The 202,965-nt window shown below is 55.4% G+C and overlaps 5 protein-coding genes across 22 annotated transcripts; 3 read left to right on the top strand and 2 right to left on the bottom strand.

Moving 5' to 3' along the window:
- The first annotated feature begins 434 nt into the window (after positions 1 to 434).
- Positions 435 to 63,718, top strand: LOC123855160 (transcription and mRNA export factor ENY2-like). Its single transcript, XM_064580177.1, has 2 exons — positions 435 to 25,109; positions 63,573 to 63,718. The coding sequence occupies exon 1, from the start codon at positions 4,889 to 4,891 to the stop codon at positions 5,240 to 5,242; it is 354 nt and encodes a 117-aa protein (XP_064436247.1). The 5' UTR covers positions 435 to 4,888; the 3' UTR covers positions 5,243 to 25,109; positions 63,573 to 63,718.
- On the top strand, positions 63,580 to 95,742 carry ANKRD11 (ankyrin repeat domain containing 11). Of its 8 annotated transcripts, none has more exons than XM_045890558.3 (12): positions 63,580 to 63,717; positions 68,946 to 69,084; positions 77,927 to 78,023; positions 78,478 to 78,648; positions 78,786 to 78,989; positions 80,179 to 80,321; positions 82,516 to 82,663; positions 83,042 to 89,538; positions 91,028 to 91,126; positions 91,212 to 91,355; positions 92,798 to 92,890; positions 94,791 to 95,742. In XM_045890558.3, exons 2-12 carry the CDS (start codon positions 69,058 to 69,060, stop codon positions 94,974 to 94,976), a joined length of 7,809 nt encoding a protein of 2,602 aa, XP_045746514.1. In that variant the 5' UTR covers positions 63,580 to 63,717; positions 68,946 to 69,057; the 3' UTR covers positions 94,977 to 95,742. The 8 variants fall into 8 exon arrangements, with proteins under 8 accessions (XP_045746514.1, XP_045746515.1, XP_064436245.1 ...); XM_045890559.3 differs by having other exon boundaries at positions 83,045 to 89,538; XM_064580175.1 differs by lacking the exon at positions 77,927 to 78,023 and adding an exon at positions 93,091 to 93,254 and having other exon boundaries at positions 94,791 to 94,931.
- Positions 95,743 to 114,859: 19,117 nt separating this feature from the next.
- SLC22A31 (solute carrier family 22 member 31) lies at positions 114,860 to 119,422 on the top strand. Its single transcript, XM_045892089.2, is given in 9 exon segments — positions 114,860 to 115,137; positions 116,540 to 116,737; positions 116,865 to 117,019; positions 117,313 to 117,481; positions 117,674 to 117,816; positions 117,909 to 118,023; positions 118,146 to 118,360; positions 118,679 to 118,790; positions 119,140 to 119,422. Coding segments are annotated over 9 exon segments (1,668 nt in total).
- A 313-nt stretch (positions 119,423 to 119,735) lies between these two features.
- On the bottom strand, positions 119,736 to 140,472 carry CDH15 (cadherin 15). The gene is made up of 14 exons (XM_045890565.3): positions 140,342 to 140,472; positions 133,956 to 134,114; positions 133,616 to 133,771; positions 132,430 to 132,574; positions 126,237 to 126,397; positions 125,215 to 125,343; positions 124,564 to 124,749; positions 123,471 to 123,724; positions 122,665 to 122,807; positions 122,264 to 122,500; positions 121,750 to 121,989; positions 121,455 to 121,591; positions 121,026 to 121,193; positions 119,736 to 120,299 (listed from the first exon to the last, which is right to left on the bottom strand). The coding sequence occupies exons 1-14, from the start codon at positions 140,381 to 140,383 to the stop codon at positions 120,099 to 120,101; spliced, it is 2,358 nt and encodes a 785-aa protein (XP_045746521.1). The 5' UTR covers positions 140,384 to 140,472; the 3' UTR covers positions 119,736 to 120,098.
- Positions 140,473 to 150,517: 10,045 nt separating this feature from the next.
- ACSF3 (acyl-CoA synthetase family member 3) lies at positions 150,518 to 201,318 on the bottom strand. Of its 11 annotated transcripts, XM_064581224.1 has the most exons (11): positions 198,912 to 201,154; positions 198,643 to 198,822; positions 194,991 to 195,682; positions 193,601 to 193,756; positions 179,965 to 180,119; positions 178,772 to 178,917; positions 174,475 to 174,665; positions 164,376 to 164,502; positions 155,522 to 155,656; positions 154,807 to 154,918; positions 150,518 to 151,246 (listed from the first exon to the last, which is right to left on the bottom strand). In XM_064581224.1, the coding sequence occupies exons 2-11, from the start codon at positions 198,653 to 198,655 to the stop codon at positions 151,078 to 151,080; spliced, it is 1,896 nt and encodes a 631-aa protein (XP_064437294.1). In that variant the 5' UTR covers positions 198,656 to 198,822; positions 198,912 to 201,154; the 3' UTR covers positions 150,518 to 151,077. The 11 variants fall into 11 exon arrangements, with proteins under 11 accessions (XP_064437294.1, XP_064437295.1, XP_064437292.1 ...); XM_064581225.1 differs by lacking the exons at positions 198,643 to 198,822; positions 198,912 to 201,154 and adding an exon at positions 201,193 to 201,318; XM_064581222.1 differs by lacking the exon at positions 198,643 to 198,822.
- Positions 201,319 to 202,965: the final 1,647 nt, after the last annotated feature.

The raw sequence follows: 202,965 nt of genomic DNA on the forward strand, positions 1-202,965 counted from the left end.
AGGGAATTTGGCATAGCACTGTCCAGCAAAGACATCTAAGGGTGATTCAAAATTTCTCTTTGTGTTGTTTCAATGGTGAGGGCCTCTGAAGAAGGGCACTTTGGCTATATTTGCTACTTCTCTTCTGAACTTAACAAGTCCCATCTTTTAAAAGCCAACTTTCACGTGCCTTTCCTTCTTATTTTAAGAATTAAAAAAAAAAGTGGTGGGGGGCACCTGAGTGGCTCATTTGGTTGAGCGGCTGCCTCTGGCTTGGGTCCTGATCCCAGGGTCCTGGGATCAAGTCCCGCATTGGGCTCCCTGCTCCTCGGGAAGCCTGCTTCTCCCTCTCATTCTCCCTCTCTCTCTCTCCTTCTCTGTCAAATAAATACAAAATCTTAAAAAAAAAAAAAGTACATGGTTGCTATTCCTGTCCTCCAATTTTTTTTTTTTTTTTTTAAAGATTTTGGTTATTTATTTGAGACAGAGTGAGCATGGAGTGGGGAGAGGGAAAGGGAGAAGCAGGCTCCACACTGAGCAGGGAGCCCAGTGTGGAACTCGATCCCAGGACCCTGAGATCATGACCTGAGCCGAAGGCAGACGCTTCACCAATTGAGCCACCCAGGTGCCCCACCATCCATATACTTTCAAAAAACTTGTATTTTGAAAATTTTCAGACGGAAAGAAAATTAGTAAGGAGTGTAACCAACTGACAGTCTTCCCTTTTAATGGGTGTTTAGATGATTTTTGATGTGATTGGGCTTAAATGTACTGTCAAGTACTACTTTCATAGCGTGAGGACCTTAGAATGGTGTCCTTCCACGTCTCCTCCCCCAGCCTACCTGCTGTTGCCATACATTTTACTTGCATGGACCAGGTTGCTGTTGTTTTTGTCAAAACAGTAGACCGTCTTCAGAAGGAAGGTCTGACGTATTTGCTGTGTCCTTGTCATTTCTGGTGCTCTGCACTTCTGGTGAAGGTTTCTCTTTGCACCCAGAGTCCTCTCCCTCCCGTGGAAGGACCCCATCACCACCCTTACCCGACAGTTCCCATACTTGCAGCCCTCCCATCTGGAGTGCGCCGTGGTGCTGGTGCGCATCTTCATAGACTTGTGTGAGCCTCAGCAGCACCTGTGGAAGATTTTCGGTGGCTGTTGAGTTGGAGGACGACGGATGTTTTCTTGCAGTTCTCCACGGATGCTGCCTGGCATGTGCTCACCATATTCCCCACGAGCACCTGCTGCCGTCCCGTCTCCCTCCTCTGCTTGCTGGTTCTGCTCTGGCTGCTCTCTGGGGGTGGCCTGGGGTGTGGTGTCCTTCATGTTTCTTTGCTTGGGTTTCACTGAGTGCCTTGGATCTCCGAGTTTACGGGTTTTCCGTCAGAATTTGAACTTTCTGTGCTTTACTTCTTCAGATATCTTTCTGCCCCTCACCCCTGTGGGGCCACCAGTGCTCGGCTGTTGAGGTGCTTGCAGCTTCCCACTTGCTGACCCTAACTTGCTCTTGCTCTGCATCCCCTCTGATCTGTGCTCAGTGTCCCCGGTCTTCGCTTCTGAATGCTTCTGCTGCTGGCAGTCCCACCTGGTGTGTGTCTCCTGTCCCACGGGCATAGTCTTCACCCCCAGAGGCTCCTACCTAGCATGTCTCTAGTTCACATGTATTAACTGACTGATGTCTGCATCTGCTAATTTTGCCATCTGTGTCAACTCCGGGTTGGTTTCGCTTGACTGGTTTTTCTTATTATGTGCTCTATTTTCTTAATTGCATGCCTGGGGCTATTTTTTTCAGTATGCTTCTTATTTTGGAAAACTTTTCAGATTTTTGGAAAAGTTATAAAGATAATAGAGAGTTCCTGTACACCTCTCTTCCGGCTTCCTCTCAGTGCTGACACCTCATGTTATTATGATACCTTCCTTAAAACAGCAACCATCATCGGTGCATTGCTCTCAGTACAAGTGCAGACTTTATTCAGATTTCCTCTGTTCCTACTAATGTCCCTTCTCTGTCCCAGGACCGCATCCAGCACATTGGATCGTCCTGTCTCCTGGGTCTCCTCTGTTCGGGGACAACTTCTCAGTCTTTCCTGGTCCTCATGACATTGGGAGTCTGCAGGAGCTCCAGCCAGTGTTCTGTACGATGTCCTCTTTTTGGGTTTGTGTGACGTTTTCTTCGTAGACTGGGTTTTTGGTTTTGGGGAGAGATGACCACAGAGAGGGTGTGTCTTCTCCTCACATCCGGTCTGGGGTGTGTGCTGTCCCGTGGCCTGTGGGGGCTCGCCTCGGCCACCTGGTCATGGGGGCAACTGCCAGGTTCCTGCATGGTGTAGTCACAGCCCCGCTTTTGTCCTCTGTCCTTCAGAGCAGGCCCACAGCCTAGCACACAAGCAAGGGGAGGGGAGCGTCTCCTTGTGGGGAAGGTTTGTGTTTCAGCCCACTTCTTTGTTTCTTCCGTGATTTATTGATGTCGGTATGGACTCATGTATATTTATTTTGTACCATGCTATTGATTTTTTGCTCAGATCGTTCCAGCTTTCATGTCTGGGAGTATCTGGATGCCAGACGCTGAGTTTTGCCTCGTTGGGTGCTGCATAGTTTTGTATTCCTGTAAATCTTCCTGGGCTTTGTTCTGGAATCCAGTTAGTTCTTGGAAACAGTTTGCTCCTTTCAGGCCTTGCATTTAGGATGTAGGCAGGCCAGGGCCTCGCTCAGTTTTGGGTTAATGCTCGCCCTGTGCTGCACTCTGGCCTTCGGAGCCCAGCCCTGCCTCTCATCTGTGCGTGCTTCCCTGCCTGCCCCTGGGTTGTTTCCTGCTTTCTGAAGACCCAAGGGGACTTCTACACACCTCTGGATAATTTCCTTCAAACTATGTCTTCTCTGATCTAAATATTCCCATTGACACACACACATAGCGTTCTGACTTTTTAATTCTCTTGAGGGTTTTTTGTTTTTTAAGTAAATTCTGTGCATGTTTGATAGACCTGCATGCAAAGAAGAAACTGCTTCCGCTCTGTTTCATGTCATTTTAAATACTGTTGTTTCTTTTTTTTTTTTAAGATTTTATTTATTTATTTGAGAGAGAGAGAATGAGAGAGAGAGCACGAGAGGGAAGAGGGCAGAGGGAGAAGCAGACCCCCTGCTGAGCAGGGAGCCTGATGCGGGACTCGATCCCGGGACTCCAGGATCATGACCTGAGCCGAAGGCAGTTGCTTAACCGACTGAGCCACCCAGACGCCCCACTGTTGTTTCATTTTATATCATTAAAAAGTAACAAGGAAAACAAGGGAATGTGACCCTAAGTATAGCCCGGGGCCTGAGCTGGAGCAGGGTGGTCAAATTGGAGTAAGGCCTGTGCTTTTTTAATAGCATGGTATCTGTGGGTCTTTGGAGTTGATCATTTCACTGTGATGATGTGTGGTTTTAATGTTAGGGGAAGCCTAGTGGAGGGTATACAGGAACTCTGCACTTTTTTATCAGTGGAAATTATTTAAAAAAAAAAAAAAAAAGAACCCAAAGAAGTACAGTCCTTTTTTCCCCCCAAGTGAACGTTTACGACAGTGTTCCACTAGATGGGTGCAGTCTTAATAGAAGTGCCTCAGACTCACAAATTGCGGGAGCCCCTCCTCCCCCCTCACAGGCGTCCCACCTGCCTTGTCTTCTCCATGCAGGAGGGAGCGGAGGGAGTGGAGGGAGCAAGTGTGGCTCTTCCAGAAGCCGGCCTCCTGACCCTTCCTCCCCTGTGTTTACATTCCGCCTGCATTAGTCATTGGACTGGCTGTGTTGTTTCTTTAACTTGGTGTTATGGCCCAGAAATCTTGTGTGCCTTTCCTGCCTGGCACTGTGCCTGCCTTCACCCTTGCCAGCCGGCGTGGTCATGGTCGGTCTCTCCCTGCTCTTCTGCCTCACGGGTCCCTGCCTGGCTGCCGTGCTGTCCGCTGGCTCCTCACAGGGCCTTCTGCGTGGGGCGCCTTCAGCTTCTGACCACAGCTGGTGCTGGGAGGCCCGGCAGACTCTGTGTTGATACCTGAAGCCCTTCCTGCCTCTTGACCTCGGGTGTTAGCGAATGATTTAGGGTGTCTTCGCTGCCGGGGGCGTGCACTTGGGGCATGCCACCAGGACTAGACGTCCGCTTGCCTGCAGGTGGCCAGCGATGGGCCGCAGTCCTTGGGTTTCCAGTTTATGAACATGCTGTGTAAAAGAAGTCCTTGTATTGTCTGAAAATGACTGGGGTTTTTGTTTTGGCTTGATATAATCTGTGCTTGTCAAGGCCATATTTTCTTAAATAACAATGTTTGTAACTTGTAAAAGTTATCTGCTCTTTGCACCTACCAGAAGGTGAGAGGTGATTGCACTGGGTCAGGATTTGCACCTCCGTCATTACATGGGTCCTGCAGGCTTCTTGTAGAAACACTGTTCCCTGGCACGTGTGAGCAGTGCCCCCGTTCCCAGTGCCCCATTCCTGCAGCGATCCTTGTAGGGAAGAGAAGGCCTCCTCTGCCCCAGGGCGTGCTGGCTTCTCCGTTCTCAGCCGCCAAAGCTGAGGACAGGGTGCCTTGTGGGCAGCAAGGCCTTGGTGAGCGGTCGTGTCCCCGTTGGGGGCAAGGAGGAGCATGGGCAGGTTCCCTGGGACTGCCTGTTCTGCCTTTGAAAGCCTCGATGTCCTGCTGCTGGGAAGGAAGAAAGGTTACGGCCTTGTCACTCTTCGTCACCTAACTTCTGGAAATGTGGTTCTCCACAAGAATTCATTTTTGCACTGTGGAGTTTATTATTTTTTTGGCCCACATTAAAAGTAGATAAATTGTTCATCTGAAGTCCAGTATTTTTTAATCAGTAAGGGCTTTACTTAAAACATGAAAATCTGGAGCTACTGAGGGTCTAGGTCCGGGTAGCCGCAGAGTGTGGTAGGTTAGCAAGATGAACAAAGATGCGCAGATGAGAGCAGCGATTAACCAAAAGTTGATAGAAACTGGAGAAAGAGAACATCTCAAAGAGTTGCTGAGAGCTAAATTAATTGAATGTGGCTGGAAGGACCAGTTGAAGGTACACTGTAAAGAGGTAGTTAAAGAAAAAGGACTAGAACATGTTACTGTTGATGACTTGGTGGCTGAAATCACACCAAAAGGCAGAGCCCTGGTACCTGACAGTGCAAAGAAGGAGCTCCTACAAAGAATAAGAACATTCCCTGCTCAGCATGCCAGCCTTTCAGACTGGATGAGATTGTGTTGTTTTGTGGTTTTATTTCTGAAAGTAAAACTTGCCATAAATTAGGAATCACTTTCCCAAAATAAAATCCTTTTATGTATGATGGTATACAGTTTTCACTAATGATGTATATATACATTGTATTGATTTTTTCCCCTAAATGTGTTATTTTAGTAAATACCTCATGAATGAAAAATAAATAAATAAAACATGAAAATCTGAGGAGCAATAAGGAAACGCTGGCACCCCTTTTGGCTTTGGCAAATAGGACAAAGCCAGTTACTTTCCATGACTTCGTTGAGATTGTAGTCCGTAACTTTTTAAAGCCGATTGAGAGGGCTTAGAGTTCCTTCTTCTCTAATGAGATTAGCTCAGATATTAAAGTTTGACCCTCCACAGTCTGTTGTAGAGGTTTGGTGACCCTGGGGTAGCTCGTGGCATTGACAGAAATGAGAATGACCAAGCGGCACCCATATTGGAGATAGTTCACTGTCCCAGTTTGCCTGTGTTGTGTCTGGGCGGTGGTCCTTCCCGCACAAGCCCGTGTGATTGGACTGAGAGAGGTCTCCTGGAAAGTAGGTGGTGGCAGCCTAACATTCATGTCTGGCTGAGGCACCAACCTTGTGGTCCCCTCGGGGCGCCTTGTCCCCATGTCACCCAGCAGCAGGTTCTCCACACAGTCCTGTCACTACCAGCACCGGGCTTTCTGTTACCAAAAGATGAAGAATGGTGCTGAGTGGGGTTGTTTTCTTTCAAAGGCCATGGCTGATGGGTTGTACTAAAATGAATTTATGTTTCTGAAGTCTTTGAGAACCTTTGAGTGAAGAAGGCAGACATGGTCCTTTGATCATATTTGTTGTTGGGAACAGGACCTCTGGCTTCTCCTTTCTCGCTCAGTGGGACTGAGGAGACCACAAAGAGCAGCTCTCGGCCCAGCCACGGGGACATGTGGCTTCTCCAGGTTCTTCTTGTGCCTCCTCTCTGCACAGCGAGGGAAGAACTGCGGTGGTGGTTGTTGACTTGCAGAATGGCCTTTCCCCAGTTTTCTGGGTTGGGGGGAGCTTGGTCTGGCTTCGCAGCCAGAGGCCAAGATCCTCAAGAGTGTGATGGCCATCTGTTTGGTCGTGGTAGATGGGGCAGATCAGAACGTTCTCTGTCTTCGGCTGTAAGCAAGGTGTCCATTCATGCGCTCTGGTTGTAAACCACTGGAGATCTGTTCTTAGCCATGGAGAATTGGAACCTTCTCTTGAAATTTTGTTTTCAGAAAAGTTACCGCAGAACAGTATCAGAAAGGTTTTGTTTGTAAGGTGGCCTACAAAACATTTAATCAGTGTTTTCTCAAATAACTCAGTGGTCTGATGAGAGAATAATGAGGAGAATATAAATTTACAAATACCATAAAACATGTTTTGTTTGTTTAATAGTTGGCAATAAATTGCATTTCCTTTTTTCTGTTGTTGTTGTTGTTGTTTTTTTTTTTTTTTAAAGCTTTATCTGTTAATTTAAGAGAGGAAGAGCGTGTGCGAGGCAGGGGAGAGGCAGAGAGAGAATCTCCAGCAGACTGCCCGCTGAGCGAGGAACCGATGCGATCTCAGGACTGATATCACGACCTGAGCTGAAACCAAGAGTCAGACACTCAACCAACTGTGCCCCCCAGGCGCCCCATAAATTGCGTTTCTGAAGGCAGAAATGTAAATCGCTTTGACACCTGGACCTTGCCTTCTCTGATTTTATGCATCTCTTGCTGGTGGCCAGCAGAACCAGTCACCCTCCAGTCTGACTTGCTGTGAGGTGGGCATTTTTATCATACCTAGGGCTCTCGTGGGCACATTCCTCCCGGAAGCTGAACACCTTCCCTGCCAATTGAGGATGTGAACAGGTGGGTGTTTTATTGTTTTGTAAAGACCCCAGGGAAAGGCAGTCTCAAGTCTCCTTGTTGACCGTCACTATGTTCTGGAAGCTCTCCCTTCTCTCACACAGACTCTACCGTGAAAAGCCACCTCTTCACATGTTCCCACGCACGCACGTGCCCACACAGGCCATGAACAGCTCACTGACTTCCCGTGCTTCTGGCTGCCGACCGTTAGACGTGATTTCTGTAGAGTGTGCGTGTGAGGCCAGAGGCCATCTGCTTGTGGCAGGAGGCAGCAAAACATCGTCTCCTCTCCCTTTCCAGTTTAAAGTTTGGATGATGTTTCCCCTAGTTCTGTTGAGATACAGTTACTTAAAACCCTGCATATGGTTAGGGGTAGGGTTAGGGTTATGTGTGTATCGTGCGGTGATCCCACGGTGGATTTACCCCACATCCATCATCTGACGGAGTCACTGTTGTTTTCTTGTGATGAGAACTGGTAAGACCTACTCTGCCCCTTTCCACAGTGAATCTTTTTGTTCTCCCCTGACCCCCCCAAGTCACCCCCATCTGTGCCAGCGCCCCGTATTTGATCTGGTCAGCGCCCCGTATTTGATCTGGTCAGAGGCACCCTTCTCATTGTTCTGCCCCTGATCTCTGGAGTTGAGATTTTGTCATTGTTTTTTCCGTATTGGTCTGCGGAGATAGGTGTTGTGTTCTGGATCTCGCTGTATTTTGATACCTGGGTGACTGACTCACACTGTAATCTTGCTGGCTCAGAACCAGTTCAGTGCAAGTGGCTGCCTGCACAAAAGGCGGGTATGTTCCCAGACACCTTAGCCTTCTTTACAAGGTGTGTGCTTGGACGACTTCTTCTTCTTCTTCTTCTTCTTCTTCTTTAAGGATTTTATTTATTTTATTTTAGAGAGAGAGGGAGGGCAGGGGGGAGAGAGTCTCAGTGAGACTCCATGCTGAGTGCAGAGTCCGATCTCTCAGGACCCTGAGCCAAACCCAAAAGTGGGCTTCTCAACTGACGGAGCCACCGAGGCACCCCGAGGTGTGCTTGGACTTGTGTCCCCACGTGAAGATCCATCTGTCCCAGAATTCCGGAAGGCTGTGCATGGGTAGCTCTGTCCACCTGTCACCAGGCTCCCTCTGGGCTTGGCTGGAACAGTCGTGTCAGTCCCTCCCCGGAGTGCTCCAGGCCTCAGGGTCTGCGGGTGGGGTCTGAGACAAGCCTGAGAATATCCTTCCCTGATCCAGGACAGGGTCGGAACCATCTGGATTCTTCATCTTGCCAGTTGATTTCACTGGAGTGTCTCCTTCAAGGGGAGCTGAGATTGACAGATACAAAGCATGGGAAATTCCTGTGTGGTGCCAGTGGGTGTGAAATGTGGTCACCTCTCTGCCTGGAATTCATGGACATTGTCATGGGGACAGGAAGGCGGGGGCGGGGTGGGATCCACACACATGCCCATTTGGTGCCATCATTGCCTGGCTCAGATTCTTCGTTTTCGCCCATCTGATTGTCCACTTGACACCCGTGGGGTCTCACCTTGGCCCTGGCTGCCAGCCTCCACTTGTTCTGGTGTACCTTCCAGGGTCACTTCCCGTTGCACGGAGGCGTCCATGTGTACATGGGGGGTTGTTGGTGTCCCCCCCAAGGAGCCAGTCACAGCCAGGAGGAAGCTTTTGGATTTCCTTGGGAACTTTAAATCACGTCACTCCTGGTAGATTTTTGTTCTCTTTCAACTTTTAACCACAAAATGATCGTTTCCCTTTGTGGTTCCTCCCTTAGTTTATATTCCAGATGCCCTTGGTCCCCATACCCTGTCTCTGACCTTAATCAGCACCACAGCATCTCTTTTGCCTATGTCACAGGCACATATTTCCGGATGGCAAGTGGCTGCTGGTCACTCTTCAGGCTGCCTGAAGATCAGACAACCAGCAGAGCCACAGGGACTTGTCCGAGTTGGGAGGGAGCTTGTGATTTCCCTGTTCGTCCCGTTAGGAGCTGTCCAGTGGGGAGTCCATAACTGAATGCCTCTGTCGGAGCCTCTTGCAGGGTCATCATTCTGTGTTAACTATGTGGGTCAGTCCCGCTGGAGAGCCAGTGACTGAGGATAGCCTGTGCACATTCTGTGGCACCTTGGCACAGACGAATCATTCCATTCTGGCTCTTTTCCTGTTCAGCTGAGCAGTGGAACCAGGTCAGGATTATGGGTCCTTGCCATTTTATAAGCTAGTGTGGAACCAGGCACAGCAGATCTGGGTCATGAATTGTGTTTCCGAGTTGATGGAGAGAAAGTTTGCTCTGGCGTAACACTTGTAATCTTAAGTGGAGAGGTGGGGAGCGTTGGTTCAGAAACCTAAGCCCCCTAAGCAGCAGGTTCAGTGTGATCTCGTTTTTTGGCTAAAAAAATGCACACCAGGGAGCCTGGGGGGCTCAGTCTCTCTTAAGTGTCCGACTCTTGATCTCAGCTCAGGTCTTGATCTCAGGGTCGTGTTGGGCTGCATGTTGGGCGTGGAGCCTACTTTAAAAAAAGCACAGCAGTGTCTTGCTGGGAGACATGGGTGGTGGGGCTTCGTCTTTAGTTCTCCTCTCATGTGTCCGTATTGTCTAAGTGTTTTACAGTAAAAACGTACTGCTGTTTCCACATTAAAGAGTTGTTTACAAAGAGAAACCACACTTCATTTCCGCTTCCTGTCTCCAGACCCCTTGAGCCAAGCCAAGTCGGGACTGCAGCTCTAGGGTGATGGGGAGTATGAGCCAGGCCTGAGTTAGCGCTTTACTGATAATCAGGTGTTTTCAGTAACTTTTAATAACTGACAGTGGTGTGAAAGTTGAAAATCCAGACAAGAAAGAGGTATTGACATGGCATAGGACTAAATAAATGGCTTCGTTGATTATTTGTCCTTCTTGGCTAGGCTGCAAGTCTAGGACTTCAGGTGAAGCAGAGACTGACACATTTCTTTCAGCTCTGCTTGGGGTGTCCCCTGCAGTGGCCGTTAGCCTTTAACATTTCTGGTGCCTTTTGAGGGCCCCAGGGAAAGGAGGGAGGAGGTGGGGCAGCACCTGTCCCAGGTCTCAGGGAATGCCGCCAAAGAATGTACCCTTGAGCTTACTCAGGTGCCTCGACTGCCATGGCCAGGCCACGGCCCAGAGAGCTTGAATGGCTGCACTGTGGTCACCAAGTGAGTGACGCATGGCTCAGAGGTCTCCTGGCTTTCTCCTGCCCGTCACCTCTGTTCGTGGGGCTGAGAATGTTCACTAAACAGTTGATGATGAGGTAAGTTCGGTGAAAACACACACACCCACAGCAAATACCTCCAGCCTGAATCGGAGTCACTGAAGGGCCTCAGTTTCTTGAGATGAGAATTTGAAAGATGGGTTCAGTGGACTGTGTTCCCCAACAAACCTGTTGGTGGGGCTTCTTTCTGGCTTTGGACAGATGAATGCAGCAGTGTGTGGAACCAGAGCTGTGTCTGCTGTCCTTGGGGCTGCTCGTGGGGGATGCCTCAAACCCTGAGTCCGGCTGGCTCCATACTGGTTCACAGGACTCGGCAGCCCAAGGCAATGAGTCTGGGTGCAGGGAGCTTTTCCTCTTCCTGTGAAGGTTTCTTCTGGAAGAGTCCTGAGGCTCTGCTTCCCAGGCCAGCTGAGGACATGTGTTCACCTAGAACCAGCTGCCAAGGTGAGGGCGCTTGGACATGGATCTAATGTGGGGCTGGGCTGGGCTGGGCTGCTCCCCGGGCCGCAGCCCCCTTGGATAGCCTGCCCAGCCTCTGCATGCTCCCCCTTGTTGAGATGAAGGTGATACCCCGCCTGCAGGGAGGGAGGACGCTGTGTGTGGTGGGTTCCACAGCCTCCCCGAACCTGGGTGTTCTTTGTGACCATCTCCTCCTTTTTGACCTCTGTGCAGGATTAACTCCGTCTTCCTTTTGGTGTCGGAAAGCATGTCATCCCGTGTGAGTCACTTGTTCACGTAACTAGGAAATCACATAGCCTCGTGTAAGCTAGAATTCTTGCCATAATCCATCTTTTTGTCGACAAGCGTGAGGTTGGGGCTTTTACAGTGGGGAAGCTGTCACTCCTTCCGACGGTGCGCGTGGACCAACAGGTGTGCCTCCCTTCTGGCCGTCCCCTCTCCGATGCCCACCCCTGCACTCCCTATTTGGATGGGTGATGAACAGTCTGCTCAGGGCCTGGGCACTGGGCCAATAAGCATCTTGGCTGGTGCATCTGTGCAGCGAGCTGTCCTCTGGAGCACCTGCGGCGGAGCAGGTCTGCTCGCTCTCCTCACTGTCTTCAGTTGTCTGTGTCCCTGACCTCAGGAATGACGTGCTGGGTGCGGGTCCCATTGTCTCGAGGCCAGAACCCTACAGTGCTAGTGCCAGTCACTTCAGTGAGAACTGATTTGTGTATTTGCCACCAGCTCTCTCTAGCACTCTTCTCCTCCTCCTCCTCCTCCTCCTCCTCCTCCTCCTCACCCGCCTCCCCCCTCAGAAAGCAAACTGGTGGGAGAGCCAGCCTGTGGCTGTCTATTCAGCAGCTCAGTCAGGTTGCCCTGCACTTTTCTCTAGATGTTCTGCAAATGAACTCGTGTCCCGTTGATTTTTGTTTTTGAAGAAAGACTTACTTGGCCTTACAGCAAAAATGTCCACTCTTCACTGCCCAGGGCACCTCCCTGGGTTGGGCGGTGTCCTCAGTGTGGGTCTGCAGCACGTGCAGACCCCCAAGGATGCAGGTGTGGCCGCATGTGCTCCCAGAGTAGCTTGCCAGCCAGGTACCGAGGCTCATGGTCATCCACAGCTGAGGAGAAGAGGAGTTAAAAATGCACTGTCACTCTGCAGCTGGGATGCCAGAAATCGCATCTTTCACGGTGGCTTTCTTGGTGGAAGGGAGGCTTTGATAGATGCTCATTTATACTTGGACCTGAGTCAGAGCTTGAGCAGTGCAGGACGCAGAAAATAGAATGTTTGGTGAATAAAGATGAAGGTGTATGTGTGTAAGAAATGAGGATTGGAAACTGAAATGGTTAGGTCCTGCAGCAGGTTGGTTTCTAAATTTTTTTTTTTTTTTGCATTTTCAGAATTTTTAGATGAAAATTCTATATCTTAGGAAATCATTGGAAGTAGTTACAGCCTCCATGGTGGTGACATCCTGTCTGCCCCCTCTTCCCCCCCCCACTCACGGCCAGTCCTCCCCTGGCACGCAGGCACACATCTGACGTACCTGGGGCTGTGTGCACTGTGTCCAGAGGGAGTTTGCATCCACGGGAGCAGAGGACCCAGGTGTGGCCCTCGGAAGAGCACTGTTGCCGAGCTCACTGCGGGAGCTGCTTCTGGATGCCCTGTCCGGTCTGCGCACACGGTCGATTCATGCAGGCTCTGCCTCTCCGGGCTCTTAGCCCACCAGCCAGCTTCAAGGCTTATTGACAGCCCTGTTCATGGTTTGCACTGGGGGTGCTGGGGCTGCTGCTTCTTTTTTTAATTATCTTATAAATTTTTCCTTCCACTTAGAAACTGGTAGACAGTCTATCTCAGAAATTCTTAGATTTTTTAAAACGAGATAAAATGCCCAAGTGTGCCTGGTTTGCTGAGATGCAGGTCAGCCTCCTTCCGTACCCTGCTGACTGCAGACCGCTCCTGGAACTGCTTCGTGACTAGTCTGGGGCAGGCGTGGGGCTGTCCCCACCTGCCAGGACCCAGTCACAGAGGCTCTCCAGGCATGTCCCAGCTACACACATTTTAGGGCCAGCTTTTTGAAGAGTATTAGTGGGCACAGGTGACTCCATGCGCTGAGTCTTCTCTCTGCTGGTTGGCCCTTCTCGAGCATGCCTGGGCTTGGCTGTGGCCATAGGCACCTTGACCTTAGATTCCTCGTGTGCTGTCTGTACCCTGTACGGTGACATGGGCCTGAAAGGACTTTGCCTTGACAAAATCTCCCCAGTCCCACACCTCCCACAGAAACATGCACAAAAGGGAAGAACAGTGCCCAAGCGTTTTCTCAGTCCTCCAGACTCTGTGTCTCCTCTCCTCTGTTCTGCTTTTCCTGGCTGTGGTTGTCTCAGAAGTGACCCCTGACCACAGTGGGGGTGCCTGCAGGTCAGGGCCTGTGTGTGTGTGTGTGTGTGTGTGTGTGTGTGTCTTTGCCCCTGGAGACTCAGACTGCAGGGTGTGCTTTTGCTCACCCTTCTTGATCTTCTAGCCACTGCTAAATTCAGACTGTGTTTGCTTATCACCAGGTTCATAATCAGGCTTATGGACAAATTTAGATGTGTTTTTCTTTTAATATTTATTTATTTGAGAGAGAGAGAAAAGGAGAGACAGTGAGAGAGAGTACAAGCAGGGAGGAGAGAGAGAAGCAGGCTCTCCACAGAGCAGGGAGCCCGACGTGGGGCTCGATCCCAGGACCCTGGGATCATGACCCGAGCCGAAGGCAGACGCTTAACGACTGAGCCACCCAGGAGCCCCTAGATGTGTTTTTCTTAGGCTGTTAATATTCAAGATCTTTTTGTATACCGGTATTTTAAAGAAAGCCCTGAAAAAATACCATGCTAGTTAATCATGCTTTATAATCCTATTACTTTTGTTTCCACCTGAATTATGTGTACCTTAATAACACGTAGTTTAGTTTAGTATCTTTTTAAGCTCCACATTTTTGTTATTTTCTGTGGAAATTGTCATGGTGATTAGGCTTCAGTGTCAGGATCAAGAATTGGGATGAAGCATCACTCACTGGGATGGTGGACCTCCGGGCTTATCAAGTCATCGTTTATACATGCAAATGGACATACTAATCCCATGGTTTTTGAACCTGGGTGTTTTGACTCTTGTCTTTTCCATACCTTACCTGGACAGAGGTGCTAAAGTGCTTTCTTTAATCAGGGCTGTCTAGAGGGGCTCCTCTCCTCTGAACCGAAATGTCCCAAGTGACAGTTTTCCCAGGACAGGCTGCATGGGTGGTGCAGCCCAGAAGGGTCGGGGAGCACTCGTTCCCCACACGTGCTGCCTCCGGCCATCTGTCTGTCCTCTCTGGGGCTTTGCTGGGGAAGGCAGCTCTGAGCAGGGCCGGCTAGCCACAGAGGGTGCAGAGACAGGAGAACGTGATTGTGTTCCAGGAGGAGTGTGTTTGCAGACAGATGATGGCCGTGAGTTGCTGAGCCCTGCTCTCTTTCAGTACTTTTTTGATGAAGAGAATAACTAGGATCAGTAAGCACAAGATCTGGTTGATTTCTGTTAAAATACTGTACATTTGGGGGGTGCCTGGGTGGACTCCTGATTTTGGCTCAGGTCGTGATCTCAGGGTCATGGGATCAAGCCCCAAGTTGGGCTCTATGCTGGGTGTGGAGCCTGCTGGAGATTCTCTCCCTCTGCTCCTCCCCCTCCCTCTCTTAAAAAAATTAAAAAATACTGTGCATTTGCAAGTCTGATAGTAAGGTTTTTAAAAAGAGTTTTTCTGCATAAGGGACATATTTGAAGGATATGGGGGAGGGGAGAAGGTGAAGGAAATTACCAGGAAAATAATTATTTAAAAGTTTTGTCTTTTTGCAACATTGAGGCGCTCCCCTGCCCCCGCCCCGCCCCACCACATGCTTTGTCCGTGTGCTGGCAAGCACAATCGTGTGTCAGTCTGAGTTTGTCCCAGAGCATCTAGGGATTGTTTTCCTTGCCTGTAGGCTGGGGTTTTCTTTTCTTAAGTACTTGTTGGGTCTTAGTGCTGCATTAATTGTTTGTAGACCTCAGGTTCTCACAGTTCACCTCAATTATCATTAGTGCAGGCATCTTAACAAATAGTCCAGTAACACCCATGGTTACTCCAGGTTCAGAGGAAGATTTGCAGAGAGGAGGTGAGGATTTGGGGAGGGAAGGGACGGGAAAAAGGCAGCATTAGGGAACTTTTCCAGATCAAAGCAAGACTTGAACTGAGTTTGGGTCTTGGGACATGAGCATTAGGGAGACCCACCAGGTAGAGATCAGAGCTGGGGGCAGTGGGTGTGTGTTGCTTTGGTGGATGAGGCAAGGGGAACTGAGGCTCAGTAGGTGGTGGAGGATGCATGGGACCCCCCAGCTCAGAGGCAGACCTGACCACCTCTCCACTGGCCAGTCTGGTTTGGTTGTGGCGGGGGAGGCCTCCTTCCATGTTGGGGGGAGAGCTGCTCCTGTTTTATAGAATTCAGATGGTCCTAAGGCTCTTCTCCAGAAGCTGGCTGGTCTAGACGGTCACTTGAGCTGGGGTCCAGGACCCTGACCCTGACCAGTGGGTGCCGCCTGCTGAGACTTAAGCTGTCACCTCTGTGTCTGAGGGGCTTAGTTTTCTGAAACAAGTAGAATCAACAATTCTAATCATAAGTAATTATGCTGATCACACCCATCTCATAAGTGTGGAAGGTACGAGGGTAGGTCAGAGGGTGTGTTTGCTCCACACCAGGTTGTGTTCTTGGAGTCCCCCACCCCCGGGGGGGCCCTGGTTAAGTGTGTTAGTGAGAGTCCAGTGTTGTGATTTGCCGTGTGGGGCGTCTCAGGGGAACGTGAACTTCAGACGTTGGTATTAGTCACGTGCTAGTTATTTTCTTTGTGGAGTGGCTGGATTCTGGTAGTGTTGTGAGCTGCATTTAGCATCTCATCTGTACATGTCTGCTTTCTAAAACGGCACTTTTCCTGTGGTTCAGGAAGTCTGTGATGAGGTCGGCAGCGTAGCTAATGGTACAGTCTGGTCTTTCCTGCGCTCTGAAATGAGATGTGTGGACTCTGAAGTTGATTTTCCAGTACCTGCAGACCATGTTCCTCCTGGTCACGAGGAAGGGGCTAACAGGGAGCTCTCCACTGCTTCCTGCACCTTAGCCGTGGAGCCCCCGGGGTTGGGACGTGAGTCAAGCACTGGGGGCCTGCAGGGGGCAGCACAGCGCAGGGAAGAAGGGGAGCTGCTCTGGCTGTGGTCGCGGTGCTTGATGGTGGGTAGGGACCAGGATGCGCGACGGCAGGTGCCTTCTGTCCCAGCATGGCTGGCAGCCCTTCGCTGGGAGGTGCCGCGAGGCCACGGTCCAGCGTTGGTAGGACAGATACTGCCTCTTAGCCCATAGCTGTACCACTTCCTCTGGTATGATTTTGGAAATACGGCTTTTTTGTTCAAGTTCACCCATTAGCTTGGTTTAGGATCTTGGGAAAGTGACCTAACTCTTTTGAGTTTGACTGGATGACCCTTGAAGGCCTTTTCCTTACCTATGACCGCCCCAGGCTCCCTGGCTAGCGGTTCTGTCTCCTTTCCGTCCAGGGATCTGAAACAGTAGGAGAGCTCACAGACGATGACCTGAATGTTCATTTTTTTGTAATGAAAACACCGACTGTGGTTTCTCTGGCTTTCCTCCGACGTGTGTGTGCACGCCACCATCCTTGAATGACACTATGGAATTGGGTCACGCGGGAACACTCGTAGGGGACGGATGAGCAGTTTTGGCTGAGAGGATGGACAGTGTATTGCCAGGGAATGACTTTCAGTGAACCACCGAGACAGGGCAGCTTTCTGACTTCACATCAAAGTTAAAGTTGTTATTTATCTTTCCACTAACAGTTGACAAAATTGGAGAGCCCAGTTTCAACAGTCACTTCCATTTTGCCATATCTGTTCCCTTCCCCTGCTTATTTGTGTCTGTTTTCTTTGAAAATTTTTTAATTTTAATATTTTAAAGTAAATCTCAGACATCACGTCATTGTACTTGCACATGCTGACCCAGTGGGTCCCGCCTGCTGAGACTTAAGTATCTCTAATAGTTGAAGACTTTAAAAAAATCTTGGCTTTTGTTTTTTCAGCAGTCCCTGGTTCAAGCAGCTGGTGCTCATGACCATCCCTTGAAGACCTGCTGACCGCCTTGTTCCAGAGCAGGGGCTCCCTCTCGGTGGGCCTGTTGCTTGGGCTTCTTGCAGACCCCTCTTGTAGGTGGCTCCCTCCACCCTCTTGATGGAGGAAAAGATGGGGATGGTACTGTGTGGTGGTGGGTGGCTCCCTCACCCTCTACGTAGAGGACAGCATTGTGTGGCTTTTTTCTTAGGCTTGGAGTGTCATATAGTACATCTCGTTATGTGCTGACTTGTTCTTTTCCTCCTAAGGGTGTAAATTCTAGTGGTAATGTTTCACAGAATTGAATGTTTAAAATCTTTTATGAGAGAGTCAGGTACTGTCCTTGGTTGTTGTGGTTTTTTGGTTTGAAGTGGGAATCAGTGGGGAGGCCCTTGGGCTCAGTGCAGACCGTTACTCCTACTGCTGTGTTCTGGAATCCATTGCTCTCTGGCTCCAACTTCAGAGAGCTTCAGTAGGACTTTAAAAAAAAAAGGTTCTTGGGGCGCCGGAGTGGCTCAGTTGGTTGAGCATCCGACTCTTGATTTTGGCATGGGTTGTGATCTTGGAGTCATGGGATCAAGCCCCACCTCAGGCTCCGCACTTGGGTGTGGAGCCTGCTTGGGATTCTCCCTCTCCCTCTGTCCCTCTGCACCCCCTCCCAACATGCGTACCCTCGTGTGCACGTGCTCTCGCCCTCTCTCAGATAGATAGATAGATAGATAGATAGATAGATAGATAGATAGATAGATAGATAGATAGTGGTTCTTGATGACCCAGCCTTTGGTGTTGTGTAATGGGCAGAATGTGGGAGACGGGCATTTTGATGGGTCATGTCCTGGCTGTTGATGTTGATAACGCTGCCTTCCCCGGTCAGTGCGCCTGCTGTCGACGTGATTCCCTGGTTTCTGTGGGGGAACTCGGCGTGTGAGTGTGAGGACTCGCCGACCTTGGGCAGAGGCCTGGCAAGGACGAGGCGCACCTGCAGCCCCGCGCCCCCTCCTGTGTTGCGGAGTTTGGGGGCTGCTGGTGTGTGCTGCAGGATCTGCGTCAGCCTGGTCACCCTGTAGAGCCCTTTCTTGGGGTGGGGGCACAAACCTCCAGCCTGCACTGCCCTCCCCCTTTCCTGCCCCAGAGCAGCTCCGCTGGACTTGTGTGCTGGCGTCAGGGGAACCCGTGCGCGTCCCTGTCTGCCAGCTGGGGCCACCAGTGTCCCGTGTCTGTTGCGAGGGCGGGGGTGGGCCCGATGAAAACCACTCCAGACTGTGACATTGAAAGTGTTAGTCTGTTTCTTAGGAATAGCTCAGTTAGGTGTCATTTTCATGCTGCCCTCTTTGTGAGCTGTTCCTTTTGTGAGTATTTGAGAGAGTTTTGGTGGAAATGAAACTGTCCGTCTCCCTCCTGGTGCATCAGGAGGGAGTATAGGCACGCGTGCTCTGTTCTCCTGCAGCAGTTTTTAATGCCCAGTAAGTCCTGTTCGTCAGGAGATCGGTCACTGCCAAATGTATTTTTCTCCACTAGGGAAACTGGAGCGTGGAGCTGGGCTGAGCAGCCGTGGGGCCTCAGGGTCAGTTGGCGGCAGAGGGAGGGTCCTTACCTGGGCCTTCCGAGTGTGCTCGCAGATGTGCCAGGTGAACAGGAGCCGTCTGCGGGCTCTGCGGGGGCATCGTGGCCATGCTCAGCAATCTCTTTCACCAGAGTTATGGAAACCTTACTCCAGATGACAGTCTCCTCGGTTAAACCTCTCTTCCGTATTTGGGTCTGTAGGGGAAGGAAGTGAGGTCGGGTGAGCGAGGGCCAGTGGGCCCCACTGCCACACAGCTGGGTGACCTGTGGGCTTCGGGTGACTCATTTTCTTAAGTAGTCGGCAGGAGGAGCTGCGCTCAGAGCGGACGCTGACCCTGGTCTTAGTTGGGGGAATTGGCTCCAAGCCTCCTGAGTATCGAATTGTAGGAGCCTTTTACCATTTTGCCTGATGGGACGGGGTGGGAGGCTTCAGGCGGCCACTGCCTGCAGTCCACACTGGGCTGAGGATGTGGCTGGGCTCCAGGGTAGTGACAAGGCTGGTCCTGGAGAGGTGCTGGCTGGCCACAGCTCCCTCGGTGGGGGGGCATGGGAGCCACTGATGGTGGCCTCTAGCCCCTTCTGGGAACTGCTCCCCACGGGCCCTACACCCAGGTGGCACTCCTCAGAGCTGTGTGGCTCCCTCCAAACTCGGGGTCCTCTCAGCCTGCATGTTGAACCCTGAGTAGAAGAACCACGTCTGCCCTCCTGGACGCAAGGGCTCTCGCAAAGCAGGAGAAGCTGGCTGAACTGATTCCCGTGCCCACAGCGCCCCACCACCGAGCCCTCTCCACCACCCCTGACGGAGGTGGCCCCGCTGCCTGTTCCTGGACTGGAAGCTAGACGAGGTCTCTTTGTAGTCCCGCGGACAGGGGCCCTGCCTGGGGGACAAGCGCTCAGCTGGGGCTTGGGGTTGGCATGGCCTGGCTCCCCTGCTTTGTTTTTGTCTCTCGGTTTTCTCGAGGTCATTGCACAGTCACACACAGTTTGCCTTGCTTTTCCAGTGGTGGCATTTGGCAAAACTGTGAGCATTACCACAGCCAGGGCAGGATGGCAGGGTGGATGCTCCTCTGATCTTACTCCCGCTGTCCCCGAACGGCGGCTTCAGTTGCATGTGCGTTTCTTTGGGTGCAGTTTGCTCACCTGTGCAGCTGCCTGGGTTGAGCCCCGGGTCAGGACACTGACCCAGCTCGTCGCCACCAGGATCGCCCTGTTGTTCTTTGTAACCTGCAGCCACGAACCTGCGTTCTGTGTCTGTGGCCTTGCCTGTTCCGAACATCTCCTGCCAGCAGATCACACCGTATGGGGCCTTTTGTGTCTGGCGTCTTCCACCGAGCTTCCACCGAGTTTTCAAGGTTCATCTGTGTTGCAATGTGTGTTGGGACATCACTCCTTTCAGACTGAGTCCTAGTTGATGGTGTGGAAGCGCCACCCTTTGTTTATCCACTCATCAGTTGACGGACGTCTGCATTGTTGGCTCTCCTTGGGGATTATGAATAGTGCCGGCTGAACGTTCATGGACAAGTTTGCGCTTCTCTCCAGGAGTGGGATTGCTGCACTGCTTTCTGTTTGCGTTCCAGCCTCATGTGTCTTCTGGAAGAACCTGTTGTGGTCGCGGTGCTGTACGTGTTCTAGAACACGGTGCCAGGGTCCCTCGTGGCTTGTGGGGGGACAAGTGGGCTCCCTCTTCCTCTCCAGGCTGGTGCCCACACCTGGACTGACATCCTGCCAGCACACAGCTGTCCGCTTTCCTTAGGAAAACAGGAGGGCCTTCGGTTACTGTCCTTCCACCCCTTTGTTCTGTGGTCTTTGATTGTCCTGGATTTTCCTTTAGAGCAAGAAATTACTTAGCAAGAGAAGGTGCTGCACAGAAAAACCTTGGAAGGATGGGTTTGGACAAAGTGGTTGGAAGCTGGTTGGATTTAGAACTCCCTGGGTGTGGACAAAACCGGAAAGCGGATGACTGGAGCAGCAGTTTACCACAGGCACAGTTTCTTACGGAGCAGATGTTTAAATTAGGAACTGCTGCTGGAGCCTGAGGAGGCTCAGCAGTGGTAGGTGCGCATCACGAAGGCAAGCACACGTGCTAAATCTGCTTGCTTTGGTATTTAGTAAAACAAAACGAATGTAGAAGGGATACTTAGCTTTGAGTTACCGTTTGTTTTTTTAAAGATTTATTTCAGACAGCGAGTGTGCATGTGTGAGCATGTGCACTGGGGAGGGGCAGAGGAAGAGGGGGAGAAAAACTCAAGCAGACTCCCCGCTGAGCACAGAGCCAGAGAACTGGGGACGCGGGGACGCGGGGCTCCATCACAGGACCCTGAGATCTTGACCTGAGCTGAAACCAAGATTTGGATGCTTAACCAGCTGCGCCACCCAGGGGCCCGTTGAGTTACTGTTTTAGTGTCGTTTTCCTCAAAGGTACCTGGTTTTAACCCAAAATACAGCGTGTGTATCTCAGAGGCATTTGTAAGCACGAACCCCTTTCCCAAGCACTTACCTTGGGGCGTCTGGGGGCGGTGCCTGCCCGTGTCAGGCCAGAGCCTCTGCCTTTGGGCAGGTGGCCATGTGGGAGCAGTCCCTGGATGTCACAGGGACGATGGGTATGGAGCCTGGCCTGGTCATGAGCACACTACAGCTTTTGCCTTCCATGGCCCCTAGAAGCAGGTGGACCATTGGGCTGGGAAGGGGCCGGGTCAGGGGACGTGGGGCTGAGGGCCACCCTGGTGGCACCACGGGGTGCTGTGGGCCGCTGCGCATTTATAGGGATTGTTGGAAAGCTGAAGCCACATCTGGGTCCCTTGGGTGGTTTTGGAGTAGTCTCAGGTTTGGCTGTGAGCTGCTTCGCCCAGCTGCGCCGAAGAGGGGGTGTCTGGCGCTGCCTGGCCAGCAGGACGGGCGGTCATGTCAGCAGGGCACAGAGCTGTGACCCGTGAGGAGGACTACTCCGCCCCGTGAGAATGGCAAGCCCACACGCCCGGGCACTCAGAGTTGGCATAGGTGTTCAGACCGACGTGTGAAGACACACACAGGCCTGCGTGATCTCGCTGTCCCTGCTCCTCCTCAGCGAGGCAGTGGGCTCCCAGGGAGGCTCTGGGTGCAGGGACCGAGAGAGGCAGAGGAGGCCCCTGTGAGGGCCAGGGCTGTGTGCTGGTTGGGCCGCGGGCCGGCTGCCTGCCCACCGCAGACTGTGTCCCACCAGACTGCCGGGGGCGGCTCTCGGGCTTCTGCCGTCTGGCCCTTTCCCGGGGCCATCCTCCTGGGGCCTGGGCCTGGTGTGCCCTGCACAGCCAGCTCTGCGCAGTTGCTTTGTGAGCCCGAAGTCTCAGGTGCCGTCCCGTTGCAGGCACCGGCACGCTGTGACCCGGGGGGTGTTCTGGCAGCACGTGGCACGTGCGGGGCTGGCGCCTGGTCGGGGAGGCCCGGTCGGGGAGGCCCGGTCAGGGAGGCTGCAGTCTCTCGCAAGAGTCTGTTGGTTGCAGGCATGTTGAAGCCAGTTTGTCGTGAAAGAGCCTCGGTTGGGAACTCCCAGAGCCCCCTCCTTCTCCAGCTAGCACACCTGTTCTCTGCTGTTGGCCTGGTGTGCGTGTGTTGGGGGGGGCAGTGTTGGTTGCTTTTGAAAGCAAGGTTCAGAAAGCCCCGTGGCCACTTCTGTATTTCACAGTGTCCCTCAGCACAGTTGAGATGTCCCCCTGCCCATGAGGTTCAGCCCCCCCACCCCCAGAGCCAAATGTTCTCATTCTTCTGAATCAAAGAGTGGTTGCAGATCTGTGTTTTGCATTTTTCCTGTAGGTAGTTTTATGGCTCTGTCCTCGGGATTCAACACAGGTCTTTGATAAACCTACTGAATTGAAATGGAAATGTTATTAAATAGGCAAGTGATATTGGAGAATATATGTAACACATATATATTATTATATTTTGTATCTATATTTAATTATTTGCAACGCTTGTCATAATTAAGCATACGTTCACCAGATTCACAAGGACGCGTTACGATCAAATGGAATCTGAGGTTTCTGAAGTTCCATTTTTTTACTTTTTTTTTTTTTAAGATTTATTTATTTATTTGAGAGAGCGAGAATGAGAGAGAGAGAGAGTACGTGAGAGGGGGGAGGGTTAGAGGGAGAAGCAGACTCCCCACCGAGCAGGGAGCCCGATGCGGGACTCGATCCAGGGACTCCAGGATCATGACCTGAGCCGAAGGCAGTCGCTTAACCAACTGAGCCACCCAGGCGCCCTGAAGTTCCATTTTTTTAAAAGTTTTATTTATTTGAGAGAGCGAGCGAGAGCGAGAGCGTGAGTGGGAGGGGCACAGGGAGAGAGAGAGAAAGAATCTCAATCAGACTCCATGCTGAGCGTAGACAGAGGATGACATGGGGCTCGATCACACAACCCCAAGGTCGGGACCTGAGCCGAAACCAAGAGTCGGGCACTCAACCAACTGCACCATCCCTGAAGTTCCATTCACAGATCTGTTGTCCAGTCTGGAAGTCGCCCGCCCACCAGATCTTTCAGCTACTTCAAGAATTCAACTCTTCAATCAGCCAACAAAATTGTCAGTCCTGGTGGGGCTGTTCAAAAGAATTGAAAGGACTGCAGTGTCCATAATCAGGAAGGGTGGATAGTGGGAAGGAGATTTGTGTCACTTTTATTAAATCTTGATTATTTTGACTTCCAGACTTGTTACTTATTGAAAGAGGTTTCCCAGCATCCTCCAGAAAGTTTGGGAATAAATCTTGGAATGTCATTTCTGTGCTAAAATTTGAAAATTGACATGGTATTTTTCACTTTGGTTCATACTAAAGGAATTCACAAGTATTCAGCATTTGGTTCTACTTTTCTGGGGGCCGTGCACACGCCCAGCATTTTCAGTGTAACAAGGAAGCAGTGTGACGAGGCGGTGGGTGGGGGTTCACTTCAGGGAGCCAGGACGGGCCTGGGCCTCTGCTCTGTGGGGACTCTTCGCAGCCTCACAGGGAACGCGAGGTCCTTTAGGATCAGACTGTACTCTCAGTGCCGTTTTAGGGGCAAAATGAAGGAGGGGGATATTTGGAAGAAACGTAGACCTAAAGGCAGTGCTGTGTTCAGGACTCAATGTGTGTCTTTGTAGCATCCCGCACTGTTCAAAATAGACCGTGTCCTGAATGAAATGTGTATCAGTTGTTAATTGCTGCATAACAAAACCAGACAAAACCCTATATCCTAAAACAACAGTGATTTTATATTTCTCATAATTCTTACGTTCCCTGGGTATTTTTCTCTGGTCATGTTGGGGATTGGCCCAGGATTCCCTGCGGGCGTAGGAGCACTAATGAGGTTCCAGGGAATGAGGCTCCCTCCACGATGGGGTGAGCTGAGAATCTTGTGGCTCATTATCCAGTCCACACGGTGTGTGTGAGACAAGTGTGTCCAGTCAGCGTGGTGCGTTAAGTGGTGAGCTGGTTTTGGTACAGAGGTTGCATCTGAATTTAATAGAATGAGAAGAAAATTTGGATTGATTTTCCTAAATTCTAGATAGAGAATTCTGAACTACGTAAGTTGCTTAACTTTAGAGATTTTAAAACTTTGTGAGGCCAAATCTTAATCCTTGCCTGGATTTAAGCATAAATAGCAAATTTGTCTGTGTCATTCAGTCATAGAGTGAATTTAGAGAATACTTTGGATTATAGAGCAACAACAACAACAACAACAAACTGGCATGAAAATCTACATATTTCTGACCAGAATTCTTTAGCTTGGAAATATTGTATGATTTTTTTATTTTTATAATTTTTTTTTGCATTCATGCTGCTTTTTGTTTTGTTTTTTGTTTTTTGGATTTTTAAAAATTTATTTATTCATTTGAGACACAGAGATACAGAGAGAGAGGGAGAAGCAGGCTCCCTGCCGAGCCAGGAGCCCGACACGGGGTTTCGATCTCAGGACCCTGGCATCACGACCCGAGCCGAAGGCAGACGCTCTGCCATCTGAGCCACTCAGGCGCCCCATGAAATGTTGTATGTTTTTAATAAGTATCAATAGATGTGTTTTTCCCACTTCTATTTGAGTTACATATATGGAGTATTTATTATGTTTCATCCGGGCTTCAGTGTTGTTGCACTTTATTTTCTCCCACCCAAGGACTAACCAGGCCCGACCATGCTTAGCTAACGAGATCAGATGAGATCGGGCGCGTTCAGGGTAGTATGGCCATAGACTGCACTTGATTTTCTTTTCTTTTTTTTTTTTTAAGATTTTTTTTTTTTTTTTTTTAATTTGACAGAGACACAGTGAGAGAGCGGGAACACAAGCAGGGGGAGTGGGAGAGGGAGAAGCAGGCTTCCTGCCGAGCAGGGAGCCCGATGTGGGGCTCGATCCCAGGACCCTGGGATCATGACCTGAGCCGAAGGCAGATGCTTAACGACTGAGCCACCCAGGCGCCCCTGCACTTGATTTTCTAACCGAACGTTTCAGGTTTGATTCTATTTTATTTTATTTTTTTAAGATTTTATTTATTTATTTGACAGAGAGAGACACAGCAAGAGAGGGAGCACAAGCAGCAGGAGTGGGAGAGGGAGAAGCAGGCTTCCCGCCGAGCAGGGAGCCCGATGCGGGGCTCGAGCCCAGGACCCTGAGACCATGACCTGAGCCGGAGGCAGACGCTTAAAGACTGAGCCACCCAGGCGTGCCCCGCTCAGGTTTGATTCTAAAGACGTTGCCTTTGGTGCTATTGGCCGAGCCTTCTTGTGGGTGTTTCCTGGCTGACACTGTACTGACTATTTCACATTTACTCTAACCACGGAAGACAGCTCGTTTTGATGTTTTCAGGGTGCACCTGTGGAGCATACAAGATGAGAAAACCCCCAGCTTCAGAGTGGGATTAGGATGACGTGGTCTGTGGGCCTCGGTGGCCAGCTCCCTGCCTTGAGGATTTTGCGGGCACCCGGAGAAGTGCTGCTGGTGCTTCTGCACTTTGCCCCAACCCCTCACTGTGGCCACTGTGCTGAGGCCCACGTCCTTGAGTCACCCTGTTCCCCGCCGCCTGGGTGGGCTTCCTGGAAGGGGAGAGGAGCAGAGGTTTTCATGGGGTTCCTGTAGAGAGGGCTGAGGTAGTGATTTTTGGATGGCTGCGAGGGTTCCCACCCATGTCGGGAGCAGGCTTTCAGACTTTGTGGAAGAAACACAAGGCCCAAGGGGGCAGCTGAGGATCGGGACAGAGGGATCTTCCCAGGGACACTGGAGGCTGAAGCAGGACAGGCAGGGACAAGATTTGGAGGCACTCCCTGCATGGGGTGAGACCGCGGCTTTGCGGGGAGGCACCTTGAGTTGTGCTTCCTTTACAGCTGAGAGGTTTCAGGCCCGGAATGACCAAGGTATTTTACTACTTAGGTCCTTCTCGTGGGCAGTAATAGGAGGTTGTGGTGGATGCCAGTCTTTACCTCTTCTCTGTGCCTCCCCACCCCCACCCCCGTGTAAGGTTGAGGCCACTGAGTGTTGATGGCAGGATTCTAGACTCTGTGCGGTTGATTTCATCTTGAGTGGAGCTGTTCCGAACGTGCCCCGTTTCCTGACGTTCCTGCCATGTTGCCAGTGTATTCAGAGGGGACGTTGGTTCCTGAAAACACCACCACTGGCTAATGCAGGTCACAAAAATATATCTGTGAGCCTTTAATCTTTTAAATATTTTAAAATGTAAGGTACACGATCCTTCACAATTTCATCACATATAACTTAAATACTGTTCTTCACAGTTGTGTTACCACCTGATTAAAATAGGTGATGCTAATTTTGGTATCTGTGACATTTGTCGTTCTTAGGTTTTGTAGCTTTTACACTAGAGTCTGGTGAGTGTTCTCTCTTCCTTTCTGCGTCACTTGGAGAGAAGCTTGGACATGTCACGCCGCTGCTAGGACGAGGGTGAGGGTGCCTCTTGGAGCTCAGATTCCAGCGGCAGGTTTAGTGTGGAGAGGCAGAGATGTGGGTGAGGAAGAAGCCCAAGTGCTAGTAGGAGCAGCCGGGGCAGCCGGCCAGCGGCCAAGAGGCAGGAGCTGAACGAGAAGCTCGGGGGTCTTTGCTGAGGCCCAGAGGGTCAGCCTCTCACTTTGCTCATGGCAGTTGGATTGTATGGAAAATGGCTTCCATGGGACTCTTTATTTGGTCTTCACTAAAAATTAAAAAGGATTCTTGAGTTACCTGCATCTGCCATTTGTTTTGTGGAGCCACCGATGCAGTGTGGAGGGCAGGGGCCCTTCTGTGGTCTCGTTTTTGAGATCGTGTCTTCTGGAGCCGTCATTTAGATTAGGACATGGGCAGTGATGTGCTAAGGTCCCTGGAATGCTCGGTTTTGCAGCAGAGACAGCTTTGCTCGGTAACTGGTAACGTGGTCTCCTTGCGAAGGACCTGGGTCTTGTTGCCGATGCCCCTCCTCCTCTGCGGGCCGACTGGGGGTGGTGCGATGGCGCTTTACACACAGAAGAGTGACGTCACTTTCATCCGTGGAACTCCCGCGTGCCGAGTGGGCGGGGCCGAAGCCGCCAGTCTCCTGGGTCGTATTGGACCTCTGTCACAAGACGCAGTAGGTGGCGTCTGGATCTTTCCCAAGCCAGGCGACTTACCAACAGACATTAAAACGGCTGTGAATAGTGTTCAGAATCCTCAACCAGAAACCACAACACTAAAGCTGGAACTGAATCTTGAAGTGAGATATGTGGAGTTCACTGGCCCGTGGCCTTCTCATATCTGCCACCAGCGCCATCGCGGCCCAGGGCGGTGTGTACGCTGGCGCTTTGGAACCCTTTGTAGTGAGCTGCAGAAGGCAGCCTGGGTCAGAGCCTTCGAAGCCCCGAGGTGTGAAGGAGGACAGTTTGGTCCGTTGCCTGAGGGCTCCTTGCTTTTCCACCTTCTCTGGCTTGGGAACCTAACCTCCAGGACACGTTGTCCAGGATGCGTGTGGGACGAGTGTGCAGTGTTTGCAGAACCACCTCCCAAGTCCCTAGGACTGGCCTCCCAGCCTCAGGCCTCCCGGCACGGAAACCTCTGGAATCTACTGGCTCTTTGCTTTGGAGAGTATATGTATAGATTTCCTGTTGGTCAGATGGCAGTCTTAAAAGCTCACAAGTGTTGGTTTTGCGTGTGTTCTTTATTTTTCTGAGCCCATTTTTTTTTTTAAAGATTTTATTTATTTATTTGACAGAGAGAGAGATAGCGAGAGCAGGAACACAAGCAAGGGGAGTGGGAGAGGGAGAAGCAGGCTTCCCGCCGAGCAGGGAGCCCGATGTGGGGCTCGATCCCAGGACCCCGGGATCATGACCGGAGCCGAAGGCATACGCTTAACGACTGAGCCACCCAGGCGCCCTCTGAGCCCATTTTAAAGAGAATGTCTGATTGAGGCCCATGTGACTGTTGAGGGGCAGGTCCTACGGAGGTCTTCCCGTGTCCGTGATGACTAACCCATTGTGCACCGCGGGTCCCAGTAACAAAGGCACTGGTCTGCCTTGCTCTTCACACTATTGCTAAGCTGCACACACTTATAAATATAGAAACTCGTGTGTGTGTGACATGAAGATCCTGCCGGGGGGGTTGTGCACTTGGCCACAGGCTGCATGGGCAGGGCATGCACAGCCGACCCCCGTCTGTACTGCGGGGGGTGGGGGGCGGCACACACTGCAGCCCTGGTCTTTAGAGTGGTCACACCTTTGACCCATAACATCTGGGGCCTCAGTTTCTCCATTGTTAAAACCAGTGAGGGAGTCGGTCTTCCTGGGACCTCTGTACATGCTCCTGGCGGTGCTTGGGGAGGGCACGGAGAGCCTGGTGGGGTGTGGCCTGGAGGAGTCCCCAGAGGCCCCATGACTATGAGAAGTGGTTTCGTGAAAGGGAAAGGACATGCTCGCAGGACTGTTTTTAAAGATGGGTTTCAGAAAGTGAGTGCAGTAGTCGCACCTGTTTGGTGTATTGAAGGACTTAGTACGTTTCACTCCTTGACCCCAGTGTTGTTTACAAAAAGAAAAGAAAAAAAGAGGCGCCTGCGCACTGGCCCCTACTGCGGGTGGAACATGGCGGAGCATGTCCCAGCCACCCCCCGACCCGCACCCCAGCTTCGATCTCTGCTCTGCCCTCTGACCTGCTCGCCTGCTACCCCCAGTCCAGAAGGTGACCTTCCAGATCCCCACACAACCACCGCACAAATGTCCATCACAGGCAGAAACAGCTCTGCCCCTTAAGAGTTGCCTGGAGCCCTCCAGAGATGAGTTCAGAAGCGGCTGACCACAGTGGCCGGGCATTGCTCCCCTGGTTTGCTCTGTGATGGGTTCAGTCCTTCCTGGCTTCCTGCAGGGGTCACTTGAGTGAGAGCCTGGGGCCAGGGTACCCTGGCGTGGGTGCAGAAGGCCTTGGTGTGTTCCCGCTGCAGTTCGGATCAGGCTGAGAGGAGCCCGGTCACAGAGGGCTTGTTGTCGCTCCATCTCTGTCGTGTCTCCATGAGTCTGATTCCCTAGGGGTCTCACAGAAGTGGAATCCGACACTGAGCACGATGTCTTTAAGGTTTATCCATGTCGGGTGTCGGGATTTTCTTTCTTTTTAAGACTGGATAATACTCCATTGTGTGTAAACACCACATTTTCTTTATGCATTCCTCTGTCGGTGCATGGTTGGGTTCCTTCGTGTCCTGGCTATTATGAGTAATGCTGATGTGAATGTGGGGGTCCGGACATCTCTGAGACCCTGCTTTCATTCCTTCTGGGCGTATACCCAGAAGTGGGATTGCTGGACCCACTGGTGTAGTTCCAGATTTGTTTTTGAGGAGGCGCCATGTTGTTTCCATGGCAGCTGTACCATTTTACGTTCCCGCCGATGCCGCTCCGTTTCTCCACACCCTTGTGGCTCGGTCCCCTTGAGGTGGTGGCTGGTCAGGACACAAGGTTTCTGTCTTCCTTCATAGCATGGTGCTGCCTTCAGCAGCCGGTCTATCATTTGGGAAGAATCCTGGGCGTGTTTTTTTTGTTTTGTTTTGTTTTTAAGATTGTATTTATTTATTTGACAGAGAGGGAGAGACAGAGCAGGAACACAAGCAGGGGGAGTGGGAGAGGGAGAAGCAGGCTTCCCGCCGAGCAGGGAGCCCGACGCGGGGCTCGATCCCAGGACCCTGGGATCGTGACCTGAGCCGAAGGCAGACGCTTAACGACTGAGTCACCCAGGCGCCCCTATCCTGGGTTTATTTAAAGATAATCCACCCGGTCGCCGAGCCCTGCCCTTTGGAGGTTTGTCGGGGCCACCTGTCCCAGTGCCTTCCTCCCCCACTTGTCCCCCATCATCCCTCCAGCATGCTCATCCTCACCGCCATCTCTGCCTTTTGGTTTTTTTGTGATAAATTTCTACAGTAAAAGATGCCACACCTGCCTGTTGAACCTGCCCGTTGGACTGTTAGCACTGGGATCTGTTGTCGAGGGAGCATCCCGCCAACCCCGCAGGACAGTCAGAGTTGGCCGGGAGCTGACCCCCAGCAGCAGCAGGCTTCCTCCTCCCCTGCTGTTTGTATGTGCTCTGTCCTTCGGGGGGGGCGTCCCCAGAATTGTGCTAGTACCTTCTTGACAGAGCTGTCTTTGGAGTCACCCGCAGTGTGCGCGTCCGGCTGCACCATCCAGCTTCTGAGGCGTCTTTCTTCTGAGCAAGGCCAGCCGACGTCCAGCGTCTCTCGTTAGAGAAGCCTGTCACGAAGGGAACTTTCCCCTTGATTCCCTTGACAAAAGATGTCTCGTTTGGACTGTTGAGAATCAGTAATAAATAATTTTTTAAAACCCAGAACAGACTGTTCATTGTTTGCAATCTATAAATGTTGTATTTGTAAAAAGATAAGGATCATAAATTTGAGAAGAGAAACACTGTGCTTCGTTGGTAGAAAGCAGCGGTTCGTGGCGAGGTTTTCAGGACGCTGTCCAGTTGTCTGCTTGCTTCCTGCAGGAGTGACGTGAGGTGGCCCATTCGCACTGCGCTCTAGTACGTGGCTCCTGGCCAGGACCACCAGACGCGCAGCTTCCCCTCCTCCTCTGTGCCTCCCCCGCTCCAGGCTGGCGTTCACCAGCGACACCAGCTTGTAGGTGCAGGGGCCCTTGGTTTTTCTTGAGGTTCCATTTCTAATGCTCTTGGGAAAAAGTCACTCACAATCCTGAGCCTCGGTATCCCTAGCTAGAGGATGTTTTCTCTTTACTTGTTCCATGGGGTTACTTAACGATTCCACGAGAAGTTCCACAGGAGGGCTTCGTGTCCTACTGAGTGGAGCGTAAGCGCTCACTGTAAATGGGTGACCGCCTGCACTGTATGTCTGTTTATTCCAGGATTAAGTAAAAATGAAGCATCTTTGGGGCGTCTGGGTGGCTCAGTCAGTTCAGCATCTGACTCTTGATTTCAGCTCAGGTCATGATCTCAGGGTTGTGAGATCGAGCCCCGCATCAGGCTCCACGCTCAGCACGGTGTCTGCTTGTCCCTCTTCCTCTGCTCTTTAGTGCTCGCTGTCGGTCTCTCAAATAAATAAAATAAAATAAAATAAATATTTAAAAAAAAATACGAAGTAGCTTTGCTTTCTATTTTGTTTGTTAATGGAACAAAACCTTTGTATTTAAAAATACCTTGTTTTATAACACTTGAGATTTGCAAGTCTGGTTCTGAGGTTATTTTAGTGCTCATTGTCATAGCTGGAAAAGATAATTTTCAGAAAGTGGCACATAGATTTTGTACTGAGGTGAAGCTCGCCACAGGTGACAATTTGAAGTTTTTTACACAGTTCTTGTCAACCTTGGTCCAGTCTTTTAGGCCAGTCTGGCTGATGAGAAGCTAATCCCAGAAGGGGCGGCTGCCCGTGCGGCAGCTCGGTGTCTTTGTCCTCCCGGGAACCCCTGCCTGCTTTCTGCGGGCCGGCAGCAAGGCCTGCCGGGCGGGTGCTGAGTTGGGAGGGCTCGGGTGAGGGTCCACGGCCCCTTCCCCTCCCTCAGACCTGGGGCCGGCCTGCCGCCAGCGTCCGTCTGCGTGGGAGGAGTTGGCAGCATCGAGATTTTGTCCTGATGCTTTTGGGTAAAAACAGACCTCTTGTTCCAGTAGTTTCTCCTTAGATTCTCATGAGCGTTTAGTTCATGAGTGTCACTGTGTCACTGTGAACCCCTCCCTGGGCTTTGAGGGTCTGTCTCGTGCCCCCCTCTGCCTTTGGGTCTTTTCTTTACTGGAGGAGACAGCAGAGTGGTGCTTGCCGCGTCATCCTCCGCACATTCTGGTGGTAGCAGTCCCCAGAAGACCCCTGTCGGGGAGGAGCACGGCTCGCGCTCCTCTGGCCTGGTGTCGGGGTCAGGCTCAGCCTGCTGCTCAGCCAGGTTCCCTTGCAGAATATTGATTGTCCTAGAGCTTCCTTTTTGTCATTAGGAGGGAGGAGGAAAAGGAGGCTTTTCAGATTCTGGGGTGAGATAGTGTACTTCAACAACAACAGTTTGTTTTCTCGATGCAGCGTCTATCGTGTGTAAAATTACTTTGTGGTGATGCGGTCCTCAGAAGCTGTGAATGAGCAGGGCTGTGACACCGCTGGGCGGATGTGGACGATGGGGCAGGGGCAGAGCCACGTGGACTCGTGGCTCCCTGGGGCGGGGAGCATGCTTGCTGGCCTGGAGCTCCCGTTCATCCTTACAGACGCAGGGCACTCTGCTCGCAGAGGGGCTTCACTGCCCCAGCTCGGCCCCCCGGCCTGCGGCCCTGCTGGCCTGGGGAGCACGAGCTCTGCCTCAGAGGCTGGGCTGTGTGTTGGGTGCGTCAGTGCTGATGGGTGTGGGTGTTGTGTGTGCGTGTCTGGTTATCAGAAACGTTACCGTACAGCAATATGTGACCGTATTTCACTTGCCTGGGACAGTGTTCACTTGTGATCACCCTTCCTGACAGCCTTTCTTTGAGATGCTCTTGAGAGACAGAAGCTTCCTGTTCACTCTCTCCGCTATTACAACTTGACATCAGTGTTAGGATGAATTAAAAAGACTCTAAGTTTATATTCAAATATTTAAAATTTATTCCATACCCTCTTCCTCAAATATGTGACTTTACAATTAATGTTGGTGTACCGGTCCCCTTGGCTCAAATGTGCCGCCAAGCGGAAGAAACGGTGAATGCGGGAGGCTGTGCCGGAGGCCCCCGTGCCCGTTGGAACAGCGGCATGTGCAAGGCTAGGCTGCAGACATGCCCAAAAGCAGGTGGAAACCATGTCGATAGGGCTCTTATTGTCAGACTGGGTTGGTTGTGGACAAGGGCCAGCACCGGGCGGGGAGTGACTGACGGAGAGGCTGCCCCTGGCTTGGTCCTTGCTGGGTGGCCCTGACAACCGTGCAGAACCTTCTTGGATGCGCCCCTGCATGCCCAGGAGGTGTCCTCCTGCCCACTGACCAGCACAGAAAGATTGCACGTTTGTCCAGGGCCACAGCACGGGTACTCCCTACCAGCAAGCAGTGGGAAAGGCCTTCGCTGGGTCTGGGCACCTGGCTCTGACCCTGGCCTTGGGTGTGGTGCATACTCCACCTTTATGAGGCTCAGTGCATCCCTAGGGCGCCTTGTTTCAAGGTTTTTCCACAAGATAACAGCTTTGTTGAGATATCCTCTGCATACCATACAGTTCATCCCGCTATAGTGGTTTTCACTGTGTTCACAGAAATGTGCAGCCTACACCACACTCCATTTTAAGGGCTTTCATCGCCTCCGAAAGAACCCATGCCCTGTGGTCATCACTGCTCATCCCCTCCCCACCCTGGAGCAGACCCCCGATCTTTCTGTCCCTGTGGATTTGTCTCTTCTGGTCATTTCGTATCCTGGAATCCTGTACCGTGTGGTCCCCAGAGAGACTTGTGTGCATGTGCCTGTGGGCTATCGTTTGGAATGGCAGAAACACAACCCACACGTCCGTGAGTTAACGTAGAACACATTAAAGAGATGATACCAAACGTTTCATTTGAAAGTAGGGGATGCTCCCGTGTAAGCAAGACTGCGTGTGTACGGAAGGAGGACCAGCTGCTCAGCTGGGTCCGTGCTGACGGCTGTGCGGTGCAGACAGCCTCTCCCCGCGCGGCGGTGGTCACCCTCCAGCCCGGCCGAAGCAGCCATGGGAACCGTTGTCGAGAGTCACCCAGAGGAGCTGCGTGCATGTGCCAGCCGCCTTCCAGTGTGCCCAGCCCCGGAGCTGCCCTTCGCCCGAGCTGCCGCTGTAGCCACTGCCCCACACAGGGCATTGGGCACCTCCCTCCCCAGCCCCCTCGAGCCCCTGCTTCCAGGAGTTGTTCTCATGTCCCCCAGATGTGCTGTGGGAGGGGTGAGGGTGAGTGACCTCATCAGCATGCAGACTTGCTGTCCTCCCCCCTTCACAAAAAAACCCCAGTCCCGCGTTTACCACCAGCTGCCACCCCATTTCTCTGCTCTCCTTTATAGCAAAAGGCCCCTTAAAGAGATGGCCATACCGTTGTCTCTCTAGCCTCCCCACCCTCTCTTTCCGAGAGCTTTATTGAGACATAATTTAAATATGGTGAAATTCAGCACTTGTAAGTGTAGTGTGTTAAGTTTTAACACTAGTGAGTCACGTTCCCGTCACCACAGGTGTGACATAAGACATTTCCATTGTCCTGGAAAGTGCCCATTTCCTCCTCTGTCCCTGGACCCAGGACACCACTGATGGACTTTGGTCACTGTGTTTTCTTTTTCTAGAATCTAATATGGATGGTTTCTCCCAATTAGCATGTTCTTCCATTGTATACATACATCATATGTTTATCTGATCAACAGTGGATGGACATTTGCGTAGTTCCCAAGTTTCAGCTATTACGAAAAAAGCTGCCATGAATAGTTACGTACGAGATTTGCTTTGTGGATGTGTGTTTTACTTTCTCTTTGGTAAATACTTAGGAGTGGGATTTCTGGATCACATGAGCAGGTAAAGTTTAATTTTTTAGGAATCTGCCAAACTTTTTCAGAGTGACTGTACAATTTCATGTTCCCACTGAGAGTGAATGACAGTGCATTTGCTGTTTACTCACCGTCATTTGGTGTGGTTAGTCTTTTTAACTTGCCCATTCTAGTGGATATCTAGTGGCATCCCTTAATTTCTATTTCCCTAAAGACGAATGATGTAGATTATTTTTTCATGTTTTTTGGGGGTGGGTCATCCATATATTTTGTTTGGTGAAGTATCTATTCCTGCATATTTATTTATTTTTGTCTATTAAAAAAAATGTTACTGAGAGCTCTTTATATTTAAACACAAGTCCATTACCAGGTTTCTCTTGTGCAAATATTTTATCCCAGTCTGTGGCTTGGCTTTTCATTTTCTTAGTATTGTCTTTTGAAGAGGAAAAGTTCCTAATGAAGTCCAGGCTGACTTTTTTTTTTTTTGATACTTCATGCTTTCTGTGTCGTAAGAAATCTTTGTCTAACTTAATGTCAAAAAAATTTTCTCTTATTTTTCTTCTATAAGTTATGTAGTTCTGGCTTTTGCATTCAGTTCTGTAATCATTTTGAGGTCATTTTTATGTAAGGTAAGGTTAAAGCCCCCCTTCCCCCTTTTCTGCATAAGGATATTCAATTATTCCAGCACCACCTGCTGACAACATGATTGTTTCGCATCCAGTTGTTTTACTTCTATTGAAAATTAGTTGAGTGTAAATATGCGGGTCTGTTTCTGGACTCTGTTCAGTTCCATTGGTCTACATGTCGTTGTCACACTGTCTTGATTACTGTAGCTTTATAGTAAGTCTGGAACTGTAGTGTACACACCTTTCCACGTTGATCTTTTTCATTTCCTTGTATGTGTTTCAGAATCAGCTCATCCTTAGGACAAAAAAGAGGGCTGAGATTTTTGATTGGGATTGTGTTGAATCTATAAATCAGTTTGGAGAGAAGTGACATCTCTCTCTCTCTCTTTTTTTTAATTTATTTATTTATTTGACAGAGAGAGAGAGAGCCAGAGAGCACAAGTGGTGGGAAAGGCAGTGGGAGAGGGAGAAGCAGACTCCCCACTGAGTGGGGGGGGGGCGCAATGTGGGGCTCAGTCCCAGAACCCTGGGATCATGACCTGAGCCGAAGGCAGACACTTCACCGACGGAGTCACCCAGGTGCCCCAAGAACTGACATCTTAACAGCGTAGAATCTTATGTTTATTTAGAGAGGTCTTGCACATATTTTATCCCTAAGTGATTCATTTTGGGGATGTTATTGTGACTTTATTATTACTTATTTTTTAAATTACAGTGTTCTATTAGTTTCGGGTGTACAATGTAGTGATATCTACACAATACTCAGTGTATTGTTTTTTAAATTTTAGTGTCCTCTTGTTTCTTGGTAATGCATAGAGATATAACTGATATATTAAAATAGGGACATATCTTGCAACTTTGCTAATAAACTCCCTGTAGTTTCTAAAAAAAAAAACAAAACAGATTTCATAGAATGTTCTACATAGATGTTTATGCCAAATGTGCATAAAGACACTTTCCCTTTTTCCATGCTGTATACCCTGCATTTCTCTTTTTGGTCTCACTGTACCATCCAGATCCTGCATTGTTGGACAGAAGTGTTGAGAGTGTGTGTTCTTGCCTCCTTCAGTCTGAGAGGGAAGGCTTCTGAACTCCTGACTTCTAGTAGATTCCCTTTTTTAGGTTGGCAAAATCTTCCTATCTTAGTTTGCTCTGTTATGTGAATGGGAGTAGAATGTCTTATGCTTTATTCATCTATCAGAATGATAGTTTTTAAAGAAGCAATAGAGAAAAATTAATGAACTCCAAAGTTGGTTCTTTGAAAAGATAAATAAAACTGACTGACCCTTAGCCAAACAAATGAGGAAAAGAAGACACAAATTTTTCAGTCTCAAGCATGAGAGAGGGAATGTCTCTATGATCCTATAGCCATTAAAAGGATAAAGGAATTTTATTAACTTTGTCAATAAATACGACAATTTAGGTGAAATGAATGACACAAATTACCTAAGCTTGCTCAAGAAGAAATAGATCACCTGAGTGGCCCTGTATCTTTTAAGTAAATTGAATATTTAATTACAGTTTTGTTTTGTTTTTTTTTAAGATTTTTATGTATTTGAGAGAGAATGAGAGAGAGAGCGAGCTCACAAGAGGGGGGAGCAGGAGAGGGAGAAGCAGGTTCCCCGCCGAGCAGGGAGCCCGATGCGGGGCTCGATCCCGGGACTCCAGGATCATGACCTGAGCCAAAGGCAGTCGCTCGACCAACTGAGGCACCAGGCGCCCTAATTACAGTTCCTGACACAAAAGAGCCATTAGTCCCCCATGGCCTTCCTGTTGGTTTATACCATCCACTAAAGAATCCATCACGCCAGTTACGCACAGCCCACCTCACACGTAACCGGAGGCGAGATGAGGGTGGAGGCTTGGAGTCCTGCATCCACATGCTGTAAACCCCCCTACTCTGAAGCCAGTTGCATTTGTCATTGCAAAAGGGTAGTCCTACATCACAAGCAAGTGGATTGATCTCAGAATTCAAATTTGGTTTAACATTCAAAAATCAATGTAATATACCATATTGACATAATAAAAAGAATAAGCATGTGATCATCTCCAAAGATGCCCCCCCGAAATAGCACTTGACAAAATCTCATACCCATTCATGATAAAAAATACTCTGCAAACAGAAGGGAACCTGGGGCGGCTGACTGGCATCATCCTCGCAGGCGGGAGACAGAGGACTGTTTTCCTAGGTGGGCTTGCTCATGGTCACCTGTCTTGTTCTCTTTTTCAAAATAACCTTACTGCTAAAGCAGTCCTCCACACTTTGGAAGACTAGGAATAACACTGCCGGAGATAAAACCGAACACATCATGTTTTCCCTGCCTAGAAAGGTTTTCCTGTGTGTGTTGACGTGTTTGCACATACATACACTTGGGTACATCTGTGTGAGATCGTTTGATAGGTCGCCTGGGTCAGGCTGCGGTGCCCAGGTATTCACACATTAGGTGAGCTGTTGCTGGGAAGGTATTTGTCCGTGTATTCCTAGTCTACCATCCGCTGATTGGAATGAGCTGGATCAGCCTGGGAAATGTGGACAGCTCGTTCTGTTCCTCCTGCTGAGAGGCCTGGAGGCGAGCCCTGCTGCATCCGCCCTCTCAGCGCTGTGGGCCAATCCTTAGTAGAGGCTGCCTATTTCATATATGTATGTCTCTGATAGAATCCTGATTCATATGAATGTATAATACATATTTATTAATTTTACAAAATCCTATCACTTATTCAGTGATTGTCACCTTTTTGTTTCAGTAAGCTGCTCTCCCTTCTGATGGTCCAGCATGGAGAGGCGTTCTGTGGTCTGGTGTTTTGCCCCCATCAGGGTCTGGCCGGAGTGTGGCCCCCTGGTCACCTCCCGTAGGCTGCTTTAATCCAGCACACTCTGCTTTCCCTGCTACTGACCAGAAAGTCCTCCCTTTCTGATTTATTGTATAGCTGCCCTGTTGCATCATTTAGCTTGTTCTGTATAGTTTAGCTTATCTGTTTTATGGGTCATTAAAATAAAAATCCACCTTTACTTTTTTCAGCCTCTGTTATGTATTTGCCTTTTTTTGTATTCCCTTATTTTGTGTTCCTCGTCACATTTTTCTTCTCTGTTTTTGGGTGTATTCTGATTTTTTAAAGATTTTTTTTATTCATTTGAGAGCACAAACAAACGGGAAGAGTGGCAGGCAGGGGCAGAGGGAGAGAGAGAAGCAGTCTCCTGGCTGAGCAGGGAACCGGATGTGGGGCTCGATCCCAGCACCCTGGGATCATGACCTGAGCCGAAGGCAGACGCTTCACTGACTGAGCTACGCAGGGTCCCTGGATATATTCTGATTTTTAAGACCTCTTTTGGGATGCCTTCCGGAAATAAGTACATTTCCCTCAAAGAACTGCTTTACCTGGGGCACCTGGGTGGCTCAGTCGTTAAGCATCTGCCTTCGGCTCAGGTCGTGATCCTGGGGTCCTGGGATCGAGCATCGCATCGGGCTCCCTGCTCAGCGAGAAGCCTGCTTCTCCCTCTCCCACTCCCCCTGCTTGTGTTCCTGCTCTCGCTATCTCTCTGTCAAATAAATAAATGAAATCTTAAAAAAAAAAAAAAAAAAAAAAAAAAAAAGAACTGCTTTACCTGGATTTCCTATTTTACTGTGTAGCGTTGTGTCATTCCCTGATTTGAAGATTTTCAGTTGCTGCTCTGAGTTTGGCCTTGGCTCTTGTACTTGGAAGCACATTTCTTAATTGTCAGATTTTGTAGACTTGCTCTGGAGGTCTGTGTGTGGTCACTGCCATCATCTCCTTCGTCTCCTTGAAAGGAATTGGCGCTGTGTGGTTATAGGCTGGAATGTGTTGTGCGTGCTCGGTGGGTCGGGCTTGGGATTGTGCTTGAATCTTCTGTATTCCTAATTTTGGGTAGGAGTTGTCTCCTAAAATGCTGAGAGTTATTTTAAAGTCTGCTCCCTGCTAGTGGTGGCTCTGTTTTTCCCGGTTGTCAGTGTCTGCTCTTTATACAGTGAGGCTGTGTTTCGAGTGTGTCCGTGTTGGGAACCACCTCTCCTGTGAAGGGAGTCTCTTCTTGCTGTGTTTAGTGACAGACTTTGTCTCACGAGTTGTGCTTTGACCTCAAGCCTGTATCCAGTATCAAGTCAGCAACCTCTGCCCTCCTGCTCAGTATCTACCTGGTTTATCTTTCCTCTCCTCTTGGAATCTTTCAGATTTTTAAAAGATTTTATTTATTTGTCACAGAGAGAGAGAGAGAGAGAGAGAGAGATCATGAGTGGGGGGGTGGGTAGAGGGAGAAACAGGCTTCCTGCTGAGCAGGGAGCCTGATTTAGGACTCGATCCCAGGACCCCGAGATCATGACCTGAGCCGAAGGCAGACACTTTACTGACTGAGCCACCCAGGCGTCCCGGAATCTTTCCAGATCTTATTGAGTTGTAGATTTCCTTCATTCATTCTCAGCTTCCCGTTGCAGTCTGACAGACTTTGTCTTTCAGCTGATTTCTTAGGCCTCTTACCGTTGTACTTAATAAATAACTGGATTGGGCTTTCTGTTCGTTTCCACTGGTGTTTTTTCTCTCCTTTTCTTTCTGTTCATTTTGTTCTTCAAATTTGGCAGTTACACACTTTCTGTTCATGGTCACCTTGGAAGTTAGAGTGTTAATGTGGCACCAGCCTTTCCTGTTACCTGGCGGATGCTCCCAGGTGCTGACCCCTGTGTAAGCTTCAAGCCTGTCTTTAGGTGCAGGGTCACTGGGCAGGACGCCCAGGCCGGCCTCTGCGTGCTCCTCATCCACTCTGGCTTCGATTATGGTGTGTGTGTGCACTCATGGGGTTTTTTTCTTTGACTTTCACTTGTTCCCACTGCCATTTTTTAGTGGTATTTTCCATGAGAAAACTTGTGGCAAAAACTGAAAATGCAATTTGGTGTTTCCTTGAAGATGACAACAGTAATTTTCAAGGTTGTTCATACTTCCCACCTCTTTGTTGTCCTTTTCATGTGTTACTAATGAGGGGTGGTGCTCCTCAAATCATCTTTCCTGTCCTTATTTTTAATCCCGACACTTGTGAACTCTATCTGTGTGGCGGTGCCTGCAAGCTTTCCCTCCTGGCCCTGCTTATTCTTATGTCTTGTTGACCCTCCTTAGGCCTCTTCTGCAAGAAAGACCTGGGTTCTCCTCCAGCCTGAGGCAGCTTTTCCCCAGACGAGGCTCCTCAATTCCTGGGTGATTGTGAAACATGCCATTGTTCTTTATTCCCGAGAGGGTAAGATCTGTCAGTCCTTGACGGGGAGCTTGCTGACCCACAGCCCTGCCCTGGCCCCTAGAGATGGTCCCCAGTCAGAGGTCCTGCCTGTCCGGCACTCCCGGTGAGGGTGTGTCTTGGATCATCTCAGCTCCTGCCTTGTTTGTGAAGTGAAAGTAATACCATCTGTTCAACTGAAACTTCTTAGGGGCTCTACAGAAAAGAGGAAAGTAAAGTGCTGTGCAGATGTAATTTGAACTGGATCGTTAAATCCTAGACACTGACTGTAGGTTGGGATGCTGTTATTAATTACAGCTGCCAGTGTGCCCCCAGCATTTCCCCATGCAGCGCTTCCCCGTGCCGCGCTCTCCTGTGCGCTGTGCCGTGCTCTGCTGTGCTCCCGGGGCCCTGGAGGACGGTGGTTCCTCCCAGCCCACGTGCAGTCTGTGGCTTGCTCACGCCTTGAGCCAGTGAGTAGTGGGTTGTTGGATGCCTCCACGCAGGCCTGTGGCTTCCTGGACCTGGAGCAGCCCCCTGGCCCACGGCTTCCAGGACCCCTTCCTTCCCTCTCTGCCACCAGTCTGCCCCGGTCCTTGGAGCCTGGAACACAGTCCTGTGTCACCAGTAAAACCAGAGAGCGCGTTGCACAGAGACTCGTGGGGAAGAAGGCTGAGGAGCCGCAGGAGGCCTTCCTCAGCACTTGGATTCTTTCTCAGAACTTGAGGCACTTCCTTGAAGAGGAGGGACGGTGAATCTTTGGGAATAAAGATTTTCTGTCAGGTTTTCTCTTTGAAGGAACATGTGTGCCTTGGAAAGTGCTTCTCATCAGGCCGCCGCCGGCCAGCTTCAGACTCCTTGCTTCTTTGTGTCTTCTCACCGGAGTCAAGTTCTGAACTGGGTCTGTTCTCTGGTGGTTGTCCATCCAGGATGAGCTGCTGGGTCGGTGCGCACCCCTCCCTCCGCCGTCAGGGTCCCCTTTCCCCCATCGCCTAAAAAGGCAAATCTGAGTTGTTTTTACTTGGAAAGAATTTACCGCAGGTGCAGCTTAATAGCGGGACCTCGAAAACAAACTGTTGGAGCTCGTCCGCGCTGCTTTCTGTCTATTTCGGAACCGAGATTTTGCTTCAGCAAAATGCACTTAGAGCTGCCAGCAAACATGAGCCCATGACGTCGTACTGGCTGTACACCCTCAGTTCAGGATTCTAAAGCACGTAAGGGGCACCTGTTTTGGGCTGTGCGACAGAGGCCTTCTCTGCCTTCACCTCTTCCCTCCACCTCTTTGCCATTTGGGGGTAAATCTCTGCAGAAAGACAGTTGTTTTCAGTTCTCAGTCAGTAAACGTTTGATTATTCTGTAAAAACAGTTTCTCAGAACATTTTAACATCTTGGTTTTAACATGGGGTTGTGTGTTTCCTTGGAATATTGAGTGTTTAGTTTTGGTGATGGCTGTACTGAGAAGCGTATCTGTGCAGCCCACAGTGGGTTTTTGCAGCCTGAAATACCAAGTTTGTTTTTTCTCTGAAAAATGTCGGTCCGTGCTTGGTGATTTATTTGCTAGTTTTCTGTCTAATGCTTTAAAAATACCGTAGAAAGGGAATAAGGAGAAAGCATATTTTTCTTCACCACATCACGAGCTGGAGGAACATGGAAGGAGATGGGATGAGTGTTTAAGACCTGAACGAAGTTGGTACGAAACTAAGCCGTTTTCTGTTCTGTTCAGCCCTGCCTCACTCTTTGTGTGTCGTCCCTGGTGTTCCATCTGCAGGTCTGTTCTGGGCATACCTGTTTATACTACGGGTTTATCCGAGAGGTAATGGTTGAATTCCAAGGTGTTGAAATATCCAGGAAACTCTGTGTTTGCTTCCCCAAGATGAAATGGACTGTGTTTTCTAAACCAAGAAGGAAATGGGCTGTGAGGGTCATCCCTTCGACTTTACCAGGAGCCTGTCCGGGGCTGATTTCCCTCAGCTGTAGGCCTGCCACATCTTTTTCCTGTTCTGTTGTGACTTCCTGGTTTGTCACAAGAACCTTGGGGGGCAGGGGGGCCTGTGAGGAGGAGGGCCTGGAGGAGACCTGGGGTCATCCAGGCCCAAATCCCTGCTGGGACTGGGGCTGCTCTGGGCCCCATGACCTGGGCCACAGACAGCCATCTTGTGGCCACGCTTCATGTCTGTATGTGCGTTTGCACAAAGATCATTAATCGAAGGGCTTTACTTTGCCTTCTGTGGGTACATAATTATTCAGTGTTCCACATTTCTGGGGATTAAAAACATCTTTTCATATGCGGAATTACGAAGTGTTATCAGTGGGATTTAAGGCTTAGGAAGGGTAGAGAGGGCAGGGGGTGGATGGTCCTTGCCTTAATCTGGAATTTTTATGCCGTTGTTCTCTATTTACAGCTTTTAGAAATCAGCTGGTGTTGGTGCACATATGTTTGGAGCTGTTGCTAAGGTGACGAGCCTCAGTCTCACCCACACAGTCTTTCTGGAAGGTGGGGACATTCGGTGGGGTCCTTGCACACAAGGGCATTGTTGGTGTGCTCGGGGAGTTTGCAGGCTGCCCTGTCCAATTTATGTTGTCTGCTCCCTCCTGGTACAGACAAGTCCTGAGATGGATTTACTACAGAGAGAAACAGGACGGCCTTGTTTTCAGGTCTTGTCTCTAATCTCTAATCTGATCGGTGCAGCCGACCTTCAGGTCTGTGGTTGGTCTCCCCTCTTGTTCCCCTTGAAACAGGACTGTGAACTTGGCTTTAGACATTTCTCAGTGGAAGTCACAAATTTAAAAAATTGTACAATATTGCATATAAACAGCATTAGTCATATGACTTGGGTTATGATTTGTGATTTCTTCTGGGTTAAAGAAGTCTGAAGTTATTAGTAATATAACTGTGTTTCTCTGTGTATATTGCTAAGTTTTTAGTCACTTAGAAGTTGGATTTGGGAAGTAAAGTGTCCTTCTAGTGCTTCGTTTGGCTGTTACTACCTGCCACATTGCTGTACACCTTGAGAAAGAAGAAAACAACCGTCAAGACCTTTTAGGGTCATGGATTCTCTAGAGTTGGGCAGAAGCTGAATGAGCATGTGTTGCGCTTTGCTCCTGTGACTTCTGGGGTTTCAGAACTCTCTGGGCTCTGCTGTCCCTACGTGTGTCTGAGACACTTCACCCGGGGAGAGCCTCCTGTTATCACTTAATGGCTTCTCTTTAAGTGAAAGCTGATTATTGACTCTTTTTGTAGAACCTAATCTTGTTCCTCAAGAGTCTCCTACATGCAAAGTATCTTTCCCCTTTCCCAACCAAAATTTCTTAATAGTTTTGCAACGCAAAAGAGGGTACTTTTGTGACTGTGTAGTTTCCTCAGATTTTTAAAAGCATTTTCAGTTAGTTTCTTGCAGTTCCATTTCTGGCTATAAACTTTTAAGGGAGTTCTTAGACAGGTGTGTAAAGAAGTACCCTGGGGGGGGGGGGCGCCTGGGTGGCTCAGTCGTTAAGCGTCTGCCTTCAGCTCAGGTCATGATCCCAGGGTCCTGGGATCGAGCCCCGCATCGGGCTCCCTGCTCAGCGGAGGAGTCTGCTTCTCCCTCTCCCTCTGCCCCTCCCCCTGCTCATGCTCTGTCTCAAAAAAATAAATAAACTCAAAAAAAAAAAAAAAGTACGCCGGGAAATGCTTATTGCAGGGCGTCTGGGAGGGGGCTGCCCACCATCCCTTCAGTGAGGAGAATGGAAGTGTGTGTAGCAGAAACACACGTAAATGCCCCAAGCACAGAGGGGACCACGGTGTGAGGGTCCGTCCAGTGTTTCCTGTAAAAATACCCCGTACCCTGTTTACGGGTTTACATGGCAAGACATCTATGAGAATGATGAGCATCCACATCAGATGAGCCTCAAAATCCAAAGATCTGTGGACAGGAAGAGGAATGAGGGCGAGATGGGGTTACATAAGGGGCTTCGAGTACGTATGTAGTATTTTCTGTATTAAAGAAATTCCAAAGCAAACATGGCAAAATGAACAGATGGTGGATACATGAGTGTTTGTTGCGTTTTCTCATACTTTTCTGTCTGCATGAGACACTTCAGTGAAAATCGTAGCCCTTGTTACTTTACTGTAAAGTAATGAGGACTGAAAATACTAATGAGGAAATCCTAAAATATAACAACCCCTTTTGAACAGATTTAGGGACACTCTAAATTCCTGGGATCATTTGAAAAAGAACTGTTTTTACCTTCTACATTCTATAAATGCAAGTCATACTTGGTGTAGAGTAGGTGCTGTGGGCTTGGGCCGTGGTTTGACCTGAGTGTGCTGCGTTGATTGACTCACCCAGGGTGTAACTTTTTTTTAATTTTCATAATGGATTTTTTTTTGTCCTTTTAATTGGTGGGCGTAAGCCTCAAAGCCATCTTGGCCACATCGTGCTCCTTTGGTTGTGTCCAGAAGGAATTCCCAGTGTCCAAGGCTTTTTTTTTATCACATGGTTTTTACCTAATAGCAAAACTTTCCCTTTTATTATACTTGTGGCCTGGAGGGGCTCTGGCAGGTGGCCCTGGGACGTGTCTGCGAGGCCGTGGTCTCGCCTCCTCTCCCTTCCCACTGTGTGGATTTCCCGCTTTGCACCAGTGGAAGGGATGCCCTGTGATAAAACTCAGAGGGCTTTGTCCAGACCATGTAGGTGAGATGATTAGTGAATTAGTAAACATCAAATGTTACTTGAATAAGCTATTATTGTTAATGCACATTGAAATTCAGTCTGTATTTTCCTGTAGTCAGATTCTAGAAACAACACATGTGCAGGGTAGAAAAGCAGAAAATACAAACAGGGAACACTTTCTGGGAAATGCATCTCTGCTACCCAGATGGCCAGTGTTAGTAGCTTCTGGGTTCCTGTCTCATGGAGAAGTTATCTTTTAGATCATACTACATTTTTACCAAAACTTTGAGCATACTATTTTGTAACCTGTCTTTTCCCCATCAGCCTCTCTTCTTTACCTTTCTATTTCAGTAGGTCTTAGAGCTCTTCTGTGGAAACTGGTGTTCTGTTCTTAACTATGGATGTCCCCTGATCTTCAGTGTGTCCTGAGAGGCACCTTTGCCAAGCCCAGGGGCTGGCGGTCTTTTCCTTCAGTGGCCGATTGTAAATTTTCCAGGCCTTGCAACCTAAGAGACAGAGTGACGGCTGTCCTCTAGGTACTTGTACAACCATTTGCAGATGTCCCCGTCCCTAGCTCCCGGGCTGGCCCACTCTGCCAGGGAGGACAGTCTGGACCAGGAGTGTGAGCGTCACCACGGGTGAGCCCTGCCACATGAGTCCAGACCGCGTCCCCTCCCAGCCTGCCTTCTCCAGGGAGGGGCAGCAAGTGCCCGCCAGCCTCATGCTTTGGGCTCAACAGAGACATTGTGTAGTCTGTTACAAACAAGTCCCACCTCGTGTGGTGAACGTTCCCTGGCATGGAGTAGTCGCGTTCAGAGTGGGGGGACATGGTTAAGAGAAGCAGCCAGCGGTCCAGTCCTGAGTCCCCTCCACCAGGTGGAGATAACCCCAGTGGTCCGAGGGGTCCCGCTGAGCAGGACAGGAAGCCAGGTGCAGTCTCCGCAGTCTCTGCCGTGTGAGCCGCCTGCCGCGTCGGCCATGGTGTGCCACCGGGGCCTGCGAACGCAGGGGAGAGGCCATTTCTTGTGGCTTCAGGGAGCAAGTGGCCGGTCGTCAGACCGTCCCTGAGTTTGTCTCGCGTCGACGTTGGTAGCAGACGCACACTCCTCCAGCTATGGAGGCCAGCGTCTGGACTGAGGTGTGGCACGCTCCCTGCAAAGGCTTCCAGGCAGAGCCCTCCCCGGTCTCCCCAGCGCCCCTGTCTTCACGTGGCCCCCTTTCCTGATTCCCCTCTCCCTTCTGTTCTGGCGACACTAGTCTTTGGACTTAGGGTTGGCCCACACAAGCCAATACAGTCGCATCTTGAGATCCTTGATTTAGTTACAAGTACACAGACCCTTTTTCCAAATAAGGCCACAGTCATAGGTTCTGCATGGACATATTTTTGGGGGTGGGTGCTACAAGTCATCACCCTACTGAGGCTTTCTTGAGGTGAATGTGTATTTTTCTTTTTTCTCCTTTTAAATCTGGACGTGGAAAAGATGCACAGGTTTGAAGTGTGCAGTTTGGGTAGAAGTGTGTGCGCCTGTGTCTCCCCCAGCCCTGTGAGGGTCAGACCAGGTCCAGCACCCTGTGAGCACCTTGAGCCCCTTTGCAGCCAGGGCCCCTCAGTGTGGCCTGTGTGGCCTGTTCCGGGCCTTCTTCTAAACAGTGACACCGTATGGAGCATTTGTGTGTCCCTTGCCTCTGGGTTCTTTCCCTCAGCACATTCTCTTTGGCGGTCGTGCACGTGGGTGTGCGTGCATCAGCTCATCCTTCCTGTCAAGTCGTCTCCCGCTCACCTGCTGACGGACATTTGTGTTGTCTGCAGTTGGGCTGTTAAGCAGGGAGCTGATTTGCTCCCTTCTACAGAAAGTAGGACTTTTGGGTAAATGTATTTTAAACATACTCTCTCAGCTAATGCCATCTTAAAAAAGAAAAAAAAACACCTTAATTTCTCTGGGCACTTTGCTGTCTCACCCATAAGTTGCTTTTTAAAAATACTTATTTTTCAAGTAGGCTCTATGCCCAGCGTGGGGCTTGAACTCACAACCCTGAGATCCAGAGTCGAATGCTGTAGCGACTGAGCTAGCCTGGCACCCCCCCCCACCCCCGCTTCGAGGGGGGCTTGGTTTTCGGGAGGTTGGCAGTCCCAGACTGAGGAGGAGCTGGGTCCAGGGCAGGCAGTCCGGGAGCGAGTGGGATTTCTGTTGGGTCAGGCTGGGGTGGGTGCACTGACCGCATCCGGGCTGACGGTGCCCGAGCTCCAGGGAAGGCTCGCAGTGCCCGGGGAGCGCCGCGGTCTCTCTGCAGCGTTCCCAAGGAAGTGCAGGGCGAAGCGTTTCCCAGCCACGCTGGCAGGCGGGAGGCAGCGGGGCTGCGGCTTCGTTCGCGAGCAGCTTCCGTGGCCCTCCAGCCTGCCGGTCTCCGTGCGTCCCTGGCCCCATCCTGGTGAGGGGGCGCTAGGCAAGGCTGCAAGCCTCACGGTGTCCACAGCACACCACTGCGAACCCGACCTCCTGTCTCCACGAAGGCAGACTGGGTCGTAGCCTCTTCTAACCGTGTGAACAAGATCAGAAGTACGGCAGGTCTTCAGACTGCGTTGTTTTGTTGAAGTTGTCTGCCTTCTGGTGTTGTGAGGCTGCCCTTGGAACGTCCTTCTGGGCGAGTACAGAGCTTAGACCCTGGGACCAGTGGACACTGCAGGTCCTCCTGGTTTTGGCATTGCTGAGTCTGATGAGACCGGTGGACTTGGAGGGGAAAGGAGGTGGCTTCATTATGGGTTTCTTTCTGGAAGATGTAGTTGTTACTAATTAGGCTTGTTCTGCTGCAGGCGTCCACTTGGCAAACCTTGCAGTTAAAGGAGGGAAATTGTTGTTTAACCCGGCCAATTACCTAATGTAGGAAAGCAAAGATGGTCTTTTTTGGGGGGTAGCCTTAGTTTTTGCAAAAGGCCTTCTGTTTTAGAAAACTAGAGTGTGTTGTGAACACGGTATTTCTAATACAGACGGGTCCTCTTCAGACTGATGCTTTGGTTTGGCAGCAAGTGTGCACTGTCAGTTCCCTCAGAGCAGACGGCTGTCCTGGTTTGGGTTTTGTCCCGGGGACGTTGCCGTATGGCCCTGGTGGAGGGTCACGGCACGTGGACAGGGTGGCTAGCCTCTGTGATGTTCAGCATGGACAGATGGACATGAAGGGCTCCAGGGGAGAGGTGGGTCGTTGTGGGGGTGTGGCCCGCACGGGGCGTCCTGTGGTGGACGTGGGGTGCAGGGGTGACACCACTGTGCCAGGAGGTCACTCTGCTGGCTGCATTTAGTGTGTTTTCCATGTAACGGTGAGTTTGGGATGGCAGGACTCTTCTGTCACCGCCCTGCTAGCCTTGCTGTGAGCACGTTGTTTTCCTGAGACGTTCTAGAATGTGGAGGCGCACAGGGTGCTGCAGCCAGTACAGGATTCACCGAGGGGCACAGTGGTCAGGTGGCAAGGGACGCCCACGGACAGGCAGCCACGAGCACCAGCAAGGCCATGTGCGCCCAGTAGGCCGGTGTTAAACATCTTCTTGTTAAAGTAGTTTTGGCACCTGTGGGCACTGGCACCCCGGGCGCTCTTGTTGAGGCCATGTGCGGGGCACCCTTTCTGCAGACCACTTGGCAGTATCCCATGGGTGTGTATCCTGATTGCCTGCTCACCTCTGCTGGGGGCTGGGGGAGGAATGTGGGCTTATAAAAGAGGGGTGGTGGCACGGACGGGACGGCACAGCGGGAATGTCCGTGGGGGGTGCGCAGGCCTGTGAGAGCGGGCGCTCGGACTCCTGGGTTCCCAGAGTGCCCGCTTGCCCAGAGCTGCCTGTGTGTGCACACCCAGCTGAGGCTGAACCAGGGAGGAGACACGCACGTCATCTCTGTTGTCGGAATTGTCTGGAAGTGCTCTGTATGTGGTGCCGCAGGGCACTGCGTGGGTGCGTGTCCAGTTACGTGCCCTCCTTGGGACACCACTGTAAGTTCAGTCTTGTGCTTGCCCTTATTGCCAATGCGTAGAGTCCCTTTCTGTCTGAAATGTATGAAATTCTTTTTTCCGGGCGCCTGGGTGGCTCAGTCGGTTGGGCGGCTGCCTTCGGCTCGGGTCATGATCCTGGAGTCCCGGGATCGAGTCCCGCGTCGGGCTCCCTGCTCGGCGGGGAGCCTGCTTCTCCCTCTGACCCTCCTCCCTCTCATGTGCTCTCTCTCTCTCTCTCAAATAAATAAATAAAATCTTTAAAAAAAAAAAAAGAAATTCTTTTTTCCTCTCTCTGTTGGTTTTTTGGCCACGTGGTCAGATTGTCCTGGGGGTGCCATGAAAGTGCTGAGAGCCGGCAGAGTGGCCCAAGCGCAGGGACCTGTCAGCCACGCCCCCCAGAAGGACCTGCTTCAGCAGGTGGCTTCTCTCCCGTTTCTCTGCAGGCACCTCTTGTCACCAGGGTGCCTCGTGTCTCCAGCATGTTCTGGGAGAGAACAGGGGCGGTTTACCTGGACCTTGTAGGAAAGTACAAGGGAATGTGGGCAGTGTTAGCATTTTCCACGTAGGGGCCCGGTGATCCAGTCTTTAAGGGTGTGTGTGTTGTTGAGTTTCCTGTGATGTCAGCTGTCCCTTCTTAATGTAGGAATTCTCATAAAAGATCTACCTGAGAGTGTCCTCGGGCAGACTGAAGCCTGTCCCATGGCTTTGTCACAACACTGCATACGCAGTGTCCCACCTCTGACCTCTGGAGCGTAGGCCTGGGGGAGACTCCGGAACGCCCTTGGCTGAAATGAGAAAACAGACATGTGAGAAGAGGGGACTCGGGCCCGTGTGGAGGGCCGTCTCACCCCCAAGCCCATGTGCCAGGGACTCCAGGCGGGGCGGTACCCCACGGCGGCATCACCTGCTGTTCTCAGTCGGGGTGACGTGGCGGGTGGGGCGCTGAGGGCCAGGACGCTGCGTGCTGGGCGCAGGGCCTCGGTGGGGAGCCAGTCTCACCTGAAGCTGGGGGCGGGGCAGAGGCCTCACATGCCAACAGCGGTGTGGGAAATGGCGCCCACTTCCTGTGTGCACGAGGATGGCCCCATGTTATGTGTGCCTGTGCGGCCACCCAGGTGAAGGCAGTTGTCTCCTACCCCGTAATTTCAGACTTGCAGCCTCCGGGGGCCTCATCCCCATCTTTGCGCCACATGGTCCGTCTGTTCTCTGTTGGGGGACACCTGGGCTGTTTGCAGGGTTTGCACAAGTCAGTGTGGACGTGATGGGGCTTTGGAGGCCTGTGCACACATGTCACTTGGGGTGTGTCCACTGCAGTGGGGTGTGGGCAGAGCCTGTGCCCACCCTGGCCACGTCTCCGAGGACCCCACAGCCTGCTGAGCACCTGGCCAGCACCTGGCCTGGGTGGCATGTCTCGTCATCACCTTGAATCAGCTGTGGCTCTTGACCAGTCTGCTGGGAAGAGGTGGGACTTTACCCTTCGGGGCAGTGAGGCAGCGACAAGGGGAGAGTGTCAGATCAGAGAAGGGTGGAGGCGCGCACCTGGGAGCCAGGCTTCACCAGCGTCAGGGGTTCCAGCACTAGTAATACACTTCCGGGCACCTCCAGCCTGCGAGGCGGGTCGTTAGGGAGCGTCGAATGAGCACTGGGCCGGGCATAAGATGTTGTCCTAATCTTTGAATAGGAGAAGGTTTTATTTCCTTATTTTATAGATGGAGAAACTTAGACGTATCTGACCACAAACCCAGGATTCTTAACCAGCTCGGCCAGTATTTCTGAAATGTCCTGACCGCTTCCTTTCGTGAGAGAAACAGCCTGTGTGTCTCTGCCCTGCACACACCCAGAAACGTGTTTCTAGAACAACTTCCTTCGTGAGGTGGCGTGCGTTACTTCACTTTCTAAACAACGTGTGTTCTGGAAACGGCCTGCTAGGTGAGGTGGTCTTCGGCTGCACCTAACGCAACTCCAGAGCCACGGTGTAGCGCTCCTGTTCTTTGGTGAAATGTGTCTTCTGTCCTGTGTCCGTTTCCTCGTTGGATTGTTCGATGTTTGCTACTGTTTTGATTGTGGTTTATTAATAAATGAGCCCTTTGTCTGACTGGTGATTCGGCAGATCTGCAGCTTATCTTTTCACCTGGGAACTGGGTCTTTCACAGAGCGAAGGCTTTAATCTTGTGGAGATGCGCTTTATCGTTTTCCTTATGTGGCGGACGCTTCTGGGGTCCTGCCCAAAAACTTTATGCCCTGGCGGCGCCTGGCTGGCTCAGTGGCGCTGGTGACTCCTGATCTTGAGGTTGTAGGTTCAAGCCCCATATTGGGTCTAGTAGAGATTACTTCAAAATAAAACTTTAAAGAAATAAAAATAAAAACTTTTTGACTCACCCTAGGTCTTAAAGATTTTCTCCTGTTACTTATCTTCCCCTAAAAATTTTTACAGGTTTTTATAGTTTTTCCTTTTTAGATTTATACCTAAGCATTTCATTTTTATTTAGGGCTATGGTAGATGGTGTTGTGTTTCCACACACTCATTGCCAGTCTGTAGAAATACACTTGGCCCTTGAACAGTGTGGGGGTGAGGGAGGGGTACCAACCCCCACACATAGGAAAATCGTGTATAACTGAGTCCTTCAGAACTCTACTAATTAGCCCACTGTTGACCAGAGGGCCTATCAATAGCATAAACATTTGATTAACACATAATTTGAATGTTACACATATTTTATACATGTATTTGTATATGTGTGTAATACATATATATACGTGTGTGTATATATGTGTGTACATATATATGTTGTTAAGATTTTATTTGAGAGGGAGGGAGAGGGAGAGCGAGCACAAGCAGGGGAAGGGTCAGAGGGAGAAGCAGGCTCTCCGCTGAGCAGGGAGCCCCAGGGAGCCCCACGCAGGGACAGATCCCAGGACCCCGGGATCATGACCTGAGCTGAATGAAGGCAGATGCTTCACCGACTGAGCCACCCAGGTGTCCCTCACATATTTTATATTCTTACCATAAAGTAAGCTGGAGAAAAGAAAATGTTATTAAGAAACTCATAAGGAAGAGAAAATACGTTTACAGGACTGTGCTGTATTTATCCAAAAAATCTGCGTGTAAATGGACGTGTGTAGTTCAAAGCCGTGTTGTTCAAGGGTCAGCTATGTAGTGGACTTCTGTGTTTTGGTCTGGTATTCTGCATCCGTGCTGAACTCATTACTTCTAGGAGTTTTTGGAGATTTCCTTGCAGTTTTGTAGATAGACAGTCATGTTATCACCAAACAGAGTGTTTTATTTCTTCCTTTCCAATTTGTATGCTCTTTATTTCTTTTTCTTCCCTTACGGGGCGCAGGCTGGTAGTTCCAGTAGGATGTCCAAAAGTGGTGGTAGGACAGGATACCTTTGCCTTGTTCTGATCCTGGGGAGAAAGCATTCGCAGTTAGGAATGATGTTAGCTGTGAGCGCTTGTGGATGCTTGTTACCACATTGAGGATATTCCCCTGTGTTTGCTCCAGTTGTGCTGAGTTTTTTGTTTTTTTTTTTTTTTTAAGATTTTATTTATTTATTTGAGAGAGAGAGAATGAGAGACAGAGAGCATCAGAGGGAGGAGGGTCAGAGGGAGAAGCAGACTCCCTGCCGAGCAGGGAGCCCGATGCGGGACTCGATCCTGTGACTCCGGGATCATGACCTGAGCCGAAGGCAGTCGCTTAACCAACTGAGCCACCCAGGCGCCCTATGCTGAGTTTTTATCAGGAGTACTGAATTTTGTTAAATACTTTTTCTGATTATTTGTTATGATTTGTGATTTTCTCCTTTAGCCTGTTAATACGGGAGATTTTCAAGGTTGAACTGGCCTTGCATATTCTGTACTCATTCCCACAAGCACACCTACACACCCACCTGATCATATTGTGGAGGTCACCCCGGCGTAATAGGTCCCCCCTTTGTCCTGCTCCGTGGTGTAGATACGTCACATGCTCTAAGCAGCCGCCTGTCATGTGGGCCTTATGTCTCTGGGTGGTGCTGCCCTTTCCTGTCCTTGCCCCCCTGCATCTCAGGACAGCGCCAGCCATGGGGCGGCTGGCTTGCAGAGCAATGCATGCTTGACTCTGCAGGGTGAGCCCCCGTCCTGTCCTCCAGGGCCACCCTCTTGTGCATTCCCAGCAGAAATGCACGAGTACGTGCCTGGTCCTCTTTCTGATATTTCTGTTTGTTTGTTCTCCCATTGGTCACCTCCATCAGTTTATGTCCATGCATATCAGCCTTAGAGGATATTTCGGACTCATCCCTCCTCCGATCTGCTGTTATTCTTTGTCACTTGGTTCTTGAGCCCACATTGCTCTCTTCTCTCATCACATTTAGTCTGTATCTTAGCTCCTTCTGTAGAAGATGGTGTTTTTCCTACTCTGTTTTTTTCAGTCCCTCTTCACCTCCTACCTTAGAGCTGTGTGTTTACCTTGAATGTCTCAAGGTTTCATTTTCCATTCTGTTCTGTAATTAGTGTCTTGTGCTATGCTTTGTGCATCGGTTAAGGGAGCTTTGAGATGCTGTCCTATACTGTCCGTGTAACTACACTGTCCCTTCCTGGAGACCGGGGCCACGGGAAGGGAGGTTGGTCTGGAACGAGGTCAGGTGACCAACCTTCTGTTTCTAAAGTCCTGCCGGGGTATTGTTCATACCATGTTTTAAACATATCCAGCTTCTTAAACTTTATTTATTGTGAAATGTAACATGACACCCACTGTCCACAAAGTAAAAATATACAGTTCACTTATTTTTTAAAAGCTTTTTTTTAAAATTTAGTTACCAGAGAGAGAGTGAGTGAGTGTGAGCATGAATGGGGGCAGAAGGAGAAGCAGGCTCCCCGCTGAGCAGGGAACCTTATGCGGGACTTGATCCCGGGACCCTGGGATCATGACCTGAGCCAAAGGCAGACGCTTCACCGACAGAGCCACCCGCGTGCCCTTGTATGATTCACTTACCACAAAAAGCACACATGTGTAACCAGTGGGGCCTCGTACACACACAGCTGTGGTGCACAGTCTTGTGCAGGTCCTGGCCTGTTCGTGCTTGGCATTTCTTTGGGATGTGTGCCCAGCCTTGCTGCGGTGGTATGGTTCATGCTTCCATCAGAATGGATGTCTTCCCCTTGCTCTACATCTTCACTGATACTTGATACCTTATTTTGATTTTTGTTTACATTTCCTAGATTGCTAAAGCAGTTGATAAGTTTTTCATCTACTTACTGGCCTTACTTCTAAATGTCCTCTTTTGTGACGTACCTTAAGTCTCATGACCCATTTTAGTTTTGGATATTTTGTCTTTTTCTTAGTGATTTGTAGGAGCTCTTTATATATTCTGGATAAAAGCTTTTTGTCAGTTATATGTGAAGAAAATATCCTCTTTTCCTTTGAGGGAAGGTGACTTTTAATAGAACTTGGGATGCCTGGGTGGCTCAGTGGTTAAGCATCTGCCTTCAGCTCACGTCATGATCCCAGGGTCCTGGGATTGAGTCCCACGTCGGGCTCCCTGCTCAGCGAGGGAGTCTGCTTCTCCCTCTCCTTATGCCTGCCGCTCCCCCTGCTTGTGCTCGCGTTCTCTCACTCTCTCTCACAAATAAAATCTTAAAAAAAAAATAGACAAAACTTGTTATTTTTATTTATTTATTAAAGATTTTATTTTTTTGACAGAGATAGAGACAGCTAGAGAGGGAACACTTGAGCTTGTTTCCGGTCCTGCTCCGTTGGTCAGCACACGATGCTGCTTTGACACTGTTTCTTGAGCTATTTGACTTTGACTTTATTTAATTTTGTTTATTAATATGTATTTATGTAATCTGAGGTTCTTTCCTTTCAATTTTAAGTTTATTTGCATGAGTTCTTTCTTTTTTTATAGAGATCTTTTCCACTTTTTTTTAGGCTAGTTTGGCCTTCTGCTCAGTAGTTGTTTCCTGGCTTCATGTCAGTCCCTCCTGGTTCGGGTTTATTTCCTGATAGCAGGTCTTTTCTCTGCAGGGTTAACTCTGCCCTTGTGCTTCTGTGGAGGTTCTCAGCCTTGTTGGGCCAACTCTCTTACAACACTGGAGGATTAGTAAGCACCCCACACAATTTTTGTTATGTGGGCTACAGCTCTCAAATTATTATATTAACATATTGTCTTTAAAAGTATAACTGAGAAAATATTTAAATATTTAATTCACTTAAAATAATAAAGTAGTACGGGGCACCTGGCTGGCTCAGTCGGAGCAGGATGTGGCTCTTGGTCTTGGGGTTGTGAGTTCAAGCCCCATTGTTGGGTGTAGGGATTACTTACAAAAAAATAAAGCTTTAAAAAAATAGTAAAGTAGTACATATACATGTTATTAAATACTTATATAAATAGTTCATTAAATATTAAATATTTCATTAAATACTGAAAAGTATTTTACAAAAGAAAACAAATTTAGTGAAACGAGTGGCGTTGTTTTCTATATCTGCCAATGTCTTTAATGTCTGCCTTAAATAACAGCTAGCTAGATATCGCTCCTTGTGTCTGTACTCCATCTATGGCATTCTGCTTTTTTTTTTTTTTTTTTTAAGTGTAAAAATAATCCAGCCTCTCACAGACATGTGGTGCAGAAAGAGACACATTTGGGTACCTTCTCAGAGGATCTGGAGACCCTGCTGGTCGGCATTGGCGGATCAGTGGCTGCATTCTGTCCCTTGTGGGATTCCTATATTGGTCATTTGGAAAATGTTGATTCATTCATTGAGTTAGGCAGATCTTCTGAAGTTAACATGTTTATTTTAAAAATAACCATTTTGCGGGGCGCCTGGGTGGCTCAGTTGTTAAGCGTCTGCCTTCAGCTCAGGTCATGGTCCCAGGGTCCTGGGATCGAGCCCCGCATTGGGCTCCCTGCTCGGCGGGGAGCCTGCTTCTCCCTCTCCCACTCCCCCTGCTTCTCCCTCGCCCACTCCCCCTGCTTGTGTTCCCTCTCTCGCTGTCTCTCTCTCTGTCAAATAAATAAATAAATAAAATCTTAAAAAAAGGAAAAAAAAAACCTTTTTGAGGCGCATGGGAGCCTCATTCGGTTAAGCATCAGACTCTTGATCTCAGCTCAGGTCTTGATCTCAGGGTTGTGAGTTTAAGCCCCACGTTGGAGCCTACTTTATTTTTTAAATTTTTTTCGATCTCAGGACCCTGGGATCATGACCCGAGCTGAAGGCAGATGCCCAACCGACTGAGCCACCCAGGCGTCCCTGGAGCCTACTTGGAAATACATACATCATACATACATACATACCTTTTAAAGTTACCACCAGTCTCATTAGAATGTCTTCAAGTGCTGGGATGCTGTTGAGCTAATGGACATGGATACGAAGTTTTCCTAAGCTCAGGTTGCACTTGGAAGCTCAAATTTTATTACTGACCACAGCTACTTTTAATTTTCCTTGAAGTGATAGCTCTAGTTTGTTGATTTTTGAGAAGATAACTGCCAGATAGCCAGTTCTTAATAATAATAACAACGGTTTGTCCAAGAGTCCTTCAGGTGAAACCTGTGTCCTGTGAAAATGTAGCCGAGTCAGCTGGCCATGCCCAGAGGCTCTCCTGGGGGTTAGCACTGCCGACCATGCCCCCTTGAGTCTTGTCAGAGTACAGAAGGACAGGGCCTCAAGGTTTGCAATTTAATAAGATTTAAAATTGTTGCTTCTTTCTCAAGGACAGTTGCAGGTGCTCCTGGGTTGTGTTACTGGGGTTGTGTGAGGGTCTTACCTTCTCGTGGGGCATGGCAGCATCCCACCCCCAGTCCTGTAAGAAAGGCAGGTTGTCATGAAAACCGTGTTGGCCTCACAAGGCCCCAAAAGGGGTTCGGGCACCCTCAGGGCCTGCAGACACAACCACTGCACCATGGTGGCGGGCCAGTGGCAAACGCGTCGGAACCGTGGGCCAGGACGGCACTTGGGCCGTCTAGTAAAACTCCATGGACCTGGAGATGCTAATTCCATGCGATTTTCATATGTCACAAATACTAGTCTTGAAGTTCTTTGTCCCCCAAAGGTATAAAATACGAAACCCGGCGCGCCTGGCTGGCTCAGTCAGTAGAGCGTGCAACTCTTGATTTGGGGGTTGTGAGTTCAGGCCCCACATTGGGTGTAGAGATTACTTAAAAATAAAATTTTTAAAAAACAATAAAATAAACTTGGAAACTCATTCTTAGCTCTCAGTTTTTACCTAAGCGGGGAGAGGGCTGGTTTTGGCCTTGGGCTGTAGCTTGTGGCCTGTGTGAGCTCTCGTCCTCCTCTCGGCAAGGGTAGAGGGGTGGTTAGCTTGGCTTTTCTGTGGGCTTGAAGCTGTCTTCATTGTGCTCCTTCCCTGGCTGACAGTGTGGCCAAATTCGGTGTTTGACTCTCTGGACCGTGGCTCCAGTGTGGTCTGGCACGCTGAGAATGGAGGGCACTTCTCACCGAGTCATGCCCACTCCTTTCCCGAGGACCGTGGCACTGTCCCTCACTCTTGTCCTCGGCGGGCACACCTGGACGTTTGGCGAAGTGAAGTCACCATCGGTGCTGGTGGTTTACCCACGGTCAGATTCCTCCTGTCGGAAGAGTTGTGTCCTAGGCTGTTTTCTTCTCTCACTTCTTGGTGGTGCTTTTGCCTTCGTAGCACAGTGAGCTTTTTGAATTGGTTCTCCAGTTCCTGGCCTTTCCTCTCATTTCTAGAGTTCTGAATATTCTCTCTCCTTGAATTTTTCTACTCTACTAAAATCAGGATTGCTTCTAAGTCATTGTTTCTCTCCGTTTTGCAGTCTTTGTTCCCGAGTCAGTTCAGGCGGGGTTCTTGATGTCCTCGGAGTTCTCAGAACTCCCCCCCGGTGTGTGAGCTTGTTCATGTGGATCATCTTCTCAGGCTTCCTCTCTCCTCCCTGAGTTTGCCGCTAAGTTGGACAAGGCGCCCCGGGGCTGGTGGGCCTTTCTTGACTGTTGGCGTGTGTCGCCTGTGTGGAGTGCCCGGGGGTGGTGACCCTGTGTCCGGGGCACTGCACCTTCCCCACAAGAGCTGTCCTGCGCTGGCCTGGCTGGACCGAGCCCTCCGGGTCCTGTACACATGGGGCCCTCAGGGCTTGTGTGGACTTGCACGGGCTGTGGCTTTGTGCACTCGGAGTCCAGCTCTGATGCCCACGAAGCCACTGCAAATGCCTTCCCGTTTCCCTTAGGTTATTGCTGTTAGCTTGCCGCTGGAAACGGCAGGGTAAGGCTGAGTCCTTGCATTTCTGCCAAACTGTACGTACTGCAGAAGTGTCTGCTCCTCTCCTGCATCCAGGTTCAGTCTTGCAGGGAGCCTCTGCCATGTGTGTCATGTCTCCTAGCCCTGGAGAGACTTGCAGTGTGAGTCTGTGTTTTCAGAAGAGAAGACGGTGTAAGTATGGCATTTGGGGGTCAGCTTAGATAAAGCCCTGTGTGTGCTTGTGGAGGTGGGGGTGGGACTCGCTCTGGTGGCAGCTGTTAACGTGAACGCTGCTCGAGGCACCTTTGGGAAGAACACATCTCATCGTTGCCCTTGTTTGGAGAGCTCTTGGCATGGCTGTCCTGCCAGCCCCTCTGACTGGACTCTCTGTCCAAGCCCACAGTGCGGGGTCCTGGGGCAAATGCACAGGAGAGAGACCCCGCCAGTCAGCACGTGGAGCTTCCGTGGGCTGTGGGCCACTTGTGACGGAGACAGGTGCAGGGGAGAGTGACTTCGCCAGCCCGTGTGTGACCCTGGGCAGGGAGCTGGCTGCAGACAGCTTGTGGTTCCCTTCCAGGCCAAGAGGCTGGGCTCTGACCTGTGGCCGCCAGGTCACTGACAGATTCCCCGAGCCCGCAGTGTCGGCGTCGTACCTTGCTTTCAGGGAACAGGCTGGGGTCTCTCTTCAGAGGACTCACCCAACTGCAGACGCTCTTGAGTGCTTTCCTGAGTGGTCTCCGTGCCTCCTGAGTGGTTTGTGAAGCTGGAGCGGCTGCCCTTCAGTGTGGAGGTGCAGGAAAGGGCCCACATCCAGCAGCCCATCCCAGTAGGGACTGGTTAGCAGCCAAAGCGGCCCTCAGACCAGCCATGCTCCTTCATCCAAATTCACGCTGCCCTGCAGACCTCTCCCCATGTCCTGCTGCTTTGGTGCCGAGTGTCAAGTCTGTGTGTGTCCCAGAAACAAGTCTACTTGTTTCTGACGTGGACTTTTAGTCCCTGTGTTTTAGAGTGGGCATCTTCTGACACCGGGAGTGAGGGATTCAGATCCCAGTGTGTCAGTGTGTCTGAGCGGGGACAGCCAGCTTGCCTCTGAGGCCTGAGGCTTTGGGTTGTTTGGTCAGGAAGCCCCAGAGCCTGGGTTGAGGTAGCCTGTAACCTGTTAGAAGGGAGGACCCCAGCCACGAAGATTGTCTCCACCGTGATGACTCTGTTGGGGGGTCCCAGCCTCTTCTTGGGTTGAACAGTGAATGCCCAGCAGTGAGCAGGGAGGCCTGTGGCACCCTGGCACCCTCTACCCTCCCAGAGGACCCATGGAAGAAGTGGCGAGCCTGGTTCCTGACGTGTGGCTCTGCCTGGCTTAGGACAAGTCGTGGGAGGTGATGAGAGTTGCTTTCTCCGCGTCTGCGTCTTTTGCTTTGCTGGCGTGGCCATTTCTCTAAGCCGAGGGAGAGGATGACTGGATGCGGAGGGGTGGGATGGCGTGGAGCCCTAGAGATTGGACAGCCGGTGGGGGGGAGGGGGGGTTGGGAAGACCAGGTAGATGGAAGATGAAGGTGCAGTTGAGACTTGTTCTCAGCTAGTTTATCACTGAGAAAATAAGAGGGAGGACTCAAGTCCCCTTGGCCCTGCAGCTTGCCAGACGGGTCCTGCTAGGCACAGGACAATTGACCCAGTGTGCCCTGCTCTCCCAAGAAAATCAACTGGAGTGCACCACCGGCCAGTCTGAGCCTTGGAGCTGAAAGCCTTTGTGAAGCCGTTTCATTGACTGCCCCTAAAGGAATGAGTCTAGAGTGCTGCATGTCCCAGGCCCTGAGGGAACCATGGCCATGGTGCTCGTCCTCGTGTTACTGACCGGTTTGGAATACTGACGTGTTTGTAACCAAGGGGAATGAGGTGGCCTCGGTGGTCTCAGTTGTCATCGGGAATGTGGGCTCAAGAAAAACGTCTTGTGGAAAAGAGAACGGAACATTAGGGATGACACTCCTACCCTGATAGCTAACAGTGTTCCCAGTCCTCCGGAAGACATGGTAAAGGGCGCACAGGGGCCCTGAGGACAGTGACCTTTAGGAGTGAGAGAGGCCCACTGGTGGGCACAGGACATGGCACGCCTGGCCAGTGGCTGGCACAGAATGTCCCTTGGGCCATGGTGATGAGGTTTGGGGCTGCCCTCACCCTGCGACAGATCGCAGGGAATTAGCTGGTTGTTCACAAAATGAAACGTGGAAATTAATAAAGGGAAATCTCATTTACAGTGGAGGAGGGAGGCGAGGCGAGCAGGGGGATCTCACGCCCAGCACTAGCTGTCGCTTACAGATCCAACGGGAGAAGACTTTTACTAACCCAACGGGAGGAAGGAAGGGTTCTTCCTCCCCCAGCAACAGCCCAGCTCCCATGTTCACCCCAATAAACTTTTAGTCATCAGCAGCCCTACCCCACCCCACTCCATCCCTTTCTGTTACAAAAGAGCCTCCTTTGCTTTGTTCCCTGGAATTGCCTATGGTTTGGGGCTGGCTTGTCTGTCCTGGGCTGCCATTCTCTGCTCTTCCAAAATAAAGCCGTTTTTGCTGGTGAAATAGCTAGCAGTTTCACTTTGAACGTTAACAGAACGTACTGGCAGGTATCTGATGGTATCAGGGGACAGCTGCCTGGGTCCGAGGAACTTGCCCGAAGACTTGCACCCAAGGCCTCGGTGGTTTAATCGTAATGCTGACAGTGAGAGCCGTAACGGGCAACATTGGCGTAGCACTGAAGGGTTTGCAGAATACTCTCTACGCCGCTGGGTGCATCTTGCAGGGCCGTTGTGGAAGGCCCTTCACGTGGCACTCCGTGGCTCACCTTGTACTTCCAGATTATCCTCTCTGTCCAGTCCTGGGCAGAGCTCTTTCCCAGTAATGCTGGGCGTCCGCCTCAGAACTCGTCCCAGGGCGCCATGAAGATGGAAGATGCTGGATGAGAGGCTGAGAACTCACTTCACTCCTTCCTCCTGCCCTGTGCCTGCTGTGGCTGTTTCGAAAGATAACTGGGCTGTGGAGGCTGGGGCAGTTGTCGTGGAACGGTACTGTGTTCTCTTCATGCTGTTCTATAGCTCTTGTCTCTCCCACAGAGGGCAGGTGGAAGGAGGAGGCAGGCCTTTCAGTTCAGGGGTCTCAGAACTCTACTTTGAATAGAGAGACCACCTACCAGAGACATTTCAGGGACACGTAGTGAAGTCACTTGTTCAAAGAATGAAGTGGCTATCTGTGCCCGTCTCTTGGTGTAGACACTGTGGAGTAGGCTGGGAGATTGGGGTTCAGACATCGTGGGGCCTGCACTGAGGCCACGTGCTGGTCCGGGTCTTTCCTATGCGATCACGGACTCTGGTATTTCACATTCACGAGCAGGAGGGTTGGACATCCCGTGATGACTGTGCTCGATTTCCCACCATGAGAGCAGGCAGTCAGGTACTGTTTTTTTAAACTTCTACTGAAACGTTGTTGATGAGTTCCAGCAGCTGTCTCTGAGTCAGGCTCTGAGAGGCTACTTTTCCAGGCTGAGATGTTCTAGTGTGGTACTGGAAAATTGGAGAGGAAGGTCGAATTCTAGTTTCAGGCAGAGATGGAAAATGCCGTTTTTGGCCTCCACCACTGGAGCGTGTGGATGGAAACACCCTGTCCACCTGCTTTGTGTGCGGGGGGAGGAAGTATCGGGAAGTGAGTAAAGTTGGTCAGCCTTGTCCCTCTTCCCAAAATAAATTTAGATGTCTTCTTAGGTCAGTTAAGTATGAAGAGAATACTTCGTGAAATTTTATCAGTTAATGTGGAAAAATAAGAGGATCTCCGGAAGACATGGTAAAGGGCGCACAGGGGGCTGACAAAACCAGGGAGTGGAACTCCACTTACCGATTGCATTTGAACATTGTATTTCAGAAGCCACACTTTATACATAGTGGAGGCCGCTTAATTCCAGGTGACTTAGTTACAAAAACTACTTATCCAAAATGGCAAAGCACAGAGTTGTTCACTGAGGGAAGAGGAGATGAAATAGTACACATGGTTTGTTTGTATAAAATGTTTTCTACGGGGCGCCTGGGTGGCTCAGTCGTTAAGCGTCTGCCTTCGGCTCAGGTCATGGTCCCAGGGTCCTGGGATCGAGCCCCGCATCGGGCTCCCTGTTCCGCGGGGAGCCTGCTTCTCCCTCTCCCACTCCCCCTGCTTGTGTTCCCTCTCTCGCTATGTCTCTCTCTGTCAAATACATAAAATCTTTAAAAAATAAAAATAAATAAATAAATAAAATGTTTCTAACTCAGAGGATGAAAGTTTAAAAGGGGCACCTGGGTGGCTCAGTTGATTAAGCATCTGCCTTTGGCTCTCAGGTCATGGTCCCGGGGTCCTGGGATCAAGTCCCGCATCAGGCTCTCTTATCGGAAGGGGGCCTGCTTCTCCCTCTGCCCTTCACATCGCTCGTGCTCTCTATCAAATAAATAAATAAAATCTTAAAAAAATATATACAAAAAGTATAAAAAGGAAGATAGTGGCTTTTGGGAAGACTGCGTGGAGCAAACAGGAGGCCGGGAAGGGGTAGACAAGGCCGTGTTCTAAGAAGGTCCATGTTGCCATGGTCTGGTCAGGTCAGTATGGCCGCGGGCAGAGACTGAAAGGAGGTTGATTCCCCTCTCAGGTCCCAGAGGGAGCCCACCCAGGGCCACCAGGGAGGGCACCAGGGTGGCCAGGAGGCAGAAGATAGGAGTAAGGATAAGGTCTTTGCTGGGGTTTCGGCTGGAAGAGCAGGTGGGCAGGGTGGACAGCTCAGGACTGGCTGGTTGGAATAATGCTGTGGGTTGTTAGGGTGGTCTCTGGTTGCCTGGTGGCTGGCTTGTGTGTGTTAGATAAAGAGATGGTTGGTGGTTTTATGTAGGAAAGGTTTACTATCTCTAAGAAAGGGCTAGCTCTGGGAGGGGCAGTCTCTCCCCAGACAGCAGGTTTTTTGTTTGTTTTTTTTTTAAAACGTGTCAAAACATGGTAAAATACAGAATTAAGTCAGCACACGTCCTGGCATTTCCTGGGAAATACAGGGGCTGGGCCTCAGGCCCCTGTTCAGGGTCTGGCTCAGTGGGTACAAATCGGGGCACCAGAGCTGCCTGGACATCTGGGGGGACTGTGAGGACTCCTTGAGAGGCATCCTATGGGGCTGGTTTCAGCTCATTTTATTTGGGAGAAGTTGGGAAATTGGGTCTGTGTGGCTCTCATCCTCACCTTCTATCTGGGGGCAGTGTGGGAAGGGAGCTGACTTCCAGGGGGTGCGGGTGGTGAGTGGGGTCGAGGCCATGGCTTAGAGGGTGGTGGTTGTGATGTTCTGCCCCTGGGATGTGACCTTGCCCGTGGAGCAGTTAAAGGGGACCTGGAAGAGCAGGGCCAAGCTCTCCATCCTGGAGTGGGCCGCTGGGCCGTGAGTCCTGAGGTCCCTTCCTGGGCACCCGTCCCAGCGGGGAGCACAGCCCCCGTCAGAGCGGTAGGTGACATCCAGTCCATCCTGGGGCATGAATTTGAGATTGCCTGGGCTTTGTGTGCATTGGTCCTGATTGACCCTGTGTGTCCTCTCTTTTGAAACAGACGGTCGATGACGAAGCGATGGCCGTATAAATGAAGATCAGGTGAGGGGAGAAGAACGATGCCCAAGGGTGGGTGTTCTAGAACACCACAGCACGAAGACTTTTCCCTCAGCAACGACATGGTGGAGAAACAGACGGGGAAAAAGGTAATGCCTGGGCTGCCCTCGCCCTCGCTGGCTCACCGTTCCTGGCCTCTGTGTGTGTCCCTGTCCTTGTCGATGTCCTCTGCAGCCACAGTGACCCAGGGAGGGTCTTCTTAAGGAACCAGAGGGAAGCTTTCATGAGGTTTGTGCATGTTGCTGAGGCGTGTTGCTGTGGCCCCACATTCTCTGGTCTGGGAGCCATAGATGTCTGTCACGGCTTCAGTGAGATCAGACCTGATGCTGAACCGTATCTGCCTCGTCCTGACCAGAAACACCCCTGGGGTGTGCTTGTACTTCTGCTCTGGCCGGTTGTCCGCGTGACTCTGAAAAGGCACTGTAACCCCCAGTCACTGTGTCCGTGATGTGCGGTCACCTCTGGGCTCCAGGGTGCACACCCCGCCCCGTAGCCTGGGGGCGCTGCTGAGTGGGGACGTGGAATCAGACAGAAGCAGCAGGTGCAGGCTCTGCCCTGTGTTGTCTGTGACCGTGACTGTGTCTGCAGTAAGAGCAAGAGCGACTCATGCTGGCTTGTCCGTGGGGCGGCACTGCTCTTCACCCTAGAGCTGTCCCTGTGCCCCTGACGCCCTCGTGGGAGGCCGTCGACGCTGTGACGTGTGAACGGAAGCTCGGTGTCAGTGCACCTGCTGTCTCTGCTGACACCCTGGTTGGGTGGGGTACGAGGAGATGAGTGAGCAGAGCCGTGCCCTTCATCTGGCTGAGGTGAGACGGGGGGCGGGTTGTGAACGTAGGCGTGCCTAGGTGCTCATCACAATGACCGGGCTGCAGAGGCGCTGGTGGGTGGGCGTCTGTGGCCACACGTTCTGTCCCACTTGCCTGTCTCCCACACCCTGTACCATGTGCAGGAACAGGTAGGAGCCACCACATGGAGCTGTGGGCAGGCTGAGGCTGGAGCTTGGTCTGAACTTGCATGGGAGTGGCGTGGAGGGTCTGGCTGCAGCTTGGGATGGGCGTGTGCTGGTGTGCCCACGGGGAGCTGGAGCCGCTGGAGACAGATGTGCCCTGGCTGAGCGTGGGAACTCTCCCTCTGGGACACTTCCACACCCAACGGCCAGACCACCGTTGGTAGTCAGGGTTCCCAGGCCTATGTGTGGGTTTTCCTGCGACAGGATTCCGTGGTCACAGGGCAAGGGAGAGGCCCCACGCGTCCCTGTCTGGGCTGCCTTTTCTGCCTCCAGACGGGCTCTGCCGAGTCGACGGGTGGCTGGGGCTTCAGACTTCTGTGCCCCCCAGCTTGGGTCTTCTCTGCCCAGTAAGGCCTCTCCACCGAGGCAGACACCAGAAAAGGCCCCCAGAGCTCAGTGCCTGCCTTGGAGGGGTCGCCTTCTCACACAGGGCTCGCTCTAGGCTGGTTGCAGCTGCTTTGTTTTCCTTACGGAGAGCAGTCACTGGACGGAACTGGCCTGGCGTGGGCAGCATGGCAGCGCGCACACGTTTGCCATGGGAGATGTGTGCATTTGGCTTTGCTTTCCTCCTCAAGTAAAGTAGCTCTGTACTTAGCCCTGTACCACCCAAGATAGACATTTTGTTGGCTTCTGTTGCGACCCGTTTTGCTAGCGGGGGATGCTCAGCAGCAGCTTTGAGTGAACTCCCTGCCCCAGCCCAGCTGCTCAGCAAGGTTCGGAGCCCAGCTCTCCCCTGAGAGCCTGGGAGCCTTGTCGGAGCCGCTGTGATGCTCTTGGGGGAGCCCCTGACCCGCTCTGGTTACGTTGCTGCAGCCTCTTCTCTTTGGTCTGAACCTTTGGCCCTTGGTCCAGGGCCGCCTCCAGCGACTTCTGTCGTCTTACAGTCTGCGTGTTTGTGGTTCCTCAGCACTGTCTTGCTCATTCTGCCCCTTCGCGTTTCCACACAGGTTTTGGAGTAAGCTGGTTGGTTTCCACAGAAAGCCTGCTGGTGTTTTGATTGGATCACTTTGAATGTAAAGCTGAGTTTTCAGAGAATCGTCCTATTAACAGTTTTGCAGTTTCTGACCCATGAACAGGAGTATTTCTCCTTTTTTTTTTTTTTTAAGATTTTATTTATTCATGAGAGAGCGAGAGAGAGAGAGAGAGAGAGAGAAGCAGGCTCCCCCGCTGAGCAGGGAGCCCTATTCGGGGCTCGATCCCAGGACCCTGAGATCATGACCTGAGCCGAAGGCAGACGCTTAACAACTGAGCCACCCAGACCCCCAGTATTCCTCCATTTTTATGTCTTTGTTTTCTCTCAGTAATGTTTTGTCATTGTGTGGAGGCCTTAAATTAACATCTTTTGTTAGATTCATTCCTGTGTATTTGATGTCTTTTGATACTAACTGGATACTTTAACATCATTTCTAATTGTTTATAGTCAGTACAAATCAGCTACCTTTCTGTAACCAGCAACTTCAAATTCACTTATTAATCTGCATGGTTTGATTTTATGTATATACTCATAACATCTTAAGATTAATACTTTGTTATTGTTCAGGAGAGAAAGGGGGGAAGGGACGGAGCCCGATCTGATTCCAGAGGAGCCTGTGTGTCTCCCTGCGGCGGGTCGGGTCTGCTCCCAGGACACACTCTCAAGGTTGTGTCCTGGTGCCTTTCTGACCCTGTGTTTGGGACTGGGCTGGACTTGATTGACCGTTTGCCTTTTGAGGGGCCAGGAGTGCCGCCTGTGAGCACGGGGGCGCATTGCGTTCATGTTAGAAACTCCCACCAGCAGCCGCTCACGGTTCTGCCTGCTCTGCTACCTTCTTGTCAACGTTTGATACCATCAGCCTCTCATTTTAGCCGCTCTGGTGGGAGCCTTGATCTCGCCTCCTCATTTTTTTTTTTTTAAGATTTTATTTATTTATTTGACAGAGAGAGACACAGTGAGAGAGGGAACACAAGCAGGGGGAGTGGGAGAGGGAGAAGCAGGCTTCCCGCCGAGCAGGGAGCCTGATGCAGGGCTCGATCCCAGGACCCTGGGACCATGACCTGAGCCGAAGGCAGACGCTTAACGACTGAGCCACCCAGGCGCCCCACGCCTCCTGGTTTTAATTTGCATTATCTTAATGTGGGACATCTTCCCAAATGTGAACTGGTTACATGGCTATTTCCTTTTGCAAAATGCGTATTCAGAGCTTTTGCTCATTTAAAAACACGTGTTTTGTTCTTCAGTAGCTGTGGTGATTAGGCATCCCTGCCTCCCCCTCTTCGGGGAGACACCCCCCTTGTCAGCCATCAGGTACTGGGGGCTCTTGGTCAGGTGAGGATCCGCTCCCTGCTCCTGTGTGCAGAGAGCTCTTGTCAGGATCAGTGATGAATTTTATCACAGGTTTTTTGGCAACTATTGGGTGATCATATGATTCTCTTTCCTTTCTTCATGTGGTGTGTTAAATTTTGAATACTCTGTTATTTCGGGGCGCCTGGGTGGCTCAGTTGGTTACGCGACTGCCTTCGGCTCAGGTCATGATCCTGGAGTCCCGGGATCGAGTCCCGCATCGGGCTCCCTGCTCGGTGGGGAGCCTGCTTCTCCCTCTGACCCTCCTCCCTCTCATGCTCTCTGTCTCTCATTCTCTCTCTCAAATAAATAAATAAAACCTTTAAAAAAAAAATACTCTGTTATTTCTATTATCCCCTGTACATAAACCTATAGGAGAGATTCCCCAGAGGGTCAGGAGTGTTCTGGGTCGGTAGGTGTTGACTGCAGTGTGGGGGTTGTGCTTGAGGGGTCCCTTTCCTGTCAGTGCTGGGGTGGTAGAGTGCAGGTCATGACAGGTGGACATCCTTGGAGATGTGGTGGGCCTAGAATCTTGTGTGGCCCCATCTTCCAGCATGTTGAAGTGGCTTAGGCCCTGCCCGGGGCCCCTCCTTGCACTCCAGATGCCCTTGGAGCTGGCTGTGTGTCCTGGCAGAAATCTCCTGGTCGCTTAAGGGTGTCTCTCGGGAGCTGCCATGGCTGGTGGATGCCGTGGCTGGCTGTTCAAGCTGGGAGACTGTCGGGACCACAGGTGATGGGGACTGTGGCCATGCTCAGTGCTGGCAGGTGGCTCCTCCCGGGAGCATCCTGAGTACCCCCGCTGCTGAGTGTGGCATGGGGGTGTGGCTGTGACTACCGTGTTCGCTGACCGCTTCCCTGGGGAGAAGTGCAGACAGCAAGCCCCCCAGCGCGGAAGCAGTCCCTCTACCAGCATGGCAGGCTGTGTGTGTTCTGCCTGCATGGGGCTCACTGCGTGCCCCCCACAGCCTCTTGCTATACTGTGGTCAGGGCGGGGAGGCCAGGAGCACTGCTGAGAGCGCACAGAGCCAGGGTGTTGGTTAGAATTTGGAAGTCTCCACCGAGCAGCATGCCCCCGGGACATGTCAGCAAGGGGCGCAGGTTCCAGGGCGTTTAGCTGCCGCAGCCAGCCCTCCCCTCAACGCTGGGTCCATCATCATTTTGGGATGGGGCTGCCCCACCCTTGCCCTCCAGGGTTCTGTGCCCGTCCCATTTCCACACGGGACCTCCTCAGCTTGTGTGGACAGCACTGCACACGAGACCAGCCACTCATCTTGAGCAAATTCTGTCGTTCTCCATTGGGTGGCACCGAGGCAGGCACAGGGCTGACATGCCCCACCCTGGGTCAGCCTGCTGGTCAGGATGGGGCTGGGATTTGGGCTTCTTGATCCTCATCCTGCAGGAGGGACCAGCCCTGAAACAAGACCAGGAAGGGGGTGATGGCGGTGTGCCCCGCCCACCCTCCTTGCACCAGGGGTTTGGCCCGCAGGATGTGTCCCCAGAACAGCCCCATAGTGTCACCGGCTTGTGGTGACGTCAGTTGGGGAAGGGGGAGGCCTGTTCCCGGGAGGGGAGATGTCTTGGGGAGGCCCACGCAGGCAGGGGGCATCAGGGTCCTTCCACGCATAGGGGAGTTCATGGTGGAAAACAGGACTCTCCTCCTGCCAACGTTCCCTTTTTAAGACCAGCTCTTGTATTCCTCATTATTTAATCCTTTCCCGGGAAAGCCACGTTGGAGATGACGTGTGTCTCTCCTCTCTTCATGCTCATGGGAATACTTGGGTTTCAGGATGAGCACGGGGGCTGTGTGGGGCAGAGGAAGGTGGAGGGAGCCATGTGTGCTCAGGCGAGCCTGGTGGGCGGGACGTGCTTCTCGTTGCCCAAGTAAGAGATTTGCTTTTCCTGGCACATGAAATGAAATCGCAGTGAATGTGAGGATTCCGAGAACTTAATTTGGGAATGATGTCTGAAAGCATCACTTTCTTTTCTAGGATAAAGATAAAGTTTCTCTGACCAAGACCCCAAAGCTGGACCGCAGTGATGGAGGGAAGGAGGTGAGGGAGCGAGCAACCAAACGGAAGCTGCCCTTCACCGTGGGGGCCAATGGAGAGCAGAAGGACTCGGACACAGGTATAGATGCCGCCCCTCACTCCCTGCTGACCACCCAAGGCCATCCTCACCTGCCAGACTCTTCTCTTCCACAGAAAGTGTCCTTGACGGCCCCTCCCTCAGGCGTCTCCTGACCCTGGACCCTGCCTGGGATGTGCCCCCAGGACAGGTGCCCCCCAGCCTGTCTGCACCTCTCAGCTCTGCACCAGGACTCTTGGAGGAGTCCTGCTGGAGGCCTGGGTGGGGTCTAAGAGCATCTTCTCTGTTGTTGATGTTCAGGGTGACTCGGTGCTGATAGGCAAGGTTCACACACACACACAGTTCCCCCGAGAGGGCCAAGCAGGAACATTCCCCCAGCCCCCAGCACACCCAGCGAGGCTCCCAGTGTGTGCCCAGCTGTAGGTGTGAGTGTGGGCTCCTGTCTCCTGAGGTTCGCAGGCCCCCTGCCCGTGGTTCATTCAGTCCCCTGGAAGTCTTGCGCTGGAGGATAAGCGTGTTTTCCCTTAGGGCTGCAAAAGCACAGAAATTGCACCCCGTTGTTTGAAGTAAAAGCCAAAGGAACACTGAGAGTGAGCCAGAGCCAGTGCCGTTTTCCTGCCGGTGTGGTGGGGCCTGGTGTTGCAGAGCAGGGCTGTGTGTGTGCATGATTATGAGCCTGTCTGCACACGAGCGAGCATGTGTATCCGTGTGTGTATCCGTGTGTGTGAGTGCGCACACGCACGTGTGTGAAAGGGGGGCTGATGATACTTGGCACGTGAACCTTCACGTTGATGGCCTCTCGAGCGGCTCCTGTGGCCTGCGGGGGGCTAGGCAAGAACCTGGCCTTTCTCCTGCCAGCCTGAACTATCTCTTCTCCTTGACCCTGGTGCACAGGGCCCTTCCCGGCCTGCTGGTCGTCTGACTGGTCTGCAGACGTGTATGCCAGTCACAGGCAGGGGTGAAAAGGGGTACAGAATTCCCCGAGAGCCACAGAACCTGGGGTGAGCTCACAAAACCGTGCATGCAGCCATAGGACAAGGAGGAGAGGCCCTGCCAGGATGGCGGTGTGGGTGGGGCTTCTTGCGTAGGAGGCTTTGTGTCGGGTAGCGGGAAAGTGACGGGTACTGAAACAGGACAAGCATGTGCGAAAATTGGGAGAAATGGCAGCGCGCATAGCCTGGAAATGTGTCTGTGCTGTGGCTTTTATTCACCAGGCCACAGGGGTCCCCCCCAACACCCTGTGCGGGTGCTCCCCACTCAGACGTCTGGTTAGGTAAAAGAGGAGTGGGTTTGGTTTTGCCAGCTAGGGTATGAGGAAGGTGTCATGGGCCCCCAGGGATCCTTCACAGGGGTGTGACAGAGCCCATGGCTTTTGTGGCCGGACTGTCACAGTGGGGACAAGAGGGGTGGGTGGGCGAGCGGAGGGGCCCGTGGATGCACATGGACGTTGGGCTCCTGCCAGAACAGAGGGGCTCCGGCTTTAGGTCTGGAGGAACTAAGGCCGGGCCCCGAAGTGCTCTCTCCTGTTACGGTGCCCTGCCACTTTTGGTTGTAGAGGGCCTGGTCTTGGTACCTGGTCGTTAGCTCTCTGGGTGGTGGGGGCCTGAGATTGGTGTCCATCCTCTGGGACGTTCCGGGACGTTCCTATAAATTCCCAGCAGCCTTGCTGTGAGTTCAGGAGACCGTGTTAGGGCTTCTCCTTCCTGGGAGAATGTGTTGCCTGAGCAGAGCGCATCTGGGTAGGCGGACGTTCTTGGGCTGCCCACTCTGCTCTGGTTGGTGGGATTTCTCTGCGATGCCCGTTTCATTGTGATGTCGGCTTCTTGGGTTCGTGTGTTTCCAGCGGGCCTTAAAGGGTCCATCTCTTGATGGCTAGCATTTCAGCAAGAGGCTGCCAGGTGGCTTCACCTGGGTCCACATGGGTTCTGTCTGGGGTGTCTAAGAAGTTCTTGGGGCGTGCAGGGAGTGCTCACGTTTCTCTTCTCTGCAAGTCGTGGGTCTGGGTGCGGGCAGGGAGGGCATCACCGTGAGGTAAAAAGAAAGTGAAGAACATTTGGAAAACAAAATTTTCCAGGCTAGGACTCTGTTACAGACATCTTAATACATACGAAATACAATTGCCCTCGTATTATCATCATCCTTTAGGGGTCTGATTTTATATCTTGTGTATCTGCTTTGTTAACAAAGCTAGATTTTCCGCTAAGAGGATTCTTCTTTGGGTGTGTTGTGCGTGACTTGTATCAGGAGCCTTTCACACTTGGTGCTTGGTGTGTCACGCACGGCGTTGGGAGGCGGGCTGCTGGGACCCCTGGCGGGCCCTGTGAGCCGTGGTCCTCCTGCACTTCCGGTGAGAATACCTGCGCCAGGTGCTGACACCTCCGGCCAGGTGCTGACACCTCCGGCCAGGTGCCTCCCAGCTGCAGGGCTGAGTGATCTGTGCAGAGTGACCGAGGCCGGGGCACTGCGGTCCCCTCGGGCCGAGGGAGGGTCTCCCGGAGTGGCAGACTTGGAGGGCCCCGGCCGCCCGCTGACGGCCCCCTGCTGACGGCCCCCCGCATCCCCGCCCTGCCCAGCCCCTGCTCCTGCCGTGGCCCTCCGGCGCCCTCTGCTGGGAAGCTGCAGCCCTGTGCTCACCGAGAGGGGAACATGGCAGAAGGCTCCAGAACTCGGGGTTCTGTTTCCTCAGCTGTGCCCCCCAGGTGGGCGGAGGCTGCTGACCCTCTGCCCAGGGACCACCAAGCTGCCTGAGAACGTTGTCCTGTTTCCTTGACCCCCAGGAGGCGACCTCCTCCGTCCTCAGTGCTTAGTCAGGCCCGGCGGCTTGTCTGTGGTGAAAGCTGGACTGGACTTGGTCTGCGTCCCAGCTGATGGAGGCCCGTCTCCCACAGGCGGCTCGTCACTTCAGCTGCCCACACAGCACCCTGGACGGCCAGAGTGCGCCTCAGAGCCAGGCCTGCCCCGGGGGGCACAGGAGGGGAGGGGCGGGCGGCGTGTGCTCGCCACATCGCAGCCCTGCCAGCCCAGACCCCAGGCAGGTCTGATGTCTAGGAGAAACAGGCCAGGGACGGCTCTTCCTCTAGCGGCTGGGGAAGGCAGGCCTCGCGGGGGGGCCTCGACCCGGTAGGTCGCCTGAGGCCCTGCAGCCTGGCCCAGCCTGCCCCGTCCGTCCGCCACCGGCTTGACGCTGGCCTCTGTGTAAAGCGCTTCACCACCTGCTTCACCTAAAGTGTTAGGATGAAGAGTATGTGATGGCCACACTTCCAGTGGGACTAACGTGTCTATTTTCTCATGTTTAAATTTCCTCTCAACTTAAAAATTCTGTAAGCAAGTGTTTAGGTCGGTTTACATGCTTACCTACCCTTTTCAGGCTTCTTTCGTAAGCCTCCTACTCTGTACGGTTTTCCGTCCCTTAGTCTGAACATAAGCTGTGCCCCTTGCTCCCTGGAACCACCACGGTGGCCGCGGCCTGTTCCCAGAGGCCAGATGGGCCCCCCAACCCCGCATCAGAGGGCTGCCCTGTCAAGAGGCATCAGGAGCTGGCTGCTGCTGGTTCTCAATACCTGGAAGTGTCTTTGGAGTAATGAAAAATTAAGGTTCTCGTATTTTGGTTTTATCTCATGAATAAGACTCTTGTGTCCTGCATCTGGTATTTATTCAGCAACACTGACGGGCAAACTACTCATTCACTCTGTGTTAGGGGTTTCGGGACATTCACGTATTCACTGAAATCATGGTCCTCCTTGTTCCGTAAGATTGCTTGGGGCTGCCCCTGTTCGAGGACGGACTCTGGCTCCGCCGCCCGTGTCTGCAGGCCTCCGGGGCGCTCTGCACACCGGAGGTCACACGTGCCTGAGGAGGAGGGGCTTCTGCGCTCCCGCGCCTACTTGGCGGGCCTGCCCGTGGTGGGCGGTGAGCAGGGCGCCACCGCCGAGCGCTGCTGCTGTGGGAGCCTCTGGCTGGAGAGCGCTCGTGCCACCCCCAGTGAAACCATCGCTCTGTCGTTTTCCTCCCTGAACTTGAGCGGTTTCTTCCTGTACATACAGAGGGGAGTATGGACTAGCCAAGGAGGGCTCTTTCTACCTCAAGTTCCCAGTGTCCCCCATTTGCAGAGTAGGTGGGGATCTGCAGGATCGTGGCCTCCCTCGGGGCCCCTGCTGTCCACACAGTGTGGGTGAGCCAGGCCCTCACAACCACCTTGGGTTCTGTGACTCGCAGGGAGGACTCCCAGGACCATGAGTGATGGCGGACAGGGCGCAGAGCAAAATCCACACGGGAAGGCACATGGGGCCTCATGCAGGGAAGCTGGCTGTGGCTTCCGGAGTCTCCGGGGAGGACCCTGGGTGGCGACGTGGCCGTTCCACCTGGTGGTGCTCCAGGGTCTGAGGCAGGGGCTTGTGCAGACAGGCCCGGGGCCAGCAGGACTGATGGTATGGTTCGTACACTGGGGCAGGTTTGGATTATAATTTATTTATAAAAGTTCTCACTGCGCTTTGGTGCCATAAAAGGAGGGTCAGTGGTTGGGAGGTTGTGTTGTGTGTGGGCTGTTAGCCAGCATCACTTCCCGATCCCTGGCTTCCTCTCCACGGCCACGGCAGCCCACACTGAATTCCCAAGCACCTGTGGAATTGGGACTGTGGTCGCCCTCGCCTGGAGAAGAAGACATGCATCTGCAGAGGCCACACAGCTCCGACCTGGGAGGAGAAGGCAGATTCAGAGAGGGACCCCAGGCCCTGCTTTCTTGGACACAGGAGACTAAGACCACAGAAGCCGAGGGCTTGCTGAAGACCCCCTCTGTCTTTACTACGTGATCAGTGGTGGTGATTTTCTGAAAGAGGAGGGAGAAGCCAGTCACAAGTGCAGCCTGAACATCAGAGTGCCCCCACGCAGGTCGGGTGGGCGCTTGGGTCCTGGTCTTGCTGCACTTGGGAGAACCGAGCGTGAGACTTGTTCCAGAGACAAGCCCCCTCGCAGCTCCTGGCCTGGTTCGGATCGCCTCCAGTGCATGGACTGTCCCACCAGAAGTGGTTCTTCCTGGACTCTTCACATTGGCTTCAGGCCTGTGTCTGGTGTGGAAGGCTTGCTCCTGAGAGGGGTGTGTCCCCGGTGCCATCAGATCTCCCTGAGCTCTTCTGATGTCTCGGGGAGCAATGCAGTTCCACAGCAGCAAACCAAAGGCTCCACCGTGGGGTGGGGTCAGAGCAGCGCTGACATGGTAGGATTTTAGGGTGGAGCATGGGGCTTACAGATTTCCCTTTTGGGCAGTGTGGTGGACTGTGTCTCCTGAAAAAGCTGTCAACTAGAACAGCCCAGAAGTCAGAGATGGTGAGTGGTGGATATGATGAAGGACCCGTTTGAGAGCTCCAGGTCCCCGGGAGCCGGGCCGCGGGCCGAAGGTCTGTCAGGGCCACCGCGGACATGCCCATGAGAGCCACACCCGGGACACCGCGGCGGGAAGAAGACTCCATCCCAGATGGGGCAAGGGGCTTTGAGAGGTGTCCCCAGAGACTTGTCCTAGCTTGTCACTTGCCGGGCTGGGACCGAGATGTGGGCCGTCCTGTGCTGCTGGGAATGCCTCTCCGTCCCTCCAGTCCCAGATCAGAGCAAACGCTAGTCCTCTCTGGAGAGATGGGCTTCCGTGCGGTTTCTGGGCCCCAGGGTTCAGACAAACAGGAGTGCCGGGTCAGAACCGCAGCGCAAGGAGGGGCGCCATCCTGAGAGGGAGCCAGCCCCGGGGACCTGGCGTTTGGATGCTGGATACAGAGCATGAACCAGTAGATGCAGTAAAGGAGAAGTTGGAAAGCACGGGCAAGGAACAAGATGCTGCCAGAGAATACCACGTCGATTTTTGAAATATATAAAATGGGATATATGGAAACAAAAATTACCAATGAAATTAAAGCTTCAGTGGACAGATTATATAGCTCATTACATAGAACATAAGAAAGAATTCATGGGGGTGCCTGGGTGGCTCAGTCCGTTGGGCGACTGCCTTCGGCTCGGGTCGTGATCCTGGAGTCCCGGGATCGAGTCCCGCATCGGGCTCCCTGCTCGGCAGGGAGTCTGCTTCTCCCTCTGACCCGCTTCCCTCTCGTGCTGTCTCTCATTCTCTCTGTCTCAAATAAATAATTAAAATCTTTAAAAAAAAAGTCTTTGGGGGCACCTGGGTGGCTCAGTCATTAAGCGTCTGCCTTCGGCTCAGGTCATGATCCTGGAGTCCCGGGATCGAGTCCCGCGTTGGGCTCCCTGGTCGGCGGGGAGTCTGCTTCTCCCTCTGACCTTCCCCCCTCTCGTGCTCTCTTACTCTCTCTCTCACTCTCTAAAATAAATGAATAAAATCTTTAAAAAAAAAAAAATTCATGGCTTGGTAGTTACAACCAAGGAAATTGCCCGGACTGTGGAAGAGAAAGAGGAAAAGGCAGGAAGTGGGAAAGAGCTCGGGGTGTTGAGACAAGGCAGCTGGATGGCACCAGGAAGGCAGAGCCCTCAGTGTTTATGCAGAGCAGAGTCCCTGAGTGTAGGGGTGCGGTCTGTTGTGGGCAGAACACAGGTGGGTACGCACATCACGTGGTGGCAAGATGGCAGGGGCAGAGCGGTGCTGAGGTGGCTGGAGGGCCGGCGACACTCCCACCTGGTTGCGGGGAGGAAAGCTGCCTTGTCTCCAGATGTCTGGGTTCTGCTGGGGAGGGAAGCACAGTGGCAGGAAGTGGAGTCTGGAAACCAGGGTCCCTCAGGACCACACGCCGGGAAGGGCCACACTCCAGCCCTGCAGCTGCCCCAGAAGGCCCGGCTGAGAAAGGGGGGCCTGCTGGGATCGGCTGTGGAGGGCGGGGACCCTGCATTTGCCAGGTCAGGGGCTGCACCTGAGAAGGGGTGGCACGGTGTGGCGCCCACGTCACAGACCACAGCGAGCTCGCACCATAGAAATACAAGGCGGTGTCCCGTCAGCGTGCTTTCCTTACGATGGCGCAGGGGCGCCGTCCAGGCTCGTGTGAAACCATCACCCCCCACCAGCTACAGTCAGAACACCGGGAACACACCGGCGCTGCTGGAGAACATTTCACCATCAAGAGATGGGCATCGAGGAAGATACGATTACATTTGGGTTTTTTCCCCATGTTAAGACACGTAAGATGTCCCGCTCCCCCTCTGGGAGAGCCGTGTGGGAGGGTGGGCTGCAAGGCCCCTCCCAGCAGGAGGGGCTGTCCCTGCCTTTCGTGTCCCCAAGCATCGTCCAGTGTCGTCCAGGGCTCCTGGCCACAGCAGAGAAAGGCCCGCTGGGGCACAGGGCCTCCCTGCACACGGTGTCTCCACGCCCCCCATGTGACTGCGCCTTCTGACACCACAGGCCTGGTGCTGTTGTGTCCTGCTCTGCAGTGGGGGGCACGTTGTGTTCCTGCAGAAAGCCCGTTGGGCAAAAGGCCCGGCTGGTCTACAGCTGCCACTCACAGGAAATGCCTCTCCTGCCCCCCACCTTCTGAGGGATCTAAGCCCCTACCATGGCTTGCACTGCGCCCAGACCCTGCCTCGCCCCTCCCTGGGTCCACTCCAGTGGAGAGCCCGGCTGGGCCTCTGGCTTTGTGCTCTGTCCCCGCGACCAGGAATCTTCGGCACCGCATGTGTTTCTCTGAGCTCCGCGTCCTTCCTTCTCCAGTCGGCTTCCTGCGTCCAGTCCCCTGGAGAGGCAGCTGCGGCCTGAGCTGTGTATGCTCCGTGGGGCACCTTGCGCAGGGGTCCGAGAGGCTCTGGTGGTCCCGGGAGACTGGGTAGAAATCGGGTCCAGACTGCAGAGCATGAGAGCGTTCTAGTACCTGGAGCCCTGTGCCGGAAACACTGTGTCGGCAGGGGCGTCGTAGTGCAGTCGGTCAGCATGTACGTGCTGGGGGTGTGGTCCAGTTTCTGCGTGAGAACGTGAAGGGAGCAGCCCGTGGCCGAGGGAGAAACAGAGAAGGCACCGGGTAGAGGCAGGTCAGTGGCGCGCTCAGCCGTGGGAGAACTTTGAAACCAAATGCCCGACTTGGGCTCTGTGGCCCCGAGTCACTGCGGAAGCATGGCTTAACTTCTTGGGACCCCGGGGGGCCACGGGGCTGCTGCCGTGCGTGAGCGGGGTCCGTGGTCGCCAGGAGGAATGTTCTGGAATTTACTGCCTCTCTAGGGCTGTGCCTGGTGGGTGGGTTAGAGACTCACTTGCTGGAGGTGGCCTGTGGGGCCTGAGGAGCCACCACCCAAAGCACGGGGACCCACGTTCCAGCAGGGCGCGGCTTTCTCAGGAAGGAGCAGCTCATGGGAGACGTACAGTGCCGCATCTGTGGGGCTGGGCATGTTGTCCTGGAGTGGGGCAGGCGAGGCAGACGGGGGTCCGTCTGGTCGTTCTCTCACAGATGGCACCCGGCTCCCGAGGGCAGGCCCCAGCCAGCGAGGCAGCTCTCCAGTGCGCTGAGTGGAAAGCAGGAGGAACACGCTCCCCCCCGCCCCCGCCCCGAGAGAAGAATTTCAGGGACCCGAGTCTCCCACGGTGACCCTCCTTCCCGGCTGCACTTTGCACCCCGTGACCTAGAACGCCCCCTGACCACCCCGGCCCCCTGCACAAAGGCCCCACCCAGCACGCACGGGGCAGTGTGGGGAGGGTGCAGGCTTCCGGTGGATCCCTAGTTCCCCAGCAGGAGGGGCAGCTTTGGCTCCTGGTTCATGGAGTTGGGGGTGTATTTTCTCTCCCTTACCCCTGCCCCTTCTCGAAGAAACCGCACCATGTGCTTGTGTTCAGGGCTGGCAGGGTGTTTTGTTACGGGTCAGACCAGCGGAGGATGTGCGCGTCCCGAGGAGGCTGACACGGAACGGCTGAGCTGTTCCATCGTATCTGGTTAGTGCTCTGTGTTGATGCCTTTAGATGCCTCCAGCTCAGTCCATGTCGTGGTACTGCAAGGCTGGTTCGCTCCTCGAAGGGCCATGGCATGAAATGGAGGTCCCTAGAAGCAAGAAGAAAGGTACAGTACTGACGAGTCGGCCTTGATCTGTTTATGTATTTCTAAACTGTGTTTGCCATTTCTATCTGCACTGTTTGGAGGCGGGACGGGGAAGGAGGAATCCGCGTGTGCACACGTGTATTTAATAGACGGAGACCTGTCCTGTGTGAACCGGGACACCGGTGAGGGGCCGTCCCACCGCCTGGCGCGCGGCGGGCAGTGTGGGGAGGCACCTGAGTGGAGCGAGCGGTCGGTGGGGGCCGAGGCGGAGCAGGCTTCATTGGCTGATCACATGGTGTCGAGACTGTTCCCGCTGGAGGTGACGCCAGGTGGCACGGTGCTGCCGCCTCTGCTCTTGCCCTTTCCCCGTGAGCTGTGAGGTGGGAGGCAGGGGCTCCGAGGCACCAGGGAAGGCTCCGGGTTCTGAGGACGGCGTGGCATGAAATCTCCCCCTGTCTCCTCCACCACCTCACAGAGAAGCAGGGTCCTGAGCGGAAGAGGATTAAGAAGGAGCCTGTCACCCGGAAGGCCGGGCTGCTGTTTGGCATGGGGCTGTCTGGGATCCGAGCCGGCTACCCCCTCTCCGAGCGCCAGCAGGTGGCTCTCCTCATGCAGATGACTGCCGAGGAGTCTGCCAATAGCCCAGGTGAGCCCCCAGGGTTGGGGCAGTCTTGGGGACGGGCGTCCCCTTTCCCTCGTGGAAACGGCCCAGGTCCTAGCGGCTTCTGTGACCGGGGACACCCCCCCGCTGACGCCCCCACTTGTCCTCTCCTTGGCCTGCAGTAGACACAACACCAAAGCACCCCTCCCAGTCGACAGTGTGTCAGAAGGGGACACCTAACTCTGCCTCAAAAACCAAAGACAAAGTGAACAAGCGAAACGAGCGCGGAGAAACCCGCCTGCATCGCGCGGCCATCCGCGGGGACGCCCGGCGCATCAAGGAGCTCATCGGCGAGGGCGCGGACGTCAACGTCAAGGACTTCGCAGGTGAGCGCTCCCAACAAGACGGGAGGCTGCGCCCCCCGCCTCCACGGAGCCCCCTGGCTGAGTGAGCGCACGCGCCGGGGCTGGGAAGGCACAGCCCGGACCTGGGGGTCAGCGTGGCATGGGCGGCGGGGCGGGGGCCGATCCCGTTCTTAGGTCAGTGTGATTTGCTGTTTCTTAGAAGGAGGAATCCATATTTTGGGAGATATTTCAAAGTAAGGTCATTTTATTTTTCACCGTTTCTAAGAGAATTGGGAAATTTCTAGATACCACCCTGCTGTGTTCTAATAAACCCCAGTTCTGTGGGAGAGGGGTCTGCCTCTGGCGTACTTAGGGAGAAGCTGCACCGCCTCTGTGCCTTTCAGCCTGGGGACACCTCCCACTCCACAGGCCAGAAACGTCTCCCCGAGCCTGCCCTTGAGCTCAGCACAGGAGTGGGGGTTTCTCCCCCGGCTGAGACAGCCGAGCGTGATTTATTTGAAGGGCCTGTGATCGCGGTTCGCTGCGGCCTCGTGTGCACAGGATCCTTGCGCTGTGTTCTGCTGCATGGGCCAGAGTCCAGCCCTGTTTGCTCTGCTTTGGGGAGAGCGTGGATGAGCAGAGCAGTCTTCATGACAAACCCGTCTGAGTTTTTCCTGCTGCCTTAGTTGCTAGTTGTCTGTCAAACCTAATTTAGCATTTTTAAAAAAATCAGTTTTCCTAGATCAGGATTTTCCAAAGTACTAGACTTTGTGTCCATGGGGGTGGGCCCTGTTTGCACACTGACATTTGAGGCCATGCTTCCTGGTGGCCTCTGAGGCTCTCGCAGAAGCGGCCACCAGGGGAGACCTTCCTGCGTGGCGTCAGCCGCGTGCTTCACCAAGGGCACGCTCCCAAGCCTGCGGCTGTGGCGACAGGCTCTGCGTCCTCCCCAGGTGCCTCCCCAGCCTTCCCCCGTGTCCTGCGTGTGTATCGCTGTGCTCACCAGCCCTCTGCCCCAGTGGTCCTTGTAGGTTGTTAATCTCCGGGGTTAACAAGCTCCTCCTCGCGGAGCAAACAAGGTGCCACAGTAAAGGGCGCTCGGGGTCTCCCGGGACCTCAGCCCTCCCATGCAGGGCACCACCACCGTCAGGGCCCCCGGAGAGTGCGGCCGCGGGACAGGAGCGGCGTTCTTGAGGATTAAATAACATAGGTCCTAAGTGTCCGTTTCCAGGCTGGACGGCGCTGCACGAGGCGTGTAACCGCGGCTACTACGACGTCGCCAAGCAGCTGCTGGCCGCGGGCGCGGAGGTGAACACCAAGGGCCTGGATGACGACACCCCCCTGCACGACGCTGCCAACAACGGGCACTACAAGGTGGGCGCCTCCCCGCACATCCGCTGGTGGGCCTGCCGGCTGACGTGGCTTCCATTCTGTTGCTCCCTGTCCCGTTGTCCCCGCCGTCCCGCACGCTTGGCAGCCCCCCCACCTCTGCTCATCCTGGGTGGCCCCTCGCAGCCTGTGGACAGGGCCCTCCTCCGGCCACGCAGTGTGGCCGGGTGTTAGCAGGTGAATGATCACACCCATCGGGAGGGGTTCGGGAGCTGCTCCCTGCCCCGTCCTTGTCCTGTCCTTGTCCCTGTTGCTGTGGTAGTCACAGCGACACAGCACTGAGGGATGTAGCCAGTACACGGGAGGACCGTTGTAACCAGTCCAGGAGCAGCGAGCACCCAGAGATGGCGAGGCTCTCGCTGCGGTCACTGCCCGACCACCACGAGGAGCCCCGGCCAGAGACGCCCAGTGGGGCATGCGAGGACCGCGCCTGTAGACCAGAATGCACCTCTGACGCTCCCTTGTAGCTGCCCTGCCTGGTCGCTTCTGGCAGATGCCAGGGAGCCGGCAGCACCGAGCGTGTGACAAGCGCTTGGAAGGTGACACGTCACCGCGGTGGGGGGAGGGGCTCTGAGTGAAAAGATGCCCATGGTGACTTGGGGAAATCTGGACACGGGTTATGTACTTAATGGTAGGGAGTGTAGTTTACTTTTCAGGTAAGATAAAAGCATCGCGGTTTTTTGTTTTTGTTTTGTTTTAAGGGTCCTTTTGGAGAAATGTACTGAAAAAGCTTATGAAATGCATGGGATCCACTTAAAATAGCCAGGGCAGGGGACTGGGGGCTTGGGGGGAGGGCAGGGGTGACATGAGGCTGCCGGTGAGCTGGTAGCCAACAGAGTGGGGAGGAAGGGGTTCGCCCTTTGAATCTCTGTCCTTTTATAATTATTATTGTGGAACTGTCTCACGCGATAGACTGGAAGTGTGGTGATGGGTGCAGGGTGATGGCCCCCAGAGAGGTCCCTGCCCAGGTTCTGGGACCCGGGACCCTGGGACCTCACATGGTAAGGGGACTCCACAGATAGGAGTGAGCAAAGGATCAGGAAGTGGTGGCCTTGGATTATCCAGGGAGGCCCAGCAGCCTTCAGGGTCTGTGTGGCAGAAACCCTTTGCCAGCCGGGTCAGAGTTACCAGCAGAAGCAGGAGGGAGGAGAGCATGAGGGCGGCCAGCTGCATTGTTGGCCTTAGCAGAAGGAGGCAAGGGACGTAGTGGCTTCCAGCAGCAGGGACAGCCCTTTTAGCAGGCAGACAGCGGGGACGCGGGACCAGAGTCCCAGCACTGCAAGGGGCCCCACGCACAAGGAAAGGAAGAGGCCAACGCCACACGCCTGTAGGGTCGTGAGGTCGGTTTCAGACCTGCCCAGTCGGAGGGCATAGTGATTCGCTCGAGCGGGCAGCTGGGTCCCCGTGAGGGGAGGCCACGGCGTCCTAAGTGAGAACGGGTGTGTGAGCGATGAGGCTGTCCTTGTTAAAGGTTCTTTTCACGCTGCATTTTCTGGACCAAAGCTGCGACTGGATTCGGTATTTGCACTTGAGTCCAGGGAGCTGGCCGCCCGGGGCGTGTGAAGCCGCCCCAGGCGTGTGAAGCCCAGTTGCTGGGTGTAGACAGCTGAACACAGCTGCTGAAACGTCACCCTGCGTGTCTGTCATTCACAGGACCACCCTTACCCGTGTAAGACAAAGCACGGCTTTGGAAATTTCGAGGCTCTTCTAAAATAAATGAAAACACAAAATAAACCTCCTTACAGAAGCTTGGTCTTTGTTTCCTCTCTTCTCTCAACCCCCCGCCCCCCCTTCCCCCCTTCCCCCCAAACTTCCAGAACCCTTCCACGCCCACCGAACCCTGCTGGATGGCAGCTCATCCTTGGTGGGAGGGGAGTGCGCATGTGAGGAGATGCGGGGATGTGGGGACCCCGTGGAGAGGGAGGAGGACTTCTGTGGGAGCTGGGACCTGTTCCCTGTGGCGCAGAGCTTGGGAGGGGGAGGGATGCCGCTAGGCTCCTTCCTGCGGGAGAGGCTTGGGTCTAGAGAGCCCGCCGGGCTGTGCTGTGTGCACGGCTTCTGGTCCTCGGCGGGGGGCGGGCACGGTGGGGGGAATGGGCTGCAGTTGGACACAGACGGGCACAGTAGCGCCCCCGTGTTTCTCGGGAAGCTCCCTCATGTGCCTGCTGCTGTTTTGTAGGTGGTGAAGCTGTTGTTACGGTATGGAGGGAACCCTCAGCAAAGCAACAGAAAAGGCGAGACGCCCCTAAAGGTGGCCAACTCCCCGACCATGGTGAATCTCCTGTTGGGCAAGGGGACCTACACATCCAGCGAGGAGAGCTCGACCGGTGAGTGGCTGGGCGCCGCACCGTGTGCCGGCTGCGGCTGGGAGCATGGGGTGCGGGTCTCCTTGTGCTGCTGTGGGGGGCACAGCGGGCCTCCCCGTATCCGCCAACGCCTGTGCTTCTGGGAGCTTCTGGACTGCCAGGCCCTGTCCCCGGGGGTTTCCGTGCCAACAGTCCTGCAGGCTTACTGCTTATGTGCCACCCCTGCCTTCACACAGACCTCTCTCTGGTCAGCCTCCGATTTCACTAAATCAGGCGAAGGGCTGTTCCTCCCTTCCCCTGCCGAGGGCAGCCCGGACCTCGTCTGCTCTGTGCCCTCCCCGTGCCTGTTCTGGGTGGTGGCTGTGAATCTGTCTCTGACCTCTTCCTCCCTGTTCCCAGCAGAGAGCTCAGAGGAGGAAGACGCCCCGTCGTTCGCGCCTTCTAGCTCAGTTGAGGGCAATAACACAGACTCTGAATTTGAGAAGGGCCTAAAGCACAAGGCTAAGAATCCAGAGCCCCAGAAAACTGTGACCCCTGTCAAGGACGAATACGAGTTTGACGAGGATGACGAGCAGGACAGAGTCCCTCCAGTGGACGACAAACACTTACTGAAAAAGGATTACAGAAAAGAGACTAAATCAAACAGTTTCATTTCTATACCCAAAATGGAAGTGAAAAGTTACACTAAAAACAACACAATTGCACCAAAGAAAGCGGCTCACCGAATCTTGTCAGACACGTCGGACGAGGAGGACGTTGGTGTCACTGTGGGGACAGGAGAGAAGCTGAGACTCTCGGCACATGCAATATTGCCCAGTAACAAAACACGGGAACCTTCCAGTTCCAAGCAGCAGAAGGAAAAAAATAAAGTGAAAAAGAAGCGAAAGAAAGAAACAAAAGGCAAAGAAGTGCGATTTGGAAAGAGGAACGACAAGTTCTGCTCATCGGAGTCGGACAGTGAGTCCTCGGAGAGTGGCGAGGACGATGGGGACTCGGTGGGGAGCTCCGGCTGCCTCAAGGAGTCCCCGCTGGTGCTGAAGGACCCCTCCCTGTTCAGCTCTCTGTCTGCCTCCTCCACCTCGTCCCACGGGAGCTCTGCTGCCCAGAAGCAGAACCCCAGCCACTCAGACCCGCACGCCAAGCACTGGCGGACAGACAATTGGAAAACCATTTCTTCTCCTGCCTGGTCAGAGGTTAGCTCTCTGTCAGACTCCACAAGGACGAGACTGACGAGCGAGTCTGATTGCTCCTCTGAGGGCTCCAGCGTGGAGTCGCTGAAGCCCGTGAGGAAGAAGCAAGAGCACAGGAAGAGGGGCAGCCTGCAGAGCGCCCTGTCTGAGAAGAAGAGCTCTTTCCATGCCAGCGTCGATGGGGCCATTCCCAAGCTGGACAAGGAGGGGAAGGTCGTCAAGAAACACAAAACGAAACACAAACACAAAAACAAGGAGAAAGGGCTGTGTTCGGTCGGTCAGGAACTCAAGCTGAAAAGCTTCACCTATGAGTACGAGGACTCCAAGCAGAGGTCCGAGAAGGCCATACTTCTGGACAACGATGTATCCAGCGAAAACAAGTTGAAGGCCTTGAAGCATGACAGGGACCACTTCAAGAAGGACGAGAGACTTGGCAAAATGAAGTCAGAGGACAAGGAATGGCTCTTTAAAGAGGAGGTGGTCAAAGTTTCCAAGGATGAAAAATCCCTGAAGAGAATCAAAGACATGAGCAGGTCTTTCCGAGAAGAAAAGGACCGTTTAAATAGAGCAGAAAAGGAGAAATTAGTGAAAGAAAAGTCTCCTAAAGAGGAAAAACTGAGACTATACAAAGAGGAAAGGAAGAAAAAGTCCAAAGACAGGCCCTCAAAATTAGAGAAAAAGAATGACTTTAAAGAGGACAGACTTTCGAAGGAGAAAGAAAAGACTTTCAAAGAAGAGAAAGAAAAACTGAAAAAAGAAAAGGTTTATAAAGAAGACTCGTCCGCTTTTGATGAATACTGTAACAAGAGTCAGTTTCTGGAGAACGAAGACACCAAGTTCAGCCTTTCTGACGACCAGCAGGACAGGTGGTTTTCCGACCTGTCCGACTCGTCCTTTGATTTCAAAGGGGACGACAGCTGGGATTCTCCGGTGACAGACTACAGGGACGTGAAGAGTGACCCTGTGGCCAGACTGATCCTGGAGACAGTGAAAGAGGACAGCAAGGACAAGAAGCGGGAAAACAAGGGCCGCGAGAAGCGAGACTATGGGGACAAGCGGAACGACAGGGACGCTTTCTTCAGGAAGAAGGACAGGGACTGTCTGGACAAGAGCTGCGAGAGGAGGAAGGAGCAGATGGAGAAGCACAAAGGCGTCCCCACCTGCCTTCCCGAGAAGGACAAAAAGAGGAGGGAGTCTGCCGAGGGCGGGCGGGACCGGAAGGACCCCCTCGAGGGCACCAAGGAGCGCAAGGACGGCAGGGCCAAGCCCGAGGAGGCGTTCCGGGAGGAGCTGAAGGAGCTGGGCGGCGAGGCCAGCTTCAAGGACAGGCCTGACTGCGACTTCGGGAAGGGCCTGGAGCCCTGGGAGAGGCTCCACCCCGCCAGAGAGAAGGAGAGGAAGGAGAAAGTGAAATTAGAGAAATACAAAGACAAGTCCAGTGACAAAGATAAAAGCGAAAAACCCATCCTTGAGAAATGTCAGAAGGACAAGGAATTTGACAAATGTTTTAAAGAGAAAAAAGATAGCAAGGAGAAACATAAAGATACACACAGCAAAGACAAGGAGAGGAAAGCGTCTCTCGACCAAGTTAAGGAAAAGAGGGAGAAGACTTTCCCTGGGCTTCTCTCCGAGGACTTCCCTGAGAAGAAGGACGAGAAGAAGGGAAAGGAGAAGAGCTGGTACATCGCAGACATCTTCACCGACGAGAGCGAGGACGAGAAAGACGAGTATGCTGCCAGCGGGCTCAGACTCGGGGAGGCCGGGGACCCGCCCCGAGTGGACGGCCCCCCGGACCCCGACCGGCACCGGAAGCACTCTGCCGACCGGCAGCACTCAGAGAAGCAGAAAGACCGGGAGCTCCGAGAAAAGAAAAAGGAGAAGGGAGCCCTAGAAGGGGGCAAAGACAAGAAAGAGAAAGTCCTCGAGAAGCACAAAGACAAGAAGGATAAAGACTCCGCAGAAAAGTACAAGGACAGGAAAGACCGGATGTCCGTCGACTCCACTCAGGAAAAGAAAAACAAACAGAAGCCCCCAGAGAAGGTGGAGAGGAAGCCCCCTGCCGAGGACAAGGCCAAGAGCAGGCACCGGGACAGGCCAGACAGGGAGCACTGCCGAGACAGGAAGGCATCGAGGAGCACGGAGGCCGAGAAGAGCCTGCTGGAGAAGCTGGAGGAGGAGGCCCTGCACGCGTACAGGGAGGACTCCAACGACAAGGCCAGCGAGGTGTCCTCGGACAGCTTCACGGACCGCGGGCAGGAGCCAGGCCTCAGCGCCCTCCTGGAGGTGTCCTTCACAGAGCCCCCCGAGGAGAAGGTCAAGGAGAAAGAGAGGCACAGACACTCTTCGTCCTCGTCCAAGAAAAGCCACGATCGAGAGAGAATCAAGAAAGACAAGTCCGAGAAAAGAGAGAAGAGCGATGATTACAAGGACTCTGGCGGCAGGAAGGACCCCGGCCAGTACGACAAAGACTTCTCGGACGCCGACGCTTATGGGATCCCTTACGGCACGAAAGCCGACGTGGAGGACGGGTTAGATAAAGCCATCGAGCTCTTCTCCACTGAGAAGAAAGATAAGAACGATTCTGAAAGAGAACCCTCCAAGAAAGTAGAGAAGGAGCTGAAGCCCTACGGGTCCAGCACCGCCAGCGCCCTCAAGGAGAGAAGGAGGAGGGAGAAGCACCGGGAGAAGTGGAGGGACGACAGGGACAAGCACCGTGACAGGCACGGGGACGGGCTCCTGCGGCACCACAAGGACGAGCAGAGGCCTGCGGCCAGAGACAAGGACAATCCTCCGAACCCGCTCAGAGACAAGTCCAGGGAGGAGAGCCTGAAACTCAGCGAGACCAAACTGAAGGAGAAGTTCAAGGAGAACCCAGAGAAAGAGAAGGGTGACCCGGCAAAGGTCAGCAACGGAAACGAGAAGCTGCCGGTGTCCAGAGACGTGGGCAAGAGAGACGCGCGGCCCAGAGAGAAGCTTCTGGGCGACGGTGACCTGATGATGACCAGCTTCGAGCGCATGCTGTCCCAGAAGGACCTGGAGGTCGAGGAGCGGCACAAGAGACACAAGGAGAGGATGAAGCAGATGGAGAAGATGCGGCACAGGTCCGGGGACCCGAAGCTCAAGGAGAGGATGAAGACCGCCGAGGACGCGCGCAAGAAGAGTCTGGACGCCCCTCCCAAGAAGCCGCCGGCGCTGGACCCCGCCCTGAAGGACAGGAAGCTCAAGGAGTCTGCTCCTGCTCCGCCCGCCGCCGAGAACAAGCCCCACCCGGGACCAGCTGTGGACGCGAGGGACTGGTTGGCAGGGCCGCACATGAAAGAGGTCCTGCCCGCTTCTCCCAGGCCTGACCAGGGCCGGCCCACCGGGGTCCCCACGCCCGCATCCGTGGTGTCGTGCCCCAGCTACGAGGAGGCCATGCACACGCCCAGGACACCGTCCTGCAGCGCCGACGAGTACTCCGACCTCATTTTCGACTGTGCAGACCCCCAGCCCGTGTCCAGCACGTCCGCCCGCGCCTGCTCCCCTTCCTTCTTCGACAGGTTCTCTGTAGCGGCGGGTGGGGTTTGTGAGACCGCGAGCCAGACGCCTACGAGGCCGTTGTGCACAAGCCTTTACCGCTCGGTCTCCGTTGATATCAGGAGGACCCCCGAGGAGGAATTCAGCCCTGGGGACAAGCTGTTCAGACAGCAGAGCGTCCCCACCGCGTCCACTTACGACTCACCGGGGCAGCACCTGGAGGACAAGGCCCCTGGGCCCCCAGGTCCTGCCGAGAAGTTTGCCTGCTTGTCTCCGGGGTATTATTCCCCAGACTATGGCATCCCCTCCCCCAAAGCGGACGCTCTGCACTGCCCGCCTGCGGCCGCGGTCAACACCACCCCCTCCCCAGAGGGTGCCTTCCCTGGTTTACAAGCGAAGTCCCCCCCTCCACACAGAGATGAGCTGTTGGCCCCATCCATGGAGGGAGCCCTTCCGCCTGACTTGGGCATCCCCCTGGATGCCACGGAGGACCAGCAGGCCACTGCCGCCATCATCCCCCCGGAGCCCAGCTACCTGGAACCACTGGACGAGGGGCCCTTCAGCACGGTCATCACGGAGGAGCCCGTTGAGTGGGCGCACCCGGCGGCCTCGGAGCAGGGCCTCTCCTGCAGCCTGATCGGGGGCGCCCCTGAGAACCCCGTCAGCTGGCCTGTGGGGCCGGACCTCCTGCTTAAGTCCCCACAGCGACTCCCAGAGTCCCCGCAGCATTTCTGCCCCAGTGAGGCCGTCCACCCTGCTGCGCCGGGGCCCTTTGGGGCCACAGAGCCCCCTTACCCAGGCTCCCCTGACTCGTACCCTCTGTCGGCCACCGAGCCTGGACTTGAGGGCGCCAAAGGTGACGTGGGGGAGGCGGTCCCGGCCTCTGTCTCCGCCCCAGAGGAACCAGCCGCCTTTGCCCCTGCCTCCAGGCTGGAGCCGTTCTTCTCCAACTGCAAGCCGCTGCCGGAAGCAGCCCCCGACACGGCCCCGGAGCCTGCGTGTTTGACCACCGTGGCTCAGGTGGAGGCTCTGGGGCCCATGGAGAGTAACTTCTTGGAAAATGGGCATGACCTGTCGGCCCTCGGCCAGGTGGAGCCGGTGCCCTGGCCCGACGGCTTCCCCAGCGCCGAGGACGACTTAGATCTCGGGCCCTTTTCCTTGCCAGATCTTCCCCCTCTTCAAGCGAAAGACGTTTCCGACGTCGAAACAGAACCTATAGAAGAGCCTGCCCTCGTTCCTCCGGAAGAGACCCCGGCGGGGCCCCCTGTGGTCCTGAATGGCGGGGATGGCCCTGCCGCAGCCGCCGAGGACCAGCCCCTGCGGCCTCCTGACCAGGTGGCCCCCCGGCTTGCCGCAGAGCCTGAGCCCGAGCCCCCGGAGGAGCCCCAGCCAGATGCCACGGTGGAAGCCGCGGTAGAAGCAGGGGCCGTGTCGGAGGGGAGGGTCCCTGAGGACTCCGACTCCAGCCTGGGGCCCGCGCCGGCACCCCCCGAGCAGCAACCGCCAGGGAGTGGAGAGGAGGCGGCCGAGGGCCAAGATGCGCCGGCCGCATCCCACAGCGTGCCCGACGCCCCCGTGGACGGCTCGGCCGTGGCGGACGGGGCCGGCCCACTCGACAGTGCCGGTCTCGAGGGGCCGCTGGGCAGCATGCAGCCCGAAGTGATGGAACCAGAACCCAAACCCGCGGCCGAAGCCCCCAAGGCCCCCAAAGTGGAGGAGATCCCCCAGCGCATGACCAGGAACCGGGCCCAGATGCTGGCCAACCAGAACAAGCAGAGCTCGCCCCCCTCGGAGAAGGAGCCCGTCCCCGCACCCGCCCCCCGAGCAAAGGGCCGCTGCTGTGAGGAGGACGACCCCCAGGCCCAGCACCCACGCAAGCGCCGCTTCCAGCGCTCCAGCCAGCAGCTGCAGCAGCAGATGAACACGTCCACACAGCAGACGCGGGAAGTGATCCAGCAGACGCTGGCCGCCATCGTGGACGCCATCAAGCTGGACGACATCGAGCCCTACCACAGCGACAGGTCCAACCCCTACTTCGAATACTTGCAGATCAGGAAGAAGATCGAGGAGAAGCGCAAGATCCTCTGCTACATCACCCCTCAGGCACCCCAGTGCTACGCCGAGTACGTTACCTATACGGGCTCCTACCTCCTGGACGGCAAGCCGCTCAGCAAGCTGCACATCCCCGTGGTGAGTACCGGGGCGGGGCCGGGACCCCGCGGGCTGCGTGAGCACGGACGCCAAGCCCCCAGGGCTTGCTGCCCTTCTGGGGACCAGCCTCCCACACGGTGGGCCTTGCTGACGGAGTGCCTCGGGGTCAGGAGATCTGCTCACTTGGCTCTGTGGGTGTCCCTCCTCCTCACCCGGGACTACCCATCTCCCGCATCACGCACACCGACGCAGCTGTGCCGTTCCCTGCCACTCGGGGATCCCCTCTAACACCCCAGTGCCTCCACGGACACGTAGGCCTGGCCCCTCTGAGTGAGTCCCTCCACGCTTCGGTCCCGGTTCCCGGTGGTCCCATGTTGCTGACGCGAAGCCAGGCCTCCATCCTCCTTACGCTGGAGCCCGAGCAACCCTGGCCCCTTTCGCACCTTCTCCAAGTGCACCCTTTGTGGGGTTTGCGGGCTCCTCCGCCCAGAGGGCATGTCCCTAAGCCCCCAGCCCCACCGTGGGCGTTGCACACGGAGCCTCTGGTCCCTTTCGTCTACTCCATTCCCTTGGCCACCTGATCATCCTCCATTGGCACCCAGTGACCCCGTGTCTGTGCAGACGGGACCCGTCCAAACCCCACCGTGCACACCGTCTCCCAGCCCCCTCGAGTCCACGTCTGGGCCATCAGGCACACATCTTGCACGTCCCTGCTGCTCCTGTTGCACCCCTTCCCCTGGGTGGGCTCCTGCCTCCTGCTCGCACAGCAGAGCCCGACCTCAGCCTTCCTCTGCTCACTCCCAGCCTGCCCGGCCTGCTCCACGTGCAGGTGACTTGCTGCCCGTTTTTTGGCGGGGCGGGGGGATCGCACCCTGAAGAAAAGCCAGAACTTCTGCCTTATGCTGGGAGGGCCCAGGCGCACAGCCCACGTCGCCAGTCTCAGGGGGAGCCCCCCCCCAGGGGGGGTCACGTTGGATGCGTGTGCTCTGAAAGTTGGTGTCTGAGCTGGTTCCCCACCAGGGCTGACATCCGGTGTGTTCTGATCGAGGACCCGTGCCTCGGAGTGTCAGGCTCTGGGGGCGAGGCGCTGAGAGCACAGGGCCTGGGCCGGCACCCCCCTCCCAGCACGGCTCTCCCTGATCCCAGGCTGCCCCGGGCAGGAGACGAGGCAGCTTAGCCCTGTCGGTCCTGGGGCGGGGAGGATTAGCTGCTTGGTCTTGTCTGGGACACCAGATCCCAAAAGAATCTGGCCTGGGATCTCTGTTCAGTGAGACGTTTGGTTGCCTTTTTCGTTTAAATTTTAGTTTTCAAAACAGCACCACGACCATCGTGGAAAACTTGGGGTCACTGTGTTTGTGTAGCTTCTGCTTACCTTCCACTGGGTCTCACACCTTCTTTCGTAGAGACCACTCTGTTTCCTTTCTGTCGCCACACCACGGTCACCCAGGCTTTTTGGGAAGGGTGGGCAGAGGGCGGGCATCCTGGTGCGAGTTCACAGCCCCACCAACCCCACCCCCCGTGATTGCAGATTGCGCCCCCTCCCTCCCTGGTGGAGCCCCTGAAGGAGTTGTTCAAGCAGCAGGAGACGGTGCGGGGCAAGCTGCGTCTGCAGCACAGCATCGAGCGGGTAAGAGGGGCTGTGGGCGCGGGGCGTTGGGCCGGGGCGCGGCTGGCCTGCGGGGGGCCTGGCTCATCCGGCTGCTCTCCTCCAGGAAAAGCTCATCGTCTCCTGCGAGCAGGAGATCCTGCGGGTTCACTGCCGGGCGGCGAGGACCATCGCGAACCAGGCGGTACCGTTCAGTGCCTGCACCATGCTGCTGGACTCAGAGGTCTACAACATGCCCTTGGAAAGTCAGGTGGGTGGGCACGCATGCGCCTGGGCCGCACCACAGGCAGCGAGTGGAAATACCCGCGTCCCACAGATCGAGTCGGCCCGGCGGGGTGGGGGGCGCGACCAGACAGCGGCACGTTCAGTGCGGGTCCTCAGGGGCCTCCGGTCATTAAATTTTCCTGGAAAACATGATTAGGATGAGTCACCCCTAGAGCCCCGGCTGCAGGGGCTGCCCCAGGAACGGCCCAGTCGGCAGCTGTCATGTGCGGGCAGAACCAGGCGCTGCAGCCGGGGGCCGGGAGGTGTTGAGCGCGCAGCTGCCCACCGTGGCTGTGCTTCCTTCCCCCGCGGTGGCACCGTGGCCCTGCTCTGTCCCCTTCCTCCCCCTGCCGTGGTCGCAAGACGGCTCCCGGGGGGGGGGGGGGTGGTGTCCCGAGTGCCTGTGCCTTTCAGGGGCCTCACCTGCTGGCAGCTCCCGGTGTTGACCTGTCCCCGCAGACTCCGTGTCCCCGCTCCATCCCCTGCTGCCTGCCGCATTCAGGCCTGGGGCCAGACTCTGTCACCGGTTGATTCTCTTCCTTGACAACCACTGTGACTTTTTAAAATCCACCCAGAGTGTGTCATTTTGGGCCTGCCCCCTGGTGACCCGTGTGCCCCACAGGCCAGCGTGAGCTCCCACTGCACCCCGGCTCATGAGCAGCATTCTCAGGTTGGATGTGTGCGGAAGTAGGTGGTTCAGAGATTTCTTTTAAAACTTTTTATTAGTGCATTAAGGATTTTCCAGGTACTTACATAGTCTTGAAGAATATCTCAAAAACTTGCCCCATCAGGGAAGCCTGGCTCGCTCAGTCGGTAGAGCGTGCAGCCCTTCCTGTCAGGGTCGTGAAGTCAAGCCCCACATTAGGCCTGAAGCCTACTTAAAATTTGAAGAAATTAACTTTCCCCATTAACCTGTTGTCTGAAGCAAAAGCTCTAAAACGGTCAGGCACTGAAGAGCTGCTTTAGGGGATTTTGCACCTAAAAGCAAGCATCTTGGTGATTTCTGAGCTGCTGCTGAGCGAGCCCTCCCCTGCGTCTGGTACGGGGCCTGCTCCCAGCTCCCCGGGGGCCACGCATGGGGCCAGACCGCGGGGGCTGTGAGACCACCCACCGGCTGCCCTCCGTGGGTACAGGTGTTGCTCTATGTGAGGACAGTGACGGCAGGTTGGCGTCCCCGCTGCGTGAAGCCACCGCGGGCCTCCCGGGGTTCTTTTTACAGAAAGTTACAAGCAAAAGAAATGGAAACACAGAGGCACACAGCAGGCTCCGGGGCTGGGGGCAGGGAACGCGAAGGGAGGGCCGCGTGTGTCGGTCCCGGACCGGGACAGCGCCTGGGGACTCGAGAGTAAGACCACGGCTTTCACTCTGCACGTGGGCCTTCTGCCTGGCTCTTCCCCACCCCCCAGCGTCCACGTCTGCTCTTTTCAGGGGGATGAGAACAAGTCCGTGCGCGACCGGTTCAATGCCCGCCAGTTCATCTCCTGGCTCCAGGACGTGGACGACAAGTATGACCGCATGAAGGTGAGGGCCCTGTGCCCCCCAGGCTGCGCCTGGGCTGGGGGTCCCAGCAGGTGTCTGGGGCGGGGGGCGGGGTGGCTGCTGCTGGGTCCCCTGTTTGGAAGTGACAGTGTCAGACCCTCTGAACCCAGTGGATACTTTCAGGGAGCTGAGGTCTCCCCGCCCCCATGTTGCCTCCTTAGAGTGTCTTCCCTCCTGTCCAGGTGTGCGGGGAGCAGCTCCTGTCACCAGCTGGCGGTCAGACCTCTGTGGGACCCCACCTTGAGCCCTCCTCAAAGGTCACAGCATGCACCCAGCACCGCTGCTCTGGACGTGCTGACCAGTGCAGCAGGCAGAGGATGGGTGGGAGATAGAGAAAGATTAGCAAGTAAGAAGCACATCCTCATCCGCAGGTGCTAGGGTTGCCAACTGGAAAACTGAACGCCAGTTACAGAGTTGACACGAGGGTCAGCGCCACCCCTGGGAGGCTCCAGGAGGCAGGGCCCAGAGGGCCGTGCCCGCTCTTCTCACTAGAGCTCTGGGGCTGGGGTGGGGGTGGGGGGCCTGCTCTTGGAGAGGAAGACAGTGTTTGCAGGATGCCGGCCCTAACCTGCGTCCCCTCCCCGCACGGACCCATGGCCGCGGCGCCCTCGGAGAGGTGCTGGCATGGAGTAGACGGCAGACAGTAAGGAGCCCACGCGGCGTCTGTGGCCCTGGGCTCGTCCCTGGGAAGCTCCCGCCTCCACCAGGCCTGGTGGCTGCCCCGTAACAAGACAGAGTCATCTTGACCACGTTAAAGTTAGACGTTGTGCATTGAAAACACAGGAGTGTAACGTCCTTAACGTACAAAGAACTTAAAAAACAGGGTGCATAGAAAAAGACGTGGAGGGGCGCAGTCACTGAGCATCGGACTCAGTCTCGGCTCAGGTGGCGATCTCAGGGTCGTGGGATCGAGCCCCGCGCTGGGCTCCTCGCTCAGCATGGAGCCGGCTGAGAGTCTCTCCTGCCTCTCCCCCGCTGGTGCGTGTGCACTCTCAAAGTCGTTTTGAAAAAGAAAGAAAGGAAGTGCGCCAAGTGTGCCTGGTTTGGAGCTGTGGCCACCATAAACAGTGGTTCGTCTCCGGAAGAGTAAAGGTGGAGGAGGGTTCCCATCCCGACCCCCTCAGCACACTGAATCATTTTAAGGCACATTATAGACACTGATCCTCCACCGTCTGTACTTCTGGGCGCACGTCTGAGAAAACAAGTCTGGCCGCGAGGAGAGTCCTCACACCGGGTTCACATGCACCCTCTGCTCGCAAACCCGCCCGACCCCAGGCCCACCTCAGTGATGCCGGCAGACGCTCTTTCGGCTCTCCCCTTTCACCTGCTCGATCCGGGACCCTTACGTAGCACACCCTGACGGTACCACCGCCATTACTTAGAACCTCGTTAATAGGATACCCCGGTACAAAACGCTTCAGACCCTAGATAACCGGTTTTACACGTTTCGTTTGTTTTTCGGCGCCTGCCTGGTTCAGTGGGTAGAGCATGCGACTGCTGATGTTGGGGTCATGAGTTTGAGCCCCACATGTGGCGTTGAGCCTACTTAGAAGTTTTTTTAAAAAGACCTAATTTGTAGTACAAGTGAAGCTAAGATGACCAGCCCTAAATAACTGTAAAAAGAAAATGGCCAAGAACAGTAGCTTTCAGTTTCAATTAGACGCTACTGTGGAACCTGGGGGGCGGGGGCACCGTCCAGGGACAGGGCTGGGCGCCCATGGGCTCAGCACTGCTGCTGAGCTGTGCGGAGGCCGGGGGCGCTCAGGTGGCCTTTGGGGGGGGGGGGCATGGGCCCCGGGGGCCGGCCTCGCTTGGGCAGCTGGGGGCGTGGGGGGCCGGGGTCTTGCCTCAGCTCCCCTCACCTGCTGTGTTTCCCGCACAGACGTGTCTCCTGATGCGGCAGCAGCACGAGGCCGCGGCTCTCAACGCCGTGCAGAGGATGGAGTGGCAGCTGAAGGTCCAGGAGCTGGACCCCGCCGGGCACAAGTCCTTGTGCGTCAACGAGGTGCCCTCCTTCTACGTGCCCATGGTCGACGTCAACGACGACTTCGTGCTTCTGCCAGCCTGACGCACCTCGGCACGGCCACACAGGACACGGGCGAGGGCCACACGCGTCTGCCCAGCGCTGCCGCCACGTCCAGGCAGTGGAGGGAGACCTTGTCCCTCAGGTGGGGACACCCAGGGAGAGACCCGCACTTTGCCCCCTGGGGCAGGGCTCTGTAATACCAGCTGCCGCGGGAGGCCGAGGAGACCTCGGGGACGCAGATGCGGACACGGCGGCCGGGGTCTGCCCTCCAGCCGGCTGCACGGGCATTTCAGGAGCTGCAGAACCGAGTGTATTTTTTAAAATTTCTTGTTCCATTCTGATCAACTAAAAGAAAATTAAGGCGTCCACCCCTCAGAAACCGCGCCCTCCAGGTCTGAGGGCAGGGAGAGTGCGGACCCAGCTGCTGCCCGGCTGCCCCGGGCCTCAGTCGGGCTGGGACGCTGTGCGGGGGGAAGGGCCGGCCGCCCGCCCGCCCGCCCGCCACGGACTCGGAGCCGGGACTCGGGTTGTGTTTTTAATGGAGTCAAATCCACGTGGTTTGTATATTTTTTCCTTTAATCTTGGGCATTTTGTTTCTCTTTCTGAGAACATAACTTGAAACACTACAGAGCCAATAATCATATAAAAAGTATACCCGTAAACGCTGTACAGTTTTATACACATTCACAATGTACTTTTGCTGCCTTCTAGATAATTTATTTTGCAACACATACTGCACAGTTGTAAATAACTTCTGTACTGTAACATCACTTCAGTTATGTGTAAAGAAATAAATAAATTAATTAAATGCTCCTTGTACCTGACAGGCCCCTCTCTAGGAGGGGCCGACCCACAGGACTCAGCTGAGGGGTCCCTCTGCGTCTTCAACTGTTTTCCTTCCCAATTAGCACCTTTTAATTTTGAAACATTAATTTTCCCTCCTTTCCCACGCCCCACCCCCACCCCCAGGCAGCCAGACCAGGGCGGGGGGCAGAGGGGGGACAGGGAGAGGCCCGACGGGCACACCTCCAGCCGGCTGCCCCCAGGGCCTGGCAGGAATAGGAAGGAAAGGAGAGGCCCTCACGACTGGGGCGGTGGGTTCTCGGCTGCAGGGCCTTGGAGAGACCACCGCCTGGCCCTCTGCGTCCAGAACGGGAGCACAACCCTGAGCTTCCACATGTGGCTGGCAGATCTCCCAGCCAGGCCGCTGCTGATGCGGGGTCCCCACGGGGAGAGCCCCTGGGCTACCAGCTTGGAGGGCCAGGATGGGCGGTGGGAGCCCCGCAGGGCAGAGCGGACAGACCACGGACCCTGCGTCCGCTGGGAGGAGACGCTGCGGGGATGGCACCAGGCTGGCCTGGGGCCGCCCCCTGAGCAAAGCAGCTCCTTCCCAGAGACCACCCTCGCCTCATCCGGTCCTGGCTCGCACCGTCAGCCCCACACGCACCCCGGGCACTGGGCACACGGCGCGGAGGTGCAGGTCCAGGCAGCCGAGTGTGGGCTGGGCCTTTTCCTCTCTCACGTTCTGGAACCCGTCACCCTCTCCTCGGTCTCCTGTACCTCACCGGGCAGCAGCAACTGCAGAATGACCGCGTCCCCGGGCGGGACTCCTCCAGTGCGGGGGTACCGCGGGGTGCTGGGCCAGGCTCCCTCCCAGTCCGTGCAGTACCCCGGTACCGGCCGAGCCCCGCCTCTCCTCCTGACTCCCTCTTCTCCCCTTTGTGCAGAATTCCTCCAGGCTGGTGCCCGCTCGTGCTTGCAGGGCAGGGGTGGAGAGGGCAGCAAAGCTCTAGTGTTTTCTGGGCGTCAATTAGTTACTTTTCTCATCATGGAGCTGTCATCACAGTAACCCATCTTGTTAAGATTTTTCATCTATTTGAGAGCGAGTGAGCGGGGAGTCCCGCTCGGGACTCGATCCCAGGATCCTGGGATCATGAGCCAAAGACGGACGCTTCACCGACGGAGCCGCCCAGGTGCCCCCCAGTCACCCGTCTTCTAAGCCCTGCTTTTTTTTTTTTTTTTTTAAGATTTTATTTATTTGAGACAGAACGAGAGACAGAGAGCATCAGAGGGAGGAGGGTCAGAGGGAGAAGCAGACTCTCCGCCGAGCAGGGAGCCCGATGCGGGACTCGATCCCGGGACTCCAGGATCATGACCTGAGCCGAAGGCAGTCGCCTAACCGACTGAGCCACCCAGGCGCCCTAAGCCCTGCTTTTTCAAGCACCAGGCCATGGACTTGCCGGCTGTGCGTGTTGGGGGTGGGGATGGCGCCCCCCCGCCCCCGGCCTCCACACTGCCGTGTGGACGGTGGCCCTGTAGCCTTGAGCGCCTGCACACGGCATTGCCACCATGCCCCGTCCCGGGGTCCGCACGCTGGGGGGCTGCCGCAGAAGCACACAACCTGGATGCTCCCGTCTGGGCTGCGTGTGTGGAGGTGCCCCCCCCCCCCCCCCGAACATTCATAAGTAACTTTAAGAACCAAGGCTGTCTGTGGTTTGCTCCCAGTGCTCACTTCTCTGGGCTGGAAGGGTCAGCGCACGTCTTATTTTCAGGACGTCCGTGAGTCCAGACCTGCACCTGGTCTGGACGCAGGCTGTCCCTGAGGCCCGTGGCTGCAGGTGTGGGTGTCCACGGAGGAAGGCGGGAGGAAGGGCGTGCTTGGCCCCGGGCTCAGCCCCCGGCCCCACGCCGGACTACCGCCCAGGCTCCGCGCTCCTGCACACACAGCGCCGACCTCCCTACCAGCGAGGGGGTCCACCAGCCCGTAATTGGGGCCTCTGCCGACCCCTGCTGATGCCGGTCCTCCAGGGGCTCTCAGAACCCAATGAGCATCGCACAGCTCCAGGTGAGCACCCAGCAGGGCCGGTGGGCCTCCTCCGTGAGGGGGGCCAGTGCTTGGCAGGGGTTCCCCTGACTTAGAGGGAACGCACCCATGTAAGAGACGCGAACGGCAGACTACAACATGGCAGCAGGTGAGGGCTTTCCGGGAGAAGCCATGAGCAGCTTCCGCCTTTCCTGGGAAGGCAGCTGTGGAGGGGCATTCGAGCGGTACGGAAGCCCGGAGGTGGGCCCGACCCGGTGACCCTGCAGGGCAGGACAGCCTTTCCCTGGAGGGGACCCGGTGCCCAAAGAGTGAGTGGACACCTGAGGCTGGGCGACGGCTGGTGGCCTTGGCAGGAAGAGAGGGTTCGTTCGCATGAACCAAGCCAGCACGCGGCGTCTGCAGGTAGGCTCCCGACAGCCTGCTTCCACCCTCCTTTAACAGGGGAGGACAGGAAGCTGCCCCCATGTGTCTTCTTCTTCAAGTTGGGGACTTAGTGACACAAGCACTCCGGACAGTGGAAGGAAGGGGCTCGGCTTCCCTTTTTGTGAAACAGGATGAGAAGCTGAGGGGCAGCCCCGGAGCTCAGGCGGTGCTCCCCACACGCCACAGCTGGGGCTTCGGGCCACTCACTCCCCTGGCGAGGGCGGGCCGGCACAGACCCCGCACACGCGCTTCCGCGCACAGAACCAGGGAAGCCCAGGCTTGTGGTACAGTGTCACTTACGTTCATCACCTGGACTGTTTGCAGGAGCAGAAAGGAACAAAACAAGCGTCACAGATGGAGCAGTGCTTCTCGACCTCGTGCTCCTTACAGCGGCCAGAAGAGTCTGCGCGTCAGCAGCACCCCTCCGAGCTAGGACGACCTCCATCTCCGAGCACTGCCAAACGCTCCCGCGCCGGGCGAGATCACGCCCACTGAGCGCAGCTTATATATAGCAACGAAGAGTAACAAAATCCAGCTACACACACAGTTTGGATTGTATGGCTCTGTTTATATAAAATTCACACCAACTGCAGGGTGAGCGGTCACTCTGGAGCACGTGAGCATTCCAGGGGCTGCTGGTGACACTCTATTTCTTGATCTTGGTATTGACCCTACGGGCAGGCTTTGTGATAACTTAATGGGTAGTAAATGTATTTTTGGCATCCTTCGGTCATATTTCACAGCTTAAAAAAGGTAGAAGACTTTTCTACATTTCCCTGTGGCAGCTAGGATGATATTCAAGGACATACTTTAGGAAGTAGGATGCCAGATGCCAAGTTAAAATGGCAATCTGAGCCATTTACCTCCCAGTCAAAAATCCCCCCAAAATTAGAAAAGGCAGAAAACCACTAATTCAAAGTAGTCCTGGTAAAGAGAGAATGTTACTATCACAGATCAGAACCTCAGAGAAATGGAAAAGATAAAGTAGGGTGAATTCATTTAATGGAAAATGAAGAACTTCCAGAAGAGCGAAGTAAAAACCTTCAAAAATCTCCCTAACAGCAATAAGAACTTTGGAGGGAGGGGGGAAAAAAAAAAAGCTGTCAAGATCACCATTTTCAGAACTTTGGAAATTAACCAAGGCATGATTATTCCAGAAAAAAAGCTAAACCTCTGAAGCGAGCTGTGTGTCATTTTAAGTTCCATATTTCCATTCTTCTCTTTCCAGTTCCGTGTTCGTCTTGACAACCAGCAACCCAGCAGCCACCAGAAGGGTTAGCCTGAGTGTGGGTCTCCTCAGGTGTCCTCCCAGCTCCAGGGCACTGCCACCATTTGACTTGTCTGGCAGCTCTCTGGAAAAGCCCCATTCCTAGGACTTGTTATTTGACCCTCACTTGGAGATCATTCAGTGGGAAAAGGCCTTCACCCCAGACGGTTTGTCACCAACAATCAATGACAACTGTTTAACATCACAGCTGCCCGAGGTGATGATACCAGTAAGAGCAAACAAGAGCCTGGCCACAAAGCTGAAAAGGAAGATCTGGGGAATGAGATGTCTATGGGTACACTTATGAATGCTCTGATATATTCCTGAGGAAACAGAAGGCCAAGTGCACATGCAGGTCTGTGTGCGTGCTCAGGAAGTAACTTAGAACTCCTATTTTCTCACTTTTGGCTAAACTTGAGGCCTTGTGGAAAGAGGAAATGAAGCCAATGAAGAGCTGTGACTTGCCAGAGTACTGAAGAGCCTTCGGGCAAAGAGTGGAAGACTTCGTGGATCAAGGGTTTGAAGGAAATCTGCCCAATCATTAGCGTGGCAGCAAGCTAACAGCACAAAGGCGTCACCCCAACACCCAACAGGGATTTAGACTTTACAGAATTAGTTCAGAAAGTCGCTAAATACAGCAGCAGCTGCAACCAACCAACAAAAAGTAAAATCTGGATAATGGGGAACTGATTTCCAGAATCACCCTGTTATGTTATTTAAAATGTCTACTTTTGAACAGAAAATTAGGAGACATGCAAAGAAACAAAGTATGGGGGCGCTTGGGTGGCTCAGTCGTTAAGCGTCTGCCTTCGGCTCAGGTCATGATCCCAGGGTCCTGGGATCGAGCCCCGCATCAGGCTCTCTCCTCAGCGGGAAGCCTGCTTCTCCCCCTCCCACTCCCCCTGCTTGTGTTCCCTCTCTCGCTGTCTCTCCCTCTGTCAAAATAAATAAATAAAATCTTTAAAAACAAAAAAACAAAAACAAAAAACAAAGTATGACCCATAAACAGGAAAAAACAAGTAACAGTTGATGCTGTCTTTGAGGAAGCCCAGATATTAAATAAACCTAAGACTTAAAGTCCACTTTGATAAATTACATTCAAAGAACTAGATGAAATTATGTCTGGGGGGCGCCCGGGTGGCTCAGCTGGTGAAGTGTCTGCCTTCGGCTCAGGTCATGATCCCAGCATCCTGGGATTGAGCCCCAGGCCTGCTTCTCCCTCTCCCTCTGCCTGCCGCTCCCCCTGGTTGTGCTCCTGCACCCTCTCTCTCTCAATCTTTTTTAAAACAAGAAACTATGTCTGGGGGCGCCTGGGTGGCTCAGTCGTTAAGCGTCTGCCTTCAGCTCAGGTCATGATCCCAGGGTCCTGGGATCGAGCCCCACATTGGGCTCCCTGCGCTGCGGGAAGCCTGCTTCTCCCTCTCCCACTCCCCCTGCTTGTGTTCCTTCTCTCACTATCTCTCTCTGTCAAATAAATAAATCTTTAAAAAAAAAAAAAAGAAACTATGTCTGAAGAATTAATATGACTGTAAAAGAATGGTGTCTCACCAAATAAAGAATATTAGTAAACAGAGCAGTTACTCGGAAGAGAAAATGGAAATCATGCCATTGGAAGTGCAGTGACAGAATCTGAGTGGGCAGAAGCAGACCTGAAGATCGGTCAACTGAGATGATCAAATTTGAGGAACAGAAAAAAAAAAAAAAGGAAGGAAAATGAGCAGAGCTTCAGAGACCTGCTAGATGCTACCAAGTGCACCAATATGTGTGCAAATGGGAGTTCCTAGGAGAGAAAGGGGCAGAAAGAATATCTGAAAAAATGGCCCAAATTACCCAAATTTGATGAAAAATACTAATCTATATCTAAGAAGCCCAATAAACTGCAAGCAGGATAAACTCAAAGAGATCCACACTTAGATGTATCAAAACCTGTCCAAAGTGAAAGACAAAGAGAATCCTGCAGTAGCAAGAGACTCAGTTTAGAGCCCAGGGGGAGCCTCCGCAGGACCGAACAGCACAGTGGAGACCACGCGGCGGGAAGGCCGCGGGATGGCAAGTGCAAAGTGCTGAAGAGGACATCGCCAGCTGAGAACGTAACAAGAGAAGACGCTTTCAAGAACGGAGAAATTAGGACATTTCCAGATGAACAAAAACAGAATTTATTGCTAGCATATCTGCACTTCAGAAACAGTAAAAAGTGTCCTTCAGCCTCCATGAAAAAACACTAAATAGTAATTTGAATCCACATGAAGAAATAAAAACACTGCTTTTCATCAGTAACTATATAAACATAAAAGACAGTATAAGGGGCGCCTAGGTGGCTCAGTGGTTAAGCAGCTGCCTTCAGCTCAGGTTATGATCGCAGGGTCCTGGGATTGAGCCCCGCGTCGGGCTCCCTGCTCAGCGGGAAGCCTGCTTCTCCCTCTCCCGCTCCCCCTGCTTGTATTCCCTCTCTCTCTCTGTCTTTCTCAAATAAGCAAATAAAATCTTTAGAAAAAAAATTAATAAATAAAAGACAGTATGAGTGCATTTTTTGTCTGTGACCCTTCTGTCTTACTTAAAAGACAATGACATAAAGCAGTAATTATAAAACTGCTGATGGGCTTATGATGTATAAAGACATAATTTATATGTAATTTGTAGCACAAAGGAGAAGGCTACATTACAACAAAGTTTTGGTATGCTATTGAAACTTACTATTCATCCAAACTAGGTTGTTTTAATATGTTTACTGTAATCCCCACATCAACCTTTTTTTATTAGTAACTCAAAAATATAGTCCAATAAGCAGTTTAAATGGGATACTAGAAAACACCTAAAACAAAAGAAGGCAGTATTGGTGGAACTGAGAAACAAAACAGATTTATGACATAAGAACAGCAAAAAATAAATTTTACCGATAATATAAGTGTAAATGGATTAGACTCACCAGTTAAAAGGGAGAGATTGACAGAATTTACTTTTTAAAATTATGATTCAACGATATGCTGCCTACATGAGACTCAGCAAAAACTGGCCGACCAAAAAGAACTAGACCATTCATGGTACCAGTTGGAGACTTCACTATGCTCACTTTTCACATGGACAGAACAAGTAAGCGGAAGATCGACAAGGAAACCAAAGACTTGAGCAACACTATAAACCAACTAGACCTCTATCCAGCAGGCGACCCCACCACAGCAAGGGACATCTGCTTCTCAAGTGAGCATGGAATATTTTCCAGGAGAGACAATATGTGAGGCCCCAAGTCAAGCTTCAGTAAATTCAGAAAGACCGAGATAATACAGGGGTGCCTGGGTGGCTCAGTCGTTAAGCTCTGCCTTCGGCTCAGGTCATGATCCCAGGGTCCTGGGATCGAGTCCCGCATCGGGCTCCCTGCTCTGCGGGGAGACTGCTTCTCCCTCTCCCACTCCCCCTGCTTGTGTTCCCTCTCTGTGTCTCTCTCTGTCAAAGAAATAAATAAAACCTTTAAGAAAAAAAAAGTAGGGCGCCTGGGTGGCTCAGTTGGTTAAGCGACTGCCTTCGGCTCAGGTCATGATCCTGGAGCACCGGGATCGAGTCCCGCATCGGGCTCCCTGGCTCGGCGGGGAGTCTGCTTCTCCCTCTGACCCTCCTCCCTCTCATGCTCTCTGTCTCTCATTCTCTCTGTCTCAAATAAATAAATAAAAATCTTTAAATTAAAAAAAAAAAAGAAAAGAAGAAAAAAAAAGTAAATTGAGATAATTCAATAGGAAAAACTTTGAGCTGAACCAAAGAAGTGTGTGGGAGGGTTGCCCACTGAGACAGAGGGGTTTTCTCAACAGAGCCGCTGCAACCCCTGAGCTAAGACACGCAGAGCAGGACCTGGTGGGAGGGCATCCTCAGGGGCTACACAAATGCCCAGCCCCGTGAACAAAGTGAGGGGCGGCACTGCAGGTCCCCAAACTACACCGAACGGTGCAGCTCACCAACAAATACCACTCAGCTGGCCCCTTCAAGGTGTTTAGGATGATCAATTTTAGGGTATGTGTATTTTAACATAATTTAAAAAAAGAAGAAAAACTTACAGGAAATGAAAACATTTCTGTAACATAAAAGTGCAAATAGTTAATCTCAAGCAAACCCATATACTACAAGAGATGTCAGAGGGAGTCGTGCCGGCAGGAGGACACTGGTATTAGACAGAATTCTGCATCTACGTAGAGAAACAATCTCTAGAACAGAAACCACATGGTTAACTAGATAACACTTATTTCATGATTTCCTTAAAACATAGTTAACTATTTTTTTTAAGATCTTATTTATCTGACAGAGAGAGAGAGCATAAGCAGGGGAAAGCGGCAGGCAGAGGGAGACAGAGAAGCAGGCTTCCCGCCGAGCAGGGAGCCCGACGTGGGGCTCGATCCCAGGACCCTGGGACCATGACCTGAGCCGAAGGCAGACGCTTAACGACTGAGCCACCCAGGCGCCTCTGTGTTTAATTTTTTGAGGATCTCTAAAAGAGTTTTCCACAGCAATGGCACCATTTTATATTTCCACCAACCCAGACCTGGTTTTATTCTATTGTATTCTTTCTTCTTTATTTTTTTGTAAAGATTTTTTTATTTATTTGACAGAGAGAGACAGCGAGAGAGGGAACACAAGCAGGGGGAGTGGGGTAGGGAGAAGCAGTCTTCCTGCTGAGCAGGGACCCCGATGTGGGGCTCGATCCCAGGACCCTGGGACCATGACCTGAGCTGAAGGCAGATGCTTAACAACTGAGCCACCCAGGTGTGCCCTAGTTACCTGTTTAAAAAATAAAAATGCAGGAAGTGGATTACAGCACATATAAAATACAAGGTATAACCAACAGCAGAGAGGCAAACTCGGGAGAAATTCAAGGGCACTGCTGGAAGGAACGGCGTCCTGTCCCTTGAGGGTAGGCTTTTTAACATTTTCACATATAGGTTTTTAAGCATATATTAAAAACCCTGAAGTAAAGAATAGAATAACAAAAGTTACAGCTAACATGACAACCATAGAAATAAAATGAAATCATGAAAGTCCAAAGGCAGAAATAGGGGCACCTGGGTGGCTCAGTCATTAAGCGTCTGCCTTCGGCTCGGGTCATGATCCCAGGGTCCTGGGATCGAGCCCTGCATTGGGTTCCTGCTTGGTGGGAAGCGTGCTTCTCCCTCTTCCTGCCTGCTTCTCCCTCTCCCACTCCCCCTGCTTGTGTTCCCTCTCTCGCTGTGTCTCTCTATGTGAAATAAATAAATAAAATCTTTACAAAAATAAAATAAGGGGCACCTGGGTGGCTCAGTCGTTAAGCGTCTGCCTTCGGCTCAGGTCATGATCTCAGGGTCCTGGGATCGAGCCCCGCATCGGGCTCCCTGCTCAGCGGGAAGCCTGCTTCTCCCTCTCCCACTCCCCCGGCTTGTGTTCCCTCTCTTGCTATGTCTCTGTCAAATAAATAAAACCTTAAAAAAAAAAAAAAAAAAAAAAAAAACAGGCAGAAACAGAAGGGGGAAAACAAAGCAGAGACAGGACAAGTAAAAGGCAAATAGCAACGCGACAGACTCAACTCTATTAAAAAAAAAAAAATCTCTGAACATCCCAACTAAAGGCAGAGATGACTAGCTAGGGTTGAAAATCAAGACTCAACTATATGCTGCCTATAAGAGATATCCTTTAAGGATACCACAAGCAGGTTAAGAGTAAAACGTTAAGAGATGGAAAAAAATATACCACGCTAACACTATTCAAAAGAAAGCGAGAGATGTGGTATGGAGTTTACAGATCCATGTTTGAAAGTCAAAGGAATAAAGCTTTAAGATTCAAAATTTCCTTCCATGAACCCAACTTATACCACATTTCTTATCTGTACAACCCACGAAATAAGGAGCATTTACATAGAAAGGAAGCAGGCAAGCTAGAATGGCTGTTTTATCTTTTCAAGATTTTACTTATTTCTTACAGAGAGCACACACCTGCAATTGGGGGGAGGGGCAGAGGGAGAGAGAGAATCTACAGCAGACTCCACACCAGCACAGAGCCCAACGCAGGGCTCGATCTCATGACCTGAGCCGAAATCAAGAGTCAGACGCTTAAAAGACTGAGCCATCCAGGCTCCCCTAGAATGGCTATTTTAATAACAAGGACCATTACTAGGGATAAGGGAACTCATTTCATAATGAGAACATAACAATGATCATGTCTATGCACTTAATAGCAAAATACATGAACCAAAAACTGATAAAATTGCAAAGAAAAATAGATTAATCCACCATTTTAAAAATTTTAACACCTCTCTCATTAGTAGGTAGAAAATCAGCAAAGACAGAGTAAATTTGAACATCATCATCAACCAAACCAACCTAGTTAACATTTACAGAACACTTCACACAACAAAAGCTCAGTACACATTATTCTCAAGTACAGAGGGCATTTACCAGGATATACTATACTGTGGTCATAAAACAAGTCTCCACAAATTCAGAGGATTCAAGTCACACAAAATATGTTCTAATCTGTAATGGAAGTAAATTATAAATCAGTAACAGAAAGATCTTAAAATCTCCAAATATTTGGGAACTAAATAATATGCTCCTTCAAAACCCTTGGATTAAGGAAGAAGTCAAATGAGAAATCTAAAGCCTGGTCCTTTGATAAGGGCAATAAAACTGATAAATTTCTAGCCAGACTATTCAGAAAAAAAAGAGTAAAGACACAATTTACCAATATCAGGAATAAGAGAGGTGACATCACTAAAGATTTTCCAGATATTAAAGGAATAATGAACAAATTTTAGTAGCAACTTTTATACCAATAAATTCAGCAACTTAGGGGCACCTGGGTGGTTCATTCGGTTAAGTGTCTGCCTTTGGCTCAGGTCATGATCCCAGGGTCCTGGGATCGAGCCCCGCATCGGGCCCCCTGCTCAGTGGGGAGCCTGCTTCTCCCTCTGCTTGTGTGTACTCTCTCTATATATAAATAAAATCTTTAAAAAAAAAAAAAAGAGCACACTTATCTCAAAGAGCACTAAGCAATGTATAGAACTGTTGAATCAATACATTGTACATCTGAAATATAACACTGTATGTTAATTATATTTAAATTTTTAAAAAATACACAACCTGAATAGTTCTATATCTATTAAAGACATGAATGTGTAGGGTTTTTTTGTTTTTATGTTTTTTTAAGATTTTATTTATTTGACAGAGAGAGACATAGTGAGAGAGGAAACACAAGCAGGGGGAGTGGGAGAGGGAGAAGCAGGCTCTCCACAGAGCAGGGAGCCCGATGTGGAACTCGATCCCAGGACCCCGGGATCATGACCTGAGCCGAAGGCAGACGCTTAATGACTGAGCCACCCAGGCGCCCCATGAATGTGTAGTTTTAAATACTTCCATTAAAAAAACTCTCCAGTTCCTGAGAGTTTCACTGCTGAATTCCACCACTTAAGATATAATACAAATTTGATGTAAAATCTTCCAAAAAAAAAAAATTGAAAAGGGAAGAATATTTTCCAACTCACTCCATGAAACCAGCATTACCATATTTGGAAAGAGGCAAAGACAATGCAAGAGAACCACAGACCACTATCCCTGATAAACACAAAGACAAAAATTCTAAACAAAATTTTAGTAAACCAAACTTAACAATCTGTTAAAAGGATACCACACTGTTACAAAATAGGCTTTATTCCAGGAATAAAGAATTGGTTTAACATTCTAAATCAATCCATGTAATTCACCATATTAACAGAGTTGGTGGCAGGGGGAGTGACAACCATATTAACAAAGTAAAAAAAAGACTATATAGATTCAGAAAAAAGCTTTTTACAAAATCCAACATCCACTTCTTTTTAAGTTTATTTAAGTAATCTCTACACCCAACATGGGGTTCCAGCCCACAACCCCCAAGATCAAGAGTTGCATGCTCCTCTGAACCAGCCAAGCGCCACCCAATGTCCACTTCTGATTTAAAAATTAATAAAACTCCGCGCGCCTGGGTGGCTCAGTTGGTTGAGCATCTATCTGACTCTTGGTTTCAGCTCAGGTCATGATCTCTGGGTTGGAAGATGGAGCCCTGAGTCTGGCTCCCTGCTCAGCGGAGTCTGCTTCTCCCTCTGCCCCTCCCCCTGCTTGCACACACACACTCTCTCTCTCTGAAATGAATCTTTTTTTTTAAAAAAAGATTAAAAATAAATAAAACTCTCAGCAAACTAGATTTAAAGAGGAATTTACTTACCCCAAAAATCAGCATCTATGAAAAACCTACAGCTAACATCATACTTAATGGTGAAAGGCTGAAAGTTTAGTCCCTAAGGTCTGGAAAAAGTAAGGATATCCATTCTCACCACTTTGGTTCAGCATTGTACTGGTCAATCTAGCCCTTACAATAGTGCAAGCAAAATCAGTAAAAGGTAACCAGATTATTAAGGAGAAGTGTAATGGTCTGTATTTCTAGGCAACATCTTTGCCTATTGAAAAATCAATTCAATCTTCAAAAATGCTACTGGATATGAGATCAATATACAAATATCTAGGATACCTTAGAGCAGCACATACCACTGGACAAGCAAACTAGAATGAACATGAGCTCCTACTTCATCTTTAATAGAATGGCTGAAAATATGAGTCTATGTATACCCTGACCAAGCCAAGTATTGATCAGGATTTGGAAGAACTCACACTGGGCATGGAGTGTGCTTAGGATCCTCTTCCTCCCTCTCTGCCCCTCCCTCCCCTGCGTGTGCACTCATGCTCTCTCTCTCTCAAAAAAAAAAAAAAAAAAAAACAGCAATCCTTCAAAAATGAGTAAATATGATTTCCAGAGTTACCACAGCATAATACTAAAAAAAGCCACTTCTCAACAAAAAATTATAAAACAGGGGTGCCTGGGTGGGTGTCAGTTAAGGGTCTGCCTTTGGCTCAGGTCCCCCCCACATCGGGCTCCCTGCTCAGTGGAGAGTCTGCTTCTCCCTCTCCCTCTCCCCCTGCTTGTGCTCTCTCTCTCTCTCTCACTCTCTGCCAAATATATAAAAATCTTTTAAAAATTTATAAAACAGCAAGAAACAGGAAACTGTATCTCATTCATAAGGGGTAATTTTTTAATTATTTTTTTATTTTAGAGATGGGGGGGCAGGCAGAGGGAGAGAGAGAAAATCCCAAGCAGGCTCCTCTGCCCAATGCAGGGCGTGATCCCACAACCCTGAGATCATGACCTGAACCGAAATAAAGAGTCAGAGGCTTAACCGACTGAGCCACCCAGATGCCCCATTCTGTGTGGTTTTAACTCCTCTTTTCCTATAGTATTTAATAGGCAAATGCACGAGGTCACTACAAATCTGTGTTAAGAGGCAGACAAGATAGACATCAACCATGCAATAATAGCACAAAGGAGACACAGACACGTATAGGACGAGTGTTTGCACACTTCTGACACGAATGGGTGTTATTCATACTAGTGTGTTCTCAGCTCAGCCTAGGTTGTCACGTTAACTGCAATCCCTGAGGTAACCACTAACAAATAACTAAACACATAGAGAAATAGAAGAAGGGAATTAAGATAGTCTATTTTGTTTTTTAAAGATTTTATTTATTTGAGAGACAGAGATAACAATAGAGATAGCGAGAGAGAGCAAGAGCAGGGAGGAGAGGGAGAAGCAGGATCCCCGCTGAGCAGGGAGCCCAACACGGGGCTTGATCCCAGGACCCCGAGATCATGACCTGAGCTGAAGGCAGACACTTCACCGACTGAGGCGACCCAGGCGTCCCCAAGATAGTCTATTTCAAAAAATCAACTAAATACAAAGACAGTAATGGAGGAGCTGAGGAAAAACAACAAAAAGTATCTAAGACTGAAAACAAATGAGTGGCAGAAGTAAACCCATGAGAGAACTGAGGTGGTTATACGAGCATCAGACAAAATAGAATATAATTTATAAATTGTCACAAGAGGGGCGCCTGGGTGGCTCAGTCGGTTAAGCGTCTGCCTTCGACTCAGGTCATGATCCCAGGGTCCTGGGATCGAGCCCCGCATCGGGCTCCCTGCTCGGCGGGAAGCCTGCTTCTCCCTCTCCCTGCCCCTCCCACTGCTTGTGCTCTCGCTCTCTGTCAAATAAATAAATAAAATCTTAAAAGATTTATATAAATTGTCACAAGAATCAAAGGAAGACATCTATATTGATCTTAAAAGGCCAGTTCGTCAAGGAGATGTAACAATTATAAACATACAAACACTGAGCAGCAGAATCCCCAAAAGAGATGAACCCAAACCCAACAATGGAGAGACACACAGACAGTTGTACAACAATGGCTGGGAATTCTGGTTCACCCTTTCCATCATGGATTGAGCAACCAGACATAAATGCGTTAAGGCCGGAACACCATGAGCTAAGCAGCTCCAGCAGACATCTACAGAACATCTCACCCAACAGCGGCAGAACGAACATCTTCTCAAGTGCACATGGAACATTCTCAAAGACAGACCCCTTGTCAGACCACACAACAAGCCCCCGTAAGTTTAAAAAGACTGAAATAATACAAATCTTCTCTGACTGCAATGGAATGAAGCTAGAAAGCAGGTACAGGAAGCAAAGTGAAAAATTCCAAACACCTGCAGGCTAAAGAGTGCACTCTTAAATAACCAATGAGTCAAAAAATAAATCGCAAGAGAAAAATTTAAAATACTTGAAGACTAAAGAAAAACAGTTACAGGATGCAAATGCAGCGTGCGGGAAATTTATAGCTGTAAATGCCTACTGCAGAGAACAAGTCAATAACCTAACTTTACTAAACCTTAAGGATCACGAAAGAAAGCGCAAACTAAACCCAAAGCCAGCAGATGGGAAGAAATAATAAAGATTAGAGTGGTGTTGGAATCAAAGGAAACCTTGTCTATAGAGGAGCCCGCCGGCAGGGGAGCTCTCACACCCAGCACTTCTCTTGCAGGTTCAACAGAAGACGCGCACCTTGCACGTGGCTACCACTTTACTACCCTAACCGGAAGGAGGAGGCTTCCCCCCGCCTCCAGCAACAGTTCAGCCAATGAGAGGCCGTCACAGCCCAGCCAATGGGGAGCCCCTACACTTCCAGCTCCCAGTTTACTCCAATGGACTCTTGGTTTACACCAGCCCCTCCAACCCCTCTTTTCCTCCCTAGAAGAGCCTCTGCTTTGTTCCCGGATTCGCGGAAAGCTTTGTTTGCCCTGGCTTGCTTGTCCGGGATTGCAAGTCTCTGCTATTCCAGAAAAATGCCATTTTTGCTGGTAAAATAACTGGCACTTTTATTTTTAAGGTTAACAGTGGATATAAATGAAATAAAAAATAGAATCAACAAAAGCTGGTTGGACAATATATAGGCTAAGAAAAAACAAGATTCAAATTACTAAAATTGGAAGTGAATAAGAAAACATTACTGGACCTCACAGAAATACAAAAGGATAAGAGAATACTATGAACAATTACATGCAAACATATTAGAAATCCTCTGAAATGGACACATTCCTAGAAACACACAGTTTACTGAAACTGACCCAAGAAGAAATAGAAAATTCAAACATACCCTATAATAAGAGATTGAGTCAGTAATCAGCAACATCCCACAAAAGGAACACCCAGGACCAGATGGTTTTGTGGGTAAATTCTACCAAATATTAAAGAATTAGCACCAATCCATCCCAAACTCTCCCAAACAATAGGAAGGAACACTCTGTGAGGCCAGCATCACCCTGATAACAAAGTCAGACAAAGACATCACAAGAAAAAAAAAATGATAAACCAGTATTCCTAAGAATATAGATGAAAATATTCTCATGAAAATACTAGCAAATATAATCCAGCAGTATATTGAAATAATTAGACATCATGATCATGTGGGATTTATCCCAGGAATACAAGGATGGTTCAACATACAAAAATTAATCAATGTAATACACCATATTAATAGAAGGAAGGGAAAAATTCAACATCATTTCATTTTGTGATAAAAACACGTAAGCTAGGAATGGAAAGAAAATATCTCAAAATGATAAAGGGCACTTTGGAAAAACCCAAAGCTAATATCATCCTCAGTGGTGTAAGACAGAAAGCTCTCTCTCTAAAATCAGGAACAAGACAAGGATGCCCATTTTCACCACTTGTGTTCAATATTATACTAGAGGTCTTAGCTATAGAAATTAGGCAGAAAAAGAAATAAAAGTATCTGTAATTGTAAATAACATCTTATATGTAGAAAATCCTTTAAAAAAATCCACAAACACGCACATCAGAGCTACTAAAGAAATTCAGGAGTGCCTGGGTGGCTCAGTTGGTTAAATGTCTGACTCTTGATTTCAGCTCAGGTCTTGATCTCAGGGTCACAAGTTCAGGCCCTGCACTGGGCTCCACGCTGGCATGGAGCCTACTTTAAAAAAGAAAGAAAAAAAAAAAGAAAAGAGCAAAAAAAAAAAAAAAAAAGAAAAGAAAAGAGAGAAAGGAGAAAAGAAAAGAAAAAGAAATTCAGCAAAATTGTAGCATACAAGATCAGTATCCTAAAAATCACCTGTATTTCTACAGGCTAGCAATGAACAATCTGAAAAGGAAACTTATAAAAAAATAATTTCATATACAATAGAATCAAAAAGAATAACATTCTTCAGAAATAAATTCACTCAGGGAAGTACAAGACTTCTATGCCCCAAACCACAAAACATTTCTGAAGAAATTAAAGATGACCTCAATAAATGGAGAGCCATTTTGTGTTCAAGGATTGGGGGACTTAATATTGCTAAAACGGCAGTATTTCCAAATATTCCCAAAGTGTTCTATAGATTCAATGCAATCCCTACCAATATCCGAATGGCCTTTTGGGAAAAAACAGAAAAAGTGATCGTAAACCTCATATGGAATTGCTAGTGATCCCAGATAGTCAAAACAGTCTTGAAAAAGAACAGAGTTGGAGGACTCTCTTCACCTACTAGAAAGCTACAGTTATCAAGAGAGTGCGGTGCTGTCATGAGAATAAAGACACAGATCAATGAATAGAATGGGGAATCCAGACATTAACCATACAACTGGTGTCATCAAAGGTGCCAACACAATTCAGTGGGGAAAGAACAAGTCTTTCAACCAATGGTGCTGGGCAATCTGAGTGTCCACATGCAACACAATGCAGTTAGACTCTTATCTAACACCACATGCAAAAATGAACTCAAATTGGATCAGAGCCCTGAATCTAAGAACTGAATTTGTAAAATGCTTAGAAAAGACAGGTGCAAATATTCATAATCTTGAGTTTAACAACAGTTTCTTACATGACTCCAAAAGCATGAGCATGAAGGGAAAAAAATGAACCTCACGAACATTAACATTTTTTTGCCTTGAAGAGCACTGTAAGAAAGTGAAATGACAAGGTACAGGATAAGAGGAAATATTTGCAAATCCTATATCTGATAAGGCCTAGTATCCAAAATATGTATAGAATAGTTAAAACTGACCAACAAAAAGGCAAACAACACAAGTAAAAACGGGCATAGAATCTGCAGCATCATTTCTCCAGAGACAGATCCGGGGCCAATAAGCACAGGAGAAGATCCACATCAGCAGCCGCTGGGGAGCCGCCAATGGAGAACACAGGGGGACGCCTCACCCGCACCCGGGTGGCTGTAGCCCTGGGACAGACGGCGGCGGCGGGAATTCAAAAGGCTCCTGGATGAGTCACATGCGGACTCGTTACACCGGCGCGCACACCTGCACCGGGCGGGACGCACCAGCGCGCACACACCTGCACCGGGCGGGGCGGATTGCCCGGCCGCGAAGAGGGCCTAAGTACTGGCCCGAGGGCCCCGCTCTGCAGACGCCCCTCTTCTCCCTCGCGGTGAGCACAACACGGCGAGCTTCACCTCACCGGGAACATCTTTAAAGCCAGGAAAACTCGGACACGCGGAACGCTGCCCGTGTAAGACGCCACGCAGGTCCAGGGTCCCTTCGCAAAGTCAAGAAACGGGCCAAGGAACCCAGGCGCCCTATAAACGTCATCTACAGCTTCCCCCCCACACACACACAACTGTCCCCAGAGCCGCACACAGACGCGGAAGGCCAAGCCACTTACCTCGGGTCTGGGGAGGAAGACCCCGCCGCCTGCACGCGCGACGTCGCCACTGGGAGGCCCGCGCCGCACAAACCTACGATGACGTTCACACTCCCCAGCGGGGCTTCGCCTTACCAGCAGCACACTCCGCTCGGCCGCGACACCCGAGCCACCGGGACAGACACGACCCCGGTCCCTCGCCGGCGGAGCGTACCTGAGCGCCTCGACGGCCCCGCCGGCCCCGCCCCCGCCGGAGGACGCCCCGCCGGCCACGCCCCCGCGTGAGCGCCTACCATGCCAGCCACGCCTCCGACCACGCCCCCGCGCGAGAACCCCTCCTGCCGACCCCGCCCGACGACCACGGCCCCGCTCGAGGACGCCCCGCCGGCCCCGCCCCCGCAGCCCACCCCTCCCGGCCCCGCCCCCACCAACCACGCCCCCGCCGGAGGACGCCCCGCCGGCCACGCCCCCGCGTGAGCGCCTACCATGCCAGCCACGCCTCCGACCACGCCCCCGCGCGAGAACCCCTCCTGCCGACCCCGCCCGACGACCACGGCCCCGCTCGAGGACGCCCCGCCGGCCCCGCCCCCGCAGCCCACCCCTCCCGGCCCCGCCCCCACCAACCACGCCCCCGCCGGAGGACGCCCCGCCGGCCACGCCCCCGCGTGAGCGCCAACCATGCCAGCCACGCCTCCGACCACGCCCCCGCGCGAGAACCCCTCCTGCCGACCCCGCCCGACGACCACGGCCCCGCTCGAGGACGCCCCGCCGGCCCCGCCCCCGCAGCCCACCCCTCCCGGCCCCGCCCCCACCAACCACGCCCCCGCCGGAGGACGCCCCGCCGGCCACGCCCCCGCGTGAGCGCCAACCATGCCAGCCACGCCTCCGACCACGCCCCCGCGCGAGAACCCCTCCTGCCGACCCCGCCCGACGACCACGGCTCCGCTCGAGGACGCCCCGCCGGCCCCGCCCCCGCAGCCCACCCCTCCCGGCCCCGCCCCCACCAACCACGCCCCCGCCGGAGGACGCCCCGCCGGCCACGCCCCCGCGTGAGCGTCAACCATGCCAGCCACGCCTCCGACCACGCCCCCGCGCGAGAACCCCTCCTGCCGACCCCGCCCGACGACCACGGCCCCGCACGAGGTCGCCCCGCCGGCCACGCCCCATGATCGCTCCGCGCCTCCACTTGGCTGCGCTGGACGCCGAGCTGACCACGTGCCACAACTACGCCTCCGCAACCCCCGTGGCGGGGGCGAGGGCGCGGGGACCCTCACCTAGCCCGCTCCCTCGGGCCACGCCCCTGCTGCCCTAGGCCCCAGGGACCCGCCTTCGGTGGCTCCGCGCCCGCGCAGGCCCCGCCCGGCCGAGCGCAGAGGCGCTGATGGAGTCGGAGGCGCGGGTCCTGCGCGCGGCGGGAGGCTTCGGCCGGGCCCGGCGTCTGCTGGCCGCCGCCTCGTGGCTGCCGTGCGTGGCGCTGGGGCTGGCGCTGGGCTCGGAGCCGCTGCTGACCGCGCTGCCGGCGCACCACTGCCGGCCGGACCCCACGCTGCTGCCCCCAGCGCTGCGCGCCCTGCGCGGGCCCGCGCTGCTCGACGCCAGCGTGCCGCGCCTGGGGCCCGCGCGCGCCCCGAGCCCCTGCCTGCTCCTGCGCTACCCCGAGTCAGCGTCCCGCGCTCGCCCCAACGGGACCCGGCCCTGCACGCGCGGCTGGTACTACACGCTGCCCGCCGCCGGCCTGCTGCGCAGCCCGGTCACCCAGGTGCGCGCCCGAGCCGCGGAGGAGCGTCGCACGGGCTGGGCCCCCGGCGCTCCGCCTTCCACCCAGCCCCCCACCCCGCCTCCTCTCTCCTCTCTGTCCCTACATTTCTCCGTCTCCCGCTCTTCCGCCCCCCGCGCCCCAATCTCTCTGCCCCGTCCTCTGCTCCCCCTTTCCTCTGTCCCCGCCTCCTTCTTCCCCCTTGTCCTCTGCCCTTGGTCTGCTGGGGCTGTCATGCCGGGCTCTTAGTTGGGGGTCAGATGATGCAGCAGATGCCCGAGTAGACGGGGGCCGGGGCGTAATGGCAGAACCCGCTGCCCGAGGTCTGCCAGTGTGGGCGGGCAGCCTGGAGGAAGAGGAGTTCAGCTGAAGGTATGAGCACATAAGCGCCAGGTGGTCCGCGGTACGTGGCACTTCAGTGCCACCAACGTTTTGAGTAAGCTGTGGCTTTGGGCCGTGTAGGTGTCGAAATTGGGTTTCCAAGACAGGAGGTTTTGAATCAAGGTAGCCACACAGAGATAGCAAACCTTCCCGTTGACGTGCAAACAAGCTGGCCGGGGGGCGGGGGCAATTCAGGGGTCTGGGTGGGAAGAGATGGGGAAGGGGCAGGTGGAACCTCCCAGGCCCCTCGTCCTCTCCTTCGTCCCTCAGGCTAGGACCTGCCCAACTCTGCCTCCCTCTTGGCCTGGGCCCCGCAGCCCTGACTCTGTCCCTGGGTGGATTGGCCCCGGGTGGATTGGCCCCGGTGTGGAAACTGGGACAGGGTTGCCACATCCCTGCCTGGAGCCCTGAAACTGGCTGGGCTTCTCCTCCGTCCCATTCTGTTCCCCGTCGCACCTGCCCTTTTGTTGGGGTACTGATCAATCATCCCCCTCCCCCCAGCTTTCGTGAACGTTTGGTTTTTAAACTAAAAGCTCTGATGTACTGTGACCCAAAACAGTATGTTAGGTCTGAGGAGAAGGCGCGGACACCTGGAAGGAGAGGTGGGGAAGGGCAAAACTGAGGTCAAGGGCCCTTGTCCGGGAAGAGCAGGTGAGACCAGCTCTCCAGCCTGTTCCCGGAGTCACTCTTCAAATGAGCAGGGCAGGGGGGAAGTGAGGGCGCGGCCCTTGGCACAGCGGTAGGCCAATCAAGAGTCACCTGTGGTGGGACAGCAATGGCTGCCCAGAGGTGAGTGGGACTACCTACCCAGAAAAACTAGAAAACAGACGTGGGGCTCCAGGTGGGGCCTCAGACCAGGAACTGTTCAAATCCCAGCGGAAGACTACCAGAGTCAGGAGACTATGCTGTGTGACCTTGAGCGAGACATCTAGGGCCCTTGGCAGCCTGACGCTCTGGGAACTCCAGCACGGGGGAGGGTGGACCTGGCCAGCCCACAGGTGATTGGTGTCCCCCGTAGTGGAACCTCGTGTGTGAGGACGGCTGGAAGGTGCCTCTGGAGCAGATGGGCCACCTCCTGGGCTGGCTGCTGGGCTGTGTCCTCCTGGGCGCAGGCTGTGACTGGTGAGGTGCTGGCCCTTTCCCTTCTGCCCCAGGAGCCCTACCTTCAAGCCCTTCGGGGTCTAGCTAGATCCCCAAGTTGTCCTGGCCCTCAGCCACGTGTGTCTCCTGCCGCCCCCCCCCCCCCCAGGTTTGGACGTCGGGCTGTGTTTGTGGCCTCCCTGGTGCTGGCCACGGGCCTGGGGGCCAGTGAGGCCCTGGCGGCCAGCTTTCCTGCCCTGCTGGCTCTGAGGCTGCTTCATGGGGGGGCCTTGGCAGGCTTTTCCCTGGCCCTCTACGTGGCTCGTGAGTACCGTGGGGTGCTTGCGGGGAGCACCCCTTCCAGCAAGGCCTCCCACCCGGCTGCAGGGCCCAGTCAGGTGGCACGGGAGGCCTCTCTGGCACTCCCATTGAGGGCCCTTCTGGTGAAGGCGGGAGGGGCACTCTTTGTTCTGTGAGCTGTGCTGTTGGTGGGAAGGTCCGGGAGCTGGAGGAGGCAGTGGGTGGCCTCGGACATGGTAGGCTAGTCACTGGTCCCCCACAGCCCTGGACAGAGCAGCTGTCCCAAGAGGCCTTGGTCTCAGGCTGTTTCTGCTTAGGCCTGGAGCTGTGTGACCCCCCCCACCGCCTGGTGTTCTCCGTGGCAGCTGGCCTCTTCTCGGTGCTGGGCACCCTGCTGCTGCCCGGCCTGGCCCTGCTCGCGCAGGACTGGCGCCTTCTGCAGGGGCTGAGCGCCCTGGTCACGGGGCTTTTGCTGCTCTTTTGGGGGTAAGTGTGGTGGTAGAATGCTCAGTAACAGCGGTTGAGGCTGCGTGTGTCACTTGCCTCCATGCACGTGGGAATGGGACGGGGACCCCGGCAGCCATGGCATGTCCTCTCCCCCTGGGTCCTGGGCGAGGGCATTGACCTCGGTCATCCCTACAGAGAGGACCCGGGGGCATCCTCACCCTGTCCTTGCAGGTTCCCCTCCCTGTTCCCTGAGTCTCCCCGGTGGCTGCTAGCCACGGGACAGCCAGCCCGAGCCAGGAAGATCCTGTGGCACTTTGCGGAAGCTGGGGGCGTGGACCCCGAGGACAGCTCAAAGGAGAGCTCCCTCGCTACAGGTAATGCACCAGCCAGGAGAAGGGAGATATGGGTGCTAGGGAAGGGAGGAGAAGGGTCAGCCCCTCATCTGTGCCCCCTCATATCCCCGGAGCCACAGAACTGGACACGCTGGGTGCAGGGAGCCCCCAGCCCCAGTACCACTCCATCCTGGAGCTCCGGAACACCAGCATCGCCTGGAGAAATGGACTCATCCTGGGCTTCAGTTCGTGAGGAGGGGAGGGCGTGGGCGGGCTGTCTGAGCCTTCCTCCCAGGGTGGGTCTTTGGTTGCTGGAGTCCCCTGTCCTGGTTGGGCCATAGCTCCCCCCTCCCTGCCTCCCTCCCTCCCAGACTGATCTGCGGGGGCATCAGAGCCAGCTTCCTCCGCAGCCTGACCCCGAGTGAGCCCGCCTTCTACCAGCTCTACTTCCTGGGCGCTGGCCTGGAGTTCGTAGCCACTGTGTTCCTGCTGCTGACGGGGGATCGCTGGGGACGACGCCCAGTCCTCTTGCTGGGCACCCTGGTCATGGGCCTGGCGTCCCTGCTGCTTCTTGCCGGGACCCAGTGTGAGTGTGGAGTCCTTGTGTTTGGCTGAGGGTCTGACTGATGTGGGGCACTGGGATCAGCCCCCCTCCTGGGCCCACAAGCGAGAGGCACAGGTGTTGGGATGAAGCTGTGCCTTTTACCCAATCCATGTCCCCGCTGTGTAGCCAAACTGACACCCGAAGGATCCTACGGGAAGGGGCTCAATATAAGGATCTGGTTCAAGTAGGGGCGGCCGGGAGCACCCGACACCCCCCGCCCAGCACAGGGTGCAGTGGCGTGGTGAGAGGCTGGGAGGCCAGGCCCCATGGGCAGTATGGGAGCCTTCTCCCCGTCCCCAGACCTGCCAGAATGGACCATGTGGTCCCTCTCTGTCCTGGGTCTCCTGGCCTCCCAGGCCGTGTCGGCTCTCAGCAGCCTCTTCGCAGCAGAGGTATTGCCCACCGTGACCAGGTGAGGCCACACCCCCGCCTTCCCAGCCCCGCCCACCCTCCCATCCTCCCATCCTCCCTACCCAGGCTTCAGACCGGCCCTTCCCAGGGGGCTTGGGGGACACTGGTCACAGAAGGGAGTGGGGGGTGGGCAGAGTTGAGGCAGCCCCCAGAGAGGACAGAATCCCAGGGGGAAAGCCGGTTTCTCATTTCCCTAATGAAAAGAACAAAACTTGTTCCAGGATGGGGAAGAGAACCTTTCTCCGCAAACACTGTTGAGTTTGGTTTTCCCGGAGCCCCCGCGCTGTGCCCCGCCCCCTCCCGTCTCCGCGGCTACCCCCACCCCCCCAACACCAGGCCCTCTCCCGCAGGGGGGCCGGCCTGGGCCTCGTGCTGGGGGCCGGCTTCCTGGGCCAGGCGGCCGCGCCCCTGGCCGACCTGCACGGCCGGCGTGGCTTCTTCCTGCACCACGTGGTCTTCGCCTCCTTCGCCGTCCTGGCCCTGCTGTGCGTCCTGCTGCTGCCGGAGAGCCGGGGCCGCGGGCTGCCCGCGTCGGTGCGGGACGCCGACCGCCTGTGCCGGTCCCCGCTCCGCGGGGGCCGCCTCCGCCCGGACCACCTGCCGCTTCTGCCGCCCACCCCCCGCCCGCAGTAGCGGGGCCAGGAGGGCTGGCCGCAGCTCCCCCGGGGGGCTGCGGGCCGGTGCAGCGGGGCTGCGGGCGGAGTCGTCCCCCGCCCCCCCCCCCCGTGCTGGGGCCCCCGCTGCTCGCACCCCGCCCCCCGGGATAAAGACCTCCATGGAACTTGGCGTCCTCACTGCTGCTTCCCGCAGGCCGCACCCCCGGGGCCCACCGGCTCCGTGTAGCTCACTACCGCCTACAGCCCCTCCCACCATGCCCACGCCCTGGGGGGCAGCCCAGTGCCGCAGACAGGAGCGGGTGGAACTGGGCTCTGCAGGTCATTGCGCGCCCGCCATGGAGAGAAGAGCACGTTTTTAATTCGGGGGGGGGAGGGCTACTTCCTTTCACAGAGATGAGGTCCGAGTAAGTGGGGGGCGACTGAGAGCCGGGTTGTCTGGTTCTCCTTTCCGATGCGATCCGGCGCTCCAGGCTGTGGGCCCCCTGGACTCGGGTCTCCCCAGGAGAAGCAGGCTGCACAAGGGCCTCAGGGACGGAGCCCAGTGCCTTCTGGCCGCCTCTGCAGAGGCCAGCCGCCCCTCACAGCTGCGCACCAGGCCCTTGAGGTCAGGCTGCCTGTCCTGGGAAGGACGTCTGCCCTCCGTGTCTGGGGTCTGATCAGAAAACCCGCTGCCCTGTCCCTCGGTCTGGCCCTCACGGGGGTCCGTACAGGTCAGCCAGCCGGGCGAAGCGGGGGCCCCAGTCCCGGAGGCAGCTGTAGTCTTGGTCCTCGTCCCCCAGGCTGGACAGGATGGAGCTCAGCGTTCCTGCCACAGAACCATCCCCCTCGTAGTCATAGATGAGAGCTGTGTCGTAGGGTGGGACGCTGGGGTCACTGTCTGCCACCTCCAAGCCCTGCAGAGAGGCCCCGGGAGCTCAGGACCCCTGCACACTCCAACCCCGGGTGCCCTCCACCACCCAGGCTGCAGCACAGGGCAAGCTAGCCCGAGGCATAGACACTGGGGGGGGGGGGGGGCGGATGGGCAGAGGAGGCCCTGCCCAGGATGTGAAGAGACATTTCCCTCTGGGTGGTCTTCTTCCTTAGGGCTGGGATACTCGAGACTCCCTGACGTCCCACCTGGGAGACCACCTGCTTTCTCCCTTTTAAAAATTTTGCAAATGGTTCTGTCACCTCCATCTCTGCCCTGTCACCCATGGGGTCACACACCCTCCTAGCTATGACCTGCACCTGGGCTTGTTTCTGCCCAGGCATCTGTCGGGGTGTTTCTCTGACCAGGGGCACTTCCTGTGCCAGCAGGCGTGGCACGTGGTAGAGTAGTGGGAGGTGCCCTTGTGTTCTCCCTCAGCCCCCCAACTGGGTTCCTGTGTCCTGGGCATCTCCTGCAGGGACCCACTGATGCTGTGTCCACATAAACTACCCGGGTGCCTGGATTCCGGGGACAGCTGCACTCCCAGCCCCGGGAGCACACCCACTTTTCTCTGTCGGTGCCCAATGGAAAGTGCTCCAGAGCAAGCCCCAACCCACCCAAGCTCAACCACGCCCACCAGTATCCCCCAGGGGCTGGTCAGCTTCCTTTTCCCACAGGACTTTTGTGGCTGTGGTCCTCCAGGGGCACCTACGTCATTGATGAAGTCAGCGATATCGGCAGGGCTGGTGGGCAGCATGCGGGGTGGCTGGGGGCGCACTCGGCTGAACGGGGCATCTCGGCGCAGTGGCGGCCGTCCCAGGGGGGCGCGAAGGGCTGCCAGCTCTGTTGGGTGGCGCAGCTGGTTGATGTCATAGGCATCCTGGGGACGAAGTAGGTGGAATTCAGCCCTGATCAATCACAGGATGGGGTTTCCCTCCCAGCCACCTTGTGCGGGGCGTGCCTGGGGGCGAGGACCTAGGAGGACCTGCTGGCCAGCTGGGGCCCCGCCCCTCCACCTGGACAGGGGGAGGAGGGAGGGTTGGGGGGATGCTGGGTGGGGGCCCACAGCCTCAGCTCCTCAGGGACCCTCCCCACCACTTGACATTTCTAACCCACCACATCCCCCAACGCCCTCCCTCACCTGGTCCTCCTCTCCGCCCCCCTGCTCATCGTAGTTGAGGATGTTGTCCCGGAGGTCGTCGTGCAGCCCGTGCAGAAGTCCCTTGTCCCTGGACTGCTGCCGGGACCGCGTAACGAGGGCCACTGGCAGGGCAAGCACTGAGTGGGGAAGAGGGAGAGCAGACAGGAGGCGGTGGGTGCCTAGCCCTCAAGCCGAGGCTGGACTGGACGTCGGGCGTGGGGTGGGGGTGGGGCGGGGGGCGGGGCCGGCTGGAGGCGGGGCCTGCGGGCAGCAGGTGTCAGCACGTGGGACTCACAGAGGAGCAGGATGACGCTGGCCAGCACGATGACCAGGGCGCCCAGGCTGACGCCCGCGCCCCCCGCGCGCCGGGCAGCGGCCCCTGGCAGGCAGGCACCGTCCTGGCCGCAGCGGCACACCGTCACGTTCAGGGGCTGCTCGCGCTGCTGGGGCGGCTGCCCTGAGTCTCGGAGGAGCAGGCTGAGGCGGTGCAGACCCTCCTGGACCTGGTGGCGCAGACGCAAGCGCGCGTGGCTCACTGCGGAGGGCGCCCAAGGTCAGCAGGGGCCTCTGGGCCAAAGGAGTCCCCACCCCACCCTGTCCTTCCAGGGCCCCTCCGCGCCCTCTGCTGCTGGGCAGGGATCCTGAGACCCCGGGCCTCCGTTTCCCCATCTGCCCCCTGCGAGTGAAAGCCCCGCCTCGCCTGAGGATGCACTGCAGTGGGAACCAGAGGACCACGGTGTTGAATGCCCCCCCACCCCACCCCCTCATCTCAGGTCTGGACCCTAGGGATTGTGGTTGGGGGAGCTCACCATTAATCTGGCTAATGCTCCAGTTCTGGGTCAGCTCTGGGACCCGGGGACTCAGCTGAAAGTGGAAGGGGGCCCCGTGGGGGGGCAGGTCCTCATCCGTGGCCCCCAGGAGAAGGCCAGAGCCCTGATCTGGCCTGCTGCACACACTACCAGATGGTGGGGACAGCTCAGGGGCGTGGTCATTGACCTCCAGGATCTCAATGGACAGGGTCCCAGTGGCCGTACGAGGTGGGGAGGCTGCAGGCAGAAGAGGCCTGGTGGGCTCCTTGCTCTGCTAGAGCAGAGCGCCCACCCTAGAAGTCTGCTCCACGGAGCGCACAGCTCTGAGGCCCTGGGCAGTGACAGGGATGCCGAGCCGGGACCAGGGAGCCCAGGAGACCAGGCACAGGCTCAGCCCTCACCATTGTCGAAAGCCAGGATAATGGCCCTGTACCAGCCGTCCTTGAGGAAAGGTGATGCTGGGCTGAGCACTCGCTGGGTCTGGACCCAACCCGTGGCTCTGTCCACTTGCAGCCAGTCCTCTGGGTCGTAGTCCTTGGAGTAGCTATTGGCCGAGGAGGGGACAGAGTGGCCCTGAGCTTACACAGGACCCCCAGGAGTGTGGTCACACTTCAACACACAGGCACACATGTAATACACCCCCACATGCATACACGCACATATATCCCACACGTATACACACCCACCTGTGTCCATTCCCCACACGCATACACACCATATGCACACACGTGCACTTCTGAAGCTAGTCCTCCAACTGCCATGAGTTGGTGTTTACTGTCCCAGTTGACAGATGAGGAAACTGAGGCCCGGGGCCAGGGCCCCATGGCCACTGAGTACCACAGCAAGGTTCAGTGCATGGGGACCATGGAGACACGCACAGATACACAGGGCCGTGCTGGGGATGAAATCCAAACTCTGAACAGCTGAGCCCATGGGAGCATCAGCTCACCAGAAGGGACAGGGCTGGGCGCTCAGGCTGGCCAGAACAGACTGGGCAGGTCCCAGCCCTGCCTTACGGGACAAATTCACAGCAGCATGCACACATGCACAGGCTGTGAGACCCTGTGGACCCTCAGGGATGCACAGACGAGCCCTCCACCCTCTGATCAGGGCACTGATGGGAACCCTCAGCCGTGCTCCTGGCCCTGGCTGGGAAACGGACAGACGGGGCCCTTAGCTCCCTCTGCCTTACCCCTGCGGCCCCCACCTGAGCCTCTGCAGCTGCTGTGTGTCAGGGTCTTGGGCAGAGAAGGAGGCCACGGGGGTTCCTGGGAGCGCCCCCTCGGGCAGGCTGGTCCGCAGGGGGTTCTCCTGGAACACGGGTGCCTCGTTGACATCCTGCACCTGCACGCGGACCCTGGCCTGGCCCCGCTCAGCCCTGGGGGCGGCCGCCTGAAGGGGAGCCTCGTTCTGCACTTCCACTGTGAGGTCGTACTGCTCACAACGCTCGTAGTCCAGGGGCTGGAGAGGGGGAGCAGAACTGGAAGTCACTCACGACCCTGGGCCCCCCAGAGGCAGCTACGGGGCACTGCGAGGCCCCCACAGGGGTCCTGCTGCCCCGCCGTCCCTCCTCACAGTCCCTTTCCCTTTTCAACCCTGGAAAATAAAAATGATTCAGGACCAAAAGGCGCAAAGAATGATGCAAAAACGATAAATACTCATCACTCAAAATGAATGTGTTAGCTTTGTGTCATCAACTTTATGGGTCTCTGGTCAGGTGGTGCTCCCCGGTGACTCGGGCAACACTCATCGGGATTGTGGAGAAGGGGTTTGGTAGCTGGGGTTAAATTAACCTCTACCATCAGCTGACTTTAAATGAAGATGATCTTGGATGACCTGAGTGGGCCTCCTCAGTAGCTCAAAGTCACCAAGAGCAAATGGAGACCTTCCTGAGGAGAAAGGCGTTTCCAGCCTGCTGGCCGGCCCTGCAAACCTGCTTCTTGCAATAAAGCCCTTCCTGTTTCATATCTAAGTGGACCTGCAGCTCTATGTGTGGCGTCCCCGTAGCTCCCACGGCTTCTGGGTCTCTGGCCTCCCACCCGGCAGACACAGGTGCGGTCTGTGTTCATACACATCACCCCACGCCTGAAGAGGCAAAGCTCCACAAACAGCCCACAGGCAGTGGGGGTGCCCCTCCTTCCGGTCCTGGTGCCCTGGGGCCAGTGTGGCCTGAGCCTAGAGCCCCAGCGTTCCCGGCTACCCCAGCATCCTGCTCTCTCCAGAGGATGCCCCAGACAGGGCCCCCTGCGCTCGGGGCCAGCAGCCAGACCCCAGCTAGGAGAACCATGCACCCCACTCACCTTCACCACGAACAGCACGCCCTCGTTGGTCTTGGGGTCTGTGCGGATAGCGAAGTGTCCATCGGGGTCGCCCTCCAGGATGGTGAACCTGGCTGCCCAGTTGGGGGAGCCTGGCAGGTCCCTGTCCTCCACCTCGAGCCGCCCCACATCCACTCCACTGACAGCCTCTGTGACCTCCATGAAGAACTGTGGGAGCCCAGCCCTCGTTACTGCCAGGGGGCAGGGAGATGGTCCTGTGCGGGGATGCCCTCCCTCGGTCCCTTCCAGCCAACTCTGTGGCCCACCCAGCCCCCCAGGGGCCCCCACGAGCCCCCCTCTGTGGGTCCAGCTGTGGGCCAGGCACCCTGTGGGCTGCCTTCTCCCGGAGGGCAGGGCTAGCTGCCCCCTCCCACACAGCAAGGCTGTAGGGAAGGTTCCTTCCTGCTGCCAAAGGGCTGCTTCTCCCCAGGGCCTCTCTCCAGCTCCTCCGACCATACTTACGTGCTCACAGCAACTACGCTAGCTTGGATTTCCGCCTTACCCACGCACGGCTCCTTCTCCAAAGCACCCGACCTCCCATCCCCCCACAAAGTCCTGTGTCCCTGCCAGGAGCCAGAGGAGGGAAGGGCAGTCCCCAGCAGGGGCCAGCAGGGGCGTGGACGGCAGCAGCACCTCGTCCCCGGTGAACCCGGGTGCATTGTCATTGATGTCCTCCAGGGTGATGATGGCAGAGGCCGTGGCGGTGAGGCCGTCTCCAGACATATCAGCAGCCTGCAGGGTCAGGTTGTACACGGCGACCACCTGGGGGCACAGGAACACGCAGTCGGGGGCCTGGGGGGTGGGGCAAGGAACCCTCACAGGAGAGCCCTGGGGGCATCCGGAGCCCCAAGTGGCCAAAGCGCCCTGCCCTGGGGCCAAACGTGCTACCTGGCTCTCTGGGTCTGACCACACCACTGCCAAGCCCACACTATGCCCCAGCCTATGAGGGGGCAAGAGGTCAGTTACCAAGTTGGACACGATTGACAGAGCACCTACTGAATGCTGGATGCTGAAGGGCACCAGAGAGCTGGTCCCTGTCCTGGGGAGCCATGTCCGGAGGCAGAGAGAGAGACAGACCAATGAAGACCACCCAAGGTTGCAAGGGACCAGACAGAGCTGTGCAGGTGGCCATGGGGAAACCAAGGAGGGCTTCCCGGAGGTGTCAAAGCTGGACAGAAGCCCGGCAGCGAGGGGCAGCAGGGGTCCCCACAGAGGAAGACTACACAGGAGTGGCTATTACTCCAGAGCACGACTGGTCACTGTGGAGCCAATTCGTGGCTCTACCCGAGGCCAGGAAGCCTGAAGCCTTTGCAGGCAACCGGGCAGAGGAAAACACACTGAGGACTTGTCAGGGCCAGGCGCTGCATGGACAGACTGCACGGACGGACTTCTAGGCCTCCCTGGACCTAACCCCACAACCAGCCACGAGGCAGAGGTGTCCCAGCTGAGGGTGAGCCCCAAGCCACTGCGAGGGTCTGCAGCAAGTGGGGGGCTCCCTGCTCCTGTGGCAGGGGGACCATCTGGGGCAGGCAAGGCTGGGGCAGGGGGCCCAACTGGAAGTGAGCTGCCCCCATCAGGCTCAGAGGGACAACAAGGTGGGCAAAGATGGGTCAGAAGGGCCCCTGGCTGCCCCCCAGTGTCCGAGGCCATCTCACCTCACGGTCCAGACCCACTTGCACGGTGCGAATGTCCCCCGTGTGCTCATCAATGCTGAAGAGCTGGGGGCTGCCCTGCTCCAGGATGGAGTACCGCAGGGCTGCGTTGTCGGTTTCTGGGTCATCAGCATCTGTGGCCTCGGCCCTGGTCACGTAGGTGCCTAGTAAGGACAGGGATGAGCAGGGACAATGCACACAGGTGCCAACCCGACCTCCGGATGTGTCTCGACACTCGCCTATGGCCCACCACGCCAGGTCCAGCCCCCCATCTGGCCTGCACAAACTTGAACCTTCTGTCTTGTGCTGTCTGGAGGAGGAAGCAGGGTGTCTGATATACATGTTTAGTCAAGAGCTGACACCCGTGTTCCCAGACATGGAGACAGCCCAGGAGGGGCCGAGAGCCCAGGGTCACATGGGGAGAGCCAGCTGGAAACCCTGGGGCCAGCCCCGGGGAGAGGGTGGGCCAGCGGGAGCTCACGACTAACGAAGGTGAGAGACATGTATGTACCGGTGTGAGTGGTCCATGCAACATGCACACGTGCACACACACAACACACACGTGCACACATCTGTCTACAAAGGAGCATAGCTCCCAGCTCTGCCTGCTGGAAGGGCCCAACAAGAGGCCAGTCTGATGAGCCTCCTGTTGGCCAAACATGGGACAATGTAGGCATCAAAGTAACGGCTGTAAATGAATCATAACCCACTGAATGAATCAGACTCTGAGAGTCCAGAGAAATATAAAAAACAAAACAAAACAGTAACATACGCAGGCACCTATGTACAGAGGGGAGAAGTGCCCTCATAGAGCAGAAAGCCCACTGACGAAGGGAGGAGGGACACCGGAGGAGGGAACCAGCACCTCCCAGCTGTGAGAACAAGACCCTCAGCAGATGCCACCTCTGCTGGGTGAGGGGTAACAGGGTACCTACACAGTCTCAGGGTATCTTCCAAAAGATACCTATTAATTACAAAGGGAAAAATATAAAAATCACAGTGGAGAAGCCTGGCAGACACTCCCTTAAGGAGGCAGATCGAAGCCAATGTCTTCAGGAACGGGACATGTGTGCCTCCCGACAGGAGGCACCAAGGAGAACACAGCATCACCAAAGTGCAAATCCTGAATCCAACCACACAAACTCACACTCAGACCCACAGTCTCCAAAATAACTGTGTAAGTGCTTTAGAACGTCAGTGTTAGGACCTGTACGATGAAAACTACAAAACACCACGGACAGAAATGAAAGACACAAGTAAACGGAACCACATCCCACGTTCATGGATTGGGAGACTTTAAATACATACATATATATAAGTCTTTATATGATATATATGGAATATATATTTATTATACATAATATATTTATATATTTATATATATATTCTTTTTTGGGGGGGGTAGGGGCAGAGGGAGAGTCTCAAGCAGACTCCACGCCCAGCTTGGAGCCCAAGGTGGGGCTCAATCTCACGACCTGAACCGAAATCAAGAGTTGGATGCTTAACTGACTGACCATCCAGGCGCCCTGGGAGACTTATTATCATTAAATGTCAGTACTGCCCAAAGCGATCTATAGATGCAATGCAATCTCTGTCAAGATCCCAAGGACAATTTCTTTGCATAAGTAGAAAAACCATTCTAAAATTACACAGAATCTCAAGGAAACCCAAATAACTAAAACAATCTTGAGAAAGAACAAAACTGGAAGACTCATACTTTTTGATTTCAAAACTACTCCAAAGGTACAGTGATCAAAACAGTGTGGTATGGCCACGAGACAGACCAGTGGAATGGAATCCAGGAATAACCCCACACACGTGTGGTCAAGTAATTTTTGGCCAGGGTGCCAAGACCATTCAATGGGGAGAAAAACAGTCTTTTTCAACAAATGATGCTGGAAAAGCTGGACGTCTCCCTGCAGAAGAACGAAGCTGGACCCTCACCTCACACCATACACACAAATTAACTCAAAGTAGATCAAAGACCTAAACGTAAGACCTCAAACTATAAAACTCTTAGAAGAAAACAGGGCAAACTTTTCTTTTAAGATTTTATTTATTTATTTGAGAGAGAATGAGAGACACAGAGCATGAGAGGGAGGAGGGAGAGACAGACTCCCTACCAAGCAGGGAGCCCGATGCAGGACTCGATCCCAGGACTCCAGGATCATGACCTGAGCCAAAGGCAGTCGCTTAACCAACTGAGCCACCCACGTGCCCCATGATTTTATTTAAGGGAGAGAGAGCATGAGAAGGGGGAGGGTCAGAGGGAGAAGCAGGCTCCCTGCCGAGCAGGGAGCCCGATGCGGGACTCGATCCCAGGACTCCAGGATCATGACCTGAGCCGAAGGCAGCCGCTTAACCAACTGAGCCACCCAGGCGCCCCAGGGCAAACATTTCACAACACTGGACTTGGTAATGATTTCCGGACGGGACGCCAAAGTCACCAGCAGCAAAAACTAGACAAACTGGACTCGTGACGATTTTCAAACACTGTGCATCAAAGACACTCCCAACCAGGTAAAAAAGGTAATCCACAGAATGGGAGAAAAGATGTGGAAATCATATAGCTATATCTGTATGGATCCAGGAATATGCAGGGGTACAGAGGACCCACAAAACTCAACAACAAGCGGCGCCTGGGTGGCTCAGTCGTTGAGTGTCTGCCTTCGGCTCAGGTCATGGTCTCAGGGTCCTGGGATCGAGCCCCATGTTGGGCTCCCTGCTCAGTGGGAAGCCCGCTTCTCCCTCTCCCACTGCCCCTGCTTGTGTTCCCTCTGTGACTGTGTCTCTCTGTCAAATAAATAAAATCTTTAAAAAATAGTCATAATAAAATCTTAAAAAAAAAATGTCTAGGGACGCCTGGGTGGCTCAGTCATTAAGTGTCTGCCTTCAGCTCAGGTCATGATCCCGGGGTCCTGGGATCGAGCTCCGCATCGGGCTCCCTGCTCGGCGGGAAGCCTGCTTCTCCCTCTCCCACTCCCCCTGCTTGCTTGTGTTCGCTCTCTCTCTCGCTCACTCCGTCAAATACATAAATAAAATCTTAAAAAAAAAACAAAAACTTAACAACAAAAACACAGCACAATCCAAAGCTGGGCAAAGGACCTGAAGAGATATTCCTCCAAATAAAATACACAGATGTCCAATACGCATTTGAAAAGATGCTCCACACATCACTCATCATCAGCGACATGCAAACCAAAACAAGAGTGAGACACCACCTCACGCCTGTTAGGATGGCTACTACAAAAAAAACCCAGAAAATAAACATCGGCAAGGATGCAGAGAGACTGGGACCCTGTGCACTGCTTGTGGGGGAAACAGCATGGCATCACTCACAGAGCTACCATATGACCCAGCAATTCCACTTCTGAAAGCAGGAGCCTGAAGACCTATTTGTACACTCATGTTCGTAACAACATTATTCACAGGAGCTAAAACGTGAAAGCAGCCCAAGTGTCCATGTACAAACGAATGGATAAGGGAAATGTGGTCCATCCATGTAATGGAGTATCATTCAGCTTTGAGGAGGAGGGAAATCTGACGCGTGCTACACGCTGGACCTCGGGACACTCGTGGTCAGCGAAACCAGCCAGTCACAGAAGGACAAAGGCTGTACGAGTCCACTGACAGGAGGTCCGTAGAGTAGACACATCGGTAGGGGTGGTGAGTACATGGCAGGAGCCAGGACCTGGGGAAGGGGAGGCAGAGTTTCTGTGTGGGAAGAAGGAGAGTTACAGGGACGAGTGGTGGGGACGCCAAACAACATTATGAATGAATCTAATACCACTGGACTGCCCCTTGAAAATGGGTAGGATGGTAGCATTTGTATTTATTTCAGCACAACAAAATTTTGTTGAAAAAAAAATGTCAGTGTCCTAAAAACCTAACAGCTAAGCGACTACTACTGCAGGCAGAGGAGAATGGTGGGCAGGGAATGCACCCCCAGCTAACGATGGGAACGCACGGGTGACGCACAAGATCGTACTTGAGTTCGTCTGATTGGCGTGGGCACAAGGTAAAATGATAAACTGGCACCCAGGATGTGCCCAGCCTGAGGACAGGGTGGACCTTTGGTGGAGCAGGGCAGGCAGGCAGAGGAAGTGGATCAGACTGGCCAAGGCTGAGTGTGGACGACCGTGACAGCTCAAAGTCCTGGGAGCCCCCACACAAGGGGGTCTGTGCCCATGGTCAGCTCTTCTCCACTGGCCCTGGAGGGCTCACAAGAAACACGGGGGCAGGAGGAAGCCTGGGAGGGCGCCTGTGGCTCAGGCAAGGTCTGCCTAAGTTTGGGGCAAGGAGAACTAGACACCCAGTGATGCTCTGGGCAATGGTGGGGGCTGAAGGGGGAGGGGAGGATGCTGCCCTGAGCTGGAGGGAGAGAACCCCGATAAAGCTCCACTCCAAAGGCTCAGGTGCACAGGGACCACCTACAACCGAGACCCCCTGCTCCGATAGAGCCTTGCCCAGGTACCATGCAACAGAGGTCACCCTGGGAGGGGGCCAGGAGCAGGGAAAGAGTCCTCTGTGCATGGACCACGCAGGGCTTGCTGAAGCTGACGTACAGTATCAATACCAAGAGGAGCCCCAGGAGGCTGAACTAAGGCAGCAACAGAGGCCAGGGCCAGCCCCGCTGCAGAGAAGGCCATCTGCACCGGCTTGCCAGCCGCCTCCCCAAGCAGAGCCATCCTGCCTTCCCAGACGTTTACCGTTTCCCTCCCTCTCTCCTGTGCTTTCACACACAGAAGAGCGAGAGAAGAATCCGTCCTCAATGATCAAACAGCCAAGAGAACCAGATCTACGGCTGAGCAGGTGTTGGGGCTGTTACCCGACAGAGCTGGGAAAGAACGGGTCAGGGTGTGGGAGCCTCTCCTGGAGAAGGTGGACAATACTCCCCAACACATGCGGGATTCAGAAGAGAGGTGGGACCTGAGAGGAGGTTCTCTGCTATAAAGGCATGCCGGGGCTGAAACTGTTAGTGTGTGTCGACATTAACTTCCTGATTCTGAGAGTTACACTGTGTCAAAGTCATGAGGGTGAATTCTTTGAGGGGATCCCGTCTGCATCCAGCAGGCCAGAAAGGAAGGAGGCAGGAAGGAAGGAAAAAAAGAAAAAAGAAGAGTTTAAAGCAAACATGATAAACATCACATCTCTGTTGCAATTCTTTGCAGCTTTTTTGCAAGTCTCAAATTATGTCAAAATAAAAAGAAGTAGGGGCGCCTGGGTGGCTCAGTCGGTTAAGCGTCTGACTCCTGGTTTCGGCTCAGGTCGTTATCTCAGGGTCCTGGGATCCAGCCCGCATGAACTCAGCATGGAGTTGGCTTAGGGACTGTCCCTCCCCCTCCCTCTACTCCTCCCCCCTGTGCTCGCACACTATCTCTCTTTTTTTTTTTTTTAAGATTTTATTCATTTGACAGAGAGACACAGCGAGAAAGGGAACACAAGCAGGGGGAGTGGGAGAGGGAGAAGACACACTATCTCTCAAATGAATCTTTTTTAAAAAATAGAAGTAAAAAAATTATTTTAAGTCTTGAAACACAAAAACGGAGATGAAATAAAAGAACCACGAGTGGCCAAGCAGGAGCCCACCTCCCATGAGCCCACACTCCCCGCCTGAGGTGCACGGCTTGCCCGAGCTTTGCCCCAAACCCCTGGGAGCAGAGCAGGAAGGAAGAAGGGAGTTGCTGTTTAGAATGAGGTCCGTCCTGCCTGGGACAGGTGAGGAAGAGGAAGCAAGGCCATCCCGTAAAGACTCATGAAGGACAGAAGGTTTGCGATCAAGATGTAGGACTGAGAAGCAAGGAGTGGGGTAACTGCTAATGGGGGTGGGTTTCCGGGGGGGGGGGAACGAAAGAGCTCTGAAACCGGCCCGAGGAGCTGGTTAGGGCCTGGGCCTGTGCCAAATCCATGGAGTGGTTCCTTGTATGTTGTGTGGATTTTACCTCTGTGCAGAGCTTCAGTGGCCCCCAGAGCTCACCATCCGTGAGTCCTCTTGTCGCCTTTGGGGAGACATCGGGGTTTGAAGTTTATTTTGAAATGGGAAGTGACTCGAGCTGACTTGTGGAAAGTCCCTACTCCTGGAGAGTGCTTATTTTCCGACTGTTCGAAGGATCACAGAAAGTGTTGCTGAAGGGAACCCTGGGCCTTCAGACCGACTCGGAGGCCCTCTGCGGAAGTCCCCCGAGCTCCCCCTCACCTGGGACCGCACCCTCCAGCACTCGGCCCGTGAACGCCTCCTGCCGGAAGACGGGCCGGTTGTCATTCTGATCCACAACCACGATCTCCAGGTCCGTGGGCTCCTCCAGGGTGGCTCCTCCCAGGTCCAGAGCAAAGGCCCTTAGCTAGCCAAGCAGAGACGACGGGCTGGTGCTGTGCTCCCCAGATTTGGGTGGTTCCCACCAGGCCGTGCAAAGGGACAGCTAGTGCAGACTCGGTGTCCCGCTGGGAACACCAGCTTCAATTGGGGACAAACGGCACAGGGTAGGATGTGTGCATGGCCGAAGCAACCTCCCCGAAGACCAGCCCGCTGGCCCACAGCTTCCCCTATTGCCTTGGCTGCTGGGAAGCTCACAGCTGTGCTTTGTGTGAGACTGAAGGCACACTCTCACTAGCCCTCCCGCTTCCCTTCTGCTAATTGGTTTAGGCTCCTCTTGAAGCTTACTAAATACCCGAACCCTTAAAATTAAACCATTTCCCACACTTTCAGAGAGTGGGTGTGGTATCATTTCGAGGTTAAATCACGGGCTCTGATAACTCTGTGTAAGGGAACCAAGAGCTTGTTAAAGTCCGAGCACAGGCAATCCCAAGCCAGAAGTCTCCTCTGCCCTGGACATATTCCAGCATTTTGGAGAGGCCAGGCTGGGGAGGGCAGACTACTCTGTAGGGGAGCTCAGGGGTGTCCACGCTACCCTCTGCAGCCTCTTGCCAGTACCAGCCTGGCTCCTAATCTCCCTCCCCACCAGCCTCAGTCTCAAACCTCTCCTCCAAGGGGTGGGTCCTGTCCCTGGAATCAAGGGACTGCTGCCATTGGGAATTGCCATACCGTGGGATTCTTTGCAACACCCCATTCCCACCAGACGTAGCCAGGCTGGGGGCAGAGCTGGTGTAGGGGTGAAGACTACACCAGGGTCCAGTGCTGCTTTTCTGGGAGGCTGACAGCCTCCCTGAGCAGGACCAAGCCCCACCTCCCTGGGGCCTCAGTTTGTGCATGCTCATCTGTTAAATGGGAATCTAATTCTCAGCACCTTCTTTGGACTTAGTCCCAAATCCTTGTGCCTATCTCCCAATGAAGGACATGTGGCCTAATGCCCCAACCCTGGGACCAGGAGCCTGGTGGGAGGAGGCCCCCAGCTTCTTGCCAGCCCCCCTACAGCGGGCCCCACCCTGAAGCGGTCTGTCTTCTCCCGGTCCAGCATGGCATTCAGGAACACCTTCCCCGTGAACTTGTCGATGGAGAACACGCCCTGGGGCTCCTCGTCCACACCAGGACCTTGGATGCTGTAGATGACACTGCCCAGAGGCTGCTTGTCTGACTTGATCTGTGAGGGCAGAACACAGGCTGGGGGAGATGCCCCCAAAGCCAGGGTCCCTCTCCTTCACAGCCTGACCCCTCCCCCAGCCCACAGCCCCAAAGGCATACCTGTCCTCAACCACATACCTTCAGGGACCCACCGGGGACAGCCCAGCCCCTGCTCTGCCCTGGACCGCCCTTGGCCCCCTCACCTGCACCAGTGGGTACGGGAGGCGCTTGTGGTTCTCAGATACACTAATGGGGGGGATGACCCAGGCTCTTCGCACACGGCCTGGCGCGGCTGCCCGCTGCCAGGGGAATAGGATACTGGGCCTCTTCTGCGCAGAGACCCCCAAGGACAGGCCCAAGCTCTGCAACAAAGACAGAGACAGCTGTCAATCACACAGCATGCGAGCCGGGCCCCAGAGACCCAACCACCAGAGCCCTGAGCTCACGGCCCCGGGAGAGCCCAGCAGCCACACCTCAAGCCTGAAGCCCCACCGCCCTGCATCTGGCTCCTGTCCTCGCCTGGGGGTTCCCGGGACCAGGACCCAGGCCTGAATGCTTGCAGAGCGGCTGGGAGAAATGGAGGCTGCCAGGGTTTGGCGAGCATGGGGTGCTCAGGGCAGAGTGGGGGCTAAGGCAGCCACCGGGAACAACAGTTGGGGAAGGGGGGCTCCCAGGGGCGTTTTGTGTGAGCAGAGTGTGGCTAATGGGGTGGGGCAGGCAAGAGAGGCGGCTGCTGGGGGCATCCCTCCCCTTCCCCAAGGCTGGATCTGTCAGGGGTGGGGCCGTGGAGGCGACAAGCAGCCCCACCAGGCCTTCTCGGGGCTTCAGTTCTCAAGGGTTGGTCCAGGCTGACCAGGCCCATGCTCCTGTCTGAAGACTCCAAATGATTCCAGGAGGCGGGCCTTTGCGCAGGCTCTTCAGAGGTCGGGAAGGGCAGCCCCCACATGGCATCTCCTGGCTGCTCCGTGGGAAGGAAGACAGGCCCCGATTTCCAGGACGTCGGTAGGGATTGGAAACTGCTCTGAATTCCCGGTGCAGATGGACCCAGCCGCTGGTGGATGCGCAGGGCCCGTGGGGCAGAGACAGGACAGCAACACCAGGGGCTGCTGCCCCAGAACCATGGACCAAGGTCACACCAGTACTCTGGTTGCTGGAACCCGGGGATCATTCCTTCCTCCGTCTCCGGGAAACTGAGGGGCCTGGGGCCTGTAGGGCTGCCAAGGGAGGGTGGGGGGCATGTGGCACCCCAGGGGTGGGGTGGGGGCATGCAGGCACACCCCCAGGCCCTTCCCTGGGCCAGGCTTTGGGCTCAGAACCGGGGCCTTGAAGGAGCATGGTAGGAGGGGGGCATCCATGATGCCGAAAGTCTCTCGAGACCCAGTGTCAGCTCCCCATGGTGACCACAGATAGTCCCACCTCACAGCTCAGATGGAGATGGAGGCCAGAAAAGGCGCCCATTCCATGAGTTAAGCGCAAAGCTGGCCACAGCCCCCAAACACATCCTGAATTTCCTGGGATGGCCCTGGTTTAGCTATGGGGTCTCTGCCGCAGGCTCCCCAGCAGCGTGGGCTCGGGCTCTGTGGCTGGCTGGGCACCTGGGTGTCCAGAGGCAGAGTCTGGCTGGGCTGGGGCCTGGGGGAGGGGGCGGGTCACCGGCTGGGACCCAGCTGGGTTTGGCTGCAGGAGAATGGGAGCAATACGCCCTCCAAGGCTGGCCACGCCTACCCCCAACACTGCAGGTGTAGGGGCGCCCTGCCCGTCCCCGGCCAGCTGGGGGCATGCAGAGGGGCTCCCCCGCCCAGACACCAGCCCTTGGTGCTCCAGGGATGGCCCTAGAAGCTCCCTGGCCCCACACAGGGTCTCCAGGCCCTTGGGCCCTTCTGGAGGGGGGCTCCTTCCGGCTCAGGTGGACAGGGGTGGCTCCCAGGGCGCCTCCAAGGGGGGCCCTGCTTCCTGGCAGCCCCGTCCCTCCTCAACCCCTTGAGCTCACCCCCCAGCCGCTGCCTTGGGCCACGCAGTGCACAGGGGGGCGAGCATGGGATGGGGTGGGACAGGACAGGGGCAGGAAGGAGATGTCGGCTGCCTCCACGCTCGTCCCTGGCCTCCCCCGCACCCAGCCAGGCTTTGTCTCTGTGCCCGGGGCTAGCACGTAACACATTTGGACACACTTTGTAGACAAAACAGCAGTAACATTCGAGCGACCAGTCATCTCTCCTTGTGGCCCCAGGCCACCTCCTCAGTTCTGGAATCCTCCTGCCTCCTCATCTGAAACCCCAGGGGCCTGGAATCCAGGTAGCTGGGAACACAGTTTATAGAAAGGACCGAGCTCCTGGCCGGGCCCCCAAGCCACCTGCAGCCTGACAGATGGCAACGCTGGTCCCAAGCCTGCCTGGGACAGTGGGGGCTTTCTCGCCAAAACCACGGAGCACAAACCACTTCCAGGTCAGCATGCTGTTCCCGCCAAGTGGAGACCTGCTGGCCTTTGTCATCACGCTAGTGGGGACAGCATCTGCTTCCTGAGCACCCCAAGGCCAGCATGGCGCTCAGCATCCTCCCCGGTCCTCCTCCTCTCTCACTTCCTGTCCCCCTGCCCCGGCCCTCTCTCAGCCCTCACAACCCCTAGGAAAGGGTGGTGACTGTCTCACGTCACGGTTCCCCAGCACGGGGCTCAGAGAGGCTGAGCCATTTGCTCAAGCCCACACAGCCAGAGAGCACCAGAGCTGGGGGCCCAGGGAACGGGAGTCTGAGCCTCCACCACTCACAGAAGCCTGCTCTAGAAGCAGCCCAGCCTCAGTGTGGAGGAGACTGGAGCTGGATCCAGAGCACTGGCGGGGGGGCACATTCCGCACACAGTCCTTGACCTCAGGCTCCTGGAGGAACAGGAGGGGACACACTCTGCCCTGTCCAGCCCACACAGAGCCTCTGGCTGCCCCCACCCGTCCCTGTCAGCTGCCTTGGCTGATGCTCCCAGATGTCCACCAGTGTGCTGTGGGGCCAGTGGGAGTCCACGGGCCCCAGTCTGTCCACGGCCCAAGTCCAGGAGGTCAGCAGAAGCCACAGAGCCTTGGCAGGGGCCCCCTGCCCAGATCAGAGGCTGCGGTGGGTGGGGTGGCTGGGCTGGGCCACAGCCCACTTCCGGCTATCTGGGGCATTGCTCAGCTAGTCTTTGTCCTCCTACCACCCCCTTCCCAGACGACGTGGCCAGCTGGGGGAAGGCCTGGGAGCCACCTAGGGGATCATGGGACATCTGGTGCCAGGACAAAGCCACACGGACAAAGCCAGCTCACACAGATCCCCAGCACATGGACAGAGGACAACCACCACGGAAAACACCATGGAGTGGAATGGGCTCACCTACGCCATCCAGCCTTGCTGCTTCCCATGTCAGGCCAGAGCCAATGGGCCTCATGGACCCATTTCCCCCAAATGATGCCCAATGACACCCCCATGCTCGTCCTTGGCCTTCCCCTTAACCAAGAATCTGAGAGCGCAGTCTGCAAGCTCTAGAGACACGGGCCATCGTCCCCTCACTGCGCCGGCCCCCAGCCCTGACACCCAATCCCAAGGGCTTCTGAGCCATAAAGCTCCCACTGCCCCCTGTGGGAATCTGTTCCACCTGGGCACAGCCAAGAGTTCTCTGCTTCTCTCCACCAGCCCCTGGTGTGTCCAGAACAAGGAAGGAGAAGGCCACGGCCCAGTCTCCCAGGAGCCTGGGAGGAAAGCCAGGTGCTCACCTGCCCTGGGTGGCCGCCCTGGGTGGAAAAGCTGCTGACTGGGGAGGCTGGGTGTCAAGTGAGGAGAGCTTGCTTTATCTCCTGGCACTGCTGGCCTTTAGGGGCCCCTGGGGCTCCCTAAAACCACTGCCAAGATTCAGACGGCAGGCAGCAGGTCTGCACTTGGGTGGACATTGCTTCTGTGGCCCAGCTTCTCGGAGCCCTGCCCACCACGTGACGTGATTGAATCCAGGGAAGGGAACATTTTCTCTTACCCTGCCCAGTGTAGCTGGGCAAAGCTTACAAAATGCAGCTGCAGAAAGGGGCTCGAGGAAAAGGTTCTGGGGTTAATCCTACACTTGCGAGTGCGCAGGCCCCTCCAACTCCGCTCCCTGCCCTGGGTTTCTCATGTTCTAGGGACCAGGTGGGAGGCCTGCAGCCTGCTGGAGTGTGGGTGGGGTCTGCACTCCCCACAAGCTTCCCAGGCGTGAGCCCCTTCCCCCCAGGCTGGAATCCGGACCACCCCGTTCCTGGATGGCCTGGCAGGCATCAGGCATGCCAGGAATGGACCCAGCTGTTGCCCTGGCCCACAGGCACCCCTGCATGTCCCCCCTGCATTCCCCTGCAGCTGCTGCTGCAAAGGAGGGGTGAGGGGCATAGCAGCGGGGCAAGTGGAGAGGAGCAGCTGTTTGCCCAGCCTGCTTCCCCCCTGCGGGCCACACCACCGCGGTCCCCGGCTGCCCTGCCCACCTGGGAGAGGACAGTGGCCCAGGAGCCGGCTTCCCTCCGCTGCCCCCGTTACTGTCACACTACCCTACCGTGGGGATGATGACCCCTCTCCATACTGAGGACGTGGCCACGTTGCCCTGGTGGCTCTTCACACTTTGCCAAGTCCCCAGGAGCGCAGCTATGGCCTCATCATCCTTTCAGAAGCCACGTGTCTCACCGGACGCCCTCTTAGACCCCCTCCCAACAGGGCATGGGTTCGCCCTGAATCATCCATGCCCCCCCATCCCTCTACCACTCTCAGGTGGGGTGGGGGCCCAGGGGTTGCCCAGCAATGGGGACAGTGTGGGCCAGCGGAGGGAGCCGACAGAGACCAGTTCTGAAAGTACACACTAAGCTTGCTGGCTGAGACTTCAGGGGACACAGGAAGGGGAGAGCCATGCCTTGTCCAAACCTACCGGTAAGCAACATATAATGCAGACTCCTGTCCCCAGGGCCCCACCCAGGGCCCCCCTGAGACAGCTCTGCCAAGCCCGGGCTGGCCTGCGGTGGGGGCTCACGGAGGTGGAGGAGGGGTACCGAGGAGCAGCCATCAGCTGCCATGTGGCCGGACAGGAGAGCTGGGTGGGGGAGGGGTGGGCAGGGTCCTGACCCAGTCCTAGTCCAGGGGGCTAGGAAAAGCTCCCCTCACACTGGCACTCATCTGAGCCACACTGAGTGCAAAACTTGAGTGGCCAAGCCCAAACCCCTAAAGTGTGTGTGTGTGTGTGGGGGGGTCATTCTGCAATAGCCCCAGGGCGGGGAGAGGAATCTGGGAGGGGACTACTTCCCTCCCCTGCAGCAGAGTTCTCCTGGGGCCTGGTGAAAGGTCGACACCCCAAACCCACAGGAGCTAGTCTCCAGCATGTCCGATATACTGGGTCCATTCGCAAGGTGCGGTGGACTGCTGTTCCTGCAGCAGGTGGGGAGGGGGCATGAGAGGTGTGGCGCCTTCTGGAATGGACCCCAGTGCGGGGGTGCGTAGGGCCCTGCAGGGCAGCAGCCGGAAGACCCCCAGTGCGGTGTGGCCTCCCAGCAGAGGGCTGGAGGAAAGCAGGTTGTGGGCAGCCCCCTGAACTTGGGCAGCCCAGGCCTGGGCGGGGCGACTGTGGAGGGGACAGGGGAGGTTGCAGGTGGAGGTGCCCAGAGTTGGGTGCCCCGAGGGACCAGTTGCTGGGGGCTCCAGCTGGTGGGCACCTGATCAGCTTCCAGCCAGAGCTCTGTGGAGTCAGGGGGACTCCAGAAGCCCCCAGACCGGGTGCTCCTCCCCAGCGTCCGGCCCTGGAGCGGCAATCCCCTGTGGGCGTGAATGGGCTAAGCCCCGGGGCTCACTACCTGTCATGTGGAGGAGAACTACGGTCCTGGGGTATGCACAGGGCCCCACCACTGCCCGGCCCTGGCCCCTGGCCTGTGACCCTGACTCAGAAGGCAGGCCACGGGCTCCACGCCCAGGCCCAGCTGAGTGCCTGCCCAGCCCAAAGGGCCACCTCGGGGGGGGGGGGGTCCATGGTGGGGAGAAGGGCTTCCTTCCACCCACCCTGCTCCCACGGCAGAGGGACCAGGGAACTGGGGGCGGGCCAGGAGTGTGGGGGTGGCAGGCTTTATGTGCCCAGGGGCCTGGCTCCAGAGCACTCCCAAGGGACAGTGGGTTCCGGAGCTGACCCTGCCCGCCGGGCACAGGGTGGGGGTGTCTCGGGCTCCACCCAAGACCAAGCAGGGTCATCTGCCAACTCAGCAGGGGTGTCCTTAGACATTCTGGTCTGCAGGCTCCACCAGCTGGGGGTGCTCCTGCTGCGCCCCCTCGCCCTGGCGCTCACCACAAGCCCCTCAGGGTTGCTGGGCGACCTCCGGTTAAGGGCCGGCCTGGTGGTCTCCCGGTGGCCACCCAGCTTGGCTGCCCGACCGGTCCTGGCGGAGGCGGTTACCCTGCCTCTACAGCTCCTTGGGGCACAGAGCGCCCTGAACAGAGCTGCCCATCGGGCACCCACCCATGACTCCTCAGCTCATGGGTGCCCCAAAGGTGGCCAGGGCCGGTGGCCCCGGGCGCGTTTCACTGTGACACCATCCGACAGGGCAGGGGGCAAGGGACCCCGCGCGGCCAGACGCCTTACCTGGGCCAGCAGCCCGAGGGCGAGGAGGAGCGCGATGTCCATGGGCCGGCAGAGTAGAGGCCGAGTGTCCGGCGGGCGGCCTCCTGCTCCAACACAACCCAGGCTGAGTGACAGCACAAGTGCGCGGGCGGAGGGGGAGCCCGAGTGAGTGACAGCACGTGTGCGGGGGCGGGGCCTGGACGGAAGTCAGCACGGGGGCACGGCGGGGGCGGGGCCTGCGGTTGAGCGACAGCAATGCGCGAGGAGAATGGGAGGAGGGTCAAGGGCGGGGCCCGGGCTGAGTGACAGCACGTGTGCCCCGGGGGCGGGGCCCGGGCTGAGAGCCCGAGAGCACGAACGGAGGGTGGGCCGGGGCGGGGCCCGCGCTGAGTGACAGCACGTGTGCCCCGGGGGCGGGGCCCGGGCTGAGAGCACGAGAACACGAACGGAGGGTGGGCCGGGGCGGGGCCTGGGCTGAGTGACAGCACGTGTGCCTCGGGGGCGGGTCCCGGGCTGAGAGCACGAGAGCACGGAGGCGGTGCCAGGGCGGGGCCTGGGCTGAGTGACAGCACGTGTGCCTCGGGGGCGGGGCCCGGGCTGAGAGCACGAGAGCACGAACGGAGGGTGGGCCGGGGCGGGGCCTGGGCTGAGTGACAGCACGTGTGCCTCGGGGGCGGGGCCCGGGCTGAGAGCACGAGAGCACGAACGGAGGGTGGGCCGGGGCGGGGCCTGGGCTGAGTGACAGCACGTGTGCCTCGGGGGCGGGGCCCGGGCTGAGAGCACGAGAGCACGAACGGAGGATGGGCCGGGGCGGGGCCTGGGCTGAGTGACAGCACGTGTGCCTCGGGGGCGGGGCCCGGGCTGAGAGCACGAGAGCACGAACGGAGGGTGGGCCGGGGCGGGGCCTGGGCTGAGTGACAGCACGTGTGCCTCGGGGGCGGGGCCCGGGCTGAGAGCACGAGAGCACGGAGGCGGTGCCAGGGCGGGGCCTGGGCTGAGTGACAGCACGTGTGCCTCGGGGGCGGGGCCTGGGCTGAGAGCACGAGAGCACGGAGGGGGCCGCCAGGGCGGGGCCTGCGCTGAGTGACAGCACGTGTGCCCCGGGGGCGGGGCCCGGGCTGAGAGCACGAGAGCACGGAGGGGGCCGCCAGGGCGGGGCCTGCGCTGAGTGACAGCACGTGTGCCCCGGGGGCGGGGCCCGGGCTGAGAGCACGAGAGCACGAACGGAGGGTGGGCCGGGGCGGGGCCTGCGCTGAGTGACAGCACGTGCGGCCCGGGGGCGGGGCGGACATGGCCAGAAACAGCCTGGGGGGCGGGACGTAGGGGTCAGGCCGCTGTCCTGGGAGGCAGAGCTCTCGGGGTCCAGCGGTGAGATGAGGAAGCCTGCCAGAAAAGCCCGCGGTGGGTGGGGGCTGGGCTAGGAGCCCGAGAGGACTGAGTCACTCATCCATTCATTTTCCGTGTTGTTGCTCCCTGGATTCGCCAGTCTCACTCCTGCCTCTAGGCCTTTGCACTGGCTGTTCCCTCTGCCTGCAGTGCTCTTCCCGGGGCTGCTCCCCGCACCCAGGCATGTTGCTGGCCGCCTTGAGGGCTCTGTCTAATGGCCACTCCTGACCACCTGTCAGACACAGCACCTGCTTGGCATCTGGCGCACCTGGCATCTTGGGTCGCACTCTCTCCCCGTTGATCCTCGGGGCCCGCGCAGAGGAAGTCCCGGCACAGACCGAGCGGGGGATCAGCCCTCCCCACCCAGTGGGAGCCCTTCCTTTCCTTCCTGCTCTGGTTTGCGGGGTGGCCTCCCATTAGGTGGGCAGACCCAGCATGCAGGAATAGACGGTGGGGAGCGAAGAGCGGAGGAAGAACCCTGTGGGCGACGTGCCTTCTTCCGAGCGGGAGTGGGGAGTGTCCACGGAGCAGGCCCCGGGCTTCTGCTCTCCTGTCCAGGTCGTGGGCCGGTGGAGCAGGTGTGGGGCCATCTGCGCCCTTGGCCTGCTTGGCAGGAGGCCAGACTGCCTGCAGCAGGCTCTGGCAGCGACGGTCCCTGGCGCTCACTCCTCCAAGGTGGGGAGTTGGCGGGGAGCCCCTTCCGTCTCCAGGCTCTGAGGCCCCAGGCCTGGGGAGCAGCCCCTCAGGGCCACCGTCCTGCCTCTGAGGTTAGGGACCCTAAACGTGGGGGGGGGCAGCCCTCTGAAGGCTTTGGGTTTCTGCCTCCTGGGACTAGTGTAGGGGGAGGTAGAAGAGGGCAGGTGGCTGAGCCCCCCTGGTTAACCTCAGGCAGTCTAACCAAGGGCGAGGGACGTGGCCCTGTGAGACCCCTTCCTCTCTCCCTCTCTGCCTGCCCTTCCTCCACGTTGCTCTTGGCCAATTGCCTCCCCCCCCAACAATCTCTGGGGGAGGGGGGAGGGTAAGCTAGGTCTGGTCACTGGTGAGTCCCAGGTGCAGGGAAGGGCTGCTGGGAAGGGGTGTGGTCCCCAGGCTGGTGAGCAATCCTTCCTGCCCATCCCCCCCAGGGGCAGGGAGGGGGTGGCCCTACTCCTGGGTTCCAGTCCTAGCTTGAGGCCTTGCCATGTTGCTCTCTGCACCACCCTCGGTTTCCCCTTCTCTCCAAGGGAGGGGGTTGGGTTCCACGAGCATGGAGGTCTTGTCCAGGGCTGGTGCACCTCTGGCCAAAGGGCCAGTTCACTCTCCTTCCTAAAGGGGCACTGGCCCCTCCAGAAGAGCCCTCTAGTTTTCCCACAGGCGTGGGGTATCTTACCCTCTGGACTCTCTGTCTTCTGCACCCCATGTCTGCAGCTCTGACCCCCCACCCTGGGTCGCTCCCCTTCCCACAGCTCTGCACAGCCCCTTCGGGTGGGGCCCTTGGCGTTTGGTCGCCCTTGGGGAGCCATATCTTCTCCTCGACCCATGACCAGAACCCCGGCAAAGGCCAGGGCCGCTCCCATGCCCCGCCCCCGGGCAGCACCCCTCTGGGGGTGCCTCCTCTGCCTCCAGCAGCCAACACCTTGGCTTTGGCCTTCTGTTCTGTGACCAGGAGCGCAACACTTGGGAGCCCACTGGGACGCCCGACCTGAAGATGTCCTTCCAGCCGCCAAGGGTGTGGGGAGCTTGCTCTGGGGGACAGACCAGGTCTCAGGGGCAGAGTGACTTGCCCGTCCCCGCTCATACGCACTGAGCGTCTGCCTTGCTTCCTGCGAGGGGACTGCTGCCACGTCTACACCGCCCACAGCCCGGCAGGGGTTCCTGTGGTGTACAGATCCATTTTGCCGAAAACACGGCCCGGTGCGAACACAGCCCCTAGGGCTGCACTGAGGGGCACCTGCCCACCTGGGGCTCAGGCTGCCGCGGAGGGTGGGCACAGAGGGGAGGGGTCTGGAGGTGCTGAGGGAAGGAGGTGAGCTGACACCAGGTGTGGGCCTGGGCACAGGGCGGGTTCCTGGTGGACATGCCCTGGGAGCCTGTGGTCATCTGCGTGGCGACCCCTGGGGGGCAGCTGTGTATGACGACGGTGACATGCTCCCAGGCGCCGCTCCCACCCCGCATGCGGTGGTCTCTTGGGGCCCCTCACTTTAGAGGCAGGAACAGGGAGTCTGCAGGAGGCCAAGGTGACAGGTGGGTCCGGAGCCCAGGCCAACCCTTCAGCAGTGGGGCCTGGGCTGGGGGTCAGGAGAGAGGCTGCCCCCGTGACCCCTTTCTGTTCCCACGCCCCAGGCTCCAGGGCTTCAGTGCTGAGAAAGTTCTGGTGGGGCTGCCCTCCCAGGGGAGTCTGAAAGCACCAACAAATCCTAAAGTGGAACATGGTGGAACAGCATAACGGGGAGTCCTCAAGGAGCCGGGCAAAGGTTGGCAACTGGGTGCAGAGTGTGGGGGGCTCCTCAAGCCCTGACCAGCCCCGGTGGCCTGGACGGGGAGTGGGGCCCTGCCGGGGGTTCCCATCCGTTGAGTGTTGTCAGAAGGGACGGCAGCAGGGGTGGTGCCTGGGGCACGGGGCCTGGAGGAGAGGCTCCAGGGCGGGCTAGGCGGGGCTGGCCTGGGGAGGGCAGCGTGTCCCCGGCTGACCCAGGCCGCGCCTGCCCTCTGGTGGCCACAGGATGCACTGCAGACGGAGGCCGTCAGGTTTGGAGGGGGGCTTGTCTTTGTTCAGAAGGCCAATGACAATCCCCCAAACACACACCGAGTGGCCACTCCCAAACTGTGTTTACAGTCTTGGATGCTCAAAAACCACAGACGGATGGCCACAGACAGCAGACGGAAGAGAGGCTGGGGGGCGGGCAGGGCGCCCCACGGGCCCTCACTCCTGGTCTCCCTCCAGGGCTGTCCGGGCCTCCAAGCCCCCAGCCGCTGGGGCTGCGGTCCTGCCCTGCCCAGCAGCCCCCTGCCCTGCAGCTCCAATACGACCATGCAGATTCCGGCCAGGGAGCGGCCCGGGCCCCTGGACGCGGTTTCCTGTGTCCTTTAGGTGATAATCAGCCCTAGGGCCTGGTGGGGGTGGGTCAGGGTGGCCAGGGAGGCCTGGTGTGCTCGCGGCTCCTGCCACCCCTGGCACCAGCAGGGGGCAGTGTGGATCCAGGGATGCCCTGGCCGAGGTGGCGGGGAGAGCGGGCTGGTCCTCCCACTTCTGGCCCACAGCTCGTCCCAGCTCTGCGCTCAGGGGCCAGGTGGGTGCGGTGATGGGTCCTTCTCGCCCCCACGCTGGACACGCCTGTCCCTCCCCCAGGCTTCTCTGGAAATGGAGCCCCAAGGTGACCCTGCATCCCCTCACCCCTCCCAGGGCAAAGGGACCCCAGCATGGAGTCCTCGGCCTTCTTGCTCTCCCAGGAGGGATGAGGGAATGCGGGCCATAGGGTCAGCGCAGATTCCTGCCATGTCCACCCCAGAGATGGCCTTGGGCTGCCAGCCCCTCACCCACCCCTGGCTGGGCCCAGAGCAGCTTGTCTGAGGTTTTGCCTGGTGGCGGCCATAGGAGCCTGGACTCCTCCCTGTGGCTGGCCTGAATGTGCTGGGGCAGCCAGCCCAGCAAGGGCTCTGGGGCATGGCCTCTGTTACCCACCAGAGCCCCTAGCTCCAGAGGTCAGCCCAGGAGTGCTCAGGGGAACACCCTGGTCACAGTGATGGGGGCACAGAGACAGGCCAGAGAAAAGAGATCACCAGATGCAGATGGTCAAGTTTTAAAGGAATTTGTAAGCTGTTTGCAGAAGGTCAGGTTTTATGGAAAAACTCACTCCAATAAAAACTCACCAAGACAGGCCGGGGGGCCCATGCTCCCCAAGACCCTAGGGCAGGTGAGTAGCCCCCCCAATTCTGCTCATTCAGTCTCAGTGCTGAGGACCCAGGAGAGGGGATGGTGTGGGCAGGTGCCCTCTGATCTGGGCAGGAAGGCGTGGGAGGCCAGGACGGGGAGTGCAGGCCAGAGACGCCTGGTGAAGCGCATGGGGGGCAAGGCAGTGTGAGACGCTTCTCAGGGCAGGTGCACCAGGCTGGGCCTCCTTCCCCAATGTCTTCACCCCCAGATGGCCTGGCTGGTGGTCTGTGCCCGGTGGCGCTGGGGGTAATTGGCCTGGTTTTGGCACAGGGAGCAGGGAGCAGAGGGGACGTCCTCAAGGAGGGACCTGGAGGGTGCACCCATCGGGGTCTCGAGGAGCCTGAGGTTAAGCCCCATTTCTTCGGAGTTGCCTCAGTGAGTCTGTTTCCTGGCCAGTTCGCGGGGGCCCTGAGTGCAGGCCCCGGGCTGCAGAGGGTCCCCACCTGCAAGAAGCTGGAGGGATGAGCTCCAGGCCAATGAGGACACCTAATGGCTGGTCCTTCCTGGCCGGGGAGGCAGGGAGGCGGGGCCGTCCCCTGGGCCCTGTGGGCTCCCTGCGGGGCTGCAGGCCGTGCCCAAGTCCCGGTGGTCACCCGTCCCCCCTCATCTATCTCAGCCTTCTGTGCACGCGGCCCCGAGAAGCTGCCAGCAGAGCTGCCTGTCGGCCCCTCCTCAGTCCGGGTGGGAGAGAGGAGGGCGGGGAGGGGGTCGCTGAGCCAGCCCAGTCAGCACCGCCCCCGCGGCCCCCCAGCCCAGTCCACTCAGCCAGCCCTGGCACCACCGTCCTCCGGTCAATATGAGTGGACTGGTGACAAATGCGGGAGTGGAGAATCCCAACAACTGGATGAATCACATGGACGATCATTCAGATGAAACCCGCCGTGGGAACAGGGTCCCTGTGGTCTGCTGGCACGTTTCATCTCGCCCTTCGTTTGGGGGCCTCTGGAGCTGGGGGCTCATGCGGGCAGTGCGGCCGCAGGGGCTGTGCCGATGGGCAGGAATTTCCCACGCCAGTGACAGGGCCTACGAGACAGATGCGGGGCCACGGCCCTTCCCATCGGAACTTCTCCTCCAGACGGATGGACTCGGGGCAGAAGGGCCAGGTTGGTGCAAGAGGGGGTGCCTGGCACGGGAGCCCCCACCACGCCCAGGATTGCAGGCTGCTGGGCAAGAGGCCGGGGCCACACCCGGTGAGTGGCCTCCCTGCCTCTTGGAGAGAGTCAGCACGTTTCAGCCGTTCTCCGTGGTGCCAATGCCCCCTGCTCTCTCCCAGATGTGGGGGCCTGTGTGCATCTGTACAGGAGAAGTACCCCGACCCCGGCTCCCCTCACTCGGAGGCTCTGGTGGATGTCCAGGCTTGCCCAATGGTCAGTTCACGCTCACCCTCCCCTCTCCACATCCCACCGGTTCCTCCCCTGTACTCTCCATTCAGGCTGCTGAGCTGGAAACCCTAGAACATTCCAGACTCCTCCTCCTCCAACTCCCATACTCAGCATCCCCAAGCTAGCACGCACCTCCTGTCCTTTGGCCCTTCTGGCCCTCCTGTGATCCCGCCCCTGCCCCAGGCCCTCGGGGCTCTAAACTGGGCACCTGGCTTACTCCCAGCACCTTCCTCGGTTCCAGAGAGGCCCCAGGTTTCATTTCAGGCCACTACTCTGCCCCACTGCAGGTGTCCTGCCCTCCCCAGGCAAGGAGGGATGTGGCCAGCCAGGGTCTAGTACCTCATCCCCGTGAGTGAGTCTCTTGGGGGCAGGACCGTACCCGGACTAGTTAAGTTTAACGAGTGACCACATCTACACATAGGCCTCGGCCCCAGGTGCGTAAGGAGGGGACTTCCACAGATGCAGATTACGACTTTGCAGAAGTGCCGAGTCTCCTGTGACTCTCTCCCCTTCGGGGGATGGTCTAAACGTGGGTGGACGGCCTGTGGGCAGACGTGCCTTCACCTGGAGGCTGACCCTGTCCTCGGCCTCTCCCTGGCCAGTGGCTCCGTTCCTGCCTGGAACGAAGCCATGGGTGGTGGCCCAAGGTCTGTGGCTATTGAGAGAAGCAAGATTCAGAACCCTCTAGAGAGCTTGCCCCACGAGCTGCCTCAACAAGATAAACCGAGGCCTCTGCTGAGCTCTGGGCATGTCAGCTAGGGTGCTGAGGGTCCGGCTTGGCTCCTCTCTGCACAGAAGTGGGGCTGACTTTAGTGACCCCAGTGCAGGTGAGCCGAGTGCACTCCAGTGTAGGTCTCTGCCTAAAGAGGAGCATCTCTGTCCGCGGGGCTCTCCAGCAACAGGGAGGACATAGGAGCCAGAGCTGCTCATCTGAGCGATGCTCACACTTGCCGGGGGTCTCCATTGTGGACATGCACCATAATGTCAAGGACAAAGAAAACCTTAACAGCACCAGAAAAAAAAGGGCCCATGACCTCGGAAGACATGGAGGCCCAAGGTGCCAGAAGCTGAGGCGCAGAGAAGTGTCTTCCCATAACCAGGCAGCCCGTCATTTAAGAGTGAGGACAAAACACTCAGATACGTGGAGGCGAAGCGGGCTGACCTCAGAGATGCTTAAAAAACAACAGTCGTAGAGCATTATTTATTTCAAGGAAATTTTCTGAGCCTCCAAATTGAGAAAATGTCACTAAATTTATCCACTGACTGTAAAAACAAAGCCTATTAATTTTGTTTCCAAAGCAAAACAAGGCTGAAACTCTAGAGGCAGGTATCAGGATCATAGCGGGGCAGGGAGGAAGCTTACATGCCGGCCACAGGGTCCACATACTCTACAACTATAAACTTGGCTGGAAAAAGAACTACAAGTGTTATAGTCTGCTTTTGAAAATTTAAGGGTACTCAACAGAAATTCAGTATTTACTTATTTATTTACTTATTTACTTATTTATTATTTTAAGTCATCTCCATGCCCAACATGGAGCTCGAACTCATGACCCTGAGATCAAGAGTGGCACGCTCCACCAACGGAGCCAGACAGGCACCCCAGAAATTTAATTTACAATTTCCAAATAAGCAACGAGAAAAAAAATAGAGAAGGTCATTAAAACAACAAAAAAGAAGGCAAAACAAACCAAAAATCCGTAAGGTGGTAGGCAGAAAATGCAAATTGAGATTGTAGAAATAAATTCATCAATCATCACAATAAATGGACTAAATTCAGCGACTAAATGACGGATTATCCACTGGATTTACAGGCGTGGGCTCCGCTTGTCACAGAAGACACACCTGAAACCACATGGACAGCGAAGTCACGGCACCAGGACAAGTGGTCTGAACACACACCCCCGACAGGGGAAGAGCAAGATTTCTCAGAAAAAGAAAACTGAAGGAAAAAACATGAATAGGGATAGAACTGCTAACCAACAATTCACCAAAAATTTATAATAATCGTGAATAAATGGGCCAAAGAACATAGTGTTGAGAGACACAAAGGAAAGACGAACAAGTCCGTCATGTGGAGATTTTAACGGGCCGCTTCCTGGGGGACAAGGGTGACCCCAAGGTGATCCCGAGGCGACCACACTGTCACGTGTTCAATACTTGGCCACGTACGGGGCACGAAAGGCACCTTGGGTTTCTAAGAGCTGGGCCCACAGGCCTGTGCGCTCGGGATGCTGGGAGAGCAGGCGGAACATGGGGGACTGACAGGTGCTCCCAAGTAACTCATGGATGAAGAGATTAAGTCAAAGTAGACACGACCACAGTTTGGAACCAGAAGTGCCACGTAACAAAGCGTGATGACACCTAAGCCCCGGGACGTATTTACAGGAACAAGCCGACGGCAGCCGGCCGGGGGGCCCAGCCGAAGCCGCGAGGAGAGGGCCTCAGGCAGCCCCCAGGAGGCAGGAGAGGAGGGTGACGGCGGACGTTACCAGCGCAAAAGAAACCACGGTGAGGATGAGCGAACAGAAGGAAAAGGTACACAGACAAACTCCGGGAACATCAACCAGGGAGACGCGCAGTGCTGTGAGGGATAGGGCATGACAAGTCCCGCATCGGGCTCCCTGCAGGGGAGTCTGCTTCTTCCTCTCCTTCTCTCTCACTATCTCTGTTTCTCTCCCTCAAATAAATAAGTAAAAAATCTTAAAAAACAGATTTTATTCATTTGAGAGTGTGTGCACAATGCACAAGTGGAGGGGGGCAGAGGGACAGAGAATCTCACGCAGACTCTGAGCTGAACACAGAGCCCGACGCGGGGCTCGATCCCACCACCCTGAGACCGCAAGCTGAGCTCAGTCAGGCGCTTGACTGACTGAGCCCCCGGGGACCTCTCCAATAAGGTTTTTTTTTTTTTTTTTAAAGGAACTTAAAGCTGGTCTTAAAATTCAGATGGAAGAGCAGAGGGCCAAGAACAGCCAAGACTCTCCTGAAGAAGTACGTGGGAGCAGAGCCGCAGCTTAGGGACAGGGCGGAGTTCGGGCACAGCCTGGACCTGGCACACCTGGGTGCGGGGCAGAGCGGAGGCCACGTGAGTTCCGTGGACAGATGGAAACACCAGCCATTCCACACGGAAAAAATCAGGGCCTTTCACATGACGTGTGAAAATAATTTCCAATGAATTAAGGGCTTACAGGAACAAAGCAAAGCTTTGTAACTTTAGACAAACATATGGGAAAATGTATTTAAGAACTTGGGGTAGGAAAGCGTTTTTAATTTTTATTATTTTTTAAAGATTTTATTCATTCATTTGAGAGAGAATGAGAGTGAGAAAGAGAGAGCACATGAGAGCGGGGAGGGTCAGAGGGAGAAGCAGACTCCCTGCCGAGCAGGGAGCCCGATGCGGGACTCGATCCCGGGACTCCAGGATCATGACCTGAGCCGAAGGCAGTCGCTTAACCAACTGAGCCACCCAGGCGCCCTAAGAAAGGATTTTTTAGAAAAGAAAAACAAACCATAAAAAAGATTAATGCATTTAAACACATTAAAATTTAAAATTCTTCACATCAATAGATACCATTAAACAAAATAAAAGGCAAGCCACATAACCAAGACGTAATCAAGAAAATTACCAACCAAATAGGAAATAGGCAAAGAACACGAACAGGGAATTCACAGAACAAAACCTCAAATGGTCAGTAAATGTATTCAAAATATTCCACCTAAGCAGCAACTAGGGGAATGCAAATTAAAATAAAGAGATCCTATTTCACATCCAGCACCGTGGCAAAGACTGAAAGTCTGTCCGTCCGTGTTGCCTGGAGGTGAGAGACAGTGTCTTGTCTGTTGGAGGCAGTCTACACGGTATGGCCTTTTTGGGAAGAAGCCCATGGCAGTGACCACGCAATCCCAAGGTGACACGTGGGAGCGGGCGGGCCTCTGCGCGGCGACTCAGAGCTTAGGTCCGCAAACACAGCAAGCTGCTGCAGAGCATGAGGTCGGCGGCAGATCTGTGTCAGCTCTGAAACACGGGAGGAGCACCTGCAAGGCCCCAGCTCGGTCCCCTCTGAGGTAGGGCTCTAGTTTACAGAGGATGCCAGCTCACTGGTGCCTGGCCTAGGGGCACCCTGGTCGCCCGGGTAGAACTGCCTGACGAGGTCCCTCTTGTTGATCTTCCCCATCTGGTTCCGCGGGATCTCCTCCACCAGCAGGAACTCCGAGGGCACAGCATACGGGGCCAGGACGCCCCTGTGGAGACAAGCAGGGTCTGAGCGGCAGGAACTTGGGGCCCGGACGGCCCCCTCCCCATGGGACAGGCAGCCCGGTCCCCCAGGGCCCAAAGCCCAACCATATCTGGTGCCTGCCCCGGGAGGGCGTCTCTGCTGTGACTGCGAACCCGGAGATGCTGCGGCCCATGTTCCAGGCCCACCCGTGGGCAGAGGACAAACCCTCCTCAGGGCCAGGCCTCCCAGAGCCGGGAGGAGCAGGTCCCACTCTCGGCTCGCTGTCACGACAGCAGGCCACAGCCAGATGGGTGGAGCAGGCAGGTGGGTAGGGCCAGGGGACCCTTGCAGAGCCCTGGGCATGGCAGCCACGGCCACGTGGGCTGGGGCCGCGCTCCGGGCAGAGCCCTGTGATAAGCAGTGGGAGGGGCTGGTCTGTGGGTCCGAGAGCTGCCCTGCGTCCCGCACTCCCACGAGGAGCCCCCATTAGATGGTGCGTTCTCCCGTGAGGGGCCACGTGGACGGGTCCTGCCACCCACAGGCTCTACTCAGAAACTCCTCCTTGGGCAGCAGGCACTGCTTCTCTCCTGAGGCCCTGTCCAAGCCACCTGCCCCTTGCCCTCCGACAGCCGCACATGGGGCCACATCCCCTTTGTAAGGAGAGCATAGCGTGCCACCAGGCAGGGGTGTGCCCGGGGCCAGGAGGCCGTGTGTGGCCCTCTGGCCTGCAAGCTGTGGTGGCAAGCTCAGCCACTGCGGAGGTATCGTGGTGAGCTCGTGACACCCCACTGAACGCACCATCACCTTGGGGCGGCTCGTGCTGAAAGCAGCCAGCCGCAGGCCAGCACGGGGCAGCTGGGGGTGCAGGTGAAGGCTTGTGAGGGGAGAGGGTGCCCCACCTACGGTCCTGGCAGCTGTGAGAGACAGCTGGCAGCCCACAAGGGTAGGACTGGGCTGGGCTTTGCTGGAACAAGCCACCAGGACTGTGCAAGGGACTCTGGCGGCATGGCGGGGCAGCGAGCCCCTGAGGCCCGATCAAGGAACGCACCCCTCTGAGCACCCCAGCCCCATGTCTCAGGGGTGTGTGGGCGGCTCTCCCCACGCCTGCTTCCCCTGCGGCCAGCCAGCAGCAGGCTGGTGCCAGGGCCCAGAGAGGGAGGCCCGAGGCGCCGGCCGCTCCCGGTGCTGGGCGGCCAGGTGAGCAGGCCATGGAGCATGGTTGCCCATCATCCAGAGAAAGCACCCTCAAGAATGAAGACCAAGTTCAAGGCATTTCAGACAGAGACGCAGACAGTCCCCACGGGAGCAGACCGGCAGCAGAGACGAGCGGGAGGCTGCCGAGGAGCCCGCGCCCGGGGGCAGGCTGGGACACGCGTCGTCTCCTGGGGACTGGACCCTCTCGGAGAGACGACCCTTGAACAGAAATACAGCTGACTCTTGAACAACACCAGTTTGAGTCGCATGAATCCACTTCTATGTGGGTTTTTGGATAAACGCGGCAGAGGACTGAAAATGTGTTTGGTCTCCCTTGTGATTTTCTTCCCCTTTTCTTTGCTGCAGCTTACCTTGCCGCACAAGAACACGAGACACGATACGCACAACGTACAAACTACGTTCGATCGACTGTTCTCGGTGAGCAGGTCAGTCTGCTCAAGGGTCAGCCGTGCTAACAGTGTGGAGCGAGAGCAGTAGAGGGTGTCGCCGGGGCCCGGGTCGGGGTGCAGACGGTGGTATGTGAGAGCAGGGCGTTATGAACCCTAACTTAGCAGCCACTTTTGAAAAAAGGAACAAAAGCCACAGAAGTTAGAAACGATGTAGAAGTGTTAGGAAGGACGGCTGGGGGCCCCGGCATTTCCAAGAACAGCAGGCCGTGGACGCGGGGGCCTGACGACTCTGCCCGGGACGTGTTTGCACGGTGGACCCCATGCGTTTAGACTCGCCTCAAGGCCAAGTTGAGCTGGTGTGAAAAAGCAGGCTTCTGGGGAAACATGGTCCACGGAGGAGGTGTCCTCCCGGGAGAAGGCATGGCAGGCACAAAGTGAGGATGAACACTAAGCCAAAGCCCACCACTCCTCTGTGGTCTCATCAGACATCAATTGTGGGTCAAGAGCACGGATCCTGGATTCTTCCCTGGTGTGTAAATCCCACGTCCCTTTCCAACTTGGTATCTGGGGCACAGAAGGGCAGTGGGTGGGCCGTGTCCTGGGTCCCGCAAAGGTGGCGCTGTTGCCCTACTCCAGGCCACGCTCACCCCCTCAAGGGGACACTGGCTCTGGCCCGAGGAGCATAGACTGAGGGAGGAATCTTGAGAAAGGAAAACCACGGGAGCGCAGAGGTGACAAGGAGGGAGAGCACGTTCCCTAAGAGCCATGTCCGGAGAGGCAGAGTGAGGATCCAGAGTCCGACCTGGCCTGCGTGGGCTGCGTGGCCTCAGCGTCCCCACCCAGTGATGGCCCAGCTTGAGGACACAGAGGCCTGGACGCTGGCCTCACTGTGCGACAGTCCTGCGGACGGCGGGTGGGCTGCCTGCCCTGACCTCCCAGGGGTGCCCCCCACCCCCACCCCAAGCGCAAAGCCCCCGCCTCAGGTCTTCCCGCGGCCTCGGTCACAAGCCTGACAGGTGCGCACGCGGCTCCTGAGAGCGGACCCCGACTCTCTCGGGCGGAGAGCTCAGCACAGGGTGTGTGGCGTTTAACTGAAGCTGCAACGACGACTAGAATTTTCTCCTTTGTTGAACACCCTGCTCCAAGTGTGATTCTGCAAATCCAGGGGAAGCTAATCGCCCAGCTGTGCTGCCCCTTCATGAAATGAGGGGCTCCTGCTGTTGTGAAATCATGTTGGACGAGCCAAAAATATCTTTAGTGCTGAGGAGGGAGGCAAGTTGGGAAGGAAGGGGGTGCAGGGAGCAGGCAGAGGAAGGAGAAACTTCTCAGATTGGAAATAAAGAATTTGGGGGACATTACTAACAGCTTCCTTTCTGAGCTCGGGGCTGTGACCACGCTGTCTGTCCCCCGGCCTCTGGCGTGACTGACCGTGGGGCACGACAGGCACAGGGAAGGGGGACTGTGCGTGTCGGCACGCAGAGAAAGCCCTGGGGCCATGGCACGTGGGCACAGAGGCTCTGGGGACGGTCTAGGGTAAGGTGAAGGTGAGCGCGCGGGGACGCATGGTGAGGGGACAGGCCTGCGGTGGGGGCACAGGCGAGGGGAGCACCGTGGCCCCAGCTCCCAACGGCCACGTTCAGCACAGGGTGGGTGGGTGAGGGGGCAGGACGGGAGGCTCTCTGCCTTTGGATTCCTTCTGAAGCCGGGGGAGGACCCTGCACCCTGTCCCATGGGTGGGGCTCCCACCCCGTGGTCCCAGCTCTGTCTCCCCGGTAACCGTTATAAAGCTTCCCTGCGGCCCTGTGTGTGTTGGGGGCAGCCTCGGGAATGTAATGTATCACCTGGCCTTCCAGGCAACCCCCCGACCCTGAGATGGATGATGGCAAGACCCGAGACTCTGCCTGCCTCCCCCCACCCCGGGACAGTCCACCCCCAACCTGTCCCTTCCTCCAGCCCCATGAATTCCCCGGCCTGCCCCTACCTTGCCCACTCTTTGAGCTCCCTGTGGGACAGCGAGTGTCCCTCCTGAAGGGTCACCACTGCAGTGAGCCGCTGGCCCCAAGTCATGTCTGGAACTCCAATCACAGCCACATCTGTGGACAGAAAGAATGTTGTGCTGATTGCCGCAGGCTGGGGACGCACCCAGAGGGGAGCATGGGGCCAGCATGGCTGGTCCTCCCGGGGACGGGGCGAGGCCCGGTCCCCACGGGTCTCCCGGCTGGAGCTCAGGGTGGGGGCTGGCTTTCCTGCGTCTCTGCCCTCCCTGCACTGCCCCAGGGCTGGGGACAACCCGTGAGCCACGTGGGGGGGCCCCTGCCATCCCCAGGGTCCTCAGCCTGTGACCTGAGGTCAGGGGCAGGTCTGGGTGGGGTCCACACTTCCTGGACCAGCAACCACCGGTGGCCACTCTGGCACAACCGGGATGCTCAGCCCACGGCCACCGTGAGCAAGACGGTGCTGCTGAGCCGACCAGCAGCAGCCCGCTCAGGCCGGGACCCCAGCCGCGGTACAGAGGTGGGGGGCGCACGGATGGCAGGCAGAGGGACCCCTCCTGTGTGTGCCCCAAGGGTGGGTCACCTGGTCCGGTTCTGTCGACAGTCAAACACAGACGGAAGCACATCTGGAATGCTGCCAGAGGATCAGGTCTGGACCCTGCTCGCTGTTGGAGGCCCTGCCACGGGCCAGGGGCCACGTACCCGTGATGCTGGGGTGTGTCAGCAGCAGCCGCTCTACCTCCAGGGCGCTGACCTTGTAGCCACCACTCTTGATGATGTCCACGGACGTGCGGCCCCGGATCCAGTAGCTGCCGTCCTTAAACACGGCCGTGTCGCCTGAGAAAAGGTGCTCTAGTCAGGACGCGCGCCGGGCCCAGCATGTTTCGAGGGGCACCCATGTGGTGAGCAGCGCCCCCCACCCCATCACATGCTGGGCGCCTGTGTCTGGGGGCATCGATATCCCCACACGGTGACCCATGCTGGGGCCGGGGTGCACGTGGGCCGTTTCAGGACAAGGCGGCAAGCATGGAGCTCAACGGCTGAGACCTCAGCCTGTGGTCCAACCCCAGACGGCCCTGTGCAGACAGCAGCGTCCCACAACGGCCGATGGGGGCCGCCTGTGAAGACCAGGCTCAGAGGCAGGACGGCCGGTGTGGTCACCACCCAGCTCGGCCCCCTCCCGCTCTTCCTCAGGCTCCTGCAATCAGAACAAGAATCGGCCGCCTCCTTCATCCCACCGTGGGGTCCCAGCCACAGCAGGGTCCTAGTGGAGAGGACATCACTGCAGCCCCCCTTCACTCGTGGGGTCTCCCGGGCTGCAAGGCAGTGACACGGAGTCTCTGAAGGAGGACAAAGCCCTCCTGCCCCTCCACGTCAACTGTGTGGTTTCCTGTCATGCTTCCCCACGTGGCAGTCCCCTCGGAGACCCACCTGGTCCCCTCTCAGGCCATGCTGGGCGATGGGATGCTCACCAGGCATCCTAGCATGAGCAGGTGGTGGGGTGGGGGACAGCGAGGGCCAGCCCAGAACAGAGAGGGCGCAGGGGAGGTGGGCCTGAGTGTGTGCGCGCACACGTGCATGTGTGGACGCGTGTGGACGTACATGTGTGTGGACATGTGCATTGTGGAGGTGTGTGTGGACATGTGTGTGGACGTGTACATGTGTGGACGTGTGCGTGGACATGCGTGTGGACAAGTGCATGTGTGGACATGTGCATTGTGGAGGTGTGTGTGGACATGTGTGTGGACGTGTGCGTGGACATGCATGTGGACATACACGCGTGTGGACGTGTGTGTGCTCCCACAATGCACGCACGTGTGCGTGTGCCTGTGGGGACGCCCCCATCCAGCCCTCTGAGAACAGCGCTGGCGCCGCCCTGCCTATGCTCACACCCGAGCCCCATGTTGGGTCATTAGCTGGAATAAATCATCGGTGTTTCATTACGAGTCACGCCACCCACGCAGGAAGGCACCATCCATCATCTGCCACAGCCAGGGCGTGATCCAGTCTATAAACGGGACAGATGCCTGTGCGTGGATGGGTGGCTGGCTTACTTATGGCGGCGTGGGAAGGCGAGGCTCTGAGGACAGGCCACGAGCGTGGTGGGTTCTCTCCCGCTGACAGGAAGCGGAGGCCTGCAAGTGCATCCTCGGAAAGGGCGCCGTGGCCCCAGGATGGGCTGCAGGGTGGCGGCTGGCGGGAAGTGGTGCAGGTGTGGAGGAGCAGGAAGGGCCGCAGGGAGGCCTGGGGTGGACGAAGCCCGCCCTGGGTCCCGCGAGGCCCCCTGTGCTCCCCACTCCTGGGGTGCAGGTGCCGCTCTGGCTGCATCCCCTCCCCACTGGACGGCTGCATGCTCTCTCCGGAGAGCTGTTCCTTAAAGGCACCAAGGGGCCCAGTCTAAGCTGTCACTGCCCTCCTGCTGCCAGACGGACACTGCACTAGCCCCGGGCCCTCTGGAGCCTTCCTGGACCTGCTCCCACCACCTCTACTTGCCCAGAGACCCAGCAGAGCGAGGGACCCTGCCCTGGGTCCAGGCTCCTGTCCCTGGTCTACCTGCCGGAGACGCCCTGCACTGCCGAGACCACGGCTGCTGAGGCTGGGGGGCATCTCCCTGACGCGGCCCCTGCCCCCTGGGCTGCTCTTCCGGTCCTGCCCTTAGCATCAGGAAAGGAGGCAGTGGGCTCTGGCGCACGTCCTTGGATGGGGGAGCACCACGTCTGCTCACTGTGAAGGGGTGAAGGGGACCGGAATGGGACTGCCCTGCTCTCCAGGGGCCCCTCCCCAGCTGCCTGGAGACCCTCAGACGCCAGCTGTCTCAGTTCTGAATGAAGGACCACGGGGGCCGGGGAGCGCAGGCTGATCAGGGGACGCACTCGGAACTGAGGCCCGGTCCCAGAAACAAGGGCCCTCAACACCCCTTCCAGGCCTTTCTGCTCCATTTCCTTGGGTGTTGGCTGACACAGACGCTGAATCCCAGCACAGAGACGGCTGGAGACCAGCGCTGTCCCCAAACTCCCATGAGTGTCTAACCCACGGGCAGCCCACCTCTGAAGGGCAGGACGTGCCCAGTGCCAGGATGGGGCTCAGAAAGAGGGGTCCTGGGCAGCGAGGGCGGAAGCCATGTACAGAGCCCTGCCTGACATCCACGTGTGACAGCGCCGCCCGCCTGCCGTGCTCCTGGCGGGACAGAGCCCCAAGCACAGCGCGGCGGGAATGGCTCGGGAGGCCACGCGGCTCCCTCAGCTTCCCCTGCGTCTCTGCGCACCTGAGTTGGCAGCTCCCAGGAGGGCGGGTTAAACAGACAGTAAGCGCCCAAACCCCAAAGACCCCAGAACAGGCAACTTCAAGGTTTTGGATAAACTGAACAAAGTAGGAGGGGGGAACAGACACGCTGCGGCATCTGGGGAGTGTGGGCAGTCCTGCGGACTCCGTGCGGCCTGGCGGCACCTGCCACCCACGGCGGGAAGAAACCCTCACGTGCCTCCCCGACGCAGCTGGGGGACAGACGGGGACAACACCGGCCCGCAGCGCATGCTCACGCCCGGGGAGGCGGAGACACTCCTTGCCGAGCACACCCCCTCATGTGCTCCCGCGGGGGCCAGAGCCTTCCCTCTGGTGCCACGTGACACACGTCAGGCCCGGCCTCACCGTGGACACCAAGCTGCCTGCTCTGTGGCCAACGTCCGGCCGTGCCTCTGGGGAGATGCGGGCTGAGCCTGTTTTCAGGCAGGGACACCCAGCACGGGCCGGCTCCACACCACGGGGCTGCACCCCCTTCCGTGCTTCCCCAAGTGTCTGCCTCATGCAGGGTCTGCTGTGGAGCGTGGGGGCCCAGCCGGGGGATGTGGAGGCCAAGGGAATCATGCTGAGGGAAGAAGGCCAATCCCCAAAGGCTACACTTGTCGGGTCTGTCTCTGTGCCACTCTGAACGACAAGCAGTGGGCTGGGGGGCGAGGGCAACAGACGTGGGGCCGCAGAGCAGCACGGACCTACATGTGTGCTGAGGATGGTGAGCAGAGCCCACACACAGGTGCACATACATGTGTAGGGCTGGGGGACCCTGGTCAAGCCCAGGGACGGGCTCTGGTGTCGTGCTGGTGACCAGGACGTGGACACTGGGGAATGGTGTGAAGGTGCAAGGGGCCACCCTACTCGCCATCTGCAGCTTCCTGCGAATCTCTACCTATTGCAAAGAAAGCGTTTTAAGAAACCGCTGTTTGGTTTGTGGAGAAGTCCTGCCTCCCCTGGGGGCTCACCCCCAAGTCGAGTCACTCCAGCGTCTGCAACACACTCTGACTGAACAATAATTCCAGAAAAGAATCTGTGTTAACTAAACTCACGACCGAAAGCAAGCACAAGAAACTGCCCACCGCGATGCTAATTAACGCGCCTGATGAGGCTGTCTGTCCGCCAGGTGTCAGCACCCCGCCCCTGCTGGAAAACACCTGCCCTGCTCTCCCGGGGATGCAGGGCGGCAGCTGAGAACCCAGCCCCCCACTCTGCTCCTGGCGCATGTCGGGCACCATCAGGCCCCCTGAGCCTGGCACGGCTGCTCTGGCATCGCCCCAAGACAGGGCTGGGGGCTGGGGCAGGTAGGGGGCAGCTCATGGTGGGTCGACTCCCCCCGGCCATGGGGCAGCTCGGCCTCCCAGGTGTCCTTCCTGCTTTCAGCCCCCACGTGTCGGCCAGGCTCCGGAGCGGAGAGAATCAGCCGGACAGCTCCCAGCATCGCAGGATAGGGTGTCCCGAGCGCCAGCACGAGGAGGGACGTCAAAGTCAGGGCACCCAAGGCACTCGACTTGTCCGACGTGGACTCTGGGATGGAGAAGATTCTCTAGGACTCCGAAGAGGGGAAAGGTCGTACGGTGCCAGGAAGGACGACGTGGCTGCAGCTGGTAGAAGCGTGGAAGCCAGAAACCGAGAGAGCGTCTCGAACCCTGAACTCTACCTCGCCCGACCGAGCGAAGACGCTGCCAGACACCCACTCCCCGAAATGCACACCCCACACCTCTACTGTCAGGAGGCTCCTGGGGAATGCAGCGCGCAGACTGTGGAGCAGAAGGGAAGGAGGGAGCTGCAGGAGGGGCCTGGCGGGGCGGCGGGCCCGGGCGTCTCCCCCGAGCGGCAGGGTGGCACCGGGGTGCTTCATGCAGGGAACCGAGAGCACAGAAGGACCACGGTCTCCATGAGGCTGCATCCACGGCCCCATGGTGCAGACACTGGGGGGACGGGTGTGGAGAGCAGCCTCAGAGCCAGGTGCGAATGGCCACTGGTTAGAGCCGCGGGTCTTCCAGCCATGCCCGCGTCACTCCGATAAAACCCGAAAACTGAGCCACACTCCTCTGCGCAGGGGTCTGGGACCGACATGGGAACAGCGCAGGGACCCCAGGAGCCAGCCCGCATGCAGCTGGAGCTCGACATCCAACAGAGGGAACGCGGCCTCACGTGGCCACTGGGTCACCGCGTCACTGCCCACGGAACAGGGTCCGAGACTAGCTTTATGAACGCAAAGCCTGACAAGGGGCAGGAGAGACCCAGGCGCACAACCCCACGAGCCCTGGAAAACAAAGAACTCTGAAGCAAGATAAAACAACCAGACACGACACATCCAAACCTTCCGCTCACAGAAGGGGCCGCCAGTACCGGGGCCTAGCCAGCTGCAGACTGCACGGCCGGTCCCGCCAAGCATGCCCGGAGGGGCCCCGCTGCCTGGCACAGCCTTCACGGTGACCCTGCCTCCGGGTCAGCGGGCGCACAGGTCGGTGACAACCGTCCCCTCTGCACACCCACACCCACTCACACGCAGCACGCGGCCTAGTTCCTAACTGCGCCTCGCTGGCCAAGACGGAAGATCTCCTTGTTGGAGGAGGAAAGCAGAACCCCAACTGCGGCGAGGCAGGAGGTGAGCAGACACGGCCCGAGCGCCGCTGAGGCCTTCTCCATCGGAGGTGTGAAAGGTTAGCGTGTCGCGCCGTGTCGCTGAGAGCGATGACGCTCACCGAGGGAGCACCAGAGGCCAGGCATCCAAGGAAGGAAGGAGCCCGCCCACAGGGGACAGCGGCCGGCGGCTGTGAGAACCGCGCATGTGCAAGACGCGTCATCAGTTCATGTCACCGCTCTCCAGAACACGGTTTCTAAGGGCCTCCCGACAGCCGCTGCTGGACACCTGTGGACACGGGCGGGGTCCCCGCCCCGCACTTTATTAAACACGCTGTGGCAGGGGCGCCTGGGTGGCTCAGTCGTTAAGCGTCTGCCTTCAGCTCAGGTCATGATCCCAGGGTCCTGGGATCGAGCCCCGCGTCGGGCTCCCTGCTCTGCGGGAAACCTGTTTCTCCCTCTAACTCTCCCCCTGCTTGTGATCCTGCTATCACTGTGTCTCTCTCTGTCAAATAAATTAAATCTTTAAAAAAAAAAAAATTAAATAAATAAATAAATAAATAAATAAAAACGCTGTGGCAGACGTCCGTGCGCCCGGCTCTGCCCGCCTCTCGTCATTCCCTTTGGCCCAGAAACACTCCTGACCCACAGTCCCACCTGCAGGGGAAAGGACCTGCCTCACGGCAGCAAGGCCCAGCTTGGTCAGAATCTTTCAAACTCGGCGACAGGAGGCCATCTCTGTGTTTCTCTCCCACAGTGAGGAAGGCCCCATATCTTACGTGTTTTTATGGCCAGCTTCTCTGCTCTCCTGGGATCTGACCATCGCCAGGGCTGCCCAGGCCCCGTGAGCGCGCCTCTGGGGAACATCCCCATGTGGGCGCCGATGCCCGCCAGGGCCCCCTCTGTCACCCTGCTGTGATGTGTGTCTCTGGGAGTAACGTCACGTGCTTGCCCTGGAGGAAGGCAAGAACCCGCCGATGCTCTGGTGGATTTTCCCAGGGTCCTTGATTCCCATCTCCTAAGTGCCCTCGACGTCCACGTCGTGACGCTAAACAGTGCACGATGAAGGATTTTTAGAGCAAGTCAGAGGCCGTTCATGTCCTTACGCTCAGTCAGCAGCATTTGAGCTGAGTGGCAGGCGTCAAAGGAACTGTAAGGTCTGCTCAGCTCGGTCCCCATGTCCATCTGTGTCCCCAGCTCCGTGTCCTCACCTCCATCCCATGTCAGCTCTGTGTCCTCGTCTCCCTCATCTCTCATCATCTCCGTAGCCTCACCTCTGTCCCGTGTCCTCACCTCCATGTCCTCTGTCCTCTGTCTTCTGCTCGGACAGCAAGGTCAACATAAAGGCCCGAGGGCACCTGGCTCCTGGAATCACCTGTCCCCCTGCCCTGGGCTCGTGCTGGTGCCCGTGGGCATGTCGAACAACCTCTCTCTGGTCGTGGTGGCGCTCAAGTAAGAGCCGGGAGGAGGGTCACCGTGGCTGTCGGCAGAGTTTCTGGGGGGAGACGCTGGGTCTCCTTTGTAGCAGTCGCGACCCCTGGGGGCTGGCAAGGAACTCCTTGCACATCTGGGGAAGGAGGACAGGGCAAGGCAGGGAGGGCAGGAGCGGCTGGTGACCTCTGTCCTCCCACCCAGGCGTGGACCTGGCCCTTCCCCGAGGCCCACGAGCAGCAGCTCTCCAGCTCCCGCCAGAAGCCGCGGCAGGAGGGGCTGGCCAGGGAAAGGGTTAAGTTTAATTTACCCTGATTTCTATTTAATATCATGCTCTCCCCGCAGGCGCCGGCAGCTGCGAGCTGATTGCACCCGCTCATTATGCAGCCCCGTATCGCTAATGGCCCGTGACAAAGGCACACGGCTCCCAGGCCTCACCCCCGAGAGCCAATTAAACACACACACTCCCTTCCTGTTTGCAGCGCATTACAATGAAATTAAACGGAATTTCAAAATCATTTTCTCCTAAAGACATCTCTTTACAATAATTAATGCATGCTATTCCTTTTCAACTCAAATATTCATCAGCAGCATGACTGAATGTTTTAACGCTGACTGCCCCGCACTTTCCTTTGCTGCCGCCCGGCAAATCCACAGGGCTTGGGTTCCTGTGCTTTTAAAGAAAAAAAAACCCTAAAGCTTTTATCTGAATTTAAAAATAAAAGAAGCTGGCCACAAAGCAAGTCAGGTTTCCACACAGGGACCATTCAGAGGCCTGCAGGAGGGACGTACAAGCCTGCACCTGAGGGACAATGACGGACAGGGGCCTGCCCACTGTCACACCAGCTCGTGGGAACGCCGTGCTCACGATGGAAGTCCGGCGTGTTAACGTGCTGACCGCACCCTCACATGGAGACAGGGCATCCCGAAACAGGTGACCCCGAAACAGGTGACCAGGGCTCCTGGGGCCCGACCACACGGAGCCCTCTGCTCCCGTCAGGGTTCCCGAGGTCCGGCCTCGCTCTGAAGGCTGACAGACGTCCACGCTGCACGCCCTTCCTAACCACCCGCGCACTGGCTTCCTGTGCCCAGCACAGAGGCTCAGGGGAGGCTGGACACCTCCCCCGGCAGCTGCCGGGATGCGCATTTCACAGGCACAGAGCAGAGAACCATAGACAGCTGCAGGACCACAGCGTGGACGTGAGACTGGCCGGGACCAGCAAGTCTGGACCCAGTGCCACCTGGCAGTGTGACAGGAAGGGGGCCCTCGACACCCCCCACCAGGAAGACCCTCCCTCTGCCCCCTTCACACCCAACCCTCACCTGGCAGTCCTACACAGCACCCCGAGACTGCCGGGCCCATGCGGGTCCCTGCTCTGTCACTCGGTGACCTCAGGTCTGTGACAGCAGCAGATGAGAGTGGACACGCGATCCCGCCCCCGAATCCATGCCAGTCTGAGCTCAGCGAGGTGCTCGTGCGACCACTGTGTGGCCACGAGACTAGGGGCCACAGCCACCAGTCTTCTCCTAAGAGATGCGTGGCAGTCCCATGGCAGCCCGCTCCACCTGCTTGCAGCCTTTCTCCTCAGCTCTGCGCCCCACAGGACAGGGAATGAGGCCGGCTTCTGGCTCTGGGGCCGCATGTGGGGAGATGTGAAAGCAGGCCTTTCTTTTTAGAAAATATTGTCTTAAGATTACTAGGAAATGATGCATTGTCAGCAACAAAGTTTTACACGTACAGACGGGCAAAAAGAAAAGGACCACCTACATGCCAGGAGCTCATTCTCAATCAGCTACAAAGCTAATATTCAATATTCACAGTGTCTGCTGTAAAGTCCATATTTCGGGACCACTGGGGCCAAGGAGGGGAGACGGGGGATCCTGAGCAGCTCTGGGAGGGCATCACCTGCACACCAAGCACAGGGCCCCAGGCGTAGCGTGGAGAGTAATGTAAGATGACCCAAAAGAAAGAGGAACCATGTTCTACCAGAACGACTTGGATCCTGGGGGCGGGGGGGTTGGGCAAGAAAATTCATAAAGCAGGGGGCTCGGGGTAGGTGGTGGGGCGGGGAGGCTCTCTGACATCCAGGCCCTGCTGCTGCCTTCCTTCTAGAGGTTGTTGGGGCCCTGGGGGTAGGGTGAGGATGCAGCCTTGAAGACGGGAGACACAGAGTGCACTGCACCCCATCTCTGCCCTGGACAGAAGATTCTGGGGTGTCCGGGCCACCCCCCGCTGGCCCCCTCCTACCTGTCTTGAACCAGCCATCCCAGGTGAAGGCGTCTTTCGTTTCTTCTGGTTTGTCCCAGTATTCTCGGAACACAGATGGCCCCCTGACCAAGAGCTCCCCTTCCTTCTCCTTGAACCCTGGGGTCACCTGTAGCATGGGAGAGAGCAGACACCTCTCAGGATGGGGACTCCACCTGCCTTCCTTGTGACCCCCCCAACGACCACACCCTCTTCTGAAATTAGACACTTTGTTGGAAATGACTGAAAAATGCATCTTGCAACGCGGGAACTCAATCAGACGGCTAGGAGCGGTGTCGGCCCCATCATGGCGGGGAGCTGTGTGTCACCGCATTCGTCCTCTAGACTCGAAGCCATGAGTCACTGGCCCACGTCACAGGCGGCGCCTGGCTGGATTCGAGCTGCCCGTCCACGTCTCAAAGCTGTGCACAGAGCAAAGGTGACTGAACGGAGGCCAGGGACACTCTGTTCTGACTCATCAGCTCCCACCTGGAATGAACTTATTCTGGGGAAGAACCATCCCCCTCCTTCAAAACAAAAGCAGAGACCCTTCAAAAAAGGCTGTCAAACTGTCGGACTCTCTGTCTGAGGCCTGAACAGAGCCCATACTTCTGAGGCTGGCACAGCAGGTGGACAACCAGAGCCTGTCCCGCACCAGCAGCTCTCGGCTGATGCCACAGCCCACCTCCCACTTCAGGGCCCAGCCCGGCGCCCGCCATCCAGCCTGTGTGGAGGAGGTCTGTTTGTTTTCCAACCAAAGCAGACTTTATTTGAACTTCACCCGTTTTCCCACTGCTGCCCTTTATCTGATCCACTGCCAAGGTCAGACTGTTCTCGCCAGAGATGGGGGACCTACTTCCAAGCATCAGCCCTGAATCCCAGATCCAGTGAAAGTCATGTTCAGGGAGCGCCTGGGTGGCTCAGTCATTAAGCGTCTGCCTTCGGCTCAGGTCATGATCCCAGGGTCCTGAGATCGAGTCCCACACCGGGCTCCCTGCTCAGCGGGGAGTCTGCTTCTCCCTGTGCCTGGCGCTCCCCCTGGTTGTGCGCTCGCGCTCTGACAAATAAATAAAAATCTTAAAAAAAAAAAAAAGTAACGTTCAGGATGGAGGAAAAGACAAAGACACCTGTAGATAAAGAAAAAACAAGAGAACTTGTGGCCAGCAGATCTCATCTAAAAGAATGACCAGAGAATGTTCTTCAGACAGAAGGGAAATGAGGCCAGAGTTAACACAGAAAACTCAGAAATGAAATAAAACCAACAGAATCAGTAAATACCTGGGTGAATAAAAATGACCATTCTGTTCCTCATGAGTTCTTTCAAACAATTTGGAAGGCGGAAAGCAAACGTTATAACCTCATCTAACAGTGTTTACACCACCACCACATGTAGACATTCCACACGAAAACCAGGCGACACCGGGAGAAGGCAAAGTGACCCCATACGGGGGCAACAAAGATTCTTTGCCTGACCAGCCTGTAGTCAGGCTCCCCAACCTTCTCCTAGGCCATCTGGGCTCCTCCTGTAAAATCCAGTTCTAGCAAGAACCTTGCTACATCAGTTTAGCAAGAGTCCCCCACCCTGATACCCGGTCACCCTCAAATCTGCTATCACCCCCAGGTGACATGTGATCACCCCAGCCTGCCCTCAGCAGAGCTCTTGTCAGATCAGTTTAGCCAGACTCCCCACTCAGCCCTGATGTGTCCCCTCAGCAAGTGTCCACCCACTGATCCCACCTGCTGCTTGGGAGTGAATGTCCACTGGGCCTGCTGCATTCACAGTTGTAAAACCCCACTGTAGGGGCCCTACAGCTACCCCAATGGTCCTTAATAGAGTTCGCCTTGCCGCCTTCAATAAGGGTCACTGAATGTTTTCTCTCTGACTGTAGGAATTCTACATCTTCGGGGAGTGTTAAGTGCTGAATCTAAGTAGGTCTCAAAAAGTGAAGTATGTATATTGTAGTCCCTAGAACTACTAAAAAACTGTGTAAGAGCAAATGGTCAAAAACTCAGCAGGTAAATGAAAATGTAACACTAAAGAATGAGTCCAAAGAGGCAGTGAAAGGGAAGCTGAGCAACGAGGAACTGAGCAGACAAACCATGAGGAGGTAACAAATGGTGGCAGGTGAGGTTCAAACATTTCAGTAATCAGGTTAAATGTAAGTATAGCTCTAAACACACCAATTAAGAGATTGCCAGACTGGACTGAAAAACCATACATGATCCAACCCTATACTGTCTATAAGAAACTCACTTCCAGGACAGTTACCCAGGCAGGTGAGAAGCAAGGTGATGGGACCATATAGACCACAGAACACCAATCAAAACAAACAATATTGACTACAGCTTTATTAACACCCAGACAAAGTCAATGTAAGAGCAAAGAACAAGCAGGATCACCTGACAATAGAACGGTCAGGTCACCAAGAAAACATAACAACTATAAATGCACATTCACCAAGAAAGAGACTTTCAAAATACAACAGCAAAAATCCAAAAGCAGAAACAGACAATTACGGTGGGAGAGTCACCCCCCGCTCCCCCCCACCCCATGCTACAAATGGTCAGATGCTCGGGGACGAGCGGGGCCGGGCACCGCCGACCACCTCCGACCACCTCCGACCACATGCATGGGACTGACATCTGTGTTGCAACCTGAACCAGCAGCATGTGCATTCACCGAGAAGGCCATGTTTTGGGACACACACACACCTTCACAAATTTAAAAGAACTGGAATCCTATCCAGTATGCTTTCTGACTATAACAGAATTAAACTAAAAATGAGTAACAGGAAGATATCAATCTCCAAATACTTGGAAAATAAACAACACACTTCTAAATAATTCATGAGTCAAAGAAGAAGTCTTAAGGGAAATAAGAATATCAGAAAATATTTTGAACTGAATGAAAATGAAAACACATCAAAATATGCGGGGCTGGGGGGGGGGGGCAAGTCCCAACAGTGCTGCAGGGAGATCTGCACCAGTAAATGTGTGAACTGGGAAAGGGAAAAGTAACAGAGAAAACTCAAGGAATCCACAAACAAGTTCTTTGAAGAAGGCTCAATAAACAGATAAACTTGTAGGAAGAATAACAAAGAAAGAAGACACAAACTGTCCATAAGAGAAATGGGAAGGGCCCTATTGCAGATCACATAGGCATGCAAAGATTAATAAGGGGACACCATGAGAAACACTATGTGCATAAATTCAAGAACCTAAATGGAGTGTTTTTCCTCAAAAACCACACTCTACCAAAATTCACCCAAGATGCATTAGATGACCTGAGTAGTCCTATAACCATTACAGAAAATGAATTAATAGTTAAAATCTTCCAAAAAGGAAGGCTCTAGGCCCAGATGGTTTCACTGGTAAACTCTATTCAACATTTCAGTAAGTATTTAATACCAGTTACAGGCAGTCTCCTCCAAAAAGCAGAGGAGGAGGGAATAATTCCCAACTCATTTTATGATGCTAGCATTACCCTGATACCCAAACAAGACAAAAAAGCACAACAAAAGTAAACCTCAGATGCAAACAGCCTCAGCAAAATGCTAGCAGACCCAATCCAGCACATATAAAATAAATGATATACCACAAGCAAGTGGGGTTTGTCTCGGGAATGCGAGCCTGATTCAATACTAGAAAATCAGCCAACATGATCTACTATATCAGCAGCCTAATGAGAGAAAAATCAGTTGATGTAAAAAAAGCATTTGCACTATTTCATCCAGGAGCACCTGGGTGGCTCAGTTGGGTAAGCATCCGAGTCTTGATTTTGGCTCAGGTCGTGATCTCAGGTTGTGAGACTGAGCCCTGTGTTGGGCTCTGTGGTCAGCACAGAGTCTGCTTGAGATTCTCTCTCCCTCTCCCTCTGCCCCTCCCCCTCCTCTAAAAAAAAAAAAGAAGTATCTCATCCATTCATGATAAAATATCTCATCCATTCATGATAAAACTCTGCATAAGTAGAATGGAATCTACAAAAGTCTGCAGCTAATGTCATATTTAATACTTTTACCATTCAACATCACACTGGAAATCCTCATCAGGTAATTAAGGCAAGAAGAAGAAGAAATGAAAACATACAGATTGAAAAGGAGGAAGAAAACTGCTCCTACTTGGAGAAAACATGATTGTTGATATACAAAGTCCTAGAAAACCTACAAAAACCTACAAAAATACCTTCTAAAACTAAAAAGGGAATTTAACAAGACTACTAAAGGATACGAAACCAATACACTAAAATTGATTGTATTTCTATATGCCAGCAATGAACAGTTCAAAAACAAACAGAAAGCTCCACACCTACAATAACTGAAAAAGAAGGAAAGGAGGAGGATGGCGGGAAGGAGGAGAGAAGAGGGATACCTGGTTATAAGTCTAGCGGGACACGAAACACACACCAAAACAGATCTAAGTGCATGCAGAGGCATACCATGTTCAGGGATCAGAAAGACTCGGCAGAGCGAAGATGTTAATTCTCCCTAAACTGATTTACAGATTTAATGCAGCCTAAAAAAATTTTTTATTTTTATTTTTTTAAAGATTTATTTGAGAAAAAGAGAGCATGCACACAGAGGGAGAGGGAGAATCAGCCAATGGCAGATGCTTAACGGACTGAGCCACCCAGGCAACCCAGATTTAATGCAATTTTGATCAAGATCCCAAGAGGACTTTTATAGATATAGACAAGCTATTTATAAAATTGGTATGGCAGGCCAGGCGCCTGGGTGGCTCAGGTCAGGGTCCCGGGGTCCCGGGATCGAGCCCCATGTCGGGCTCCTTGCTCAGCGGACAGTCTGCTTCTCCCTCTGCCCCTCCCCCTGCTCATGCTTGTTCTCTCTCAAATAAGTAAATGAAGTCTTTTAAAAAAAAATTGGTATGGCAGATAAAATAACTAGAATAGCTAGAACTGTGAACGAGAAGAATAAAATTGGTGGCATGGCACCGTCGTTCTGAGACTTACCGTAAAACCACAGGAGTTAGTTAGGACTGGTGTTGGCAGAGCAAAAGATGCACAGACCAGTGGAGAACATATAACCTAAGTATAGACCCTGCTGAAATACGTAGCACCCATCACAAGTTCAAGAAAGCCTGAGCCTGGGCTGTTTTCACAGGGGACTCCTGTCTTTGGGCATGTGCACCCCTGCACGAGGCCCCCCCCCATTTTACTCCGACCAGGGGCCATGCTAGAGAACCTCCAGCACTAGAATGAAGGCTTCCTCATGGGAAGGAGCCTGAATGTCTTCTTCTCTATCAGCAGAAGGTGTTGCTGGAAAGCCCCCTGACATCTGCCCAAGTTCATGATAAGGGGTCTGCTCCAACCTTCTGTGGAGAAAGGCGTGGGGGAAGGAGGTGCAGGAAGGCAGGCACGTGGGCTATGGGCCAAGGGGACCGGTGAGGAGGGGCAGGACCCATAGCAGAGCTCTTGAGCCTAAAGGCCCCTGGGTCCCTCCTTGGCTGTGGGCTCCCACTATGTCCTGATGAATGGCTGCCTCCCACTGGCTGCCACTGCTCAGGCCTCAGGACGTGGGTTGGACTGGAAGGACCTGGACATTCACGCAGGGATGAGACCCATGGCAGGAAGGAGCATGCCTTTCAAGGGTATCTGGGGGCAGGCTCTGGTTGTCGGGAACAGGGAGGCACAGCACAGGGCAGCTAAGACCTTGCAGACGTTCATGGGGCACATCAGGGCCCCTGGCCTTCCTCTTCCTTGTGAAGCTTCCCCGTTCGGGGCAGTGCCACCTCCTACCTGGTCCTTGCTAGGGAGGGGGTAACCCACTGCATCCCAAGACACAAGGGACACACGGCTGATGATGGTCTGCTGTTTGTCTAAGGTGAGTGCCTTCGTGGGGGCAGTTGGGCTCCCCGCCCACGGCAGGACCAGCGCATGTCCAGGCCCTACGGCCCTCGCCCCCAGTCCTCGCCCTGCCGCGGGTCACACACAGCAGCTGGTGGTACACGGCCACGACAGATGGCACTGACAGGCAGGGATGGGAGAAGATGCGGGGGGCGGGGGAGCCCAGGAGATGCTGGTGGCCGTCGGGAGGAGAGGCAAGCCAGCAGGCTGTTGTCCAGAGCGACAGCTTGCATATGGATAAACACAAGATAATTAATTTTTTAAGGGGAAATAAAGGGAAGCAGAGCTCGCTACCGCTGCCCTGCTCCAGCCCGAACAAAACACGCGGTATCTCCGCGTCCTCAGCCAGAGATGTTTCTACGTGAAGGCTGGCGGGTTACATTCAGTTATGAAGCTATTTGTCTACGGATGGACCGCGGTGCTGCTGGTGAGGGCTTGGCTCTCTGGAAAGTGAACACTTGGAAAATAGATAAACGGATACAGACAGCGTGTGACGTGTTCATGGAGTTAAAAGGCGAAGGCAGCGGGCAGCCACGGCACGTGCAAGATGCACCACGGCAAACAAAGCCACTGGGTCCTGCGGGCAGATGTGGCATTCACCGCGGCCCAGCAGGGAGATGAGACAGAAGCCAGAGGAAACCGTGAAGGTGGAGCGGGGGGCCTGTCCAGGTAGGGGAGAGGGGAGCCCGCGCTTCCAGCACCCCAAGTCCTGCCGGACAGAGCGCAGAGCTGTGCACGGCAGGGACAGTCACCAACCAGCCACAGCCGGGGCAACCCCATGATGGGGCCACGGATGAGACCCGACGGTTTCCCCACACGAGGACCAACAGTGGGAGCCCAGACCGTGCCCTGCAGGGTGCACACGTGTGCCCGGCCGGATGTGATGAGAGCCTGGGACAAGTGAGCCACCCTCCTGGGCTGCCACGGCCTTTCGTGGACTCAGGCACTGCCCCGCTGCCACGGCTGCTGGCAGACACAGGCCCGTGCTCCTCTCCCCGCCTGCTCTGCGCCTGAGAACAAACGTCGGCTCTCCCTGCGGTCTGGGAAGCAGTGCTGGGCCCAACCCCTGTCCGCTCCTGTCTTCCCCAGGGACTCCCCTCTGCAGGGCAGAGCCCCCAGAGCCCCCCGGCCACTCACTCCTGATTGCTGGTGCTGGGTTCTGGCCAGAGAAGCACCAAGGGCTCCCAGGCTGCGCAGGCCTGGGGGACACCTTGCCCCGCACCGCCTCTGGGCACCATCACTGCCAACACCCGTCTCTGGACCCCGGTGGCTCCAGGGGACACTGTGTCCAGCCCAGAGTGAGGCTGGATGAAGAAGGCAGGCATGGGAGAACTCGAGGCCGAGGTGCCCACGGCAAGTTGGCCCAGGGGAGGTTCTCAGGGAAGGTTTCCTGGGCACCTCTGTGCTCCCCACTCGCCGTCAGCGCCCGGCACGCTCCTGCTCAGGTGTCCCTGTCCCTCTCTGAGAAGTGTGGATGTCACGCCTGTCACTCAGGCCTAAGGTGGCCTTGCCAAGCTCTGGGTCCCCTCACTGTGAAGAGCAAAGGCGCCACCTGAGCCCAGGCAGGACCTGAGTGAAGGCCGCACACCTGATGTCGCTTGGTCAACAGACACGAGGAGCACACGGTGGTGGGTGAGAGATCCCCGGGATATGACATGGGCCATCCCGCACCCCGGCCGCATGAGGGACACCCACTGGAAATGGAGGGGTGGGGGCAGGGCACGTGGATGGCCGGCTGTTCCTCATACTCTTAGTTTTCCAATTTTTCTGGAAGTTTGAAATTATTTCTAACTAAAACTTGAAAAAAACTGAAAAATCATCTTCAGCCATCCTGACTTCTGAACGTTAAATCCGTCAGTCCTCAGAAGTCTGGGCTGTACTGAGAATTTACGTATCACAGGAGGACTGAGGTTTGTCGGGCAAATGCCGTGTCCAGAGAGGACGTCCACACTTCAAGCAACATGTTCCAAGTCCTGTAAACAGAGTAGATCCTGGCTTTGGAGAGGTCGTCCCTCTACACCTCACCACGTGTGGCTCCTCCCCCTCATTAATGACCAAGGTCCCCAACGAGACAACAGGTTAGCTCGTTTCCACTGCGACACGTCATGAAAACAACACAAACATGCTTCCTTCAGGATGGCCTGAGCCTGCCCGGGTTCATGCACACACCATGGTGTCGACGGGCTCCCGGGAAAGACGCGGTCATGAGCAGCTCTCGTGGAGGGGGCGGGGAGCCAGACAGAAGCTGCCCATGGGCCACTCTCCCTCCACAGGTCCCAGGGGTGACAGTGACAAGTGTCTGAGTCCCCACTCTGAAAGGACAGAGGGAGGGAGATGCAAGGTGAGCACGGCCCTCGCGGATAGCATGCACGAGGCCCGAGTCCCATGGTCCGGACAAGGGGTCGGTAACTCAAGCCACGGCTGGCGGTTCCTGCCAGCAGGACCAAGGGAGAGAGGGCAGCCTCCCCGGTCACAGGGCCGCACGTGGGGACCCTGAGGCCTGCATGTGGTCATCGAGGCAGCTCTGTTCTGGATGGTCACACTGATTCCTTGAGCAAGCTGGGAATGTTCTAGAACACACAGCAGGAGCCCTGAATCCCCCGTCTTCACATTTAGACAGAGGTGTGTGCATGGCGTGCCCTGTGGGGAGGGACTCTGGCTCCCTCAATCCCTCCCGTCCCCACGGCCCCCAGGGCCACCCCGGGAGCACGCGTTCCTTCTGTCTGTCAAGGGCCGGGGCTGCAGGTCTTCCTATTTAAGTGCATTCCAGCGCTGAGCGCTCTTCAGACTGCAGCAAGTAAAGACGGACGAGGAGCAGTCAGGCGGGCGGGCTGCACCCCAGCTGCGAAGCAGGTAGATTTCGTTGTAATTGCAGGGGGAGAAGCGCCCCGCGTGCGCCTGGAGGCCAGGTGGTCAGGGGAATGGCACCTGGGGGATGCAGGGGCAGGCAATGCTATCTGTGCTGCTGGCTGGGGACTGACCCACACGCCGTGACAGACCAGGGTCCCTCGAACTCCCCCCGGCCATCCCCGACCCAGCAAATAGGCTGGGTGTCCAGACGGGGAGGCAGCCCATCACCGCACGGATCGCAGGCGCAGGTGACCTGGGTGTGAGCACGTCCGTGAGGAGGCGGGGGACTGAGGGCGCAGGCCATGAGCCAGAAGAGGACTTCGAGGTGTGGCTGAGGCTGACAGCCTGGAACAGCCGTGTTGAGGCAGAAGCCCAAGCGGAGGGTGGTCAGGGAGCAACAGCTACGGCTCGGGGCCTCCAGGCTGTCCTGGAGAGAGGCGGGCATCCGCCCGAGGGCAGCCGGGAGCCTGCCCGCACACCACGGAGGGACTGAGGGTGGGCCTGGAGGCCTGTCACGACCGGGCAGCAGAGGCCTCGGGAGCCCGGCGAGGTGCCACAGGCTGGCCCTCCACCCGAGGCCCAGGTGAGGGGTCTTGGGCAGACGGAACACCTCCTTCTTGACGTCACTGTGAACGTCACCGTAGGATTACACCGAAGACCACCCCGTTCCACCCATGTGCTTGGCAGTCTCTTTGACCCCCCACTTGAGACACGGACACCGAGGCCACAGGCGAGGCAGGTGCCGAACGGGAGAGCGGGGCTGCAGGGAGAGAGAAGCCGCTCACTCCTCATAACAGAGATCCCTTACACGGGAGTCCAGCCTGCACATCGGCTTAGACAAAGTAATCTCTTTTTAAACCAAAATTCCAGCTCCCGCCAACCGCAATGTCTTCTGATTACCATTCGCTTACGACCAGCAGATAGTAACTATGAGAATCTTCACTGAAGACCATAATCTCCCCTTCTCCCCCTGCTTCACCCTTGTTGACTCAGAGTATCGGTGAGAGCCACCACTGAATCCAGCGGCCGGGGGCAACCTTCGTGTTCGGGGCTCTGTGAGTCGCCCACACTGGCCTCGCAAGGCTCCCAGAGCTGGCCACACCTGCCCTGCGTTCACTGAGTGGGGACAGGGCCCCGCCCGCACAAGTTTTAACCAGATGGCGCCTACAACAACCTGTTTTAACAAGGGCTGTTCTGAGGCTGTCACGACCCGCCTCGCAGCGTCCCTGGTGGATGGAGCCTGGGGGGCAGCGGGGCAGAGCCCTGGAGGTTGGGCCCAGCACTGTCCCCAAGGCCACAGCGCCCAGAAACACCACCAGCCAGCACCTTTGCTGTCCAGGAGGAGCCGTCCCTGCGCGGTGGGGGCTCCACCCCCAAAGCAGAGACCCTCACCCTCTGTGGCTGGCCTGCTGGGCGGTCACGGCCACGTGATGCCTGTGTGCTGCCCACTGAGCTCAGAGAGCGGCCCACCTGCGTCTCCTTTTCATTTCCTTCCGCGTGGAGCACATAGGGGCAGCCCTCCTTCTTCGGATTTTCTGAGACGATGCGCACCTCGACGCCCGGCAGCGGGGTCCCCACAGAACCTGCAGAAGAGAGAGGACAGGGCTGCAGAGAAAGCAGACCCCGGAGCCACAGGGACGGGGCTCCGCAGCGGCCAGCACTCAGCCGCCCGTGGCCTGCGAGGCCCGGCTCCGAATGCTCCAGAGCTCCATCACCTTGGGGAGGCTCTCGGTGCCCAGGCTGGAGGCTGGGGTCGCTGCCACGTCCCCGCTGGCAGCTGGCTGTGCAGTAAGAGCGCGGGTGACGGTGGACTGTCCCTGGGGGGCACGAAGAGCGCCTGTGCCCAAGAAGGCCCAAGAGGGACGGAGCTGGCAGGTGGAGAATGCCACCAGCATTCTGGTTCATTTATTAGGCACCCACGGTATGCTCAGTGTATTCATCCCACCAGGAGCACCCGGTGGAGCGGCCTGCTGCGCCCCGCGTCCCCACGGCCACTCTAACAAAGGACCAATGTGGGCAGAGGTCCTGACACCAAATGCTCAGTAGCTGTGAGGGAGGACTCACATCAAGGCTTCAGGCCCTTTATTTAACCACTGGCATCGGTGAGGATCTGGCCTGGGACAAGTGCCTGGAAGGCTGACTCCACAACTCAACATCTGCTCAGGATTCTGGGATCCAAACTCCTGGGAAGGTCAGCTACACGGGCCTCATGTTGCTAGAATATGGCACCACACTGTCCTTATGGCCTGTCTTCTGCATCTGAGGTCCTGGTGGGGGGAGGTCAGGGCTGTAACCAGAGGGCTCTCGGCTGTCCCACACCAGCAGGCGGGAGCAGTGTGAGGACCTCGGACCCTGGCCCGCCACCGAGCCGCGTGTCTGTCAGCCCTTCTGCACAGACCTGAGGCCTGGGGAGAGCAGCGTACACAACGGAGGAGTTAAGCTTGTTGCTGAAAAGAATCCACAAGGAAAGGGGGGTCCCCGAGCTCCCGGCCCCCAAGGCACCACCCCCAGCACCTCCTCTGTGCACCAGCGTCCACAGGGTTTTTATGGAAGTCCCACGACTGATGAAGCCACTGGCCACTGACTCAGCCCACAGCCCCTCTCTGCTCCCCAAAGGTTCCACCCCTCCAATCGCAGGTTGGTCCCAGCCCCACCCTTAGGGGCTTTCCCAAGCTCGTATCATGAGCAGAGACTCAGGTGTTGGGGAAGGGGCTTTTGTGAACAGCTAGGACCCCTTGGTGGTGCCCATCACCTAGGAAATCCCAAGGGTTCCAGGACCTCTGTGCCAGGTATGGAGGCAGAAACCCAGCATGTACTTTTCACCAGAAGAGGGTCCCATAACCGTCCTCCTCAATTCGAAAACACGAGCCTCCCCACCCACCGTCCTCCTCCCCTCCTTCCAATCCACTGCTTTCTCCTTGCAATACTCTTTAAAAAGGAAGAAACCCTCCTCCCAGCTTCCTCCTGCTCCTCCCTGGCCTTTCCTCCATCTCAACAGTGACCGCGGCCAGACATTACGATCTCGTGGGAGTGCAGGCAGAACCGCGCTTAATTACCGCATCAGACACAACAATATGACTAAAATCTCCTGGTGCAGACGACGACTCCAGCTTCACAGTCCGCAGGGACCGTGGGGTGAGGTCCACCCAGAGAAGACGCTGCAGTCTGCACGGGCAGCCGTGGCCCCAAACCACGTCCACCCCGCCTGAGCTGGCCAGACAGAGCAGGGCCCACCAGCAGCAGTCCCCTCCTGCACCCGCGGGGACGGTGCCCCCCGCCAGTGTCCCCTGGGCGGCAGTGCCGGGCATGGTCAGAAGTGCATGTCATTCTTCTGCATCTCTGAGACCGTTGTCGGCTCTTTCCAGATAACTGTAGTTGGCCTGTGGCTCTGTCCAGCATCCAGGGAGGGATGCAGCTCTGCAGCTGGCCCCGGGAGAACGGGAACAGGCTGGTAAGGTCCTGGAGTTCCTGTCAGCGCTCCACGGAGCCCCCTGCAGGAGCCATCAGTGCCTCTGATCTCCACCTCCAACTAGAGCGTGATTAGGCCCAGCAGCGCCAGGCCATGAATTATTCATCCCCCTTCATGGTAACCACCAGGGACGCAGAGAAGGAACAGTCGGAAGATCCGACCCAGAGCCTGACACACAACCCTCTCCGTGCAGCAGGTCCCTCTTTCAAGGTTGGCCTTGCCCTGTGTGCCCTGTCAGCTTTGGAGGACCTTTAAACATGGATCCTGGCGGTCACTGCAGTGACCGTGAGAGCAACGCTCAGAGGCCGTGTGGGCAGCCCGAAGGAAGGGGCCGGCCTGAAGCCCTGGGCTGGAAGCAGGTGTGGGGCCCGGGATGGTCGGCCGCGTCCCAAGCGCACCATGAGCCCAGCCCAGGCATCAAGGCGCACGGATGGGACCGAAGGTGCCAAGGAAAGCCCTCAACCAGTTTCTCCAGAAACGATGCCACTTTGCCTTTTTCCAAACCAAAGAACCAGCATTGGTCTCGACTGCTGGAGGCCTGCCTTACAGACAAGGTCATGGGTATCTGATCCTGCGGTTAGGAAGAGCGACTACACCCACGCCCTCCTGTTCCTCACAGTGTCCTTGGGGTTCAGAGCCTTCGCGTTCTACCTTCCTCATGGGGGGCTGGAAAAGGCCAGGTCAGTCAGGGACCCTCGCGTAACCTCTGTCCTGACCTCTGCTTTCCCCAGTCACCTGGGGGTTCTCCCTCTACCACCCGGGTGAGCCCCCAGCTGGGCCTCCCTTGTGCCCTCCATCCTGCCCTGGCTCCTGGTCTTGTGTTTGCTCTTCTAATGAACCAGAAGGTTCCCCATGCATCTCTGTGCCACCCTCTCTTCCCCCAAACTGGGCCACGCTGCTGTGCTCGTGGCAAAGTGGGTATCCCGGTGCCACAGTATGAACATCCACTCCGTCACACACCAGCCATGTGGCCCCGGCAGCTTGTGTGGTTGCCAAAAGCCTGTCACCCCTGCATCAGGGGCTGCTCTGGACAGAGTCTGGCCACTTCTGGGGAAGTCAAGTACTTACCTACCTTCTGACTACCAACCCCACCCTGGGTGTGACCCATGAGAAATAAAGGCACATGTTTGCAGAGAAGCTGCATACAAATGTTTACAACAGCCCCACTGGTAACTGTCCCAAACCAGACACAACCCAGTGTCCTTCGGCGGCAGAGCAGGCCAAGAAACAGTGGCCTGTCCACACCGTGGAATTCTACTCAGCAAGGGAAAGGAACCCATGCCCACATGGATGAGTCTCAGACACATCCCGCTAAAGGACCCAAAGGGCCACGTCCTGTAGGATTCATTGTACGACATTCCAGAGAAAGCACAAGTACAAGAAGGGAAAACAGGTGCGTGCTTGCCTGGCCTGGGGGGAAGAGGTGCTGAGTGCGCAGAAGGGGAGGGTCTGAGCCGTCAGGCCCTTCCGTGTCTCAAGCGTGTGGTCGGCTACGTGTGTTTTCAAAACCTCACAGAACTGAACGTGGGAAGGGAGAACTTTACCGTATGTGCACGATAAATGGATGCAGGGATATAATCATAGAGCCGGAGTTGTTTTGCTATTACTTCTAAGGGGCTCTCTCCTGTGCTGTGGGCCTGCAGGAGGCAATGTCCCACGCCTGGGAGAGCGCCGAGGTCAGAGCAGAGCACATCCACACCTCAGGCCTGGGCTCTGCTGGCAGATTCCCTGCTGAGGAGCCTGGATGTGCAAGTCTGAGCTAAAGTCAGTGGGACCGTCTTAGAGAAGGCTGATGGTAAGCCCAGGGCGGGAAGCTGTCTGCAGCTGCAGGTCATCCAGACACATGGAGGGCCCCCTCACCCGCTGCCCCGACACCCTGCATGGCTCTGGGTGCCTGCACGGGAGGCTCTGGCAGTGGGCCCCGTGGTCTGCACGGAAGCAGCGCCCGCCCCGGGAGGCACACTGCTGAGCACATGGATCCTGGTCGATCCCATTCTTCCCACTTGTCACCTGGGAAGGACACTGGTATCAAGAACACCTATCTGTCCCATCCCTGACCGGCCACTTGGGAGAAACGTGAGTGCCCACGGGGGGAAAGACCACGCCGCCTGGCTGGCGCCCCAAGGAAGTTCTCTGGCCCAGCAGGGCAGCGTCCTCCCCGGCCCAGCCCAGCTGAGGGCTCGGGGCAGAGAGGACACAGCCGGCAGGGGCTGCTCATACCTGGCACGCGAGTGGCGGTCAGGGGGTTGGACAGGGCCATGCCGATCTCCGTCATCCCGTACCGCTCCAGCAGAGTGTGGCCTGTGATGTCCTGCCACTTCTCCAGCACAGGCAGGGGCAGGGCGGCCGATCCCGAAACCATCAACCTACCAGCACAACAGAGGCGGCCTTAGCTTCTCCGAGGCGGCGTCCTCCCCGGCCGGACAACGAAAACCAGACACGCACGGCGCTCTTCAGTCAACCAGCACCTCGAGCTCATGACAAAAACGCCAGTCGGGGGCTAGATTTTAACTCTGTTCTCTTAAAAAGAATTTGTTGGGTGCATCTTAGAGTAAAACAGGTCTTCAAAAGGAACAGGTAACTGAGGTAAAAAAATAATTTTAGGGTCTTTGGAGGCATGCTTTGCACACGACTGATGTGCCGTCTACAAACAACCCTAAATCACAGCAACACTGGTAAGAATTTGGTTTGTGCATAAACTGCTTCCAGGTCTGAGGCGCAGGAGGGCAGACGCAAGGAGACAGCCCATAGCTGCGGCCGGCGGGCTCGCGGGGGTGGCACCTGTCACTTCAGCCTGACGCACACGCATCACACCGAGAGCGTCCCGTTCACACTGGCCAGGCAGCTCGCTCCACGTGCCGTGAAAGGCTGTGCTTGCCTCACAGAGCGTGTCACATGTCCCCGGTCCTGGGAAAACTCACCAAGCCCCCCACTTGGGTGTGCACTCTCTCAGGGGCTCACCCTTGAGTGAAAATCAGGGAGAAGCGTGCTGTGTCTGCAGGGTCGTGACAGAAAGCAGAACAAGCCTCATGCCACGGAAGGGCCCGGAAGATTCCGCGCATGTGCTGTCAGGAAGGGTGTTTGTCAGCAGGTCTGGGAGGGGCAGGGCAGGGGTGGGCGTGCTCCGCGGGGGGACGGGGGGCTCGAGGGCCAGAACGGATGGGGGCGAGCCCTCGTCCTTCTGACTGGACCACAAGACAGACGGAGACAGACTGACAGAGACAGATGCATCTGGACAGACTCAGAGAGAGAGACAAAATACAGACGGACACACAGAAAACACAGCTCAGTCTATCCATCAGAGGGGGTGGAAAATATTGCTTCCTACAAGTTGGGACTGTTTTACTAAACATATGTGATATTAGTTGATCTTTAAGGCTTTCTGGGCAGGAGTGCAGACTGTTTCCATTTACCTAATCTTCTCTTCACAAACTGCACGGACAAAATCCTGGACATGAGGCTGGGTGAAATGTCTGTCATAATAATCCATCAGCTTGGCGTAGATTGTAGGCACTGCCATAAATACATTAATCCGTGGAGTTTCACAACCTAAGAGCTTTTCCCAAACCTAGAAAGGAAAAAGGAGGCAGACGTGAGGAAACACGCACACGCTCAGACGCGTCCAGACAGGTCTGGCTCCGGCGCGGTTCTCCTGACGGAGACCGCTCCCTTCCTTCAGCTTTGAAGGCCCGTTCGCGGCTCCCACTACGCGGTGTGTCCCTTAGGTGACACAGCCCCTGGCCTTTCCCATAGGAGCCCCCATGCCGGGGACGCTGACGTCTGGCTGCAGGGTGATCTGTGAGGAGGGACAGCCCCACAGGGAGAGAGCGGGGCACGGCTCCAGCCTCGCGTCTGCCGTCAGGAGAGAGGGCGCACCTCACACTCTCCCAAGTGGCGCCTGCGAGCCTGCGGGTCAGCATGGGGCCTGGCTCTAGCAGACACGCAGAGACGGAGATTATGTCAGAAAATATCATGTGAATCTTTATTTCGTCTGGTAACCGATGCTTCCTGTGTTAACATAAAGATGCCCCAAGTGCCTCACTGGTTGCAGAGCTTGGGTGCTACCCCTGGTCCTTAGGAAAAGCCGGCTCAGCACCCGCATTTTGTGGTGTCTTCACCACGGTGCTGCCGGATAAGCCTCCGGTCAGGATGCGCACAGACTGAACCTCAGCACCCTGAACACACACAGACCTTGCCCCGTGTTCGAGGGGCCAGTCCCACACACCCTGACCTTAAGTGGAAGGGCTGTGTGGAGGCAGGCGTATCTCTCAGGGGAAAGAATACCGTTCTTTTAGGGACAACAATCAGCACCCCCCACATTGCAAGGCATGTAGGGAAACGGGAAAAGGTGACCCATAACTAGGGAAAGTCAACAGAAGCAGGCCCTCAGAAGATCCAGGTGTTGGAATTATCAGACAAGGAAGTCAAGGTAATTACAGCAAAGAGTCCTATGGAATTTAGAAGAAAAGATCAACAAAATGAGGGAAAATCAAGGATTTCATTGGAGAAGTGGAAATACAAAAAGAACCATTACAAAACGGGAGACGTATTATCTGAAGTCATGAACTCACTGGACAGACTGAGGCACGGATGGGGTGGCACAGAAGGAAGGACAGAAGCAGTGAGACACAGGCTCGCGGAAAAGGTCCATGCTGAAGGGGGACGGGAGGACAGGAGACGGGGCACCGTGACCGACCCGCGGGCGACCGAGGAAGAACCAGCACAGCATGGCTGTGGGCCTGGCAGGGACGCCCTGCGTCTTTGGGCTCGCGGCCTCACCAAAAACGAGGCAGCACGTCTCCCCCTCCGAGCTGCAGCATCAACATGCGCCCCCCAGGACCCCGATAAGCTCTGGGTGCAGAAACCGACAAGCTGACCCAGCACTTGCAAGAAGGGTAAAGACCCAAAAGGGTCAGAAGAAGTGTGGAAAGGGAGAATAAGTGTGGAGGACTCACACCTCTCAACTCTCGAACTTGCTCTAAAGCAAGAGTGACCACTGCAGCATGGTGTGGGTGGGAGCCCAGACCCCCAGACCCATGGACTGACTGGAGCCCAGAATAAACCAACACATGCACGGCCCACCGTTCGTATGTTTGTAAAGATTCTGTGTACTTATCTATCTTAGAGACAGAGCGCGAGAGCAAACGAGCGTGGGGGGAGCGGCAGAGGGAGAGAGAGAGAGAAGCAGACTCTGTGCTGAGCATGGAACCCGATGTGGGGCTCGATCTCACGACACTGAGATCACGACCTGAGCCGAAACCAAGAATTGGATGTTCAGCCGACTGTGCCACCCAGGCGCCCCATGGCCAATTGGTTTTTGACAGAAGAGAGCCCTCACTTCAGCTGGGGAAAGCATAATCTTTTAAGCAGACAGTGCGAGGACAACTGAACACCCACCTGCAAAAGGATGAATTTTAGACCTTTGCCACATATAAAAATTAACCCAAGGTGAATCAGAGACTTAAATGCATGAGCTCAAACTATAAAACTTCTAGGAAAAAATCTTCATGATCTTGTTTGAGCAAAGATTTCTCAGATATCACACCAAAAGCATGGTCTATGAAATTAACTGATACAATGGATTTCATCAAAACTAAAAACATGTGTTTCAGAAGATACCACTAAGAAAATGAAGAGACAAGCCAAACTGGGAGAAAATATTTGCAAACCATCTCTCTGACGAAAGACTTATATCCAGAATATATACAGAATGCTTACAACTCGGTAAGATAAATAACCCAATGCAAAAATGGGCAAAAGTTCTAAATAGTTCACCAAGGAAGATATACGGATGCAAATGAGACCATGAAAAAATGCTCAACATCACTGGTCATTAAGGAAATGCAAACTGAAGGGCCCCTGATGGCACAGTCAGTTAAGCCTCCGACTCTTGGGTTTTGGCTCAGGTCGTGATCTCGGGTCATGTGATCAAGCCCCACCTCGGGTTCTGTGCTCAGTGTGGAGTCTGCTTCAGATTCTCTCCCCCCCCGCCCCCCCCCCGCTCATGCTCTCTCTCAAATAAATAATCTTAAAAAAGAAAAGGAAATGCAAATTGAACCACAGAACTTACCTTGTATCTACTAGAATGACCGTAACAATAACTTAAAACAGCAACCAGGGCTGGCGCTGATGTGGAGAGACCCTGAGACACTAGGGTCCTTGCATACTGCTGGTGAGAATGTAAACAACAGCCCATGTGGAAAACAGCTTGGCAGTTTCTTAAAATACGAAACATAAACTTGCCCTACAATCTGACAATTCTATTCCTGCACATCTCTGTAAGGTAAATGAGAACATGTCCACACAAGGATTTGGGTGCAAATTTTCACAGCAGCATGATTCTTTTTTTTTTTTTAAGATTTTATTTATTTATTTGATGTGAAAGAGACAGCGAGAGAGGGAACACAAGCAGGGGGAGTGGGAGAGGGAGAAGCAGGCTTCCCGCTGAGCTGGGAGCCCGATGCGGGGCTCGATCCCAGGACCTTGAGATCATGACCCGAGCCGAAGGCAGTCGCTTAACCAACTGAGCCACCCAGGCGCCCCACAGCAGCATGATTCTTAACAGACAAAAACCGGAAGCAACCCACGGCCCCTCAGATGGTTCATGGGCAAACAGAGCACGTGTACCCACACAACGGGGTGCTCTTCAGGAACAAAAAAAGCAACCACTGCCCCACATGCTACAACACGGGGGAAACTCAGAGCTGTTTTGCAGAAAGAAGGAAGCCAGACATAAAACACTGCAAGCTGCATGACTCTGTGTCCATGCAGCGTCCAGGAAAGGGACTGTGCAGACAAGAGGCAGACGGCGGTCGCCAGGGATGGCGTGGGAGCAGGGAGTGAGACAATGGCAGACAACTCTAGATTTATGAAGAATCACTGAATCATGTACAATAGTGACTTTCATGGTATGTGAGTTACATCTGGACAGAGCTGCAAGAAAGACACAATACGAACACTCAAGGCAAACAAGCTGGGAGACTGGCGAGCGACAGGGGCACAGACCTGAAGGAGGGCACGGGGAGCACCGCAGAAGCAAAGTCCTGGGAATCACTGCAGAAGGTACGGAATCCTGACTGCTTAAAGCAACAGCAGTGACAGCTTGTCGTGAAGATAAAGGAATAAAGAACAGAGGGCGAAGACACAGATGCATTAGAGAAAGCCTTGACACGAGAGTGACCACGAGAAGGGAAGCATAAACCACCCATGTCACAGCTAAAGGAGACACCACCACAGATCCCAGAGGCACTGAAAGCACAAGGAGAGAACTTAGGAGCTACAATGCATTTCACAATTGTGATGAAATGGATAATTTCCTTTAAAAACAAAAACCTACCAGAACTGACACAAGAAACAAAATATAGGGCGCCTGGGTGGCTCAGTTGGTTGGGTGACTGCCTTCGGCTCAGGTCATGATCCTGGAGTCCCGGGATCGAGCCCCGCATCGGGCTCCCTGCTCAGCAGGGAGTCTGCTTCTCCCTCTGACCCTCCTCCCTCTCATGCTCTCTGTCTCTCATTTTCTCTCTCGCAAATAAATAAAATCTTAAAAAAAAAAGAAACAAAATATAAATATTATAAGTCTTGTATCTGTTAAAGAGATTGAACCCTTAATTAAAAGCCTTGCTGGAGATGTCTGGCCCGGATGGCTTCCACGGTGAGCTCGAGCAAACATTCAAGGAAGAACAGCCTCAGCCTTACACCAACATGCCCAGGGAGGAAGAAGCCCTTCACAAGGGGAGCACTGTGTTGACACAGGAGCCCAGCAAGGAGGTCCCAAGAGAGCTGCAGACCTGCACTCCTCATGAACACACATGCAAAAGCCTAAGCAAAATAACAGCAAATCTCATCTAGCAATATATAAAAAGACAACACATCCCAACCTTAGGAAGTCTGCTGCAGGGCTGCAAGGTGAGGAAGCTAGAAACATGAAAGACTTAAATCAGTGTAAGTAACTGCATTAGCAGACTACAGGGGGAAACAGATAAATAATAAGTAAATAAAGGGGCAGATGCCGCGTGATCACCACAGTAGACACGGCCGTCTGTAATACTCTACCCTCTAAGATAAGAGCTCTCAGCAGACAGGGAGGCACTGGGTACTTCCTTGAGCTAACATACGGCATCTACAAAACCATACAGCTAGCATCACACTTAACCGTGAAATGTTAATGCTTTCCCCAAGACTGTGAATAAGTCAATGATGTCCACACCATTACTGCTGCCAAATCAGTGTTACAAATGTAAAAATTCTCTGTACCACAAGACACTGTTAAAAAAGACACTGGTTTGTGAAACAAAAACCAGAATGGAGAAAGATTCAAAACATGTAATTCTGACAAAGGCCTTTTATCCAGAATATATAAAGAACACCTACAGATCAATAACAAAAAGCTCAATTTAAAAAGATCTTTGAGGGCGTCTGGATGGCTCAGTCGGTTAAGCGACTGCCTTCGGCTCAGGTCATGATCCTGGAGTCCCTGGATCGAGTCCCGCATCGGGGTCCTGTTCGGCAGGGAGCCTGCTTCTCCCTCTGACCCTCCCCCCTCTCATGTGCTCTCTCTCTCTCATTCTCTCTGTCTCAAATAAATAAAATCTTTAAAAAAATAAATAAATAAAAATAAAAAGATCTTTGAGTGACCACTCAAGCACACGAAAAAGTGCTTAAGAGAAAGGCAAATTTTATAATAAAAATAAGGTAGCACTGCACACGCAGGAAGGTGGCTGAAATGTAAAAAGCCCGAACAACCGAGCGTTGGCAGGGCTGGAGCTTTGGCGCCCTTGTCACTGCTGATGGAAGCAAAGAACAGAAACCAGAGTTCGGCAGTTTCTCAAAGTCAAACACACATGACTCCACGACCCAGTAATCCTACTGCTGGGTATTTACCCCAAAGAAATGAAAATACACGTCTGCAAAAAAACTTCCATGGAATGTTCCCAGCAGCTTTTCTCATAAAGCCAAAATGGAAACCACCCAAATGTCCACCAACAGGAGAACGGATGAACAGCAGTGGGACCCTTGGTGATGAGAAGGAATTAGCTGTTGTCACGTGAACGTGGATGAATCTCAAAGATACGGGGACAGCATGAGACACAGGAGTATAGTCGCTGTGGGTACATCACGTGCAAGGTTCAGAAACAGATCAACTGCCTTAGAGTAATAAAATTCGACGAGGTGGCTGGAAGGAGGCACGACAGACCTTCTGGTGGGCTGGGGACCTCTTATATCCAGACCTGGCGTGCCCCACACATGCACATTCACCACAACACGGTGAATGACTGAGATCTGTGGGTTGTAATGCATGTGTGCCACATCTCAACAAAAGGAAGCGAAAACACACATGCACACTGAGCGTGACTGACAATACCAGGTGTGGGCGAGAATATGGAGCAGCCCTCACCCCTTGCTGGGGGGTAAAATACACAGCCGCCTTGGAGAAGTCTGCCACAGTTTCACCACAATTAAAGCTGTGTCTGGGGGCGCCTGGGTGGCTCAGTCGTTAAGCGACTGCCTTCGGCTCAGGTCGTGATCCCAGGGTCCTGGATCAAGCCCCGCATCGGGCTCCCTGCTCGGCGGGAAGCCTGCTTCTCCCTCTCCCACTCCCCCTGCTTGTGTTCCCTCTCTCGCTGTGTCTCTCTCTGTCAAATAAATAAATAAAATCTTAAAAAAAAAAAAAGAAAGCTGTGTCTGGCCCAGTGGGTGTCCAGCACCGACAGGTACAGATCCAGGAGAGGCGTCCACAGAAAGATCCTGATGAGAACGTCCCCAGCAGCTTTATTCATAATGTCCCCCAAACTGGAAACAACACCGTGTCCTTCGTGGCAGCAGGGATAAGCAATGGAACATGACACAACCACACAAAAGACAAAGTGACATGCGCTGCAGCAAAAGAATGAATCTCAGTAGAGAGCAATGAGCTGAAGGCCACAAGAGAGCAGTGCTGTTGAGTTCATTCACACAAGGAGCACGTGGGATGCACTCACAGCGCCAGGAGCTGGGCCAGCGTTAGCTCTGGTGGGCGCAGGGGTGGGGTGGGGTACTGAGGCAGGAGAGGACCTTCTGGGGTGATGAGAACGTCCTCTGTCCTCATCTGGGTGCAGACAGCAGCTGCACAGGGGGTCACAGACATAAAGGCAGACACTGCACATGCCTGATGTATGTACAACTGAATGTACGTAAATTATTGTCAATGAAAGTAAACATCCCCGCTGTACAGACCCTGAGTACTAACAGCTCTAGGCAGTGAGCATCAGTGAGTGTTGACAGCAGGTGCCCCTGTGGGACACCACCACCACCGGGAAGTCTCCCCGCTCACCACAACAAAACAGAAACCCTGAAACTCATCTCTCAATCCAGCCACCAATTCTCAAGAAGTACAGGGGACATGGAAACACGTTAAATGACACCATCAGGACGCAATCTGCAAAAGGACACACAGCCTGATCTCTTAAACAAAAAATGCCAGGAAAACACAGAGGGGAGCCTGCAGGTGAAGCCACACAGGTGGTGTCTGCACCAAGTAGGAGGCGGGGCATCATTCGGATCCAGTCCTGACACACCGGAGACCACAGGCCGCCCTGGCAGTGAGGACACTGCCCGTGACACATGACAGCAGGGGTTCTCGCTCAGTACTCCCTGTGATGACGGTGCCATCGCAACTCTAAGAAAAGCATCCTTAGTGGGCGCCTGGGTGGCTCAGTTGGCTAAGCAACTGCCTTCGGCTCAGGTCATGAGTCCCGGGATCGAGTCCCGCATCGGGCTCCCTGCTCGGCGGGGAGTCTGCTTCTCCCTCTGACCCTTCCCCCTCTCATGTGCTCTCTCTCATTCTCTCTCTCTCAAATAAACAGATGGAATCTTTAAAAAAAAAAAAAAGCATCCTTAGCTTTGAGAGATGCAGAAATCATCCGGTATCTGGGTTTCCTTTCAAACGACTCCTGACGCAGGACAGATATTTCCAGCTAAAACAAGAATGACCCTGAGTCAGGAGCTGCCGAGGCCGGGTGATGGCACACGGGCATTCATCGCTCTCTCAGGTGTCTGAAACATAACGTACTGCAAAAAGTTTTAAGACGTGATGAAGGGGTTCGATTAGGCTATCTCTCTAGGCCCCTAAAACTGATATCGTACAATTCTTTACAAGCAAAGAAGTGAACTAATTATTTATTAGCAAGAACATACTAAGAATTGATGTTCAGTCAACATTTGGGATGACTGAGGAAGTTCACTTAGGTGAACATGACCCCACTCTTATTACTGAGCAGAGAAATGAGAAGTGAAGACAAAATATGGGCGTGGAGAGCTTCCTATAATCCACACTTCCTCCTGCCACTGAGTGCAGAAGAAATAGACCTAATGGCTCCAAGTCACAGGGAGTCTGACCCGCGAGCCCGCAAAGGACCGGGAGTCTGACCCGCGAGCCCGGCAAGGACCGGGAGTCTGAGCCGCGAGCCCGGCAAGGACCGGGAGTCTGAGCCGCGAGCCCGGCAAGGACAGGGAGTCTGAGCCGCGAGCCCGGCAAGGACAGGGAGTCTGAGCCGCGAGCCCGGCAAGGACAGGGAATCCATGGGGACGGGATGGCTGCCTGACAGGGCCCTTACAGCCCAGGTGCAGCCATGACCTTGACCCGGGCCCACAGCTCTCTCTCCCTCCACGCGCCACGGCAATGATCTGGACTAAGCCTGCGGGTCCCTTCTAAGCTCTGGAACGCTGATTTGCTGGAAATTCTGTGCAGCCTCCTACTTCCACTGGCTTGTAAAAACACGTGGGTCTGCCGAATTGGCGCTGTGCCTGTCACTGGGAAGGTGTGGCCTTGGGAGGAGGGCGGCCGAAAAGAGTGTGGCTGTCCTGATCTGGCTGAGGAGAAGCTGCCCGATGCCACGTGGCACTTACCCGTGTGGCTGACCCGTGCTCAGACCCTGCCACCTCCCAGCCTGATGAGCCCTGATAACACCCTCACCATGGCCAGACCCCGTTCTGCCCACCAAGGGCTCGCCTGTTACCAGGAGCACTTGGACAAGAGGACACACAGCGGGACAGACTCCCACTTCCCAGGCGAGACACCGTGAGGGGGTTCCTCCCTCACAGGCTGCCTGGCACCAGAAGAGGGAGGACAGGCCCCATGAGCTAGCATCCACTCTGGGGTGTCGTGGTCCTGGCCAGGCCAGGCTTCGCACACAAGGCTAAAGGAAGGATGGAGCACGTGGTCAGCCACGTAAAGGGTGCTGACCAGTCCCCTGGTCCTCCAGCTGGCATCTGACCCCCAGCACACAGGGGACATCTACGCAGATGCCACCTCCTGACGCCCGTCTTGGAATTCACCCAAGTCAGCAAAGGCGGAGCTGCTGTCCCGAAACACAACATTTCCAACAGCAGTCTCCTCCACGCTGTCCCAACTCCTCTGGAAACTCAAAATCATCCACCTGGGGATTCTGTGCAGAGAACAAGCCTCCCCAGACCCTGCCTCTTAACGAGCGAAAGCACTTCTGAGGCGGCCAGACCGCACAGCCCGGCTCTGCCATGAGCTGTCCCAGCGGGTCAGACAGTGGTTCCCAAACCCGGCTGCACACAGGAAGGCCTGCGAGCTTTCAAACTTACCGAGTCGGGGTGCCACCCACCACGGATGCAGCCTTGTGAGGGGTCCAGGACCTCCGTCACTCACCCTGCCCCACAGCACCCCGCCGTGTTGCCAGGACTGGAAAGCGGGCCCGGGTCCCAGGACTGCAGGACTGCTAGGCAGGTGGGGGACCACAATGAAGGCTTAACCAGCTTAATGCAGGGACCCCGGTGATCAAACCATCACTCATTTTTTGGTAATCTTAAACACAGAAAGCGGTTCTTGTGTTTGAGGTGCTCTGGCCAAAAGTGGGCAATGAGGACACGGCTCCTGCAGCCCCTGTGCACACCCTGCCCTAGAGGCCCCCACGCCGCGGCTCCCACCCGAGGCCTGCGAGTCACGTGCTCTGCTCCCCCTCCCCAACTCTGCAGACGCCCTGACACACATTCAGCCTGAAGACACTCCCCCTCCCCCACCCAGATGCCAATTTCTCAGATCCCAGAACAAACTTGGTCTGGGGCCACAGGTCTCCTGGGGCAGCATGTTTACCCCAAGGGAAGTGTCCTGGGCAGGAGCAGTGACCCCACTGGGAACCCCGCCCTCACATGACCAGGATTCTGGGGAGCACCCTCCTGCCTCACATGGCTGGCGCAGCCTTGCCCGGCAGATCCCACAGCCCCACTCTGATTTAGTGCCTTTGGTAGAAATCGCTCCCTCCCCGCCCCCCCGGCAAGAAGTGGAGATCCTGGGGAGTCAGCCAGAGGGAATCCACGGAGACATGGGCGAGACAGCCTCATCAACAGTCACTTTGTTCTTCAGGCCGCGATGGCCTGCCCACCTTCCCACCTGCCCTCATGTCACTGCCATCTCACCAGGCCCCATCACAGGGCACGGAGGGTCGGTCACCCCACAGCTGGCCCACGCTGGGCCCAGTGGGGTGACCTGCAGAGCCCAGGACCCCAGGCCATCTAACACCACTACAGAAACCTGGGCCCTACTTCACAGAGATTTCTTAAACAGAAGCTATGAGACCTGTCCTGAGTCAAAATGGTGCAAAGCAAAGAAGCAATCGCTGTTAATTTATACGGAAAAACTGTTGAGCATTTCCAGAAGCCCCCAAAACCCGAGGCTTTTCTGATACCTCAGAATACATCTTGCTAACGGATGCACAAAATAAATCGAGACAAAGCACAGACGTTCACAGACACAAATGTGTACAAACCTGGAGCTTTGCAGGGAAGTTACTGCTTTAAGGAACCACATGATGGATTTTAAGTGGACAACTGTGTTACGTTGTATCTACTTATGCTCTGATTCTTCACTTGATACAGCAAAACTTTTACTAAACCAACAACCATCCCCCTCCAAATGCCTGTGACACAAATCCACACACTCACAGTGATAGTTAAGTGAGACGGGGTGCAGAGGGTGTGAGCCTGCCGCCCGCCAGTGTGCCCTTGTTACCCACACAGCAAGTGGGGAAGCCGGAGCGAGAGAGGCCCACGCGTCACCCACTCAGCCACAACGCCTGGACCCTGCGCTGCTTTAGACACATTCTAGGGGCGACATTCTAGGGGGAGAGAAGAAGTGCGCAGGACGCCGGGCCGGAGGTGGTAATGTAGGAGCAGGGTCAGAAGCGGGGCTGCAGCGAGGAGGGCAGTGGCCTGGGGCCTCATGGCTGTGGGCACACTTATTAGAAGAGAGGCCTGAGCGTGGGAAGGTGAGGGGGACAGAGGCAAGGGGGCGCACACCACCTTTGGGGACGACGCCTGGGTTAGCGGGTTGTGAGGGCACCAGGTCCAGGTTAGTTGGGTGGGTTGGGGGGTGGGGGGCAGTGCTTCCTTCCTGTTCTTTCTTTGTGGTTCCTGGGTCTGTGGTTTGGGAAAGAAAAGGCCTGGCTGGTCTCATACTGCTGCCCCAAAGGGCATCCCTGCCACACCCACCAGGGGCACTCATGTCACTCCCAAATCAGGAGCTGGGACAGGGGGACATGCGCAATGTCCACCAGTGTCGGCCATCAGCCACTGGGGCTCCAGGTCAGGGTAGGGCGGCCTCCCCCTCTGTTTAAAGAGCACCTGGAAGCTTCGGTCTCCAGAGCTCTGCCCCTGCCTCTTCCTGCCTGTGCAACCAAGGTGAGGACTGGGGGACCCTGGGCAGCACGGCTGTGGCTCCCGAGAAAGCCTGAAGAAAGCCTGGCTGGAGCCAAAGGGCTGTGCTGGGGAGGCGAGAGCAGGGCACCATCTTTGCTGTGTCGAGTGCCCCCAGTCCTTGGAAGTCCTCCAAGGGGATGGAGGATTCGGGGAGGCGGGCAGTTTGCATTCTGCAAGGACCCCACTGTGCTGTGGCCCCTGCCAGGATGCTCCCTGCTGAGCAGCCCCACAGCCTCAGGTGCTCCCCCTCCCCCAGCCCATTCGTCCAGGCCAGGGCAGCCATCCGGTCAGGGTTGGGGAGAACAGGGCCCTGGGTCAGAGCCCTGCCAAGAAGGGGCATGTGCATGGCGGGGGGGACCATCCATCAGGCCTGCCAGGAGGCCTTTACGTCTAGAACATGGACAGTGCCCCAGACTGCTGCCCTGAAAGGCATCTTCAAGCTGCAGGTTCTCTGTTCCCCTAAAACCTCCCAGGATCCTGCAGCTCCGAAACAAAACACAAACAATGAAGGCAGAGCTGTGGCGGCTGAGGGAGTGGACAAAAGGCCCAGGGCCCTCCCAGAGGGCCCTGGGCTCTTGGGACAGGCCCGAAGTGACCACCTTGGCCCGAGGACCTCCACCTCTGTTGTCCTGTCAATGGCTACTCCTTCTCTAAACTCCCCTACAACCGGCTGTCAGAAAACAGGCTCACTGGGTCATACACAGCGAGTTCCTTCTGGACTGAAACTCTAGCAGGAGCAAGAGAAGAAAGGGTCCCCTTCTTCATGCTCTGTCTTCCTGGGAGAGGTGTCCGTGTTGGCTGTGATGTCCCCATTGTGTGCTGGGCACTCCTGCATGTCCCCGGGGCAGGGCTCACGCTGGTCCTCTTTCTCGGAGAACGAGACTGAGGGACAGAGACGTGGAAGGTTGTCTAGGCTACCCTGCTCTCAAGAGCCTGTCCCCAGAGCCTCCTCCTTGCCACTCCCAACGCCACCTGTGGGTTAAGGCTCTGGGCTGCGAGGGGTGGACGAGGCCTAAGGGAGGCAGAAGGGTGGACGCTGCTGGACGCTGGAGACTAAGGACCCTGGCTTTCCAGGGCCCCTTCATGAGGCAATGCAAGCTCTGAGCTGCTGGGCAGGGAACCTGGGTGCTCTTCCCAACAGACCCTCCGATGGGCCAGGAGCCTTCAAGCAGCTGGAGTACTAGGTGAGCGCTGGCTGGAGCACGACCTCGGTCTCCTCCGGCTGGGGATGGTCCACCCTGCGGGACGGCCCCTGCACAGCCACCAACCCACACCAAGAGCCCGGCCTCAGGGGTGTCCTGGGCTCTTTGCTTTGACAATCCGGCCATTTGGTGTTTTGAGAACTAGTATGATGTGACCTCAACATTCTCTTTTCAACCTTTTCCCTGTGAATAAAAGCTCTAATCATCACATAAGTTATAGCGAAAATTAACAAAAATCTCGGGTCTCTCCCAAAGAGACAGTTCCCTGTGAAGCAAACAGTCAGCCAGCTGTGCAGGGCGGTGCCTCCCAGGACACAAGCCTGGCAGCCCTCACCAAGGGCAGTCTGTGCAGCACCCAGCCTCGACCAAGACATATGGGAAACTGAGGCTTGCAGAGTATCCAGCGGCAGGTGGGTACCTGACCAGGTCTTCTTCCCTGCAAAGCGGCATCCTCATCACTGCGCTCTGCTCAGCAGTGGGGGGCCCTGCCCTGCTGGCCTGGCTGGGTGGGGAAGGTACAGCATGCTGCAGAGATGCGCACATCGGGGACCAACAAAGGGCCCCCAGCTGGACCTCTCGCTCCAGAACAAAGGAAAGCTGGTGTGCTTGGCTGAGCAACGGACCTAAAACATCCTGTTCTAATCCACATGGATATGTCACCTCACGTGGCAAAAGGGACTTTGCAAATGGGGTTAAGGCTTTTGAGAAAGGAGGGGACCCTGGACATGCAGGTGGACCTGATGTGATCACAGGGTCCACAGGAGGCGGGCAGAGCCTGGGGTGAGGTGGCCACAAGCAAGGGCGCCGTGCGGCTAGATGTCAGAAACAGCAGGAATCGGCCTCTCCAGATGCAAGCGGCCCCGCCAACACCCCGACTTTCACTCCACAAGAAGGACTTCTGACATCACGACTGTCAGAGAATCAGCTGTGTTGTTTTAAGCCCCTCCAGTTTGGGATCATTTGTTACAGCAGCAACAGAGAACCCACATAGCTGGCAAAGTCCACACTGCAGAGGAAGGCGCCACGGGCCCCCAGATCCAGCCACGGCGAGAGCCCGTCCCCAACCTACCAGCTGTGCGCTGAACTCGGGAGCATCATACACGTGGCCCCCAGATCCAGTCACGGCAAGAGCCCGTCCCCAACTTACCTGCTGTGCGTTGAACTCGGGGAGCATCACACAGGTGGCCCCCACCCAAAGGGGACAGAGCAGCTTGTTGACGATGCCGTGCACGTGATGCAGCGGGAGGACATGCAGGATCACATCGTCTTTACTCCACGCCCACTTGTGGACCAGCCCCAACACCTGTGGGACGACAGGACAGCCTCAGACAGGAGGGAAGCCACCAGGCCAGGGAGGCCTCCCCAGCTGGGAAGAGGAGCAGGGAGGCTCACGCTCTGGCACCTGGCCCTTCACGGCATCTGAGGGGGACCGTGGCCACGCGCCCGAGGGTCTGTTGGCTCACTTGCAGACCCCCACGTCCAAGAACAGAGCTGGACAAGGCCAGGGCTTTGGTGTAGGGGGTCCCAAGTCCTCCGCATGCGCTCTTGGTGGCTCTTCCCCCAGGCAGTCGGAAGCGTGGTTTTGGCTCCAGCGGGCCCTGGATTCTGGGCATCTGCAGAGTCCAGGCCTGAATCCGAACGCCCGCCCTGCTCTGCCTGCCTGAGTCTGGAACCTCCCTCAGCGCAGCTGAACGGTCGGTCACAGGACCTGGAGCCGGGTTTCCGCCACATCCTGAGCTTTGAGTAAGAAGCACCGTGAAACACGCCCATTGGAATCTTCTGAAAATCACCAGCGAGGATGCCACCTGCATGCCCGTGAACGATACGGGCAAACACACGTGACATACACACCCCCTTACAGGCACCAGTCAACAGATGGTCTCTCCAGACAAAACGTCTACCTTGCAGGAGACAGAAAGCCTATCAATGAGGCCGTGCCTGCAGTCAGCCTGGACTCAGTTTACCCCTGCCGTGGGGACTGAATTAGGCTGAGACTCAATGGCACTGACCTCACACCTCATCTCCGCGGTTCTGAGCGTCTCTCTTACTGCTCCTAGCGTACGAGAGTCTGGATCGTACACACACACATTTTTTGGAAGCAGGGAGGACATAACCGACAGGTAAATAAAATAGCTGCAGAGCTTGGCTGAGACGCTACGGCCACGGAACACGGAAACAGTGCCAAACCGTAGGCTCCGAGTCCTGCGCTCGCGTTTCCCAGTGCTCATCATACATCCTGAACGTCCGCTCCGCAGCTGCTTCCTCTGAAACCCTCACCATCGTGTGCGGGCCACTCTGTCCTTCACTGGCTGCACGGCCCTGAGGAGCCCTCGGTGGGCCCCTAAGTCCTTCTTAGCCTGAGTGACCACCCCCGCCTTTCCCAGAGCCGTCCCCCGCGGGCTAGCAGGACTGGTGGTCACTTCTGGCCACAGGCTTCTGGGAGGGCGGGCAAACGGTGGCAGCTGGGGGCGGTCGCCTAGGAAAGGCGAGACAGACCACCCCCAGAAGCCCCAGCACGGCAGCACGGGAGCACTCACCATGGCCCTGATGTTGTGGTGAGTGCTCAGGACACCCTTGGGCCTCCCCGTGGTCCCGCTGGTGTAGATGATCATGGCGCCTCGGTCTCTCCAGTTCCGCTCCCGCACCTCCCACTCCCCAGGCTCCTCAGCCGCCGCACCATAGACCGTGGGCGGCAGAGGCAGCAGCGGGACCCCCAGCTTCCCGACCAGCGGGCGCAGGAGCTCCACGTACTCCTGGCCAGCGAGGACCACAGAGCTCCGGGAGTCCTGGATGAAACGCTCCAGCTCGGCCCGGGGGTGCTTTCTGTATAGGGGGACAGCAATGCCTCCGCTCATCCACGAGGCCCACTGCGCGACCACGTAGGAGACATCGTTAGAGCACAGGAAGGAGACCCTCTCCTCCTGGAGGTCCCCGCCAGCACACTCGAGGAGACGGCACACCTCCTGGGACAGGCGGAGGCTGTGGTAGTAAAGGTCCTTGTACGTGTGGTGGCCATGCTGGTCAATGAGAGCAATCCTGTCCGCAAAGGCCAGGGCGCGGGTGAACACAGGGGCGCTCCTGTCGGCACAGGCGGCTGGGGCCGTGTGCAGGCGGCTGCTTCCTCCGCATCCCAAGGGGGCGGGCCGGTGGGAGGCCACAGCACAGAGCAGGCGCCGGAGGGACATCCCTGGGTGCGGCAGCATCGCGGACACGTTCCAGCTCGATGTACCTGGGGCGGGGCCGGAAGAGAGAGGAGCGCCAGTTACTGCCGCCGATCTGTTCTCACCTCCCGGCCAGACAGAGCCTGCCTGACCTCATTCACAAGGTAACCTCCCCACCCAGGAGGCCCTACACACCATACGGCACCGTCCGGATTTAGGGTCCAACATTCCAGCTTTTATTTACTCTCAGCAACAGATTTCAAAAATATACAAGATTCTAAAACAATGAAACTCGGTAAAACCAAGGAAAAGCAAATTCAATGCCCTTAAAGTAAATTCTGAGGAATGCTTTTTTAAAAAAATCTGAGCTGGAAAATCACTAGCCAAGAGGGGAAAGCCCTGAGGGCTGCTGAGCACCCATTCGCTGTCCATCCGGCACTCGCGGCTCAGTACACGGCCCGCTTCTGCTCCGTGCACTTCCGACGGGAGGGCATTCGGAAACACGGTGGCATGCAGTCTCGAAGTGCGTGTACGCATCTCCGGGGTGTCAGTCTGGCTTTAAACTGAATCCGGACTCCTCCCTCCCCCTGCGAAGGGTGAGCCAGTCAGGGCCAGGCAGCGTCCTGCAGCGGGTCTGGCTCCGTGCCCACGTCCTGCTCGGGGACAGTGCCTCACGGGGACAGCCGTGGGCGTCAGCACTTAACAGGGACGGGTGCACACTTCCAAGATTGCTTCTGCAGGGACAGCTCAATTCCAGAGGCCGGGAGCCCGCCTACTACCCTGGACTCTGCCTCCAGCGTAACCAGCAGGCTCCTTCCCAGAGCCAGGGCGGACCGCAGGGTCAGTAACAACCCTTCGCTCTGGTTTGAAATCCCCCGTTCCACAGTTCCTTCAGGGGTCGCTCTTCCCCACCATCACCTCTGGTGCTCAGGGGGTCACTGCCTCCCTCCCTGGGCACAGCCCCGGGCCTCAGCACCTTTCTGGGCTCCGCGACTCACTTGTCCCCAGGGATTTCTAACGAGACCACTCGACACTGACAGTGAAAACGCACCCCCCATGCTACGACGTGTTTGCACCTCTCAACCTCACCTTCAAGCACCCTGTTCAGGAAACAAGGACACCACCTTTGACCCTATCTCACATGGAAGAAAAGTCAAGGTTGCTCAGCCCCCAAGTCCCAGACAGAGCCCAGCCTGGGCCTTCCCTCCCCCAGCCAAGCACAGCAGAGCCGGCAGCCGCGTCCGCCCATGGACGGCATGCCCGCCGCTCCCACGGGAGCCAGGCACGGGGACCCCAGAGGGCACCTCTGAATGCCACCGGCTGACGGGACGCCTGCCGGCCAACAACACAGCAAAACGGAAGCCACAAGTCTTCTTTCCGACAGGCCCAGCAGAACAGAGACGCGCAGGAATGACCTGGGCAGGGGGGCGGGAGGCCAGGCACCCCTGCTGCCTCCCTCCCGCTCGGTCTCCCAAGCCCTCCCCCTGCTCAGATCCACACTTTTCTCTCTCCCAGTAACTTGCTACAGGGGAAAGCTAATGTGTTGTTGTTTGTTATGAGCACTAAACAGTTTTGTTCTCTGTTCTTAATTTAAGAACAGATTATACGCAACACTTTATAATTACCTAACAAAACAAACAAGCTGCAGGGCAGGAAAAACTGCCGGAACGGGGTTATGCCTGGAACGCGAGCCCCACAGCGTGGAGAGGCTCCAGCTCCGGCCATGTGGGAGGAGACCCCGCAGCCGCTGAGGACCCTCTCAGCCGCCGCTGTTTGCTCCGAGGTCCTGTGTGAATATTCCTCAACGCTCCACAGCCTCCACCGAATGGTCGGTTCTCAAATGCACTAGACCCACTCTATTTCCAGATGAAAGAGGCAGTCATCAAAAGCCGCAGTGTCCTACAACTTCTCTGTGCCCTTGTCCTGACCTCTACACAGAGTTCAGAGGTGGATTTGGGGCTGGTTCCACACCTCTGGACTTCTGTTACCATAGAGAAACCTGACACGTGGCAAGGAAACAGTAAATGTGATAAGCACGCCAGATATGCTAGTTTCAGAAAGAAAGAGAGCCGCTGAAGAGCAAACCCACATAGCCGAGACATGTTGTTTCCTGTCCTCACTTCTCGCAGATCCTCCTGTTTGCCCTACAGGTGGTGGGAAAACAATACAAAACAAAGAGAGCCTGCAAACAGAAAACCTGCTACACGGCTTTTCTGGCCAGATTCTTGCTGGGGAGAGTGCAAGAGAGATGTTCCAGGGTGCTCGCTGGAGGGGGCAGCATTCTCTGGGGTGCTAAGGAATAGGGCACCCCGGTAGCCAGAAACGGCTGCTTCTTCCACCCCTATCCCGGGAGGCATGAGAGGTGGTGCCAGACCCGCAGCTACAGAAATCGATGCCACTCTCCTTTCATCCACACCCGCGTCCACATCTCCCCCATAAGGGGCCTCCCCTCCAGGGTCTCAAAGAGCAGACACCTCCTGCCTCCCTCACTGGGAGAGGGGAACGTGCTGCCTGCTTCTCCAGGGACCCCAGGAGTGGCAGCATCCTGAGCCAGACGGCGACGGTGAGAAGCTGGAGCCCGAGCACTTGCAACACAGAACAGGCAAACAGGGCTGACCCCACCTTCCTTCCGTGCGGGGCCTCGATGGCCTCCATAGCAGGGCTGGGGGTGGACGCCACAAGAGGCAGTCACAGCAACAGCCCCCAGGGAACCCGAGAGGGGAAGTCCCCTGCCTGAGACCTCAAAACAGCAGGAGAAGCAGTGATCCAAGTCCAGGCCTGGCTGGTCCCCCCACACCCCCAATTCGGCCCTAGGACAAGCAGTGAGGAGCGTCCACAATGGGGGGATGCCCAGAGACACGGACATCTGGTCAACTCCACAGGCCCCGGCAGCCACAACCCAGGCTGCCCCCAGGACCTGGGGGTGGCCCCTCTGGCTAGGCGGGCCCCAGGGCATCAACTCAGCCCTCCAAAAGGGTAATTCAGCGTCACTTCCAAGATGGGACAAAAAACTCCAAAAAATACACACCCTTTGTTCCCATGGCTGTTCTCTTTAAAATGTGTCTTCAGAAAACAATCAGAGATGCACAGAGGGGATGCTCATGACAGCGTTATTTATGATACTGAAAACTGGGTCTAAACCAAAGGGTCCAGACGGGGTGTGTGGCGGTCAGTCGTGGAGGGCGTGTGCTGGCCTTTAGGTAGCGTCCTACAAGACCACCAAGGATGGGAAGGTAAACACCGGTGTTCATAAGGTTACAGGGATGCAGATGATTCCTGTCTTTTCCTAGCACTTACCAATTTTCTCCAATTTTTCTGAAATGAGCATGTATGACTTTTACAATCAGTCTTTTTAAAAGCCTAATAAATACCATTTGTTTTTTAAAACTGGAGATGCTTCAACTTCAGTATTAGTATTTTCTTTTACACAGAAAAGACAAAAACATAAAAAATTTTGTTCCAGATGGTGGATCTACAGCATTCTTCTCTTGGTCAGAACCTCTGGTTCATAGACGGTTTGTGCGGATGTGACGTCGTCAGTCCTGCTACAGGGACGCACGCACATGGGAGGCAGCGTGTCTGCAGCCAGCAGTCCGAGGAGCGTCTGGGCCAGGCGCTGGAGGCTGCAGGCTGGCTGTCTTGGGAGGGGCGGCGAGCTGCAGCTGCGGCGGGGGGGGGGGGGCTGCTGGGCCCATGTTGTGGCAGGAAGGAGATGCGGGGCGCGTGCACCTGAGCTCACAGCGGGTAGTTCAGAAGAGGCCCTCCCAGCGCTCAGCGGGGGGCCTCAACAAAAATAACTTTTAATTTGAGTAAATAGGGCCAGAGTCCTCCCCCGCCCAGAGAGGCTGCACTAATTTATTCTCCCACCAAACATGTGGGAGCATGGGGCCATCCCTTCAAAACAGCTTTAAGTCACTCAGGTATGTGACCCTGCACTCACTCCCTCATAAAAAAAAGGGGATCAGGGCCCTGCCTTGAACAAGCAAAAACATCAATCTATTCAGGGCAGATGACTGTGTGTCTCCCTCCCAAACACCTCTGGACCCCTCAGGAAGAGAGCCCCACCTTTGACCACGGGGCCTTTGGTTGTGGGGTTCCCTGTCACCCCCAGCGGCACAGCCTGGAGGGACACGGCCACCAAGTACATGCAATTAGGCCATGGGTTTTCGCTGTCTCAGTTACCCAGCTTCACAAAACTGCTCTCAACATGCCAGCCGGCCCAGGATAAGCAGCATCACCGTGCGGCGATGCGACAGAAGCTCGGCCAAGACCACAGAAATCTGCCTTTTGGGGAGCCGGGCCAGCCCTCCTCCCAGAGGGGGACACGCTGCTCTCAGATTCCACAGGCGCCCGGCCAGAAACGTGGCAGACTGGGTATCCTGACATCCAGACTCTCAGGCAGACCACCAGAGCACGTGGGCCTTGCAGAAGGCCTGCCCGACACAGGGTGGCACCTGTGGTCTCAGACTCACACACACCTGGACATCTGCTCCTCCCTCCCTAGTTTCTTCACGTGTGTAAGCCTTCCCGTCCCACCTGTAATAACAAGACCAGGGCAGGCACAGACGGCCCGGCCGCACAGAAGGGGGACCGACGGCTGCACCATCCCCAGCACGGTGCTCACCGGGGAGCCCCACGACGAAGATAATTCCTAAGAGTGATACTTGCATTCAAACGAAGGCGGCTGGTTTCGAAATGAATCAAATGGCACCTGACGGGCGACACCGGCCTGACCCCTGCACCCCCAGAACCCGAATATAAAGCAGGGCCCAGCACTTCCCGTGGTCTGCTGACTCTGAGGCCTGGGTGCAAGAGGGCCGCATTCTCCTACACCCAGCCTGCGGTTTCGGGGGCTTTTCTCAAGGTTGTACTTTTAAGTGATGGACATCCACACTGCACTTGCGCACGCTGCGTTCAAATCTAAACGCCGTAGGCTTAAACCCACGTCCATGTTAGGAAGTAAAGCACCGTCTCAAAAACGCCATCCGGAGGGATAAGGCTTCTACCCAGGTCCAGAGTTGACTCCGCTGACTGAGCTGGCCGTGAGGGGGGCGCTGCGGCAAGGGCCCTCTCGTCCCAGCGGTCACCCCCCAGGCCCCCCCAGCGCCCGCTGGCGGCACTGCTGCTCCTGGGCCCCGCCTGGGCGCCGGCACAAACAGCTCCCCGCAGGACAGCTCCGACCCCCAGCCCTTCCCTTTCCAGCAAAGGCTGCAGCACCCTCCACACCGCCCATGCCTCCCCTGCCGCCCAGAAGGCGGCTGCTCACGGGGCCTCTCAAGCGCCCGGCCCTCCGCGGTCACCGCCGGCCCCCAGTGCGCAGGCGCACCCCACACTCGGGCGCAGGGCGCGCCGAGCGGAGCAGAAACGGCTTCGTTGCAGACGCGGGACAGAAAGCGCCCCGGCGGCGGGCGACGGGGGCTGAGGGCGGACCGCCCGCCCCCGCCCGCACAGCCCCCGGGGCCGCGCCTCGGGCGGGGTCCCTGCACCGGGCGCGGCACGTGACACGGGCCACCTGCGGCCACCGGGGCGGGGAGCCCGCGCGCGGCGCCCGCCGGGGCCGGGGGGCGGCGGGCTCTACCTCGGCCGGCGGGCGCTCGCTGCTCCTCCGCCCGCGCGCGCCCCTCCGCCCGCTCCTCTCCGGCCGGCCCGGAACCGGAACGGCGGCTGCGCGCGCACCCCGCGTCCGGCGCCCGAGCGCGTCCCCCGGCAACAGCGGCTCCGCCGCGGCGGGTTCCGGGCGCCGCCGAGCCGGGGTGCTGGCTTGGGCGTGGCCTCGCTGCCCGGGCGCCGCCGCCCGCTGTGGCCTGCGGTGCGGGCGGGCCTCGCGGGAGGACGGCGCTGCCCTGGAGCAAGCCCCCGGACGCGCGGCGGAGAGGGCGGAGCAAGACAGGGAACGGCCCAAGCGGGAGGTCCTGTTCGGAAGAGGGCGCGGCTTCGGGAGGGAGGGAGGGAGTAGCAAGAGCGCGAGAGAACCAGCGGGGCCCGGCCGGCGCCTGGGCCGCAGCGGCTCGGCGGGCACAGGGCGGGCAGCGGGCACGGAGCGAGCGCAGGCAGACGCGAACTGCAGCCCGGACAGCTCGCTTGCGTCTTGGAGAGTCCGACACCTCCGCTGTTGGCGCTGCATGTGCGTGTCCCCGAGAAGTCTCAGGCTGGAACCTAACCCCCCATGTGATGCGATCCGCAGGCCATGGGGGACCCTCCTGCCTTGACAACAGGGCCGGAGGGAGCTGCCTGGCCCTCGGGCTGCGCAAGGACGCAGCCAGACCGTTACCCAGCACGCGGGCCCTCACCAGACACACAGTCCACCCTGCATTGGTCTCCCCCTTCCAGCCCCTAGGACTGTCAGTTACAGCGGACTTCGGGCTCAGTCCTACAGACTCCTTCCATCCCAGCTCACATCCATTCCTGCTCCATTCGCCAAAATCCCTCAGGAGCCAGCCACCCCGGGGGGCCCGGAAACCCTTACTTCACTCCAGATGACTGAGATAGCCCCGGCTGGTCCGCCTGCCGCCTGCTTCCAGTGGAAGCCTGAGTCAGATCCCAGCTTCCCCACTGGCCCTGCTCCCGCTCCTGGGGACCCCACCTCACAGGTGGGAGCGGCCATCCCTGGGAAGATGAACCTGGCAGATTACCTGGTGCGTGTACTCGAGATCTGAACAATCGAGGGAGAGTCTGGGCCTAGAAGAGGAACAATCACATAGAAAAGGGATCAAGAGAAAGGGTGACGATTCATACAGACTACACGGGAAGATGTGCAGCCAGGACAGAGAGATCATGTTGTTCTAGAAAGCTGTTCCCCACAGCACTTACAGACTCACAGCCACGGAAACATTTACAAGGTACCCACTCCCTGCAAACGTTGATGTTGACTTAACCAAGTCTATGGCCGAGTCTTGGAGGGAGGGATGGGATGCAGGAAGGGTGCAGCTGGAGGGCCAGGTGTGGAGGGAGTGAGCAGGGAGTGTCCACCGCAGGGGAAGACAGTGACAGGGACACCCGTGGAGGCTGTTCAGGCACGTGGAGGGACGTAGCGTCACCTCTGGGCAGAAAGGGGGAGGGTGGTCCCTCAAACTGCGTATAACTGTGATAATAAATAGACTATAAAATCATTTTTAAAGGGGGAGGGAACAAGGAAGCACTTCATGTAAACTCATGGCTCTTTTGAGCCTGCGGGAGCCCCCGCCCAGCATCGCCATGGTGGGTGGCTGTATTCTTGCCTCTGGCCCCCGAACGAGGGTGTCCACCAGGCTCAGTAAATCATCATTGCCCCACAGTGCTTCCACGGCCTCCCACGGGCCTCGTGGCAGTTCACGAGACAGCCAGGTGGTGTCTGGAGATGCCCACGAGCCCC

This window comes from Mirounga angustirostris, unplaced genomic scaffold, assembly GCF_029215605.1.
Source record: "Mirounga angustirostris isolate CCGP_5_RB_7025 unplaced genomic scaffold, mMirAng1.0.hap1 SCAF_16, whole genome shotgun sequence".
Taxonomy (NCBI): domain Eukaryota; kingdom Metazoa; phylum Chordata; class Mammalia; order Carnivora; family Phocidae; genus Mirounga; species Mirounga angustirostris.

Excerpts from the sequence above, each read along its gene's own strand:
- LOC123855160 (XM_064580177.1), top strand. The coding sequence starts at position 4,889 with ATGAACAAAGATGCGCAGATGAGAGCAGCGATTAACCAAAAGTTGATA.
- ANKRD11 (XM_045890554.3), top strand. The coding sequence starts at position 63,631 with ATGCCCAAGGGTGGGTGTTCTAGAACACCACAGCACGAAGACTTTTCC. Across the intron at positions 89,539-91,027 it reads GCAAGCTGCACATCCCCGTG|ATTGCGCCCCCTCCCTCCCT; the intron begins GTGAGTACCGGG and ends CCGTGATTGCAG. Across the intron at positions 92,891-94,790 it reads ACAAGTATGACCGCATGAAG|ACGTGTCTCCTGATGCGGCA; the intron begins GTGAGGGCCCTG and ends TTTCCCGCACAG.
- CDH15 (XM_045890565.3), bottom strand. The coding sequence starts at position 140,383 with ATGGACATCGCGCTCCTCCTCGCCCTCGGGCTGCTGGCCCAG. Across the intron at positions 126,398-132,429 it reads GCTGGAGGGTGCGGTCCCAG|GCACCTACGTGACCAGGGCC; the intron begins GTGAGGGGGAGC and ends TGTCCTTACTAG. Across the intron at positions 120,300-121,025 it reads TCGCTGACTTCATCAATGAC|GGCTTGGAGGTGGCAGACAG; the intron begins GTAGGTGCCCCT and ends GCCTCTCTGCAG.
- ACSF3 (XM_064581222.1), bottom strand. The coding sequence starts at position 198,942 with ATGCTCATTTCAGAAAAATTGGAGAAAATTG. Across the intron at positions 193,757-194,990 it reads ACCACAACATCAGGGCCATG|GTGTTGGGGCTGGTCCACAA; the intron begins GTGAGTGCTCCC and ends GTCGTCCCACAG. Across the intron at positions 155,657-164,375 it reads GGATGGCTGGTTCAAGACAG|GCGACACGGCCGTGTTTAAG; the intron begins GTAGGAGGGGGC and ends ACCTTTTCTCAG.